The following is a 285,311-nucleotide window of genomic DNA, read 5'->3' on the forward strand; positions in this document are numbered from 1 at the left end:
AAGCTGTTTATTCCTGTGGCCATCACAGCATCCTCTGGCAGAAAATTACACAAATTATTTTGTCAGTCCTGAACCTACTTCCCAACAGTTTCACTGGATGCAAAGGAAAGATGGAGGGAGAAAAAATTATCTTTGTCAACTTACTCTACCCCAGGCATAATTTTATAATTAAAATTATCCCCCCTTGTCCCCCTTTAGTCGTCTCTTCTCTGAACTGAAAGTCTCAGACTCTTCATCCTTTCCTTACAGGGCAGGACTCCAACCCCTTAAGCATCTTGATTGCCTGGTTAGGGTTTGCATGAGAGACCTATGCAGAGGAAGACGATGGCAAACAACCTCTGCCTCGACTCTTTCCTTGAAAGACTTATGGGGTTGCCATAAATTGGCTGCAATTTGACATCACTTAACATGCACACAAACTAGGCCTGAGCCAGTTCAAACAACTTTGTAATTTGCCATCGGCACCCTACTGTGTTCAGGTAGTTGGATGAGTACAATGTTGTTACCTAGATAAGAAAAACAGAGCAGTGAACTAAATGTGACCATAGTTCTGTAGAATTACAGCTTAAGGGAAGGTGCCTGGTGTATGCATGGTGGTAGGGAATGAGATTTGGTGTGATAGAATGGCATTCTGTAGGGTTTGTGGGAAAATGGGCTGTACTTTCTTTGGGCCAGATCAGGCCTTTTAATTCCTTCCTTCCTTCCTTCCTTCCTTCCTTCCTTCCTTCCTTCCTTCCTTCCTTCCTTCCTTCCTTCCTTCCTTCCTTCCTTCCTTCCTTCCTTCCTTCCTTCCTTCCTTCCTTCCTTCCTTCCTTCCTTCCTTCTTTTTTCTCTTTTTCTTTCTCTCTCTCTCTCTCTCTCTCTCTCCCTCTCCCTCCACCTCCACCCTCCCCTGAGGCTCTGTTAAATATCTTGTGCAGCCACATGGGGGCCCAGTTTGAGAAGAATGTAGTAGAAAAGTCTGGCCCCTTTCTACCAGTGCTTCAGGCAAGTGAAAACAAAGAAATGGAAGCACCACCTTCCCAGCCTCTGGAAAAGCTGAAAGAGGTTGACTCTGATATACTGTTGAAAGAAGAATACATGCCTTGCACGTTTCATCATCAGATAATGAATTTACCTGGGTGTAATGTTGAAGTGCCAATCCTGAATTTTGGGGCCGTTTTCAAAGATTTGGCAGGAGAAACCCTACCTAATTTGTTGATAAAGGTTGCTAACCAAATTGGAGTTGCTGGTATTGGCCAGGGGTGAAACTGAATGTTTATAGCAGCTCCTTAAACCCTCTGGTGTCCTGGGCATTAAACCTCTGAAAAGCTGGCCATTTTTAGTTCAATGTTCCCTGGCCTTAATCTGCCGAGAATTGAAAGATGCCAGGTTAAAATAGAGAACAACGTAAACTTTTGGAGGTTCTTACTATGGAGAAAGGCAGGGTATAAATGCAATAAATAAATTCAGTGGTGCTCAGATTGCTGCCTGGCCACAGGTGAAATTTCAGTGCACATCTGGATTAAGGTGCCGTCCAGGAAACTAAACGGCAGCTGGTATAGCTTCACTTTCATACAACTGAAACCAGCTGTTCTCAACTTTTTTTACTGTTTGGCTTCGGGGAAACACCAGAATCACTCACTGTTGGGGGCTGGGGTTTGACATGACCATATATGGTTATATCACCCAATAAATGTTTAACACATTAAAAATATGTTAAAAATTAACTCCACCCATTCGGAGAGCTTTGCTACGACTAATATTTCCCCCCCCCCAGTCCATTTAGGCATGAAAATCCTGGGATTCTTTCCTTCGGTTAGCCAGATTCAAATGGGTAGCCGTGTTGGTCTGAAATAGCACAAAATCAGAGTCCAGTTTATTCAAGGCATGAGCTTTCGAGTGCAAGCACTCTTCCTCGGTCTTAAAGTCTTTGTTGGTCTTAAAGGTGCTACGGGACTCTGATTTTATTGCACTTCGGTTAGCCAGGCAGACACAACCACCCTTCAAGGTGAGATAGCGGTGCCAGAGCAACAGGTAAGAGCTGGAGTTTCCTCCACCAACTGGTTAATCCACTGCTGTGATGATTCAAACCTAAGACATCAAAAGAGATCAGAGCAAGGCAATAAAAGAACAAATGGCAAAAACAAGCATGGTTTTGACAAGAGACAGCAATTGCCATAGGAATAAACTGCTTTGAATGGGGATTAGATAGATTCAAGAAGAAGAGGTCTATTAGTAGCTACTAGCAATGGGGCCCGAGGAACCTCCACATTCAACAGCACTAAACCTCTAAATCCCAGAGCCAGGAGGTAACATCAGGGAAGGCCTCAGCTTCTGTGCCCTGTTGCTAGCCCTCCAGAAGAACTGGGTGGACACTTTAAAACAGGATGCTGGACTAGATAGACCATTGGTCTGATCCAGCAGGGGTCTTACAGATCACGCAGGGCCCCTTTCAAAGAGTGCTCTCTCATTAAATGACATCACAAAATGACAGCACAAAAACATTGGCCTCTCTGCTTGGAAACCATCTCATCTCCACCAATTAAATACTGCCCAACCCACAATAAATTGGAAATGCAAAATAGGCAGCTTTAATATATATTTTAAAATATTTTAATAATTAATTTGTTTTATTCTGCAGTTGCCTGCCCTGAGCCAACCGAGAAGGGCGGGCCGTACTAAAAATTATTCATTTTTAGCTATAAATATACTAGGAAATAAAACAACTCAGTGTTTAAAGGCCATTTGCTGGCCACCCGCATAAGACTGCCTCATGGTGTTGTGAAGTTGGCCAGCCGAGAGGAATTTTGTGTATTTATTTATTGTATTGGTTGATTGCTACTCCCGGACCTTACCGACTCGTGGCGGTTTACAATAAAATGATTAAAACTACATAAAAGAAGGAAAAAAATACAATCCCAAACCACTGGTGATACAAACTAATCTTCCTCTCCCTCCTTTGCACACCTGACTGCAGCCACCCACAGCCCCCAACCACTTTATCAGTGGGGTACCTCATGCCCAGATGACTGGCAAATGGGTCTGTTTACCACAAGAACTGACAGATTCATGCACAGGTGAGTCACGGTGGCCAAATACCACCTCAAATTCAGTGGGTTGGATCCTGCGGACCATATCAATACGCCCAAGGGAGGTGTTTTTTTGCCAGTTCCCTTTTCCTGTGGTCGGTTTCTGAGTCTTCTACACTAAGCAGGGGGTTGCACTAGATGGCCTGCATAACTCCTTCCAACTCCATGATTCCATTCTCTCTTCCCTCATGCTGTGTTCTAGGGCAGTGGTCCCCAACCTTTTTAACACCGGGGACCACTCAAAGCTTGACAATTTTACTGAGGCCCGCTGGGGGGGGGTAGTTTACTCCTCTACTCTCAACCCCTGCCCTAACGCTCTCTGATCGCTATGGCAATGTTTAAACATCCCTTCAAAATAAGATACAGACACGCCACAACAATGAACATAAGGGACATTTTATTTTCATGGAAATTTTAACTCATGATAATGACAAATCAATGGGAACCCTGAGCTTGTTTCTCTGCAACGAGATAGTCCCATCTGGGAGTGATGGGAGACAATGACACCCAAAGTGTGTTGTAAAGGGCCGGGGGGGGGGGGGGAGAAGGCGTCCTTTGCGGCCCACCTCCAATTAGTTGATGGACCACATGTGGTCCGCAGCCCACAGGTTGGGGATCACTATTCTAGGGAGCAGCATTTTGATGGGTAGAGGCAGGACAAGTCTTGCTCTTGTGGATGGAAACTGCCACAGGACACCCGTGGCCAGGTTCACCTGGAATCCTCACATCTGCCTGACCAGCCTGTTTAACTTACAGACATATTGTGCCAGCAGATGGCAGCCGTGCTCAGCTATTGCTGGTGGCAAGTCAAACCGGGCCCTAAGGTTGGGTTGTCTCTCCCAAGACTCAAGTCAGCTGGCCAAGCCAACAAGTGAACTTTCGGAGGCTGTAGCATGTAAAGTTTGTCCAATGCAAAGGAGGATCTCACCCCTAAAGCTGTTTATAAGAGGGATTTTTGGAAGGCGTGCCTTTTCACCGAGGGCTAAGCAAAGCTGCCTTATCTACTGACATTTCTGGTGGTGGAAAAGCACCTCAGCTGACTCACAGTTGACCCTGCTGGGGTTTCAGAGCCGAGGTGGTTTGACATTGCCTGCCTCTGGATCGTGACCCTGGACTTGCCACCCCCTTGAATCTAGCTTTGTTTGGTCACTTATCTATCATCCCTACGAAGTTTGCGATAATTGAGAGATTCAAACGGGCAGCCGTGTCGGTCTGAAGTAGCACAATAAAATCAGAGTCCAGTAGCACCTTGAAGACCAACATAACTAAATCTTTGTTGGTCTTCAAGGTGCTACTGGACTCTGATTTTATTGTGCAATAACGAAGTTTAAGGAACGGCTTTGAAGGCAAACTTGGAACACGGAACTTGCCGGCGCTTCCGTCGCCTGGCGCCCCCATGCCCCGTGCTGGGCTTGCTCTGCACTCGCTGCAAGCGCCTTGCCTTTGAGGGGGGTGGGGGGGCGGGCTGCTGCATGCAGGCCCCCCGCGCCGGGGAGGAGGCGAGCCGGAGGCTGCAAGGAACCGCTCTGGGGAACGACGGCGGCGCTCCGGCCAAATCTTGCCCAGCCGGCTCTGGGGCGGGAATGTGGTGGCACCGGCTCGATCAGCCTGGCTTGGCTCCAGAGGCGGCGGCGGCAGGAGCGGGAGCAGGTGGAGCCGCGGGGCAGGCAGGCAGGTAGGTAGGGGGGCGTGCCCCAGGTGCGCCCTTCTCTCCAGGGGGCAGATTCCAGGGGCGGGGAGCGGCGCGGAGCAGGCGGCCCCCGGGAAGGAGGAGAAGGAAGTCGCCCGAGAGGGAGAGAGGGAAGCCCAGCCGGCGTGCGGCACCCTTGGGCGCGATCTCGGCCGCCGTGCGCCGCCCGGGCACAGGTGAGCTTTCTCCAGGAAGTGGCAAGGGGGCCGGGGAGGAGGGCCTGCCGCGGCGGGGCTGGCGATCTGCCGCGGGAGTTGGGGGGAGGAGGAGTAGGCGGTGGGGCCAGCCCTAGAGGGAGATTCCCGCCCGGCTCCCCGACCGGTCGAAGTTAGTTCGCTGCCGGCCCGCACAAGAGTGAAGCCCTTTCTTCCTGGTGCAGGCGGCGCTCCGCGAGCACACCTGTGTCCATTGCCCTTCGGCAAGGAGGACCCAAAACAAGTGCGTGGCCTGCAGGCAGAGGGGTCACGACAAGGCCGAAGAGGTGAGGCGACCTGGGGCACTCGGGTTCGCAGTTCCGATGGCTTTGGCTGTTTTTTTTTTTTGTCGCCGTTTATCTTTATGGAGAATTTTACAGCGTTGTACACGTCCTCGAGCTTGTTAGGGACGAGCGGCTTATAAATCTTCTAATAACTGATGGTAATAAACCATATATGGCCAGGGAGTGATGATTATCATGGGAGGGGGGTGGTGAAAAACGTCCATGCTTAATAAAAGGCGCCTTCTAGAGTGGAATGTAGCCTCAGACGATGCAAATCTTCGTTTAAAAAAAAAAGCATGCTGCTAGTCCTGGTGGAGTCTGCAGGAAAAGCTCTGCAGGAATTTTCTAAAAAAAAAAGAAAAATGCCTAAAAGGAAACCTGAAGGGGCTTTCAGGAGTCTGGGGCTGGTTGTATTTCACTTAGCAGAAAGGACTGCTTTTTAAAATGCCTAAAATGAAAGGGGTCAGGTTGAGGCTTGCCTGGAAGTTGCACCTTCTAAAGTGAAAGCCCTCTTTCTTGCCACATGCATAGGAGCTGGCTATGATTTGGTGAAAGGGAGCATGACCCTGTGCATGCTCTGAGACATTCCTTGACCTCCCATACACTTGGATTGGAAGTGGGACTTCAGAATGGTCCAATGCCTCAGGAAGCAGTCATTTTTGCCTGGGAAGCTGATCTTTATAACCTGGAAATGAATTGTAATTCCTGGAGTACCCAGGTCCCACCTGGAGGTTGGCTACCCCTCGGTTGGAAAGATTCCTGGAGGTATGGAGGAGGGCTTTAAGATGGTACAAGGCCTCAGAGTTCACCCTCCAAAGTAGCCATTTTTGCCTGCAGAGCTGACAATAGATCAGGGGTAGTCAAACTGCGGCCCTCCAGATGTCCATGGACTACAATTCCCAGGAGCCCCCTGCCAGCATTCGCTGGCAGGGGGCTCTTGGGAATTGTAGTCCATGGACATCTGGAGGGCCGCAGTTTGACTACCCCTGATCTAGAGATAAGCAGCTATAGCTGAGACGATAACTATTCTAACAACAGGACAGAATCAGTTGTGTTTGCTCGTGGTCCTGGGTCCCTGGTGCCTGTCTTTCTCTCGCAGCCAGTGAACTGTGGAAGCTCATAGCCTACTTTCCTCCCCAATGGGGACATAAAGTGCCTTAGCTTATGCCATTATCCTCCCCTTCTCCCTGTTATGTGTACAGTCAGCTGTGAAAGAGAGGGAAGGGACTGGCCCAGGGTCACCTAGCTTCCGTGGCAGTATCGGGATTTGAACTTGCGTCTCCTTGATCCGGGGTCACGGTGGCTCAGTCCACCATGAAAATAGCAACAGGAAGGGCCAAAGAGCCGGAGGTTTTTGGACTGTTGTGTTGAAAGGGGAATCTGCTTTGCAATCTTAAGTTTTCAGCCTCTTCAGTAATAGCTGCTCCTTAGTTGCCTGGAGGGTTCTTCTTTCTGGGAGGGGCCATGGCTCAGTGGCAGAGCATCTTCTGTGTGCCCTGAAAGCCCCCCCCCCCCCCCAGCAATTCCAGCTAAAAGACTTAGCTAGTCAGTGATGTGAAAGGCCTCGTCCAAAGACCCTGGAGAATCCCTGCTGGTCAGAGCTTTGTTGATCAGTGAGCTTTGTTGATCAGTGGTCTGATCCTGAGCTTTGTCTGACTCAGTATGATTCTGCTGTTTCTCTGTCTGAGATTGATCGTTCGTACAGAAGACAAATGCAGGAGGGAATATGGCTCAGTAGTAGGATACATTGTTCACATGTGGACAAGCTCCAGTCCATTTCTGGCCGTATCCAAGAAACATCGGACATGGATAAAGTGGTGGACGAGGACAATCGTGCTGTGGAAGCACTGGATGATTGTAGGCCCAAACCCACCTCCTTATAACCGTTTGTTTATTGATTTATGCCTCATCTTTCTTTGCCTTGAGAACCCAAGGCATTTTAGTCTTATAACCTGTTGGCAGAATTTAAATATGCAATGGAAGCTGAGCCCCAGCGGCTTAAAGAATAAAATAATTTTATGATGAAGAGAAACAACTTGGCAAGTAAGAGAAGGAAAGAAAGAGTCCTGACTGTCTAACTGTTGTTCTTCTGGAGGCGAGCAGGGAGGAAGTATGCTCAAAGGAGCAGGAAGTCTCCAAATGACCCAGTCAGGATGTTGGACGAGATTATTTGAAACATTTCAGGAAGTTCCTATTCTTAACTATGCTAAATACACATCTCCTCTGATGCGCCCTGTAGGATATTCATGTTGCTCCTGAATCATGCACACTACAGAACTTGCATATTCTAGCAATAACAACCCTGTGTGGTGGTTACATTGAGAGTGTGAGATTTGAAAATTGAGCCTCCCATGTGGCTAACTGCTATGCCACTTGGTATCTCTTATTACTGTAAAGCAAGGGTGGCAGAGGCAAGAATGAAACTTTGGATCTCCCTGAGGGAGCTAATGGGATGTAATTTTTAAAAATGACTTCAGGTGGGTAGCAGGGAAAGCTTCCTCTTCTGGACTCCCTAGAAGGCTGCTTCAGAGTAGACCTTGATGTCCCAGGGCTCTTACTAAGCGAACCACATCTGTTCAACGTGAGTTGCAGCCCTCGCTGTGGCTGAGCAAACACAGATTTCCCTGGGTCCAGTATTAAATTTGGCGCAGGCTTATTAGAATGTTACATTTGGGTGAGGGAGACCGAGTTTCAGGTTGCGACTTGCTTTCCAAGCTTGTGAAGTGTGCACACAAAAGCTTAGACCCTTTTAGCCCAGACTACTGTACCGGGTTCTTGTGAGGCTTATAATGAACTCCTTAAAGGACAGGAAGACTTATAATGAGCTCCTTAAAGGGCAGGAAGTAAATTTCCACATGGTGATTGTAGTCTTGGGAATTATAAGGAGCTAGGATATTACAGAAGTTGCAGATTTTGGATCGATAAGAGAACAAAAGCTGTGAGGAGGCTGATTTTAACCCACAAAAGTCCACCTGGACACCGCTGTCCTTGATATTTATTAGCACCCTATGGAACTTGATAGATCAACCTTCCTCTGTGGATAGATTCAAATGAGTAGCCGTGTTGGTCTGAAGTAGCTCAATAAAATCAGAGTCCAGTAGCCCCTTTGAATAAATCTTTGTGGGTCTTAAAGGTGCTACTGGACTCTGATTTTATTGTGCTTCCTCTGTGGATTCACCGGCCAGTTGAATCTCCCTTGTGGAGCAGAGGTAAGGCTAAACAAATAAATTCTCTTCTTCCGTAGCGTGCTACACCCCAGAGCAAGATAGGAAGTCAGGGCTTCCAGCTTCTTTTGATTACACCCTAGTCCTGCGCCTTCAGTTGTAGCTTCATGGGCATACTTTAGCAAGAGTTTGTTTTCCAATTTTCTTATCTTAAAGGTGCATTCCAAAGTACGCCTTCTCCAGTCAGTAGCCAGAGGTCTGTTGATGTGTTAGAATCGATCTACCTTATTTTTAAGGGATGGTCCATAATTCCAAAACAAAATTCTGGAGGGCATAGCAGATCACCTGAATTCCAGGACAGAAGAGTTTTTGAGAGAGGGTGAGTGCTGACATAGCAGAGGTAAGGGTGGAGGAATATGCAGGGTGCATTTCTGGAACTTTGGCTGAACTGTGGGAGGATCAAAGATGGAACTGGTAGGATTGAAGCTTGCTGGCTAGAGATGTAAAATTCCCCTAAACTCTAAAGAGTGTGAGTGAATTATTTGTGTGCTGAGAGAAAACCTGGCACCCGTGATAAATGCCAGCATCTTTATTTGACAATCTGCAAATAAATGTGGGCTCAGGATTGATTTGTAATATAGATCTGAGAATGTATTGCATGCATATGTTGGTTTGTTCTCATTTTCTGCGTCCTTTGAAGCCAAAATTATATTGGTGGTAGAAAAATTCCTCAGCATCCTACTTGCCACATTTTCTTATCACTCTGCCGAGTCTGTGTGTGTGTGACTTGGCTAGATTTCTCCTTAAATCCCCTATTTTCTTTTATTATACCCGTAATTCAGAAGATTCACAGAAAAGTCAGAAATAAAGATTTTGCAAGTATTACAGTTATTAATCTCAGTGTTTTTGGAAACCCTTCGGCAGTCTATGGTTGACCAGGTCTGTTAGCTTAGCCATTACCACTACTTCTCTGCATTTCATGCTCCATATGTCCATGTAAGGAGCTTGTTATTGTCAATTGCTTCCCGTTAGTCGTGATGGTTAATCTTGCTGCTGTTGTTGCATGAAAGAAAGATTCTGCACCCTGTTTGGGTACACCTGTGGGTAAAATGCTTTACAAAATTTTGGGGGTCCAGTACAAGTTTGGCGCAGAGTGGTAAGGCAGCAGAAATGCTGTCTGAAGCTCTGCCTGTGAGGCTGGGAGTTCAATCCCAGCAGCTGGCTCAGGGTTGACTCAGCCTTCCATCCTTCCGAGGTCGGTAAAATGAGTACCCAGTTTGCTGGGGGGTAAACAGTAATGACTGGGGAAGGCACTGGCAAACCACCCCGTATTGAGTCTGCCATAAAAACGCTAGAGGGCGTCACCCCAAGGGTCAGACATGACTCGGTGCTTGCACAGGGGATACCTTTACCTTTACCTTTTTACAAGTTTACATTTAAACGTAGTTTGATATTTGTCATGAACTTTTAACCAAAACTTTTTGATTAGTTGACAATTCTACCACACGTGGAAAAAATGATCCAGTAGCTTCCTGACATTTCCAAAATTTTCTGTCAGTTTGTTTAGACTTTAGGTATCAAATGCCATCTAGAAAACATCTTAAACCAATGTTCACGCAATGCTTGACACTTGGTCACTTTCACATTTTTGCACTGTATAAGTATTCTCATTCTTCTGTTGTAATAGTGACACCAAGATTTTGCATCCAGTTTATCATACAAGTTTTCACATGCTCCATCTCATCTCAGTTTCATATTTAAGCAAAAGCTTATAGATTCTACCCAAGAATTTGTCTTGCATAATCATCTTCTCAAATTCAATCTGCTCTCTCAGAGTTCAAGAGTGTTTTAGCTCTTCTTTCACCTTGGATGCCCACTGCATAGAGGTAAACCAGCCTGCTCCTTTTTCTTCTTGCTGTATCTGCTGCCAGCTTTTCATTTTTTCTCTTTGTCAACAACATTTTGAATATGTAAAAGTCATTAGTCTTATTTCTTGTTCTCCTTTCAACAATTTTTAATGGTGAGACTTTTGGACTAATTCTTTCTTTATATTTTCCCCATATCCTAAGAAAGTTATGTCTTCATATGTGATGTTATGCAGTTTCCGATTTCTTTTTAACTGGGCATAGTAAATTATGCAGATTTTGAACTGAACCCATTTCTTTGAATTTCAAACTTCTTTACAACAGATCTTTAATCCAGTCTGTTATCCATGTTAAGATTTCTGTGTGATAATCTATCTTAATATTAGGAAAGCTTTGCCCTCCTCCCTTCTTGTCATCTGCAGCCATTACATTATAATGAAGACGGTAAGGGGAACTAGGAGGAGTTGGGCATCACCATTTACTGGCCAATCAGGTCGCCTGTACAGCTGTTTATTTTATATCCTGATACAGTTCCAAAATCGTTTAAACAGTTCATAAGCCTAGGGATAGAAATTTCAGGTATAGTCATCATATGAACTACACCATCAGCATAACTCCTGATCTTGTACTCTCCTCCATCTGTTTGGAGACCAAGAATTCCGGGGTCTGATCTAACTTTAATAGCCAATACTTCTAACACCAAATTAAACAACAGCGGCGAAGAGGGCAGCCTTACCTTTTGCAATTTCAATCTTTTCTTGTGAAACCATCCCATTTACCAAGGCATTGGCTTCTTGCCTTAAATATTTTGTAAAAACATTGTTGTAAAAAAATGTTGTAAAACATTTCCCCAACCCCCAATAAATGTTATCAAATGCTTTCTCAGTATCTAAAAAGTAGAGTGCAGTTTCTAATGCCCTCTTTGAAACGTCCGTCACTTTTAATGCCGTTCTCACATTGTCTCTTGTATATCTGTTTGGCGTGAAGCCCATCTGATCATCATGCACAACTTGTGAAACAGCCCTTCAGTCTTTCTGATAAAACTTTTGCAAATATTTTATAATCCACATTCCAAAGCGAACTTGGTCTATACGACTGGGGAGTTGCTGGATTCGTATCTTCTTTATACATCGATGACAAATAACCTTGGCTCCAGGACTCAGGACAGTCATTCGTAGTCTGATCAACAATTTCATTTATAATTGTGACTATGTGGATCATTTAAAAAAATATTCTCAGAAGAGAACCCATCCCGGCCTTTTGCCTTGTTCTTCTTCATTGATACCATTGCTTCATTAACTTTTTGTTTTGTGATTCTCTGGTTTACAAATCTGCTTCTGTAAATCCCTCTTGTTCTTTCCAGTATTCCAGGCCCTTTGCTCTCATCATTGTGATTGTCTTCTTTTCAAACTCCTTTCTTAATCTATAAGCTAACCATCTTCCTGATTTGCAAATTCAAAATTCTTTTACTTAAAAATGTTGAGCTTTCCCCTCATTTCTTCTCTTTGTAATAGAGCCCTTTCTAAGCGTAACTCTGATCTTCTTTAAGAGTTCTCTTGTAGGGGTTAGCTGGTGCTGCTTTCCCATATTTTGTAGCTGAGATTATATTTTTTCTCTCATTTTCCTTTTCTGAGAGGCATTATTAATCCACCCCTCACAAATGCTTTGCTAGTTTCCCAGATAGCAGTTTTGTTGACCTGGGGGGGGGTATTTTTAATCTGGAAGAACTCCTTAAACTCTCCTTGACGGCACTTTAACATTTGTGGTTAAATCCCCAATTGTGATCCAGTTTATGTTGTTCTGTTGCTGCCTTGTTCTCCAGGGCAGTAGAGTTGTGACTCCACTAACATCAGCAGCAGCCATCTAAGCACCTGGTGTTGCTGATGTTGCAAGCTTGAAAGTCACAGCTGTACAGGGAAAGTCTGCAAAGCTCGACACGCATCCAAAACTAGCAGATCGTTCTGGTGCAAATCCCTCTTTGGAGCTGCACATCTGGAGGTTGCACACCTGCTGGAGAGCCAGGAGTTCTGTAACATCTGGAAATAAATTCTGGTCCAGAGCTTTTCAGCCTGCAGGAAAGATGTGTGCAGCCATAAAGCTCACTGCTAATTGTTTCTAAAGGCGAGATAAGCCGGGAAATATTATCTGACTGTTTTCCCTGATGGCATTGAATAGCAAAGACGAGCTCCTTGTTGAAATCTCAGCTCTATCACGGACTTACAAGGCAGCTTTAGGCCAGAATCGCTTTCTCCCAGCCCACCAGTTGTAAGATGGGAATAATTCTAGCTTACTTGGCAGGATTCTTCCAAGGGTGTGGATGTGCTTGGAAGCGCTATGCAATTGCGAAGTGTTATTTATCCGGTTGGATCCTGTATCCTAACTTCCCTCCCCTCAGCAGCCCCATCCGGCTCCCAGCCAACCTGATCCCTAGGGCTAAATGACCCATGTAGGTTCCTTGAGGGAAGGGGGGGGGGAATAAGTGAGGACAGGTGAAAGGAATCACCTTGCCACTCTCTCTGGTCAGGGGCAATTCTATGAGCTTGCCCCCCCACATATAACTCTATGGGTCCAGAGATCCCAAGAATCAACTTTCCTGGACTCAAATGGGACTGTTGAAGGGAGGAGAAGGTGGGAAAGATTCCTAGTCCTTGTGCTTATAGCCTGAGGCAACCAATTAATTAGATCTTATGCTGATCACCTTTTTAAAGAAAGCTGGGAAATCAGCTATTCCGTGGGAGAAAAATGCATAATGGACCGTTCCTCTTAGGTTTCTCTTCAGTTTTCTTCTGTAGTATTTTCTTTAAAATTATTTGTGTGCGGGGGGGGGGGGGGATGGACGAGGAAACATTCATTTCTGGATCTTCACATATTTGCCCTCATCCCCACTATGACTACGTGGGCAATGCTGAAAATCTCTTCACAAGAGAGTCCAAATTTCTGGCCAGATAAAACAGGGCTTTACCAGTCGTGACCCCAGCCTTTTGAGTTCTGCGTTCCGGGAGAAAGGTGGCATTGAAACAGGCTAAATGAATACTCTGGAACATACTGATTTTTTTTAAACCTATCTGTTCTGACTTTTGGCGCACAGTATCCACAAGGTTACTTACAAAATTCTAAATCGGTGAAGGCCAGGCCTAGTGCTAGGGTTGGGGAATTCCTGGAAATTGGCAGCCATGTTTGGAAAGATCAGAGTTTGGAGAAGGAACTCGGCAGGAATCTGACGCAGGGGTGGCCAAACTGTGGCTCTCCAGATGTCGATGGACTACAATTCCCATGAGCCCCTGCCAGTTTATAATTCCAGGAGACCGTCAGGTCCCCCCAGGTGGTTAGCAGCTCTGTCAAGAGGTCCTCTTATAGCAATGGTAAGACATTTTTGGATGGGTAGCCATGTCGATCTGCAGTAGAAGAGCCCGATTTGCAATCGGGAGAGCTAAACTAGGAAACCCAGAAATGTTGATTGAACATTAGGAAAGGTCTGATACAAGATATTTTTTTGGGGGGGGGAGCCAGAAGAGGTATGGGCAGTGAATGCCCTAGGCTCGCGAAGTGCCTAAAGATTAGAGCAGCATAGTAGACAGTCCCAGCTGTCTTTTGGGCCAGTGGGATTGGACGGAGGAGAAACATCAGCTCTCAGTGGCTGCAGGGTTTAGGACTTTTACCTCAGGTAATTGGCAGGCTGTGGCCCGCTCATAAAGGTTTGCCAATGAATAACAGTGGCTGGAAAGTAACGCAGGCAACATTTGTGGTATCTCCAGATTAAGTGGAGTGCCTCCCTTGTAATCTACCCGTGGAGCTTAGCACCTTGTATCATTGTGTGGCCCTTTGTCGCCTGAAGTAAATATTTGCCTTCTCTGTCTCCTCCCCAGAACTGTCAACATAGGCCCGGCCTGTTTCTCCCGGGTCGCTGAGCAGAGATGCCGCCTGCTGGCACAAAACCCCAAGTCCTCAGCCCTCGGTCTCTCCGTCGTTGATCCCGGCTCAGCTGTTGGGGGCGGTCATGGCCCACGATAACCCTCGTTTCCAGGCCGCCGAGGCCTTGCAGCCAGATAACAAGGAGGAAGGGGCAAACTCTGAGGCCGGCGCCCTAGACTGCGTCATCTGCTTCACCCGCTATGACCGGCTCTTCAAAGTGCCCAAGAAGCTGAGTTGCAGCCACATCTTCTGCCTGGAGTGCCTGGCGCGCATCAACGTCTCCTCCGAGGACGTGAACGCCATCACCTGCCCGGTCTGCCGGGCGCTTACCAGCCTGCCTTCCCGCAAGGGCCTGCCGGGCCTCCCCACGCACACTGACCTGCTGGGGCAGCTCTCAGCCACACCAACCCCCTCTGGCTCGGTGCGCTTTGACCGGCGTCGGGGTTTGCTGTACCTGGCCGGGGGGCGCAAGGGTGCCACTAAAATCAGGGCCAAGCCGGGAGCCTCCCTCAACACCGTCAGCTTGAGCATTGATGTGGGGAGGCCAGCCCCGCGAGGACCAGGCCGGATGATCACACTCTCTGGCTGGCCCTTCTACGTGGCCCTGGCCATTGCCCTGTTGGTGACCATCGGCCTAATTATCTGCGGCATCTACATCTTTCTGTTACCGTCCCGGTATTCGATGCCGTGGATCGGGCAGCAACAAGGAAACCTCAGCCAAGGGCAGGCTCCTGGAGGAAACGTCCACAACGATACCTTGCTAAATTCCTCTCTCACTGGGATCTAAATCCTGCCATTTTCAGCGTGGCTCTAATAACTACAGTCCCTGTTTGTGGGACATGGGTGGGGTGGGGGGCAGTCAAACCTACCTGGGCCTGGCTGAATGAGGCCTATCCGCGAAGGCATTTGATGGCTTAAGAGTTGCTGCTGGAACAGCCACAGGAAGGTCTCTTTGTGGACGCAGAGGTGCGGGGAGCGACCATATGGCCTGGATAACGTAACCTGGATTAGTTACCACCTTAATCATCTGCCAGAACTAGAACGGTGGGGTGAGAGTTGTTCTACAGCTCCTTGAGGCTCACGTGAGGGAAGGATTCTAAACCCACTGGGCGTACCAGGGCACGTGTGCCTTGCGTTTTGTGGATATGGCCAAGGATGGGAATGCAGGCGCGGTGTCATATTGCTTGCCTTCAGCTCCCAGACTAGTATGAGACTAGCTGGTACCCCCTACACCCCTCCTGGATCTATATTTGCAGCTCTGAACAAGGTTTTCTTCCTGACACTCTCTTGGCTTTGCAGAGCAGTGGGCCAGGCCCAAATGCAAACAGTGGAAGATTTATCTGGAGTGGAGATGGAGTAAAGGGGGGAAGGCTTCACCTGTCAGAACTGCTACCTGCTTTGTGCCTCTCAAGAGCACAAGCTCTCTGCCGGGAGGGGAAAGATAGCAATCTGGGGCATTGGTCAGGATACTCTGGCTCGGGTTTCCCATACCCAAGTCATTCCTACTCTTTAGGGTTGGCAACCGGCCAGAAAAAAAATAACTGGTCTGGCCTGCCCTGCCCTGCCCTTGTGCTCGTAATAGCAGCCTGATCTGTAGAAATAATTAGCCTGCAGCGATTGTTATCGTCTGCTAATTTCTTCAAAAGATACGGTAGCAAGACTGGCAGTCATACTTGGCATCTGGCGCAGACCGAGGGATGCCAGCCTCCAGGTGGGACTTGGTGATCCCCTGGAGTTCTGGCTCATCTCCAGCCTACAGAGATCAAATCCCCTGGAACATCCTCCTCCACTGAGGTCCCTCATAGAATCATAGAATCATAGAGTTGGAAGGGGCCATACAGGCCATCTAGTCCAACCCCCTGCTCATCGCAGGATCAGCCCTAAGCATCCTAAAGCATCCAATAAAAGTGTGCATCCAACCTTTGCTTGAAGACTGCCAGTGAGGGGGAGCTCACCACCTCCTTAGGCAGCCTATTCCACTGCTGAACTACTCTGACTGTGAAAATTTTTTTCCTGATACCTAGCCTATATAGTTGTAGTTTAAACCCATTACTGCGTGTCCTCTCCTCTGCAACCAATGGAAACAGCATCCTGCCCTCCTCCAAGTGACAACCTTTCAAATACTTAAAGAAGGCTATCATGTCCCCTCTCAACCTCCTTTTCTCCAGGCTGAACATTCCCAAGTCCCTCAACCTATCTTTATAGGGCTTGGTCCCTCCCTGCCCCAAATCCTGCCCACTCCTGGTATTTCCTAACACAGACCTCCATTTATCCCCCCAGTCCTGATGGAAGGCACTACACCCCTTCCAATCTTGTCTCTTTGATAAAGAAGGGTTGGTTTTTATACACCGCTTTTCTCTACCTGAAGGAGTCTCAAAGCAGTTTCCAGTCGCCTTCCTCTCTCCACAACAGACACCCTGTGAGGCAGTCGGGGCTGGGAGAGTTGCTCTGTGAGAAACTGCTCTCGTGAGAACTGCTCTAACAGGACTGTGACTAGCCTAAGGTCTTCCAGCTGGCTGCATGTGGAGGAGCAGGGAATCACACCTGGCTCGCCGGATTAGAGCCACCGCTTCTTAACCAATACATCGTGGCAGCATTGTTTAATGATGCTGTTGGATCCAAATTAGTAGCCTCTCCTCCATCTGAAAGCCACCTCAGCCCCTGCCCTGTGCGGAATTCATTTCCGGATGCCTGAATCACATCCAGCCACAGGGGCCTTCATATGGGTGGAAGTACAGAAAGGCAGGGAGCTTTACAGGAGCGGGTACCACATTGACTCTTTCAAATCTGCTTTCTGAGCCTCACAAGACATTGATTTCAAGATCCCCCCTATGCAATCGTGCACTGTTAGAAGATATAATGCAAGCCCCAGCCGTGCAGAGACCTTGCCAGGGACCTGTGGCAGGCCTGAGAAATGGCGGGCTGATGGAACCTACCTTCAGACTGCAAGCCCCTGGGCAGGACAACTGAAGCTTGGGAACTGGAGTGCTTGCCAATAAAGAGGATTTATCTGGTTGGTTTGAAGAGGTGTTTTCGTGTTAGTTTTGCTGGTGATGCGACCGAATGATAGGATCCCCCCAAATCTGCTCTACTTTGTCTTCCTTTTACCCTCGGTCTCCCCCCCCCCCAAAAAAGTACTTTTCCAGGAAAGTACCCATTTAAAATTTTTGACACCCCATCCGATCTCATGGATACACACACACACACGCCATATATACCATATATACACACACACACACGCCATATATATATACACACACACCATAAAACAGGCAGGGATGCATTGACTTACGAAGGATGGCAAGCAAGATTTTGCATCTATTGTCAAATCAGGATCAAGAAAGGCTTAAAACCAGTGTCCATGCCCATTTGTGTCCACCTAGACGAGGGAGAACGAGACCCCCACAGTGGCTGTGAAAGATGGGCAGAGGAGGGAAGCACTTGTGCCCATTTCCGGGAATGCTAGGAGCTCTAGCCATCTCCTCCTTCCCTCCAAGGTGCACAGCTGTTTCCTTGGCAGACTTTGGGCACTTCAGGTCTTCCTGAAGGCTCATTTGGGAGTTCCCTTTTCCTGGGCAGAAGTTACTTCTGCATCTCCGAATACCCCCCAGGATCCCCTCTGCCTCCCTGGAGCTGCTCCGTCCATGCACCTGCCACAAGATGACAGCTTGTAGTTATGGGCCTACGTTGGCACATATAATCTCCAAAGAAAAGGAAATAATAAAAAGTTTCCAGCTTGCCTGGATGCAGACAATTAGTGCCCCCTTCTTCCCAAGCCTTGCAGCTCTGAGCCCTTGATGGGACTTCGTTCCAGCCTAGCTGTCCTGCTGCTGCAGGGACTGTATTGGGACCAGTATGGGGATTAGCAAAGTCCAGCGTTTGCACGTGTGCCCAGCTGTGGGCGTCTCAGTACAGGTGGCAGGCAAAGGCAATTAAAACAAACAACAAAAAAGATAAGAGGGGCGGACTTGGAAGTCTTTCTCGCTATATTTAATCCGAGCGCAGCTTTTCTCTCCAGGGCTGAGCTCTGAAGGAACTGGTTTTGCAGATTAGGAGCCGACAGCAAACGTGGGCGGCATTGATAGGCTGGCCCTTTGAAAACAATGGATGAAACAATGCATCGATCAATCAATGTGCACGTGCCGCTGTATAGAAGGGGCGGAGCGTACGGGTGTCTCTGGCTGCATTGGCATTTTGAGAGGCCGCTCCGTCTGTTTGTCAAATTCAGATGCCGAGAGAAATCTGTCCTCCCGTTGTAGCGTGAGTTTTATTTTTATACCGCATCTGCCTTCTCGCATTGGGAAATCTGGGCAGCAGGCTTGAGTTGACTTCTTGGGTCACATCTCAGTATTTTACCAGCCTTGGTTCAAAGGCGGAAGTTCAGGAGCGGAACACTCCCTCAGGCATGGGATCGTGGCCTTGAGGAAGGTTCTGATTAGCTCACTGAATCATAGAGTGGGAAGGGGCCACACAGGCCATCTAGTCCAACCCCTTGCTCAACGCAGGATCAGCCTTCAGCTGTGCCCCTTGAATCGCTTCCACTGTGCTGGCCAACCACAAGGCACTTTAACATTCAAACGGCAAGCAGGATTGCAGGTGGGGAACACACCCAGGCTCACATGTTCACTGCAGGCCACCATTTGCCATCAAAGCGGAAGAAACTATTTAGGTAGTTTGTGGTGCACAAAAAATGGATCTCAAATGAGCCTGCACGCGGCTACAAGATTTGTTCAGGTAGCACCAAACCACATCTTGGTGTTGGGTCAGAACCAAGCCACAAGGTCTCAGCTTCCAATTCTGGTCAAAGGATTCATAGTAACATGGCTGGAGGTAGCAATAGCATTTAGATGGACACTTAATCCGATTTGGTACGAACCAGTGCGGTCACTGTGCTCCATCGGAAGTGCTTCCTCAAAGCCGGTATTTTCATTCATCTGAGAATCTTCTCTCAAACTGCCCTTTCAGAACCAGAAGACAACTTGTCATGCTGGCTTGGTGCCCCGCGAATGGCTTAGAGCAGGGGTAGTCAACCTGTGGTCCTCCAGATGTCCATGGACTACAATTCCCATGAGCCCCTGCCAGCAAACCTTTTTGGCTTGATGGTTGAGCTGCCTCTTGTTTGTCCTCCTGGCCCTCTGCAGGTTATAGCTAGGAGAGTGTAAGAGAAGCCATGTTGGGTCAGGCCAATGACCCTTCCAGTCCAACTCCCTGTGTCCCGCAGGGGCCAAAACCCAGGTGCCATCCCAAGGTCAGAACTCCAGAAGCCCTGACATTACCTCCTCCCTGCGCCACGGAAGCCGAGCATCCTTGTCTGAGGATGAGGGAGAAGAAAATTAGCTGGCTGACCTTTGGACTCTCCTTCCTGTTTTCCGGGAGTCTTTGAAGTCACAACCTGGCCACCCTGCCCTACAGAAGGGTGCAAGGCTGGAACACAAGGCTGGAGCAAAAGCACAGCCCACAGACGACAGGAGTCCAGGTTTCAGGTTGTATGATTTTACTGGAGAATGTATGCTGGATGGGGAAGTCTGCCGGGAGTTGGGCGCTCCCCTACCCCCTACGAGGGCAGCACCCATGACTCCTCCCACACATACTGGGACAATAAAGTGCTCGAGAGGGAAATGTGGGGGGAGGGACTGGCACCGAAACGTGCATGCAGTGCACACACGAGCACGCACACAAGCACACGCACAGCTGAGGCGACTCTCGGGGGGAAGGGAGCTGCTGGGCCCGTGGCCTTGTGATCATCAGCAGTCCTCCCCATTCCTTGCTCCCACTAGGACTCCGGCTCTCTGTGTTCCTTCTGTGGGGGGAGAGATGAAGGCATCCGTGGTGAGTACGGTCCCGCCCCAGGGTCCGATACAGGAGGGTCAGGCTTTTGCGAAAAGAGGGTCTGGTGGGAGCAGCTCAAAAGCCCCCTTGGAAGTGTCTCTGCCCATCCCACGTTCTTAGGACTGATTCTCGCAAGGGAGCCGATCCTGTGCTCCACAGCTGAGCACCACTTCTCATTGGAAGCCAAGCTTCGTTCCCCCTTATTCCTGGGGAAGGACCCCTGCATCTCAGCATACCCAACGTTGCCTTATGGCATTCCGCAGCTGAGAATATACAGGGAGACTCCAAGAAATGACCCTTAAGCCATACCCCACCCCACCCAACCATTCCTATATACACCCCAAGGCTCTAAACGCACAGGTGAATTCATTTGTCACATGGTAAACACAACTTGACTATTGCACAGGAGTATCAGTGGTGTGAAAACCCACAAGGCCCGTCAGCCGATAATCCAGGGGGGAAAAACACAGGCAAACCGGCGATGGCAAATCTTTTCAGTTTATTGGAATTGTAAATCTGACTCCCTTGTATTTTAGGCTTCGGCCCCTGGATCCCCATTCTAAAGGTTTATGAACCTTTAAAGCTTTCAGCCTTTCGCAGGGCCTGTAAGACGGAGCTTTCCACCAGGTCTATGGCTGAGGCAAGTGCGGAGAGAAGATCTGTGGGACCTCCCAAAGGAAGGTATTCCACCATATTTTAACAGTGGTGGCCAGCAGTTCTCCTCTAGTCCCCAGCGGGGGTAGGTGGGGGGTTGATTTGCCGCCAGGCTTATAATTGGACTCTATATTTCGGTTAATTGTTGTAATTTTAGCGGGGTTTTTAGGGGACTTTGTATTTATTTTTATTTTGTAACCTGCCACGAGCTGGCTCTGCCAAGAGTGGCAGAAAATAAATTCAAATAATAATAGTAATACGAATATATGGTCAAGGTGATATTGAACAGAGTCACTGAAGAAGACGGTTTTGTTGCAAAGGAGCTTTGTACACCCAGGGCTCATTCCGATACAGATTTGCAATTTCAATAAACTGTGAAAAGATTCACTATTGCCGGTTTATCTCGATATTTCCCCATGTATCGGTGGTGTCAACATGAGGTATGCCAAGTGTGTGGTGTGTGTGTGTGTTTCTGGTGGCAGGTATAAGTCACTCCGGTCGGGCTGGGTGCTAGTTTGGACACATTCAATTATATATGTGCACTACAACCCAATGCAGTCCAGTTCAGGGGTGCCCAGCATGGCCCCATGGCGCCCGTCAACGTTATTCCTGCCACCCAACAAGTGGGTGGGGCTTACCTAATGAGGCTTGTGATTGGCCACTGGAAGGCTGATGGACTGCTTATTACTAAAACATTGTTTTGACAGTAGCTGTCACCACAGCACAGGGATTGTCACTGTGTGATCAAAGGCAAGCTGCACATGCTGTTGCGTGGCTGGTTTTGCCTTGTGTGGCAGCCGTTTTGCGGCTGTGCCCAACAGACCGCGTGAGAACTCCAAAGCGGCCCACAGGCATAAAAAGGCAGGGGACCCGTGGTCTAGTTGCATGTAGCTATAAGAATTGCAGGAAGAGTTTGCACATTCCAGTCTAGTTCTGCTGTTCCCAAGAGTTTGGTTCCAGTTGTGCATGACTGTACTACAGGCTAACTTGCGCCCATTCTGCACATGCTAGATAATGTGCTTTCAATGCACTTTCGAAGTAGATTTTCCTGTTCTGCACAGGAAAATCCAGCTGCAAAAGCACAACGAAAGTGCCTGATCCAGTGTGCGCGGAATGGGCCTTGGTCTTACTTACTTATGCAGACCATGGCTACTCTATGAGCTACTCTCTCTCTCCATTCCTGGCAACACAACCAAATCAGAATTTACGCAATGCAGAAAAAGTTTATCCAGTGCTTAAAAACATAAGCAGAACAGCAATTCCACAAAAATGTCATGTAACCGTAGGAGCGTCACTGGAGATTCCAAACCCAAACGAGGAACCTGTGAAGCCTGCGTTTTGCTTGCAACTGCTTCCTCGGTGGGCCCCAACCGAAAACATTTCACTGCACAAGTGCCTAGAGGCCGCTAGATAACATTCATGTCCTAGTGATTATCTACATGGTTTTATTGCAGAGTAACAACTCCTGAAGCATGTAAAGGACCGTAAAGTAGGTACAGTTACATAACGTTTTCGTAGAATGTTTCTACATTGTGTAAATTCTGGTTTACCTGTGGTGTCATTACACAGTGGCTTTTATCTTTTGTACAACTCTGATGCACTGTGTACCCCATTTTGTATTTTTGATTTTTTTTTTCATTTCTGGCAACAGGCAGCAGTGGGAAGCAACTGTCTGCCTGAAAAAAACAAGATCCCCCTGTGAATTACAGTGTGGCTGTTCAGTTCCTCAGTATGACTGTTGTGCTACAACCTGACTGTGCATGTAATTGGCAGGGCCATAGGCTGCATTCTAAGGCTGCCTGCAGGAGGGCATATTTTCCTCATGACCTCACAGTGGTTCTGGGACCCGTGAGCTCTGCTTTGGAGGATCAAGCCTGGTGACTGGGAACCTTGGGGTGGTATTTTGAGAAGGAGCCGGCGTTGCCCAGTGGTGTGCATCAGTCATGAAATAATCTCCCTCTGTCTCAAAGCAACTCTGACTGGTGTATCTTGTGTGTTTGCCACAAAGTCCCCTCGTATCCTTGTGGATTGCAAACACAAGGAGAAAAAGAATAGTTTTAGACAGTACCCAGGCTGGTCTGCTGTAACAGATTCAAGTCCAGGAAAACAACAAGATTCTCATGGTACAAGAGTCAAAGCTCCTTTCATATCTGATGAATGAAATTTGATCTGACATCCCCCCAAGATCTTAGAATCACAGAGTTGAAAGAGGCCTCCAGGGTCATCTAGTCCAACCCCCTGCACAATGCAGGAACTCACAACTACCTGCCTGCTGACAGCGACCCCAATTTCATGCCCAAGTGATCCCTCCATCAAAGACCTCCAGGATCCAGTCTGGTCTGGAGGAAATTCACCTACCATCCCACAGTGGCAATTAGCAATTCCCTGGGTTTGCAAAGGAAGGGCCACAGGAGACAAACCCTGGCACATCCCTTCCTGCCCACCCACTCACGATCTGCCTCAGTTCATAAAATCAGTTTTTCTTTCAGATGACTATCTCAGCCTCTAAAGAAGAAAATAAATAAATGCCATAAATAAATAAATAAACACTTCCAAACTATCCTCCAACTGAATCATCACACAGGCCCTTCTAAAATAAAATTTAAACAGATAAAGCTGGGCTGGGGAGGAAAATGTGCTTTCACCCCACATATGGTGACATAGGTCATTACAGGAGATGGAGACAGAAGTCACCTTTGCAGCCACAGCAGTCACCCTTGTACACACACACACACACACACACACACACACAGCTTCGGTTCAGATGCATGCCTGCACGCTGCCTGGTTGCAGCTCCCATTAATGATTGAGAAAAGTGCACAGGAGGAGAAATCAGAGGAGGCAGCATCTCAGTCCCTTTCTCTCACACACACGCACAAACACACACACACACACACACACGCGCGCGCAGAGGGCCGCAGAACCCTCCTGCTTGATGAGCCACGTCCCCAACAGCTTCCCCTTCCCAGATGGGAACGCTTGCAAGTAGTCCAGCGTGCGTGCGTCGGGCAGGGGGTGACCCTACGACCCCGTGCTTCTAAAACAAAGTCCCCCATAGAGTTGGCACCTGGATTCCAGGTTCCGGGGGGAGGGAAGAGGGAGGGCAGGCAGGTGGACGGTCACAAAGTTATTTTACAAAGACTACAGGATGGTTCTGTTTTCCTTAAAAAAAATGTCCCCAGTCCCTGCCCACCAGTGTCACTGGCCTCTGGCCCCCCCCTCCCCCCTGCCCCTGCTGCGCAGGCGCCGGGCGACTTCCCCCTCGGCGGCCCTTGTGAGGCCTGTCATTTGTAGAGCAGGTGGACGCGGCTGCCGTCACAGTTGTTGCGCCCCAGCTTGTCGGCTTGTTCGGCCACCAGGCAGCGGACGAGAGGCAGGCTGGGCTGGTAGAGGTTGGGGCCTGTGGCCGCCGAGGCCGAGGCCGTGCTGTTGAAGTGGTTGTCAGCCGCACAGTTCGAGGAGCGCCGGCGTGACCTCAGCTGTTGCCGCTCTTTGAGCTGCTGCTGGAGCTCGGAGACGCGCTCTTCCTTCTGTCGGGGACAACGGTGGGGAAACGGGTTAACGGATCCCCGCAAGCAGGTCACAGGGTCACAGGGGACAAAAATTAGGGTGGGGAGAGTTGCCACTGGTCCCCCCTTCCCTCTGCAAGCACGGCCTAGTCCCTGTTGCCTGGCAACCAAAGCAAGAGCTGCTCTTTTGGCCTGCTGAGTGGGAATCCGGGCAAAGGGCTTTCCCCCTAAAGCAGGGGTAGTCAAACTGCGGCCCTCTAGACGTCCATGGACTACAATTCCCAGGAGCCCCCTGCCAGCGAATGCTGGCAGGGGCTCCTGGGAATTGTAGTCCATGGACATCTGGAGGGCTGCAGTTTGACTACCCCTGCCCTAAAGGGCAGGGAGACAAAGGGAAGGGAAGAGGTTCCCTGGTAGGGAATTGAAGACAAAGATGTGGGTGGGAAACGGTAGCCCAAGAAGCCAAACATCTGATATTTGCGCTGCTGTTTTCAGAGTAGAAGAAGAAGAGTTGGTATTTATACCCCGCTTTTCACTACCCAAAGGAATCTCAAAGCAGCTTACAATCGCCTTCCCTCTCCCCACAACAGACATCCTGTGAGGTAGGCGAGGCTGAGAGAGCCCTGACAGGACAGGGCATTTTTGGGGGGAGATGCATGTGTCTGTATATGGGGGCCAGTGTCAGGAATGGGTGGGTGTCCCCTGCAATTGGTGGTTTTGGGCACAGGTGGTTTTACGCAAACCCCCATTCTCCCAGCCCCAGTCCTGCATTCGTGATGCGGGACTGCTGGCCACACCCTGTAGGGCTGCCATAAAGATTATCGAGATAACATATACAAAGAACTCAGAACAGTCTGGAAAAGTGTTATACAATACAAAGGCACACTGTGCACACTGTCAAGGGCTTTAAAAAAAATCAACAAAACCGCCCTCACAATCCTGGCCTTTATGTGGACTTACAGGGAAAGCACCAATTTTAGTTCTAGAAGAAATTCTAGGAAATGTAATGAGCAGCCGTAGTTAAAGAGAGAATCATGGTCTGGGAGAACTAGGTGCAAATTCCTTACCCGGGTGTGAAGCTTATGGAGTGATCCAGGCCCAGTTGTTCTCTCGTACCCCACCTTACCTCACAGGGTTGTTGTGCAAGGCAAGTGGAGGAGGGTTCTGTGTTGGTTTATATTGTATTTTATAGTGTTTTAGGGGTAATTTTATTGGGGATTTCATGTATATTGTAACCCGCAACGAGCCTTTGTGGGAGTGGCGGGTTAGAAATTTAACAAATACTGATGATGATGATGATGATGATAATGATGTATGCAAGTGGACCTGAGCGCCAGGACAGAAGTGTGCGGGAAAAGGTGACAGAACAAGCAGCCATGCCCCGGACTTTTCCCCTTCCCTCCTCCCACTCTCACCTCCGAGATAATCTTCTCCAGCTCGCGGTTCTCCTTCTCCAGTATCCGCGACTTCTCTTCCTCGTTGTTGTTGGTGGACGAACCGGTCTTCATGGTGTCCTGCTGCTCCGACTGCCACTCGCCCCGGGTGATGAGGCGACGCATCTGCAGGGACACCCGACACACGCTCGGCATTCAGTCTGCGGCTTGCTTGAAAGGACAGAGCCCCGAGTCCTAACGCCGCAGGGAAGCCGGGCCGGAAGAGACACCTGGCCACCAGGGTCAGAGCGGTTGCCTCTTCCCAGCCCGTCTCCTCTGGGGCACGGGGGCGCCAAACAGCCTGCCATCAGGGGGAAGAAGGGTTGCCAGCTCTGGGTTGGGAAAGACCTGGAGACTTTGGGGGTGGAGCTGGGAGGGGGAGGGTTTTGGGGCGGAGAGGGACCTCCGTGGAGGACGATGCTATGGGGTCCACCCTCCAAGACAGTACTTTTCTCCAGGGCAACTGATTGCTGTTGCCTGGCAATAAGCTTACCCTACCCTGCCAAGAAGAAAGGTCCTATTAAACTAGCCAGGAATTCTTGGCGCTCAGCAACACCTCTCTGCTTGGCCCTCCCCCTCTCCTTCCATCTCACCGTGCCTCAGTCCTTCCTATTTCCAGCCCAGCCATGTGTGCATAGGTTCAGGGCTTCTGCCTCAGCAGAACCCAATCATTGTATATATATTCTATCTCAATAATCACCAGGGCTAGAAACTTAGTTTTGTTTGTAAATGAAATCTCAGGTTCCTAGGAAATGTGTGCATTTCCCACATCCTGAAGGGCCTTGGACTAGCCCCTGGAGGTCCCTTCTAACTCTAAAATTCTAGGACTTTTTTGGTTGCTACAAGTCAGCTGTTGTTTTTCATTTATTTATTTTCTGGCTGCCAGGCAAGAGGCGTTCCAGGGTGGTGTGCCATTGCCTGCCCCCCCCCCGCATCGCGACCTGGCCTACCTTCTGAGATTTGATGGGATCGGGATTGCCCCCCAGCTCACAGCCTGACCACAGCCATGATGGTTACCTTGGGCACAAACAGCACAACCAGGGTGAAGTAGGAGGAGAAGACGATGGCCAGCGAGGCAAAGCCGAAGGCTGCATCCTGCTGACTGTTAAGGATCATGGTAACGGGGGCCGTGATGAGACACAGCACCTGGGACAGGAAGAGAACCAAGGAGGTTGGAGAGCCTGCAACAGCCGGGAAGGGGCACACGCTAGTAGCTAACAGGAAGGAGGGAAACGGGAAGGGAGGCGGATCTATGCTGCTAATGAGCAATTTGTCACCGCCAAGAGACAAATTGGCCCTGTCCAAGGAGGATCCTGGCCCTGCTTGGAGGTTGGCAGTTCTACCCGTGGCTTGGGTTCAAATCCCCTCCCGGGTTGCTCATCCAGCGAGTTCCGTCAGAAGAGCACGAGGCTCTTTAGCTGACGGTTTGCCCCAGATGACATCGAGCCACTCACGGCCACGTTGTAGATGGCCATGCCCACAGCACGGTGGTCATTGATCTTCTCCGTAGAGACGCCCTTTGTCTCATAGGCAAGGAAGATGCCAAGCAGCAGCAGCAGCCCCTTGAAGCCGTAGAAGATACCTGTGGGAAAGGAGACAGGGGGGGGGGGTGTCAGAGGCCGGGAAGGAAGAACGGCAGAGCAGGACACTGGCTGGAGGTAGTGGGAGTGGGCAGGATGTTAAGGCTGGAGGAAAGAGGCAGATTTAGCAATGGCAGGCAAGTAAGTTCAGCTGTTTGGGTCCACGCGTAGAAGGAAGTGTCTGACTACCCCGATAAACTCAGCAACCCTAATGCAGCTACGGGCCTCCAGCATGGATGAGTCTGCCGTTCGGCATTCAACTCTCAGATGACTTAGGTTGTTAGCGCAAAATCTGGGCTGCTTTAGACTGTTTCTAGTGCAGATTATACACAAGGGTCTCCATCATGTGAGCTGTTTGTATCTTGAGATTCCATGAAAATGCAGGCAACAGAACCTGATGTTAATTTGAAGGAGAGGAAAGGAAGAAAGCTTCCATCCCTTGCAGCTGTGACGCGCACGGGAAATGCAAATGCCGGAGGAGCAATTGAGAACCATTGTGTATTATTAGTGGGTGGGACTTCAGGTGCCCTGTTGTTCCCAGGACCAGCACGCACGGTTGCGTGCAGACAAACTGAGCCAGTCAAATACATGCAGATTTGTCTCGTTTGTGCCGATTGCAGAATTTAGCGGGATAGCTTGGGTGATTTCTGTTTTGATTAATGTTAATGCTGAGCATCCACATTCAACTTCTGCCATAGATCCCAGCTGGCAGGCAGCAGTAAGGGAAGACACTGATCTTCCTGTTCATAGCCCTGGAACAGGGAAAGAACAGGAAAGGGCCGGGGCTTTACATTTTGGGGTGAAGCTGGGAAAAGCCAGGTTCCCCCAGGAGGCTCACCCAGCCAGGTGTTCATCTTGTTGGAGCTGCAGTGCTCAAGCTGGGGCAGGATCAGGACGTCGATGTCGCTTTTCGGCTCCTCTTTCGTGAATTCCTTCCGGAGACGCGGGACGGAGACGTCGGCAGAGGACAGGACAGGCAAGCAGCAGGCAGTGCGGAGAAGCAGGCGGCAAGCAGAAACCGAGTTAATGAGGAGTCAACAGTGTTTCGTTAGCGTTGCGGAGAGTGGCGGCCGACACATGCCCCAATCACATGACGGGCAGGGTGGTGGGGGAGAGGTTCCCTTCCAGCTTCTATTGGGCCTCACATCCCTACCATCTACCATCGACCGCAAGAGATCCAGACTATAGTTTGACAGAAAGAGGCTCAAGAAATCAGACTGCTGATGCTCAATGTTTTAAAACTGGAAGTCATTGTTTTTTTTAACTGCGTTAATTTAATTTTAACAACTTTAATTCTCTGTAGGCGCATATATGAGACTGTACACTGCCTTGAGTCGGTTCATCGGGATGGGAAGTATAATAATCCAATCAATCAATCAATCAATTCCGAGGGCAGGCACCACACCATTCATTTTGAAAAGAGATTAATCAGCTGTTTCTCCATTCAACATGTTCAGGCAGCTCACAGCGCTGAAACCAACATATCCATAGCTAAAAGGCTTGGGGGCAGACCCTGGGTAACTGTGTTAGTCTGTCTGCAGCAGAAGCAAGAGTGCAGGGTGGGTCTCTTTGTGGCAGGCTAGGAGCTTTTGTGAGTCGCCACTCACTTTTTCAGATACAGTGAGAAGGACAAACTAATCTCATTATTTAACTGGGCTCTTCCTCAGACTGTCCTAAGTGCCTTACAATGGACTGCTAAATAGACAACATTTAGGCCTCTAACTTGGACTCTGATATTTTAAAAGGTGTGCCATCTAATACCAGGTAATGAAATACTGGGAGAACCGGGTTTGATTCCCCCCTCCTTCACATGCAGCCAGCTGGGTGACCTTGGGCCAGTCACAATTTGCTCAGAGGTCTCTCAGCCTCACCTCCCTCACTGGCTATCTGTTGTGGGGAGAGGAAAGCTAGGCGATTGTAAGTCACTTGGAGACTCCCTCGGGTAGTGAAAAGTGAGGTACAAAAAATGGTTTTTCTTCTTAAATTAGATAGAGAAGTTAGCTTTCCTCGTTTTCTTGCTGCAGGATGGTAGAGACAGTTGCCTAGTGATGTCTTATTCCCTAAAGTAGAAACCTTTCTATATTTTGCCAAGGTCTGGTTCCTCGTGGGCAGATAACCTAGAGCAGTGGTCCCCAACCTTTTTATCACCGGGGACCACTCAACGCCTGACAATTTTACTGAGGCCCGGTGGGGGGGGGGTAGTTTACTCCTCTACTCTCAACCACTGCCCTAACGCTCTCTGATCGCTATGGTAATGTTTAAACATCCCTTCCAAATAAGATACAGACACGCCACAACAATGAACATAAAGAACATTTTATTTTCATGGAAATTTTAACTCATGACAATGAGAAATCAAGGGGAACCCTGAGCTTGTTTCTCTGCAACGAGATAGTCCCATCTGGGAGTGATGGGAGACAATGACACCCAAAGTGTGTTGTAAAGGGCCGGGGGGGATGAAGTAAAGGGCCGGGGGGGGGAGAGAAGGCGTCCTTCGCGGCCCACCTCCAATTAGTTGACAGACCACATGTGGTCCGCAGCCCACAGGTTGGGGATCGCTAACCTAGAGGACCCACAGCTCTGAGGACTGGCTTCTTACCCAAGGGGTAGGTGCTCAGAGGGACCTTGCCTTGGATCTTCGGCATGGTTAGCTGTAGCTGAAGAGATGAGCAGTGACTCACAGAAGCTCCGACCCTGCCACAAATTTTGTTAGCCTTTAAGGTGAGACTGGACTCTTGCTCTTTTCTACTAAGATATTTGGTACAGGACTCACGATGTGCCCCCGAATTCAAACGGCCACGGCAGGTCTCTGATCTGTGCTGCCCGGGGCCTCTGTCCAAGGAGGATGCTGACAAACTGCCAAAGCTTCAGAGAAGCGCCAGCAGCAAGACGAAGAGTCATGAGGAAGAGGCTGCAGGAACTCGGAAAAGTGGCAGTTCAAGGTTTAGAACTGTCAACAGGAAGCCTCATAAACCTTATCTAACCAGGAAGCTTCTAAATGCCAGCCCTTGATCGATGGTGGTTAATTACTGGCAAGATGAACACCGAAATTCCCTATTAGCAAACTTCTTGGCTCCTTTCACCCACAATGGACAATGTGCTTTCAATGCCCTTCAGCGATCATTTGGGGCTGAACTGGGAAACCCACTTGCAAACGACTGCTGAAATGCATCGAAAGTTCATTATCCAGTGCGCAGGAAAGGACCCCTGGTCTTGTGCTGGTGGAACTGGAGCCTGGCTGTGAGAAGGAGAGGAGGTCCTTCGTGAGGAGCTGAAAGGCACTCTGCTTATGTTCAGTACTCCTCCTCGTTAGTTCCCCCCATTTCCTAGGGTTTAGTCCTGACACTGAAAACTTATCCTGTAGTTTAAGCCCCGGGGAAACCGCTTGATTAAATCGACAGCAGAGGCATCGTACATCTGCCCAGATTGATCACTGTTTGGGGGGTGTTACCTCTATGGTGCGTTGCAGCGGATCAACGATTTGCCAGATGGCCAACATGACGACGTCAAGCCCAACCAGCAAGCCGACGGTGGCGTAGAGCTTCCAGGGTTCCAGAGTCTAGAAGACGAAAGAGACTAGATAGGAGATGGAGCCCTGGGCTGTCCAGGCACCTCAAGGGGCTTAGAGGCTTGCTCCATATAGAAACCAAAAAAATGGAATGGGAATGCCTAAATTATTAAGTAAGAACAGCACTGCTTGATCAACCACCAAGGAAGATCCTTATTCTCACTGTGGCCAAACACAGTCTCCAGGAAGTTCACACACAGGGCATGAAATCAACAGCCATCCTCTGTTTTTAGACCCTGGCACTTGGAGTTCACAGCGTGGTGCCCCTGAATGTTTAGTTGGACCCATTCTTTATTCGTTCGTCAGATTCTTTCTGGCTATCACCGCATTCTGTTGCAGTGGATCCCATAAATTAATTCTGTTCTGCTTGAGTGGGTTTTTTTTAAATAACCTATTGACATCTGACTTTGTTGGATGACCACCAGTTCCCTTGTATGGGAAGGAGAACCCATCCAAGTTGTATCAGCTGTGAGTCTGAGGTAGACGCTGATGAACTTGTTTCCCTCAAAAGACACTTTGTGTTCTCACAGGGAGCAAATCCACAGTTTGAATTTTCTTTGGAGCACAGGAAGCCTCTTTCAAAACCAAGTTAGACAGAGTGGTTCCTCAGTGGAACGGGCTTCCCCGGGAGGTGGTGGGTTCTCTATGGAAATTTTAAAACAGAGGCTGGATAGCCACCTGACAGAGAGGCTGATTCTGTCAAGGTTCAAGGGGTTAGAGTGGATGAGCGATAGGGTTTGTGAGTGTCCTCCATAGTGCAGGGGGTTAGACTAGATGACCCAGGAGGTGCCTTCCAACTCTAGGGTTCTATTCTATAAAGTTCGTGACAGTGGAGTAAATAAGCTAACCCTAAAAGCACCTAAAACCCTAAAAGCAACCCTAAAACCCTAAAAGCACCTTCTCCCACAGGACTGTGAGAACACTTTCATTCAAAGGCGTAAAAGATATGAGATTTACCCATTCCTACGAATTAATCATGCTAATGAATCACGTAAATGAAAAGGGCGGGTACCGTGGGTTAGATCCAGTGCGGTGATTCTGCAGACACAAAGACTTCCACCCACAGCATGTGATATTTCCCCTTCCTGTTTTTCGGAGGGCATTTCAAGCTGCGGGGCTTGCGGAAAACTGAGTTAGTTGCACTCTGTGGGTGGAAATTCTTGTGCCCCCAGAAATACTCTGCTGGATTCAACCTGCTTTTGGGAGATGGAGATATTCTTCCTCCCAAAATAAACACTGTGAGCCAAATTATTTTTAAAAACGGGGGGGGGGGGGGGAGAAGAAGAAGTATTAACGGTACTATGGGATATAGGGCCGGGCATCATTAATTCATATCACGGAGACATCTAACATAACACTGTATTAGTCAACAACAGTCTGTGGTTCACACTCCAAGAGCTGGTGTGAGACAATGAAGGGATTCACTTGAAATCACAAATCGGGAACAACCCCCCCTCCCCCTTCCCACGCCTTATAGGTGGTACATCAGCATAGACATTAATCACTGTGAAGGCTAGTCAGGTTTTTCCTTTAACTCGGATTCATTATCAGATTGCGGTGAAGAATCCTGGCTAGAGCAGAACCCATTCAGGTACGGCCATGGTTAATGTCAGGGGCTTATGTAACCCTCCCAGGCGTAGACGTTGCAAACGTGGGTTGGATCCTTGCTGCTAGGGGCGGTACTTCCCTCCGGGATAAGGAGCCTTCCTCAGATTTAAGAGGTTCTTTGACTGGCAGGAAAGTCCCTTGAAACAGAGGGGCATTGCCCCCCCCCCCCGGAAGAAAGCACCACGACTAGCAGATCTGTGGAATCCGATCCAGTGAGTTTCTATTGGCTAACCGCTTGGCATGCTGGCTCTCTCCTCTCACCCACCCTAGATCCGACACCCCAGTCTTCAGCGAACTGGGACTGAAGGTGCCTTAAGAAATGAGGGTTCATTTCCTTTCCACCCCTGGCAGTTGGGTTCCTTGAACATTATTTTAATCCTGATTAAGAATCCCAGTTGTTAAGAAAGAAGCCTACCGTAACTAGCAAAGGCATCCAGACAACAGAACTAACAAAGAGATCTTTCATTTCTAGATACATCATGTAGAGGAGCCCAATCAGTCAGGTTCCGCCTCCATTCACAAACAAATATCATTTATGACGTATAGGCCAAGCCTAAAGCCTTATTAAGAGCCTCTTGTGGCGCAGAGTGGTAAGACTGAAAGCTCTGCCTGTGAGGCTGGGAGTTCGATCCCAGCAGCCGGCTCAAGGTTGACTCAGCCTTCCATCCTTCCGAGGTCGGTGAAATGAGTACCCAGCTTGCTGGGGGGTAAACGGTAATGACTGGGGAAGGCACTGGCAAACCACCCCGTATTGAGTCTGCCAAGAAAACGCTGGAGGGCGTCACCCCAAGGGTCAGACACGACCCGGTGCTTGCACAGGGGATACCTTTACCTTTTAATGCTGGAGTGGGGAGGGATTTGCCCTGTGGGGAGGTTGACAAGATAACATCACATTCCCAATCTCTTGAACACAGAGCTCCCTCATTGTGTCTGCCCCCGCCCTGAAAGGTCACACTGTCTCGCTCCACCACACAAATCCATTTTCTCTCTGGGTCTTTCATAGTCTATTCTGTAACATTTTAAACTTCCTGTTACTGCTTCCTCCATCTGTATGACCTGCATTTCAATGATCGGTAAAGCTTTCTTTTTCAAGCATTGCCCAATATTGCAGCTTGTGGTTGCTGAAACAATTTAAAATATGACAGAGGAAAAAATGTCTATTGGATGTTTTGTCTCGTAGGCTGAATGCCTATACCCTTACGAAAGCAAAACATCTCCTTAGAAATCAGGCAAGCTGGATCATGCTCAGAGCAGCCTTAGTCACTCCAAACTCTATTTATTTGTTTGTTTGTTTATTATTAAATTTATAGACCACCACGCTCGGCCCAGCTGGCTTGTGGCCACTTACATTACAATAAAACAACATTAAAATCCCGATACGATATTCAGTACAGTTTACCGATTTTATGGCGGCAAGCCATAAAAATTACACCCCACCTGCTTTACAAAGATAATGATTAAAAGGTGGCAGTTGTTGCCAGAGGATGTAGTGATGGCCACCAGGAGAAACTGCTCCTGATCATATCCCCCAACCCCCCCCCACCAGTTGCTTCCACCTGGCAACCTGGCAACCCTACTGGGAGATCACTTGACTATTTAAAAAGGTGCCATATGGAGGATGGAGCAGAATTGTTCTCTCTTGCCCCAGAGGGACAGACCAGAACAAATGGGATGAAATTAATTCAAAAGAAATTCCATCTAAACATCTGGAGGAAGTTCCTGACAGTTAGAGCGGTTCCTCAGTGGAACAGGCTTCCTCGGGAGGTGGTGGGTTCTCCATCTTTGGAAATTTTTAAACAGAGGCTGGATAGCCATCTGACGGAGAGGCTGATTCTGTGAAGGCTCAAGAGGGTGGCAGGTTACAGTGGATGAGTGATAGGGTTGTGAGTGTCCTGTACAGATGACCCAGGAGGTCCCTTCCAACTCTGTGATTCTATGATTCTATTATTGTGGGAGATCTCCAAGTCCCACCAAGAGGCTGGCCCCGCTAGCCTAACCTCGTAACATGTTACCTTCCACTAAACAGACTTTGAAATGAAACTGTTTTACATGCCTTCACAGACGCAAGAGGGGAAGGTGCCCTCTGCCCCTGTTGTGCTAAACCAATCCAAAGGACCGATCCTACCCCACGGAGACCCCACAACCTGACTGTTGCCAAAGCAATCCTAACAGAGGATGGCTGGAGGCCAAGGCTGTCCAAACAGCACAGTGGGTGCACAGGGGTGCATTTAGAGAGGGACATGGCTGAGGATGGATTGGTTTAGGATGGGGAGTATAGCCTGCATTGCAAGATTTGATTACAGACAATAAACGTTGTTTTTAAAAACAAAATCCTTAGCGAGTGTTTGTGCTGCATTTCGACTGTAATGACTTTTGGTTAAACTATCGACGGAGGATTGTCGTTCCGTCTTTTGAAATAACTCTATGCACAAGTGTACTGTTTTCCCATGCCCAAGTAAAACGACAGCCGAGTCTACAGGCACAGTGACTCTTAATAATCTTCAGCAGCATGAACCTTCTCCTCTCACAGCACCAACTCAGAGGCATTCTCATCTGGACTATTGAGAACAGGATTGCAGGAGAGGTGGTGGCACTACCTGGTCGATTTTCCCTGCAGCATAAGACGGTCTTGCAAACATCTCCTAAGTTCCAAACAGCACCAAGAATCTTGCAAATACTCACCGACGCAAAAGCTGGTGCTGATTGGCTAGCGAAAGTTCCGTGACTGAATTATGACAACCATATCAAAGCAGCCGACTTCAATATCTCCAGCACCAAGGACATGCAAGAGAGCCTGCCTGCACGCAATCCCTCACCTTCCGACGGTCCTTCTTGTCTTCCTTCTTGGTGAAAACGGTATGCACCCACCAGATCTTGGTGAACATGCTGCCATAGCCCAGGCCAAAACCCAAGCTCAGGAGCCAAAGGCGAGCCTGTGGGTGGAGACAAGACCTGTGGTGAGGATACCTTCTATGGCATACCTAAGAGCAGCCAAATCTTCCCACAAAGGGTCAGCAGGGAGCCAAACGGGAAGCCTGGGGATGCAGACGATTGTAAAGTGTAGCCAGCAGAGACAAGTCACTTCCAAAGGCATATAAAGCAGGAGATGGGAAGACCATGTAAAGCACAGCAGAAGGGGGAAGATGAGCCCCACTCCCCTCACAAATATTTCCCTCCCCCCAAATATTTCCCCATAGTTGGTTTTCTCCCAATGTTCTGAGGCCTAAATTCCATTAGGATGTAGATACAAAAAAAAGAGTCTGGGCCACAGCAGTTTTGATGGGGAGACCTCCCTAGATCTCACCTGCCTCCCCCAGCCATGCTTTAAATCCTCCCTCACTGCTTCATACAAAGCTATCTAACACACACTTTTAACCTGCCTTCCTCCTTGGAGTTCAGGTTTCACAGTTCCCCCTTCATTCATTCATTCATTCATTCATTCATTCATTCATTCATTCATTCATTCATTCATTCATTCATTCATTCATTCATTCATTCATTCATTCATTCGATGTATATATCACTGCCCCTACCCACAAGCATGCTCAGAGTGGTTTACAACATAAACAAAAACATGCCTAATCAGATTTCAAAATATCCTAAAGTTAAAAACTCTGAATCCAAGCCCCCCCACCCCTACCATCTTCAGTCTGGCTATCAGCCAGGGACATATGCCCAGCCCAGAAAAAGTAGGAGGAACCTGGAGAAGAGAGGCAGGAGGCCCACATGCAGTTAAACCGCCCTGGCAGGAGATTGCTGTCTTACAGGCCTGTGGAACTATGATAGCCTCATCAGCAACTCTCATTCCATCAGGCTGAGGCCAGGGCCAGAGCCAGGTAGACCCCTTTGGGACCAGGGATGGCCAACGGGTTGACACCTGGTGAACACAGAGCTCTCAAAATAATCCTGTGAGGTAGATGAAGCTGCAGGAGGGGTCACTGTTCCAAGGGTGCCCAGTGCTCTTCAAGGCAGAATAGAGACCTCCTAACCCAACATCCTTAACCCCTGCAGCACACTGGCTTTCTGGGGAACTGTGCTGCCACTACATCTGCTTTGCCCCTCAATTTCAGTCTCGTTCCTTCCCCATTTTCCACGTTTTCTCCCCTTGACCTCCAGCCTATCTCTCCATTTGGGTTCTATGGATGACAGGCATCATGGTCCGTGCACTAGGTTAGAAACCCCCCCACACCATAGAGCTTGCAGGCCAGAAGAGTCCCTCATCGAGCCCCTCTAGGAGCTCACATTGCTTGTCTTAGAGCAGCCCAGACATACCTGGCATACAAAGGGAAAGAGTCCAATGCCAATGTGAAGGCCGTCGAGTCCCAATGGGAAAATGGCTGCCTGTGCCATAGCACAACCCACCGCTGTCATATTGTTGAGGTACGGCTGTGAGTTCTGGATGTATCTGTGAAGGGATGGAGATCATCAGGGCCCCAAAGGGGTTTTGCTTCTCAAAAGGTCCAGACCTAATTGCCCCCGCACTCTAATCCCCTGGGCCCAAGCTACAGAAAACACCAGGCTGAAGGAGCTCCACAGCCTCATAAAGCTTAAATGCTGTAGATGGCACCGAGAAGCTGCAACAAGGACCCTGAAGAGGTCAACTTGGCTGAGGCCAAGGAAAAGGTTCAACAATAAGGCAATTCCAGAAAAGGACATGAGAGGGGCTGCAAGCCTCAAAGGTGGGCAGCCCGAGAGCAGAGGCATGGGAGGAAGAGGCCACGTGTGCCCGGGGAGGGGAAGCGCCCACCTGACATGTCCGTTGTAGATGTTGAAGGCCAAGCAGATGATGGCCAACAGGATGCCCAGGCTGGACAGAACCGAGACAGAAATGAAGAGTTTCTGGGAGAGGTACCGGAACGTGACGATCACTTTTGTGTAATCAGCAGGTTGGGTACCCCCTGCAGGATATGGGGAGAAAAGCGTAACTCAGGAGCCGTTCCCCTCACCCCAGCATAGGATCCAAGAAGGCTCGGTTACTTGTCTTTCTCATACATGAAGATGATGACGAGTTGGTTTTTATACCCTGCTTTCCTCTACTTTAAGGAGTCTCAAAACCACTTACAATTACCATCCCTTCCTCTCCCCACAACAGGCTCCTTGTGAGGTAGTTGAGGCCAAAAGACTTCTGACAGAACCATGACTAGCCCAACCAGCAGGCTTCATGTAGAGGAGTGGGGAATCAAACCCAGGTCTCCAGATTAAGAGTCCACTGCCCTTAACCACTACTCCACACTGGCTCTCAAGGTTCCACATGGTTTCACTAATGGTCTCTGGAGCCCTGGAAGACTGATTGGGTTTGGCCTATCTGGTATGCCGAGGTCACCATGCAGTAGAACGTTCCATTCAATAGAATGTTCATCCTTGAACATTTCACCAAGCCTTATGCTGACGCTTGCTGTGTTCTTCTGAAGCAAGTTCTCAATGCTTTCTAAGGTGCAGGGGTCTCTGTCACACACCAAGCAAAGGAGGTTCTTCCTAACACCTTGCACACTCTCCCTCAATGGGGCCTTTCAGTGCTTCATTCTTTTCCTTGCACTATGCGCCTTGGTTCTTCATTACACTGTTAAACATTTTTTTCATACTCATCAATGAGACATTCTTGAGAACAGGCATTGGCCAAAGCCTACCAAGTCTCTCTCAGATGGGCTTAACCTGAGACGAGATCACTTACATTCTGCAAAAAAACAAACCCCCTAGATTCTGATGCTTCCCAGGTATTTGGAGTTAGCTCCCTCATTGCAAAAGTCTCCCTCCAGAATCAGAGTCCTGTGTTTAATGGAGAAACCAATGCCACCATACCTAGATCTTCAAGCCACCTATGGAAAGAGAGCTTCTCACCCGTAGATTTTTTCATTCCCCATGGAAGTTGAGTCCCCCCCTCTCTGCCCACAACTGCCTTTAACATCGCATCCCTACGCGTGGGGAAGCCCTTGGTCTCTCACCGATCCATTGGACATTGCTGTACCAGGAGAGGTTATCCTTGGTGCTGTCGTAATAGCCGATCTTCTTATAAACGCCATCTGTTGGCAGAGGGAGGGCATTTCAGACAGTGGAGGGCTGGGTCAAAGGGCGGTGCTGACCTTCCCGCCCGCCACAAGGGCTGGTTGAGAAGAGGGAATGAATTACCAGCTGTCAACCCATTTGAGTGCTGGAATTAAGAATCAAGCAAATTTAATAATCAGTAATTCTGGGATGAAGCCATGGATAATTTTGGGCTCAGGATATTAAGCCTAGTACAGCACGGATCTGTCACCGCCTCTCAAAATCAAACAGCTGCCCATGCTGATGAAGGCTCTGTACAGAAGCGGGCCAGAAAACAACCCAGACCGCCCCACCTGGTGCGATTAACTCACCCTGCAGTTGTTCGATGAGGGTCCAGGCCATCCGAGAGCCACTAGCATCAAAGACCACATGTCCCTGAGGAGGGAAAGGAAAGGGAGGGGTCAATGCGATTGCCCAATGGTTTGGCTGTACAGATAAGCAGGAGGCATCTGATTCCTCCACTTGCTTTCTCCAGGAAGGGCTCCAGGGTTCGAGAGCAGAGAACAGGAAAGAGGCTGGCTTCTTTTGCAGCAAAGTGCTTTACAGTTCAGAATTTGAAGACAGAAACTGGGGGTCAAGTCTGCTGCACCTCCTGCAACATTTTTTGTGTGTTCGTGTGAGGGAGAATCCCAAATCCAAGGCAGAATTTAGACTCCCAGCTTTCATTTTAAAACAAAGTTAGCCAAGGCTTCGTCCTGCAGACGCCTCCGGACAACATACAATCTGCTTCTGCCGCAAGCCACTCACGCAGGAGAGGTTTTGCCCAGAGCTGGCCACCCTCGCTCCATGATCTTCAAGCAGCCTTCCCTCCCCTTCCCTGTCAATCTCATGCAAGTCCATGCTTTCCCGCCCTTGCAAGCCCGCCCCATCTAAAACAAATCTGCAGAAACTCAAATGCTAAGTGGAGGAACGGAATGGAAATGTAGCCGTTTAAAACACAAATAGGCCAAACTCTGCATAATTAAATTTGTTATATAACTAGGATTTCTTTCTTTCTTTCTTTTTTTCGGTCAAGCACATCTGTTCCTGCCCTGCAGCTGTTGCGCACCCCAAACACCTACATTCTGTGCTCAGGAGATCGGGGGGGGGAGGGGTGCTCACCGAGACTCCCTCAAAGGCTGAGGAGTTGAGGGCCCGATAGATCTCATCCGTAATGGTCCGGTTATTGTAGTTGAAGTCTTCCAGACGAAGGCCCTTCTTCACCAGCTCCGCTGAGGTCTTGTTGAGCGCCAGGGCCAGGGCCCAGATGGCATCATAGGCCAGAGGCGCCTCCTGGAAGCCACCTGTCTCCTCGGGAGATTTCTCCACACGCTTTGTGAGCTTCTCTATGAACTCTTGCGATGTCTGGAAAGAGCAAAATATCAAGGTTGTCCTCTTTCAACCCCTCGTCCACAGTGTTGCCAGGGCCCCGTAACCAGCTTTCCAAACAAAAGGAGTCGGCTTCAGGATACTTGATGGCAGGGATCTGTTTCCCCTAGTAAATGCCATGCACAAGATTATTGTCAAGCATTACCAGGGGACATCTTGTTGTTGTTTAGACCAAGCAGATACAGCCAGCGTTTACACAACCAGGAATAAAGAGCAAAGTTCCACACCAGAGAGTATCAGCTCCCAGACGGGCTCCGGAATCTGCCAGGCCCCCTTTCAGAAATCAAGCCACGTGCATTCCCCAGACTTCTGCCCCCCTGGCCCTCCCTCACCATATTGGAGATGCTGCGGGTGTTCTCTGGGTTTAACATGACGATCTCAGTGGTGATGTGGCCCTCCACTGCCTCTCTCATCTCCTCCTCTGTGCAGTTAATATTGGCGTCCTTGATGCGGAACCAGTTATCAGCATACCAACCGATCAGGAACCAGACGTACTTCTTGCCGAACAGCCGCTCCTTGTACACCTGTCCCCAGTGCCCCAGAAGAGGAAGAGAGAAGGGTGAGGTAAGAAACAGAACAATCCAGACCAGGATAGACATTCATCTTGGCCTGTTAGCCTGCCTGTTGAGCCTTCCTGATACTTACCACCCATGTAGCTCCAAGTCCTTCTTCAGCTTCCTACCCACAATTCCACCCTTCCTCTCATATTCCTTGGCATATCCAAGGTCCTCCCTTAGCTCTAGCTAATCAATTTGTCAAGTTCTTCATTTCAATGATACTTTGTAAGTACTACTGTCCTTCCTTTGAACAGCAAAGCTCATGGTCCGCCACTTATTAGCAGGGCAGTGGAACGCGACCACCTATGGGCAAGGTGGACATTTTTGCATACTCAGGGGACGCCTCGTGTACAGAGGAAAATACTACTTGTAACTTTTAAAAGACAAATTTCAAAATAAAATGCCCTGATGTGGATCTATCTTAGAGGCATAAAATGTTGAAGGCAGGTGAGAATTAGTTTTTTTTTTAAAGGGAAAACAGACAGGAATGGCGAAATCAGGCTATTTAATTTGCTAAGACTTTGAGGCATGCTGGAAGGAGAAGAGTTAGCTTGGGAGGAAAGTCCTCATGATTCCTTGTGGACCTCTATCTAACAGTAGGGCAGAAGATGCCCCCAGTATCCCAACGGCGTGATAATGGCTGGACATGTTTCCCACGCTCTACAAGGCGTCAAATGTTGAGAACAGGTGAGCATCAGTTAGAGGAAGGTTCAAGGAAAATGGACCAAAGTGGGGAATTTGGCCTGCTTAAGACTTAAGGCATCCTGTGTAGAGGGGGACATTCCCCAAGGATTTATTCCCTCCTGCCTGATGGGAGAATAGGGCAAAGTAGGGATGCCAGCCTCCAGGTGGGACCTGGGGATCTCCTGGTTTTACAGCCCGTCTCCAGACTAAAGAGATCAACCCCCCTGGAGAAAATGGCTGCTTTAGAGGGTGAAATCCATAGCATTATACTCCACTGAGGTATACTCCCCACCCCAAATCCCACCCACTCCCAGCTCCACCCCCCAAAGTCTCCAGGTATTTCCAAACCGAGAGTTGGCAACCCTAGGAAAAAGAGAACCAACTTCTACGTTGGATTTATTGTTTATCCCTTTCCAGACCCCTCGAAGTGGTCGCCTAGGAATGCTGGCAGTGGACAGAAACGAAAGGTTGGGAAAGCCAGCATGGTATTATGGGAACTACCAGACCTTTTTCTTTTTTCTTTTCCTGTCACTGCTGGCTGTGCAGAAGAATGCCTACGCCAGCTCATGATTTCTCCCAGGAGTCTGTCCCCATTACTCTCTGAGAGGAAATCATGTGGTGGTTTGTCCCACTTTTCAAGCCACTCGGTTTCTAATGTGAGTTGGAGACACCAGAACGGGAAAAGTCTCTCAGGACCTAACTACAGAAAAAACATGTAGAACAAAACCACAACTGACATTTTTTAAGGAGAAGAAACTGGTGGTGGGTTGTGATTTGGCCTGGGGAAGCAGCAAAGGGGGGGGGGTGTCCCACATGCCTCACTGGCAGCCGGGGGGAGGGGGGAGGGCACAACAATTCCAGTCTGCGCATGTGAGGAAGAAAGGAAAAGGAGCCCTTACACGTACTAAACGTTTGGAGGGCCATCTGGGGGTACCTGGCAAATTGCACTTATGTCGAAATTTAAAATATATATATTACAATACTATTTTTGCGTTCTATGCATTCTATAGATCAGGGGTAGTCAAACTGCGGCCCTCCAGATGTCCAGCAGGGGCTCCTGGGAATTGTAGTCCATGGACATCTGGAGGGCCGCAGTTTGACTACCCCTGCTATAGATCCTGCGTCGAGCAGGGGGTTGCACTAGATGGCCTGTATGGCCCCTTCCAACTCTATGATTCTATGATTCTATGAAACCTTTTGTTGCTCCATATAGACCAAATTTTAAATCAAGACCCCCCTCCCCCCAGTCAGTGGTGTCCTGCTTTACCAATGTTAAAATCACCTTATACTAAAGGCCAGGGACAAGACAATGTTCCAGGAAGAGCCCAACTGAGAAGCCAATTTAGCAGACAGCTACATGCCTCCAGGGGCCTGGGGGGGGGGAGGAGGAAGGAACTGCACCATCCCTCTCAATGCATCCTCTGTCACTCCCTGGATGGCCTAAGAGACCTCCACCCTCTGAGCGCTCACCTCACAGAAGACTTTCCGCGCCTCAGTCTCATAGAAGAGCCCAACAATGATGCGGGCGTCCTGGCGCTGGAGGAAGAAAAGCAGATCAGATGGCCAGAAGACATTCCCAGAGAGACAGACAGCTCCAAGCGCAATGAAATATTAACCACAGGCATGTCAGCAAGCAGTTTCTCTGTCTCCTGCCTGCACTCTCTCTCTCTCTCTCTCTCACACACACACACACACCAGTTTTGTGTGCTTGTTTTATATGCCGAACAGAATTCAGCCTTGCTGGTGTCTGGCAGGGGGCTCATGGGAATTGTAGTCCATGGACATCTAGAGGGCCGCGGTTGGACTACCCCTGGCAGAGCTGATAAAGGAATTCTGCCCTGTATCTCAGCAGGGAAACCACACAACAGTCCTCCCAGCCAGCCCCCAGAAAACAGCAGGGATGTGCATGTCACACGTTCCCTTTCCAAAAACTTCTTTGGAAGTTTTTCAGCAGAGGCTAGGTAGCCATCTGACAGAAATGCGGATTCTGTGAACTTAGGCAGCTTGTAAGTGGGTGGGCAGAAGGGATGGTGTCGGTGCTTGGCTCCCGTTGCCTTGTCTGCCCAGGGAAATGCTGATTGCCACTTTGGGATGCTGCTTTTGCAGAGGCATCATGTGGGCATGGAATTCGGGTCACTGTAGTGGGCAGGCAGTTGTGACTTGGCTGCATTCTGCAGGGGGTTGGACTAGATGACCCTGGGAGTACCTTCCAACACTATGATTCTCATGTGTACTCAATGGCAAAGCGCACATGCAGCCTTGGATCACATGCGGCACCAATGGACACACTCCAAAAAAGATTAAAAAATGACCCTCCCATTAATCCACCCATGTAAGTTGTTGTCCATCTTCCCCTACTCATAAACGTACTTTCTTGAGTACACTGAGAACATGCACCAAAGACAATTATAGCCAGGTTGCTTATACCCAGGGGAGCATGCAAGCTATGCCAAAACGTATTTTAATACATATTGTGTGTATGCGGGGGGTGGAGCGGGGGGCTAACATGCATGCTAAACTCAACTCAACAATACTGAGTAACAACATTTTATGTCCCAATTTTCTCTACTTTAGGAGTCTCAAAGTGGCTTACAGTCGCCTTTCCTTCCTCTCCCCACAACAAGCACCTATCTTGTGAGGGAGGTGGACTTGAGAGGGTTCAGAGAGAACTGTGAATGGCCCAGGGTCACCCAGCAGGCTTCATGTGGAGGAGGAGTGGGGAATCAAACCGGGTTCTCCAGATTACAGTTCACTGCCCTTCACCACTACAGCACAATGGCTCTCAAGTGCATTATGCACTGTGTAAAGAAAGGCATTCTCTGGAACCCATTGTTCTTTACACTGTGTGGTCACAAGGACCCAGCTCAGAATTTGGCATTGGGGGGAGGGGCTATGGCTCAGTGGTAGAGCCTTTGCTCAGCATGCAGAAGGCCCCAGGTTCTATCCCAGCCATCTCCAGTTGAAAAGATCAGGTAGTCCGTGCCTAAGACCCTGGAGGGCAGCTGCCTGTCAGAGCGGACAATGTTGACCTTGACAGACCAAGGCTCTGATTCAGTCTAAGGCAGCAGCTTCATGTGTTCACATCAGGTTCTTTTGAAGAAGCCCAGGGGAGACACACACAGAGACTGAGACAGCTTCTTGTCTTTTTGTGCTGAACTTGTGCAGATGTTTCATCCATGATTAATAAGCCACGTTGTGCCTGGTTATCTGACACCCTCATTATTGACTAGCAAATTGCCCCGTGTTACTGCTGCTCTCCAGTGGGGAGTCCCACATGTGTGCTCTAGCTTCACAAAATCCCCGTCCAGGGATGCCTGGCAGTAGCACATCTGGAGCTAGAGGCAGATTTCTGGCCCAGACAAACTGACTTCCATAGTCCTGGTTTTCGCTGAAATCCTCATGTACAGAAAAAGGAAATAAGCCACATAATTCTGGGCCCCACTGCCAGACGCCTACGGCAACTTCAGCCTCCTGCCAGATAAACGGCTGCGGCTGATGTCAGGGCTCTCCCCTGGGCGGAAGGTTTGGAGTCTTCTGAGCATTAGCTCAGATAAAGACAATTGCTGCCAGGGCGCCAGGCCTTGCAGTTAGCAGGAGGCTGTGGCTGCAATGGGTGAGCGGCTGGTGGCACAGAAGAGCCTTTCCTTGGCTGGGAGCGCAAGGCAAGGAGGAGCAGGCAGGCCCTGAAAGCTGGTTCTCCCTTCAGTCGCCACCGCTTGTCTGAATGCCCAGTGGGAGCTGCTAGCAGAAGGCAAGCTGGTCCCTCGTCTGCAGGCTAATATGGGAAAGCAGGAAGGTGATCAATTGGATGGTGCCTCAGGAAGATGGCAAATGTTATGAAATAGCCCAGAGGGACAAAAAGGACAAGGTCCCAACGCTCTATGCAATCGACATGCACCTTAAAATATGCACATACACGTACACAAATGGCCTGATGCGTACATGAATGCTCAGCACGGATACAGATGCACCATTGGTTGCAAACTGCACCCTCCCTCCCTACTCATCCCCCCTGCCCCAAATCGAAAGCCGTGGAGTAAACTAAAATGTGACCCATCAAAATCTCACTCTCTCTCCTCCCACCCCATTGCCTGATAATCCAATGCTGAATTCTAAGGGTCAGCCCACAAACTACTTCGGAAGGGTATTTGGGCTTGGACTTTGGGGAGTCTGCAGTATGAAAGAGTTCCATAAGAGGGAGTCAAGAATACCTTTTCTATCCCCACCAATAAGAATACTGTGTTTTGCACCCTTCTTCTTGATGGTATGAATTGGAGGACTTCTTGGTGGGCCTTGCAGTAGGGCTGCAGGAGAAGACACCTCTCCACCCCTACAGGCACTCCCAGCTGGGTCCATTTCTCTCACCTTGAGATTCTTGACAGGCACGGCAGGGTCAGAGAAGAAGCTCTGGCGGAAGGTGATCTCAATGCCAGCCTCTTTGACTCGTTCCTCAAGGTCATCCAAGGTCTGCGGGGACACAGAAGGAAGCATCATGATGGCACAGCAGTAGGGATTCATTTTGGAAATCATGCTCAAGGAAGGGGGACCTCATAGTTATGAATTGTTGTTTTTTTAAGCCCCAGGTAGCTAATTTTTTTCACACCTGTGAGAATATGCAACTTGTCACTAAACTTCAGTTTTTGATTTGTGAAAAAATTCTGGTCCCCATGACCGATCTAAACTTGAAAATGTGGAGGAGTGCTCTGTAAAATCTCAGAAACGTGTTTGGGTGTCGTCATTTTTCATGGGACTGGAGCTCTGAAAAGCTTGCCAGAAAATGGGAACTGACCTTCAGCACAAAGCATGCCCACCCCCAGATAAACTTGTGCTTTTAGGGTAGCAGCAAAGAATGGGGACCTGTGTAGAGGCAGGATTCAAGGTGAACACTGTGGTGAAATAATGTTTGAGCTCATGGGAGGGTGGGGGACTGCAGTCCCGCATTTAAAGAAAACCAAACTGTATAAATGGAAAATGCATCCATGTCCTGCAATTAGAAGCAGTTAGATCAGTAAAATGACACTAACAAGGTAATTTTTGCAGACAACAGAAGGGAACTAAAGATGGAAAGTGGTGGGCAGGGGAGATGCCAGGCTTGGAGAGAGGGATTAGGAACGGCAGGAAGGGAACTGGAGCTGCTGCGTTAAGTGAAGGTTCTCCCTAAGATCACTGGAAGGCGAATCCTTCCTATGTTGTTGCCCCCTTTTCCTTGTTTTTGTAATAAGAAAAACCATACATATTTCAGCAGCACCAGCCATCACACAGACGATGAAACCAGGTTATAAATAACAGACAAAGACATGCATCAAAACAGCCAAGGCACTGGGTGCTCCATGACTGGATCTCCCCATAATTTAAAAAACGTTAACATCCATAGTCAGGGTCCCTGCTTGGAGGGAGGCAGCTGGAGGGGGGCAAGAATGGATGAAGTTTAACTCTTTTACACACACTCATACGTGTGGAATTTTGGCACCCAAAACCACCTTTCCCCAAGCTATAATTTGACCTAAAAGGAAAAAAGATGGTGCACCTTTGACTGCCTTCCCTTTTCCTACCATTTTCTTTTTTAGAGCTAATGGGGATGGGAGTCAACTGGTGAAAGTGCACCGGGGAGAGAATGAAACCGCTTCATCCTCCCTGCCCCGTGAGGCCCTCCCAATCCGAACAAGGCCCTGACATCTGCATCTTAAAAACAATGGATGGATCCAACCACGGATCTTCTGGCATATTGCCTGTTTTGAAACAAACAATACTTCCAAGGAGAAACTGAAGGTGTCCCAGGGGGCGACAGTCTAAGTCCTTCTTTTCTTGCAGCCATAAGGACTAGACACTTGGGTCACAATCCAGCATAAAGACTTCAACAGGCTTCAGAGCAATGACATTGAGTGTACTTAAATCTCTGAGCATCTTTCAATGTAACTGTAGGGAGCTGCCTTATATACCAAGCTAGCAAGGGAAGGTGATTGTAAGCCGCTTTGAGACTCCTTCGGGTAGAGAAAAGGGGCATATAAGAACAAACTCTTCTTCTTCAGTAATATCAGGGCTCTCTCAGCCTCACCCACCTCACAGGGTGTCTGTTGTGGGGAGAGGAAAGGGAAGGCGATTGTAAGCCGCTTTGAGACCCCTTCGGGTAAAGAAAAGCGGCATATAAGAACCAACTTCTTCTAGAACAGCAGTACATCTACAGTTCGTCAAAAGTGACACTCTGGTTCCCACTGTGCAACTCCGGTCATATGCATTCCTGAAAGATTCTGGTTAAAGACCAAGGTTAAAGGACATAATCTAGCAATCGGAAGAATTGCTGAGCCCGGAGGGAAGACAGTGGAAATGTACCATGATGAGATGGAGGGCTACAGCCCATTTGCCGATCACAGTTCACACAAAAATAGCCTCATTTGCTTAGCATTTGCATTAATGTGACGGACACTGGGAACACAGCTGGTGGAAAGGCTCCACTTCTTCCCCAGTGTCATCTGTGCAATTTCCCTACAAATGGCAATTCTTCTCAGGACATCTTGGAGAGAAGTAGCACTTAACGGAGATCTCAGATGACATTTATTAAGATTCAGTGGGGAGAAAAAGGCCTCTCAAATGTGCGTCTGAAAGAGAGAGCAGCCTACAGGCATACTAATGGCATCCCTGGATGTTGCCTTATTTCTCTTTCCTAAACGGTCCCTTCTGCTAACTCACTATCCACCCTGCTGTCTAGGTTCAGATTGTAAGCTCCTAAGGATGGGTATTTGAGGTTCTGAGGGCCTGACATTACTCTTTACGGTAGAGTTTCAGGTGAGCAGCCATATTGAGCTGCAGTAAAAGAACAAGGACCCTGGAGGACCCTGGAGGACCCAGCAGGACCCTGGAGACGACAAGATTTTCAGGTTGTACCCTTTTGGGAATCAAAGTACTTTGACTTGTGAAAGCTTATATCCTGGACACTTGTTGGTCTTTAAGGTGCTGTCAAACTCAAATCTGGCTCTCTAGAGCAGTGGTCCCCAACCTGCAGTCTGCGGCCCGCTGCCGGGCCACGAAGGCCAGGGCGCCGGGCTGCGGTTCCCTCTCCCCGCCCCCCCACAGTAAAAAACTTCCCCGGGCCGCAAGCTTGCGGTCCCCAGCCAGAAAAAGGTTGGGGACCGCTGCTCTAGAGGACAATCTGCATAGAAGGTAAATACAATCACAGTACGATGAACATGCTAACACTGAACCAGGACATTGATCCACCCAGCTCCGTATTGTACGTTCTCTCTCTTTTTTTTTTTTTGGCCGCAGCTCATAAGGTTGCAGGCGAGGAGGCTCTTTCTCTGTATCTCCTGCTGAAGATCCTTCCACTGGAGTGGCCAGGGATTGAACCTGGGAAACTTCAGGGTGCAAACAAGCGGCTCGGTTTTTAAAATATAGCAGTTTCCTGCATGTTTTTTATACTGGTCAACTTGTTCTCCTCCTTATCCTATGTCAGGTTTACAAGACGCCTGGGTCATGATCAGGATCAGAAGAAGAAGAAGAAGAGTTGGTTCTTACATGCCTCTTTTCTCTACCCGAAGGAGTCTCAAAACAGCTTACAGTCGCCTTCCCTTTCCTCTCCCCACAACAGACACCCTGTGGGGTGGGTGAGGCTGAGAGAGCCCTGATATCACTGCTCGGTCAGAACAGCTTTTTCAGTGCTGTGAGAAGCCCAAGGTCACCCAGCTGGCTGCATGTGGGGGAGTGCAGAATCGAACCTGGCTCGCCAGATTAGAAGTCTGCGCTCCTAATCACTACACCAAACTTCACTCCCAGGATTCTAGTGTGGACAGGGCTACCAGTCTCCTGGAATTATAGCTCATCTCTAGACTTAAGAGATCAGTTCCCCTGGAGGAAATGGCTGCTTTGGAAGGGGGACTCCATCACCTTAGACTCCACTGCAGCCCCTCCCCACCCTAAATTCCGCACACTCCAGGCTCCATCCCAAAGTCTCAAGGTATTTCCCAACATAGAGCTGGCAAACCTACGGGTGGAGCTCTAGACCTCAGGTCCCAGGGGCAGCCATGAATGCCCTGCTGCCCCTCCATACATAGGATAAAGAGAGGATTGTTAGAGCTGATTCACAATAGCATAAGCAGGACTTTGCTTTACTGTCAAATTGAACATCAACAAGAAGTTAACTAGTGTGTTAGAGGGGATGGAAGACAGGCCCTTGCACTGGGTGAGATGGACATTTTGAAAGCCTGCTAAAGGCTGGGGGGGGGAAGGGTGCGGGGGGGGGAGAATTCATAAAATCAGTCCCATTAGACTTAACAACCCCTTCTGATCCTTTCACCGGGACGGTGAGGCCATGTAATGCGCCCTGGGGAAACAAACACTAATCTCCTAATCAACCCACTGCGTGCCCATGGAATAAATCAGCATGCATAATTTCTTCGCAGAACAGATTGCCAGTTCCCGCCAATCTGAAACATTCTGGTGTGGAAACTGGAGATAAAGAGCAAGGGAAGAGGATAGAAACAGCTGGTTGGACAAGGGACAAGGAAGGGGGTGTGCGGATTTGCAACAGGCAACCGAGTCCTTTTCTGTTCCCCAGAAGCTTTTTCAAGGTCACCTTTCGTTTTTCAAACTTCAACAGAGATTTCCTGCCTGCCTTCCCAGTCTTTTCCCCCTGGAAAACCTGGAGGCCTAGCAGCTTGGGGGATTCTGAATTTCCAAACCTCAAACCAACCAACAGGGATTGCACAGGATGCCAAAGGTCTGTGACAAATCCCTTGTTCTATACACGAAGGGGCACCAAGCTTGCTAGGAGTCTCAGTCAAACAATCACAACAGGGTCCTGATGGTTAGTTAGCCCATTGTTTATCAGCGAGTAGCCCACCGTTACATAAGCAAATGTGTCTATGGCAGGTCGGCCTGCACATCTCTCCATGTTCCCTGTGGGATCCCTGCCAGCCTGTTGGGTCTGGCACCAGTCCAAGGACAGAGGGTAACAAGCTGTGCTTCCCAAGGCGGCATCTTACTTTTCTACGCCGTGATGAATAGCAGCCATTTACTTAAACGGGAACCAATTAAAGGGATGCACCCAGGGACATTATTGCTATCAGGGCAAAGCTGCCCCTGCCCCTGGAGACCCCCATATCAGAGGCGAGGGGGAGGCTCAGCCCCACTCAACTCTGACCCCATGTGCTCCTCATTTATTTGGACAGCTGGGAAGATGGCAGGGCTAAGCAACCATAGAGGGAGGGAGTGACTGGGCAAGCCCCCCTCCTGTCGCACAACAGCAAGTTCTGGGGATGGTGGTGGTGGGGGGTAACAAGTAACTTCCTGTTCACTGAGCCCCCCAGTGCAGGGGGATGGACTACATGACCCTGGAGGTCCCTTCCAACTCTATGATTCTCTTTCAGTCTATCATTGGAACTGTCTTATATATAGCAGGAAACAGTTCAACAGGCCCAGAATCTCACCAGTACTGAATCAAAGAGGGAGCTGGGGAGACTGGCAACTGGGTTTGGGCAGGCGTACTTCTAGCAGTCGAAGGCACTGCCCCTTTCAGAGTTATAATTTTGTGAGAGGGGAGGGGGCGTTAACGAGGCCCAGAGCAGTTCCTCTTCCTCTGATCTTAATGCATTCCCTTCTCCTGGGCTCTTTTCCCCCTCAAGAAGGGTCAAAGCCCTTAAAAGGGTACAGCACCCTGGACTGTAGGGGAAAGTAAATGTTAGGGTATGCAGTGGGGCATGAAGACCCCAACATTCATCCTTCTCTTCAGGACACTTTAAGCTGTACTCCAGCACCTCAATTCCTTCTTGTTCTCCATTTCTGCTCCCAATGACAGTCTATTGCCTTCAAATTGAAGAAGAAGAAGAAGTAGTAGTAGAGGAGTTGGTTCTTATATGCCGCTTTTCTCTACCCAAAGGAGTCTCAAAGCAGCTTACAGTCACCTTCCCTTTCCCCTCCCCACAACAGACACCCTGTGAGGTGGGTGAGGCTGAGAGAGCCCTGATATTCCTGCTCCGTCAGAACAGCTCTATCAGTGCTGTGGTGAGCCCAAGGTCACCCAGATTAGAATGGAACCTGGCTCACCAGATTAGAAGTCCGCACTCCTAACGACTACACCAAAGTTGGCCAATAAATAAGCTCAGTCCTTTTAACAGCGTGTTCCTTTCCCGTTTCAAAAATTAACAAAGCACTACTATTGGGCATTCCTGGCATATCCCAAGAATATGCAGAAACCCCTGCCTTATCTGTGAGTGGCCACGTTCCACCATTTTGCCAATAGTCCCAGGACAAAGCCAGATATGATCAAAAGGAGCGACAGAATGCAAGGACAGTTAACAACCCCCGCCCAGTGTCACCAGTTAATACAGTGGAGAACCAGTGCTCTAAATACAATTCAGGGGCCTCTTGGACACTGCAGAATGTGTGAAAGGTGACTGTCGAGGCTAGGTCCAGGGCGGGGGCTCCATACCGAGGTGAAGACCTCCGTGGTCTGCTGAATGGTGGCGATTTTGGTCCAGCCCCACTTTTTGAAGAGCTGCACCCGGGTGGGGTTGTGGAGCGTGGCCGAGGGATGCGTGCGGAAGAAGGTGGGGAAACGCTGGCGGTTGGAAAGCGCCGGTGAGCTGGAGCCGTAGGACAGCTGGAAGGAAAGAGGCACAGATGAGTAAGGAAAAGGGTGAGAGGTCTGCAGAGGGGCCTGCTCAACCTCAGATCCACCCGTCCCAGCAACCTGCAAACCCAGCATAATTACAACAGTAGGGTTGTCTCACTTTGGGACAAAGGCTCCTCCTTACCCTGTTCCTACATGCCTGATTTAGTGATAGTAGATATAATCTGGCCCTATCCCCAAATATAAAATAATTCCACATCACCTACTAGCTGATTCTCTAACTGGAGATGGCCAGGATTGAACCTGAGACTTCTTGTATGCAAGGCATGCACTCAACCACTAAGCCACAGGCTCTGCTTTCTTTCTTCCCACCCCAGGACTTAATTCTGAAATTGCACCATGCCAGGACTGAGATACTTTGGAGGCTTGTTTAATTTAAAAAAAAAACCCATCCCCTAAGAGCAGGGGTAGTCAAACTGCGGCCCTCCAGATGTCCATGGACTACAATTCCCATGAGCCCCTGCCAGCAGGGGCTCATGGGAATTGTAGTCCATGGACATCTGGAGGGCCGCAGTTTGACTACCCCTGCCTAAGAGGCTGGGCAAACAGCACCGAAATAATTCTGCTCATGCTCCCGGCATTTGAGTCACACAGTTCCAGGAAAGAAATAATTCGCACCATTGAGCTCTGACACCAGCCGAGACTTGTGCCTCCCGTTGTCACTGCACAGACAAGACATGCGAGATGCTCACCACAATGAGGTTCCACATGCGTGCAGCCTCAGCCACCAGGGTGGAAACGCTGCTGCAGCCCGGCATAAGGACGATCTTGATGGGGTCATTGTAGAGCAGTTCGTACAGGAATTTGGTGGCCACACCAGGTTCGCACTGCAGGGGGAAAGAGAAATTGGCCAATCACACCCCAAAGACTGCGACTTATATCTCGTCAGCCCCGGTCCCATGGACTTCCCACTCAGAATAAATCCAGATGTTCCTAGGAAAGGCCACTGTCCTTTTTAGTACTTGTGAATTTTAGAGCCAGATACCGTAGAGCAGGGGTAGTCAACCTGTGGTCCTCCAGAGGTTCATGGACTACAATTCCCATGTAGTCCATGGACATACAATTCATGGGAATTGTAGTCCATGGACATCTGGAGGACCACAGGTTGGCTACCCCTGCCGTAGAGAGCCCAGTGGCAACTGATATTAAGTAAGGAATGGAAGGATGGGTCATTGCTTATCAAGCAGGTAGCATACAAGAGACACGGAAGAGCGAGATGGCCTTGGAAATTCAGGCACAGTGACGTGGAATGAGATGCAGATGGATCTGCTAGCGGTATGGAGAGGAAGAAGGTATCTTGACAAATAGTGGAAGTATTGCAGGGATCAAACCACACCTTTATTTATTAGAAGATTCCTGTCCCCACCTTTTCCCCATTAAAGAGCTTCAGGGGGCACACAGGGGTTTCCCCTGGCTGTCTCCCAGCTAGGTATCCACTAAATTCAGCTTATGCAAGGCCCACAGGTGCCGTCCCTCCACACTCTGTGATCCTCATTCCTCTTTCCAAATGAATTATTCCTGCCCAGAAAGAAAAAAAAATTAACAACAGGGATCCTGTACAGCTCTTGAGTGGCCTAAGCCCAGATCCAAGGAACGGAACAAGAACTGTTTGGCCAGGATCCTCGTCCGATGAACTGTTCAACTTGATTTGGACAGAGGTGAGAAAAAGGAGATTGAACGGACTAGACTGCTAGCAGGGGACGGTGGGCTCCCCACAGCCCTGATAAAGCTGTTCTGTCTGATCCTCTCTCAGCCTAACCCACCTCACAGGGTGTCTGTAGTGGGGAGAGGAAGGGAAGGTGATTTTAAGCCACTTTGAGCCTCCTTCGGGTAGAGAAAAGCAGCCTATAAGAACCAACTCTTCTTCAGTAATCTCAGGGCTCTCTCAGCCTCACCTCCCTCACAGGGTGTCTGTTGTGGGGAGAGGAAGGGAAGGTGATTTTAAGCCACTTTGAGCTTCCTTTGGGTAGAGAAAAGCAGCCTATAAGAACCAGCTCTTCTTCTTCTGTAATCTCAGGGCTCTCTCAGCCTCACCTCCCTCACAGGGGAGAGGAAGGGAGAGGTGGGGAGAGGAATGAAGGTTATTGTATGCCTCTTTGAGACTCCTTCGGGTAGAGAAAAGTGGCATATAAGAAACAACTCTTCATCTTCTCCTGGGCAGCCAGCATGCAAGGGGGCAGAGTTGACAAGAGGTCACTGTTTTCTCAAAGGAGAAGGAGAAAGCGCTGGCATCATCTAGGCTTGGGAGCTAACTGGAGTTGGCCACAGCCAGTCCTGGGACGGGAGACCCGCAAGGAAGACTGGGGGTTGCGATGTGGAGAAGACCAAAAGGTCCAGCTAATCGGGGACATTTCCCCCCAAGAGTGTCTTGTCCCACAAAGCTCCCAAGATGGGCATGGTGAGAGACTGCCTCCCCTCTGTCTCTCCCTGGCCTCCGCAATCGGAGATGCTGACTGGGAAAAAGGAGATTCCATTCTTAGCCATCATAGCTAACAGCCTCCATCGGATCCTGCGGGGGGTACGGCAGAAGGCAGCCCTAAGCACAGAACAGATGACTGCCTGGCATTCCCAACAGCGGGCAAGGGTGCTGGTGCCAACAGAGCTGTCAATTTACCCTCTGCTCCCCACAAATGCCCTTTTTTGCGCCTCCCCTTCCATCTAAAGATGGCTCCTGCCTCCCCACGCTCCGGCTGACCCCTGCCCGGCCGTCTCTCTCTCTCTCTCTGGACCAAGGTGCCAGCCATCCCACCCTCCGCTCTCCCACCGCCTCTCCGATCCTGGATCCTGCTCCTGGCTGTGGGCCGCCACCGCAAGGGGATGATGAATTATTCAGGGCATCGCCGCCCGGGAAAGAGGATCAGTTTCCATGGCAACCCCATCGGCAGGCGCTGCCACGGCAACCTGTCAGCGCCGGGGAGCGGGGCTTCAATAGGGAGGGAACAAAGGGAACGTGGGGTAGGGGGGTGACTGGGAAGCACAGGGCAGCGCAAGCAGGAGGGAGAGTGAGAGGAAAAGGGCAGCCACGGCGGGGAAGAGGGGCTACGCTGGCGTGGGAGGAGGGACAGATGGCCAGGTAGACAGATCGGACCGAGGCTATGGTTGATGGACAGGTGGTTGAATTCTGGAATGGATGGAAAGGGGGGCGGGGGGGGCTGGATAGAGATGCAGAAGAAATGTTTGTGGAGATAGTCACTGAGGACGAGGGAATGAAGCAAGGCATGTCAACGAAGACGCCTTCTGCCTTGTGGATAAGGCACCGTGTCAGAGGTGAGCACACCGGGACAAGGAAGCAAAGGAACGTGGGTAACAGATGCAGCGGACAGCATGAAAAGCCGGGAACTTGAAGGATGCGGAGAAGCAGGTTCCAGCATGAATGTGGGGGACAGACAGAAAACAGGAGAGCACGTGTGCTCACGAGGGCAGATGGATCCAAAGCTGAGCACGAGGAACCAGTATGCCAAATTCGGTGCAAGGGTCTAAAGGGGAGGCGTTGGCCATGGAACCTGAATGTGTTGCAGTGGAGATCATTCTTGGAATCTGCCCCCCACTTCTGTAACTCTTGAACTTTCCCAATATAAAGAAGGCCAATCCACGGGGATCTGCCACTGAAAAGGGGGGGGGGGTGAGGGAATTCTGAGAAAAGACCACAAAGAGTTCTCACAGTCACCTGCCACCTCCTGAAGGAAAATGTGGTTCAATTTCCTGCTACTTGGGAGGCCAGGAATGGTACCTGGACTGCCTTCCCATCCTAGTGGTGAAAGGTAGACGCTGTGTCCAGGGCTAAAAGGCCACAGATGTGGCCTCAGGACAGTCTACAAGCACCTTTCCACCCTCACCCCTTGGTTTCTCTCACCAATCCTGCCCACAGGACATTTTGATACCAGTCGCATGGAGTCCACCGATGGTCTGAACCAGGGGTGGTCAAACTGCGGCCCTCCAGATGTCCAAGGACTACAATTCCCATGAGCCCCTGCCAGCGTTTGCTGGCAGGGGCTCATGGGAATTGTAGTCCATGGACATCTGGAGGGCCACAACCATCCTGGGGATCAGGAAACCGCAAATGAAAAGCCGACTCGGAGCCCAAGGGCTGGATGGGGTGTCAACAGGTAGAAATGCACATATTGGAGGCATATTGGGATGTACAGGTGAAGGCAGGTGCAATCATGCAAGAGGTGGTCACCAAGCAGGCCCAAGTGCGCCACAGGCTCAGGGAGGAAAGAAGGAAAACGAATAACGGGGAAGCATGCATGGGGGGGGAGGGGAAGGGACAGTACAAATGCCGTGATGTTCGTCTTCCCAATTGAGTTTGACAGAATTCTGGTCCTATTCCGAGGACGTGTCTGATGGCTGAGACCTGACCTCTCTATCCTGCAGGCACATTTGCCACTAAAGGGGACTCAAAGGCCTGATCACAGTCAGTCATGTCAAAAGCATTGACATAATGCAACTGTCTCTCTAAGAAAGCGCTTATGTGTTACACACCTCTGACTCCATCCCTGATTGGACGTATCTTACATTTCAGACCCCATCACCACCACACTCCCCTTCCAGAAAAACACACATTCTCCCTCCCTCTCTCTGTCTGCCTTGCCCAAGGACACATTTAAACGTGACGCCAGCCCTAGGGGATGGGAATTTCTGTCTGTGATCCTAGCTCAAGCGCAACAGCAGTGCTACCGGGTGGGAATCTGGGTTGGTGGGGGCCTAGAGGTGCCTTCCCTCCTCCCTCATGTCACTGCAGCAGTGAGGCCACCTCAGCCCACCTCTCGCCCTCAGGCCGTCACTACAGGCCGGCGTTCCGTCCCACCGCCCACCAGGCACTCTTGCATCAAAACATCACAAAGAACGCGGCCAACCCATCCTTCCAACTATTCCTTATTAGCAGCAGGAAATCCCAGCACAGAGCATGCAGCCCTTTAAAATAACAATAATACCGTATCCTTCTTAGGGCTCTCCCAAATCCTACCTCCCAAATCCCCCCACCCCTCCCTGCCAGTGTCCTTGGATGGTCACTCTCCCGCTCTCTTGATACGGACTCATCTCTCCCTTAAAAATGTGCCTCTAGCCCCTTCATTCCATCCACACTTAATTCTCTGCTGAAAGTCTCGGTGCCACTCTCTTCCTCACGATGCCTCTTCCCTCAAGTGTTCTTGCGCGCCTCATCCGATCAGCTCATGTCCTGATCATGCTCTACGAACTCTCCTGGTGCTGCATGATCCTCACTCTCCCCCCCCCTCCCCACATTCCTACGTTCCTAATGTCACTGGCTGCCCTCCTTCTGTGGCCCCTTCCACCTTGCTGTCGTGTTGGCTCAGAATAACCCTTGGCAAAAGTACTCTGCATGGAAAGTACACTGAGTTTCCCTCAGTCCTCGCCTCGTAGCCCCCTCGGCCTGGACCAGGGGACCCCCTTACCCTCCTCCCTCCATTGCCAGAGCCCCACCACCACCAGGCCCATTTCCAAGGTCCCGCCATCCCTTCTTGTGAGTGAAGACAGGAGCATCCTGGAGGAAAGGGCCACCCCACCCGCTCCACTGCCAGCGCTCTGCAAGCCCCTGTGGCTGTCCCATCCATGGCGGAGTTTCTGTCGGAGACCCTGACAAAGAGGGGTGCAGAGCAAGCAACCTCCCAGTCACCCCCTTCGCCAACTGTGCGTGGCCACGAGGCATAGCACCCATGGGTGTCACCAACCTCTGCAGCCGAACCCCCCAACCCCCCCAAAAGTGTACCCCCAAACCCCTCACAGGTCTCCCAGTCACCCCCTTTGCCGGCTGTGCGTGGCCACGAGGCATAGCACCCATGGGTGTCACCAACCTCTGCAGCCGACCCCCCAAAAAAGTGTACCCCCAAACCCCTCACAGGTCTCAATCTGCCCTCCTCCTTCTGCAATGCCAAGAGAGAGAGAGAGGGAGGGAGAGAGTGCGGGAGAGCCCCCCCCCGCCCCTCCCCAGCATCCCACCTTATCTGCAGGTGTCTCACCTCGCTGTCGCGGAAGTCGAGGCGCAGCTCGTAGTCGGGCAGGATGTCCCTGCGGCTGTTGACGTCGTCGAGGGCCATCTGAGCGGCGGGCAGGCAGGCTTGGCCCCCCGGCCAGCCGCCGGTCATGGGGAAGAGCGCCCCGATGTGCAGCCTCTTCTTGCCTGCGCCCAGCGGAGGAGAGAGCAAGAGCCAGCCCGTGAGCACCAGCAGGGCCGCCTGGGGGACGCCGGCGGGGCGCGGGCCGGCCAGGGCCATCGTGGGGCGGCGTGGCGCGGCGCGGCCGGCCGGGGGTCAGGGCAAGAAGCGCGGCGGCTGCTGCTCCGGCTCCGGCTGCTGCTCCGGCTGCTGCTGCTGCTGCTGCGGGGAGCGGCGACGGCAGGGCTGGCCAAGGCGCGCGGCTGCACTGCGCGGCGGCAGCGAGGGCGCCGGAGCCGGCTCCTCCATGGCGCTGCCCGGCGTCGGTGCTGCAGTGAGCGAGCGAGCGAGCGAGCGAGAGAGCCGGGGGGGGGGGGGGGCGAGGAGGAGGAGGAGGGGGGGGGGGCTGATGTCAGCGCGGAACGCCGCTGTCCAGGGCGCGGGGGGAATGGCAATGAGCCCACCGCACCACCCCGCCGCCAGGGGGAGGGACGGACCCCCAGGGAGAGGGAGAGGGAGGGGGGCTGCGAGGAAGAAAGTGCTGGAGTGGCGGCGGGGAGGGGGCGAGGAGAGGAGGAGGCACCGGAGGGGAGGGAGCTGTCAAGGGAAGAGGCGGGGGGGGGGCGAGAGGGGAGGCTCCAGGGGATGGGGTGGGGGGAGAGGGAAGGACAGAGCAGGCATGGTGGGAGAGGGGGCCACAGGATGTCCAGTCAGGGAAAGGCAGCGGGGAACTGCGAAGTGAGAGAGAAGCAGAAAGGGATGGAGGAGGAAAAGGACTCAGGGGGTTGCCAGATCCAGACTGGGGGACTCCTGGAGATTTGGGGGTGGAGCCCAGGAGAATGGGGTCTTCAGTGGGGGTTACAGTGCCAAGAGTCCCCCCCCCTCCAAAGCATCCCTTTTCTCCTGGGGAAATGATTTTTGCCTTCTGGTGATGAGCTGTAATTCCGGGGGATCTCCAGGTCCCACCTGGAGGGTGGCATCCCTAGAAGGTCAAAATAAGGAGATGGAGGCATGGATGGGCGATGGGTCAAGGATGGGCAAGAGTGAAGTGTGGAATTCATCAGGATGGCCTCTAGCATGGATAGCTTCTAAAGGGGGCAGGGCAGATTCAATGACTGATAGCCAGGGGACTAAAGGGAACCTCCACATTCAGAGGCAGTAAGCCTTATAACACCAGAGATAGGAGGCCTCGGTTGGCCGCTATATGACACAGGGTGTTGGGCTAGATGGACCGGTCGCCTAATTCAGCAGGGCTCTTCTTAGGTCCTTATGGAGAAAGGGCAGCTATGAATGCAAGAGAGGTTGGAGCACAGCTCAGAGTCCCTTAGAGAAGGAGAGGAAGGAATGGAGAGCTAGGCAAAGCCGGAAAAACAGAGAAAAGCACGACCAATTGAAGAGCAGAGAAAGAGCTGATGGGGAAGCCGAGGAGGAAGAGGTGGCTGGAAGAGGGAAGGTGGGGAAAGTTGGAGATCCAGACTCAGAAGCGTGGCGAAGGTGGAAGAGACAGAGAAGGCACAGAGACGCTGCAACGGATGCTACAAACAGGGGGAATAGGGGATGGGAGAGAAGAACGGTCGATCGATGGGACCGATTGCCTGGCTGACACAGAGGAAAGTACGGCTGCACCAGGAGAGCGACAGAGAACATCGGGACAAGGATGCAACAGGCACGGCTAACAGAAAGCCAATAAAATAAAATGCTTAGGAAACAAGAGGGCTTCACAGCCCTCAGAGCATGGGCCACAGAGTCTCAGCCGCGCATGCAGGCGAAGCCGTGTCCCCGTTGCTCCTCGTGCTCCCAGCCCCGCAACCGATACTCTCAAGATCACTGCAGCGGAAGAGAGCGGGGAGCCCTACGACAATGAGCTGGATAGAGTCAATCCGCTTTGGTCCCTATTGTGGGGCAGCTGGAGGGGAGGAGGGAGCAGAGATTTCTGGCCTAGCGGAAGGAAGGCCTGGGGAGGCAGGATTCCTAGGTGGCTCGGGAGGGGGAGCCCAGCTGGTGAGAAGGATGCTGTGTCTGCTTATTTGTGTGGTGGTGGTGGTGGTGGTGGTGGTGGGGAGGACTCTCAGCCTTAAGTCCTCGGCTCTTTTCCCAGCTTGGGGAAACGGGGAGGAGGTGGTGTATGTCACCAGCTCCCCTCCCTGCTGCTTGCTGACATTTTCCTGGCACAGACTCATGCGGAGGTGGCGGGGAAAGGAACGGAAGCCGGGAACGAGAATAAAAGAGCTTCCCTGCGGATCAATGCACTTTCCCCAGCCTCTCGCTGGCATTCACCTCCCTGATGGGACGCGGAGGCCTGGGGAGTGGAAAGGGCAGGCCAAAAAAAAAAAAAAAAAAAAAGATCATCATCGTTGTAAGCGGAGCAGAAACAGAAATGAGCAACTCAGAACTTTTGGGCTCCCTGCATCTGCCCACTGGTCACCTCTTGATCCCAGGCCTCACCCGGAGGTTCATCTGGAGAAACCGGAAGTCTGGACTCCGAGTTTCCCAGGCCTCCGAGATTCCCAGGCCTCCCTCAGACGCCCCACCCCCATGGCCCTCTTCTCCAAGCTACGAATAGAGCCTCTTCTTGGGAAGAGGAGGGAGCGTGTTTGTCCCACAGAGAAATCAACCTGCACAGAGCCGCCTCTGGCCGTTTTGTAGCCCGGTGTTAAGGCCAGATACAAACTGGTTTGCCAAACCGTTGCTATTGCAAAGGCTACACGGCCAGCCGCAGAGCATCCTGGGAAGGGGATGAACGGCAGTGGTTGCTAAGCAGCCTCTAGCATCTTTCCGCTGTCTCCAGGTCAAGCTTAATTCCGTCCGTGCTTTCCCTGCCTTCTCCCCAAAGAGACTCCGAGACTCTACAGCAGTGGTGACGACTGACAGGAAAGGTCACTTCTGACATGAGGCCTCCACCTTAGCTCCGCTGACACTCAGGAAGGTGCCCCTAGTTCTCTCCTGCTTTAGGGAGGCCGCCTCGGAGTCTCACCTGCTGTGGGGGCTGGAGCAGCTGGGGCTCTTTCCATCCCCAGTCCAGCTGCCTGCCTCCATCCGTCATGCAGGTCCCCAGGAACATTGATCACCACAGACGGTGAGGAAGGAGGATCAATGACAAGGCCAACAGGACTAGAGAGGGAAGGCGTGGCAGGAGCCGAAAAACATCAAAAGGAGCCTCGCTGGATCAGAACCAATGTTCCATCTCTTCCAGCACCCTTTCCCTCAACGGTTACTCTGGAAAGCCAACACCAAGGAGAATAATGGAAGTACGGGGTTGGAAGGGGCCATACAGGCCATCTAGTCCAACCCCACGCTCAATGCAATTGCTTATTATATGCTACTTTTCTCTATGTGAAGGAGTCTCATTCGCCTTACCTTTCCTCTCCCCACGACAGACACCCTGTGAGGGAGGTGAGGCTGAGAGAGCCCTGAGATTACTGAAGAAGAGTTAGTTCTTATATGCCGCTTTTCTCTCCCCGAAGGAGTTTCAAAGTGGCTTCCAATCGCCTTCCCTTTCCTCTCCCCACAACAGACACCCTGTGAGGGAGGTGAGGCTGAGGGAGCCCTGATATTGCTGCTCTGTGAGAACAGCACTATCAGGGCTGTGACAAGCTCAAAGTCACCCAGCTGGCCATATTAGAAGCCATCACTTCTAACTGCACCATGTTGGCACTACACCAAGAGACAGAGGCTGAGGCGTGCCTGGCAGTCACAGGTTTCCAGCCTCTGAAAGTGAGTCACCATGTGGAGGAGCCTCTGACAGACCTGTCCTCCATGTCTAATCCTCTTTGAAATCCCTCTGTGCCTGCGGCCATCACTGCATCCTGGGTCAGCAAATTCCACAGCACCTTGCAGTACTGGGGGGAGGGGGCTGGATAGGTATGTATTGTGCAGGGGACGTGCAGGAGCAAGCAAACCCAACAGGATGCCCTAGGTTCTCCCATGGTGTCACAAGGTGTGCCCCTGAAGTGTGCCTTCTCCCATGGTGTCACAAGGATTGCCCCTGAAGTGTGCCCTCTCCCATGGTGTCACAAGGATTGCCCCTGAAGTGTGCCTGCATGCATGCAAGAAAGAGGGCAAGGTTAACCAACTCTGACCGACTCCTGGATGGGGGTGACAAAATCAGTGGGAAAGGCAGAGCCACAGCCTGTGGTGTGATTTTGGAGAAGGACACCAGACAGGCGAATAGCCCACGAGGAAGCAGAAATGGCCTCATTGGTTGATCTCCTGCCAGAAAATGGATGGGCAGATACAGTACAGTCTGGGGAACAGGAGGTCAGCGCACTGACCTCTGAATTAGTCCAAACGTGCCTTAGAAACAGAGTAGGAACAACAAGAGCTAATAATCCTCCTTAGCGGTTGCTGGGCTCTCCTGCTGGAAGGCCCAGCTCACATGGAATAGGGAGGCCAGATGGGGAAAGGATGCAGCTGTCTCGTGGCCTCTCCTCACTGGACCACAGTACTGGCTTGTTCCATTCCGGGAGAAGGAAGCTACCAATAGTTAAAGGCCTGTTGCATGTTTAGGGTGTGGAACTTAGAGGCGTAGGTACCCAGTGACGTTCCCAGTGGGATGCCATTGCCACAAACAGTTCTCCAGATAATATCTGCTGCAGCCATTATATGCACAACAGCTTGCTGTATGGAATGCCACTGTCCGTTTATGAGTCTCCACGGAGCTCTGAGCCCTCCCCCCAGTGGCTTCTAGGAGCACAGAGTGGTGGCTACTGCAGGCAACAATGGTACAACAGCTCCTCTCCACTGGCTGAGTCGTTTGGGATATAATGACTGGGATAAGGAGCTCTCACCTTGGGAAGGATGTTCCTGCTATCTTAGAACCATAGAGTTGGAAGGGGCCACACAGGCCACCTAGTCCAACCCCCTGCTCAATGCAGGGTGAGCCTAAAGCATCCATCTGGCATATGTGCTGACCCACATGTTCTGGCTATGAGTCTCTGCCAGCAGATTTGGAGGGGAGGGGATTATTCTTGACAGTACAGTCCTATCCCAGCAGCACTAAAGGGACGGGTACGTAAGGGTTTCTAACTTACAGTGCAATTTTAAGCCGTTATACTCTTCTGGAAGAAGAAGAAGAGTTGGTTCTTAGATGCTGTTTTTCTCTGCCCGAAGGAGGCTCAAAGCAGCTTACAGTCACCTTCTTTTTCCTCTCCCCACAACAGACACCCTGTGAGGTGGGTGAGGCTGAGAGAGCCCTGATATCACTGCTTGGTCACAACAGTTTTATCAGCACCGTGACAAGCCCAAGGTCACCCAGCTGGCTGCATAGGGGGGGGGGGGGCAGAATCGAACCCGGCATGCCAGATTAGAAGTCCGCACTCCTAACCACCGCACCAAACTGGCTCTAAGCACAAGTTCCTTAGGACTGCACTGTCAGTTCACAAGTCACACGTGTTCCTTGCCTTTCCTTCAGGGAGGTCAAACTGACATGTACAAGGTTCTCTTAGTTTCTCTTTACAACAGCCCTCTTAGGTAGGTTGGGCTGAGGGGAATGCCATGCGCATTCAGTTTCACTTGGTTCGCCAAACCTCCACCTCTGCGGTCCAAGGCGAGCCTTTTTTTAGACTTCTCATTTCAACCGCACATCTGCCACTTAACTCCGCTCCTTTCCTCTGCTGACACAATGGGCGAAGAAAAAGAATGAATGGGAGGAAGGCAGCTAATTATACACACAGCTCTGTGGGTGTCTATAATGGGCAGCCGACAATGATCATCATTTGTCCTAGAGATGCGCGGAGGACTCAACTTAGAAGGGACGGCGCGCGGGGACCCCCAACAGCACCGCAACACGTTTTGCTCCTTGCACAACCGGTGAACCCTGAAATTCAGCCCCCCAAATTAAATTAGAACCTGGCTAAGGAAAGAAAGGATGAGCAGATAAAGAGGAACTGGAAAGTTTCCCAACCAAAAAAGGAGGAAGTTGGCTAATTTGTGAACTGTCCAGAGCTCAGAAGTTCATTCTTCGAGGTCCCCTCTGCATGAACTGTAGGGAAGCTTGAGCCCCCCTTTAAGAGCAAAGATATGTGATTTAGCTGAAGAGTCTATGGGGGGGCCTACAGCCTCATGAATTGTTCATGGAGCTGAGCCGAGCTTGCACAAATTAACGTTCAGAATGCTTGCCTAAAGACACGGCCGAAAGGAATGCTTAGAAACTGCTGAAGCTTCCTTAAGATCATCTTCACCTCTATAGATGCGACCATATGTGACCTGTTTCGGAATGATGCAACTGACTTTTGACCTGCTCGTTGAAAGCAATAGGTTAAGTTTCTCATGAAATCCGGATTGTTTGGTTTACGGAAGCTCGGAGCATTCGGAGGTAGAAGGAACTCCCCTTCACCAAGAGACCAGGTGCTACTTAAGAGTATTTCAGTCTGTGCTTTCTTACACAGCAGGCGCAAAGCTAGGAATGTCTGTGGTGGAGACCTTCTTCTTTGCTAGCCTGAGAATATCTCATTTCTGCCCCTGAAGTTGAATGGCTTGCTGCTAGGCAGACTGCCAGTTACCATGTGGACCACCTGCTTGCTGCTGTCAAGTCACTGCTGACTCATGGGGACCCCTGGTGGGGATTTCAAGGCAAGGGACTTTCAGAGGTGGTTTGGCATTGCTGGCCTGCTTCCACATCGTGACCCCGATATTCCCTGGAGACTACCTATCCGAATACTATCCAGGGCCAACCCGGATTAAATTCTGAGATCTGACAAGACTGGACTAGCCTGGGCCCTTTCTGCACACATTGGATAATGCACTTTCAGTGCACTTTAGAAGTAGATTATCTTGTTCTGCACAGGAAAATCCAGCTGCAAAAGCACTTTGAGAGTGCATTATCCAATGTGTGCAGAAAGAACCCTGGGCAGGTCAGGGCATGAATCGCCATGGCTGATTTAATATAACGCGTTTGTATGCCATTGACCAGGTTGATTTGCCATTGCTAGGATAGTGTGCTACGGTGGTTAATGAACCAGTTAAATTTATCAATCCAACCAGGATTTTGCTTGGTTTCCATTGATCCCGTAGGAATCCTGCAAAGATTCTGGCACAACTTGGAAGACTTGAGCACAGTCCAATAGCTGTGCTTCGTTAACATTTCCAGAGCTTCTCTGCTAAAAACAGTTTTGGGGAGGGGGCTTAAGCGAAAGGCTTGTCCAGTGAACAGGGGGATCTCATTTGGAGCTTTGTGACAGATCCTTGTTAGCAGTGTGGGGGGTGGATCACTTAACTTCCTCAAACCGGCAGGCTAGACGTCGAACAGAACCCCAAAGACACGATGAAACCTTTTGTACTACGGGGAACTCAGAACTAAGAAAAGACTAGTGTGACGCACAGCCTTCACCAGCCGTTTCCCAAGTGAAAGCTCCAGAGCGAGAGAACAAAGAAGGAAAGGAAGAGCGTGTTCACAAAAACAGATTCCGCATAGAAACACAGCTAACTCTCCAGATTCTGCTGTGTCCTTGTGTCTCTATGGTGCTCAGACCAGTGTCATAGGCCTAAAGTGCTGGAGACTTATCTTGCTCCTGTGGAAGATGTAGGACTGAGAGCACACGACCGCATGAAGCCGCCTTATACCATGTCAAGCCATGGGTCTGTATAGGTCAGCACTGTCTACTGGCAAAAGCTCTCTGAGGTCTCAGTTTATCTCACATTTTAACGGGAGATGCCGACGATTGACTCTAGAACCTTCTGCATGCAAACAAGATGCTCTGCAATTGAACCATGGTCCCATCCCTGGTGGCGCAGGGTGGTAAAGCAGCCAACATGCTGTCTGAAGCTCTGACCATGAGGCGGGGAGTTTGTTCCCAGCAGCCAGCTCAAGATTGACTCAGCCTTCCATCCTTCCGAGGTCGGTAAAATGAGTACCCAACTTGCTGGGGGGTAAAATGGTAATGACTGGGGAAGGAAATGGCAAAACCACCCTGTTTTGAGTCTGCCATGAAAAGGGCATCACACCAAGGGTCAGATATGACTCGGTGCTTGCTCAGGGGATACCTTTACCTTTTACCCATCCCTGGAACAGGGATTGTTCATGTGTTTCTTAAGGTGTGATCTGACCAAGAAGTCCCTGTTTAAAACATTCCCCTGGTAGGAACTTATGGGATATCTTCAGACAACTCATCCTCCTATCGGCAAAATAGGGATAATAATCCCGGTCTGTTTTGTAGGACTGCTGTAGAATCAGTGAGATAAGTGTTGAAGGCATTTCACAAACAGTCAAACGAGGAATACGTAATCAAGTGTGACTGTGGTTTCTCAGAAATGTGCCATTCAAATCTGGTGATTTCCCCCTTTTTATTATTATACAAAACCACAGAGTGAGATCGGTCATGAGCTTTGGAATTGGGTGTCACCAAGACAGTGATGACATTTGGTTGTGTGTCATTGGAGAACAGCAATCCCTGTCCTGGAGTGATGTCTAGAAGCTGTGGTGAAGTTGAGGACTGAATGTAATGCTAGAGCGGGACACTGATGCTCTTGAGGAGATGGATTCTGGATAGATTAGGTTATTGTTACCTTGTCTCATCGGGTTAAGTACCTTGGGGGTACTCCCAGATTCAGGGAGTAGTCACAAGGAGTTGTAGCCAAGTCTGCCTTTTCTCCTCTATGCTTTATTTGAATGATCTCCCCTCTTTAAACCAGATTAGGCCTTACTCTGCTGATCTATGCTTCAGTCACTTCCAGGACAGACTACTGCGACGTGTTCAGTCTAGGGCTGCCCTTGAAGACAACTCAGATGCTTTAGCTGGTGCAGAACGCAGCTGCCCACTTTTCATTTGGCATGGGGTAGCACAATTATGCCCAACTGATTTCAGGTCAGCTGCCGATTTGTTTCCAGTTCAAAATGCCTTCATGGTCTTATATACTTAAGGAATTATTTCTGCTTTATGTGAATCCCTATAAGGCCATCAAGGCATTGTAGCAGATTCCCCCCAATTTTAAAAAGAAGGGGGAAAATAGATCAGATCTAGAGCCTCTTCAGTTGGTACTCATGTCCTTATCAAGTGGCTTCCAGAGGTGGTGAAGGAAAACTGACTCACTTGTCTGCTTTTACAAAGGATATAAAATTGGTTTGCTCCATTAGCTTCTAAACTGAATCTTATTCATATGAATCAGAATGCTTCATACTGTTTTGCGTTGGTGTTTCTCCTGGTATTTTTATTGTCATTTTGCTGTTTTAACATGACCTTGAATGAAGGAGAAGCAACACATCTCTTTCTTTGTTCACTAATGTTCTTCAGTGGTAGGAAGGCTGAAGTATCTTCAATTTTAAAAGGAGCGGATAGAAGGAGAGAGGGACAAGTCACTGGAGAGGTGCATCCCTGAGACAAGTTAGCAAGGAACTGTGAAATGGTCACAAGAAGCTACCAGCTTGGCTGGCCAAAAAGGCTAGACATAGAGTCTACAATGTATACAGGGTCAAGGGCTGGTCCTCTCTGTAAAGAATGCACCACTGACTGCATAGGCTTTTGTAAGTGATCTAGCAGCTTGTCAGACATAGAGGGACTTTTAAAAACCACAACTCCAGGCTTGACATTTCCCACCACAAAGAAGGGAAGAGCCTCAGGAAACCGAGGACACAGCAGAACACACAGTCTCAAAATGCTAGCAAGTAAAAAGAGATCCTTTAGAAACTTTGGGAAACATTAGAGAGCCTGCTGGGGAAAGATTCCCAAGAGAGAAATCCATCTCCTTGAAAGAAAAAAGAACATTTGACTCCATTGCCCTGAGCTGAGGTTTGCATTTTCTTTTGTAGCGTGATGAATGGTGAGCCACCCAGCCATTCACTACCTCCGTAGGGCAAGATAATCACTTGTCTTTGAACCAAGGCTGTGCATCAGGGCTGCTGGGGGTGGGGGGGAGGAATGGGGGAGGGACTCAGATGTCGCAGACATTTTTTTTCCTGTTCCTCAAAATTATAGCTTTTCTCTTGGATACAACTATCTGCTCCAATCCCCCTTTGTTGGCCTCAAAGACTCAGGCAAGCAAACAGCCATTTTGTAGTCATAAATGCTAGAAACTGCACACATAAATATAATGTAACCTAATTGTGATAATGCAGACAAAGACCTCAGATATATGCAGAGGACTTTGCGATAGTTTTGAATGAATAGCAGGAAGCAACAAGGCGGAAATTATCCCAGCACAAAAAAACCTTAGTCTAATATGATCCTGGGTTCATTATTTGGAGGAAGGTTTGCCAGCTCCGAATGGGAAACACCTGGACATGTTGGGGTGGAGGGTGTGATTTGGGGCATACTCATAAAGTTCACTTTCAAAAGTCATCCAGGTGAACAGACCTCTGACACCTGGGCTCATTCCAGACACGTTAGATAATGCACTTTCAATGCACTTTAGAAGTAGATTTTCCTATTCTGCACAGGGAAATCCAGCTGCAAAAGCACATTGAAAGTGCATTCTCCAATGTGCGCAGAATGAGATCAGTTGTAATAGCAGGAGATCTTCAGCCACCACTTGGAGGTTAAAAATATACATTTTTCACAATTTTGCCTCCTACGGTTTTTCATAATTTTCACCCATACCTTGTGGCCCATTCGTTTCGTGTCTACCACCTGGAGGAGATATGCGGCTCTGGCGTTCATGTCTAGGACAGTGGGGAGGGAGGAGATGCCATTCAGGTCTGCCTGCCTGGGGACATGCTACAGTCTTTGCCAAGATGGTGCTGGACAACAACACATCCAGACTCCCCAAGGCCACTCAGGAGGAGATGACTCACAGCCAGAAGAAGCGCAAGGGTGTTTTTTTTTTTTTTTTTTGTAATCTCCTGAGTCAATTCCTGGCAGCAGAGTGGAGGGCACGAACAGTACATCAGCGATTCCAGACCACATCACTTCCAGCACAGGCAACATGTGGGCAGAGAGGAGAGCTCATCTCTCACTTGACAGCGTCAAACAAACAAACAAAAAGATGATCCCGAGGAAAGAACGTGAGAAGGTGATCCTAGCCCTGCAACAAGCTCCAGACGGGGTGTGCATGCAAATGGGACCTGATGGGACCACACTGTGACCACACGCAAACGAGGCTGCGCCAGGAAGGGCTGCTGATCAAGAATTCTGGGCAGGTGTGCCCCTCTTTCGGAAGAATGGACTTTGCCCTTGAAAATCCAACAGGTAAGAGGCATTGATGGCAGGTGGAGGGAAAGAGGGGGTGGGGGTGGGAACAATTCTTCCTGGGCACAATAGAACCTGGTGGGTGCTAGAACTTTTAATGCATATGCAAGGAAGGGAGAAAGAATGGATCTGGCCTTTTCAGATTAAAAAAACACGGCGTAAAAAAAAAAGATTGTTCTCTTTTGTAAGAAAATAAAAGCTCTTAAAACCAGGAGGGGGCAGACTCTTACAATAGCAGCAAAGTAGCAGTTAGGAAGAGGGGCCTCCCCCTCCAAGTCTGCATAATTGCTGACCCTGAAGCTCCGCACTTCAGCTAGTTGTTTTGCTCAAGTTGTGCACATGCTCAGAATTAGCCTTTGCTGCTGTTTTTCCCATCTTGGAGCCAAGCCCTGGCATTCCAAAAATAGATTTGGTGTCTAACTCCCTGCTCAGTGCTCCTCTCCCCTCCCCAAATCTTCAAACAGAAGCCGGCTTCTCTTCTCCCGATAGAACCTATTCCATTCTTATCCCAGGCTCCAGGAAGAATACCTGCCTCTCCCATTTGAACAGTATTGTGAGGGAGCTGAGGCAGAGGGCCAAGCTGGATGCAGTGGTCTCTTTGTGGCTGCCATGAGGACACCATCACTGTTCTTAGGTCATTTTAAAACGTGGCGAAGGCCCAATCCTGTCTGGAGCGGCAGCACGGAGGGCTGAGGCACTCTAGTCTGGGAGGGAGGACAAGAGTGCGACGCTGCGTGGCATTATCAAATGACTTGGAAATGACAACGATGTCACTTTGGCGGCCATGAGGATGCAATCACGTCTAGTCAGGCCGTCCGAGAGAGTGACAATAGTTATTTAGTGGGCTTTTGTGGATGAATGGGGATTTGAAACTGGTCTGATGGAGTTCTGTCAGCGTGGGGTGGTGTTTAATCTCCGGCCTGGAAACACGGCAGGATTTCTGCCTCGGAACGGCCTTGTGCGGAGGTGCAAGTGAAGGGTGTGGAGAAGAGACCGAATATTCCACGCCCAAGTATCAGGCCATAAAGAACATGGAGGAGGAGAGAAAATGAATAATGTTGGTCCAGATCTTTATAAAACTTTTCAGAGAATTGTCAGACAAAGGTCAGAACAGTCTGTGGAAGGATGGGGAAGAAGTATCAAGGTTAGGAATGCAGCTCTACCTAGGAACGAATTATGCCTGCTCTTTGGCCCATAGAGCTTCAGCCAGTCCATGACTGGAATGAAGATTTTCACACCTATGTGGGCCAAGCTGGGAACTTGCCTGTAATTCACTTGCCTGTAATTCAGAAAATCACAACACACTGAGTTAGATCCTTTGTTCCAGCACAAACTTTCATGAGTTAGAGCTCACTTCATCAGATACATGAAGAGTGTACACCCACAGCATATATGTAACAAGATAAGAGTTGCCAACTCCAGCTTGGGAAATTCCTGGAGATTTGAGGAGGCTGAGGAGGGAACTCAGTGAGGAAGTGATGTCATACAACCCACCTTCCAAAGCTGCCATTTCCTACAGGACTGTAGTCCTGTAGATCACTCATCGTTCCAGGAGAACTCCAGGCCCCAACTGGAGTTTGGCAACCCATGCAACTCTAAGTACAACTAAATCAGCTATGGATGTCCATGTCATTTATTTGATGATATGAGCCCTGATTCACAAAAGCTTCACGAGTATCATCTCTGTTTCCAGCTTGGAGACCAAGACGTATGAGGAAAGGTTGGGGGAGCTTGGTCTGTTTAGCCTGGAGAGGAGACAACTGGGAGGGGATCTGATAACCATCTACAAGTGTTTAAAAGGGTGCCATATTGAGGATAGAGCAGAGTTGTTCTCTCTTGCCCCAGAGGGATGGACCAGAACCAATGGGATGAAATTAATCCAAAAGAAATTCCGTCTAAACATCCGGAAGAAGTTCCTGACAATTAGAGCGGTTTCTCAGTGGAACAGGCTTCCTCGGGAGGTGGTGGGTTCTCCATCTTTGGAGATTTTTGAACAGAGGCTGGAGAGCCATCTGACAGAGAGGCTGATTCTGTGAAGGCTCAAGGGGGTGGCGGGTGACAGTGGATGAGCGATAGGGTTGGGAGTGTCCTGCATAGTGCAGGGGGTTGGACTAGATGACCCAGGAGGTCCCTTCCAACTCTATGATTCTATGATTCTTTGTTGTGTGTACCTGTTTGGCAGAGGCATATTTGATAACATACTTTATAAGCAGTATGTATGTATGTATGTATGTATGTATGTATGTATGTATGTATGTATGTATGTATGTATGTATCTATGTATGTATCTATGTATGTATCTATGTATCTATGTATGAGATTTATAGTCAGTCCTGTCTTTGTGAACTCTGGGAGTAGAAAATGAACTTGTCAGACAAAATAATATTCTGCCTATTCTTCTCCCAGCTTCCATATGTGTAAAGATATCCCCCCCTCCCGGTCAGGGAGCTTTCAGACATGCAATCCTATAACCTGGCAGGAAAATGGAGGCATTTTACAGCTTGAACCTGCTGCTTCTTTGAGCGATCTTATATTTCTTTCGCTACCACAAAAAGGCATGTGTTGGTGTTTGGGCGGGGAGAGCATTGGCTTCAATTTGATGGCTTCGTTATTACCAGGCCGAGCATTAGACAGCTGGCCGTTCTTTAACCTCTCTTACTTCCTTATGTGAGGAGTGGGCATCAAAAGTACCAGCTATGGCTGCAGCCAACCCAGAGCAGGACAAGCCAGATAAAGACGCCCGGTGGTCCTGGCTTGACAGCCTCTGAAATCCTTGCCTGTTGCTGCAGCTGCTGAACCAACCTGTCGCTCAAGCTTGGCTCTGGAAGCATTCCAAACGGCATGTCATCCCAGCCCAGGGATGTAGGTCACTCTGAGATTACTTGGATCCGCGTGTTCTCTCTCAGGAGGCTAATATACTTCCCTTTGACAAGCTGGGGGAGACTTGGGTCGGAGGAGGAGTCTAGCCGTTTGCCTTGGATCAGGGTCCTTTTCCTTCAGGGGTCAAGGCCACCCTCAGCTAATGGACTCACTTAAGATTAGCCAGATCTGTCTAGCACAGGGGTAGTCAAACTGCGGCCCTCCAGATGTCCATGGACCACAATTCCCAGAAGCCCCTGCCAGCGAATGCTGGCAGGGGCTTCTGGGAATTGTGGTCCATGGACATCTGGAGGGCCGCAGTTTGACTACCCCTGGTCTAGCAGAACTGGCAGCAGGCGGAGAAGCGGAGCTCTCATGTCAAACCCAGTTTGGAGAAAAGTGTGCAGGACCAGCTTGGGAAGCAGGAAGGAGGGAAGTGAGATAGATCTGTAGACCCGACAGTGGGAGGAGGGACAACTAGAATCCAGCTTACCTGGCCCAGTCTTGGACACAGAAGGACGCCACACTGTGGGAGGGAGTGGGAGAGAAAGAGACTGATTAAACCCTGAAGAACCACCAGGGTACTCCTTTCATTTCTCAAACAGAGCACATGCAGTCTCTATCATTGCTTTTGTAAATCAGATTAAATCATCCAGATTGCAGCCCGCCCCCCCCGCCCGCCCGCCACCCCGCCCCCCCGGCACCTCACGGTTCTAATCAACATTAACATACAATCACTAAATGTTGATTAAAAACTACAGGGCTGCAAGCTTCCATTGGTCTAGGTGCGGGACTACTCAAATGAAAGCTTTCTTGATCCGTCAGCAAAAGATAATTTCAATTGATCTGGGAAATTTTTTTACTGGCGGGACCGAGAATACATTTCACACGGGATGCTTTTCTGAAGGCACTTTTGGCTACGGTACCTTATAGGAGAAACTACAGAAAAATGCAAAAGAAAATTGAGTTTAGCTGAAATATTTATATCTTGCCTTCAAGATCCACCAAATTATTCACAGCGCTGTACCAATAGTATGAATTAAAAATAGCGTGGATATATACTCAGACATGCGTGCAGGCACCAACTACTTATTGATAAAAAAATTGCCTGTAGGGTGCAAATTTAGCTTCCTGGCTCATCTTCAAAGCCCTGTAAAGTAATATTCTTGAGTTGGTATCTCAACTAGGGTTGCCAACCTCCAGGGGGTTCCTGAAGAGTTTGGTCTATTAAAATTGATTGTCCGATGACCAAGAGAAAATGGCTGCTTTATGTACTTTGCTGATTTCCCTCCACTCCCCAACCCCCTGTTGGAACATGCAAGATCTGCACTGTGCATAACTGAGCAGAATATAAAGGGTGTCCTGCAGGGGTCATCAGAGAAGAGATATATTTAGCATAAATAGGAAAGGAACTTCCTGATGCTTTTCAAACTATGTTCTCCGGTGCCCTGATTGGTTCAACAGGAGACTTCCTGTTCAAGGAGGATATTGACAAGTTGGAATGTATTCAGAGGAGGGCGACTAAGAAGGCTGAAGGGTTGGAATCCATGCCTTATGAAGAGAGGTTGAGAGAGCTAGGTACGTGTAGCTGGGAGAAGAGGACTTGTTGAAGAGGAGGGCAACCTGGTTACTGGAGCTTTAGAGATGAGGACTAGGAGCAATGTGTTCAAATTACAGGAAGGGAGGTTCCACTTAAATATTAGAAAGCACATTCAAACTCTTTGCATATTCAGACTCAGCCTCCCCGGGTTTCACTCCCTACATCTCAATGTATTTACTAACCCAGAGCTGACATCCTTAATCTAACAGCTGTAATGTGGGAGTCAGCCAAGTCTCTCAAGGAAGAGAGTTCCCAAGTTTTGGTGCCTCTCTTTGCTTTAAATATTCAAGGTCTTTCCTTCTAATTTGTTTATTAGCTTATAAATTATCTCACCTATCTCGCCATGTCTTCAAGAAAAACACCCCTACAGAGGTTTTGATAGTGAGTAAATATGTTTATGTTAAATTAAGGTAAAAGAGGAATCAACCGAGAATGCTTTAATCAAACCTAGAAACATTGTTTCCTGACTTAAGCGCATTTGCTGGAGACCTCAGTATGTGTATGTGTATTAGTGCTGTTGTATGCTTTCCAAAGAGCCTCTTGTGGCGCAGAGTGGTAAGGCAGCTGTCTGAAAGCTTTGCCCATGAGGCTGGGAGTTCGATCCCAGCAGTCGGATCAAGGTTGACTCAGCCTTCCATCCTTCCGAGGTCGGTGAAATGAGTACCCAGCTTGCTGGGGGGTAAACGGTAATGACTGGGGAAGGCACTGGCAAACCACCCCGTATTGAGTCTGCCATGAAAACGCTGGAGGGCGTCACCCCAAGGGTCAGACATGACTCGGTGCTTGCACAGGGGATACCTTTACCTTTACCTTTACCTTTATGCTTTCCAACTCTGAGCTGGGAAATTCCTGGTGATTCGGGGCTAGCGACCGGGGAGGGTGGAGTTTGCGGAGAGAAGGAAGTTCGGCAGGAGTGCAACACCATTGAGTCTGCACTCCAAAGCTACCAATGCTTTCGGATTGAAACTGATTTATGTGGCCAGGAGATCAGTTGTAATTCTAGGATAATTTTTACCTGGAAGTTGGCAAGCCTAGACTACAAAATGGCAAACGGGTGGTCTTTCCCCCCTGCTTCTTCCCCCATAATTGAAAGATTCCAGACGAACCTATCTGGAGTGTTTTACACCTTATAGCATGAAAAGGGATTCGTTAATCCCTCATTCAGAGACTAAAAGCTATATTATGTACACAACATCAGATATGGCTGCAATTATGCCTGCCCAGTCCCTTGTTTGCAATAGTAAGATTCCCCCTTTCATTCCACACACAATGGAAAATGCACTTTCGATGCAGTTTAGAAGCAGATTTTCCTGTTTCGCACAGGGAAATCCAGCTGCAAATTGCAAGCGCCTCATCCAGCACATGCAGAATGGTAATTTCGACAGAAAACACAGAAGAAGAAGAAGAAGAAGAAGAAGAAGAAGAGTTGATTCTTATATGCTGCTTTTCTCTACCCAAAGGAGTCTCAAAGTAGTTTACAGTCTCCTTCCTTTTCCTCTCCCCACAACAGACACTCTGTGAGGTGGGCGATCCACATAGCTGCTTCTGAAGTAAGAGCCCCCTGCCCACAAGAGCTGTCTGCTCCCTCCTCCCTCCCTGCCACTGTGACTTACATTCGCAGACGGGCTTTGCAGAACTCCAGCGGCCTGCCTTGGTACAGTTGCTGCGAGGACTACCCACCAGGTGGAAGCCAGAGTTGCAGCGATATTCGACCCAGGTGCCTTCTACGGGCACCCGCTCTATTGCTCGGACATGAGCTTGCCCATTCTCCAGGCTCAGGTGCATCTTGGGACAGGTCCTCACTGTGAAAGGAAAAGGAGGAAGCCTTCGTGTCAGAACTGTAACCAAACACTATTGCACAGAGCTTGGTCCCTTTGCTTGAGATATTTGCTGGACAGCTCCCCTTGACGGGCATTTTTCCCCATCCAGGGCAGCATCAACAGAACTTCTACTAGACGGGTTTCCCCACCTCAGTCCCCGAGCAGCAGCCATTTCCCCCTCCAGCATTGGGCCTTTATTTGGTTAAAAAATGTTAATGTAACAAAATGTATTACTGTAATGTGATAAGAATATGGAGACCTCCATAAGAATATGGTTCTCCGACTTTCATTTTTTGAAAAAGTAAGTCTCTTGCCACTTCTGCAGCTACTATAGAAGAGGAAAGGAATATCTCTGCAAGGAAAGGGAGTAGGTGGGCCAGTTAAAGAAGGAGACCTCCCATCATTGGCATCGTGTACCAGTGCAATATCAGCGCATCAGTCCCCAGCCCACAGCTTCTCCTGGGGGTTTGCCAGCTGCAGGTGGCAACGCTAAGCTAGATACTTCTGTTTGAACATGAAAATTGGCCATTGGGAGGACTCTCTCTCTCTCACTCTGTCTCTGTCTCTCTCTCTGTCTCTCTCTGTCTCTCTCTGTCTCTCTCTCTGTCTCTCTCTGTCTCTCTCTCTGTCTCTGTCTCTCTCTCTCACTCTCTCTGTCTCTGTCTCTCTCTCTCTCTCTCTCTCACACACACACCCCTACCTTCACAGGAATCTTGCTGTGAGCATAAAATGTATAAGGAGACACCATAAGACACTTTTTGAACATGAAAATTGGCCATTGGGAGGACTCTCTCTCTCTCACTCTGTCTCTGTCTCTCTCTGTCTCTCTCTCTGTCTCTCTCTGTCTCTCTCTCTGTCTCTCTCTGTCTCTCTCTGTCTCTGTCTCTCTCTCTCTCTCTCACACACACACACACCCCTACCTTCACAGGAATGTTGCTGTGAGCATAAAATGTATAAGGAGACACCATAAGACACTTTAGGTTGTCACTGGGGAGAAAAAGTGGGTATAACTATCCCAATAAAACTCTCTGACTAGGGTTGCCAGGTGCCCCCCACTGGCAGGGTCTGGGGGATGCAGTTGCCAGATGCAGCCTGGAGATTTGGGGATGGAACTAGGGAAGGATGGGGATCTCAGTGGGGCAGAGTGCCACAGAGTCCACCCTCCACAGCAGCCATCTTCTCCAGGGGAACTGAAATCAGTACTCTGGAGATGAGCCATAATTCCAGGGGATTCTCACATGGAGGCTGGCATGCCTATCTCTGATGTATCTTTGCACTAAGAGTTTATGCTGCTCGCTCAGTTCCCACCCACTCCCTATCAGTTCTGACCCAAATCTGGAAAGGTTTCAGTCTGCTAAACTCATAGATCTCCTGAGCGCCGAGTAAGGGAAGCCCCATAATTCCCTGATTCAGATTATCTGCAAACAACAGTATGCTACTAACACAGAGAGGAAGCGTCCAGGTTCCCTAGAACTCTCAGGCCAGATGATAAGCAAAAACAAATGGGGAGGGGTGTGGGTGAAGGACAAAACTGTTGGAAAGGCTGAGCCTGCAGGCATTAAAAGCCTTAAGGGAGCAGAGCAATAGTCATTCAGATTGAAGGCAACTGGGCTATGCTGGGTGCAAATACGAATCTTCGGATGCACCAGGGGCACCGGGCAAAGGCTTGATGGCAGCTCTCCCTTTGGAAACAAAAGTGCCCCCTGTTATTTGGATTTGCCTGCAGCAGATCTGAATAAATAGGGGTGTAAATAAGGTGGGCTTGTATTTTCCTGGTGGCGCTTGTATGCCTTTAATAGCTGCAAAGCAGGGCAGAAAGCCAACCAGCTATGTTTTCAATTGCAGCATCTTCGGCCTCCCTGCCGGTCGTTCTACAATTAAAGGCACGTGAGCAGGAGATGGGGTGGGGAGCCCTACCTATTAAAGGTCAAATAACAGGGTTGCCAACCTCCAGGTGGGGCCTGGGGAGCTCCCACGATTACCACTGTTTCCAGACTAGAGAGAGATCAGTTCCGTCTGAGAGAATGGCTGCTTTGGAAGGTAGCCTATAGGGTGTTATATAGGGTTGCCAGCTCTGGTTTGGGATATACCTGGAGACTTTGGGGGATGGTGCCAGAAATGGGCAGGATTTTGGGTTGGAGGGACCTCTGTGGAGTACACCCTCCATAGCAAGGCATTTCCTCCAGGGGAACTGATCTCTTTAGTCTGGAGATGACCTGTAATTCTAGGGGGTCTCCAGGTCCCACCTGGGGCCTGGCATCCCTACCCTGATGAGGTCATTCCCAAACCCAGCCCTTCCTTGGGTCCATCCCCAAAATCTCCTGGAATTTTTCAATCTGGAGTTGGCAACCCTTTCTAGAACAGCTATCAGAGACAAGCAGCTTTAACCCATCTAGCCATCCCGACCCTGCCAGACCCTCTTTCTAGCAAGTGGAGCTTTTCCATTCACAGTATTATACCGTTCAGACATTTGGGAGTCTTGCAGCCCAACACCCACCCGCACTCCCAGAGACTCACAGCAGCGGCTCTCCACATCGCTGTTGGTCCAGGTGCCGTTGGGCAAGCATTTGCGCACCTTGGGCCCCACAATCTCCCGTTCCGGGCGGCACACGTACTCGATCTCGTAGTCAAAAGGCAGGAAGCGGGCCATCTTCACCTGCTCCCGGGTCAGCCCCCGGTAGCGGATCCCGCCATCCCAAGGGGGGAAGATGAGTTTGCAGCCTGGAGGGGGGAGGGGAGGAAGAGAGAAAGCAAAAAGAGGGGTCTGAAGGAGCCACAGAAGAAAAGCCATGTTGCTTTAAGCCAAACTGAATTCACCTGTTTTCATACATGGTTGAGTGAAGGGCTGTTGAGCTGCAGACGACTGGTGACTCTGTAGGGCAGGGGTAGTCAACCTGTGGTCCTCCAGATGTCCATGGACTACAATTCCCAATAGCCCCTGCCAGCGTTTGCTGGCAGGGGCTCATGGGAATTGTAGCCCATGGACATCTGGAGGACCACAGGTTGACTATCCCTGCTGTAGTGTTTTCAAGGCAAGACACAATCAGAGGTTGTTTGCCATTGTCCACCTCCAAGTAGGAATCCTGGTTTTCCTTGGTGGGCTCCCATCCAAGTACTGACCCTGTTTAGTCTCCAAGAGCCGATGAGATTGGGCTAGCCTTATCCATCCAGGGCAGGGCTTAATACTGGTGCACATCACCAATGTTAGGTGAAAATATCTGTGCTGTGTTTGAGGATGAACAACTGTGTTTTTCCTCTTTCCCAAGGACAGTCATAAAAACTTTTAAAAATTAGGACATCAATACAGTTTTTATAAGTCATTGCTATAATAATTTTAAAAAAAACATTGCTAGCAAAGGGGAGATTTAGAGGGTTAAGCAGGAGGCAAATTTCTAAGGTCTCTTCCTTCTTAGAATCATAGAATAAGGTGACCAGATTTTAGCATTGGTAAAGCGGGACACCATTGACTGGGGTGTTCTTGATACAAAATTTGGTCTATGTGGAGCAACAAAAAGTTTCATAGAACGCAAAAATAGCATTGTAATATATATATATATTTAATTTGCCAGGTGCCCCCAGATTAAGGTGACCAGATTGTCCCACTTTTGGAGGGATATCTGGGGGTACCTGGCAAATTGTACTTATGTTGAAATGAAAAAATGAAAAAATATATATTACAATACTATTTTTGCATTCTATGCATTCTATGAAAGTTTTTGTTGCTTTACCAATGTTAAAATCTGGTCACCTTATCCCAGACGTCCCTCCAAAAGTGGGCCAATCTGGTCACCTTATCATAGAACCATAGTGTTGGAAGGGGCTATACAGGCCATCAAGTCCAACCCCCTGCTCCACGCAGGATCAGTTTACGGCAGGATAAAGGCTGCAGAAATCAGGACTTGGCAAGGAACCTCAGGAACAGCTGTAAAAAAGAAATTCCCCATGCCCTGCATGTAAATCTAGCAGTTGGTATTATTAGCATCCCCATATTGAAGAGCCAAAGGCTTTATTATTCAATAGAGGTTGAATTTCCCAATTTGGCCTTTCATGATATTTACATTTAAAAGACAACCATTGAAGAAAATTTCCATTTGAAAACTGGACATACCTAGAAACCGTTCTGGTTGGATCCTACACGATATTAAACAAACAAGAACAAAGAACCCTGGCCTTTATTTTATTCTTTAATAATTTTACTAACATCAATAGTCGCCTTGGGGTAGGTTTATTCTTTCTCTTATTGTATTCAATACAAACTGCCCCACTTGTCTATATTTGCTTGTAAATCTACCTCTGCAGAGTGTTTGGAAATTAAATCTGTCAGATACGGTTGCCAACCTCCAGGGGCTGGCTGGAGATCTCCCACTGCTTTACAACTGATTTCCAGGTGGCAGAGATCAGTTCACCTGAAGAAAATGTCCGTTTTGGAAGGCGGAGTCTCTGGTATTAAGCTCCATTTAAGCCCCTCCTTAAACCCTGCCCTCCTCGGATTCCGCTCCCCACATAGTCAGGAATTTCCCAGCTGACAATTCTAGAGTCAAAAACACACCAGCCAAGTTATTAATGGAGATTCGCTAAGGAGAATATAGTTAAAGGTTTTCAATGGCAGCCAGTCCCATCCCCCCAACGCCAATGAATGATAAAGTGAGGGGGGCATGAAATGGTGCGGGATAAAACAGTTTAAACCCCCTTTTGCTCCAATATACCATAGCCCCAATCCATACTGCACACACAGACAATGGCTGCCCTTAACCATTTGAAGAATGATGGGAGGTTCTCCTGGGTTGCATCCAACCGTCTATGTGTATGGATTTTTCTGCAGTCCTGTATCCCTACCAATATGGCCATGCAGATTACATTTGAGTCGTTCCCCCTTGAGTTACTCCCCTATGACAAAATGGGGGATGCAAACAATGCCCTATTGATATAATTGCAGGCAGCCCAAAATATCTTTTTTAAAAAACCTCAAATTAGACATAGGAAGCGGGGTGGGTGGGTGGGGGGTGGGGTGTTGGCTCATTTAATTGGGGAAGCAGCCCAGAGGCTGGAGTTGTTATGTCTTGGGGGGTGGGGAGGGGAGTAATGCAGGTACCTGTAGAAATACAAGTCTACGACTCAGTAACGTTAGCCAGACGATCAAGGGCTCCTTTATTTGGGCATCCTCTAATGTGATGCATATTCTGATATAGCCGCAAATCCCTTATGGGCTGTGGCTGCACAACAAAACAAATTGGATATTAAAAATGCAAACCAGTGGGCGAGCTTTTCAGTCTCCCTGCCCATCCAATAATGAACTTAGTCGCAGTTGTAGTCCTTCAGCTGAAAAGTTTCAAAGGGGGACTGCAAGTGAGACGCTGTTGACTTGGAAGTCAAGGCAAGTAGGGTTGTCAGAAGCAATACAGACACCCCGCCAGCACTGCTGGTCCCTGCCGGTGCTCAACGGAGCAGCAAGAGAAAGGACGGGTAGCTGTGTCCCATGATACAGCAACACCACATCCGAGTGAAAACTCAAAAGTGATACCGTTGCGTTAGATGTAACCCTCACTGCCAGGATAAATGACACTGACCTCAATGGTCCAATGGTCTGACTCAATATAGATAAGGTCACCAACCCCCAGGTGGTGGCTGGAGATCTCCTGGGGTTACAAATGCTCTCCAACCGAGAGAATGGGAACACAGAAGAAGAAGAAGAAGAAGAAGAAGAAGAAGAAGAAGAAGAAGAAGAAGAAGAAGAAGAAGGAGGAGGAGGAGGAGGAGGAGGAGGAGGAGGAGGAGGAGGAGGAGGAGGAGTTGTCTCAAAGGAGTCTCAAAGTGGCTTACATTTGCCTTCCCTTTCCTCTCCCCACAACAGACACCCTGTAAAGGAGGTGAGGCTGAGAGAGCCCTGAGATTCCTGCTCAGTCAGAACAGCTTTATCAGTGCTGTGGCGAGCCCAAGATCAGCCAGCTGGCTGCATGTGTGTGTGTGTGTGAGGGGTTGTGGATCAAACCCGGCTCGCCAGATTAGAAGTCCGCACTCCTAACCACTACACCAAGCTGTCCCCCAAGGTGGACTTTATGGCATTATAGAGAGCCAGCATGGAGGTGTGGGTTAATAGCTTCTAATCTGGTGAGCTGAGTTTGATTCCCTGCTCCTCCACATGCAGCCAGTTGGGTGGCTTTGGGCTAGTCACAATCTTGTTAGAGATATTCTCACAGAGCAGTCTTGTCAGAGTTAGCCTCCCCAACCACACAGGGTGTCTACTGTGGGGAGGGGAAGGGAAATCGATTGAGGGTTGCTTTGAGACTCCTGCGGGCAGTGAAAAGCGGGGTATAAAAAAACAACTCTTCTTCTTCTGGAAGGTGGACAACGAAGCCCTTCCCCTCCTCAAACTCCACCCTCCTCATGCTCCACCCCAAAAATCTCTAGATATTTCCCAGCCCTGAGCTGGCAAACCTAAGTATAGGGCAGCTTCGTGTGTTTATATTCTCCATAGTGCCTGCATTTTCCTCCAAAGGACCGGCAGCACTGTAAGTGCTCAGGTAGGGCACACAAATTAGGGAAGCCATGCGGTGGAAATGGCTCAACTTTCCTTGCTTCAGTTTGGCCTTCTGAACCAAATCAGCCACCCGCAGCTGCTTTGAACTAACAGAAAAATAACAGACTGAGCGATCTGATCACAGATCTCCTACCTGTGTTTTGGCACAGCGGACTCCTGAAATGGCCCTGCTTGCGCCTGGGAGCAAAAGAAGCCAGCTGCCTGCCTGATAAGTGACACGCCTGGGTCATTTCAAGGCCAGCGTAATGGAATGGTGGATTCCGCCCAGCAGTGATAACAACCTTACTACGTTTGACACACGCAGCTCACTTATTCCAGATGAACAGCCAGGTGAGCCAGGAATTCCTGATTCCTTTTGATCTCAGCGCAGCCTCAGGACAGTCTCCGGATCATGTTATAACAAACAGGCAGCTAAATGAAATTTCAGCGGCTGATATTCTGAGGAGTGATCCTTCCCTCCTTTGAGATAAAATCAAGTCCCGGGTGCTGAGTTCATGCACAAGGCAGCACGTACCTGGGCGATGTTTTGAAATTGTTTCTTTTCTTCTTGACGTGGATCGTAGAATGTTAGATTGGTGGACTACCTTTCCCAACATCCTGTGTCACGCACCTGTCAACAGTAGCCCTGGAGGGCCAACAAGTAGAGCATTCTTTCTCCACTGCTGCCTCCTACCACTGCTATTTGGTGGGCTGCTGTGCCCAGCTATGGGGGTTCCCTTTCCTCACTATGGCCAGGGACCGCATTTGTCGAGATGCCAGTCTTCCGGTATTACAGCTGATCTTCAGAACAAATTTAGAGTCCAGTGGCACCTTTAAGACCTACAATGCTCTATTCTAGGTACCAGGGGCCAAGCCGGTTGCATTTAGGAATACAATGGGTGCTAGATTGGCATGGTGGTGGAAGAACTCTGTGAATGGCCTCCCCGTTCCCCCAGGACATGGAAAGGCTGCAGGCTGGAGGCTCCTGGGAAGGTAACTTTGTAGCAGAGGCAGATCTCACACAGCAGGGATCTGCAGCCTCCGAGCCTCTGAGGGAAGTGGAAGGAGGAGGGGGTGGTCAGGAGTGGGGATGACTGGCTGGCCGCTGGACAGACAGGCAAACCGGTTGGAGGAAGAGGCACTCAGGGGCAGCTGCCCTGAGTGGGTGTTAAGCGCTGAGTAGCACTTAAGCTATGAGACACGCTCCTCCTCCAAGGCCTTACCAGAAATATTATGTGGAACAGATGAGCTTTCACGTGTACATAGTTCCCCAGGTGTCTTTGGAGGGTGGGCTCTATGGAATTCTACCCCTCTAAGGCCCCTCCCCTTCTCAAACTCCAGCCTCCCTTGGCTCCACCCCCAAATCTAGCCCTTGGCTGGCAACCTTATTTGTAATGCAAGTTGTAAACTGAAGGCCAAATTTACATCTGTTTGGAGTTGGGAAAATGGTAGAGGGGGGAAGGCTGACTCTCTCCCTCCTGTGCCATTGTCCCAGTCTGAACTGAGACTTAGGAACTTAGCTCCCAGTAACTGCCACATGACTGAGGAGAATCATAGTTGGTCAGGGAAGCAACATACAGTTTGGTGCGTGGGTGACAGTTGCCAGTTGTGAATTGGGAAATACGTGGAGAACAGTCCTGACCCCTGGAGATCAGTTTAAGCCCAGGAAATCTCCAGTCACCATCTGGAGATTGGCGACCCTTCCTGAGGGGTGGGTGTGGCTCATGTTGTCAGAATCCACGGGGTAATCTGGCCATCAGTTTGAGGCAGGAGCAAGAAGGGTGGTCTGGAACAGTTCCTTTCTATCTAATCAAGATAGATTGTGTCTTTTTTGTAATTTTAGGTCCTGGGTTTGATATTTTAATGAGGTTTTATTGGGGGAGGGGTTAAATTATGGACCATTGTAGCCCGCCATGAGCTGGTTCCATGAGTGGCGGGAATAAAAACCCATAAACAAACTAACTAACAAACAAATCAATTAATAAATAATAGTCCATCTCTTCAGAAACTGATTGTAGTCTGCATGTGGGGTTGCCAAATTTGGGTTGGAAAATACCAGGAGATGTTGAGGGTAGAGCCTGGGGAGGTAGGGGTTTGGGGAGGAGAAGGTACAATGCCATCAAGTTCACCCTCCAAAGCAGCCATTTTCTCCAGGGGAACATAGCTCCATTTTCTGGAGATAAATTGTAATAGCAGGAATCTCAGCCCCCACCTGGAGGGCTGGCAAGGTTAACTTCCCTTGATGGTCTCCCATCAGGAACGAATCAATTCTAAGCTGATAGAATCATAGAATCATAGAGTTGGAAGGGGCCATACAGGCCATCCAGTCCAACCCCCTGCTCAACGCAGGATCAGTCCAAAACATCCTAAAGTAGTGATCCCCAACCTGTGGGCAACAGACCACATGTGGTCCGTCAACTAATTGGAGGTTGGCCGCGAAGGATGCCATCTCCCCCCCCCCCCGGCCCTTTACAGAGAAACAAGCTCAGGGTTCCCATTGATTTGTCATTGTCATGAGTTAAAATTTCCATGAAAATAAAATGTTCCTTATGTTCATTGTTGTGGCGTGTCTGTATCTTATTTTGAAGGGATGTTTAAACATTACCATAGCGATCAGAGAGCGTTAGGGCAGTGGTTGAGAGTAGAGGAGTAAACTACCCCCCCCCCCACAGGACCTCAGTAAAATTGTCAAGCGTTTAGTGGTCCCCGGTGATAAAAAGGTTGGGGACCACTGCCCTAAAGCACCCAAGAAAAGTGTGTATCCAACCTTTGCTTGAAGATTGCCAGTGATCCTGCTTAGCTTCTGAGATCTGACAAAATCAGGCCATCCTGGTCAAGGCAAAGGGCATAACTACATGTTTTTACCTAGGGATGCCTTCTTCCAGATATGAGTTCACCTGGGGAAAATGGCTATTTTGTAAGGTGGACTTGAGGACATTGTACTCTTCTGAGGTCCCTCCCTTCTCCATACCCTGCCCTCCTCAGGCTCCTCCCCCCACATCTCCAGGTATTTCCCACCCCAAAGCTGCTCACCCTACTCCCCCCCCCCCCCGGTCCTCCCAATCAAATGTGTATTACAAGTTCGGTGCTGAGCAGGCTTTCTGTCCCCTAGAAGTCAAGCTGCAGATGAAGCAAAACTAAGCCCAAGAGGGGAGGGGAGTGGACAGAAAAACAATATTGCTGTGCATGGTGGAAAAACCCTAGTCAGCAGACCCCATCAGTCACAAAATGGAGCTCAGGATGTGTTATTGTAATTAAGAGAAGCTGTTCTGAGTGAAACAAAGAACAACAACAAACCCAAAAACTCTATCACTTGGCTGCAATGGCTTCTGGGACAAAAATGCAATGATAACTCTCAGAAAATATAAACACCAGCAGTCCCTGTAATTGCCAGGGCTGTCAATAAAGAACATGTAGCTAATTAGTTGCATGGTTGGTTGAACAAATAATTAATTGATCAAATCTGCTTTTTAATTGACTGCCAATGAGTTGCATCAGCCATCTAGACAAGAATAAAGATGACTGATTGTAGATATTGAAAAAAAAATATGTACAGGGTGGACTGACAGATTTTTCAAAAACCTTCCCTGCAATATGAGGATTCAGGATCACCCTGTGAGGGTGATGAGCTGCGGATTGCAGAACTGATAAAAGAAAATAGTTCTTCATGTAATGCGCAGCTAACTCATGGAACCGACTGTCTCAGGACTCTGCTTAGTGCTTATTTTTTTTAAGGGGGGAATAAATAAATTCATGCTCTGATCGGGATTGGCGAGGTCAGAAAGCTAACTTGCCCTCTGTCACGTAAAAGAAAACAGTTGCCTGAAAGCAATGCATTGAATTGTGTTGTAAAGCTTGTGTTGTAAAGCTTGCCATAAAGCATGCCGTCAAAAATCTGTTCCGCATATTATATTTCTAGTAAGGCCTAGGAGGAGGAGCATGTCTCATGGCTTAAGTGCCACTCAGCACTTAATACCCACTCAGGGCAGCTGTCCCGGCCCTGAGTGCCCTGCCTTTTCCTCCAGCCAGCTTACCTGTCTGTCCAGTGGCCAGCCAATCACCTTCCATCCCTCACCCCTGACCACCTCCTTCTCTCTGTGACAGTGGGGGGAAGAGGCAGGCACGGCCGCCGGCAAACGAGCCACGCAAACGCGCATGCGTGGAGCAGCCGCGCACGCACATTTGTGCCCCCGCTGGCGAAAACGTGCATGCGCGGCAACTGCGCATGTGCGTTAGCGACCCTGCTGGTGAAAACGTGCATGCGTGTCAACTGCGCATGCACGTTTGCTCGCAGATGCCGTTTGTGTGTGGCGCCCAGGCCGCGGGCTCTCCCCCACCCCCGGAGGCGGTCCTCGACCACAAAAAGGTTGGGGACCGCTGCTTTAGAGGTGGACTCCACCAAGTTCTACCCCACCAAGGCCCCTGTCCTCCCCAGGCACCACCCCCCTCCCCATCCCCAGTAGTTTCTGCACCGGGATCTGGCAACTTTGTTCCCATGTCCCCTGCTGGTAGCCAGGAGTGACTTGCCAACACTATTCTAGGCTCAGTCCTTGACATCTCCAGTGAGAAGGAGCAGACAGTAGGTGATGTGAAAAACCTCCACCTGAGACTCTGGAGAACCACTCCTAGGCTGAGTAGACTGCACTGACCTTGATTTAATTTAGTATAACAAATAACAAAACAAGGGTTTAATTTAGTATAACAAAAGAAACAGGGATCCTTGTGGCAAATTCAGCAAGAGATGAATGAACTAACCACAAAGAAATATCAAATGCCAAAATTATTATACAATTGGATTTCTGTAATCTGAAGACCAACCTGGAGGTTGTTTCTTTGTTTCTTCTGAGAGCTATTTTTTCTTAACCAGGGTTTTGTGAAACCCTGAGGTTTCTTGACAGCCCTGGAAGGGTTTCCCGAATGGGTAAGTTAACTGTTTTTTAATATATTTTTAAAATTTATTAAACATGTAGGGTCATATCAACCTGCCCCAATGGCTGATGATGTGCCTGGAGGGGGTGGGGAGGGAAGGGGCCCCAGGTGGGCATGTACACAGCTATGCTTCCCAACCATATTCTGCAGGATCATGCCACTTCTGGGGTTTCTTGAAGCCTGAGGAATGTTTCAGGGGTTTTTCAATGGTAAAAAGGTTGAGAAAGGCTGAAATAGACCCTCATCAGTATATTTTTCTTAAAATTCTTTTTCACATTGACAATTCAAAACCCAGGTTACAAAGTACCTTCACAGTTCCATGTGCCATCTGACCCATGTTCCCATAAAGGGTTACGGACAGGTCCACAGCTCTCTTAGGAATGTGAGTTAGATGGTGCATGGAATTGTGAAGGTGCTTTGTAACCTGAATTTTGAATGGTCAATGTGAAAAATGATTGCAAAGAAGACTACACCGATGAAGGTCTGTTTGATCGAAATGTTTATATTTGAATTGTGAGAATCTTCTATCAAAACAAATCTCGGAAGGAACCAAGAGACAACATCTTTGGAATTCAATTCACTTGTTCCTTGTCCTCAGCGATACGCAGTTGTATTTTTCTTTTCTCCATCATCGGCACTGTGTGGCCTCTCTCTGTTTGGCACCCACCTGGAGGTTGGCAACTCCATTACTTAGGCACATGGCTTCTTAAACTGGATCGGGGCAATTAAGATAATACATTTACATCTGAAAAGCCCTAGGGTTGGCGTGACCTGGAAAATGAGCAAAGCAAATAAATACATGCAAGTGAAAAACACCCTCATCCAAAAGGACGCTGGAATTCATCTTAGAAATGTCTTGCTGCAGCTGCCGGGACTTCCACTCCAAGCTGGCCCTTGGCCTTCAACCACGCCAAGCCCCAGGGAAGCTCACAAACAGGGCAGGATGGAGAAAGCCCGTTGTTCGAGCCACTGCAGCTGACAATTACGTTCGCCACAAGAGGAAGGCAAACGGCTCAAAGAAGCCTGCGGTGTAATTAACCAGCATTCAAGGGGGCTTCGTTTGGAGACAAAGAGGCAACAAGCTGCCTGATGCATTGGCCGTATTCGTTAAAGGCATTTATCCCCAAACATGTGTGTGTGCCGATTTCTGCCACCGCGGCTCTGCTTTTGTCCAGGCTGGGAAAGCTCTGGCCTCCGAGGGAATGGAGCCTGCAATTGCTGCCGTGTGGAATATGAGACAAACATATGACCTTATCAAATGCAATATCTCAGCGTGATTCAAGAGCAAACAAATTGGTGCTTTGGAGAGAGAGGCAAGGAACCAAGGGCGTCGCATAAAGGGCCGCGAGAAAGGCTGTTTCTCTCCTGGTATTCAGGAAATGGCACAAAACCGTTCAGGAGAGGTTTGGAGCGCGCCTAGATGGAGCAGACATTTGCGAGGAGCCCTGGGTTCTGGAGGTGGCCGTCATTCTTTTGGTTCTTGCACAGAGTGTAGGTTGTTTTAAGGGAATTGTTATTTCAGCGCTGTATTTTTTGTTATTGCGGCTTTCCCGCCCCTTCCCCCCCCCCAGTTGTGTTGTACCTCCGGTCCTTTCAAGGAGAAAAGTGTGTGTATGTGCGTGTGTGTTTGTGTGTGTATTTGTGTGTGTGTTTGTGTGGAGGAGAAATATTTTAAATACGATAAAGTCAAATGTTCCGCTCCTGGTTGCTTCCCATTCTCACGGGGTCAGAGAAAACAAAGAGAAGGTGGGTGGATAAGGCTTTGCTTTCGGGATTGTTCGGCTTTAAGGAGGTCAGTCGCCCTGCCATATGTCTTGCCTCTCCCTTGGTTGTTTGTTTTAAAAATTGTAGTGTGTACGCTCAGAAGGTGTTGGGGTCATTTTGACCCCGGTGCTCTGCAATGACTATGCAGTTGACAGAATTGTAACCTTGGGTCCTAAGCCTTTCCATTTCCCATTATGGAGGCTGTTCTCCACTCCAGAACACGTCCCCTCCCCTACTGGCCACGTTGGCCTATGCAAACCAGGGGCTGGCAACGATCCGGAAGTCACTTCATGCCAGCGGGACGTCCTCTGAGCAGAGTGCCAGCTCCACAGTGAACTTTGTGTAAGCAGAAGCAAGGCTTTAGACCAGTGGTTGTGGTGACTCCCAATCATAAAATTATGCAGGTGTTCTTTCACAGAAATTAAACCAAAACTGACCAATGGCGCAAAGATCCATTGTTCATGATTGCATATAAATTGGTTATATATTATATATAAATCGGTGGGCGCCTTCAGGAAGAGCAGCAACAGTGGCATGCAGTTAACCATCATCCCTTGCGCCGCCACTGTTGTTCCTCCTTTGGCCTGTGTAAAGCAGGGTATAAAAACCAGCTCTTCTTCTTTCCCCTTTAAACAGCTTCATTTCCCTGATTCTTTTCAGGGCTTTGAAGAAGCAGCTTTCTGGACCCAGTTCTCTGCCAAAAATCTAGTATTGCCCTTTATCAACTAAAGTAGCTCCTTTTTTCCTGGCAGTGCTCCCATGCTTAGCATACAAAGATGGTAGAACAAAGCTGGAATCCAGGGACACCTTTGAGACCAACACAGTTTTCTTGAAGGGACAAACTTCCATGTGCATGCACACTTCCTCAGAGACATTGAAACAGAGTCACCAACCATGAGATGCAGGAGGATGCTGCCAGGAATGGCCAAATAAAGCTAAGATTGGTTAAGGCAATTGGCAAAACCTGTGAAAGGCAGCAGGTTAGCATGCAGCCTAATACAACAGATGTGAGCACTGAATGGTAGTGGTATGCATATCTGAAGACTGTGGCATGCACATGAAAGCTTGTACGCAGAATCAAACTGTGTTGGTCTTAAAGGTGCCACTGGAACTCCAATCTTGTTCCACGGCTACACACCAACAAGTCGGCACACCTGTAGTGTTTGAATATGTCCCAGTCTGCAAGGGATGATGGTTAACTGCATGCCACAAAAAAATTCCACCTGCCTATTTTTGCATACCAAAGCTCACTTAAAGGCAGAGCAGCTCCCCGTCCCCTTGCATCCTGAGGCCTATGTAATAGACAGAGATTACACAATCTGATACAGAGATGGTGATCGCTTCATCTGTTGAATTCTGCCTATCGCATTTTAGGCTTGGGAAATGCCTGGAGATTTGGGGGGAGGAGTCTGAGGAGGGTGGAGTTTGGGGAAGGATTTCAGTGGGGGCAGCCAGTGCCATAGTCTACGGCCATTTTTTTCAAGATAAACTGACCTCTATCGCCTGGTGATAGTAAGAGATCTCCAGGTACTCCCTGTCTGCTTTGTTGTAGGCTGTGTTGGGTCCAGGGGGTGGCATAGTGATTAGAGTGCCGCGTGAGAACTGCACAGACCCAAGCTCCACCCTCCCATAGAAGCTGACTTGCAGAATGACTTTACGCCAGTCATTCTTTTTTGGACAAGCCTACCTCGCAGGGTTGTTGTGAGCACAGCGTGCGTGCTGCTTCGAGCTCCTCACACAGAAAGATGGAATAAAAATGTTCAAAGTAAACTCTGAGCAGCATCGCAGCCCTGCCAGAATGAAAAGGATGGCAACCCAGCAAAACTGTAGCCGAAGAGAGAGAACAACTTCCCTCCCTTCCCCCTCTCCCTTTCCTGCCTTTGCATCAAAAATGAACTGCATTTCATTACATTTCTTTATTGCATTATTCTTGATTTGGTTTATGAATATGGATAGCTTATTCATAGCCGGATGTGTTCATTCTGACTAGCATTTATACAAGGTATCTTAAAATACTGTATAATTTTATATTTTGTTGTGCCTTTCAGTCCACCTGTCTTTCTATATCTTTTGTCATCTCTTATGTGTGTGTATGTGTGTACGTGAGAGAGAGAGTGTGTGCATAGAATCATAAAATCATAGAGTTGGAAGGGACCTCCAGGGTCATCTAGTCCAACCCCTCACACAATGCAGGACACTCACAACTCTATCGCTCATCTACTGTAACCTGCCACCCCCTTGAACCTTCACAGAATCAGGCTCTCCGTCAGATGGCTATTCAGCCTCTGTTTAAAACTCTCCAAAGATGGAGAACCCACCACCTCCTGAGGGACCCTGTTCCACTGAGAAACCGCTCTGTCAGGAAATTCTTCCAACTGTTTAATTTCATCCCATTGATTCTGGTCCGTCCCTCCAGGGCAAGAGAGAACAACTCCTCCATCCTCTATATGGCACCTTTTTGGTTATCAGATCCCCTCTCAGTCGTCTCCTCTCCAGGCTAAACAGACCAAGATTCCCTAACCTTTCCTCATACATCTTGGTCTCCAAACCCCTCACCATCTTTGTTGCCCTCCTCTGGACATGCTCCAGTTTGTCTACATCCCTCTTCAACTGGGGTGCCTAAAACTGCACACAGTACTCCAAGTGAGGCCGAACCAGAACAGTGCACACAGTACATGCCTCTGTGCGTGTACGAGTGCAACCCTATGCATTAATGACCTTCAAAACATCCTGTCATTTAGAGCCTTGCTCGGGGCTTGCAAACTAAGGGCTGTAGCTTCCCTTCACTGAGTCAAATCCACCTTCCTCTTTTCCTGTTGTCTTCAACTTTTCCAGTGGTTCTTGTGTCCTCATCATGTGACCAAAGTATGATAGCCTCAGTTTAGTCATTTGAGCTTCTAGGGAGAATTCAGGCTTGATTTCATCGAGAGTCCACTTATTGTCTTTTGAACAGTCCATGGCAGGGGTAGTCAAACTGCGTCCCTCCAGATGTCCATGGACTACAATTCCCATGAGCCCCTGCTGGCAGGGGCTCGTGGGAATTGTAGGCCATGGACATCTGCAGGGCCGCAGTTTGACTACCCCCGGTCCATGGCATCCGTAACACTGTCCTGCGACACATAATTTCACATGAAATTCTGCTCTTCCTGTCAGCCTCCTTCATTGTCCACCTTTCAGATCCATGCATAGTAATAGGGAATATGAATTATATTGCTCATGGCTGCCAGTGACACATCCTGACACTATATAATCATGGCCACCCTTCCCAGCCTCAAAAACATTCTGATTTCTTGCTTGTAGTCTCCCTTTTGGCTGAGAATGGAGCCAAGGAACAGAAAACCTGGAACAATTTCAGTTTCTCCACCATCAGCCTTAAAGGTGTGGAATTCCTCAGTAGCCTTTATAAACATTCCCTTTCTAAACACTCCTCATCATAACTACTGGTGTTTCCCGTTTATACCCCATCTTTTGTCCCAGTGAGGATCCAAAGAAGTGTATAGATTTTGCCTCTGGCCATAGAACAAAGTTTGATCCAGGGGCACTCAACATTTTGTTCTGTTGCTTCAAACCCACTTGAATCTATCCTCTGACCTGTGTTATCCTCACAACAACCCTGTGAGGGAGGTTAGGCTGAGAGTATGACTGGCCCTGGGTCACCCAGCAAACGTCCATGGCACAGTGGGGTGATCCTAACTCTTCACTTTATCCATTACATCATGGGCTGCTACAAAATATGACTATTATTATTAATAACAATATAAAGGTAAAGGTATCCCCTGTGCAAGCACCTGGTCATGTCTGACCCTTGGGGTGACACCCTCCAGCGTTTTCATGGCAGACTCAATACAGGGTGGTTTGCCAGTGTCTTCCCCAGTCATTACATTTTTACTCCCCAGCAAGCTGGGTACTCATTTCACCGACCTCGGAAGGATGGAAGGCTGAGTCAACCATGAGCGGCTGCTGGGACCGAACTCCCAGCCTAATGGGCAGAGCTTCAGACTGCCTGTCTGCTGCCTTACTGCTCTGCGCCATAAGAGGCTCTAATAACAATATAGAAAGTTCTAAATCTTGGTCCACATGCTGGGACTCAATTGCAGGTTAGAACAGATGGGACTCTGAATGATCCATGACTGCATTTTAAAACGGCTAACAGAAGTCCGGGTCAGATTGGAACCATGCAGGAAGAGAGGCCTTAAAAAAAACTATTTGCATGTCTTTTCTAACTGCAGGATAAGTAGGGTGGTTTGATATGTCAAAATGATAGGGTGGAGAAAAGGTGTTCTGCCCCTTTAACAGAGACTTAATAGATGCTATTTACCAGGTAATGCTATTCCTCTGCAGACCATGAAAAGCTTCACTTTCCCCCACACACATTAAGCCTCTATTAAAGGGACAGAAAATTCTCTTGGCATCATAATGATGACATCAACAGGGTCTAAAATAAGGAACTGTATTTATGTGATGCCGCTGGTGTGTGTGTGTTTGCATTACTAGTAAATTGCCATGTCAAATCCTGTGGGAGCCTTGTTGGCATAGACAGCTCTGCCATCCCTGTGTGTCTAAAGATACAAAATGGGGCACACAGTGTGCTGTTGCAGCACAAAAGAGGAAAAAAACACTGTGCAATGACAACACTTCTTGATAAGAATTGACACAACACAGAGAAAGCTTACCCCATGCTTTAAAAGAACAAACATAACATTACAAAAGTGATGTATAACCCTAGGAATGCCAGTGGGGAAAATCCAAAATCCAAACGAGGAACCCCTGAAGCCTGCGTTTTGCTTACGACGGCTTCCTCAGTGAACCCTAAGAATCGTAACATAAATTCAAAAATAGAAGAAACACAGAATAATGTCAACCATGTTTACATAGGTACCCAATACTTACAAGAAACGTGTGACAATTAATCTGGAGCTTATTCAACTGAAATTTTTTTTCATGCACAAGTGCCTAGAGGCTTCCAAATAATGTGGTACAGCAATCCTTACCTCTCTGTTCACGCTCCCTGCAGGTTTTTATGCCTGGCAAAAAGCTGTGCAATACTGAATTGACCACTAGAGGGAGCAAAATGATCCTGCCTTGAGCTGGGGGTTGGACTAGATAGCCTGTAGGGCCTCTTCCAACTCTTGGGCCTAGTCTGCACACATAGGATAATGCACTTTCAATGTGCTTTGGCAGATGGATTTTCCTGTGCAGAACAGGAAAATCTACTTCTAAAGTGCATTCAAAGTGCATTATCTATTGTGTGCAGACTAGGCCTAGGATTCTAAAATAATGCACAGAAAAGAGAAAATAACTCTAATCAATAGGAATACATAAGGGACGGAAATGAAAATGCGTAAGTGCCGATTGTCCTGGTTCTGAGTGTTAACGTTTCCTCCTAGAAGTGAATGCTATTACGGGTAAAATCAAGAGAAACTTGTGAGGTCTCTACACCTGGCTACGTGAGGTTGCGCTATGTTATGTGCGAGCACCACAACATTCCTGAAACGCAACTCAGAATTAATTTCTACTGAAGTAAAAAATGCAAGAATAACTAGCAAATCCGACATTTTCGATCCCTCCCCCCATCCCCAAAAATGTGAGGATGATGTCCTGTCCCTCCCCCACCCTGTTTCCTCTCATTAAAAAGAGGCCAGTTTAGTGCAAGATCCAATCAGAAGAGTAATAAATCGCTTAGACAGGGTGAGGGCTCTCCTAACTGTTGACAGATAGATAAAATAGGATTAGCATCAAATCTAATCTAGGAGAGTACAGGGAGAGACTTGATAAACTGATCTAGTTAGAGACGTATAGAGACCGTATAGAAGCTAGTCAAACATATTTGTATTTGCAAAAGGTGGGTCATGCTAAAATAGCACTTACCACGAGTGAAAAATCCTAAACCCTTGTTCAGATTTATTTGGGGGGGGGGAATGGATAATAGCATTGAGCATCTTAATGAATCCTGATTCCGCATTTTCACATTAGATTCTCTCTCCCTTTCAATTGCTTCTGTAGGAGAACAGTGACCTTTAGATCAGCCACAGAACGCTCTGGAAGATTATCACCCTGGGCTTTCCTGGATTAGATTTGATGTTAATCGCATTTAACCTATCTATGCTCACCCGCTGACTATTCTTTTGATTGGATTTGGTTTTAAACTGGCTTCTCTTTGTGACATCTCTCCCCCCCCCCCTCCCCTTTCCTGTCCTTCGGCTGTCTGTCGCTTTAAGTATAAATGCTGAATCAATGTACGCTCCGTGCGATTGACGAAATGAGCTCTGACTCACAAAAACTTAGGCTGGGAAAAAATGTCAGGCTGCAATGCAGTCTGGTCGTAGCCACACGGATGGCTTTCAGATGGGGAGGCCTGACACACACGGTGTGTTGCCCACCATACCTGGCCTCCACTCTTGCCCCTTTTTTGGCTGCGGATAATATACTCAGCTGCCTTGGTTGAGCAGGTCCTGGAGGTAACAGACACCTTTCAGAGAGAGGGTGTCGTTCTGCCCACCTTGAAAGAGGCGATCCTGAGATTCCTGCTGAAGAAATCATCCCTGGATTTCACGGACAGGGAGGGTACCCTGTAGACCAGCCTTTTCCAACCTTTTGACCATCGAGGTACCACTGAAATATTTTTCAGGCTTCCAGGTACCAGCTGGCCATGCATCCCTGCCAGCCCACCCCTCCCCCCAGAAGTGAGAGGAACCTTGGGTGGCAAAACTTAAATGGCCAGAGCCCCTCCACACCCCTCCAGGATCATCACTGGCCTTTTTGGGGGGTGCCAGATCACCTGCCCAAATAAGGGTAGCCCCATGAAGAAGAAGACAAGCTGACTTGGCTTGAAAACAGTTTAAGTTGTAATTTGTTCCATTTAATATTTCTGGTAAGGGCTTGGAGGAGGAGCGTGTTTCATGGCTTAAGTGCCACTCAGTGCTTAACAACCACTCAGGGCGGCTGCTCCGCCCTGAGTGCCTCCTCCTCCAACCGGCTTGACTGTCTGTCCAGCGGCCAACCAATTGCCTTCCTTCCCCCACCCCTGACTACCCCCTCCTCCTTCCACTTCCCTCCGAGGCTCGGAGGCTGCAGATCACTGCTGCATGAGAGCTGCACCTGCGGTGAGTTCCCTGCCTGGGGGCCTCCAGCCTGCAGCCTTTCCAGGTTCTGGGGGGAGGGAGAGGCCATCTCCAGAGTTCTTCCACCCCACCACAATTTAGCGCCCGTTGTATTCCTGAATGCAACGGGCTTGGCTCCTAGTAGAAATTATAATCGCCAGAACAATTCCCGGTGGATGTCTCATTTTCAGAAAAAATTATTCTTCCTCAGTGACTTAATTGTGTATAATGTGTTAATCTCTATGACAAGTCCTGAATAAATCTTTAAGTATCACCTAGCCCATTGGGTCAAACACTTCTAAATGGTGTCGGGGAAGCCATGGTCAAAGCCTACACCCAGTTCCCCTTCCCTGATGTGAGAGGAGCCTTGGGTGGCAAAGGTTTAAATGGCCAGAGCCCCTCCCCTCCCCACCCCCTCCAGGCCCACCATTATCCTCTGATCTGTGTTATCCCCACAGGGGAACTGTGTTTCTGTGGCCCTACTCTTCCTTGGTTGGCCCACACAAGTTGGGGATGCTGAGAGGCTGTTGCTCAGTCCTGTGTTGTTTATGCTATGGATCCCTGTAGGGTTCCGTCTTGCCCCCCCATGCTGTTCAGTATCTACATGAGTTCACCACCAATATGTGCTTGACACCCATCTCTAATGTCTAACAGCTGAGTCAGGTGAGTCTGCAGAGGTCCGTCACAGGGGCCCAGAGATGACAATGGGATGTACGAAGGCCGGTCGACCAAATCTCAGTCCCACCATGACTGTTGCCCAGTGACATAGCTGCTTGGGGATTACAGAGTCAACCAGTCCTGGAAGGGGTTGCACTTGGCTTAGGGGCATTGCTAGATCCTGGCCTCCCATGGGAGGCTTCCTCTGTGGCACATAGTGTCTTTGAGCAGCTTTGGCTGCTATGCCACCAAGAGCTGTTCCTCAGAAAGCATGATCTGGCCACACTGGTGCATGCTCAGATTACACCCAGGTAGGATTGCCCAGTAATCTGGGCTGCTGCCTGCCAACATTCAGCCGTCCGCAGGCCAGCCAAATAAGGTGATGTGGCGATTGGTGTGTGATGATGTCACTTCTAATGCGACCCAGAAGCACAATATCATGCTGGGGTGATGATCTAGCACTCCTAGAAGTTCCAGTCAAATGCTAGACTTGCCCTCCAGATGTCCATGGACTACAATTCCCATGAGCCCCTGCCAGCGTTTGCTGGCAGGGGCTCATGGGAATTGTAGTCCATGGACATCTGAAGGGCCTCAGTTTGACTACCCCTGTGCTAGAGCATCACCCCGACATGATGACAGCGCTTCCAGCTATTGGTCCCCCCCCCATGGTTAGCACCCTCCTCCCTCTGCCAGTTGCCTGGCAACCCTACATCCGGAGTAGATTGCTGTAATGCACTCTGTGTGGGACTGTGTTTGAAGTTGGTCCACAAATCTTAGATGGTTCAAAATGCGACAGCCAGTCTATTGCCAGGGGGCTGGGACTGTATCATCCTGGTGCTGAATGATCACACTGGCCACCTGTTTGTTTCCAAATACAATCCAAAATTCTGTTTTCCACCTTTAAAGTCCAAAATGGTTTGGGGCCAAAGTACGTTAAGGTTCACCTTCTCCCATATTATCCACCTCAGCAGCTAAGATGCTCCTCACAGTCCTACTCTCTGTGCCCCCAACTTTTGAGGTCTTCAGTGGTAGCACCACACCTGTGGAATGAATGCCCTTCCCCTTGGGGCTCACAGGGCACATATGTAACTCTCTCTTGGCACTAGGCCAAACCCTGGCCGTTTGCCCTGGCTCTTAACGCCATCTTTATAGCATGCTTTTAGCCTGAAAGCTATTATTCATTTTAAGCTGCTCAATGACCTACATTTTCACAATCAGGCGGGGCTTCTAATGCTGGATTTTAATAAACAACTTTTGAGTTTTTTTTTTTTTGGTGTATTATGTTTACTTTGTAAGCTGCCTTGGTCAGGTTCCCAAGAGAGGTGGCATAAAAGATTCAAAAGAAAAAGAAATGGGCTTTAAGCTGCGGCTGTGCTCCTGTTTAGTTTTTGCCACCACGAACTAGCACAGAAGTAGGTTAGGCTGAGAGTGTGGGATTAAGCCAAGGCCACCTAGTCAGCCTCGTGGCAAAATGGGGATTTGAATGTGGGTCTCTCAGAGCCTCCGGCCACTGCCCTACACTGGCAACTGGAGAAGATATTCAAATGTAGAATGCACTGCCAGAGGATGTTGTGATGGCCACAGGACTAAATATCTTTAAAAGGGGATTAGATAGACATCTGGAGGGCCTGCAAGATGGAGCTCTTCGGCCAGGCATTTGGTTGAGGCCAGGGCTGAATCTGCACTTACTTTGTTTATTCAGTTGTGGGTCCTGCTGAATCTAGATTGATTTGAACTCGGGTCTTCCTCTCCCCCGCTCATTGAAACAAAAAAGTGTTCTAATCATGGTTAGGGTAGTTCAGAAGGGGAGGGGGGAGTCAAGCACAGCTGAAGCCTCTTTCTTTGTTTTCTTGAAGGGAGGGGGGAGAGGGTTGGGGACAGCAGAGGAGGGGGGGGGAAACAAGAGGCAAATCGCTACCAACAGAAATTAGGGCTTCTGGGAGCTTCTGCTGAGAGAAATTAGGGGCTTCCCCTTTAAGGCAAGCTTGCCACCTGGGCAGCCTTGGCCAATCAGGGCTTCTTTACCATGGAGTTCAGGAACAAATTTGAAGCAGCAAGAGCTCCTCATGTTTTCTCATGCTTTCTCAATCTGACTCTCCAAATACTGAGGGTTAAAACTACTCCAGGATATTGCAGGATAAAAGTAGGGTCTCTCTGGATCGATCATGCTTGTTGCAGAGGGAAAATTTAAATCAGACAAAATCAAAATGGAAATTGCATTCAGTGGAGATGGCAGGAACTGAATCAAACTGGGATTGGAATAAAAGCTCCATGCAGACTCCACCCAGGGCGGTACCCCGTGTTACCATCTGAAGATCTCTAAATTGAGGTCAACTAGGTTTCTCACTCCTAGGGAGAGAGAGTTATTGACCCATGCTGAATGGGGGAGAGGTTTTTTATTCTATTGTTCGCCATCTTGTTATGCTATATTATATTTCTGTATTAAGCCATTTTTGTATTTAGGGGATTTTTGTATTTTTGTATTTCATTTGATTAAATATTTTTGTATTTAGGGGACTTTACTGATTTGTAAACCGCTGCGAGACATCTGAGAGTGGCGGTATATAAATATAAATTTTTTAAAAAGTCTTCCAATGGCTACTAGCCATGGTGACTGAAGGGAACCTCCACATTTGAAGGCACTAATCCCCTGAATCCCAAAGCCCAGAGGCAACATGGCCCTGGCTTCTATGCCCAGTTGTTGGTCATCCCAAAGAACTGGTTGGCCACTGTATGAGATGGGATGCTGGACTCGATGGCTGATCCAGCTGGGCTGTTCTTACGCTCTTCAGTGTAACCACGAATCAGAGTCTGGTCCTATAACCGTCCAATAACACCCCTACTTTATCTGGATACAGTTTCCATTCATTGGTCCTTGTCCTGCCTGTTCCCACCTCTAGGCCTGCATTCTGAATGCCCTTTGCTTCACTTGACTCTGCCGAAAAAGAAAAGTGGAGATGTGGAGCCAGATCTTCAGGCGGCCTCTCCCAGCAGTTTCATATGGACATTAAAAAGCATGCGGGACAAACTGGAAGTTTGCAGGATTCCCTACATTTCACCCTTCAAGGAACAAGGATGGGGAGCTGCTCATTTCCCCCTTATAACACCCCTCACACAAACACATGAAAACAGTAATGCTGAGACCACCCTGCAACAGCCATATGCCATGTGACGAAGGGAATCTATGACAGAATTCTCCTGCATCTGCAGAACTAACTGGGAAGGTGTAATGGGTTGGAGGCCCTGACCTGAATGGCCAAGGTGAACCTAATCTTGTCAGATCTTGGAAGCTAAGCACAGGTTGACCTTGGTTAGTCTTTGGGTGAGAGACCTCTGAGGAAGTCCAGGGTTGCTACTCTGAAAACTGGCAATGGCAAACCACTTCTGAATGTCTATTGCCTTGAAACCCTATGGCATTGCCATAAGTCAGCTGTAACTTGATGATGCTTTCTACAACCAATGGATTGGGTCTTGGGTGTTGGGGAAAGGGAGGATGCCCTTTGTTTCTCTTTCCCCAATCAAATATCCCCACCCACCCAGAAGAAAGACAGGGCCCTAAATCATACTTGTATTCTTTTTCCCCCTGATCAAGCAGTCTGAGCGGGTGAGAGCATTTTCAGTCAAATTCCCTCCCTCCCCAATGCCATGGCTCTAAGACACAATTGGGGAGGGGCGACCACTGCTTTGTACAGTTCAGTGACACTTGGGGGGCCTTGATCACCTGTATCTTATGCAATTTTGCACCAAGGGCCATTGCCAAGGCCTCATCAGTCATTCCTAATCCAGCACACTCCATCTCAGAGGTAGAAAAAGCAGGTGAATCCACAGCTGCAGAGCTCAGAGGTCCTCCGTGCTGCTAAGTGCCTATAAATATTCCTTTATCTTGAATAAACACTGCTCAATGGCAACATTTTCTTCTACCAACAAAGCAGCTAACTCGTTTCCAGCATAAACGCAACGGAAGCTACAAAGATATCCCTGTCCTAGACAGGCTGTTGGCACCCACACACACACACACACACACACACACAAACAACAACGACACCAACGAACATACTGATCAGCCATCCCAGTTGGGTATTGGGCTGTCTTTGCAGTACAGCAGTTACTTACAAGTGGATTCTCCTATGTGGGCAAGCCAAGCCAGTGGAGAATGATTGGTCTTGAGCACAATCAAGGGTTGTATGTGTGTGAGACAGTGCTCACAGGTATGGAATTTGGTACCTTTCCCCCCTGAGGATGGAACTTTATAACTGAACAATTAGGTAGGCCAACATAGCCTGGAGTGGTGACAGCTTGGGAGATAAAGAACTGGCCATGCTCAGTACTTACAAAGGAGACCAAAGAGGGTTGCTCTGCAGAAGAAGGCAATGGCAAGCTACTTGGACATAGGAGGCTGCCTTATACGGAATCAGCCCATTGTCTATTGAGGTCAGTCTTGTCTGCTCAGACAGGCAGCAACTCTCCAGGGAGTTAGGCTGGAGTCTTCCCCCACAACCTCCTGTTAGACCCTTTGTAACTGGAGATGCCTAGGATTGAACCTGGGACCTTCTGCATGCTGAACAGAGGCTCTTCCCAATGACGAGCCACTCCTGCTTGGCTCTTGCCTGGAGTACCCCGTGGGTGGGTTGTCATGAGTCAACGGCAACTCGATCCCATGCTGTCCTGCATGGGACGACTGGTGCCCTTTTTAAGAACAGAAGAAGCACTACACACAGTGGTGCAATATCCAGCAAGATATTTTCATTTGCTGCTCCCGGAAACTAGTTCGAAAGCCGAATAATGATCCGGAACGAAAAGGAGACTAACAGCTTTCTGGTGGCAGAAACTTTTGAAGACTAGAGTCTACTTCATCCGAATTATGAAATGGAACTTCTGTTGGCAGGTACGCACACGCACGCATATAAACATCGACCGAGACAGGCCAGCTGACAAGGGAAATGATAAAAGAAGCTGCTAAGTGCTGGAGGAAGCCATTCAACCATCTGCATTGCTAAATTTTGTGCTGCTGCCATTAAGATACGCAGCACCAATGGAGGTTAAATATGGTTAAATAAGTACCATTTTTATACAGATTTTAGATTGGTTTATCTAGTCAAATCTTAGATTTTTCTTTAATTTTCTTTAATTACTTATATTTCTAAAAATTTTAAAGAAAACTTTTAGACTTTTAATTACTGTGTTATTGTTGTTGTTTTTGAGTGGTCACCAAACTCTCTCTCTCTCTGTGTACGGTCTGAACTGTGATGTATTCTGATGTTGGTCTTAAATAAACAAGCCATTTAACCTTGTGCCCCCTGCAGGGTGCTTCGCTCTACGGGTCGGAATCTGCTGATGGTCCCAGGCCCCTGGGAGGTACGCCTGGCCTCTCTAGATTTCAGAAATTACAGCAGGCTTTTCTCTTCCAAGGGGCCTTTGAAGTTGAGGTGGTCCTGGAGGCCTCTTCCGCCAGGTGTTTGGTTGAGGCTGGGTATAAGATCAGCACATGGGCTCAATTTGGATTGGGACCATGGGATGCAGAGAGAGAGGGGCTTAGGACGGACACTCCTCCTGTGCGTTCTTCCTGACCTGAAAGGGCCTGTGTGGTACATTGTTTGTTCCACGGCAGACATGTAATGTGTTGTGCCTCCTTGCATGTATAGCCTCCCAATGGAGCAACCAACATCCCTCTGAGCCATTTCAGATTGTGGAAATGTCACAATGGGAGGTCAAAAGCTCTTTCTGAATGTGATCAGCATGTCCCTAGGAAATATGGAACTTCAGAGCATACCTGGCCCCTAACCCGGGGACATCCATGGAGGAAACATGTGTTGTTTGGTCCTTAGTTTGTGATTTGATCTGGAATGATATAAGATAGGGGTCCCCAATGTGGGGACCAGTTTTGGAGAGGGGATGGTTTAGAAATCTCAAAATAAAAATAAATAAATAAACAACACCCACCAACACCTTTTCTGGTACCCAACAAATGTTTTTAGAAGTGGGTAAAGCAAAGTAGGGCTTCTGTTCTGCAAGACTTCTGATTGGCTGTTCTGGTTTTTTAATGTGTTGCTTTCGCAGCAGCTGCCACCCCAACACCAGGACCTTCATTGTGTGGCTGAAGGTAAGCTGAAGCAACCATTTTGTAGCTGGCTCTACCTCCTGAAGTAGCCATTTTGTGGCAGCCATTTTGTGGCCGTGCTCTCCGTGCTTTGTCAGGATTCCAAAGGTCACGATTGAAGTAGGAATACACAGCGCCGAAAGCTCATATAAAGGCAAAATTTTAATGTGCGAAGTACAATAAAGAGTAAGACGAACAACTGTTATCAATGAAGCATTTTTCAAGATGAAATTTCTTGTAGAATATATCGAAAATGTTTTGGGGGAAAAACCATCTTCAATTCAAATCAAGCAACTCTATTGAGAACCATAATGGTGAATTCCTTAAGAAACACCAGACTCTATTTCAGTGCAAAAATCAAATTGCAGTATGAAGGAACTAAATATGCTGTAACTAGGGACACAGTTTCTGTGTGACAACATCCCTAGTTCCAAAAGGCTACAGTTGATGCTGTCACAAATTCAAGAGGTGCCTGCAGGTCAGAAAGGTTGGGAGCCCATAAACTAGGAAGGACAATCTTTAAAAATGTCCATTTTATGTGTTCGATCTCCAGCGTTAAGGACCAGCTGTGCGGAGAAGTGTCTTACCTTCAGTGATGTTCAGGTGGAAGGCCCCGTCCCCAGCTTGTAATATCACCAGCAAACACAGCCCTAGGAGCAGCAGCATCTGAAGACAGGAAGAGGACAGGTTGCTAGAGGGTAGCACAAACACATGGCATTCTCTACTCTAGAATGGAAATGAACTCTGCAAAAAAACACAAAAAAACCTGCTAACAGGTCCGGAGAAAAATACCCTGGCATTGTCAGTCTCCAGGCAATGTTTGGAGATCTCCCATTTTAAAAACAGTCTTTAGGTTGCAGAGATCAGTTCTTCCAGAAAAATGGCTGCTTTGGAAGGTGGACTCTATGGCACAAGAGCCCTCTCCAAAACCTGCCTTCCTCAGGCTCCATTCCCCAAATCACCAGGAACTTCTCAACCCAGAGGTGGTGACCCTAAGCTTCACCAGGTGAATAGCATCCCATCACAGCTGCTCTCTAAAGCAGGGGTAGTCAACCTGTAGTCCTCCATGGACTACAATTCACATGAGCCCCTGCCAGCGTTTGCTGGCAGGGGCTCATGGGAATTGTAGTCCATGGACATCTGGAGGACCACAGGTTGACTACCCCTGCTTTAAAGGACAGGGCATTTTTAAGTCCTGCAATTGGCAACCTTAGCTTAAAAAGAATCATCTCAGTCTGTACCAACTAGATCACCTGAATTTCATACAAATTCTGGAGGTAAATGGCATGAATTGTGCCAAATAAGCATGGCTCGGTTCTGCATAAGGGATTTGGGTTCTGCTAACCCTTAAAGGACTACAGCAGCTCATTGGCAGAAACATACATCACTTGCTACCAGAAATGCATAAGGCTCAGTGTCCAGCTCAAAAGGGGAGGGACTGTGGCTCAGTGGTAGAGCAGCTGCTTGGCATGTAGAAGGTCCCAGGTTCAATGCCCAGCATCTCCACTTAGAAGGATCAGGTAATAGGTGATGGGAAAGACTTCTCCCTAACACCCTGGAGAGCTGCTGCCAGTCAGAGTAGACAATGCTGACCATGATGGACCAGTATACGGCAACTTGTTGTCTACATGAAAAAGCAGGGCAGAGAAGGAAAAGCTAGTTTGCCATAGGGTTGCCACCTCTTGCCATGGGTGGAAGACTGGGGGGGATTAGGAATGCCAGATACAGGTTGGGAAACCTGCTATGGATGGAACCTGCTGAGGACTGAGACCTCTGTGGGGGTCTCCACCTTCCAAGGCATCTATTTTCTCCAGGGAACTGATCTCTGTTGTCTGGAATTGAGCTGTAATTCCAGGGGATCCCCAGGTCTTGACTGGAGGCTGGCATTCTTAGTTTACCAGCTAGAGCAGCCTTTTTGAACCTTTTGACTGTGGAGAAGGCCCTGAAATGATTTTTCAGACGTTGATGAGCCCTGGAAGTGATGTCGGCTGGCCACGCCCCTGGAAGTGACATCACTACCCACACCCTTAACCCTCCTTTTGCTCCCTCCCCCTGCCTTTATGACTACTATAATGGCTCTGCCTCATGTATACTGGAAAGAAGAGGAGGAGCTAAGAAATCAGTCCAGACCCTCCCATAAGACGCCACTTCAGAGCTCCTGCAGACCCCCATCAGAACTCCCACAGACCCCCAGGGATCTGTGGACCCCTGCCTGGGAATCCCTGAGCTAGACTCATGGACTCAAGTTAGCCTGCCTCTGTATCCTTCCATGTATTATTCTGAAGCACAGAAAGATTTTCCTCCCAAGCTGAGTTCCTAACACCTTGAAGCGACATATACCACCAGCATAAGCTGCCTAATATTGCCAAAATTAAATGCCAAAATATTGAAATTGGGTCTCCCCCTCCCCTCCACTTTTCACCCATCTAATTGTTGATTTTGCCCAAACGGCATATTTCCCTACTTTGTCTTGTCATTCCATTATAGCTGGAATGTTTGATTGTCTCCAACATCTGGCAGATACAAGTCTGGCAGCTGTTAGCATAAACGAGACCAGCTCTTTGTCTCGAGAATCAACGCTTCCTTTAGTGCTATATGCTAATAGAGGATCTAATTGTAAGTCTTATCCAAGGCGTCTTTACATTCATTTTTTTTTACTTTAGCACACTGTTGTTTTTCTTCACTAATGGACATACCATCCAAAATGTAGGAAACCTTTCTGTTTTTTTCCCCACGTTTCAGGCAGAAACTGCTAATTGTCTGCTGGCATAGTGGAGTGGTTGGAGATTGCTGGCCTAGAACTGGAATTGAATCCTGCAGAGGGTTTCCATGAACAGAAAGGGGGCATTTCCCACAATTCCCCCTTCCTGCTGTGGACCCCCAGCTAATTCCTCAATCAGATTTGGAGTAGGACCTTTTGGGACGCAGAGGAAGGAGGAAGGTGAGGAAGATCTATTCTGTTGACAGATGTTTCTTCTGTCAGCAGAAATGGTTCTTGGGATCCAAGTTCTTGATTCCACTCCCAATTCAGCCGTAATTTTCACTGGGTGTTGTTGCTTCTGTCTTTCTGTCGACCTACTCTATGCAGGGCTGTCTGAACTCCTGAGCACCCTGGGCAGTTGCCTGGGGTCCCCACAAGCATATCTATGTCCGTACTGATTGGTGTGTGAATGGACAAGCTGTTTATATAAGAGGTGAAAATTGCAGAATGTAGAGCTAGGCAGAGATTTCATACTGTGCCATCTCCTCCTGTATGGTTTACCAATTGAGGACCATTTATAGGTTGACAATTGTGTTTTTCACGTTCAAGGCACGTTTGTGTTGCTTAATCTTTTCTGAACAGCATGGTTTTAAAATGTTTAAACACTGATCTTGTTGGGAGGTAGCGATAAATACAGGTTTAATTGTATCAATAGTTTACGTTTTTAATTCTGGTGAGTGGGTGTACAGGCAGGGTCTCAGTGGACTACTTGGCCTGGGGGCCTGCAATGCAGTGAAGACGGCTAAAATTCTTCTTCTTCTTCTTCTTCTTCTTCTTCTTCTTCTTCTTCTTCTTCTTCTTCTTCTTCTTCTTCTTCTTCTTCTTCTCCCCCCCCAAACCTCATCCTTCTCAGGCTCCACCCCCAAAATCTCCAGCTATTTCCCAAGCTGGAACTGGCAGCCTTAACTCTATCTCATGCCCTGACCTGGATGGCCCAAGCCCGCCTGGACTTGTCATCAGATCTCAGAAGCTAAGCAGGTTCAGCCCTGATTAGTACTTGGATGGGAGACTAATAAGGAGCTCCAGGATCTCTATGCAAAGGGAGGAAAAGGCAAACCACCTCCGTTTAATCACCTGCACTGAAAACTCTACTGGGGTGCTGTTAGTCATCTGCAACTTGGCAGCACTTTACGGACACACACTTTGTCTCATGGGATTGCTGTAGGGCTAAAATGAGGGAAAGATAATCATGCATGCTCCCTGGAGCTTCCTGAGTGCCTAAAGAATATCACCAGGGTGCTGTGGCACTGGAAGCCATTTTCACTTATAGTCCACAGAAACAGCAACCACTTACATGGATGTGTGCGCATGTCTATAATCTCCGTCACCTTGAACACTATATAACGGACTTGCTCAAATTCACATCCACACTTCCCTTTTAGATCTCCCCTTTCACCAGTTTTCCCCCCAAAGGTTGTTAGATAAGAAGTCATTCTCCTGTAAAAAAGGGAAGTAAATGGACTCCCCTCGAAAAGACTCAATCCAAGGAGAACACACATTCTTTGTTCCATTCACATTTTTCACCCTATTTCTCTCTGGTTTTGTCCACCAAATTGCTATACTTATCTACTGCCTGCTCTCTCCATAGCTTAAAGGATAAGTAAAGCCCAGGCGTGCACAGGGAAGAGCCAGTGTGCTGTGGGGAAAGTACCGTTTTCCCAATACAAAAGCGACCCCTGAGGAGTCCAAGGACTATAAAATCCCCTCAAGTCACTACTTAGCGTCTGAGGAAAACATTTGGATACTATAACAATGTCCTTAAGAACAGGGGTAGTCAACCTGTGGTCCTCCAGATGTCCATGGACTACAATTCCCAGGAGCCCCTGCCAGCAATTGCTGGCAGGGGCTCATGAGAATTGTAGTCCACGGACATCTGGAGGACCACAGGTTGACTACTCCTGCTTAAGAACATAGAAAGATGCCCCAGGGCATCTTAAAGGTAGCAGGCTGAGTGTAGCATACAGTTTTGTACCATAAAAGCTAATGGCCGTCGATAGGAGGCCTTTTCTAGGCCTCCTTTAAAGCCATCTGATTTTGTACCTAGGGATTCCAGCCAAAAGGTGACACCTGGAGATCTTCCACCATTACAGTTGATCTCCAGTCAATCACGATCCTGGAGAAAATGGCTGCTTTAGAGAGAGGACTCCCCCCGCCCCAAACCCCACCTGTCCTGGGCTCCATTTCCCCAAATGTCCAGGTATTTCCCAACCCAGGGCTGGCAACCCTGTTTGCAACCCATCACTGAATGAGGCATTATTAGTTATGCCTCAATGGTTTTAACTGCTTTAATTCTGTTGCTGTCTCTAAAGGTAAAGGTATCCCCTGTGCAAGCACCGGGTCATGCCTGACCCTTGGGGTGACGCCCTCTAGCGTTTTCATGGCAGACTCAATACAGGGTGGTTTGCCAGTGCTTTCCCCAGTCATTACCATTTACCCCCCAGCAAGCTGGGTACTCATTTTACCGACCTCAGAAGGATGGAAGGCTGAGTCGACCTTGAGCCGGCTGCTGGGATTGAACTCCCAGCCTCATGGGCAGAGCTTTCAGACTGCATGTCTGCTGCCTTACCACCCTGCGCCACAAGAGGCTCTAAATCTACTGCCAAAGAATTCTGTGTGGCCTCAGATTCCGATATTAAGAGGAGTGGGGAATCAAACCTGGTTTACCAGATTAGAAATCCACACTCATAACCACTACACCAAGCTGGCTCAAAGATGCTTATAATTGCCCTCTCTTCCTCTACCCGCAACATGTACCTTGTGAAGTTGGCGAGGCTGAGAGAGCCCTGATATTCCTGCTCGGTCAGAACAACTTTATCAGTGCTGTGGCGAGCCCAAGTTCACCCGGCTGGCTGCACGTGGGGGAGCAGGGAATCGGACCTGGCTGGCCAGATTAGAAGTCCGCACTCCTAACCACTACACCGAATTTTCACGACCAGGAGTCTCAAAACAGCTTACAAATATACTTTCTCCATGCAGTGCATAGTTTTATAAATCACCGCCATTCTGCCTTTTATCTGGCTCTTTTCTAAAGGAAAATGCCCTGAATGCTCCTGGTTTGGATCCACCTGTGTGTTTCCGCAGGTAGAAGGATTTCCGCAGGACTTCAGGGGAGCAATAAGATCATGTTGCAAGACTAGAAATCCTTCTGCCCATAGAAACACTTCAGTAGATCCCTGCTATAGCCCATCCCTTGATAGTTTATATGTTCTTTTTTGACCTTTTGCAGCTCTATAATAACTTTTTGGAAATGGGGTCACTTGAAATGTAGGCAGTCTTCCAGAGGCAGCTGCAACATCCAGCTCCCAGCATATTTTTTTCCAATTTATTTTCATTGCAAACATGGTCTAGGCCTAGGGTTTCTAACCTCCAGGTAGTGGCTGGAGATTACAACTGATATTCGGAGCACAGACATTAGTTCACTTGGAAAAAATACTCATTTTGGATGGTGGATTCTATGATACCATATCCCATTGAAGTCCCAAACTGCGCCATCATCAGGCTCTACCCTCAAAATATCTAGAAGAAGAAGAAGAAGAAGAAGAAGAAGAAGAAGAAGAAGAAGAAGAAGAAGAGTTGGTTCTTATATGCTGCTTTTCCCTACCCGAAGGAGGCTCAAAGTGGCTTACAATCACCTTCCCTTTCCTCTCCCCACAACAGACACCCTGTGGGGTAGGTGAGGCTTACATCTAGAGCCAGCTTGATGTAAGAGAGCCAGCTTAGTGTAGTGCTTAGGAGTGTGGACTCCTAATCTGGCGAGACAGGTTTGATTCTCCGCTCCTCCCCCACATGCAGCCTCCTGGGTGACCTTGGGCTCGCCACAGCACTGAGAAAGCAGTTCTGACCGAGCAGTAATATCAGGGCTCTCTCAACCTCACCTCCCTCACAGGGTGTCTGTTGTGGGGAGAGGAAAGGGAAGGCGACTGTAAGCCGCTTTGAGACTCCGGGTAGAGAAAAGTGGCATATAAGAACAAACTCCTCTTCCTCTTCCTCTTCTTCTTTATATTTCACATCCTGAAGCTGGTAACCAGAGTCCGGAGGCAAGAGGAGAATCCTGTCTTGTTAGAGGGAGGTTGAGGAATGTGGCTTGCACACCACACCTTCTGGATCCCCAGGGCCATGCATGTTACTTTGAAGAGGCTTGTTTCCCTCGGTGCTGGGCCAGGTGACTTGCAATTAAAACATAAGAACATCCCTGCAGGATCAGACCAGTGATCTGCCAACCCCATGCTGAGAAATTCCAGGAAATCTGTGGGGTGATCAGAGCGGGCAGGGCTTGGGGGGAGAGGGACCTCGGTGGGATACAATTCCACAAAGTCCACCCATTTCCCCCCCCCCCAGGCGAATCAATCTCTGAAGTCTGGAACTCTTCTGTAAGTCTGGGACATCTCCAGGCCCCACCTGGAAGCTGGCAACCCCAGACCCATGGACCATTCTAGACTAGCATCCTGCTCCACACAAAGGCCAACCAGTTGCCTTGGAGGAACAACAACAGGGCACAGAGGCATCAACTTTGAGTTAAGATGGAAGAGCCACTTCTTATAACGCAGGCAATGATTTCCTGCAGCTCTCTCCTTGAGGGCACCCAAACAAGCATTTGCCAGCACAGAGATAGTCAGGGGTGGACAGGAGCAAATGCATATGTTTCGTGAACCAGGAATGAAAAGCAAGGTCCTGCTTTAGGATGCTTTGGGCTGATCCTGCGTTGAGCAGGGGGTTGGACTAGATGGCCTGTATGGCCCCCTTCCAACTCTATGATTCTGTGATTCTATGATTAATTTGGCTGGAAACTGAACCCCATAATCCTGGTTCAGTCCTGGACTGCTTCACTGTTTTTAAGAAGACGACTGTGACCAGAACAAAAACAAGAATGAGGCAGAGGCATAGTATAGATTCGCTGAACAGTCTGGGTATTTCAAAGCGGGGGGGGGGGGGGGGGGATGGAGAGGCAAAAGGAGAGCGCTGCTGCCCTCTACTGAGCATTCTTTAAAACTGTGGGTTTTTCTTTACTCCTTTGTTTCTGCTGCACTCTAGTGGTTGTCGAAAGGATTGCTGCACATGAAAAGGCAATTGGTTGTTTTTTATATATATACACACACACACACACACATATATCCTGCCCTGTCTCTTGGTCTCCAGGTGATTTTTTCAGCAACTGAGCTAGTAAAAGGGATAGCATGGAGGGGAGTATCATGTCACTGAGTTTATTAAAGTAAGTAATAACCTGACTCATGGTACTGTGGAAATATAAGGAGAAATGTATATCTCTCTGCCATGACCAACTTATTTCAGGGGACCTAACAGATTGTGTATGAGACAGTGTTCTTGGAAGGTATTTGGGGTCATATTCTCTCCTAAAGAGGATGGGGGTTCACTAACAACTAGGGTAGCCAACTCCGGACTAGGAAATTCCTGGAGATTTTGGAGCACAGTTTAGAAAGGGCAAAGTTTGGGGTGGGAAAAAGAAGCTCCCATTTTTCTTCAGGAAAACTGATCTCCATAGTCTGGAGATCGGCTGTAATTCTTGGAGAACCTCAGGCCCTGGCTGGAGATTGGCAACCACACAAGACCCCCTGTGTAGCAAGTGGTAACATTACAGGGTCTAAAGTCTATTTCAGAGACCACCTAAACAATAAATCCAAATAGATCTTTTTATTTTAAGATAAACTGAGGCACTGTTGCACAAGGCGATTCCAAAATATTTGCCTGTCCGTTATGCTCTTTTTCTCCATGAAGCACACCCATGCACTGATATGCTAATCAGAAACACATGGAAAGGGTTCATATCCAGCACCTGTGTGTCTGCATGTTCTGGCATTGCTAGCAGGCTTGGAAGGGAAAAAATATCCTGCCCCTTTAACAGAAGCTTAAAAGTGGCATCTAAATCTTTTCATAGCACAGAGGTAAGTAACATCCCTGTAACCCAGGAGTAGTCAACCTGTGGTCCTCCAGATGTCCATGGACTAAAATTCCCATGAGCTCCTGCCAGCAAATGCTGGCAGGGGCTCATGGGAATTGTAGTCCATGGACATTTGGAGGACCACAGGTTGACTACCCCTGCCGTAACCAACCTCCCTAAGCCTTTATTACAGAGGCAAGTCAGACGCAAGGGGGCATGACAACCTCCTTCAAAAACTTTGGTGCTCTTACAAGATGGCACCAGCCATGGCTAGATGTAGAAATTGGGAGTGGGGTGAACAACAACGAGAAGAAGAATTGGCTTTTATACCCCGCTTTTCAATGTCCAAAGCAGTCTCAAAGCCTTCCCTTCCTCTCCCCACAATAGTCAGCTGGCTGCATGTGGAGGAGGAGGAGTGGGGAATCAAAGCCCGCTTGCCAGATTAGAAGCCACCCCTCTTAACCACCACCACAAACTTGCTCTCAGGCAGAGTGGTGCTACCTCTGATAAGAGTGCCCAAGTGCTTACTCCAAAGTACAAAATTACGGTGCAGATTCGGACTAAAATGCATAAAGGCCGATAAGCGCGTAAGATCTGGGCCAAAAAAGAAAGGCAACTGCTTTGAAGTTGCTAAATAAAATCAGAACCCTGAATGCCCCAAGGTGCACCTGGGTAAAGGCTGTGGTCAGGGGTAGTCAAACTGCAGCCCTCCAGATGTCCATGGACTACAATTCCCAGGAGCCCCTGCCAGCATTCGCTGGCAGGGGCTCCTGGGAATTGTAGTCCATGGACATCTGGAGGGCCGCAGTTTGACTACCCCTGCTTTAAAGGAAGCATCAGTCACTCCCCTCCCCCCTTACCAACTGGGTGGAACCTGGAGTGCTCCGTATACCTTACCACCCTGCTTCTGATGAGTCAAGCTTGAAAACACTGGATGACCTTGAAGCGCTTGACTGCTGTTGCACGGATAAATGCTTTGTGAACAACCTTTGGTTCAGTTTGCACAGGGACAATGCGAAAACGCCCAACAGCCTCACCAGTAAAGTAAATCTAATCACGGGAGATGAATGGACGGGCTCTGCTGGTTGGATTTTTCTTAAATGCTGTTCAAAAGCCCTCCAATGGCAGATGGGGGAAACTATTTAGTTATTTAGAACATTTATATGTCACTTGTGATTCTGTGAAGGCTTAAGGGGGTGGCAGGTGACAGTGGATGAGCGATAGGGTTGTGAGTGTCCTGCATTGTGTGTGTGTGTGTGTGTGGGGGGGGTTTGGATTAGATGACCCAGGAGGTCCCTTCCAATTCTGTTATTCTATGATTCTATCACCTCTGCAGGCTAGATATCAGGGGGGGGGGGCAAATTTCAGTCAGAGTAGTTCAGCAGTGGAATTGGCTGCCTAAGGAGCTCCCCCTCACTGTCAGTCTTTAAGCAGCAGCAGGACAAATACTTATCCTGGATGCTTGAGGCATCCTGGATGCCTGAGGATGCTTGTTGGATTAGATGGCCTGTCTGGCCCCTTCCCACTCTAGGATTCTATGATTCTTCCTTGATGGCATCTCTGGTTTTGACCCATAGATTTTCAAGTTTCCACTCACTTCAACTTAGCAATGCAGATCTGTTCTTTACATCAGTGGTCCCCAACCTGCGGGCCGCGGCCCGGTGCCGGGCCGCAAAGGCCATGGCGCCGGGCTGCGGCTCCCCCCCCACCCCCCCCCCCCCGCAGTAAAAAACTTCCCAGGCCGCAAGCTTGCGGCCCGGGAAGCTTCTTACTGCGGGAGGGCGGGGAGACGGAATCAGGACCGGGCCGCGCCCGTGCGGGCCACACCCACACGGCCCGTGGGTGCGGCCCACAGGCGCGGCCTGATGCGTGGCCGTGGCCCGCGCGGGCGCGGTCCCCGTGGGCACAGCCCGATGCCCTGCCGGTCCCCAGCCTCATAAAGGTTGGGGACCACTGCTTTACGTGATCTCTAAACACTTCCGTTGAGTGGTTTAGATTATATTTTGGCGCTGAATGTTTTGGTGTTTTTCTTCAGTTTTATCCTAATGTTCAGAATTCACAATTCACGGTGTGCACCGCAGTCAACTCCTGGCCTTGCTTGTTGCAGCAGAGAGACTAGAGCTGCTCGTCTTCTACTTCCGATTATGAGTTCTGTACTGGCAGCCTGGTGACATTCATCCAACCGGATATGATGGGGATTGAATTTGGGAACATCTGTGAATAAAGCAGTGGAGCTCTTCCACTGAGACTCAGCCCCTCTCTTGTGCAGGATCTGGGCATGTCTACTTCAAAACACCTTGCTTTGTATGCTCACCTGTATGCTCACGTCTTAGGAGTCTGGGCTCCATATCCTTACCCTTCTGTGGAGGCTTCCTGTGGTGTCCTTAGCCGAAAGAATAAGAACTCTGCTAAGTTTCACGTTTTCTTATAAACCACCCCTTTATATGACCCTCTGCTGTACGATGGATCAGGTTTGCTGAACAGCTCACAGAAAAACATCCTTTCCCTTTAATAGAAGTTTGAGACGTGGAAATGGTCAACTGAAGCTGTTCATGCCATGGAGGATAATAACATTACCTGATAAATAACGTTGCATCCAGCCTCTGTTGTGAAAGGGACAAGATTCCACACACACACCCTCTATGGCAGGGGTAGTCAACCTGTGGTCCTCCAGATGTCCATGGACTACAATTCCCATGAGCCCCTGCCAGTTTGCTGGCAGGGGCTCATGGTAATTGTAGTCCATGGAAATCTGGAGGACCACAGGTTGACTACCCCTGCTCTATGGTAAAGATGGTGCTGTTTGGAAGGGCTTTTTGCTGAGTTGCATCATGAGGCTGAGAGAGCCCCGACAGAACTGCTCTCTCTGTGAGAACAGCTCTAACACAACTGTGTCTGACCCAAGGTCACCGAGCTGGCTGCATGTGGAGGAGCAGGGAATCAAACCTGACTAGCAGGATTAGAAGCCACCATCCCTAGCCACTAGACTCCACTGGCTACTGGCATACTGCTTTTTAGATTTTTTAATGATGGTGTGCTTTATTACCTCTTGTGAAACATTTGGGGAAACACTGTGTGGAAAGGCAGAACAGCAAGGGAGGGAGGGAGGAATGAAGGACGGACAGTGTTTCCAGGTTGCTAAATCCTGTTCTCCAGGTCTTTTGCCCAGCCTATCCCCCCCATCCCACTGAGAAGGATTCTGGTGGGTGGAAAGTGCCATCAAGTCACAACTGACCTTTGGAGACCCCTTTCAAGGCAAGAGACAGTTTGCCACAGCCTGCCTCTGAGTCATGACCCTGGAGATCTCCCGTCTAAGTACTGACCAGGCCCGTCCCTGCTTAGCTTCCACGATCTGATGAAACCAGGGTGCAAACTGCACGGAGCTTTTATTTCAATCCAAGGTCAAGTCCCTGCTGTCTACACCATATGTGATTTCCGTTTTGATTTTGGCCGATTTAAATTTTCTGCCTGCAGCAAGAAGGATTGATCTGGAGTGACCCTACCTTTATTGTGTGATATCTTAGAGTGCTTTTAATGCTCAATATTTTTAACATCTGCATTGAAAAAGCAGGCTGTTTTGAATCTGGACTTTGCTCCGTGGTAGAGAACCCCTGATTGGCCAAAGCTGGTCATGTGACAAGCTTGCCTTAAAGGTGAAGCCCCTAATTTCTCTCAACTTCTGTCGGTCTTGTATTTTTTCCCCCTCCTCTACCTTCTTCGATCCTCTCCCCCCCTCCAAGAAAAGAAAGAAAGAGGCTGTGCTTGCCCCCCCCTTCAGAACTATCCTAACCATGTGCAGAACACTTTCCTGTTTCAATGGGGAGGGGGAGGAGAGGAAAACCCGAGTTCAAATAGATCTTAATTCAACAGGATTGACAATGGAATAAACAATATAAGTGCAGACCCTCCAAGTCAGAAAGTGATTACTGAAGGGAGAAATGTGTCTCCCCGAGAAGCATGCATAGAAACATGATATGCCTCACATCCCTGTGTACAGGCCCTTACCCAAAAGAGCAACTGGTATTTTATTAGTGTTGGATACTAGAAGGTCCCTGTGCGTTGTTATGTTTTGACTTTATGATCAGCTTGAATTGATTTTCTGGCATTAGTTCTTTTGTAAGCTGCTTTGAACTTTTGGGAAAGCATGGCGGAATCTTCTGAAAGAAAGGAAGACGGGGAAAATAAATTTAACACTGAACTGGACCAGAAGGAGCACAGTTATGTTCCAGAGGAGACTGGTAGCAGTGATGGAGCCCCTGTTTTGCTCACGGAGGTCCCAGCTTTAAACCCCTGGCATCAAGGGCTCTCAGGTGCATGAGAAACATTGTTCTCTGTCTGAGGCCATGGGAATCTGAAGGAGATGGCAGTGGGGCAGAACTCGAAATACCCTCCTGAGAACTGAGTTGAAATGTTAGTACAGAGAGTTGCAGGTAATAAGAGGGGAAGGGTGGCATGGGGTAATCCAGTCTTCAGATCTCAGAAGCTAAACAGGGTTGGTACTAGGCATGTGCAGAGAAAAAGAATTCAGACTGTTTTGGATCATCCCGAATCGCCCTTTGGATTCGTCTGAATTTGAAATGGTCTGAGTTTCTTTCACATTGCCTCTTCCCTGCCTCTCACCTTCCCAGATACCTAAGAGTGACTTTGCAGCCTGAGAGAGCGGGGGGGGGGGCACTTAAAAGTGAGCCAAGTGCTGATCAGCTGCTTGGGGCACCCTTTAAACACCTCCTGCCTCCACCTTCTCAGGTGCTGCCTGGGAAGGAGGGAGGGAAAGAGAGTATGCCAAGCAGCTGATCTGTCATGATGCTGCCTGAGAAGTCTAGATTACAGAAGGCTTATAAAAGGTCCACCAAGTAGCTGATCACGACAGATCAGTTGCTTGGCATGCTGTCTCTTCCCTCTTTAAACTGGCCGAATTGTGTCCAAGTCACGATAGGTGAGCAATTTGGATCGGACTTGAGTACTTTTTGGCTTAACCAGGCCGAATCACCCAACCTTAGTTGAAACACATATGGAAGATCACCAAGGAAAAACGAAGAGGAAGACAATGGCAGCCAACTCCCTCTGCTACTTGCTTGCTTTGAAAGCCCCTTGCTGGGTCATCAGAAGTCGGTTGTGGCTTGAAGGCACATGTGTTCAGAAGTGGTAACCTCCTTCTAGACCAGTGGTCCCCAACCTTTTTATCACTGGGGACCGGTCAACGCTTGACGATTTTACTGAGGCCCAGGGCGGTAGTGATTTGCCAAGGGATGTCACCACCGCCACCTGAGCCCCTGCTCCACTTGCTTTCCCGCTGGCGCCCCTGACATCCCGCCACCCACTGGGGGGCGCTGCCAGCAGCAGCTGCACAGTGCCACACCGAGGGGGAGCCCCAGCCATGGTGGCCGCTGGAGAGCACCAAAGTGGCAGGGCAGCCCCCGAGGCAGCAGCTGGGGAGGTGGACGAGGAGGATCTGAGGCCCGGTACCGACTGGTCCATGGACTGGTACAGGTCCCCTGATGACTGCTTTTTAGTCTGTTGCTGAGAGCTTAAACAGAAGCCTTGTGATCACCTTCAAGATGAACAAGAATTCCAGTACAATTTAATTGACATTGTCTCACTTGGGCCCTCACTTGTCAGGCATTTAGATATGAAGTTATGGAGGGGGAGGGAAATAACCACGAGAGATTCTGCCTTTTGATGTTTCTGAGCTATGAGCTCAGTGATCCAGCCTTAAAGAAACGGGTGTCTGAGGAAGGTCTATGTATTTGATTGTAAGTTAGCTTGAAGCTGGTGGCAATTGGCCATTTATGTTGAAAGAAAATTACATCACTGTGAAGAGACGGATGGAAGACTAGAAGATTCTAGCAATGGAATCTTAGTTGCTACAATTTATTACTTTGATGTTAAACACCAAAAGTTTGGGATCATTTTCGATTTATATTGTACTGCTCTGTACTTTCCTGACTGTCGACTGTCTTTTATAATTTGGGAATGGGGGAGGAATATAAACACCGGGGTCCCTCACGCTGTCATGGAAGCTCACTGGATGACTATGGGACCAGGCACACTATCTCTGCCCAGCCTACCTCACAGGGTTGTTGTGAGGATAAAGTGGAGAAACAGTGCTGCCAGCTCTGGGTTGGGAAACACCTGGAGATTTTGTGGGTGGAGCTGGGAGTGGGAGGGAGTTAGGGTGGGGAGGGACTATGATCTAAGCCAGCCTTTCTCAACTTTTTTACCATTGAGAAACCCCTGAAACATTCTTCAGGCTTCGAGAAACGCCAAAAGTGGTGCAATTGTGCAAAATGTGGTTGGGAAGCATAGCTGTGTAGATGCCCCCCAGTGGCCCCTCCCCTTCCCACCCTCTCTTGGACCATCATTGGCCATTTTAGGAGGAGGGTATCAACGTGTCCATATATGGTCATATCACCCAATAATCATTAACAAATTCCTTTAAACAAATACATACATACATACATACATACATACATACATACATACATACATACATACAAATTAATTAACTCCTGCTTGTTCCGGAAATGCTTCCAGGGCCATCAAGAAACCCCATGGTTTCATGAAACCCTGGTTGAGAAAGCTTGATCTATCCATCAATTCAAGTGGGCAGCAGTGTTGGTCTGAAGTAGCACAATGGACTCTGATTTTATTGTGCTACTTCAGATCAACACGGCTACTCATTTGAATCTATCGCAACAAAAATCAAGTCCAGTATCACCTTTAAGACCAACAAATATTTATCCAGGGCGTGAGCTTTTGAGTGCATGCACTAAAAAGTCTGAGGAAGAGTGCTTGCACTCGAAAGCTCATGCCTTGAATATGGTCAGTTCATAGTCTGAGGAAGAGTGCTTGCACTCGAAAGCTCATGCTTTGAATAAAACTTTGTTGGTCTTAAAGGTGCCACTGGACTCAATCTAGAGAGTCAGTTTGGTGTAGTGGTTAGGAGTGCGGACTTCTAATCTGGCATGCCAGGTTTGATTCTGCACTCCCCCACATGCAACCAGCTGGGTGCCCTTGGGCTTGTCACGGTGCTGATAAAACTGTTCTGATCGAGCAGTAGAGAAGGTGACTGTAAGCTGCTTTGAGCCTCCTTCAGGTAGGGAAAAGCGGCATATAAGAACCAACTACTCTTCTTCTTCTTCTTCTTCTTCGTTGATCTATCCATTGTTATCCAAAAGAAACAAACAAAAATTGTGTGTAACTTATCTTTGGAACCAGTAGAGGCCAGCATTGCCTTTCCTGTGCTCAAACCTTGCGCTGCTAGGCAAGGAGGAGTATAGAGGTGCTGCTGAACATATTTCCTGAACAGCTTCATTGGGCATGTCCAAGCGATGCTGTTTTTCATTTTGTTTTTATTTCCGAAATATCGGTTGCTTTCGTTTCCATTGGGAAATACATTTCTGGCTATCGCATCTTTCTTTTCCAACCAGTCAGGATGATCTGTTCAGCTATTGCCAACCGCTGTGGTTATCACCAAATCCTTAGAGGTACATTTCAGAAAGATAGGAAACCAGGGGCCGGGTTTTACAGGTAAGTGTGGCGATGTATTTGTTTCCCCTGTGATTGAGAGGGAAATGTATGGCTTACTGAAAGGAGGAAAAGTTGTACAGCTATATTGCAAAATCTCCCAGGCAAGCATAAAAGACAAATAATAGTTTAGATCAGACTGACCAAATTACCAGGAGACACTCTCTTCGAACCCAGTGGCCTGATGTTACAAGATTTAATAGGATAGAAGAGTGGAAAAGAAAAGAGCATAAGAAGAACCCTGCTGGATGGCCAAATAGAATCCTAGAATCATAGAGTTGGAAGGGGCCATACAGTCCATCTAGTCCAACCCCCTGCTCAACGCAGGATCAGCCCTAAGCATCCTAAAGCATCCAAGAAAAGTGTGTATCCAACCTTTGCTTGAAGACTGCCAGTGAGGGGGAGCTCACCTCCTCCTTAGGCAGCCTATTCCACTGCTGAACTACTCTGACTGTGAAAAATCTTTTCCTGATATCTAGCCTATATCGTTATACTTGTACCTTAAACCCATTACTGCGTGTCCTCTCCTCTGCAGCCAACGGAAACAGCCTCCTGCCCTCCTCCAAGTGACAACCTTTCAAATACTTAAAGAGGGCTATCATGTCCCCTCTCAAGCTCCTTTTCTCCAGGCTGAATAGCCCATCTAGTCCAGCATCCCGTCTCAACCAGTTCCTCTGCAGGGCCAACTAGAGGGCATAGAGGCCAGGGTCTTCCCCTGATGCTGCCTCCTGGTTCCGGGATTTAGAAGCGTAGAGCCTCTGAATGCGGAGTCGTCATGACTAGTAGCCACGGACAGACCTCTCCTCCATCAATCCATCTTATTCCCCTCTAAAGCTGCTTATTCCAATAAGAACGCTCTTTAGCCATGGTCTAAAGGCCTGGTCTTGCTGGCTTCCAAAATGAGACACCAGTATGCTATGAACTGGCCAGCACTTGGAAGAAGGACCTCCAAGGCATACCCAGGCCATGACGCAGGGGCAGGCAGTGGCAAGCCACCTCCAAATGTCTCTGGCTTGGCAGCCAGACAATCTTCGAATCTCCTGGCTACACCACACCTGTGTGGCTACACCACACCTTAAATCAGGGGTAGTCAACCTGTGGTCCTCCAGATGTCCAGATGCTGGCAGGAGCTCATGGGAATTGTAGTCCATGAACATCTGGAGGAACACAGGTTGACTACCCCAGCCTTAAATGATCAATAAATCACCAAGAAGCCAACAGGGCTACTGGGCATCCCCTCCAGAAGGGAGACAAGCTTGCTCCGTGTGCAGTAGCAGGCAAAGGCCTGTTCCAGCTCACAGAGGGTGGTGGAAGGTCACACCTGTAGGGTTCAACAGCTACAAAAGAATACAGATGTCTGTTCTGGGAAAGGTCCTCCCTACTCCGGGAGGGCTCATCTGTTACGCAGGCAAAGCAAGGCCATAGAAGGAAGCTCCCACTTTCAAGGGCATTCCTTCTTTATGCCCTGCCCTGCATTTGACAGCTGCCCTCCATTTAAAATTCCTTGCCAAACAACAACCAGCACAGATGAGTGGAGATAGAGGTTTATACCCTTGTGAGTTCATTTTCTGTTTCCATGGAGGGTTTTTATAAACAAAATCTTGGAAACCAGCAGGGTGTAGCGGTTAAGAGTGGAAGAAGAAGAGTTAGTTTTTATATGCCGTTTTTCATGACCCAAAGGAGTCTCAAAGCGGCTTACAATCGCCTTCCCTTTCCTCTCCCCACAACAGACACCCTGTGAAGGAGGTGAGGCTGAGAGAGTCCTGATATTACTGAAGAGTTTGTTCTTTTATGCCACTTTTCTCTACCCGAAGGAGGCTCAAAGCGGCTTACAGTCGCCTTCCCTTCCTCTCCCCACAACAGACACCCTGTGAGGGAGGTGAGGCTGAGAGAGCTCTGACAGGAAGAGCTCTATCAGGGCTGAGATGAGCCCAGGTCACCCAGCTGGCTGCATGTGAAGAAACGGGAATTCAAACCCAGCTCACCAGTTTAGAAGCTGCCACTCTCAGCCACTACACGACACTGGCTCCTAACCACCGCTTTTAACCACCTCACCAGGTTACAGTGGTTTGCCATTGCCTGCTTCTGTGAAGCATCCCTGGACTTCCAGGTGTTCCCCCGTCCAAATACTGACCAGGGCAAACCCTGCTTAACGTCACAAGATTGGATGAGATCGGGCTAGGCCGGCCCATCCCGGTTAGAGCTCTGCCGGAATCACCCCCCTGAAAGGGTAACCACGAGGATAAACTAGGATCCTGCCCTAAACTCCCCACAGGAGGGATGGAGCATAAATATAATGGCTAAACATTGTGTGGACCGAAACAGGGAAGAGCCGTGACTCTGTTTCCTCCACCCCATCCCCACCTGCTTATGTTATTTCTGGGTAATGCTTTGTGCTATCTGTTGGAAGAATCCGCTTTTTGAGGCTTCCGCTTGTCAGACAGCCTGTTAATTTCATTTAATGCTTTGTCTGTTCCACTTTCCCCTGTTAATTCCGCTGTAGCCATCTCTGTTCCTGGCAACTTGACAGCCAGGCTTCTCCTTCAAGCAAGGCCCCTTAAGTGCAGCCTGGAGAGTGTTTCTTCAAAGGGGGACCAACACAGCGTGGCAGAGGGGGAAGCCGAGGCGGACAGAGCCTGCCCAGTGAGTCCAGGGCCGGGCTTGTCCTTCTCCCGTTGGAGCCTGGAGTCCTTCTGGAATTATAGCCAATCTCCAGGCTACAGTTGTCCACTTGCCTTGACGGCAACGGCAGCTTCATGCTGGAAGAGGAGCAGAATGAGATGTTTCCTGACTGTTTCCTCACTCGGGATCTCATTCGGATTTGCATTTTTAAAGGGTTGGCTTTTTTGTCCGTTTCTGCACTGCAATGCGCCTCTTCAGGCACAGATCCGAATTGCCCCATCACTTGCCCTGCCTTAATGGAAATCCCAGAAAACTGGGGTTTTTATTTTTTAAAGCAGGGACTAACGGCGTCTAATTCAGGGCTGCCAAATATGGAAATGTGTGCAATCAGGATTTTCTTCCATGTCTGCCATGTTGAGTGGTTTGGGAATGTCCCTTTTTGTGTCGCTGTTGCTGGGTGATCTCCTTACAACACTATTGCTGAGTTTTTAAAAAAGCAGTCTTTCAATTTTACACAGCAGTGTTATGACGTTATAACGTTATAACTCAGGGTTGTTTTTTTTAATTACCTTCAGGACACTTTGGGGGAAGGGGAGAGGTGATCAGGCTTGCAATATGGTGGGATGAAGGGGCACAATGAAATCAAAGGTGCAAGGAGGCACCATTTTGCAAAAAAACCCCACACTTTTTTAAAAAAGAAGGGAGCAAAGCATGATGGGAGGCTGTCTCCATCAGACTCTGTGGAAAGCATGTCGCGAATTTCAACCTGGGAAATAAGGGGAGGAAAGCCCAAATGTGGAAATGCTAGAGTTGACTTGCAACATCCAAAGGAAATCCAAAGCCAGGCTAAAACAAGGTATGTATCCCAAAGCAAAAATGGTCTCTGTCTTGGCCTCCAGAGGGGACTATGAGAAAGTTTTTGAGATAGAGAGGCCGGGACCCTAAATATCCTATTTGTCTCTGCTTCTTTATTGTTAGCCCCTTTGAAGAAAACTGAGACTGTTTCTGCACTGGGAACTTCACTGCCCCAGCTCCCATGCGGGAACACAAATCTGGGGTGGACGAGGTGCACCAGGCCAAATGCCCCCCCCCCATGTGGGAGCAGAAAAAGGCTGGGCAACCTGCCCCTGCTCCAACTCCAAGGAGCGTCCAGTGCAGAAACAGTCTGACAGCCTTAGGAGATTCTGCTTCCTTCCTCCTTTTATTGCCCCTCTCTCGCACTCACGTCCAGCTCTCCATCTTTGGTGCCATGAGAGCAGGAGGCCTTCCCACATCTCACTGCAGCCTAGATCATCAGAATAGATTAGGACTCCCTCTTGCTCCCGCACTGCCTAGAAACATATTCCCTCTAATAAAGTAGTTATGTGAGACTGAAGGAAGTTCCTCAGCTTCCTTATTTGTGGGTTGTTTCACTTACCGGCATGGTCCCAATGGAGCTCAGGGCTTCCCCTGTACCTAAGCCAAGAGCACTCGGCTAACTTTTGGGAATATTGCCCAAGTGCAAATATGACAACACTTTGAAGGGTAGACTCTGAGAGAAAGAGAGACCGTCGAATTTAGGAGAAACAGAAGTCCTAGAGTGACATCACCTCCTTGCTGTGCTCCCTCCCCTCCCCCAGAAGCCCACACCAGAGCTGGAAGAGACCACAGAAGGCCATCCAGTCCAGCCCCCCACCGTCTCAGGGACTTAAAAATGACACCCTCTTTACAGGTGCTCACCCAATCTCCTACAAACTTTCAACCAAGGAGACTCCGCCACTCTCCGAGGCAGCGTATTCCATCTACGAGCAGCCCTCATTGTCAAAAAATGTTTCTAATATTTATGTTGAACTTCCTTTCCCATAAGTTGAACCCTTGACCTTGTCTCTAAAGCCACAGTAAACAAGCTGCCTCCCTCTTCAACATATCTACCTTTTATGTAGTTAAACGCAGCTAGCATATCGTTCCTTGCCCTCCTCTTCTCCCACCTGCACAAACCCACCTCTCTCAACCTCTCCTCATACGGCATGGATTCCAGCCCCTCAACCTTCTTAGCCACCCTTCTCCGAACACTTTCCAACTTGTGAACATCCTTCTTGAACTGTGGAGCCCAGAACTGGACACCCCATTCCAAATGAGGCCTAACCCCCAAACGCCACCCTCCCCAGACACTGCCCCCCAAATCTCCCAAGGTTTCCCAGGCTGGAGCCGGCCATCCAAGTCATAGCACAGGTAAGATACAAGCCAGGGGTTTCCTGACTGATCAGCCGCAGGGGAAAGGCAGGCGGAGGCAGGCGAGGTGGGTGTGTGCCAGAACAATCGCATAAATGCCAGATTCCATACAGATCCACTTAAAGGTCATTATGTAACCGCAGATGGCCAGGGAAGGGGGTGATTCCAGGGACGTCACGGCCATTACCCAGATGGTGCAAGATAATGGAATGAAAGAATGAGATGAAAGGATGAAATGGGGAGAAATGGCACAAATAGATTTCGGGTAATGCCCTCTTCCACCTACTCTTCCCTCCAATTCAGGTAATGCAGTCTTGGTTTTCTATCACAGAATCATAGAGTTGGAAGGGGCCAGCTAGTCCCACCCCCTGCTCAATGCAGGATCAGCCCTAAAGCATCCAGCTGCTGTTTGAAGATCGTCAGTGAGGGGGAGATCACCACTTCCTTAGGCAGCCCATTCCGATGCTGAGCTATTCTGACTGTGAAATTCCACCCCACCTCCAACCCCCAAATCTAGCCGGTAATGTTCTACATGTAATTTAAACCCATCGCTGTGAGTCCTATTCTCTGCTGCCAACAGGGACCTTTCCCTGCCCTGCTCAAAGTTACAACCTTTCAAATATGAAGAGAGAGCCATCATGTCCCCTCTCAGTATCGTCTTCTCCAGGCTGAACATCCCAAAGTCCCTCAGCCTTTCTTTAAAAGGTAAAGGTATCCCCTGTGCAAGTACCGAGTCATGTCTGACCCCTGGGGTGACGCCTTCTAGCGTTTTCATGGCAGACTCAATACGGGGTGGTTTGCCAGTGCCTTCCCCATTCATTACCGTTTACCCCCCAGCAAGCTGGGTACTCATTTTACCGACCTCGGAAGGATGGAAGGCTGAGTCAACCTTGAGCCAGCTGCTGGGACTGAACTCCCAGCCTCATGGGCAGAGCTTCAGACTGCTGCCTTACCAGCCCCTGAGGGAATAGGATGCTACGAATGCATGTGCGTAATGAAAGGAAGGGTTAGATCCAGCCCATTATTCTGCTTGGAATAAAAGGAGGAAGGAGTCTCTTTTGACGAGCAAGAAGGCCACGCTGGGGATCCTGAGACCTGCATGGACAACAGCTGCAGGGGGCCGGGGGCTGCAGTCAGGAGGAGAAATGAGCAAGACTGAGCAAAAAGAAACCCAAATTGGATCAAACCCTATGGGGGCAGTGGTATGAGAGTTAGAAGAAGAAGAGATGGTTCTTATATGCTGCTTTTCTCTATCTGAAGGAGTCCCAAAGTGGTTTACATTTGCCTTCCCTTTCCTCTCCTCACAACAGAACCCCTGTGAGGGAGGAGAGGCTGAGAGAGCCCTGAGATTACTGAAGAAGAAAGTTGGTTCTTATATGCTGCTTTTCTCTGCCCGAAGGAGTCTCAAAGCGGCTTACATTCACCTCCCCTTTCCTCTCCCCACAACAGACACCCTGTGAGGTGGGTGAGGCTGAGAGAGCCCTGAGATTACTGAAGAAGAAGAGTTGGTTCTTATATGCTGCTTTTCTCTGCCCGAAGGAGGCTCAAAGCGGCTTACATTCGCCTTCCCGTTCCTCTCCCCACAACAGACACCCTGTGAGGTGGGTGAGGCTGAGAGAGCCCTGAGATTACTGAAGAAGAAGAGTTGGTTCTTATATGCTGCTTTTCTCTGCCCGAAGGAGTCTCAAAGCGGCTTACATTCACCTTCCCTTTCCTCTCCCCACAACAGACACCCTGTGAGGTGGGTGAGGCTGAGAGAGCCCTGAGATTACTGAAGAAGAAGAGTTGGTTCTTATATGCTGCTTTTCTCTGCCCGAAGGAGTCTCAAAGCAGTTTACATTCACCTTCCCTTTCCTCTCCCCACAACAGACACCCTGTGAGGTGGGTGAGGCTGAGAGAGCCCTGAGATTACTGAAGAAGAAAGTTGGTTCTTATATGCTGCTTTTCTCTGCCTGAAGGAGGCTCAAAGCGGCTTACATTCGCCTTCCCTTTCCTCTCCCCACAACAGACACCCTGTGAGGTGGGTGAGGCTGAGAGAGCCCTGAGATTACTGAAGAAGAAGAGTTGGTTCTTAAATGCTGCTTTTCTCTGCCCGAAGGAGTCTCAAAGCGGCTTACATTCACCTTCCCTTTCCTCTCCCCACAACAGACACCCTGTGAGGTGGGTGAGGCTGAGAGAGTCCTGAGATTACTGAAGAAGAAAGTTGGTTCTTATATGCTGCTTTTCTCTGCCCGAAGGAGTCTCAAAGCGGCTTACATTCACCTTCCCTTTCCTCTCCCCACAACAGACACCCTGTGAGGTGGGTGAGGCTGAGAGAGCCCTGAGATTACTGAAGAAGAAAGTTGGTTCTTATATGCTGCTTTTCTCTGCCCGAAGGAGTCTCAAAGCGGCTTACATTCGCCTTCCCTTTCCTCTCCCCACAACAGACACCCTGTGAGGTGGGTGAGGCTGAGAGAGCCCTGAGATTACTGAAGAAGAAGAGTTGGTTCTTATATGCTGCTTTTCTCTGCCCGAAGGAGTCTCAAAGCGGCTTACATTCGCCTTCCCTTTCCTCTCCCCACAACAGACACCCTGTGAGGTGGGTGAGGCTGAGAGAGCCCTGAGATTACTGAAGAAGAAGAGTTGGTTCTTATATGCTGCTTTTCTCTGCCCGAAGGAGTCTCAAAGCGGCTTACATTCGCCTTCCCTTTCCTCTCCCCACAACAGACACCCTGTGAGGTGGGTGAGGCTGAGAGAGCCCTGAGATTACTGAAGAAGAAGAGTTGGTTCTTATATGCTGCTTTTCTCTGCCCGAAGGAGGCTCAAAGCGGCTTACATTCGCCTTCCCTTTCCTCTCCCCACAACAGACACCCTGTGAGGTGGGTGAGGCTGAGAGAGCCCTGAGATTACTGAAGAAGAAGAGTTGGTTCTTATATGCTGCTTTTCTCTGCCCGAAGGAGTCTCAAAGCGGCTTACATTCACCTTCCCTTTCCTCTCCCCACAACAGACACCCTGTGAGGTGGGTGAGGCTGAGAGAGCCCTGAGATTACTGAAGAAGAAAGTTGGTTCTTATATGCTGCTTTTCTCTGCCCGAAGGAGGCTCAAAGCGGCTTACATTCGCCTTCCCTTTCCTCTCCCCACAACAGACACCCTGTGAGGTGGGTGAGGCTGAGAGAGCCCTGAGATTACTGAAGAAGAAGAGTTGGTTCTTATATGCTGCTTTTCTCTGCCCGAAGGAGTCTCAAAGCGGCTTACATTCACCTTCCCTTTCCTCTCCCCACAACAGACACCCTGTGAGGTGGGTGAGGCTGAGAGAGCCCTGAGATTACTGAAGAAGAAGAGTTGGTTCTTATATGCTGCTTTTCTCTGCCCGAAGGAGTCTCAAAGCGGCTTACATTCGCCTTCCCTTTCCTCTCCCCACAACAGACACCCTGTGAGGTGGGTGAGGCTGAGAGAGCCCTGAGATTACTGAAGAAGAAGAGTTGGTTCTTATATGCTGCTTTTCTCTGCCCGAAGGAGTCTCAAAGCGGCTTACATTCACCTTCCCTTTCCTCTCCCCACAACAGACACCCTGTGAGGGAGGTGAGGCTGAGAGAGGCTTGAGATTACTGAAGAAGAAGAAGAGTTGGTTCTTATATGCTGCTTTTCTCTACATGAAGGAGCCTCAAAGAGGATTCTAATCGCCTTCCCTTTCCTCTCCCCACAACAGACACCCTGTGAGGGAAGTGAGGCTGAGAGAGCCCTGATATTACTGAAGAAGAAGAAGAGTTGGTTCTTATATGCTGCTTTTCTCTACATGAAGGAGTCTCGAAGTTAAATGGATGTTCTGCTCAATTGGACCAGGAGTCTGGTCCTCTTCGCCAAACTGGGCCTGCCTAGAATCCTGTAGAAGAAAAGCCTCGTAAATAAATAAATATTCAGCCTTCAAGCCTTTTGCGGCAGCACTGTGGCCTCCAGGGGGCGCACTTGAGGCCCGTGCCCTCTTCTTACCGGTGACTCCACAGCATCTCGCCTCTGTTATTTGTAAAAATGAAATGTCAGGGGCTTGTGCTCCCTTATCTTTTAGAGCCAGACCTTTGCCAAAAAGAAAAAAAAGAAAAGAAAAAACAGAAAGAAGAAAGAAAAGGTGTGGAGATAAAAGAGGAAAGCCTGCCTTGTGGAAGAATCCAGATCTTAATCAGCCCCGCTTAACTATCGGCACAGGGGAACGTCTCCAGGGATGAGAGGAATATGCCCAGTGTCAGAAAGATAGATGGGCACCGTAAAGGGTTGCCTTCTGCAGTGCCAAGGAGAGCTACAAAGGGAAGCATTGCTGTGTGGAAGCAGCTGATGAGTCAAGGGTGCGAGGGGAGGGGGTCTTGCACATGCATGTGTGAATCAACCTTTACGGCAAGGCGGCATGTGTGTCTCCTCGGTGTCTCTGCAATCGTCCTGTGTCAGGACCGTTGTGCTTTTTATGCCTTCTTCCAACAGCTTTCTGTGCTGGACATCTGGAGCAGCCGTGAGGGATCACTGATGTGTTTGTGTTTTAGCTTTTTATCTTGATACAGGAAACTGTTTTCTGAGCATGTTGAATCATAGAATCATAGAGCTGGAAGGGACCGCCAGGGTCATCTAGTCCAACCCTCTGCACAATGCAGGGACTCACTACTACCTGCCTAACCACAGTGATCTGAATTTCATGCCCAAGTGATTCCCCCCCCCCCCCACACACACACCAAAAATCTCCAGAATCCAGCCTGGTCTGAATGCATGAATGCAAAGGGTACATTTTTAAACTGCTAAAGATAAAGGTAAAGGTATTCCCTATGCAAGCACCGGGTCATTTCTGACCCTTGGGGTGACGCCCTCTAGCGTTTTCATGGCAGACTCAATACGGGGTGGTTTGCCAGTGCCTTCCCCAGTCATGACCGTTTACCCCCCGGCAAGCTGGGTACTCATTTTACTCACCTCGGAAGGATGAGAGGCTGAGTCGACCTTGAGCCGGCTGCTGGGATCGAACTCCCAGCCTCATGGGCAGAGCTTTCAGACTGCATGTCAGCTGCCTTACCACTCTGCGCCACAAGAGGCTCGAGACTGCTAGACTGGGATAAATCTTTGCGAGGTTTCCTCCATTGTTCTGGAAAGGGGAAATGCCATGATCTACATAGTTACCTGCTTTTCCATCAGGGCATCCAGACATAAAAGGAACAACACTGCTGCTGGATAAACAGGTGGCAGTGGTAGCCAGTGGCACCTTTCATCAGCTTCAGCTGCTGAGCCAGCTGTGGTTCTTCCTGGGCAGGAGAGATCTTGCTGCTGGGGCCCATGACCCTGGTGACATCTGGATTAGATTACTGCAATGCACTGTCCATGGGGCTGCCCTTGAAGACTATCTGGCAGCTACATTTGGTACAGAATGCTGCAGCCAGGAGTTATAGGTCATCTCCAGACAAAAGAGATTGGTTCCCCTGGAGTAAACGGCCACTTTGGAGCGTGGACTCCGTAGCATTCACTCCACTGAGGTCTCTCCCCACCCCAAATCTCACCCACTCCCTGCTCCAACCCCAAAGTCTCCAAGTCTTTCCCAACCCGGAGCTGGCAACCCTACACAGAGCTACATGTGAAGAAGAGTTGGTTCTTATATGCCACTTTTCTCTACCCGAAGGAGGCTCAAAGTGGCTTACAGTCGCCTTCCCTTTCCTCTCCCCACAACAGACACCCTGTGAGGGAGGTGAGGCTGAGAGAGCCCTGAGATTACCGAAGAAGAAGAGTTGGTTCTTATATGCTGCTTTTCTCTGCCCGAAGGAGTCTCAAAGCGGCTTACATTCACCTTCCCTTTCCTCTCCCCACAACAGACACCCTGTGAGGTGGGTGAGGCTGAGAGAGCCCTGAGATTACTGAAGAAGAAAGTTGGTTCTTATATGCTGCTTTTCTCTGCCCGAAGGAGGCTCAAAGCGGCTTACATTCGCCTTCCCTTTCCTCTCCCCACAACAGACACCCTGTGAGGTGGGTGAGGCTGAGAGAGCCCTGAGATTACTGAAGAAGAAGAGTTGGTTCTTATATGCTGCTTTTCTCTGCCCGAAGGAGTCTCAAAGCGGCTTACATTCACCTTCCCTTTCCTCTCCCCACAACAGACACCCTGTGAGGTGGGTGAGGCTGAGAGAGCCCTGAGATTACTGAAGAAGAAGAGTTGGTTCTTATATGCTGCTTTTCTCTGCCCGAAGGAGTCTCAAAGCGGCTTACATTCGCCTTCCCTTTCCTCTCCCCACAACAGACACCCTGTGAGGTGGGTGAGGCTGAGAGAGCCCTGAGATTACTGAAGAAGAAGAGTTGGTTCTTATATGCTGCTTTTCTCTGCCCGAAGGAGTCTCAAAGCGGCTTACATTCACCTTCCCTTTCCTCTCCCCACAACAGACACCCTGTGAGGGAGGTGAGGCTGAGAGAGGCTTGAGATTACTGAAGAAGAAGAAGAGTTGGTTCTTATATGCTGCTTTTCTCTACATGAAGGAGCCTCAAAGAGGATTCTAATCGCCTTCCCTTTCCTCTCCCCACAACAGACACCCTGTGAGGGAAGTGAGGCTGAGAGAGCCCTGATATTACTGAAGAAGAAGAAGAGTTGGTTCTTATATGCTGCTTTTCTCTACATGAAGGAGTCTCGAAGTTAAATGGATGTTCTGCTCAATTGGACCAGGAGTCTGGTCCTCTTCGCCAAACTGGGCCTGCCTAGAATCCTGTAGAAGAAAAGCCTCGTAAATAAATAAATATTCAGCCTTCAAGCCTTTTGCGGCAGCACTGTGGCCTCCAGGGGGCGCACTTGAGGCCCGTGCCCTCTTCTTACCGGTGACTCCACAGCATCTCGCCTCTGTTATTTGTAAAAATGAAATGTCAGGGGCTTGTGCTCCCTTATCTTTTAGAGCCAGACCTTTGCCAAAAAGAAAAAAAAGAAAAGAAAAAACAGAAAGAAGAAAGAAAAGGTGTGGAGATAAAAGAGGAAAGCCTGCCTTGTGGAAGAATCCAGATCTTAATCAGCCCCGCTTAACTATCGGCACAGGGGAACGTCTCCAGGGATGAGAGGAATATGCCCAGTGTCAGAAAGATAGATGGGCACCGTAAAGGGTTGCCTTCTGCAGTGCCAAGGAGAGCTACAAAGGGAAGCATTGCTGTGTGGAAGCAGCTGATGAGTCAAGGGTGCGAGGGGAGGGGGTCTTGCACATGCATGTGTGAATCAACCTTTACGGCAAGGCGGCATGTGTGTCTCCTCGGTGTCTCTGCAATCGTCCTGTGTCAGGACCGTTGTGCTTTTTATGCCTTCTTCCAACAGCTTTCTGTGCTGGACATCTGGAGCAGCCGTGAGGGATCACTGATGTGTTTGTGTTTTAGCTTTTTATCTTGATACAGGAAACTGTTTTCTGAGCATGTTGAATCATAGAATCATAGAGCTGGAAGGGACCGCCAGGGTCATCTAGTCCAACCCTCTGCACAATGCAGGGACTCACTACTACCTGCCTAACCACAGTGATCTGAATTTCATGCCCAAGTGATTCCCCCCCCCCCCCACACACACACACCAAAAATCTCCAGAATCCAGCCTGGTCTGAATGCATGAATGCAAAGGGTACATTTTTAAACTGCTAAAGATAAAGGTAAAGGTATTCCCTATGCAAGCACCGGGTCATTTCTGACCCTTGGGGTGACGCCCTCTAGCGTTTTCATGGCAGACTCAATACGGGGTGGTTTGCCAGTGCCTTCCCCAGTCATGACCGTTTACCCCCCGGCAAGCTGGGTACTCATTTTACTCACCTCGGAAGGATGAGAGGCTGAGTCGACCTTGAGCCGGCTGCTGGGATCGAACTCCCAGCCTCATGGGCAGAGCTTTCAGACTGCATGTCAGCTGCCTTACCACTCTGCGCCACAAGAGGCTCGAGACTGCTAGACTGGGATAAATCTTTGCGAGGTTTCCTCCATTGTTCTGGAAAGGGGAAATGCCATGATCTACATAGTTACCTGCTTTTCCATCAGGGCATCCAGACATAAAAGGAACAACACTGCTGCTGGATAAACAGGTGGCAGTGGTAGCCAGTGGCACCTTTCATCAGCTTCAGCTGCTGAGCCAGCTGTGGTTCTTCCTGGGCAGGAGAGATCTTGCTGCTGGGGCCCATGACCCTGGTGACATCTGGATTAGATTACTGCAATGCACTGTCCATGGGGCTGCCCTTGAAGACTATCTGGCAGCTACATTTGGTACAGAATGCTGCAGCCAGGAGTTATAGGTCATCTCCAGACAAAAGAGATTGGTTCCCCTGGAGTAAACGGCCACTTTGGAGCGTGGACTCCGTAGCATTCACTCCACTGAGGTCTCTCCCCACCCCAAATCTCACCCACTCCCTGCTCCAACCCCAAAGTCTCCAAGTCTTTCCCAACCCGGAGCTGGCAACCCTACACAGAGCTACATGTGAAGAAGAGTTGGTTCTTATATGCCACTTTTCTCTACCCGAAGGAGGCTCAAAGTGGCTTACAGTCGCCTTCCCTTTCCTCTCCCCACAACAGACACCCTGTGAGGGAGGTGAGGCTGAGAGAGCCCTGAGATTACCGAAGAAGAAGTGTTGGTTCTTATATGCCACTTTTCTCTACCCGAAGGAGGCTCAAAGCGGCTTACAGTCGCCTTCCCATTCCTCTCCCCACAACAGACACCCTGTGGGGTGGGTGAGACTGAGAGAGCCCTGATATCACTGCCCAGTCAGAACAGTTTTATCAGTGCCGTGGCGAGCCCAAGGTCACCTGTAGTGGAACTACATGCAGTGGAACTACATGTGCTGTGTAGTTCCACTCTTTCACATTCTGCTATTGGCTGACAGCCGTTCGCTCAGCATACCTTTCTCTTGGAGATCATCTCTCCGCAGCCCCCAGACAAGATGCTCTGGACCCAGGTCTTCTTGGCTGAGACTCCCAGTCCTGGTGGGGTAAAGAGGGAAAGATTTGCTATTAAAATCAAAGGACAACTTCTGTCCTTGAGGACACACCCCTTTGAGGAAAAAGAGAACTGTAGATAATTTTTCAGGCTTCAGAAGAGGGAGGTGAGCAATGGAAGTGGCAGTTCCCTCACTTGTGGCAGAGTCTCTTTAAGCAGGAGGGGAAAGGCCACAGACCCCCTCTGGAGCTCCCACGGACCCCTGGGGGTCTGTAGACCCTTTGTTGGGAATCCCTGCTCTACTCAATAGTAGCAGAAATCTGCAGCGCTGAACAGGCTGAACTCAGAAGAGGTATCTCAGTCAAACCCGTGTAAAACCGTGTCTTTGCTGGAAGTGAATGGGTGGCTGGATAAATCACAGCCAAAGCAATCCTCTGGCAAAGTTTACATGCTGACATTTTCTTGCAAAACCTGGGATTTTGATCCTCCTAATTGGATGACTGACAGTGTTGATGCCCTTGGGTATGAAAGGGGAGGAGATGATGCACATCATATTTGGCCTGCTGGATTCGACACGGTGGCTGCCCAACGCCCAAGCATGCCTTGAATCACATATGCATGGCTCCATCGTATCTTGGATTTTCCCGAGCAAACTGGAGATCTCCTGGAGTTATTGCTCATCTCCAGACAATGGAGATCAGTAGCCCTGGAGGAAAAGGCAGTTTGGAAGGAAACAATGCCCACTGAGTTTCCTACACAAAATATGGCCTTTCCCAGGCCCCGCCTACAAATCTCCAGGAATTTGCCAGCCCAAATTAGGTCGACATCCCTAAATGCCACATGTGAGACCTGAAGATCTCCTGGAATTACAGCTCAAAGGTCAGTTCCCCTGGAGAAAACAGCTGATTTGCAGGGTGGACTGTGTGGCATTATCCCCTGCTAAGATCCCTCCCCAGACGCCACCCCCAAATCTCCAGTTTTCCAGCACAGGGTTGGCAACCCTACATGATGACACTCCCTGAATGACATAGGTTCCTTTTATTCTCAAAACATTCATCAGCTGTCTATCCCACAAGGACAGAAGACCTAACCTTTCTCACTCCGCCGAACATCATGACTTGTCAAGAGAGCTCCTTATAGGAAGAAGAGGAGTTGAAGAAGAAGAGGAGTTGGTTCTTATATGCCGCTTTTCTCTACCCGAAGGAGTCTCAAAGCGGCTTACAATCGCCTTCCTTTCCCTCTCCCCACTAGAGACACCCTGTGAGGAAGGTGAGGCTGAGAGAGCCCTGATATTACTGAAGAAGAAGAGCTGGTTCTTATATGCCACTTTTCTCTACCTAAAGGAGTCTCAAAGCAGCTTATATTCACCTTCCCTTTCCTCTCCCCACAACAGACACCCTGTGAGGGAGGTGAGGCTGAGGGAGCCCTGATATCACTGAAGAAGAAGAGTTGGTTCTTATATGCTCCTTTGCTCTACCTGAAGGAGTCTCAAATTGGCTTACAATCGCCTTCCCTTCCCTCTCCCCACACTGTGAGGTAGGTGGGGCTGAGAGAGTTCTGACAGGATTGCTCTGTGAGAACAGCACTATTAGGGATGTGATGAGTTCAAGGACACCCAGCTGGCTGATGGTAGAGGAGGGGCTTGCCAGATCTCAGAAACTAAGCAGGGTCAACCCCAGCTAGCACTTGGAAGGTAGACCTCCAAGGGGGTCCTGGTTGCTAAACAGAGGCAGCCGATGGCTCCCTTTTGAGTGACTATGCCCAACCTGGCTTTAGAACTCCTCTCCTGCCTGAGTGACAATCATGTCGTGGCAATGCCCTTTTTAATTTTCGCGACGCTTGAGATCTCTCAGCGTAGGATGTTTGAGGAGCGTACGCTCAATCCATTAAGACAATAAAACAGACACCCATTGCATAACGTGACAGGACTTAAAAAAAAAAAAAGACACAACTACAAAAGCAGCAAGCAGCTAAAAGATGAGTCAGAGAAAACACAGGAGCAAAGATCGTTTTAAAAATAGCCTCATCAACAACAAGGTAAATGTGTGTAGATAGAGCAGATATCACAGAAGGGCGAATAACTGAAAAAGGGAAGAAATGTTTAAAATGAATTCATTTGCCTGCCTTGTAAAAGTTGGCAGGTTTAGCAGCCTCTGTGGCAGAAGGAGTGTCAAAGCTTTGGGACTGTGGCCACCACAGAGAAGGCCCTGTTGTTTAAAAAGAGTTGATTTTTATACCCCACTTTTCACTGCCTGAAAGAGTCTCAAAGCGGCTTACAATTTATACCAGGATTTCTCAGTTCAGTTCTGCCTCTTGTCCCACCATGCCGATCAAACTCTTTTCCACTGCTCCAAACAGATGAACGCTCTATCTCGATCTACCCTGCAAGGCTGTTGTGAGGATGGCACCCCCAGCCAAGCGGTTTGCCCTGCCGTGACCCCTGTGAAAGGGCTGTTCGACCCCCAAAGGGGTCCTGACCCCCAGGTTGAGAACCACTGCCCTAGAAGCTAAAATGACGAAGCCACTGTCCTTTGGACACATTATGAGAAGAAGAAAGTAGCTGGAAAAGACAATCATACTAGGAAAAGGCAGCTAGAAAAGAGGAAGACCCGACTTGGGGCAGATTGACGCAATGAATGGAAGCCACGGCCCTCTGTTTGCAAGACCTGAGCAAGGCTATTAACAATAGGATGTTCTGCAGGTCATTAATTCATAGGGTCATCACAAGTCAGAAGAGACTGAATGGCACTTAACACAGCCGCACAGGTCTCAGAGGCATCACAGCAACACAAACACCACACCACAGATCACAGAAGCATCAGTTCAAAGTGGGGACGGACGGACAAAGACAGGGAATCCGGATTGAAAGAGGAAGCCCTTGTGAGAAAGCAGCGCTGTAGTCAGGAAGCTAAAGTGGAGCAAAACGGCTGGGGGGGGAGGAGCCAGAGGGCAGCAGACAGAGACGGCTATGAGTTGGCCGGAGAAGCTGGGGATCTGGTGCAGGACCCCCCCCCCCCTGCGTTCTACTTGCAAGATTACAAATAAGGCAGGTGCTAAGCAAACGCCCTACATCTCTTTCCTCCATCTAGGTCACGGCTACCCCTGGGAAGTGAGGCATGTGCCCTCCAAGGTCATTTATTTGTTTGTTTGTTTGTTTGTTTGTTTGTTTGTTTATATGCTGCCCTCCCCGAGGGCTCAGGGTGGTTTACAGGAAACAGGAAAAGATACAGGTAACATATGGTAACAGGTAAGGTAAAGGTAAGGGTATCCCCTGTGCAAGCACCTGGTCATGTCTGACCCTTGGAGTGACGTCCTCTGGCATTTTCATGGCAGACTCAATACGGGGTGGTTTGCCAGTGCCTTCCGCAGTCATTACCGTTTACCCCCCAGCAAGCTGGGTACTCATTTTACCAACTTCAGAAGGATGGAAGGCTGAGTCGACCTTGAGCCGGCTGCTGGGATCGAACTCCCAGCCTCATGGGCAGAGCTTCAGTCTGCATGTCAGCTGCCTCACCACTCTGCGCCACAAGAGGCTCATGGTAACAGGTAATAACAGTAATAACATGATCATAACAATAACATTAGAAAATGGAATTTGCAAGAGCCTCAGCTCAACTCTTACTGGGACCCAGTGGGTAAGGCCGATTAGTGTCCAGTCGTAGTGGAGCGGGGGGGGCTCGGGGGCCAATTGGAAGCGATGGTTTGGGTCGACCTCAACCAAATGCCTGGCGGAGGAGTTCCCTTTTGCAGGCCCCGTGGAACTGTTTAGGTTCTGTTTAGGCTTTTCCGAGCACAGAGGTGCAGGAAGCAACAAGTTCCTTTCAAAGTCTTTTCTGTTTTCTGTATCCAGGCCCGTTGCCCAGTCGCCAAGTTGTTTTGGAGATGAAAGGAGGACTTGGGCCAGGCACGTTCACGGAATTAAACTTCACGTTGGCGACCCACAGCCCCAGCTGGGCCATAAAGCACCTTGGCATGAGAGAATCATAGGGCAGGTCTGCGAACGAAGTTGCACGGGGAGCCGCTTGAATGATGGAAAGGCCAAAAGGGAAGAGGACAGGAAGTAGATGGAAGGATTCATTATTTGGAGAGGGGGCAGGTTCCCCCGCATCCCTGAGAAAAAAACAAATATGCTGCATGTGTCCCCCACCCCCTCCAACACCCTTACCAAAGAAAAGGGAAGGAAACAGCAGGAAACCTAAGAAATCATAGTTCCGACTTCTGCACCTTGGAATGCATCAGTGAAATCGCAAACATAATTAAGGGCCATCCTTTTCCACTTGGAGTCAATTGCATTAGAATCCCATCGATTCTAATGGGGCTGGGCTGCCACCGTAATGGGTTAGCACTTAAAAGGAAACGGAGAGATTACGTGCAGCCAGCCTGGTTTTATTAGGCGCAAATCATTCATGTCAGGCTAACCTACTTTCCTCCCTAAAGCGGGTTTAGAAGGAAAGGGGACACAGCTGGACTTTTGACTTTTGACCTCCCCAAGGGGAAGGTGGGCCGGAAGCAGTGGGTCAGGGGCAGGCAAGCGGGCTTGGGGGGGGCATGTATTCAAAGAATCCTAACAAAATGATCTGTCTCTGACAAAATTGGTATTCGACAGAGAAGGTGGCTGGCTCTAGCCCTGCTCCGTGTTCCCATCAGTGAGTTGGATGAGCAAGTACACAGGGGCACCCCCCCTCCAATTCTAAGGTGACCAGATTGACCCACTTTTGGAGAGGCATCTGGGGGCACCTGGCAAATTGTATTTATGTTGAAATTTTAAAAAAATATATATTACAATACTATTTTTTGCGTTTTATGCATTCTATGAAACTTTTTGTTGCTCCATATAGACCAAATTTTAAATCAAGAACCCCCCCCCCCCAGTCAATGGTGCCCCGCTTTACCAATGTTAAAATCTGGTCACCTTACCCAATTCCCCACTGACAGGAAAGCAGGAGGGATTGCAGACTCATTAGAGTGGTGAAAATGTGGCTCTCCAGCAGGCTGGCAGGGGCTCATGGGAACTGTAGTCCATGGAAGAAGAAGAAGAAGAAGAAGAAGAAGAAGAAGAAGAAGAAGAAGAAGAAGAAGAAGAAGAAGAAGAGTTGGTTCTTATATGCCACTTTTCTCTACCTGAAGGAGGCTCAAAGCGGCTTATAGTCGCCTTCCCTTTCCTCTCCCCACAACACACACCCTGTGAGGGAGGTGAGGCTGAGAGAGCCCTGAGATTACTGAAGAAGAATGGGCCTTCCAACACTGTCGTTGTCTCCAGGCAAACTGAGTTGTAATGCCAGGAGACCTCCTGACCCCACTTGGAGGTTGCTAACGCTACTGCTCCACAGCAAAGGCTCCGAAAAAGGTTTCGGAAACCGGGAGATGCAGCCAGCTTTCAAGGAAATTAAATCAGACCCTATTCTCCATTGGCAGCCATGCTTCAAGGAAAGATTTAAGATTTCCCGTTGTTTAAAAAGACCAGGCTTCCGGAAAAGCCTGCACAACTTACGACTTTAGGGGAGCGTTAGATTTCTGTGCACTTCGTCGGGTATGCATTATTGAAGGCGGACTGAAATTGCGCGTTAATAAGCGTGACGAGGCCCTATCGATTGACTTAAGTGCACTCTTGCCGGCATTCAGCGCATCCCATAATGCCAATCTGGGAGCCAGTGGGTTCACGGCAGGGCGAGAGGCCAGGCCTCTGAAAGGCCATTCGAATGAGAGAGCTCTGGGGGTGGAGGCAGAGAATGGGATGGGGGGGGGGGGGAATGGACTGAAATGCTAGGGAGGGGGTAGGAGCACCAGATTTCCAAATTTTTTGCTGTTGCTGCTGACTTATGGTGACCCCCGCTGGAGTTTTCTTCTTGTTTCCATTAAGAATTTAAAAAAAAAGAAATATAAAGAGATAAAGAAATATATCAATGAAATCTCCAAGTTTCTCGATGATAGACATATACAGTTACCAATTTAATGCTTGGTCCAAGATAATAATGTGATTACTTACACTAAAATTGCGACAGAATTATAACAACAACAACAACAAAATCTTCTTTTCCCTTATCTAAAAACTCTCCTTTATTCTAAACTCTTCAAATCTATTTTTCCCCCTTAATCCTCAAAACCACAAGTCATCACCCCTCCCCCAGGCTCACTGGTGGAGCCATCAGTCACTCAAAGACGAGTTGGCATGTGTCCATCATCGCATCCGGTTCAATCCCCGGCATGTCCAGTTGAAAGGGCCGGAGAGTGGGGGATGAGAAACCCCTTTGATTGAGACCCTGCAGAGTGACAGCCTGGCTCATGAAGGCCCCAGGGTCCCAGTAAGCATCAGACAGCTTCATGTGTCCAAGATCTCCAAGGAAGAGACTTGACAGTCTTTCCCACCAGCCAACTTCTTCCAGTCAGAGCATTATCGTTTCAAATAATCTTCCACTGGCTGAGAGCAGGTGTCCAGAACAGGGGCAGGCTAGGGCTGACAGGTCCTCCCTGATCACCAGCTGGGGAATGGGAGGTAGGGTTGCAGGGCAGTGGGACACCCCTGGAGATTTATATTACTGCTGTTGTTGTTCTTGTTGTTGTTAGGTGCGAAGTCGTGTCCGACCCATCGTGACCCCATGGACAATGATCCTCCAGGCCTTCCTGTCCTCTACCATTCCCCGGAGTCCATTTAAGCTTGCACCGACTGCTTCAGTGACTCCATCCAGCCACCTCATTCTCTGTCGTCTCCTTCTTCTTTTGCCCTCAGTCGCTCCCAGCATTAGGCTCTTCTCCAGGGAGTCCTTCCTTCTCAGGAGGTGGCCAAAGTATTTGAGCTTCATCTTCAGGATCTGGCCTTCTAAGGAGCAGTCAGGGCTGATCTCCTCTAGGACTGACTGGTTTGTTCGCCTTGCAGTCCAAGGGACTCGCAAGAGTCTTCTCCAGCACCAGAGTTCAAAAGCCTCAATTCTTTGACGCTCGGCCTTCCTTATGGTCCAACTTTCGCAGCCATACACAGATTATTATTATTATTATTATTATTATTATTATTATTATTATTATTATTATTATTATTTAGATTCCTTGCCCTCCACTCCTAAACGGCTCGTGGCAGGTTACAAAACGTCTGCATAAACATCCCAATAAAATTCCCTTAAAACCACAGACATAAAAAGGCACAATAGAAACAAGAAGATGTGGCGAAAACCCATATAAATCCCACTTCTACCCAACAAGGGAGCCTGGGGAGGATAGAGACCTCAGTGGGGTACATTGTCCTCGGGTCCACCATCCAAAGTCTGGAGATCAGCCATAATTCCGGGGGGTCCCCAGGTCCCACCTGAAGGCTGGCATCTCTTATCCAGACAAAGTGCATCCATTTTGAGTCAGGAGAGTTCCCTGCTCAGATTTTCCACAGCCCCCTTATTGGATCCCAGTGATTGGCTACACATGTGGTGCAGTTGCTGGGCTTGCTGGACTGGTGGGCCCACTTTGGGAGGAGAGGCTCAAGGCAAGGCCTCTGTCCTAGGAGAGGGGATGGAGTGGCAGGGCTCGTATCCTTCTCTGGGCACTGGCCCACCAGGCGAACAACCCCATTAGAGTGACGCAGGGGTGTGTGCTTTGTGAGTCCAAAGAGAGGAGGAGAGGAGCTCAGGAGAGCGTGCAAGAGATGGAGAAGTCGAGAAAGTCGAAAAGAGAAGGAGGGGAAAGAGGGGGAGAGGAGCACCAGCCCCAGACACCTCCTGGAGAAAAGTAAGACCTAAAGGGAGAGGAAAGTAGTCTTCGGGATAGGGGAACCTAATCATGCCTGGGATAACAACTGTGTGAAGGAAACCTGAAAATAAATGTCTCTGAGCACCTCAAGGACTTTGGCTGTTATTAGATTACTACAAATTCCCTTGCAGAGAAAGGACAGAATTCACGATTTCTTGAGAGTCAAAAAACACAGGGCAAACAAAGCTTTCTGCCGAAGCCACACCTTAGGAGCCAGATTTTTGTGTGAAACTTAAGAAATTCTTGACCTGAGGAGACAAATAACCTGAGGAGACAAAGCCAAGTGACGTGACCCAGTACTTAGACTGGATATGATAGCCTTATATGTTTTACAGCTGCCAACCTCCAGGTGTGACCAAACAAAGAGAAACCATGGCCAGGCACAAACAAGAATATCCCAGTCTCACAGGAGAGAGCGATTTAATCTTCTTATATAATATCGCCAAGTATACATGAACAATATTCGCACGGGAAAAGTCACTTGGGCAACTAATGTGGCAAAAAAACAAAGAGAAAGTCTGACAGGCAGGCCGTGCCGTTTCAGACTACAGGAGTCCTTCCTCAGCTTTGCACGCAATGACCGTTTCTGCACTGGGAACTTCACTGCCCCAGATCCCGTGCAGGAGCATAAATCAGGGACAGATGAGGCGCACTGGACCAAATGCTCCCCAGTGTGGGTGCAGGAAGAGGTGGGGCAACCTGCCATGACCTGCCAGGCCTGCAGCCTGAAACCTCAAACGGTCAATGAGGTCTTCCTATACCAGCTGGGGCCTGTACTGATATGAGGTTGTGTGGCTGGGGGATGCCCTGGAATTATAGTTCATCTCCAGTCTGCAGAGATCAGTTCCCCAGGAGAAAAGGGCTGCTATAGAGGGAGGAATCTATTGCACTGTACCCCGCTGAGATTCCCGTCCTCCTCAGCGGGTGCCAGCCCCGAATCTCCAGGGGTTTCCCCACCTGGCCAGCCTGCACTCCCCCTTCCATCCTCTGCTGGCCAGAGGGGCCTGCTCCCCCCTCCCATAACCCAGGACACGATCCCCCATACTGAGGCCTGCTCTCCAGATCCTTTTCTGCAGCCCACTCCTTTCCTAATATGCTTTGAGCTCCCGTTTTGCCGAGCAGCAGCGTTAATGAGGGTGAAAAGGCAAATTGCCCCCAGACTCTTGGTGCGCATCGATTGGAGAGATTTTGTCATCCCGGTATTAATCTTTTCTCCGAAATGAATTAACCTGAAGCATTTGCATAGCCATTACGGCAGATTACGATCATCCCCCTGCCCTTTTTAAAATGTCGCCCCTTTTGTCACTGGCTAATCCTCCGGGGCCGACAAGAGAGAGGTTAAAATGTATCCGGAGGACAAAGCGGCGGAGCATTAATCCTTCCACGGAAACACAGGCGAGAGCCAGGGAGGGCGGGGAGGCGCTTTCGGCTGCTTGGCTGGGCCCTTGTGGAGAGGAGGAGAGGCAGAGACTGTCCTCGGAGTGCCATGGAGCTAGGATTGCTCACACCTTGAATAAATCTTTGTTGGTCTTAAAGGTGCTACTGCTCTTCTCCCTAGCCCTTGGTGGGGAAGGGGAGGGGGGTGGCCTGGGATGGGAAGTTCCTAGTATTTGAAGACAGAGCCTGGAGAGGACACCTCAGAGGTGGCGTGTCATTGCCTGCTTCCATGTCATGATCCAGGGGTAGTCAAACTGCGGCCCTCCAGATGTCCATGGACTACAATTCCCAGAAGCATTCGCTGTCAGGGGCTTCTGGGAATTGTAGTCCATGGACATCTGGAGGGCCGCAGTTTGACTATCCCTGTCATGTTCCCAGTGAAGGTCTCCCATCCAAGGAGAAGGAGAAGGAGAAGGAGAAGGAGAAGGAGAAGGAGAAGGAGAAGGAGAAGGAGAAGGAGAAGGAGAAGGAGAAGGAGAAGGAGAAGAACTGGTGTTTTCATACTCCCCTTCTTACAACCTGAAGGAGTCTCAAAGCAATTTACAACCGCCTTCCCTTCCTCTCCCCACAACAGACACCCTGTAAGGCAGATAGGCCTGAGAGAGCTCTGAGAGAACTGTGACTATCCCAAGGTCGCCCTCCACGCTTCATGCAATGGAGGAGTGGGGAATCAAACCCCGTTCTCCAGATTAGAGGCTGCCGCTCTTAACCACTACACCACAATGGCTCTCACATTTTTGGAGGCCGGCCCCGCTTAGCTTCCAAGACCTGATGAGATTGGGCAAACTGATCTCCGTAGACTGGAGTTGAAGTTGTAATTCTGTGTGAACTCCAGCCCCCACCTGGAGGAGAGCATCGCTGCATGGGTCCAGGAAGAGTATCCCTGCATGGGAGAGCATCCCTGCATGGTTCCAGGAAGTAGTCTGCCTCACGTAGAGCAGAAATTCAACCCAGAGTAGAATGTTATTTAAAATGCTTCTAAAATTTGTGCCACGGAAGCACATTCCGTTTGAAGAGCAGGTTTTTGTCTTTAGAACAGGAGCATGACTGGTTTGAACAAAAAGCGATTTTTAATGGTGGGTCAGTGCTCCCCCTCCCCAGCATGTTCGGAATTCCATCACCTGCACAACAACTGGGCTGTTTCATTATCACAGTATGAAACCTTTTTCCATCGTGTTTTTCAGATTCTGAGAGATGAGCCCTGTCTGTTGACCAAACACTGCTGGGCTTTAGGAACCACAGAGACCCCTTTGCCCCCTGTGGCCCATGAACTTCCTGCAGAACCGAATAGGTCTGCTGGATCAGAACCAAAGTCTGCTGCCCTGTTTCCCATCCAAACAAGAAGCCAACAAGTGGTCTTCTTCTGTGTCCCCCCCCCCAGAATCTCACATTCAAAGGTAGAGTGCCTCTAAAGCTGGAAGTTCTGTTTTGCTGTCATGGCCTATGAGAGACCTAGCCTAAGCCACTGGCTCTCACCACATCCTGTAGCAGTGAATGCCATAAAATTACATTGGTGGTGCTTGAAAGTGCTGTTATGTCACAGCCAACATATGGTGACCCTGTGGGGTCTTCAAGGCGAGAGACATTCAGAGGTGGTTTGCCTTTTCCTGCCTCTGCCTGGAGACCCAATATTCCTTGGTGGTCTCCCATCCCAAATCTAACCAGGGCTGACCCTGCTTAGCAGTCACAATCTGATGCAAATGGGTTAGCCTGAGCTATCCAGGTCAGGGGTAAAGCTATCCCTCCAGGACTCATATCATCAATCCGTTCTGCTCAGCACCATCAGAATGACAGCATGTCTCTCTGGGCAGAGGCTCCCCACTCCCTGCTCTTTGAAACACCCAGGCGGAGATGGCAGGCGTATCAAGGAGATGCACAACAGACACTGAGTGAAGACCAGGCTGGATCTTCGCAGGGTCAGGCCCTTTCCACAGAAAGGGACAGGCAAAGGCGTCTGAGGATTAGGAACGAATGCCAAGTCAGCGGCACAAGATGACCGAAAGAAACCTCTGGAAAAGGCCGAGAAAGCAACAAACAGCCCCAGGGGAGCCAAAGTACCAGGACGGGGCTTTTCGTGGCCAAAGGCCAAAGTGGGGACAGGCAGGGTGAAGCAAGAGCAGAGCTTGGGCTCTTTGACGGACAGGATATGCTGCACAGAGGGAAGATGCCGGAGAAGCAACCCTGTCAAGTCTGTGGCTGAAAAAGCGAGCAGGAGTCTTACAGTACCTCCAACTCTAGCAGAGGCTGTCTCCATCTGCAGCAGTTCTCCATAAGGCGCTTGTTACATGCCTCCGTATTCGCCGCAGCAGCAGAGGGCCCACACGGGTGGGGTGGGACATGGGTATCCTCTGTGTCCCCTTATGGCTGCCATCCCCCCACCCCTACCCCCAACTGACTGTTTGCCTTTTAAAAAATACAGTAGTTAGATTGCTGTAGTCTTCCAGCAGAGCGATCCTGGAAATAAAGGCAGTGGGGGGAGTGCAAGGGCTTATGGAAAGAAAATGGGGCTGTGGGGGGGGGGGGATGAGCTTTGGAAATGCACACCTTCCTGATGACATGGTGTTCAGACCTACTGCGCTTAGGGTTGCCAACTCCAGGTATGGAAATACCTTGAGATTTGGGGAATGGTGCCTGAGGAGGTTGGGGTTCGGGGAGGGGGGGGAGAGAATGCAGTGGGATACAATGCCGTGGAGTCTTCCTTTCACAGCAGCCATTTCCTCCAGATGAATGGATCTCTGTTGCTGGGGGATCAGTTGTGATCCCCGGAGATCTCCAGCCACCACCTGGAGGCTGCTAAGCATGAAGACAGCGAGAGGCAACCATCTAACGAAAGTTCCAAGTCTATTTTGTGGTAGTGAGAGCTTCAACAAAGCTTTCCCTATTTCAAGGTTTCCTTATCGAGAACTCTCTTATCGAGAATTGAACAGTTTCCGGTAACACTACTTTCAGATCATAAATCTTCCTCAGAATTCCAATTATGTCTCGTCTAGAGCTGCCAACAGGCACATGGTCCCTTCAAACTTTCATTATACATTTGCCTCTTAGGGTCTGTTTATGCACTGGAGGTTTCATGCTGGGCTGCAGGCTGGAGTTTTAGTCGTGGCAGGTTGCCCCTCCTCTTCCTGCACCCATGTGGGGGAACATTTGGCCTGGTGTGTCTCACCCGCCCCCGATTTGTGCTCCTGCACAGGAGCTGGGGCGGTGAAGTTCCCAGTGCGTAAACGGTCAGGATCTTCATGTTTTGCTACCCATACCGTGTGGCCAACTTATTTTCGTGATTACCTCCTGGAGGTTGGCCACCCAAATTGTGATGACTATCTTTCCAGAAAGACCGGTAGATTTTGAAGACACCGGAGAACACTGTGGAAGAAGGCTGAAGGGGACTGATTTCAGGCTGACATTGTGTGTCTGCTTAGGAAGAACTGCAGCAGCCCGAGAACCGGGGCTGAGCTAAACACTTGCATGGAAGAGGCAAAACGTTATTGCTGCAGAAGCTTTTGTGGATGAGGGTTCCTGTCTTCTTATGCTGTGAATGGATCCTCATTATGAAGTGGCTTAATTTAGGAGAGATTTTTTTTTGCAGGGGAGGCAGAGTGAAGGGCCACAAAATGTAAGAAATACATACATTTCAGCTCTAATCTGGGGCAGAATTACATGAAACCATTCACTAATTCTGCCAAATCAGTTAACATTAGCAACAGATGAGGGAATCACAGGTTTCATTTGGATCCTTTCATAAAGTGAGGCCACGAAGCTGCCATTATGAACCAGACCCTCAGTCCATGCCTACTCAGACTGACAGCAGCTCTCCAGGGTCTTAGAGTCTTTCTCATCACTTCCTATTTTATGCTTTAAAAAAACAGCTGGAGATGCTGAGGGTTGGACCTGGGCCCTTCTGCAGGTCATGCAGGTGCTCTTCCACTGAGCCACAGCACCTCCCAAATCCTAAACGCGGATGTTCAGCAGCAGCCCTGTGTGCTGCCCAGCAACTCTCTTTGCTATTACGAGCGATGGATGTTTTTGGTTCCTGAAACCAGAACGGAGAGAGAGGCTGGATGCGGGCTATTTCAAAGTCACCTTCTACATCTCAGTGGGCCCGGAACATCCTAGCTGCACGGAAGGTAGCATATCTAATTCAAGTGCCACAGGAAAATGGGAGCCTAGCAGATGACAGCCTCCCTTTCCGAGGTTTGTCGGTGATACTTTGGCCCATTACACATTCGCATCTTACTGCAGATTTGCAGAGCGGTAAGCCTTTAATCTCAGTTTTGGATTCCGTGCCCATCTTACGCACCAGTCTTTTCCCTCTGGTGCATTTACTCTGCAGCTACAATTTTAAAACTTTTCAGAATCAGGGTGGAACTTCACTTGTGATGTGGGTTTTGTCCCCGTCCCCTCCCCCCAAATATTGGATTTTTTAAGATTTCCCAATTGCAATGTATGGCTGTGAAAGTTGGACCATAAGGAAGGCCGAGCGTCAAAGAATTGAGGCTTTTGAACTCTGGTGCTAGAGAAGACTCTTGCGAGTCCCTTGGACTGCAAGGTGAACAAACCGGTCAGTCCTAGAGGAGATCAGCCCGGACTGCTCCTTAGAAGGCCAGATCCTGAAGATTAAATTCAAATACTTTGGCCACCTCATGAGAAGGAAGGACTCCCTGGAGAAAAGCCTAATGCTGGGAGCGATCGAGGGCAAAAGAAGAAGGGGACACGAGAATGAGGTGGCTGGATGGAGTCACTGAAGCAGTCGGTGCAAACTGAAATGGACTCCGGGGAATGGTAGAGGACAGGAAGGCCTGGAGGATCATTGTCCAAGGGGTCGCAATGGGTCAGACACGACTTTGCTCCTAACAACAACAAAGATTTACACAATTCCCCGATCAAGCTGTGCAGCAGTGCCCAACAAGCACTTTTCCTTAAAATCCTCGTGGTTCAAGTTTTGCGCATCAAGATTTGTGTTCATTCACTGAATGAAAGGGAACAGAAAGGTACCAGGCAATATGGAAACTGACAATGTAGACGCACTGGAGGTTCTCTACTGTGAAAAATGGGAAAGAGTCACACAATCTCATATAATGGAGAAACATGTTGAGGGTACAGAACGCATGTTAGAACCCACGGATATTCCAAACTGTCATCACTGGCAACATGTGTGTGTGTGTGCACGCACGTGCATGTGCGCATGCATGCACCTGTGCAAAGTCAGCTGCATCTCAGCCATGATTTGCACAAGGCTGGAATTTGTATTGGAGAGAAGGCCAACAGCTAAAGCTCTGGAGAGCTTTGTATATCTTGCACCACTAAATTGGGGGGGGGGAGGGAAGGAAGGGTAAATGCACTGATGCCCTAGCCCAGCTGCATAGTAACACTAACTTTCTGCCTTTCCTTGCAAATTTGTGTGGTTTTTTCTTTTTCTTTGTCATTTTCTAATTTGATCCGACACAATGGCCGTGTGATCTTGGCAGTCTTTATAAGCCTCTCCCGTGCTGATTGCATTCTGCTCTCCAAATCAATCAATTCCTAGTGATTATTAAGTATGGCAGTTCGCAGAAGGTCCATGTGAATCACTGAACATTTTAATATTAGGTTTTCAGAGACTGCCCAAGTGATTCCTCCCTCCCAAACTTTATTCACTAAAGCATTAAAGGTGGGGGGGGGGGAATCAAAGATTTCGGCTTCCCATCCAAATCACTCTCTCTCTCTCTACATCTAGATGACCCTGGAGGTCCCTTTCAATTCTATGATTCTATTATTCTCATGTCAATTTCATTCTGCACTGACAAGCCCCCCCCAAGTTGATTTTGTTTGCATGAAACATAGAATTTTTTTTTGTACTGGGGATATTGCCATTTGCCTTCTTTCTAATCCCCCTTTCAAATCAATGCCAGCAGCTCTTTGTAAACTTTCCCCAGCCATTTAAATTTTTAAAAATGCAATAGCCCAAGACTATCGATAGTCTCATATTGTTAGACTCATACTGCTTGTCAAAAAAACATTTTAAAATGGGGGGGGGGATTGAGCTTCTACAACAATGAATTGGGGGAAGGGCAGCTGAAGGTGCAGAGTGGGTGAAATGATCTTGATGTGAGAGGTGGAGTGACCTTTGAGGGGTGGAAGAAGGATGGAAGGGAAGCCAAGGGAATATGTATGCTTACAAATTACCTTCCGTTTGGAAGCAAGACAAGGGAGAAATCGGTACAAAAGCACTCTCAGAAAAACTGGGGAAACAGCAACCAGAAAGTGAACTGCATGCTGAAGAGAGGGGAATCAATGCAAAATGACAAAGACCGTTTATGCACTGGGACCTTCACTGCCCCACCCCCCCTGTCAGGAGCACAGAATGGGGGTGGATGAGGTGCACCAGGCCAAATGATCCCCCATGTGGGTGCAGGAAGAGGTGGGGCAACCTGCCACAACTAAAACTCCAGCCTGCAGCCCAGCATAAAACCTCCAGTGCATAAATGGTCAAAGAAAACTTCAAGGATATGCACGGTGAATGTGAGGAAAAACACCTGTGCATATTGGGCCAAAAATTTCCATCCGGTCCTCATCCAAATATAATTATAGCTGCAGCCTGATACTCTCTTTATTTGGAGTTCTTGCTGTGTTCAACAGAGTTTGAATTACCAATGACTTTTTCCTGGAGGATGTGGAACTGATACTTTTGTACCTCTGCTTCCTCTTTGGCTAATGGCCCAATCCGCTCTCTGCTCTCTCTGCTCTTGCATTGGTTAGTGTGCAAAGATATTGCACACCTGAAAAACATTGCAGACTGAACCAAAGACAACGTAGCTTGTGGTTAATATTTCTTTAAACCTGTATAGGCATTTTTGCTTCTTTTTTTCATGCGACAGATAGGCTTGTACACAGTGATCCTGGGGGACAGATTACAAATGATGGTGGATCGCTAGATGGCAATTTGATCCTGAAAAGCTGCACTGGGGACCCAATCTAGACCAGGCTTGTGGAACTGGGTAAGAGGCGGAGTTGTCCTCCTTGAACTGCTAAAGGCCCAATGGAGAACAGAGCAAGTCCCACAAACTGCAGGAAATACTAAATGAAATGTAATTAGAGGCAGCCCCTAACCTAAGTCAGCTTCTCATGGCCAACAGTGATCTAAGGGAACCACAACTAGACACTAATTTTGTCCCCACAAACACTTAGGCAATACTATTCTATGACAGGGCCTGACAACATCACCCCTATAATCTGGGACTCATCCATTTGCTCATCCTCCCATGTCTGCAATGCCCTTCATCTCTCTACATTGGATAAACGGGACAGTTTCAGACTCAGATCTGATGTTAAACCCAGCCGTATTCAGAAGAACCTTGAACATGATCCGGAACACAACTGGCAACCAATGCAGCTGTCTCAGCACCGGGTGAATATGGGCCCTTCAAGATGTCCTTGTAAGGATGCTAGCAGCTGCATTCTGTACCAGCTGTAACTTCCAAGTCATGTTCCAGGACAAGCCCATATGCGGCAAGTTGCAGAAGTCCAACCTGGAGGTGACCATCACAAGGATCACTGTGGATATGTGTTCCAGGGCCAGATAGGATGCTAATAGCCTCACTTTGTGCAGGTGGGCTACTCTAGTTACCTGCTCCTCCATTGACAGGGAGGCGTCAAGGATCACCCCCAGATTCTTGACCAAAGGCAAGATCTTTAGTTGCACTCCACCCACTTCCTGATCTGACCCTTTACAACCCAGCCACAGGACCTCCATCTTGGAAAGGTTGAGTTTCAGGCAACTCTGCTTGAGCCAAACCATCACTGCTTCCAAATGTCCAGCTAACGTTTCTGGGGTGGGAGTCAAGCTGACCATCCATCAGGAGGAAGAGCTGGGTGTCCTCTGCATATTGGTGGCAACCTGGCCCATCACTCCGGATCAGCTGGGCCAGAGGGTGCATAAAGATGTTAAACAATGTGGAGGAGAGAATTGCACCCTGGGATACTCCACAAAGGAATTGGTAAGGGCGCGACCAGTTCTCCCCCACTGCAACCCTCTGTGTTTTCTGGAGAAAAGAGACCAGCCATTTAAGGGCTGTCCCATGAATCCCAGTTCCGGTTAGGTGGTAGGCTAACAACTTGTGGTTGACCACGTCAAATGCAGCCAACAGGTTTAAAAGCACGAGCAGCACCAAGTTCAGCTGATACCAGAGATCATCCGTCAGGGCGTCGAGTGCTGTCTCCACCCCGTGGCCAGGACAGAAGCCCGACCGGAAAGAGTCAAGCGCCAAAGTTTCCTCCAAGAAAGCCAGTAGCTGATTCTCAGCAGCCCTTTCAATCACCTCTGGATTTCAGGCCCAGGCAGATCTGTTGCAGAGTGCTTTCCAGTGCCCCGGGCTGATACTGCTGTGAACAGCATCTGTTTCTTGGCTTTTACTGTTTGGTTAGGCTTATTGCTAATGGAAATCTTTGAGCTGGCTGTAGTTTTCATTTGCCTTTTAGCTTGCAATGGGCCTTAGAGGTCAGTGATGGTTTAAGAAATTTCTTCTGGATCTGATGCCTTATAGACTTACCAGCTTGCAGGCATTTTCATGGCCTGACTCGGGAAATCACTTCTTAGGACAATGAACCCTACTGCGGTGCTCTCTTATAAGTTTGCCTTCCTCCTAAAGTCAGTCCTGGCTTTCTTTCACTTTGTAGGAGCAGGAGGTGTTTCCGACGAACTCAGGAGGCATCACAGTTCTGTCTGCTGGGAGCACCAGTTTGGAAACGGCTTGTGCACAGGAGTACTAGGGTTGCCAGGGTCGGACCAGCCGACAGGGGATGGGGGTGAGGGATGTACCAGGAGTGGAAACTGGAAATAAATTCAACATGTCTGTGTCACCTGGAAGTGATATAGACAAGAAGAGGGCGACACTCTGGTTTGTGGGCAAAACCTCTGTGGTAGAATTAGCTTCTCTGGGGAAATGCCAGAAAAGGCATCGGCAAATGCCAAGGCCTCCACAGGCACCCCATTGGGTAGCCCTAGATCCCATGGGTTGGAACCAGCTAATGTTTCCCTCCCTCCTTTCCCCATTTTGACCTGAACTTTGGTTGCTCTCCGCATTTCACGCCTCTAGAAGCACGCCCAGTCCTCCTTGGTCCATTTTGTGCTCGTCTGTTTTTCCTATGGGGTCAGTTTATGAAGGCATCTTTCCCTGCACTGTCAGGAAGTCCCTCAGCTATGGCGAAAACCCTGTGCTGTCCAGGGGCAATGTCTCATTTTGCTGCTTTTGCTCAGATTGCCTGCTTTATTACCTAAACAGTGATGCAAGCCGTGTCTTAGGCCGGGAATAAATGACACGTGAAATTCTGCTGGCAATCTTCAGTGTCCCTCAGATCGCCCCAGATGTTCACCAGAATTGCAGGAGCAATTCCCTGGCCCACGGAGCCCTGCCACAGCTGGAGGCCCCCAGCCAGCATTCGGCTCCTCCACTTTCAAAGCACCCAAGGAATCTTCGTAATCATTCAACAAAGCCCCAGCACTGACTCATAGCTTTGTGGCTCAGGCTGGCAGGGAAAAAAACATAACCAGACACGCCACGCTTGACTGCCCAAGCGGAGGGATGTGTCCCTGGGGACCTGGCCAGCTGCTGTGCTGAACTCCGTCTCTAAAGCTGTCCCCGGGGAACAGGAACTCTCCGAAAAGTCAGGCTCGGCAGCTGGATGCGGCCGAGCAACCGTGCCGTGAATGGCAGCAGCTCGGGGAGGATGGGCCCGGGGAAGCAGCCCTGCAAACCAAGGCGGAGCACGCTAAGTGGGAAGCCGTGTTCAGCCGGCAGGAGCCGAGGTTCCCCCCACAGAGGAGCCGCCAGACATCCCCCATTCATTATTCATCGCACAGCAGGGATGGGCACCGGAGGAGAGAGAGAGAGCGAGGAGAAGCAAACCAAAGAATTCCGGGGCTGGATCCTCTGCTTGGAGGGCTCTGGCCAAGCTTGCCGGGGGTTGTGGAAGCACATTCACTGCTAGGGAGCGAAGGCAGGATGCTGATCTCCTTTCCTCTCCAAGGTAGATCCCAAACAGATCTGTACGGATCCAGACAGGCACCCCGAACAAAACACAGCCCCCGGTCTCCCTTTGCCGGCCAAATATGGGATGATGGCGAACGGCAAGATTTGCTGGCGACGGGGAAAAGACAAACGATCGATTTTCTCTTTGTGCACTACGGGTATTTCCCAATCCTCGTTGTTTAGCTTCCCTACGATGAGCTCAAGACTGTGTCAGTCAGTGATCCCCCTGTGGCAGCCGTGGGTGCAATGGCGACCACTGATGGCTCTTTAGTGCCCATCTCCTCCTTTCCCAAAACACCTCTGTCCAAAGCAAAGAGCTAATCCTGGAGAGGAAGGGCTTAAGGAGGAGGAGAGCTGGGGTTTTATACCCCACTTTTCACTCCTTGAAGAAGTGCCAAAGCGGCTTACAAACACCTTTCCCTTCCTCTCCCCACAACAGGCACCCCATGAGGTAGGTGGAGCTGAGAGAGCCATAAGAGCTGAGAGAGAGAGAGCTCTGTCCGAACAGTTCTAAGAGAACTGGGGCTGAACCCCAAGATCACCCCACTGGCTGCATGTGGAGGAGGAGAGGGGAATCAAACCGGGCTCTCCAGATCAGAGGCTGCTGCTCTTATTCACTGCACCAGGGATAGTCAACCTGTGGTCCTCCAGATGTCCATGGACTACGCTGGCAGGGGCTCATGGGAATTGTAGTCCATGGACATCTGGCGAACCACAGGTTGACTACCCCTGCACTACGCCACATGGGCTAGAAGGCATCATTTTTTCTCTTTCCCCTCAGGAAAAGGGATATGGGATTTACAGGAGTATCTTGCCCAGGTTCCCAGAATGACAACCACCCTTAGGATTTTACCCTTCTAATCTTCCCCTCGGGAGGGACCAAGCCCCACATCAGATCTCAGAAGGCAAGCAGGGTCAGCCGCAGTTAGTATGTGGATGGGAGACCTTCAAGGAAGGCTCTGTCAGAGGAAGGAGGTGGCAAACAGCCTCTGCTTCTCACTTGACATGAAAGCCTCCTACTGGGGTGGGCTGTGACGTGCCGGTCCTTTCCACACACCCAATCCACCCCTGTCAGCAGTCCTGGTATGAAATTCTCCAGCAGGGTTGAGAGTGGGGTACTTTCCCTTGGAGGACCAATCTTTCCATCTGGAGATCAGTTTTAATTCCAGGGAACCTCCAGGCCCCACCTGAAGTCTGACTCCCGTATTTGTCACAGAGGCCTGATTTTGACCCAGCTGGCAGTAGAAGTGCCTCAGGAGACCTCAGGAATGGATGGCAACAGATTCAGGGCATTCTCCTGTATCCAGTCCCAGTTGCTGCATGAGGTGGGACTGGGGATGAAAAATAAGAGTCCGGTTTTGAATTAGAGGCCTCCTCCTGCATCAGACCCCTGCCCAGGCAGCCCAGTTTTATCTGCGCTAGGCCATCGGCTTCCCCCCACCCAGCGGCTTGAAATCTTTCCTCTTCTTCCATGTTCAGAGATCCACAGAGACACAAACCTCAGTGCTGATCACTGTCGCCCTTTGCAGGCGTTACCACTCTGGCAGGATTCCGCACAATCAGTACGCGTGATTGTCGTTTCGTGTGAAAAAAGGCACAGTTTGCGTGAGCATGTCCTCTCCCAAAATCCAGGCTCCCGGCAGCGTACACGGTGGCTGGAAAACGCACTGCCCATTTTGCATTAAAAGGCCATTGTGCCTAATGCACACTCCGCAACCATGAGATAAGAGTGCCGGAAACACACTGCCTGAAAAGGGGATGTGACTTAGCCTAGAATGTGACATAAGCCGTGGTAATCCCCCCATTCATGGCTTGGGCCGAGCCGGTGGAAATGAAAAGAAAGCACGGCTCGGGCGGCGGAAGAGGCAGGCAGGGAGGGAGGCAGAGATGCTCTGTGTGGAGTCAGCGGAAGTCCAGGATCTCTCTCGCTCTCCGAAGATCTGGTTTGAGGTGGTGGCAGGACCATTGTCCACGAGGAGTGCCTCCGTGTCTCCACTTGTACTCAGATTTTAGATTGGGAAATTACGAAATGCCACCCAAAGGCCCTAAGGGCACAGTCCTCCTCCTTCTGAAGGGAACCCACTTGGGGAAGGGGCTACCCTGGAAACGTCTTGCCACTCTGAGCTCAGGTTGCCAACTGGTTAGGAGAATAAAGCCCTGCCCCTTTGGTAGAAAGAGCTACCAAGTTGCCGCTGATATGCGGCGACCTCCAAGAGTTTTCAAGGTCAGAAATGAACAGAGGTGATTTGCCATTGGCTACCTCGACATACTGACCCCAGTCTTCCTTGGTGGCCTTGCAGTGCTACCCAAGGCCATCCCCGTTTAGCTTGAGCATCAGCAAGTTGAAGTGGTTAAGAGTGGCAACCTCTAATCTAAGAAAATCTAAGAAAATTAATAAACTGGAGAACCAAGTTTGATTCCCCGCTCCTCCTCCACATGCAGCCAGCTGGGTGACCTTGGGCCAGGCACGGTTCTCCCAGAACTCTCTCAGCCTCACCTCCCTCACCAGGTGCCTGTCATGGGGAGAGGAAGGGAAGGTGATTGTAAGATGCTCTGGAACTCCTTTTGGAAGAGAAAAGTGGGGTATAAAAACAAGAACGTTTCCAAGATCTGACAATATTGGCCTAACCATTCAGGTCAGGGCCCTGCCCTTTGAACAGAGGTTTGATATGTGGGGATGGGTCATTTTGTAGCATTACACAGCACACGGGGGTCAACCAATAACCGCTTGTGAATCCGAAGGATAAAGCTCTAGAGGGACTCATTTTAAAATGGACAGCTTTACAAACTGGATTAAGGCTCTGCCCATCCACATTAACCAGCGTATTGTAAAGTTATCTACAGTTGGTTCAATGGAGGAGAAAAACCCCTACAACAAAACAAACTCCCCCCCCTCCCCCCCAGAAAATCATATTACCTTAGCATTCTTGAGAAAGATTATTTTCTACCCGGCTGCCAGTACACATAAATCAAAGGTCCAATTTTGTTTCTCTGGAGGAGAACCAGCTTTGTCGCTTTTCAGAATTAGTTTTTCAGTCTCTCCGAAGGCTTGGATTACTCGCAAGATTTGTGCCTCCTCGAGGCCGTGAAAGAAAGGGAACGTGCCCAAAAAATTCCTGGTGTATCACAAAAAGAGCAGACCAAACGAAGCGCCAGATTGCAACACGAAGGAACTTTTTTTTTTTTTTGCCAAGAGGGGGGCACAGTCTGCTGAGCAGGAATCCCTACATGGATTTGATGCTGTCAGACTTGGCCTCCAAAGACTTTGGGGAGGAAGGGTCCCACTGTGGGAAATCCCTGCCCCTCTGCAGAGATTTATGTCAACAGCACCTCTTGCTTTGCCCATTTGCCATCCCTCTGGGAATGGGCTTTTCACCGACCCGGGTCTGGGTATGTGCTCTGCAAAGGAAATGTAGCGGGCCTACGCCTTGGCATAGTGAGCCTGCTGGCCTTGTGTTTTTGGTGTGTGTAAAGAACATCATGAGGTCAAACTTGGCCGTCCCATCAAAACCAGCTATGGCGACTTCCATGGTGTGTTGACAGCAAGAGACAAGCAAAGGTGAGGTTGCCCTACCGTCCTTCTGCATAACAACCCTGGACTTCTTTGGTGGTCTCCCATCCAACGAATAAGCAGGGCTTAGCGTCCCAGGATGGACAAAATCAGGCCAGCCTGGATCAGCCAGTCGGGACAACATCTCATTAAAACTCAATTAAAGGGACAGGGCAGTTTTTCCCCCTAGGTTGTCGGCAACCTTAATTCTGGTGCAGCCACCATAATAACTGTGCAAGACTCTAAGGTGCCCGCAAGACTGTTTTGTTGTGTTCATCTCACCTACTGCCCAGTGTATGAATTAAAGATGCTTTGAGACTCACTCGGCAAGCGATGTTTACCATTCTCGGCCCGTCTCCTGTGACGTAGAGGAATCCAGTATGCTCGATGCAGAGTCTTGTGTCGACCTGGGGGCCCCCGGTGCATTTGTAATCGGAAGCAAATTCAATGGGGTTTACTCCCAGGTAACCATGCACAGATTTGCAACCTGTGCCTAGAACCAGCCTGCATGTCTAACGAGGATAATGAGACAGATCTTATAACTCTCTCTCTCTCTCTCTCTCTTGCACACACACACTGACTCATTCAGGAACTGCTGTAGCATATGGGTTGAGAAGCTGAGCAGAGAGGTCCTCGTTTCAAATCCTACCTCAGCAGAACTCATTAGGCAAAACACTCTCAACCCTCCATCTGTAACATGGGGGTGACTGTACCAGCCTCCTAGATCGAATGCCATGAGAACAATAAAGGTATCCAAAACCAGCAAGAGCGTATCTTTCGTTATGACCCACCAAGATATCACAAAATGGCATGCAATCAAGCTATCCAGAACTTTTCATCTGCCTGGATTATTATTTTTTTAAAGAAGAGCAGGGAAAGAGATGCTTCCAGCCGTAATGTTAAGGCAACATCCATATCTGGAGCCAAAGTGGGGTAGCAGTTAAGAGCGGTGGACTCTAATCTGGACAACTAGGTCTGATTTCCTGCTCCTCCAGATGCAGCCATCAGGTGACCTTGGGCTAGGCAGAGTTCTTTTAGAGCTATTCTCAAAGAGCAGTTCTGTCAGAGCTCTCTCAGCCCCACGTACCTCACAAGTACCTTTTCTGCACCTGGGCCGCCGTGTTGGGCTGCCTCTGGGTGTTTGGGCTGAGGCAGGTTGCCCCGCCTCTTCCCAGGTCCAGTCCACTCTGGATTTGTGCCTCCGGACAAGGTAGCCCGGGTGATGTGGTTCCACCATATTGCAGGGCAGCAGGGACCCATTTTTGATTTTTAGGGTTTTTTAGAATACTCCAGGTGGTTGCGCCATGCTGCCTGAGGTATTTTTTGTCCCTTCCGGCATGCTGTAGTCACAGCCATGGGTGGGGAGGAGCCAGGCCAGGCCAGCCTGACTAATCTCTTCCCCATGGCCCAGGCTCAACATAGGCCCCGTCGGCACTTGGAGCAAAAATGGGAAGCCAGGGCCCATTCTGTACACGTTGGATGATGCACTTTCATTGCACTTTAACAGTAGATTATCCTATTATGCACAGGAAAATCCAGCTGCAAAAGCACACTGAAAGTGCATTATCCACTGTATGCAGAACGCGCCCAGGGTAAAGAGGGGCCTGGGACGGCCTCAGCCCAGCGACAACATCACCTGGAACCGGAATTTGCCCCAACACCAGACGAGCAGGTAGGTCCAATGCGGAAGAGATTTGCATGTTTGTTATGGGAGTGGAAGAGAAGGCAATTGTAAGCCACTTTGAGATTCCTTCAGGCAGTGAAAAGCAGGGACATTAATATCCACCTCCTCTCCTCCTTCTTCTTGTGCAAATTGTAAGAATGTTAGGTGGGGTTGGCTTTAAATTGCACCATCTCCCTTCTTGGATAAGGGAAGAAAACAAGACAGACTCCACTAGAAAATCTACAGCCCAGGAGCTGTTCGAATATTCTTCTTCTCCAGTACCGAGAAGAATACACACAGGTACCTTAAAAGGCAGAGAGCCTTTTAAGAGACATGTTATTTGTCATGTTGACAAAACTGGAGAGTGGGTGACTCACTCAGTAAAGAGTCAAAGCGAGCCAAATTGAGTAATATTACCTAATGACGGGAGGGGAGCAGTCACCATAAGCACAGTCCCATCCCAAATCTCCGTCCTCCAGCCCAACTGAAGCATCCCTCTCTAAACCGGGTATCTTTCAGGACAGGCAAATCTATATGTTATCCCTTTGAGCACTGAAGTACTGTATAAATGTTGAATATTATCAGGCTGGCCGCCGTATCCCAGGTTTCCCTCAAGGCATCCAGAAATGGTTCGAAATAACTTCTTGGTGCTTTATATAGCATCGCCATCTTTTTGCTTAGCTACAGAATATTAAGTAACGTCTGGGGGAATAGCAAGAATTCTCAAGTGACAGGCCCCAAAAAGCCAGCTACTGAGACAAAGGCATATATTCCATTGGAAGGTGGGTTCAAGCAGAGGCTTCCAAGCTGGGGTATGGGGTTGCCACCGACCTGGAGAAAAAAAGACAACTGGCTCCCTTAACAAAGGCATATTGGCCAGAAATTTGCAGTCAAAGCTTTTCCTGGCATGGAGGGTCAAAATCGTCACCTGGTAGGTAGCATCCCATTAAACCTCTCTTCAAGGGGCAGCGCATTTCCCCTCTTCTACATTGTGCCAGACCAGTATCTGGGAGACCCAGGTTCGAATCCGTGTTCTGCCATGGAAGCTCCCTGGGTGACCCGGGACAAGCTATTTTCTCTCAGCCTAACCTGCCTCACAAGGCAGTTGTTATGAGAATGTATGAGTGGAAGGAAGGACGGCATTGTTGAACTGCTTTGGGATCACACTGGGGAGAAAAGTAAATGCCTAAATCATTTTTTTCAAGTTAAACAGCCCCTTTCAGGGAGAAACACAGGGGAGAGGGTGGAAGGCTAAAGACTGTACGATTATTCACAATCCCGCCTCAGGGCCACCTCAAGGTATTTGGTTATCTCAAGCAGGTGCACTGCCTGTTGCCTCCTCAAGGGGGAACTAGTGCAGTTCCATTGGGACTATGATGAGCTGCAGCCCCTGTTGGGACTGGGCAGCAATTGCAGGGGTGGCCAAACTGTCTCTCCAGAGGTCCATGGCCTACAATTCCCATGAGCCCCTGCCAGCAACATGCCACCCCTGGTGGATGCAAGTTGTGTCCATTGCCTCTCCCCTGCCCCCATGACACATTTAAGGAAAAGTCAGGCGCCAAGAATGGGTGGGTGTCTCCATCCAGGCGCCCCTACAAGCAACTCCTTTTGCAGAGCGCCAGGCCGAGCAGCCCTTTCTCACGGGAGACGCTCCGTTTATTCCATGCCGTACGGAGAATGAAAGAGTATCAGAGCCCCAGCAACGGTTTCTGAAGGTTATCTCTAGTTGGGACTATGCAAGACCTATGATTGGGATGCTGAAAGCAATCTCAGCCCACTCACCCCCAGTTTGGACAGGGGCTACGATGGTGAGGGAAGGAGTTTGCTTTCTCCAGTTGTGGTTTCTTCTCTCCCCGTCCCTCTTCCCTTTGGAATAAAGCATATCAGTACTCAGACCTAGCCTGGGTGGCCCAGGCTGGCCTGATCTTGTCAAATCTTGGAAGCTAACCAAGGTTGACCCTGGTTAGATCTCCAAGGAATACAAGGGGTGTCACACAGAGGCAGGCAATGGCAAGCCAACTCTGAACGTCTCTTGCCATGAAAATCCTGTGGGGTCTCCCACAACTTCACAGCCCTTTCTGACACCAACACCAACACTCATACCTGCGTTATGTTTCCCTTTGTTGGTTAAAGAGATATGAAGGAGCAACTGGGATCAGGAAAATGTTGTGGAAAGGAAAGGTGACCCCCCCCCCACAAACACTCACACAATAGAATTGTGGTCTCAAGTGGCATCTCAACAGCTAATGAACAGATAGGAAGCTCGATCCTGTTAGATCTTGGAAGCTAAGCAGAGCCGACCCTGGCTAGTATTTGGATGGGAGACCTTGAAGGGTTCCTGCAAGGAACACTGGGGCTCATGACATGGAGGCAGGCAATGGCAAAATCCTTTGCCTGCCTGCCTGCCAGACAATCCACGGATCTCCTGACTACACTGCACACAACGTCATCCGATAAATAAATAGCTCCCCAGCTGATTTTAGCCTTTTTAAATGCAAGAAATCCTAATTCTAGATCTCCCATGCTGCATCTAATTTGACCCTGGGATTTCATCAGCCTCTGAATTTACCCCACAATTAGAAAACAGGAGCTAATGGAAGGTTTGGGAAATTAAATCCTTCACGCTGAGTGACAATCCGTATTTGATGCTGTCACTGTTCTCCCTGGGGTGTCCCTACAAAATTCCCTGCTCAGCCCTCTGAAACCTGAGTCACATTGGCGGGAAATTTCATGCGGGTCTTACTAAAGGCACTTCCTGTAGAATGTGAAGTTGAGCTGTTTGCATAACACTGCAAGGCTTGACAGGTGTCAGAGAGAGACGAGTCCCTGCCGCAAAGAGAGTCCGTTCCAAAACTGGGCATAGGAGAGGCTGATTCTGTGAAGGCTCAAGGGGGTGGCTGGTCACAGCGGATGAGCGGTAGGGTTGTGAGTATCCTGCATAGTGCAGGGGGTTGGACTAGATGACCCAGGAGATCCCTTCCAACTCTATGATTCTATGATTCTAGGGAACAGGAGGAGAGGGAGGGACAGATCAACAGAAACAGTTCAGCAGTGGAATAGGCTGCCTAAGGAGGTGGTGAGCTCCCCCTCACTGGCAGTCTTCAAGCAAAGGTTGGATACACACTTTTCTTGGATGCTTTAGGATGCTTAGGGCTGATCCTGCGTTGAGCAGGGGGTTGGAGTAGATGGCCTGTATGGCCCCTTCCAACTCTATGGTTCTATGATTCTAACAATTGATGATATTTAACCAACAAGCCTCACACACGCTTTGCTCGACATCTAGACAGATCAATATCCTATAGCAAGCAGTTCAAATCAGGGGAAATGGTCTTCAGCAAAATCAGTGGTTGCCAAATCTCTGAAATGCCCATCACAGATGATCAGCAGGGTTACCCATTTGTTCCCATTCACTAAAGACTCTGGAGACTACCTGAGTGGCCCAATCTAGCCTGATCGTGTCAGATCTCAGAAGCTAAGCAGGGCTTGCCCTGTTTGGGATCTGGGTGGGAGACCACCAAGTAAGTCCAGAGACAGGCAGTGGTAAACCACCTCTTGCCTCCTCTAGAGGTGCCATAAAGTGGCCATCAACTTGCCCGCATTCACCACCAGCTGATAAGATCTGAGAAGTAGTCATATGGTTGGGCCCGGCCACATTGTGCCTTTAGTTCATTCTAGCTCAGGATTGCCTGATCAGACTAGCAGCAGCTCTCCCCAGGGTCTCGAGAAAACCCTGTCTTAACAGCTTAACACTGGAGAACGTTTTTGAACAGGACGCTGCTGAGCAATCCCTGAGAACTGAATGCCAGTCTGGCTATAGGGAGTTACACACGGAAATGGGCTTCCCATCCAAACCAATGCTGATTTCCTTGCAGCATAGTTCTAAGCACAGTTATGCCCTTCTAAGCCTATAAGCTTCAGTGGACTTAGAAGGGCATAACTCTTTTTAGGATTGCACTGTTGTGGATTCATTTCATATATTAAAGAATCTGACCAGAGCTTTTAACATGGCTTCATGTCGAGTCTGATCTCTTCCCCTTTTTGGCATGCCTCAATTAAATATTCTTGTATGATCTGGGCAACATTCTTTATATCCCCCACACTTCTTTAGATCCCCAAAATAATACCTTTTAAAGATCATTCCTTCTAGATCAGTTAATCCAAAACAGATTCCATCCCTATTTGGGTAATGATTCACACTTAGAACCGCTGTTCAATAGGTATGCAGGTAACAGAATCCCTTTAAGAATACTTTGCCAACCTTGGTTGCACACACACAAAAAAGCTGGTTTATGAATGTTTTAAAAGATAACAAATCTATACAGGAGAATCTGCAGTACTGAATTTGAAGGAAAGCACCATTTTCCAGCCCAGTTTTTTTTAAGGCCCTAAACTCTTGACTGTTGCATAGAAAAGCAGAGAAAACGCCTGGTGAATGCTGAGCACATGAAGGCGCCTTGCACCAGCTAGGCTGTTTACCATTTCATGTGGCCTTGGCTATCTCTGACTCCTGGGGACTCCCAGGGTCCTAACTATGCGGCACATTTCCTCTGGACAGGGTTGCTAACAACCGGGAGCAAAAGTACCCTCCCCAAGGCTCAGTGCAAAGTTATGCACCAGGTGATGTCCTTTACCTCCAGATCACGGCAAGTTTCCCCTGCTGATTTCCCATCTACACGTTAAGCCTCGATTCAAGGGGCAGGGTGTTTTTTTTTTCCTGGAAGTGATTGGCATCCTGTTCCTGGCTATGACTTCAAGCTGTGTTCAGGGCGTCTGTACCTCCCAAGCATGTACAAGTCCGACCTGGGCTAGGGCTGCAGTGTGAGAGGAGAGGGAGCTAAACCTCCCCTGTCCACCATCTTCCCAACTAGAAACAGCCCCAGGGAATGTTTTTGCTCTGCTAGAAGATCTGTTTACTCACCTGCCACCTGCATACTTTTAACGGGAAATGCCAGGGATCGAACCAGCGGGGAGCACAGTCAGCAGGCTTGGGGGAGGAAGGGGGAAGTCCTGTCCTTTTAACGACACCTAACAGCAGAAGCAGTTCATAGCATGAAGGTGAGTGTCCTGCCCCATGGTTAAAGGGCCAGGACTGCTACGAAGGGGCGCTTGCATAGGGCATATTACTGACATTTATTTTATTAAACAGAAACCATCAGCACATGGTGATCGACAAACAAACACCCCTGTTAGATGCAGACACTCATGCCCCACCATAGGCTTACAAAATTTCACGCTGTCACCCAGCACCAAATCTGCATGTCTCTCTTTCTGGTTTACACAAGATCCCTGCCGGATCAGACCAATACCCTCTTTCAAATAATACGAAGTATTCAGACCCCCAGTGGGGACCCAGAATTGCTTACAAAATCATTCTCACTTCTTGAAGGACCCTGTGCTCCCGACATTTTATGGGGTTCAGGGGGTGACCCTTGCTGGTTCAATGAAGAACCCTGGAGTTACCTTGGATCTAGCATTACTACTGGAGAAGCAAGTCAATCCCACTTCCGAGAAGCCCCCCAAATTTCTCCTGCCTTCCTTTAGCCAAGAAGACTGCTCCCTACCTTGACTCAGCTGATTTGGCCACCTGGCTCCATGCCACAGTGCCATCGGGACTTCCTGCAGTAATAACACTGTGCATTGGTCTCCCGTCAAAATCAATTTGGAAACTGCTGCAGCTCAAGATCTATCGGGAGTGTGCCCATTGCATCCGTTCTGCAGTCCCTTGGCCGGCTGACCCTCACTGCCTGGTTTCAATTCAAGGTCCAGGCTCTCATCTAGAAAGCCTTTCATGGTCTTGGACCCTTGTGTCTTCTCCTCTGACCTGCCACAGTGGCTTTGCCCATCTGAGCAGGGCCATTGCACAGCTGTGATATTCTTCCTACCAAGGGAAGCCGGGAACTCAATGTCAGTCGCTCTAGGAATTGCCGGGGGTGCTCTGATTTTACCGTAGAGCTTTTGGTGATTCCTAGAGCTACCACCATTGCATCCAGGCTTTCCCTGGAAGGGATGTCATCACATTTGCACCCCCCCCCAGCCCTCCCCTTTGGCACACTGGCTACTATCCAGTTCCCTAGGAAGCTGCATCTGCCCTGTTAGAGCAGCTACAGTTTCAAATCTCAACTCGAGAACTTTTAAGGATTTCTAAACACACTTGCCGCAACAATACATGGGCTCCTTGGCCAGATTAAAATACGAAGCAGGACTTTGTGTTGAGTTCTGTATTCTGAACTCTTATTGGCCTCTGACTCAGAAGTGATGCATTCATCCACTCTAGCAGAGAGTGTCTCTGTATTCTGGGCTATGTCTGAACATTTCGGCAGCACCCATAAGGACATAAGAAAAAGCCCTGCTGCTTCACATCAAGGTCCAGCATCCTGGTTCACCCAGCAGCCAACCAGTTCCTCTGGAGGGCCAACCAACAGAGCCAAATTGCGGCTCTCCAGATGTCCACGGACTACAGCATGATGCTGTGGCAGAAGCTCATGGGCACTGTAGTCCGCGGACATCTGGAGAGCAACAGTTTGACCACCTCTGCAATAGGGCATAGAGGCCAAGGCCTTCACTAGGTGCCTCCTAGCACTGGTATCCCGAGGTTTGCTGCCTCTGAATATGGAGGTTCCCTTTAGTCACCATGGCTAGAAGACGCTGATAGACCATGGAGACTAAAGGGAGCCTTTAATTAATGCCATCTTGCCCATGAGGCTGGGAGTTCAATCCCAGCAGCCGGCTCAGGGTTGACTCAGCCTGCCATCCTTCCAAGGTTGGTAAAATGAGTACCCAGCTTGCTGGGGGGTAAACGGTAATGACTGGGGAAGGCACTGGCAAACCACCCCATATTGAGTCTGCCATGAAAACGCTGGAGGGCGTCACCCCAAGGGTCAGACATGACCCGGTGCTTGCACAGGGGATACCTTTACCTTTACCTTTTATGCTTGTGGTAGTATCATAGAATTATAGAGTTGGAAGGGACCTCCAGGGTCATCTAGTCCAACCCTTTGCACAATGTAGGGTTGCCGGGTCCCCTCTGGATATCGTGGGGGCGGGATCCAGGCTGGGAAATTCCTGGAGATTTGGGAGTGGAACCTGGGGAGGGACCTGGCCACAGTGGGGTACAATGCCATAGTCTCCACCCTCCAAAGCATCCCTGTTCTCCAGGAGAACTGCACTCTGTAGTCTGGAGATGAGCTGTAATTCTGGAAGAACCCCAGCTGCCACCTGGAGGTTGGCATCCCTAGCTTGTGACTATTAATATCCCCACTGGCAGTGAATCCCACCATGTAATCACTCTTTGAATAAAGAACTACTGCCTTTTGTCTTTCTTGAATCCACTAATCAACTTTGTTGGGTTTTTCTGGCTTCCTATATTATGGGGAGAATAAGAAGAATATTCTTTCTATCCACCCCCTCTCCCCCACTGCTCCACATAGCTTTATAAACCTCTATCAATTCTCCCAGCAATAAGTCGTCTTTTTCTAAACTGAAAAGTGCCAACCTTTCCTTGTAGGCAAACAACTCCTGCAACAGAAAACAGGGATTCTGTTCCCCCTTCTTTCAGGAACAAGGTGCAAGGCAGAGAGTTTTATAAGTTCTTCTAGATCCCTGCCCATTTCCCTGAATGCTTTGTCAGGGGACCTTGTAGGAAAACATCCCCCCTCAACCTTACCTCTTGTTCCTTTTCCCTCCTACCCACGGGGCCTGTCTTGTCTTCTTCCTGTTCTTTCAGGCCAAGGAAACATTCTTTCTGGTGTGGGCAAACAAGCCTGAGCAACAAAATGCTGGATACATTTTCTGCACCAGGAAACTCCTGGGAAAGAAGCTGTTGCGTTGTGGCCAGGATCCTGTTTTGTAGCTGACTCGGATTACTGGTTGAAAGACATGGAATGGACATAAGCAGGTCCTGTCCTGGATAGCCCAGGCAAGCCAAATCTCATTAGATCTCAGAAGCTAAGCAGTGTTTGGAGGGGAGACCCTCCCCCAAGGAAGTCCCGGGCCACAGTGCTTGTGGTAGAATCATAGAATTATAGCGTTGGAAGGGATCTCCAGGGTCATCTAGTCCAACCCCTTGCACCCCTTGCCTCTGCTTGTCTCTTGCCTTGGAAACCTTGCAGGGTCTCCATAAATTAGCTGCAACTTGGCTGTACTTTCCAACACATTGGACTGAACCTATGAGTACAAATTACACCTAAACTGTTTTCCCCCCGAATAACTTTTGGTGTATAAAACTACTTGTATCTGCTCCGTGAAATGGCTCAGTTATGCCATATGGTCCCTCCCGTATCTTCTTTATGGAACTTTTTATTTTGCAAATGTAGCTGTCAGATTTGCTTTATCAAGCAGGAGAACTTCAGGGCTTTCTTCCTCTGGCATTTTTGGGTACCCATCCACGCCCCCCCCCCAGCAGGGCTCATGGCAACTCGACGGGGGGGAGGGGGGTTCTAGGGAGCAAATGGCCAGCATTCGAGTTCTCTTTTCTTCCTGTGTTATCCTCCTCTTTTAAACTGCAGTGCCAAAACTTGCACTTGTGAAAGAAAGAAAAAAAATCAATTACACTGAACACAGAAAAGCGGCACTTCATTGTGTTCTGTAGTGTTTTAGTAGATGTTAATTATGTGATGTTTTAACAACAGTTCTGAAATGCCCTGAGCCTGCTTTGTTTTTGGGTTGTATTTGGTTTTCTGCTGAACCTGTTTTAGTTTTACCCCCTGTTAAATCGGATATTTCGTTTATACTTCCATAGCTTGATCTGCTGCCTTGGGTCTTTACATTTTTGTAATGTTTATTTCAGGGGTAGTTAAACTGCAGCCCTCCAGATGTCCATGGACTACAATTCCCAGGAGCCCCTGCCAGCGAAAGCTGGCAGGGACTCCTGGGAATTGTAGTCCATGGACATCTGGAGGGCCACAGTTTGACTACCCCTGGTTTATTTCATCTGGCCTGGCAGAATCAGTCAGAAAGGCCCCCGTTTTGTTAGTTTTTAGCAGGTCTTCACGGACCAGGCTGCTTTAAATGGATTTTTGTAGCGTGTGTGTATCTGCCTAAGATACTTTAAGGTTAAGATCTTGTTAACCATTGCATTCTAATGATTGTTTATCAGTTTGTCGCTATTCATCAACTCTGTAGCCTGCCTTGAGTCCCTGGAGGCAGAAAAGTGGATTAAAATTTGGCAAACAAACAAACGAATGGATCATTTTACTCGTGTTGCTGGTGCTGATTTCACTTATTTCAACGGACTTATTTTTAATGATTGTTTGTGTAGTTTTGTCTTTGTGCATCACCTTGGCTCTAAGGCAGGATGGGTAGGTGGGTAGGTGGATGGATGGACGGATGGACAGACGGACAGACAGATAGAATGTAGATACATGATAGATGACAGACAGACAGACAGAATGTTAGCATGTATTCCTCCAGCCTAAGAGTCTTTTTCCAGTTGAAGGAAATGTCCTCCAATTTAAGTGACTCTTCCTGGAAGAAGGTGTCATACTTTGCTTATTAGAATAGTAGGATATATATGTCTGTGTGTGTGTGTTTGTGTACACCATTAGGAACATTTCAACGTGTTGCTTGTATAACCATCATTATGACAGTTACTTGTAGCAAATGTCTAAAATATGGATCCTTGAGGCTTCTGGCTCAGCCAGACTTCCCTATCAGTGTACATGCAGCAGTCCAATTAACTGCCCATATAACAATAGACAGTATTGGCCTGCATAGCCCAGGCTAGTCCAGTGAAGAAGAGAAGAAGAAGAGTTGGTTCTTATATGCCGCTTTTCCCTACCCGAAGGAGGCTCAAAGCGGCTTACAGTCGCCTTCCCATTCCTCTCCCCACAACAGGCACCCTGTGGGGTGGGTGAGGCTGAGAGAGCCTCACATGTGTCATCACATCTTGGAAGCTAAGCAAGGCTGGTCATGGTCAATGCCTGGATGGGAGACCACCAAAGACCAGGGTTGTAATGCAATGGCAGGCCACCTCTGTTGATTTCTTGCCTTGAAACCCAATCTAGGGGGTCATCATGAGTCGGCTGCAACTTGACGGCACTTTGCAGCACAGACAAAACCCAAGAAGACATTGAAAGCCCAAAAGACTCTGCAGTCTGGCCTCCTGCCACAAGGAGGAAGCATCCATCTATCAAGCTAGACAATCTAGTGAAGAGCACTAAGGCATACAGGATTCCCTGGATCCTCCAAAGCTCAGAGCAGAAGAGTGAGGGGGCGGTCTTTCTCTTTGACATAATAACATTCATGGTAGGCCAGATCATGTTCCACCAGCATGAGCCACATAAACTGCAATTCTATAGAGTGCAGAGTCCCTGTGGTCCCACCTCAATTATTTTATTTGGAGTAACCCTGCACAGAATCGCACTCAAATGTGGACTGCCTGTTTCATAACATGCTTCATAACATGTGCTACAGAGGTGTGGTCAGCTGTGTGCTTGGGGATGTTCCTTTTTCCTACTGATGCACTGAGCTGATACACAGGACATGAATATTGAATGGTTCTGCCACAAGAAGTGAAAAATCTAACCAGGTAAACAATTGCATACTGCTTCCTCTGGCCTGGATAGTCCAGGTGAGCCGAATCTCATCAGCTCTCGGAAGCTAAGCAGGATTAGCCCTGGTTAGTGTTTGGATGAGAGACGACCTAGGAAACTCAGGGCCTCTAAACAGACATGCAATGGCACACCAAGGGTCCCCTCTGGGTCAGTTGTGAATTGACAGCACTGTCCACTCCCACAATCCCCCTCTCTCACACATGCCCAGGTTTCCTACCCACACACCCGAAACTACACTCTATATAGGGGTAGTCAAACTGCGGCCCTCCAGATGCCCATGGACTACAATCCCCATGAGCACCTGCCAGCAAACACTGGCAGAGGCTCATGGGAATTGTAGTCCATGGGCATCTGGATGTCTGCAGTTTGACTACCCCTGCTCTAGAGTGTGTGTGTCTTACTCAGACCTTCAGTGTATAGCCCAGCACTCTTCTAGTGCTCTGGTTAGGAACTGGTTTACTCAGAGAGCTGTTTGGGGAAGGAATTTGGGCTGAAAAGCCCAATTCCTGATTTTCACCATCCCACAATTCCCTACCAGCAAGTCCTTATACCACAGCCAGCACCCCCTTTTTTACCTGCATTGACAGCAGGGGAGAGAAGATTAGTACTTCTCAGATGTCACACAAACACACGAAGCTGCTTTATACTGAATCAGACCCTTAGTCTATAAGGTATTGTCTACTCTGACTGGCAGCCGATTTGCAAGGCTTCGGCGTATTTCCCATCACCTCTCAGCTGATCTCTTTTAAACTGTGAGCTGCTGGGGATTGAACCTGGGACCTTATGAATGCAAAGCGGATGTTCTGCCACAGATGATGTGCCCTGCAAAGGTCCCCAGATATGGCCCAGGGCTACCATTTACCATTTTGCCTACTGAAGCAGCTATTAGATACTTTAAAATTTTTCTCTCCAGTCCACTATCTGGGGATATTTTCAGCTGAGACAACAAACCCTTGAAGCATGTGCCTTGAAAATGCAAGAGTCCCATTTGATCATAGACCCAGGTGTGGCCAAACTGTGGTTCTCCAGATGTCCCTGGACTACAACTCCCATAAGCCCCTTGCCAGCAACCTTTGAGCACATGTCACACATGCCACACATCTGTGTGTGCATATAACCCAGGACCAACATCATGCTATGATCCTTAGAGTCACGAAACCAGACCATGTGCCAACGGACTAAAACACACAAAAGCATAAACTCCCCTGTTCTCAAAGCATTTGAATGGAATGTCCTCTCGATCTTTACGGTGCCTACAAGACAGCATCTGCTGAGTGGCAGATCCATACAGCGTCCAAGGACCGCTGCGTAGGACCTTAAAGTGCAACTTCAGTTTATGCAAGACAAGATCCCCAGCGGATAAGTCTGCTCAACAGCACCACCGGACTTGTATGCTTCGGTTTAGGCATACATACATACAAGCAAGCAGGGACGGTACCGTGTGAACTAGGAGCTGGCAGGGCTCCAGTTCAATGCTCAGTGTTCATAACCTGTTTAATCCAGTAGTTCTCAAACCACTGCAAGGATTTTCTTTGAGGAGCTCAGGGCCCTGGCAAGGAGCACAATAGGATACGGAACCACAGAATCACACACAGAGCTGGAAAACCCCACCAAGGGCCGTCCAGTCAAGCCCCCCACCTTCTCAGGAACTTAAAAATCACACCCTCCCAGCAGATGCTCATCCAATCCCCTAAAAACTTCCAACAAAGGAGACTCCACCACCTTCCAAGGGAGCGTGTTCCATCTACGAACAGCCCTCACCATCAGAAAACGCTTTCTAATAATTAAGTGGAACCACCTTTCCCATAATTTGAATTCATTGCTCCTAGTCCTTGTCACTAAATCAGCAGTAAGAGAGCCAGTTTGGTGTAGTGGTGAGGAGTGCGGACTTCTAATCTGGCATGCCAGGTTCGATTCTGCGCTTCCCCACATGCAGCCAGCTGGGTGACCTTGGGCTCACCACGGCACTGATAAAACTGGTCTGATTGGGCAGTGATATCAAGGCTCTCTCAGCCTCACCCACCCCACAGGGTGTCTGTTGTGGGGAGAGCAATGGGAAGGTGACTGTAATCCACTTTGAGCCTCCTTCGGGTAGGGAAAAACGGCATATAAGAACCAACTCTTCTTTTATGTCGTTAAACGCAGCTAGCAGATCTCCCAGCAACACATACCCGACTCTCTGAACCTCTCCTCGCAAGGCATGGATTCCAGCCCCTCAACCTTCTTAGCCACCCTTCTCTGAACACTTTCCAACTTGTCAATATCCTTCTCGAACTGCGACGTCCAGAACTGGGCACAATCCTGAGGTGGGCAGCACTGTCGTTTCCCATCTACGGCCAGGAGGGGTTGAAAACCTCTTGCCTGAGGCCTCTCATTCCTCAACATGGAATGTGTTGGGATCATTTCTTTGCTGGTTTGGGAAGGGAGCAAAGGGAAAGTGGCTGTTCTGTTCCCTTTATAGTTCTCTACGTAGCACTTTAGGCGAGGATCAGAGGTGCCTTCTTCTGTTCCTATCCTTATCCATTGTTGTTCCTCTATATATTTATGGAACAGCCTAGGGGGTGGGACGTGTCCGGCTGTCCAAGTTAGAATCGGGCCAATCAGGGTGCAGCCATCTTTGCCCTGATTGGCCCTGCCCTTGCAGCTCCCGCCCACCATCCTTGGACTCTAGCCTCTTTGCTCTCAGATGCCTCAGTGCCTGGAGCCAGCAGCAGGTAAGGGGAGAGGCCCTGGGCAAAGGTTGTCATGGAGGCCTTGCTGACAAGGGCCCCCGGGCCTGCTGACTGCCTACTAAGGAGCTCTGTCCCAGGCCTCCTAAGGAGCTGCCCAGCCCCCCCCCCCCGCCCCACTTGATTTGGCTACGAGCTGCGGCCCAAAGCGACCTTAAGCTGCCTGCCCAGGAGCCAGGGGAGGGGGCTCTTTCAAGGCCCGTTCTTAGGAACAGGCTTTGAAGCTAGTTCTAATATAAGAGTTCAATTATTGCCCCCATGCGAAGATCTTCCAGGCTGTTCCTAAGTACCCACAAGACTTTTGACTTGCTCATTAGTAGGACAGATTATTGGTTTAGGGGAGCCGCACGGCAGAGACAATTCAGTGCTACTTTAACCTGCAATCATGTTTTCAAATAATCCCGAAGACGGAAAAAAGGGAGTTAGAATCAAAACGTATCGAAAATATTGTCACCGTTTCTCGCCCCACAAATCCGGTAGAAAAGTTTCTGGATAAAAGTGCTCATGGCTGAATATTGACGGGCGTCTATTAAAAGTCAGATAAAAAAGGAGAAGAAAGGGACATGTTTTGACTTCGCGGGCTTTAAAACTCGCTAAATCGCACTGCCTTCCTTCTTCTTTTTCAGAGGCTTGTTTTGCTTCCGTCGGATGGACTGAAGTCTCATCGCCGATGTGATCTTGCCGATGGTAAAATCCGAAACAGAATCGACATTGCTTAGGACTCCGCAGTGAGTTGCCTTAACAAACAAACCTTCAGCTTCAGTTCTCCCTTCAGCGTATTACCCCCGTCTGTATGATCACACCAGGCTTCCTCACAATGTTGTCGCGGGAAGCCCATTGATCAGGTACGTGGTCTACACCAGGGGTAGTCAACCTGTGGTCTTCCAGATGTCCATGGACTACAATTGCCATAAGCCCCTGCCAGCAAACGCTGGCAGGGGCTCATGGGAACTGTAGTCCATTAACATCTGGAGGATCACAGGTTGACTCCCCCTGGTCTATGCAATCTGCAGCGCTATATAAATGCTAAGCATTGCTGTTAACGTATTTCACACTCGGAAGATACAGGCACACACCAAGAGAAACAACTTATTTTGAGCTCCTGAAAGGAAGAAACCAGGAAGGATCTTTTGGGCCTCTTGCAGGGAACAAGTCAGTGACTTTCCCTGGGACCAAGAGGGGAGAAAGGGGGTTGGGACTGTGGATCAGGTGAAGCAGGAGCTGAACTTGGAGAAGAAGGATCAGCAGAGACATCAGGAGGACTTTGGCAGGCCGCAGAGAGGCAGGGGATCTGGCTGACCTGAGTTGTGGGCAGCTGAGGACAGGGCTCTGGGGGGGGGGGCGCGGGTCAGAGGCCTGGGGCACCAGCAAAGCCGTCTGAGTGCCCCCCCTGCCAGCTGCTCTGCCTCCCGACCCCAGCGGGGCAATTAGCCTGGGCACTAATCAAAGCCGACAACAGCCTCTAAGCCGGTTGCTTAGCGACATGCGCTGAGGCCTGAGCAAAGAGAGGAGCTTCAGAAGAGGCTCCGACTCGACTCTCCCCTCCCTCGCCCCACCTGCCGGGGTCCCGTGACCCTCTGGCCTGCCGGAAGGCCGGGGGGTGGGGGGAAGGGGGCTGCCAGGGATCCGGAGCAGACCAGGAGGTCCCAGGGAGCCAGCTGCACTGAAGGCTTCCGACGGACATTGCTGGGAGGCAGCTAGCGGCACCGGTCCCTTGGGGGCACGGCTGGAAGGAAGCTCTCGGCATCCCCTTGTCCTCCCCCTCCCCTTCCGTGCTGTAGCATGCTGGCAGCCGGCAGCCACTTGCCCTTGAGGCCCCCAGAGAGAGAGAGGGAGAGAGAGAGGGAGGGCCCAAGGCATATCCGCTCCCAGGATCTATTTTGAGACGGAGGGCATCAGCACTTTGCCGGGGGAAGACAGGAATGCAACCAGAGAGCTTCTCCTCGGTGACTTGTGCCACCTTGGTTTGTTGGGCCATTAAGATTAATGGCTGCTGTCACCCTTCCCTGCACCCTCCCCTTCACAGTCCCGCCTGCCTTTACCCTCACCAGCAAGACCAGGCCGAGAGGCATCCGAGGCAGTGACCCTCAGCCCGGAGCCCAAAGAGCCTAGCGTGTTTGCAAACAAATGCAGACAAGAGGTCAGCATCATTACCCCCAAACTGCAGGGAACTGGGCGGTGGGGGGGGGGACGGCAGACAATCCTGCCACTCACTGTGAATGCACGATAGAATTGAGCTGTGGATCCTACTTTTGCCACCTGGATTCTGCTTGTGTTTTGAATCCAAGACACTGCTTTGTTCTACTGAGTCAGATCATTGGCCTCTCCCGGAAGCCACTCTCCCCTGGAGGCTTTTCTTACCACCCATTATGGTAAGAAAACCTTTAACTATAGATGTCGGAGATTGACTTTCCCCTTGCCAGACAGGTGCCTCAACAAAGGAGCAACCTCATGAATCTCACTGTGGGTCCTGCCTACCTCTCCTAAAAGTAACAGCCAGTCTCTGTAGTTGTCCAGATCTACCCCACGGGCCTCCTCTTCTTCCTGGATCCAGACTCCTTCAGCACCACTCTCCCCAGCTGGCTTTTCATCCCATTTCTCAAGCTGCACTGCTTTCCAGGCATAGTTTTTGAGCTTGCCTGCAGATTCGGCACCTGGGCCGTCCATCTAGGAGTCTCTTTCCCCGTCTGCCAGAGCCCCTAGTTGAGCCCTCACAGGTCTGCCCAAAGGTGTGCTTGAGGTGAGGCAAAGAGGTTGGATTTGTACATGCCAAATTATTTTTTTTCCTGGGGAACGAGGTTGAGGGCACGGGGAAGAGAGCTCTTGGCCATCAAGGGTTAAAGGAGGGTGGAACTGTGGGTTTGGAGGGGGGGAGCAATCTTGGAGGTTGGCTTGGGAAAGTTTTCAGGGAGCCACCTGTTTATGGACGGCCGCCTCTTCTGGGGGCAAAAGGGACCCGGACACCGTGTCGTTCATCCCCTACCCTCCCGAGACTAACCCATATCCACAACTGTCACAAAAGGCAGCATCCAGACTCCCGAGAGTTTACAAGCTGAGAGGGGGAACCACGTAGGTGCCCTCATGCCCAAACTGCCAATGTGAGCCAGGGGGAAACTTTGGGGGTTGCTTGTTTAGCAGCTGGTGCCACATGCTCGGAAGGACTTCCTGGGGCACAGAGAGTGCTGGCTGGTTTGGCCAAGGCACGATGTGGCTGCCAGTGACATGGGGCAGGGAAATGGGAGGAAGGCAAGTCCAGGTGGGGGGCAGGGCTGGGTTGGGGGGCGATCCAGTTGTGAAGGCTGGGGGAGGCCCTGGGCCTTGGAGCTGGTCCCGGCCTGCTTTCCCTCCTTCTCTGTCTGGGCAGAACCTTTCCCCCCCCCCCCCCCATCTTTTTTTGCAGCATAAATGCCAAGCCATACAGGAATAAAGAGAACTGCCTCGGCCCTTGATTAAGCTGTCTCCCTGGCCTAGCTTTGGGGACAGGCATAGATCACCCCGGCAGGCACCAGACATAAATCCAAGCCTTGCAGTAGAGCTCCTGCTCTGTATATCATCTCCGGGCCCATGGGGAGCGGGGAGGGGGGGTCTCCTGGCCTTTTGCCACCAGGGCACCGTCAACAACTTCCGCCCATATCCTCCCCGGCCAGCCACCCTCTTGGAGAACCCCTTATGCCCCACACGGCTTCCTACCCATGCTCCTCTCCCCAGCACCCAGCAGCTCCGCGTTCCTATGCATTATTCAACCTTAGACCAGCTATTCCCTTTCCTCCCTCCCCACAATAAGGTTGCAGAGGGTGGGGGAGCGGGAGTGGAGAACTGCCCCCCCCCCACCGTAGGCCAAAAGAACCTGAAGTCCTACCTGGGGCGCTGTCCAAGGTAGGCGTCGAGATGCCTTGCCGGGGACGGCGGATGGGCAGAGTCCCTTTGGCGACGGAGACTGACAGCGCCTAGCAGAGGCGTGATCCAAATCAGCGATGGTGGCCGATGCCCGCCGCCGGCGGAGCCATCCCGCAGGCAGGCAGGCGGCCCCGCGCGCGGCCCCACGGACCAGCGGGTGCGGGAGACGGCGGAAAGGGGCAGCCTCCTCGATCATCCAGGGGTCCCAGCCAGCCGGGAGCAGGCGATTTCGGCTAGGAGCTGGTGGGGTCGGGGGAGGGAGGGAGGGAGGGAGGGGCGGCAGGCAGATCCCCACACCGGATCCTCAGCGGTCCCAGCGAGGCGGGGCGAGGAACGGCTGGGACCTCCCAAAGCAGCAGCAGCAGCAGCTGCGGCGGCGGACCCGGCGGCAAGGCAGCAGATCCCGGGCGGGGGAGAGAGGACGGCCGGGGCCGGGAAAGGCAGGCAGGCGAGGGAGGGAGGGAGGGGCCGCTCCGTCCGTCCGTGCCCGCCTCCCCCGCTCGCTGGGGCGGCTGTCGCTGCTTTCTCGGAAGCAGGACGAGGGGGATGGATAAAGGGATGATGGGGACGCGGGGAGGGGCCTCCGGGCGCGCGGGTGTGTGTGTGTGTGTGCGTGTGTGTGTGTGTGTGTGTGGTGCGCGGTGAGTGTGTCTGCGCGCGCCTGCGCGCAGCCCTCGACGAACGGGCTCGAGTCTCCCCTCCTCGGCGGGGGAACCGAGGAGGGCGGGAAGGAGGGGAAGCAGCGGGGACGCCCACGACGGAGCCGCCCTGGGCGGCCGAGGCGCGCAGCCCTGCTCCCAGCGCCGGCGGGGAGCTGTCCAGGGTGCTGAAGGCTGGGCGGGAAGCCCGAGAGCGCGCGCCCGCGCGCGCGAGAAACAGAGCCAGGCGGCCGCTTGGAGCGAGGGCGCGCCTGGAGTTTTCGCTGGGCGCGAAGGCGGCGGGGAAGGGCGGGGTGGGGAGGGGAGGGGAGGGGGTGTAACGCCGGCCGACGGGCGGGCTGGGGGTGGCGGCCCCCAGGCAAGCGGGCCGCCGCGCCAGGGGCTATGGGGGGGGGGGGCAGCCTCTTGTTCAGCCCGGCTTGCAGCCGTGCGGCTGTCCCGGGAGGAGAGCAAGGGAGACGCCCTCGGGGGCCGGTGCATTGGGCGCCCCTTGCTTCCCGGAGAACGCCCCGCTCCTCTTCATCGACGTTGGTGTGGTGGGCTCGGGGACGTGACGGACAGGGGGCTTTGCCGAATTCCTCTTCAGTGGATTTCATTCCCCACACACACACACACACTCCTTTTTCAGCGGAAGGGAGCTGCTATTCCGTGGGAAGCCCCGTCTGGCTTTCCAATCGCGGCTTTCCACCTGCCCCCAACCATGGGCTCTCTTCGGAGGTGGCCCCTGCCCTTTGAAAGCCCCTTGGGTACAGCGCGGGTCGTCGTCGCCCTCCCCAGCACACCCCCGCCACTGTCAGACAACGGCCTTTCTTTCTCAGCCCCTGACTCGCCTGCAGCCGCGATGGGATTTCTCCCTGTGGGGCGTCTCCCCCCCCCCCCGCAGCCATCCCCCCTTTTGTTCTTTCTGCTGTGCCTGACTGAGCTGGTGTGCAGTGGTTTCTTGTGCACCGCTGTGGAGGGGGGTCTGCTCAAAGCCCCGTGTGCAAAGGTACACTTGGGGTCCCTCTCAGGAAGCACAGGGAGGGAAGTGCCCCCTCGGGACTGTGCAATTGTGGTTATGTGCCGTCACCGAATGACCGCCCATATTTTCCCCCTGACAGGGCTTGCCTTTCTCTTCTTCCCTTTCCAAGGAAGGTTTCTGCCCATCGGCTCCCTTCAGTTCCTCTTGGGGTCGTGTGGCCATGTGGCTCTGCACCTGGAAGCCGATTGTCCCGGCCGCTGTTCTCGCTTCTTCCCAAAACGCTGATCCACAGGCCCTGTCTGTCTCTGGGGGGCTCCACTCTGTGTGAGCGATCTGTGCGAGGTTCCCTCAGTCTGTCTGTGTCCTTTGGCATCCATGCCGGGCGCACCATTTGGTGCCACACTATTTCTGGTGCAGACACATTGACAAAAATCCGAGGTGCCGGAAAATCTGCACACGCCAAACACGCACGGATATAAATACTCTCCCTCTCTGTTCCTGGCCCTCCTTTATCACGTCCACCAGCTCGTTTCGACTTCCTAAAGGACACTCAGGGGATGCTTACATCGTCTCTCCTCCAGCACCCCCAAACAGGGTCAAGGGGGCCTGAAACCCCATACATTTCTCCCCCTGCCTGTCCCTACTCTGGAAGTCCCCACCAACCATCCTCAAAGGATTAGGCAGAGTGATGGATTAGCTGCTCCAGGAGGCCCCCTATAGAGAGACACCCCCACCCACTTTGCAGGGGCAGACGAAGGAAATCAGCAGGACAGGACTGCCCCAGAGATTCTGGGGGTCTCATTGGAATGCCTGTTGAGCAAATAGGTAAAAATACAAGCAAAAATTAATTTTTAAAAAAATCTGCTCCTCAGGGGTAGTCAACCTGTGGTTCTCCAGATGTTCATGGACTACAATTCCCATGAGCCCCTGCCACCAAATTCATGGGAATTGTAGTCCATAGACATCTGGAGGACAACAGGTTGACTACCCCCTGCTCTACACCACTCTTTTCTACAGTGATGACCAAAGAAACATACGAGATACATTGTCAACGGCTCTCACAGCCAGAGTCAATTGGCTGCTGTGTTTTTTCTGGCCTGGTAGTTTTAGGCCCTGACGTTTTGCCAGTAATTGTGACTGTCCTCTTCAGAGGTAGGACACGGCAATAAATTCCTATCTTGCCATGTCTGTATCTTACCTCTGAAGAGGCCAGCCACAGAATCTGCCAAAGCATCAGGGCCGCAAACTACCAGGCCATGGCCACACAGCCTGGAAAACCTACCTACAACCAGACATACAACATCATTCTATCCCCCCCCCCTCTAGTTTATCCTCACAACAAGCCTAGGGCATACCAGATAATGATGGGTCCACAACTAATTCGAACAAGGTCATCCGTATCCTTCCGGAGGCAGAAACCACCAGGCCCGTCCCTGAAAAGTGATTTGGGACTTTGCATCCCTCCCCTCCACTGTGCTACGAGAGGAATAAACAGCAGGACCGTCCGGGGGGGGGGGTGGCGTTCCGCAGAAGCAGTCGAGAAGCGTGAAGTGGGCCTGGCTCCATCCCACACGGAGCCAGGCTGCGTCAAGCCACCTCCGAACGTCTCTTGCCCGACAATCCTCGGATCTCCTGGCTACATTACACACACTGTACGATAAATGGCACACTCAGACCGGCAGCTGCTTGCCAAGGGCTCAGACTGCCGGGTTTGACCTTGGGACCTTCTGCATGCCAAGCAGATCGTTCTGTGAATTTAGGCAGACTGTAAGTGGATGGGCAGAAGGGATTGTATTCATGCTTGGCTCTTGTGGCCCTTTCAGAAGTGGGATGTCAATTGCCACTTTGGGGTCGGGAGGCAAATTTCCTCCAGCCCAGACTGGCCAGGTAGTTTTTGGTGAAGGGCATCATCTGGGCATGGAATTGGGGTCATGGCGGGTGGCCAGGTAGCGGTGAATTTCCTGCATTCTGCAGGGTTTTTAGACTGGGTAGCTCTGGAGATCCCTCCCAACTCTATGATTCTAAGCAGGTGCTCTGCTGCTGATTCACCAAACACGTGGGCTGTCATCATATTACCTGGCGGCCGTTTCACACAGGATCTCTCCCCCTCCCCCTGTTTTTGTTTGCCTTTTAGCATCCTGCTTCTGGATAACCTGAAAGCTTGCATATTGTTTTGTGAAACAGGAGTCCAGTAGCACTGCAAAGATTAACAGAAGATATTGTGGCAGAAGCTTTTGTGACTCCAACTCACAGAAGCTTATGCTGGACTCAATTTTGTTAGACCAGACTTGGGATAGCCCAGGCTAGCTCGATCCCGTCAGATCTTGGAAGCTAAGCAGAGTCGGCCCCAGCTGACACTTGGAAGAATGACCTCTGAGGAATACCCAGGTTGTGATGGAGGAGCAGGCAGTGGCAAGCCGCCTCTAAATGTCTCTTGCCTGGCAGCCAATCTTAGGAGCTCCTGGCTACATCACACCCATCCCGCATGATAAATGAATAAGTAATTTCTACTCCAGTAGAATTTTGCTAGAACGAATCAACATGGTTGCCCTTTGGGGAAATATCTGAGTTCATCTCAGCGGGTCCTCGCAAAACGTACTGCGTGACTTTGGGTTTTGTGTGACTACAGCTTCCGGCAAGAAATCATGACGGCAATCCTTCCCGCAACCCTGTGAGGTAGGCTATCCCTGCAGGGACAGAGGTTTTCCTAAGGCCACCTATTGGGCTTCTGGAGGGTGGCTTTGAACCAGGAGCCTCCCCGATCTTTGTTCATGATCTTAGCCAGGGTGCCCCACCACCTCCAAGATGCCCGCCGCTCCCCCTCCCCTTCTGTGTCTGTCAACCGGTCCTCCGTCGGCAGGCTTCACAGGATGGGGTCAGCAGACTCTGGCCGTTAAGGCACCGGCTGCCAGCTCCTGCTGAGCATTGATTCAGCATCTCCGGCTCCAGGAGCGCTTTGATCAACAAACAGCCGGAGCCTCTGATCCCACACAGCAGGCAGGGACAAGCTGCCTCCCCAGCCCTCCCCTGTCCCCCTGGCATTGCTGGGGGTTCAAGCCCTTCCTGGGAGCCAGAAACATGCAGAAATGGCTATTAGTGCCTTTGCATCAGCCCCTGCTGCTAGAGGGCAAGGACGAGGGCTGCTTCGGCCATGCCTGAATTCCTACATGGCAGCAACTTAGGATCCTGGAATCATGGAGATGGATGATTCCAGCACTGATAAAGCTTTTCTGACTGTGCAGGGATCTCAGGGCTCTCTCAGCCTCACCTCCCTCACAGGGTGTCTGTTGTGGGGAGAGGAAAGGGAAGGCGACTAAGCCGTTTTGAGACTCCTTCGGGTAGAGAAAAGTGGCATATAAGAACCAACTCTTCTTCTTCAGTAATATCAGGGCTTTCTCAGCCTCACCCCCCCCCCCCTTTACAGGGTGTCTGTTGTGGGGAGAGGAAAGGGAAGGCGACAGTAAGCCGCTTTGAGACTCCTTCGGGTAGAGAAAAGCGGCATATAAGAACCAACTCTTCGTCTTTTTTTTAAGTCTTTCATTGCACCTTCTAAGTCACCCTAAGCCATGAGGAAAGGTTGGGTATGAAAGAAGCAAGCAAGGAGTGGGAGAAAATGTGGCTCGGGAACAGAGCATCGGCTTTGTATGCAGAAGATCCTGGGGGCTGTTGCCAGCACCTCCAGCTAAATGGATGTCCTACTCCATGGAAGATGGCTGATATCCGAGTTTACGGTCCTGATCTCGACAGACTGAGGGTCTGACAGCATGTGGCCCCTTCATGTGTTGGGTGATCTTTCCAACTTGAAACCCTGATAGTTCGGCTGTCAGACAGCCCTCTAGATCCACCCACGGACTGGCTTCAGGATCACATCTACTTGCTACCTTTTAACAAGGAATGCCAATGAAATTTGGGGTCATCTCCATGCCAAGCAAGAGCCTTGGGAAGTCATGCTCTCTTTCAATGGCGCCTGCATCCAAATAGTAGCCTGATTCTAAGCCTGTTTGCGCTCGAGTAAGCACCACTGGTGTCAATGCAATTGTGCAGCAATCCAATGCACCATTGCTCAGATGTTAAGTTAGAATCATAGAACTATAGAATCATAGAGTTGGAAGGGACCTCCAGGGTCATGTAGTCCAACCCCTGCACAATACAGGAACTCACAACTACCTGCCTACCCACAGTGACCCCTATTTCATGCCCAAGTGATCCCTCCATCAAAAATTTCCAGAATCCAGCCTGGCCCAGAGGAAATTCATCTACTTGTTTTGTTGAACAAGGACAGACTGACTCCCTGGTCAACATGCGTTCTACTCGCCCGCGAGTGTATATAGGATTCCGTTCATAGGCATGGTTTGGTCCAGCAATGCTTAAGTCAGTGGTTCTCAGGCTTCCTAATTCCGTGACCCTTTAATACAGTTCCTCCTGTTGTGGTGACCCCCAAACATAAAATCATGAAAGGGTTCTTTCACAGAAATCAAACCGAAACTGACCAATGGCATGAAGATCCCTTGTTCATGATTGTATATAAATTGTTTTTTTCTCCCAGGGTTTCTCATCAGTGCAGTTCTGCCTCTGGTCCCACCAATGCCGATCTCGCTCTTTTCCGCTGCTCCAGACAGACGAACGCTCTATCTCGATCTACCCCGCAAGACTGTTGTATGGATGGCACTCCCCCAGCCAAGCCACTTGCCCAGCTGCAACCCTTGTGAAAGAGTCGTTCGACCCCCAGGTTGAGAACCACTGGCTTAAGTGGAGAAACCTAAATGCGCTGTTTTGTTTGAGCAAGATCCTATGCAACAGGTAATTCCTCCGTGGTCTCCCATATAAATACGAGCCAGGGCTGACCCTGCTTAGCTTCTGAGATGAGTTCAGGCGAGCTTGGGCTAGTCAGGTCCTGCTTTTCTTAGGAGAAAATAAAAAAGCTCTGTTTCCTTTTTTTCCCCTCCCTAGTTTGCTTTATTCGTTCCCCGCTTTCCAGTTGGCAACCAGAGATGTAAAAGAGAAGGGAGGGGAATTAAACACATGTAGACACGCGCGAAATTATTTTAGGGCAGGGGTAGTCAAACTGCGGCCCTCCATGGACTACAATTACCATGAGCCCCTGCCAGCTGGGGCCGCAGTTTGGCTCTGGAGGCCGCATTTTGACTACCCCTGTTCTAGGGCATCCCAGATAATGATCAGTCCACAACTAATTCGAACAAGGTCATCCGTATCCTTCCGGAGGCAGAAGCCACCAGGCCCGTCCCTGAAAAGTGATTTGGGACTTTGCATTCCTCCCCTCCACCATGCTACGAGAGGAATAAACAGCAGGACCGTCCGGGGGGAGGGGGGAGTGTGGCGTTCCGCAAAAGCAGTCAGAGGGAACGTCAGTCAAGAAGTGAGAAGGGGGCCTGGCTCCGTCCCACACGAGGTGTGGACGCACGACACAATTCACTGTCTCTCAGACGCCACTTCCCATCTGTTCAGCGGGAATCATGGCGTCCTACCCACACAAGGGTTGCTTCAAGGACTAACAAATGAAACATTCGTTCCAAAAGAGTCGCGGCGCAGCTACACATGACTTGGGCAACGGTGCCTTTGCAAAAACGGCATTGGCTGAGGGCAACGTTTAGATGGGGGTGGAAGGATCACTAGGAAGGGAGAAACAGCATGATGCCTGGCCGCTTATCTCTTCCCCGGACCTGACAATATCCCCCTGCAAATCCCCCACACCCCTGCCCATCACCCCTTCAGTCAGATCGACTTCCAGTCTTTGGATGAACAGTTTTTAAAGACCAGAGAGGAATTTGCAGGGAAGGGAAGGGTTAATCATCTTCTTATTCTCCCCTTCCAGGAAGGCTGCTCGCGGGGAATGGTTCCTTTGTTTTTGCCAAATTGGAACTCTGTTTGGGGGATGGAGCCCGGGGAGGACAAGGACCTCAATGGGGCACAAGGCCACAGAGTCCCCCCTCCATAGCACCTCTGATCTCTGTAGTCCGGAGATGAGCTGCCACGCTAGGGGATCCCCAGGGGCCCCCTGCAGCCTGGCCTCCCTACTTTCAAGTGTCCCCTCCCCTACATAGGAGATATTTTTCATAAATCGTCGCCCCACCTTCAGCTTATTGAAAGCGCTCCGTCAATGTACGTGTGCTTTGCTCCCTGGAGCCAGAGTCGAGTAGTGGTTAAGAGTGGCAGCCTCTAATCTGGAGAGCCGGGTTTGATTCCCCCACTCCTCCACATGCAGCCAGCTGGGTGACCTTGGGACAGTCACAGTCCCGATAGTTCTGTTCTCGCTGAGCAGTTCTCTCCGAGCTCTCTCAACCCCACCGACTTCATAGGGTCTCTGATATGGGGAGAGGAAGGGAAAGATGCTTGTAAGGTGCTTGGGACTCCTTCGGGGAGGGTGGTGGTGGTGAAAAGCAGTTTACAAAAATCCATCTCCAGAGGGGCAGCGGAGGCTGGAAGCTGTACTTCCCTCATCCCTCTTTCCCACCAAGCAGCAGATCCTGGGGGAGAGAGAGGGAGGGAGGTACAGTTTTTAAAAGGACTCCGTGTGCACAGCCCTGGCTCCTCCACAAGCGCTCTGCTGGATGGAAGCCAGAGGTTGTCAAACACTTCCCTTGTTGTACCAATAAGCAAGATGACTGACAGCGATAATAAAAGAGGCACGCAGCATGCTGGGGGGGGAGGGGAGGGGGGCGTTTGCATGCGCGAGGGGGAGGTGGTTGCTTTCAGAATGTAGCAGCCCCCTCCCTGCCACCGACTCAAGGGGGCTGCAAAGACAGGCACGGAGGACGCATTGGCTCTTCGGCAAGTTTTCCAGCCGGCTCTGCGCCCCAGCAAGACTGAGCACACCGATGGCTAATAGTGCAATAAATCAAGTGAGCTCCCCCCCCTCCAAGAATGGGAGTTCTGGCTAAAGTCCTGTCTGCAATTAATACTTTCCAAGGAGTCCTGCTTCTCTTTGTGGTTTTGGCTGCAGCGGATGCCTCAGGGTCCCCGAGGTGGTAAATTGGGCCCAGGCTGGGCTACTTCAGACAGCAAGAACGGGAGGAACTGCATCGCTGAACACCCCTCTACACAAAATAGGGTTATAATATCAGAGTGCGGTAGCACCTTTAAGACCAACGAAGATTTATTCAGGGTGTGAGCTTTTGAGTGTGAGTGCTCTTCCTTACATCAGGGGTAGTCAACCTGTGGTCCTCCAGATGTTCATGGACTACAATTCCCATGAGCCCCTGCCAGCAAGTGCTGGCAGGGGCTCATGGGAATTGTAGTCCATGAACATCTGGAGGACCACAGGTTGACTACCCCTGCCTTACATGACAGGGTTGCCACTCTGGGCTGGGAAATACCTGGGGACTTGGGGGGGTGGACCCAGGAGTGGGCGGGGTTTGGGGCAGGGAGGGGCCTCAGTGGATTAGAATGCTGTGGAGTCCCCCCTCCAAGACAGCCCTTTACTCCGGGGAACCCAATATTTTCAGTCTGGAGATGAGCTATCATTCCATGGGGGTCCCCAAGTCCCTTCAGGGGACTGGCATCCCTAATACAAAGCAAAACCGAAAAGGCAAACCGAAACCCAACCTAACCAGAAAAGTTAGGAACCCAAAGGTTGAGCTGCAAAAATAATCTTTAAATTCCCCCCCCAAAAAAATATTTATTCCATAAAGTGCATTCATTCAACACATTAAAACCATAGTCATCGTAATTCAGAAACATCTCATTTCTAACTGCACACGGAATAAAATCAGAGCCCAATAGCACCTTGAAGACCAACAAGGATTTATTCAAGGCGTGAGCTTTCGAGTGAATAAATCTTCGTTGGTCTTCAAGGTGCCACTGGATGCTGATTTTGTTGTGCTACTTCAGACCAACACGGCTACCCCCTTGAATCTGCACATGGAATAGGCCAACACAATGGACCAAACGTGTTTCGACCCCCAAAGGGTCTTCCTCAGTGGTAAAATTATGCACTCGTGTATAACAGGGGTAGTCAACCTGTGGTCCTCCAGATGTTCATGGACTACAATTCCCACGAGCCCCTGCCAATGCTGGCAGGAGCTCATGGGAATTGTAGTCCATGCACATCTGGAGGACCACAGGTTGACTACCCCTGATGTATACGGTTGGTGCCAACTTTGGCCCAAAGTCTCTCTCCTCCAGCCTCCTATTTCCACCAGGAACCTAGAGGCAGACCCACTGAGCTCCCTCCCACATAAGCCTTAGGGAGCTAAAGGACGGAGACCGCTTACAGAAAGGACAGTGCTAAACAAACAATAACCATTAATCTTGCCCGCAGCATGAAACGCAGCCAGTCCCCAACTCCCTGTTCCCCAGCTGCCATCTGAGGCTTTGGGTATGTTGTGTCAGCCCGGACAATAGATTATAAGGAGTCCTTGCTAGCATCAAAGGACCTTTGAATCAATTTGAATTGCTCCCATTCATCATCGGGGCCTGTGCCACACAGCAAGTGCTTCGGTGAGGACTCAGCTTCCAGGTACCCAAGGCTCTCAAGCTTTTTAAGGTGTGTGTGTGGGGGGGGGGGAAACACTGCTAAAGTTATTCAAGGCCCACTTCTTGACTTAACAGTACTTTTCCAGGCCCACCCGCAAGATAATTCCGTACTGCCTTCCCCTTCCTTTAGCACAAAACAGAGGACTCACACATCTGTTATCTGAGAGCCAGCTTGGTGTAGTGGTTAGGAGTGCGGACTTCTAATCTGGCATGCCGGGTTTGATTCTGCACTCCCCCACGTGCAACCAGCTGGGTGACCTTGGGCTCACCACGGCACTGATAAAGCTGTTTTGACTGAGCAGTGATATCAGGGCTCTCTCAGCCTCACCTCCCTTACACGGTGTCTGTTGTGGGAGAGGAATGGGAAGGCGATAGTAAGCCACTTTGGGACTCCTCTGGGTAGAGAAAAGCGGCATATAAGAACCAACTCTTCTTCTTCAGTAATACCAGGGCTCTCTCAGCTTCACCTCCCTCACAGGCTGTCTGTTGTGGTGAGAGGAAAGGGAAGGCGATTGTAAGCCACTTTGAGACTTCTTCAGGCAGAGAAAAGCAGCACATAAGAACCAACTCTTCTTCTCTTCTTCTTCATCTTTGAGCAAGCCATTTTTCTCCACCATCTCCTTCAACTGGCAGCCTGGTCTTTCCTCTCACCTACTGGGTAACTCTTCTGGAGCTGGAAAGGCAAGGGCTGAACTGGCCGTCTTCTGTTTTGGAGCCAACTGTAGCTTGGAAAATTCCTGGGAATTGGAGGCAGTTTGAAGGAGGTCGGGAAATCCACAGGGATGGGATGAGATGGGATGGAAGTCTACCGTCCAAAGTGCTTGTTTCCTCCAGGAGAACTTGCCTCGGTACTCTAGATAGCTGTTGTAATTCCTAGATAATTCTAGGGCCTACCCTGACACTGGTAACCTTAACCGTGGTTCTTGCAGCTTCTATTTTCGAAAGGGCAAAGTTCTAGCCCTTATGGTGATGAAAGCTTGAAAGTGTGTCAAAACCACTTGGTGAGAACTCAAAAGACAGAAGGGGATGAGTAAGATTCCTAATTAGCAAGGGTTCAGGAGCAGAGAATTCCCCCACCCCCCAACCAGAGTAAATGATGCAGAGCGTGCAGATCATATAGGCCAATCTGTTCAATTTACACAGGGCTCAGAATCTAGATGTGCTAGTCCTGGTGAGCTACATGTTCCGTCTCCACAGCAGGAGAGGGTTGGAGATCTCCTGGAATTACAACTGACCTCCATACTACCGAATCAGTTCCTCCGGAGAAAAGAGCAAGCCAAGGAGGGTGGACTCTACTCTATAATCCTCCACAGAGGCCATCACCTTCCTAAACTCTGTCCTCCCCAGACTCCACCCTTCAATGTGCTTTCAGAAATTGCTGAAACCAGAGTTAGGAATCCTAACAGCACCCCACACACATACACATAAAAAAAATTCAGATCAGGAAAATAGAGAAGAAGAAGAAGATCAAGTAGTAGTAGTAGTAGTAGTAGTAGTAGTAGTAGTAGTAGTAGTAGTAGTAGTAGTAGTAGTAGTAGTAGTAGTAGTAGTAGTAGGTTTTTATACCCTGCTTTTCACAGCCCAAAGGAGCCTCAAAGTGACCAACAGACACTGTTCCCTTCCTCTCCCCACAACAGACACCCTTTGAGGTAGGTGAGGCTGAGAGAGCTCTGAGAGAACTGTGACTAGTCCAAGGTCACGCAGCCTGTTGCATGTGGACAAGTGGGGAAATCAAGCCCAGTTCACATGGGGGGGAAGTCAAAGTCCCTCCCTCACGACATGCCATGGCCCTAATCCAAATGGGGTCCATCTGTGTCTGGAATGCACAGAGGTTCAGGACGTTCTCTATCTGGCCCAAGAATGTCCCAAAGAAAACGTAATTCAGATCTAAGACAAGCTGCCGCCTTTTTAGCTTCAGCAGCCTGTGTAGGATACATCACCGCAGACAGTTTCAGAGGTCATCCATGTTGGTCTAGTGTAAAAGAGTAAATCCCATTAATCTTTGGGAAACGGGGAATGTGCCTGTTAGGATCTCACTGATAAAGACAGCTAGTTGCATGTTTTCAGTGCTTACTTGAGCGATGTGGAATAACAGTGGGAGTAAATGTTCAGCACACTAAAAGTTCTGGATTCTGCAACAGGAATGAAAGATGCACAACAAGTACAATTATATAAATGCACGTGTTTTTATAGCCTGTGGTCTTTGGAGTCAGGATTTCAAAGGACACGGATCATTTCTGTCTGTGCGTGTAAAGAACAGGCAGGTGGAAAAAGTCAGACGTGTAGAGACTGAAGAAAAAAGCACTTTGCAGTGGCTGAAAATGTGTGGGAAAGACATGGGACTATGCAGGGTGCAGAGGCCACAGATTCTGACTCTAGGACATGCTTTCTCATCCAGGGTTTCATGAAACCCTGGGGTTTCTTGACAGCCCTAGGAAAGGTTTTCCGAACCGGTGGGAATTAATTAATTTTTAATATATTTTTCAAGTGTGTTAAACATTTATAGGGTGACATTGGAAGGGGAGGGCCCTTGGGTGGGCGTGTAAACGGCTAGGCTTCCCAAGCATATTCTACACCGTTGTGCCACTTCTGGGGTTTTGCGAAGGCCGAAGAATGTTCCAGAGGTTTCTCAAGGGCAAAAGAGTTGAGAAAGTCCTGACATCTCTTCTGAAATTTCATTCCACTCTGTCTATGCGCTTTCAAGCTGTTCTCCAAGGACCAGAAACTCAAATGTTCTTTTTCTTTTTAAGTTTCTTTTCTCGAGTTGCTAACTTCTGTGTAAAATACATTGGGTATAGTAAATAACCGTTGTAGCCAACTAAAGAGAAATGTCATACAAGCTTAACATTTTAGTAGACATTTCATTCTGCTATTTTAAATCGCAAATTTTGATCAAAATCTCTTAGAAAACTTAACACCAAATAACTTTTCACGAGACAAATCTTAAAATCATTCAGATGCATTTTAAGATTCCATGCAGCATAGGGTTGCCATCTTCAGGCCAGGGAATTCCTAGAGATTTTGGGGTGGAATCTCAGGACAGCAGGGTTTGGGGAGGGGCCTCAGTGGGCTACAATATCATAGGGTCCGATTTCTAAAACAGTCGTTTTCTCCAGATGAACCATTCTTTGTCACCTGGAGATATGTTGTAACCCCAGGTGATGACCAGCCATCACCTGGAGTTTGGCAACTCTAATACAGCCCCACCTCCCTCTCAAGGGGCCAGTTGTGGGGAGAGGAAGGGAAGGTGATTATAAGCTGATTTGAAACTCAAGTTAGAGAAAAGCAGGACATGCAACCCTACTCTCTTTTAATCGCTATACTGCACTGCCTATCACACCTGGCTAACAGGAAGATTTTTGAGTAGGGATGGGCATGAACCAGGAAAATGCAGTTCGATTCCTGGCATGTCCCATTCGCAAACCCACCATCAACCTTCACAAACTTTTAGCCACCTCTTGAACTGGTTTGGTTTGAGAGACGGCAGAATGGACCCTCCTGGCATGCTAAATACACCAGACTCACAGGGGATCTCCAGCGGCTTCTCCTTTACCTGCCATCCAAGTCTGGTGAGTGGTAGATTTACAGAGTCCGAGGTACAGCTGCCAAAAGACAACCCAGAAAAGTACTTTCTGGGGAAATGACCACTAGGGGCATCTTCTTTGAGGTGGACCCCATAAATCCAATCCTCACTAAACTTGGAGGGAAGGCAGAGGAGGGTTATTTGGAGATTCTCTATGAGTTTGTCGAAATGACCATTTTGAGAGGTGCAGGTCCAGGAGGTTCAGGAGTATATAGAACAGATCTTGTGCAAGCTGGAGAAGACATCTAAGTTGCAGGGGACCTGCCAAGAATGCTCCTCTATAAGCCCTCTAAGTTGTGGCTTTGAAACTTTGTAAACATTTTGAGTGACCAGAGACAGTCTGGGTATGTATCCATACAGGCATGAACCTCCACAGCCTGAAAGTTTAGGCCAGTTGACCAACTTCTCAACCAGGATTTCATGAACCTCTGGGGTTTCTTAAAGGCCCTGGAAGGGTTTCCTGAGTGGATGGGAATTAATTTATATATATATATATTTAATTTTGTTAAACATTCATCAGGTGATATGACCATATATGGTCATGTTGGCCCTCCCAAAATGGCCAGTGATGGGCCTGGAGAGGTGGGAGAGGAGAAGTGCGGGTGGGCACTTGTACAGCTCTGCTTCTCAGCCACATTCTGCACTATCGCACCATTTGTGAGGTTTCTGGACGTCTGACGAATGTTCCAGGGTTTTCTCAATGGTAAAAAAGTTGAGAACGGCTGTTGTAAACCATGAACTAGCCAAAATCGGTCACAAACTTCAGTTTGTGAGCCAGCTATGCCCACCCCTATTTCTGAGATGCTGTGTGGGAAAACCTGAAACTTAGCCAATGAATGCTAAGAACGACTATATATCAATTGGCTAAATTCAATATTTCTGTACCAAATTTCCCCCAAAGGCAACATTACCAAGAGCTGGTGATGCTGAAAATACGGAGAAAGCCTAAGCCACCAAATTCAGGTTTGCAGAATTTGACAGCTGATGCAGAAGTAACCTTGCTGGTTTATGTGCAAAGTGCAGCATAATCGCCACTCACTTCCAGTGACCCCTCACAGGAGTTTCAAGGCAAGAGACAAACAGAGGTGCTTTGAACTGCCTTCCGTTGCGTAGGTCACTTGGAGTACAGTACCCATGCAAGCGTTCCATATTCATACACATGTAGGCAAATTTAAGCACCTAATTAGGAGAGCCAAGTCTTTCCCGGGCATGTGTAACTGCTGTGATGCACAGTTCCCCCCCCCCTTGCATGCACACTGTGTCTTTCATGGTGCAGATGGCCTGGGGCCCAGCACAGCAAGGGGCACCCCCTGTCAAGTCAGGTGATTCGGGAAGACATGACAGGATACAGTGCCACAGGGTGCACAGAGATGGGGCCCACTGAAGCGAGAACAGGCAAGCAAATGTGCGCCACACGCCGAAAGCAAGCCAGAGAGCCACTGTCATCCCTTCTGCTGTCAGGGACGTTCAGTGACATCCAGATCCCCCCTGGGGCTGGGCCACCGCAGCCTCCAACGTCTCCACTGAGGGCTTGCAAAGGAATACAGTCCTGGAGGCAAACAGGGCCTCAAGGAACCATGGGGCACTTGAGAGCCGGAAACCAAGACTGGAACTAGAGTGACTCAAGGTCACGGCTCCAAGCGGGGCGGGATCAGGAGATGATCCAATCTACCTCCCAGCTCCTGCCTTCTTTACCACCCTCCTGGTGAGACGTACCCACCCTTCAAATGTTCCACACGTCTTGGCAGTCGGGTCAAAGTAGAAGCTGTTTATCCCAGCCACTCATGCAGCACATTCCAAGGGGCCCGCAGTGCTGTACGGTTAGGGGGCTTTCACACTGTGATTGTTAGGGGGCCTTCATACTTATGCAGCTTGCAGACGGCAGGAATGAAAACAGGGCAACGGGCATGCTCCGTTAGTAAACAAGCATGTGTGCTGCTCATTGAGCATGCATGCGGACCACAAGCTACATTAATGTGAAGGCCCCTTTTTTGTCATTGTTGTTAGGTGCGAAGTCATGTCCGACCCATCGCGACCCCATGGACAATGATCCTCCAGGCCTTCCTGTCCTCTACCATTCCCCGGAGTCCATTTAAGCTCGCACCGACTGCTTCAGTGACTCCATCCATTCTTTGTCGTCCCCTTTAGACACTGGGAAACATTTCCGGCGAGGTAAAGCTGTCAGCTGCTTCCACAGTTCCAGCTGTGCCTAGGAGAGGAGCTCCATGGTTATTTGCACAGCACAAGCAACAGCCGGTGGTGTCGGGGCCCCATGAACCCTTAATCTGGCTCTGGCATGTTATGGGCCCTCCAAATTCTTAAACCGGCCATGGTCAAAGCTCAGGGGTTTCAGCTCCAGAGTAGGAAATAGCTGGAGATTTTGAGGGTGGTGTCTGAGGAAGATGGAGTTTGTGGAGGGGAAGACCTTCAACGTGGTATAATTTTGCAGCATCTATGTTCCAAAGGTATCGTTTTCTGTCACCTGGAGATCTCTGGACACCACCTGGAGGTTGGCAATCCTATCAAAGTTACACTGGAGTTCTGGCGCATCTTGTCCGGGAAGGTCTGCACGGGTAGCAGCCAGGTGGCACACAAATGCCCCTTTGACCCTCTAAGATGTCCTCCAATCTTTCCAGCTATACCTTGAGGATGGCCCACCTGAGTGCACGGATATTCAGGGGAGTCGTTCGGCCGGCCGACCGGAAGTCCATGAAAGCCGTGAAGCTGATCGACGAGCTTCCCATAGCCAAGCAGAAAGAGGTCTATGGCTGGTATCCTCCCCTCCGTGCCTACTCTGGCCTGATGAGGAAACTCCGCTTCTAGGGTCTCCACAGAGAAGAGCATGAAGATTTCAGAGACGAGATGAAAAGGCTGAGGAAGCTACGTGGGAAAGGACCCCCGAAGAAAGGACAAGGAAAGAGAGCGACGAAGAGGAAATAAAACATGTTTCATTTAATGAAAAAAAGAAACAAACAAAGTTACACTGGAGTTCTGAAAATGCTCCCTTCCCAAGCACAGGCCTGGTTCACACATGCAGGAAGATGCAGAAGTGGCAGAAACCTGAGCACCTTTGACCCAGCGGGATTCTCTGTCCTCCCCCATTACCGTGCACTGGCACACAGCGTCGACATAAGAGTTTGTGCCCCCTTGTCCGCTGCCAGCCCTTTCCACCACAGTGCTAGCAGAGGGCTTTCAATGAAACCAATGACTGCTATAGCATCGTAGAGCTATAGCAATTGCCACATTCAAAACACCCCTAAAAACGCCCTCGAGTGGCGTGATAGGGAAAGCAGCAGCAGCCAGGGTCCAACAGCAGGAAAACATCACCGAAGAAGAAGAGGTGGAGAAGGCGGGGCTTGGGAGGATTGGGATCTGAGCAAGGATACGGGGCCAGAGATCCCACGCTCCAAAGCAGCCACTTGCTCCAAGGAAGCTGGTCTCTATACTCTGGAGATCACTGGTGTAAGAGAGAGATGGCTCTCCAGCTGCCCCCTGGAGGTTGGCCACCCTCTCTCAAATGCTGAGGCTCTGCAAAGGTTTGATTTTGTCCAAAGGCCTGATGAGAGGCTTTCTTGCCTGTCTCGGTTTGGGCAGCAAAGAGCTGCTGTTTTATCAGGGTCCCAGGGAGCCAGCTGAGCTCAGGGAACCATTGATTCCTATCTGGTCTTGATCGCCCGGGCCTTTTCTTAGGGCTTGCTGTGTTTAGGGCATTGTAAACGACGTAAAGCAAAGCTGAAAGGGAAGCAGGATGTACACTTTAAAAATAAATATCGAGAGCAGACTCACTCAAGCTGGCTGACAGCTCTCTTTCCTCCAAGGGACACAGCTAGCAAGATCGAGGGTTCTGGGGAACCTATTTGCTAGCAGCTTAAGAGCTGGGCTGTATCTAAGCCTGAGGCGTGAGTCTTGGGAAGGAACTCAGTGTGTGCATTGCAGACATGACAGAGTGACCTGGGGGAACTTTGTTCAGAGAATACCCAAGACTGCTGCTGAATCGGAACAAGGCTCCCTCCAGCCCAGCATCCTGCTGCTTATAGCAGCCCGCCAGATAACCACAACCTGACCAAGGAGGTAAAGCTTCTTGCTGAGAGCCAGCGTGCTGTAACGGTTCTGGATTCTAATCTGGTGAACCAGGTTTGATTCCCTTCTTCTCCGCATGGGGGCTGCTGGATGACCTTGGGCCAGTCACAGTTCTCTCAGAACTCTCTCAGCCCCACCTTCTTCACCAGAGGCCTGTTGTGAGGAGAGGAACAGGAGGCAATTGCAGGCCACTTTGAGACTCCTTAGCGTAGAGAAAGGTGGGGTGCAAAACCAACTCTCCTCCAGAACTGTTGGCATTCAACACATATTTAGAGCAGCTAGTATTCCAAGGTAGACTGCCACTCACCATTGAGGTTCCACTTTGCAATTGTGGATTTATGCTCTATTAATTTGTTTAGTTTGGTGGCCAGGGGATGGCAACAAGGAATACCAGCCTCCCTACCCTGAAACACCCAGATTCAGTTTTACAGGACCTCTAGAAATTAGTAACTCCCAGTATACACCTGAATGGTTTATTTAGAGTTTCTTAAGGGACTATCCCCACCAATGCTGACGGGAGACCCCATTGTTACCTACTTGCTAAGCTAATTCACCCACCTATATTCAAACAGCCTCTCGGGGCTAAGTTGGGGCATCAATAGGATGCTTTAGGAAGCTTTGGGCTGATCCTGCGTTGAGCAGGGGGTTGGACTATTTGGCCTGTATGGCCCCTTCCAACTCTATGATTCTATGATTCTATACCAGGGGTCCTCAACCCCCGGTCTGCGGCCCGGTACCGGGCCACAAAGGCCATGGTACCGTGCCGCCAGCGGCCGCGCCTGCCTCCCCCCCAGCAGAGAGGGGGGGAAGAGGCAGGCACAGCCACCGGCACACCAGCGACGCAAATGCACACGCGAGGAGCTGCCGCACATGCATGTTTGCGCCCCCTGCTGGCGAAAACGTGCACGCTCGGCAGCTCTGCGCATGCGCGTTAGAGCCACCTAGTGGCAAAAATGTGCATGCACGGCAACTGCGCATGCGCGTTTATGTGTAGCTGCGGCGGCCAGGCCGCCGGCTCTCTCCCACCCTCAGAGGCAGTCACCGACTACAAGAAGGTTGGGGACCGCTATTCTATATTATAATTAACAAATAAGGGAATTAAAGGGGACTGTCGTGGCTGTACCTCTGTTAGGGGTTGCCAGCTACAGTTTGGGAAACTCAGAGATTTGGAAACAGAGCCTGGGAAGGGTGGGGTGCCTTATCGGAGTCTGACCTCAAATGCGGCCATTTCCAGCAGGGGAACTGTTTGCTGTGGTCTGGGGATTTAGGGAAACGGGAGAGGGGTGAAGATGAAGGAGGCAGGAGCAGTGAGAACAGGTGTCTACAGACCCCACATGTCGCTACTGCCTTAGCGGGGGCGCCTCTTCACACCCTCGCATAGATGCCGCTCTGTGAAATAATGAGATGGATAGTCTGTCTTATTTCAACAAAGAACATACACTTCTGGATGCATTCCAGACAATTTCTCATATCCTCCTACCTGCCTTCACCCAGCCCCCAGCCTCCCCCCCCCCCCCACATACCACACAATTGCCTGGAATGTGCCTGTCGGCTACACGGGTCTGCCCGCATTGCGTAACGTGCAAAAGCACGGCATGCTGGTTGGACTGAAACCACTCTGTGCAGTCCGAAAAGGACAGGAGAATTTTCACTGGAGGCCCCAGAAAAGTTCCACGCTTGCTCTCATCCAGGCTTGCCACCGAGAGCCAGTTTGGTGTAGTGGTTAGGAGTGCGGACTTCTAATCTGGCATGCCAGGTTCGATTCTGCGCTCCCTCACATGCAGCCAGCTGGGTGACCTTGGGCTCACCATGGCACTGATAAAACTGTTCTGACTGGGCAGTGATATCAGGGCTCTCTCAGCCTCACCCACCACACAGGGTGTCTGTTGTGGGGAGAGGAAAGGGAAAGTGAATGTAAGCCGCTTTGAGACTCATTCAGGTAGAGAAAAGGGGCATATAAGAATCAACTCTTCTTCTTCAGTAATCTCAGGGCTCTCTCTGTTTGTTGTGGGGAGAGGAAAGGGAAGGTGAATGTAAGCCGCTTTGAGACTCCTTCAGGTAGGGGAAAGCGGCATATAAGAACCAACTCTTCTCCTTCTTCTTCTTCTTCTGTACATTTTGAGGTATTCTGACCCCCTTGAGTAGCGTACCTGTAGGATAGATGCTATTTGCTCCCCGACTGAAGCACCTCTCTGATAAGCACACCCTGATCTAGATAGCCCAGGCTAGCCCAATCTCATCAGACTTCGGAAGCTAAGCAGGGTTGGCCCTGATAGGTCATTGGGTGGGGGGCTGCCAAGAAAGCCCACAGTTGCCCCACAGAGGCAGGCAATGGCAAACCACTGAATGTCTCTCCTCTTGAAAACCCTACAGGGTTACCAGAAGTTAGCTGCAACTTGATGTCATAGGGAGAAGAAAGTGAACACTAGCTCTCTGGCTAGGGCACTGGCATGATGCACATGTTTACACACATCTGTTACAATGACATTCCCATAGGACAGAGGTTAGCCGTCCCCTGAAGAGCGCTGCACTCTGCAAGTTCCAATCTACTGGTTTTCCCCGGCCTCAGGGAAGCACAATCGGTCTTGGCCAGAGTCAGGGCCTTTTTGGCCATGGCTTCAGCCCAGTTCAAATACTTTGGCCACCTCATGAGAAGGAAGGACTCCCTGGAGAATGCTGGGAGCGATTGAGGGCAAAAGAAGAAGGGGACGACAGAGAATCAGGTGGCTGGATGGAGCCTCTGAAGCAGTCGGTGCAAACTTAAATGGACTCCGGGGAATGGTAGAGGACAGGAAGGCCTGGAGGATCATTGTCCATGGGGTCGCGATGGGTCGGACACAACTTCGCACCTAACAACAACAACCAGCCCAGCGGAATGAGTCACCAGCTGAAACTCAGGCCTTATCGGAGTTCACAGTTCCGGAGGGCCTGCAAAGTGGCATTCTTCCGCCGGACATATGGTTGAAGCCAATCGAATGCACAAATCAACATCAGTCGGGGGCCCTCCCCCTCCTCCCCCACCATCTGAAAAGATTTTTAATGTCTCCGCCAAAACTGAACATAAAGGATCGGGTAGTTAAAATGTTTATGTGTTGGTCTGAAATTGTTTCCACCTAATTTGTATATGCTTTTATTGTTGTTAGCCGTCCCAAGGAAGGGGCTGCCCCTAAATCCAAATAATACATAATAAATAAACAATACATTCCCGCTTTCAGTCTACACCCAATGTGTTTTTCAAGCTCACCCTTGAAAATGTAACATCTGGAGCTGCTGATCGTGTCCAGAAGACCCATTGCATCCCCACCCCCCCACCCCCATGAATTCCCTCTGCGCCACTTAATCTGGAAAAGAAAACTGCTCAAGGAAACGCACCCTGACATTTCCTCAGCTGCGCTGCATACCATTCAACTTCCAGAACTGGCAAGGCTGAAGTGACGCAGGGGGCAGGCAGGGAGGTGGGGAGGGAGTGTTCTTGTGCCATTAGAAATCCAGCATTACCCACCGTCTGCCATTCTGGTCGCAGCCCGCTGCCCCCCCACAGGCCCAAGCAAGCCCTTAGCCCAAATCAGGCCTCTCTCCGCTTGTGTGAAAAGAAAAACCAGCAGGGCGAGGCCTGCGTGTGCTTTGTAACTCCCCAAGGGATAGTAAACACCAGTCAGGCGGGTTTCCTTGCTCCAGGGCCCCTGAAGTGCTCTTTCTCAGCAGTTCCCTGTCCTTAGAACTCGCTCCCCGTTCCACACATCCACATCCATTCGCTGCCGCGAAGGAAATTTCTGTCTCCTTCGGTTTCCGGCTTAGGCCTGTACGCCATCTGCTCCCGAACTCCCACAGCTTCTGCTCCACCTGGACTCTGCTACGCCAGGTCTGAGCACGCAGAGTCATCCCACGAGAGCAGCAGTCTCTAGGGTAACGGTCGCATTATTTTTATCCTCATGTGAGGCATCTGGGGTGAGACACCCTCCGTGCCCCCCCTGTACCCAGGGCACAACCCTGCGCCAACGATAAGCCACTCCTTCCAGCCACCGTCAGAGCTTCTGTACTAGAACCTCTGCCCACCCCAAGTCCACCCTGATACGTTCCAGGAGTACTCAGGAGACAGAGAGAAGAACCAGGGCAGTCTTTAGGGCTGCCAACCTCCAGGGGGCGCCTGGTGATCTCCTGCTGTTACGCTTCATCTCCAGACGACCCCGATCAAAATGGCTGCCTTGGAGGGTCGCCTCCATTCCATTATACCGGGCTGAAATTCCATCCCTAATTTATTTATTGTAAGATGTTTATATTCTACACCACCCCTGAGCCAGTTCGCTGGAAGACCAGGGCAGTATAGAAATTAAATGCCGTGTAAGCCCCCTGGATGACCTTGCCTCGCTCTCTCTCAGCCCAGCCTACACCACAGGGTTATTCTCATGAGGATACAACGGAGGAAGAATCTGGCTATAAATTACTTTGGGTTAGGCTGCCAGGTCCAGATTGGGACATAACAGGAGATTTGGTGGTTAGAGCCTGAGGAGGGCTAAACTTTGGCAAAAGTGAGAGTCTTCAGTGTTTTAGGGAGACCAAAGCTACCCTCCCCCCAGGCCCCTGAAACTTTGTATGTGACTTTTCTACCCCATTGAGTTGTGTCCAACTCTTGGCGATCCGATGGCTCAGGTGTCTTGTTGGTTGTCAGCAAGGTGTCTTGCTGTAGTGGTTAGGACTGCAGACTTCTAATCTGGTGAGCCGGGTCTGATTCCCCACTCCCCCACATGCAGCCAGCTGGGTGACCTTGGGCTCGCCAAGGAGTTCTCTTAGCCTCACCTCCCTCACAGGGGAGTCTGTTGTGGGAAGAGGAAAGGGGAGGAGATTGGAAGCCACTTTGAGACTCCTTCGGGCAGACAAAAGCGGCATATAAGAACCAACTCTTCTTCTTCTACCTTACCCAGTCATGCAGCTCTAGTTCTGCTCAACAAAACAGCAACTCTTACTTTAAAAACTCTTACTTACAGAACAGCAAGGGGCAAAGAAATGCTAACAGGGCAAGGGGAGGGAGTTTCTGGCGGAGTCCTTTCCTGTGCTCATTAAAGCCAATTTGGCAAGGAAATACTTGATTACCAGGTAGATGCTTTAGACAAAAGCAAAGTAGGATATGCATTTGCCCTGGAGAGACCCAGCTCCCAGAGTTCCCCACATGAATAGGATGCTTAAGCTTTAATAACCGCAGTACTTAGCTCAACAAGAGCTTGCAAATGGGAGGCCCTTGATGGGATTCCTGGGGAGGAAGAGCAAGCATGCTGTTTTTCCCGTCTGGCTTGGAGCACTGAGGCCCAGGGGGAGTGAAAATTGCTCATGTCTCCAAGGGAATGGATGAGGCAGAGAAGTGTCACACGGGAAGGTTAGAGGGCCTGGGGGACAGCCTCGGTCTCCCCAAAACGTTGAAGACTCTCACTTTTGCCTAAGCTTAGTGCACAAATTGCACCCACGATCTTATGACCTTCAACTGAGATTATAAAAAATGATGGTGAATATGGTGACTATGGTGAATATTACCCTTACCCTTACAGAGGCAACAGGAATTGGGCTAATGGCTTTCACCTACCTGGAGGTTGGCAACCTCCATCATTCACCGGCCATTGGGTTTTCAAGGCACCGTCATTGCTTATATTGGTGGTTCTCAGCCTTCCTAATGCCGCAACGCTTTAATACAGCTCCTCATGTTGTGGTGACCCCCAACCATTAAATTATGCAAGGGTTCTTCCATAGAAATTAAACCGAAACTGACCAATGGTGTGAAGATCCATTGTTCATGATGGTATATAAATTGGGTTTTTTTCCCGGGGTTTCTCAGTTCAGTTCTGCCTCTTGTCCCACCATGCTGATCTCGCTCTTTTCCGCTGCTCCAGACAGACGAACGCTCTATCTCAATCAACCCCAATAGGCTACAGAAGAGGAGCGATGTCGGCAACTTTGGGACCCCCTTGGAGAGAGCCCTGCCACGACCCCTCTGTAAGGGTAATAAAGGTAAAGGTAAAGGTATCCCCTGTGCAAGCACCGAGTCATGTCTGACCCTTGGGGTGATGCCCTCTAGTGTTTTCATGGCAGACTCAATACGGGGTGGTTCAGTGCCTTCCCCAGTCATTACCGTTTACCCCCCAGCAAGCTGGGCACTCAGTTTACCGACCTCGGAAGGATGGAAGGCTGAGTCAACCTTGAGCCGGCTGCTGGGATTGAACTCCCAGCCTCATGGGCAAAGCTTTCAGACGGCTGCCTTACCACTCTGCGCCACAAGAGGCTCTGTAAGGGTAATTCAACCCCCCAAAAGGGTCCCAAACCGCCAGGTTGAGAACCACTGGCCTACATCTACATAGAGACCCTGCTGTTCCTCAGTGCCCCCCCCCCCGCCCATCCAAGCACTACCCAAGGTCAATCCTGCTTAGTTTCTAAGATCTAACCAGATCAGGCTATCTCAGGCTACCCAGGTCACAATAAAGGTAAAGGTATCCCCTATGCAAGCACCGAGTCATGTCTGACCCTTGGGGTGACGCCCACTAGCGTTTTCATGGCAGACTCAATACGGGGTGGTTTGCCAGTGCCTTCCCCAGTCATTACCGTTTACCCTACACAGCCTTAAAGGCAGAGGGAAGATCAACCAGTCTAGAAGTCTTCTTTGGTCCAGTCTGGGGAGGTTTTCCCTTCTCAGTTTTCACTGCAGAGGCATCCCTCCGAGGCGCCAGCCCAGTTCCGCACCAAGCCCCGGTGTCACTGCAGCGCTTCCTAAAGTGCTTGGAAACCTCCTGCACAGAGGCCCCAGCTCGATGCTGCCTCTCAATTATTCAGGAAGCAATTAGCATTTCCCTTTTGATGCTCCACTTAGCCCTTAACTGCCAGCCAGCCTTTCCGATCAGCAGGCCCAACCATTTGCTTGCGGAGCACCAGGGTTTGTTAAGGGGGAGATCCCCTTCCCTGGTCTTGGAGCTGGACATTTTTCTTATGAATCATGCGCATGCCGCCAATCACTGGGATGGTCTCGCTTCATCCCGTACTGCCTCAGGCGCCAGCAGTACATTTAAAGTGGAGAGATCTGTGGCTGAATCTTCCGGGGAATTTTTTTTTAATCATGAAAGGCAACTGCAGTGACATTCTTGGTAGAGGCGATTTCTACCAAGAAAACTTCATGTAGGGTTGCCAGGTCCCCTCTGGCAGGGGATGGAGAGCTAGGATGGTCAGATCCAGATGAGAAACACCTGGAGATCTGGGGTTGGAGACGGGAGGACAATGCCCGAGAACCCACCCTCCAAAGTGCCGACTGATCTCTGCAGTCTGGAGAGGAGCTGTATTTCCTGGGGGGGGGGGATCCCCAGCTCCTACCTGGAGATTAGCATCCCTAACAGCATGGAAAGAAAAAATGCTACCCCCCCTCCCCCAGCATCACGGCCCCAAGTGTCCCACCCACTTGTTTAAAAATTTACACTGGGGGATCCGGCCTCAGGCACACAATAACTTGACCCTTCCTGTCCCCAGAGGCTGGGAATTGTTCTTTTAAAATTACCGGGCAAGTTTTTGTCCTGTCCTATGAGCAGCCTAGAGTCTCTTGTGGCGCAGGGTGGTAAGGCAGCCGACATACTGTCTGAAGCTCTGACGATGAGGCTGGGAGTTCTATCCCAGCAGCCGGCACAAGGTTGACTCAGCCTTCCATCCTTCCGAGGTCGGTAAAATGAGTACCCAGCTTGCTGGGGGGTAAACGGTAATGACTGGGGAAGGCACTGGCAAACCACCCCGTATTCAGTCTGCCATGAAAACGCTAGAGGGCGTCACCCCAAGGGTCAGACATGACTCGGTGCTTGCACAGGGGATACCTTTACCTTTACCTTTTATGAGCAGCCTTGTCTCAATCAGGGTTTTGTGACACCCCAGGGTTTCTTGACAGCCCTGAATGGGTGAGAGTTAATTAATTTTTTAATATATATATTTAATTTGTTAAACGTTAATCGGGTTATATGACCACATATGGCCATGTCAATCTGCTTTCCCCCCCCCAAAAAATGGCCAATGGTGGGCCTGGAGGGGGTGGGGAGGGGAGGGGTCCCAGGTGGGCATTTCCACAGCTCTGCTTCCCAACCATACTCTGCACATCGCACCACTTCTAGGGTTTCTCAAAGCTGAAGAATGTTTCAGGGGGTTCTCGGTAAAAAAAAGTTGAATAAGGCTAGTCTAAGCAACATACCAGCATTTTAAACAGGCCTCTCCACTGGCAGAGTCCACGGTGCCCTTCCCTTCGGCTTAGTTCCATCCCAGCAAGGGGCGTTGGAGCCAAAGGGAAGCCAGCTGCTGGGGACAGGTTGGTCTTTCCTTTCCCTTCTTGAGAGGGAGGGGGAGCAATCTCCCAACAGCCCTTGAATCTTTGCAGGCTAAACACTTCTCATTGGCAACTGGGATGACCCAGCATTGCACTGTGTTGAGAGGGCTGGGAGATCTGGGATAATCAGGCCTGAACCCCCATTCTGGGTGACCTTGGGGCAGTTCTCCTCTCTCTCTCTCTCTCTCTCTCTCTCTCTCTCTCTCTCTCTCTGTCTCTGTCTCTGTCTCTCTGTCTCTCTCTCTCTCTCTCTCTCTGTCTCTCTCTCTCTCTCTCTCTCTCTCTCTCTCTCTTCACCTGACTTACTGCCCTGGGCAGTTGTTGGAAGAATAAAACGTAGAAGGAAGAGTTGATTTTTATATCCCACTTTTCTCTACCCAAAGGAGCCTCAGAGTGGCTCACAATCGCCTTTCCCTTCCTCTCCCCACAACAGGCGCCCTGTGAGGTCGGAGGGACTGAGAGAGCCCTGATGTTACTTCTCTGAGAGCACAGCACTATCAGGACGGTACACCAAGCTGGCTCATGGGTCCCCACAGCATGAAAACAGCAGGCTACAAAAACAAACAATTAAAATCGGATGGTAGTGAAGAGAACAGGAGTCAAGCAGCCGTTTGACCTACTGGGAACGATATACGCAAACAGCTGCCTTGGTGCCCAGGGGCAAGGAAGAGCCAAGCCCCAGCAGCTAAACCAGCCCTGTAGGGAAAGCCTGTCCAGTGCAGCAGTTAGATAGGCAGATCCAAGTTTGCATCCCCACAGAAGCTTCTGGGTGACCTGGAGCCAATCTCTCCCTCTCCCAGGGCTTAGTCTACCTCGCAAGGAAATTGCAAGGAGAAAGGGACGTGAGGAGAAGGACTCTGTCAGCTGCTTTGGATCCCTCCAGCAGACAGAGATGGATAGCATCTGTTTAAATGAACAAGGAAGCACCTTGCTCAGGCCCTGGAGCAGCAATGAAGAGGACTCCGTTTCCCCATCCCAAGAAGTCACAGCATTGCCGGAGGTCCAGTGGTCCCCAACCTTTTTATCACCGGGGACCACTCAACGCTGGGGACCACTCAACACCTTTTACTGAGGCCCGTGGGGGGGGGTAGTTGACTCCTCTACTCTCAACCACTGCCCTATCGCTCTCTGATCGCTATGGTAGTGTTTAAACATCTCTTCAAAATAAGATACAGACATGCCACAATAATGAAGTGTGTTGTAAAGGGCTGGGGGATGAAGTAAAGGGCCAGGGGGGGGTGGAGAAGGCATCCTTCGGGTCCCACCTCCAATTAGTCGAAGGACCACATGTGGTCCGCGGCCCACAGGTTGGGGATCACTACCAGAGGAGACAACGGGCGGGCAGATGCCCATTGTTTGGATGCTGCTGGCTGAGTCTGAGATGAGAACACCCCTGCAGCATTCTCTTAGATTGACAACAGGCTGGGGGTGGGGTGGGGGGGAGATGTCTTCTCCTTTTGAGAGCCAGCATGGTGTTGTGTTTAGCATGCCAGCCTAAGATCTGGGAGAGCTAGGTTCAAGTCCTCACGCATGGAAGCCGGCTGGGTGGCTTTGGGCCCATCTTGCACTCAGCCTAACCTACCTCGCAGGGTTGTTGTGAGGATAAAAGGGCTGACAGGAGAACACTGTATGCCACGTTGGGCCTCTGCTGGGGAGACAGAAGGGCAGCAAGAAAGGAAATAAATGAATAGTTTCACATGTAGAAATTAGCAGCTGAAGGTTGGTAAGATGTGAAGCTATAGAACAGGGGTAGTCAAACTTCGGCCTTACAGATGTCCATGGACCACAATTCCCATGAGCCCCTGCCAGCATTTGCTGGCAGGGGCTCATGGGAATTGTAGTCCATGGGCATCTGGAAGGCCGCAGTTTGACTACCCCAGCTATAGAACATCACCTGATATTTGCTCGGTTGGGGAATCCCTGGAAATTTGGGGAGTGAAGCCTGGGCAGGGTGGAGTTTGGAGAGGGGCCTCAGCAGGGTATAATGCTATAGGCTCCACCTTCCAAAGCAGCCATTTTCTCGAGGGGAATTGATCTGTGTTGCCCGGAGACAACTTCTACAACTTCAGGCGCTCTCTAGCCACCACCTGGAGGTTGGCAACCCTTGATCAGACAATTAAAGGGCCAGCGAATCAGACCACTCTGCCTATCTCGCTACTGGGCCACGTTAAGCTCCCATAGCCTGCATATGCTAGGCAGGACTCTCTGGGCAGCCACGTTCTCCTTCCTTAACCTCCCTGCCCCCCCCCCAGGCAGGGGTATTGCCTGTGATCGATTCCCGCAATCCATGCAGAAAGATGCCCTTGTAAAAGATATTGCATAGTCCCCCGGGGCCTCCTTACCTTGACAAATGGGATGATGGACATCTTCCCGCAAATGATTGGCAAACATCGCCGAGTCGGCACCATGCGGAGACCACAACATCCTCCCGACTCCCTCTTGGAAAGGCCAGAAGCCCTAATGCCTTTCATTAGCAGCTTGCCAAGTTTAATAGAAGAGGCAACCAGACAGCCCCAGAGGAGCAGATGCAGCCAGAGGCATTGTGTCAACAGCAGCTCCAAAGCAAAAAGCACAGCCCATTCACTCCGCCGACCAAGACGCAGCGAGCCCCGCTTTTACTGCCTGACACAGCTGCCGTTATGATTTCCACAGCACAGCTTTCGTGGTGCTTAATCATCTATTCTTCTTATTATTGCCTGCCTCAGCCCTTTAGAGTTCTGTGCTGCTTTCTACCAGCAGTGTGAATTCCAACAGGTGTGGCTTTTCCCCAACATGAACTCTGCTCTGTGGACAGAAACGTTGCATCTCTTGGTTTTCGGCCTGAGCTGCAGGGGACAAGAAGTGGTGATGCTGCCCCTGCTCCATCAAGCGTTACTTGTTCTCATCTTGGCCACAGAAAAGCTGTCCCTGGTGAAATTCTGCCCTTCTGCCCACCTCTTAAAGCTGCAGGAGCATCCCTGCATTCTAAAATCATTAAATCGACCACCAAGAAGGGAAAGAAGTGTCAGGACACCAGGCCTTCTCCACGTGCATTATTTTATTAAATTCGGGAATACAATTGGAGTTGGATGGGAGAATTCTGCAGACAGCCTCCCCCCCCCCCCAGGACCTGCTGCAGGCAGCTGTTAGGGAACTCACTGGCGGGAGTGGGGCAGCTCTCACGCAGCAGGGATCTGCAGCCTCCGAGCCTTGGAGGGAAGTGGAAGGAGGAGGGGGTGGTCAGGGGTGGGGGACAGAAGGCGATTGGCTGGCTGCTGGACAGGCAGGCAAGCCGGTTGGTGGAGGAGGCACTCAGGGACAGGACAGCCACCCTGATTGGGTGTTGAGTGGCACTTAAGCCATGAGACAAGCTCCTCCTCCCTTACCAGAAATATATTATGTGGAACAGACACTTGAACACATGAAGCTGTATTATACTGGACCAAACCACTGGCCCATCAAAGTCAGTCTTGTCTACTCAGACCGGCAGCTGCTCTCCGGGGTCTCAGGCGGAGGACTTTCCCATCCCCTGCAATATCATCCTTGCTGGAGATGCTGGGGCTTGAACTTGGGACTTTCTGCATGCCCGGCAGATGTTCCACCACCGAGTCACAGCCCCTCTCTAAACGGGGATTCCCTGACTGGCCATCGAACCCAAGGCATGGCAGTGAGAGCACTGAATCCTAACCACGGGCCACCAGGGAAGTCAGAAACGAAAGAGTTGATTTCATCAATTAGTTTAACCTGGTTTGCAACAGCCTTTAGCAATAGCAATAAAGTTGGGTTGATCGATGTTGTAAGCCACTTCAATCCCCCACTGGGGTGTAAATGTCAAAAGAAAGAAAGACTTACCTGGTTCAGAGGGCTGGTGACATTTTAAATCCCTAAATGGCTTGGCCTAATGAAGGCAATGCCCTGACTCTGGATATTTCGGATCACGGAAGCGAAGCAGGGTCGGCCCTGGTGAGAACTTCGGTGGGAAGCCAGCAAGGAATTCTGGGGTTACTGGGAAGAGGCAGGCAATGGTGGGCCTCCTCTGAATGCCTCTTGCCTTGTAAACTCTGCAGCGTTGCCATAACTCTGCTGTACTTGCTGGCGAAGAAGAAGGAAAAGTTGGCTGTAGGAAAAGAGGACAACCCAACGTCATATGGATTGTCTCAGTAAAGGAAGTCACAGCCTTCAGCTAGCAAGACCTGAGCAAGGCAGTTAGTGATAGGACGTTTTGGAGGTCACTGATTCATAGGGTCACCAGAAGTCAGAAGCAACCAAACACACACACACACACACACACACACACAACTCTGCCTACATATATCTCCTTAGCTCTTAGGTCACCCTTTCTCTGTGTAGAAGCAAAACAAACCTTTCTCAGTTATGGCAGCCAGGCTACAGCACGTACTTTTCTTTGGAGGAGACCCATGGCTTACTTCTTCTACAGCAGTGGTTCTCAATTTGGGGGTTGGGACCCTTTCACGGGGGTCACGACAGGACAAGCAGTTTGGCGGGGGGCGCCATCCGCACAACAGCCTTGCGGGGTAGATTTAGATAGAGCGTTTGTCTGTCTGGAGCAGCGAAAAAGAGCAACATCGGCATTGGTGGGACAAGAGGCAGAACCATTTGTATACAATCATGAACAATGGATCTTCAGGCCACTGGTCAGTTTTGGTTTAATTTCGGTGAAAGAACCCTTGCATGATTTTATGGTCGGGGTCACCACAACATGAGGAACTGTATTAAAGGGTCGCGGCACTAGGAAGGTTGAGAACCACTGGTCTACAGGACTCGTTGGACAGCAGGAAGGTTCCGGTTCAATTCCTGGCACTTCCGCTTAAAGCTTTTTCTAACACTCATGGAAATGCACTCTTGATGTTAAAAAGGTAAAGGTATCCCCTGTGCAAGCACCGGGTCATGTCTGACCCTTGGGGTGACACCCTCCAGCGTTTTCATGGCAGACTCAATACGGGGTGGTTTGCCAGTGCCTTCCCCAGTCATTACCATTTACCCCCCAGCAAGCTGGGTACTCATTTTACCGACCTCGGAAGGATGGAAGGCTGAGTCAACCTTGAGCCGGCTGCTGGGTTTGAACTCCCAGCCTCGTGGGCAGAGCTTCAGACTGCATGTCTGCTGCCTTACCACTCTGCGCCACAGGAGGCTCCTACTCTTGATGTTAGAGTTAGGCAAAAGCTGAGCGTGGTGGCCTCAGATAATACATATTTCAGAAGGTGGGCTCCAAATCGGATCCTTTAGAAACACTAGTTGGCGTTACAACAAACAGATTTTTCTTTGCCACCCAGCAAGCCTTTAGATTTAGTTCTTATACAAGAGAGCATTTCACAAAACATACTGACCACTGAGGAAGACCCCTGTGGGTCAAAACACGTTTGGTCAGTTCTGTCATGTGCAGTTAGATAATGGTTGTTTTTACTTTGTTTTTCATATCTTATTGGTGCACTTTCCTTCATAAATATTTGGAATGATATTTTTTAATATTGTTTTGCAGCTCAACTCTTTTTGGGTTCCTGGCTTCGGTTCAGGTTGGGTTTCGGTTCCCTTTTTGGTTTTGCACTTCCGCGTGAAGTACAGCCCGAGTTTGGACAGTCCTCTTTTCTTGGGATGCTGCAGGGCTGCTGCTGGCCAGAGCAGACCTTCTGAGCTATGGAAACAAAGATCCCTTCCTCCATCCCTCAGGCTGCTCTTCTCTTATCATTCGTATTGTTCAGCTCCTGTGTTTGCTGGCGTTGTTATCTCTTCGGGTCATTAATTTGGTGCTGCTCTGAGTGATTGTTCCTGCTTGGTTTTATATGGATGTCAGTTTGTAAACTGCCTGGAGTTACTGTTTGTTTAGACCCAACATGAGATGGATTGATTTCGTGAAGGAAGTCAAGGCCCTCCCATCTTCAAGACCTCAGCAGGATGTTTTGGAGGATTTTAATCCATAGAACAAGCCCAGGAAAGCTGATACACAGAATTAAACTTGTGGGCCTTAAAGGTGCCACCGAATTCCAATGTTATTCTTTTGCTTCAGACCCACACGGCTGTGAATTAAGCCCCAGGGTGTGCATAAGCGGCTTGACGGCCCTTAACACACGGGCCTCCATCCCCCTGTTCTCGTGCTTTAGGTAACGTTGCTTTGAGGGGGGTTTTGTGACACTATCCCCTTTTTAGTTTTCTTTTGAACTCAGCTTGTGCCTGCTGAGTCAAAGTATGACAAAACTGACACAAAGCCACCCTGGGAATGGAAGCAAAGACACCCACCATCCTATCAGGAGGTTAAATAAAAGGAAGGGGAAATCACAGCTCCCCTGGGGGCTCCCATTGTTATGTCTCAGCACCACACTCTGCAACCAGCATTGCTGCCCAAATCGTTCACTCCTCTCATCGCTCCAAGAGCCCTCGTTAAAAATCTGAGCTGGCGACCAGCCTGTTTCCAGGTAAGGCTGAACCAGCTCGCTCTTCTGCCCTTCAGAGCTCTCCACGGCTTGTCCCTTGTTGTTGTTAGTTGCAAAGTCGTGTCCGACCCATCGCGACCCCATGGACAATGATCCTGCAGGCCTTCCTGTCCTCTACCATTCCCCGGAGTCCATTTAAGTTTGCACCGACTGCTTCAGTGACTCCATCCAGCCACCTCATTCTCTGTCGCCCCCTTCTTCTTTTGCCCGCAATCGCTCCCAGCATTAGGCTCTTCTCCAGGGAGTCCTTCCTTCTCATGAGGTGGCCAAAGTATTTGAGTTTCATCTTCAGGATCTGGCCTTCTAAGGAGAAGTCAGGACTGATCTCCTCTAGGACTGACTAGTTTGTTCGCCTTGCAGTCCAAGGGACTCGCAAGAGTCGTCTCCAGCACCAGAGTTCAAAAGCCTCAATTCTTTGACGCTCGGCCTTCCTTATGGTCCAACTTTCGCAGCCATACATTGCAACTGGGAATACCATAGCCTTGACTAAACGCACTTTTGTTGGTAGGGTGATGTCTCTGCTTTTTAGGATGCTGTCTAGATTTGCCATAGCTTTCCTCCCCAGGAGCAAGCGTCTTTTAATTTCTTTGCTGCAGTCCCCATCTGCAGTGATCTTGAAGCCCAGGAAAATAAAATCTGTCACTACCTCAATTTCTTCCCCATCTATTTGTCAGGAATTGAGAGGGCCAGATGCCATGATCTTAGTTTTCTTGATGTTGAGTTTCAAACCAGCTTTTGCACTCTCCTCCTTCACCCGCATCAAGAGGCCCTTTCGTTCCTCTTCGCTTTTAATTACTTATGTTCCACTTTTCACCCCTATATTGCTCCATTTTATCTTCACAATAACCCTGTGAGGTAGACTCGGTTGTGTGGCTCCCCCAGTGAGGCAAGCTGAACGGACAGAGAGAGAGAATGGCTTGCCTCTAGCACCCTTGGGCATGTCATACCACTGAGGGGCTCACAGAGAAGCAGACACAGCTTTTGCGTCTTTTGTTTTAGCCACACAACAACCGTGTGAGGTAGGTTAGGCTAAAAGAGAGTGACTGGCTCAAATCAACTGGGTAACTGAGTAGGGTTTGAACCTGGGTCTCCTGAATCTTAGTCCGACACGGTGACCATTCTCTCTCTCTCTGTCCCTCCAGCCTGCCTCACTGGGGGAGGCACACGTTCTCAGCCGAGCCTACCTCACAGGGTTATTGTGAAGATAAAATGGAGGAAAGGCAAAAGATGCCAATAGCACTCGATTCTTATCGGGGTGAAAGGTGGGACATAAGTAATTAAAAATTAACAAACATAAGGTTGCCCAAAGCCTAGGTTTGCGAGTTCTTTACTTGCAGGGAGCTTTTTATTTTAACACAGAAGAGCATTAAAAACTTGTACACTCCCAAAGAAATGTGATGGACAATGGCCGATACAATAGAATTTTAACTAACTAACTACTCCCAATGAAGGATGAAGTGGTACAGTCCACTCTGCAAAGCCCACACCACCTCCCTGCGCATACATGGATAGGCTGGTTCAGGAAACACGGTGCACAAGCCTGAAGTCCTATAGGTGAAGAGCTTCAAAAGCACTTAAGATGCTACAGAAATGGTAAATATCCTATTCCCTGCAAAAGCGGGGGGAGGAGAAAAATGTGCTCCCAGGAATCTGGGACAATGGGACAGAATGCAGCCCTGTCTGAGTCCTCCCTTGAATAATCACCGCTAGAAAGTCATCCACTTCGGTGAGTATCTAGGCCAAGCAGCAAGCCAGCGAGCCACATCTCAGCTGGCTCCCCCCACCCCCCAGCAATTTAGCTGTAGGCGCTGCAGCTTCAAAAGGGCTCTAGCCAAAATGCACATTCTTCGCTCCTGCCCCACTGATCTGTTGTGTTTATATCCCGGCTCACGGACAGGGCATGGTGTTTTTGTTTTTTTTTAAATCATCAAATAAATCATCAAATACAACTTCTTAGCTGCCGCAATCTGGGTAACTATTGGTCCAATCTGTCAAAAGAAATGGCAAAGCCCTGGCCTATTTTGCTTGTGACCTTTCCCATTTCTAAATGCTATGGATCAGCTATAATCATGATGCATGACTACTCTATGCTGATGCCCCACCTCGGTGCCTGACGTACTGAGGACATAGTTGTGTGTACACCCTCTTGGCATAATTAGCAACATAATTTCAGGTAGGACAACAACGCTCAGCATTCAAACAAGAATAAATGAACATGAGAGGCACCACAGACTAAAACAAGCTGAGAAATCAGCAATAGCGGAACATGCTCGAGTCCAGTCTGGACATAGAATCCTATTGTAAGATACAGAAATACTGGGCAACACCAATAGTTTCTATGTTAGACAATACAGGGAAACCACTTAGATTCACAAATACTGATGGAGTTTTGACACAAAAGAAGAGTCTGACAATCAATAAAACCTGGCTACCAGCTCTAAAAAAAACACCCACAATAAAAAAACATGTGACCCTAAAAACACCATGCAACAGTTCATTGGATAAAACAGGCTATACCTTGGCTAATGGACTTTCTAATGAACTGCGCACACAGGAAAACACTTCCTTGCGGACTTGCTAATGAACTCTACCCACAAACAGGAAAAGCATTTCCTAGTTCAAGTCCATTCCCCAGGAGACTCTCAGACAAGACAAGAATGTGATTGTATTATACACAAACACACACTGAGAAGTAAATAAAATGCTCAGTAACTGTTTATGCATTCCACACTTTCAAACGGAGAGATTCACATCTTGCCGTGCCCTACCTCTGAAACTGTCAGCCACAGTTACAGGCTAAACGTCAGGGTCTAAAACTACCAGACCACGGCCACCCAGCCCAGAAAACCCACAAAAACCAACTGGGTATCAAACTTTGTTCTACCTCGCAGGGTGGGTTTGAGGATAAAATGAATGAGAGAAGAAGGATGGAAGCTGCTTTGGATGCCAACTGGAAAGAAAGGGAGCTATAAATGAAATAAATAAAAGCTTACACCACTTTCCTGGCATTTCCTGCCCCCTTCTCCTCCCAAGCAGTAGTGGAAATGAGGGGCAGCCATGACAGGCAGGCAGCCCTTAACTAGTATCCAGTTCCGCTGGTCAAGTGAACTCAAATTGGCTCTTTCTCACAAAGAGATGCATGAATGCACATGTAGGATGGGTATGTGCATTTGCTATAATATGTGAACAACCTTCTGTGAATAACAGAGAGACACCCCCCCACACACACACACACACAAATCTGGTCCCCACCCTCCCCTCGTTCACAACCAGCTAAAGAAATGCTTCCACCGCTACAACTCAGAGTCTGCCATTATACCTGATGCCAAATTAGGGTCTGCACCCTTTTTTGCCACGAAAGATTTGGAACTGTAATCCAGGCTTGAATAGAAAAGCATAAACCACTTCTTATTAGATCGCCACACGAGAACAGAGGAATATGAGGGAAATGCACAAACCTAAGAATTGCCCTGGGCTCCCACAATGCTAAAATGGATTTATAATTTAATTTGAGGCCAAAGTGAGAAGGCCAACTTCATTCACATTTGATGGGCTCATCTTGAAGTCCGACTTGAAGACACTTAATCCAGTAATCCTGCTGAAGTTAAACAAATCTGGGGCTAATCTTGATTTCAAGAAAAGAAGGCTATGAACATGCCTAAATAATTCAAATCGGTGTACTTCAAGTATCACTTTTTTGGAAAACGGTGATCTGAGACCTTGGAAAGATAACTGGGGACAACCTGCCTTTGAATCCGCCCCTCGCTTCACTTGGTTGCTTAAAAGAGGTCCTGTGATGAGACAAAGCTTACAAGTCTATTAAAGCGATGTTAATTACTGCTTACATGTTAATAACTGGCTAGCGGAAGCCGCAATCTTCTTTCTATAAATGAATGGCAAAATTGGGAGCTAGGGAACATAATGGTGAAAAGAAGTTCAGTTCAGTTTATTCCTCCAGTCAAAGAAACCAAACTGAATGAGACGGGACACGTTTTATTTAAATTGGTCTTTACATATAACATTTTGGACGGAAACCCACCATCTTAGTCATCTCGAAGTAACTATAGTATCCTGCACTGGCTTTCTGTTATCATATTAATGGCATAATTGCATAAGAAATCTACCATTTGTTCTTGCAGTTTTAAAGAGATGTATGCAATTTAACACAAGCATATGTGATTCCACTATATTTAGCATGGACAAAGCCTCTTTTAATTATCTTTTATTACTGACTTCAAAACTAATAACAGGTTTGGGGTTCAGTTTTTGTTCAAGGGATGGATATACGCTTGAAGCACTATGAGGATTTTCTTAGGGTTTAGGAATTTGCACAGGGGGACTCCTGACACCATCCCTTCAAAAGCAGCAATTAGCATGATCAACTCCATCTTTCTGCAGGTCAAGTCTCTGAAATGCACATGAAGAGGGCAGGTTGGTTTTTGCGGGTCAGTTGACAATCCTCTTTGAATTAGCTGGATGGGCAAGGTTGGGTCACGTTGCAGGGATGACATGCAGCAATGAATATTCTGTCTGAGTTTCTTGAATATTTGTATGATGTTCTCGTCCAAACATTCTTCCTCTAGACTAGCGATCCCCAACCTGTGGGCCGCGGATCACATGTGGTCCTTCGACTAATTGGAGGTGGGACCCGAAGGATGCCTTTCCCCCCCCCCAGCCCTTTATTTCATTCCCCCCCCCCGGCCCTTTACAACACACTTGGGGTGTCATTGTCTCCCATCACTCCCAGATGGGACTGTCTCGTTGCAGAGAAACAAGCTCAGGGTTCCCATTGATTTGTCATTGTCATGAGTTAAAATTTCCATGAAAATAAAATGTTCCTTATGTTCATTGTTGTGGCGTGTCTGTATCTTATTTTGAAGGGATGTTTAAACATTACGATCAGAGAGCATTAGGGCAGTGGTTGAGAGTAGAGGAGTAAACTACCCCCCCACACACCGGGCCTCAGTAAAACTGTCAAGCGTTGAGTTGTCCCCGGTGATAAAAAGGTTGGGGACCACTGATCTAGACCTATTATCGCCCCTATTTCCTTCCATACTGACCACTGAGGGGGCAGACTTAGAGCGCCATGCTTTCTGATGCGAGTAAGCCACTACTAGGCAGGTAAGAATTAAGAACAAAAGAGGGGCCCTACTGGATAAGACTAGTGGTCTATCTAGTCCAGCATCCTTCCACCTAGTTGCCCTTGAGGGCCAAGGCCTTGCCGGATGCTTCCACTCTGCACTGGCACTCACAGGTTTGATGCATCTCTATTTTCATTTTATGTATTTATATCTCACCTTTCATCCTAGCAGGGACACAAATCAGCTCACACCACTTTCCTCTCCTCCATCTTATCCACACAACAACCTTGTGAGGTAGGTTAGGCTGAGAGCAGGTGTCTGGCTCCAGGTCACCCAGAAAGCTTCCATGGCTGGCTCAAGTGGGGATTTGAACCTGCATTGCCCAGAACCCTTTAGCCACTAGCTTTCTTATGTGGAAGTTCTCTTTAGTCAAGATGGGTAGTAAACATGGATGAACTTCTTCAATAATCTGCCTGTTCCCCCTTTAGAGTCCTATACTGATGGGGTTTTAAGCTGCTTAATAGGGTTCCCAACTCTGGATTGGGAAATTCTTGAATATTTGGGGGCCCAGGAGAGTTGGGGGAGGAGAGGCGACACCACAGAGAAAAGATTCTGCAGTCCAGTTATAATTCCAGGCCTCATCCGGAGCAAGCACACCCTCTACAGTGGCCATCACTACACTCGCTGGTGGTGAATTCCACAATTTGGCTACTCATTGAGTAAATAAGCGCTTTCCCCCCCTTTGTCCTCAATCTTTTGCTGTGTTTTTTCCTGTCCCAAATCTATCACTGTGTTCTACTATTATGAAAGAGGGAGAAAGAACTCTCTCTACTATTCTCCGCCTCATGCATATTTTCACGAAGCTCTGTCAGTCTCATGTGCCCCCCTCGACACACACACCCCACAGATGTCTTTCTCCTGTTACAACTGGCACACTTCCCCCCAGCCCTTGATGGCTAGGCTTAGGGAAACTGTGCCTCCTGAATATCAATCTGTCCTGCAGGAAAGGTCCTCCCTCAAAACCAAAGGCAGGTGGCCCATTAACAAATGACCCCATCTTCATTCAGGCAACCTGCTCTGCAGAGCCCCAGCTCCATCCAGTGACCCTTCTCCTCCTGCCCAGAGCTCCCTCCCTCAAGTTCAAGGTCAAACCCAACCTGTGTTTTCAGCCCACTTTTTTACAAATCCATTAATCAGAGAAGCAACTTTGTAGTGCCACCTGCTGCCAGTTAAAGAAATAACCACTGCATCTGTTGGTGTTTCTAGGCCTCTCTCTCCTTCTTCACTGAGGTAATTTGATCCATTAATTTGATCACTGAGGCCTGGCTTTAAAGGCATCAATATGGGGGCTGGCATTAGAGCTAGCTGAAGAGTAGAAGTAGAAGAAGAAGAGTTGGTTCTTATATGCCACTTATATACCCAAAGGAGTCTCAAAGTGGCTTACAGTCGCCTTCCCTTTCCTCTCCCCACAACAGACACCCTGTGAGGGAGGTGAGGCTGAGGGAGCCTTGAGATTACTGAAGAAGAGTTGGTTCTTATATGCCACTTTTCTCTACCAGAAGAAGTCTCAAAGCGGCTTACAGTCGCCTTCCCTTTCCTCTCCCCACAACAGACACCCTGTGAGGGAGGAGAGGCTGAGGTAGCCCTGAGATTACTGAAAAAGAAGAGTTGGTTATTATATGCCGCTTTTCTCTCCCCGAAGGAGTCTCAAAGCGGCTTACAGTCGCCTTCCCTTTCCTCTCCCCACAACAGACACCCTGTGAGGGAGGTGAGGCTGAGGGAGCCTTGAGATTACTAAAGAAGAGTTGGTTCTTATATGCTGCTTTTCTCTACCTGAATGAGTCTCAAAGTGTCTTACATTCGCCTTCCCTTTCCTCTTCCCTGCAACAGACACCCTGTGAGGTGGGTGAGGCTGAGAGAGCCCTGATGTCACTGGTCAGTCAGAACAGCTTTATCAGCACCACGGGTTGCATGTGGGGGAGTGCAGAATTGAACCCGGCTCTCCAGATTAGAAGTCTGCACTCCTAACCACTACCCCAAACTGGCTCTAGGCCTGTGATGCCAGATGGAGCCATTTGGAGATATAAAGGCTGGAATAAACGGGCTGACCCTCAAACTCCCCACAGCAAGAAAAATACATCATAACCTAGTTCCACAGAAAGCTGGATCATGAATATTATTGCTGGAGAGAGGAGGGAAGTCATCATAACTAACATGCTCGAGTAGAACAACCGAGTTTGACTAGAACCATGCTTTTTATCCCATCCTGGTGGAGCTCATTTGGCCGTGATTGCCAAGAACCAGGACAAGGTCCAAGATAAAGGAAAGTAATCCTGAGATCCGTGTATTATGCGCACACATCATAAATATTACTTTAAATATTTATATCCCACTTTTTCTTTCAAAATGGGGACCCAAAGCAGTCTACAACATTTCCCCTGTCTGCATTTCACACTCGTATAAATAATATAGCATTGTCTGCAGTGCGGTCTTTAATGACCAGATTAGTTTGGGATTTTTTAACTTGTGCATGGCAGGTGATAATGTTGCAACCACTACTGCCTCAAAGAAGCTCACAAAGGAAACCTTGAATCCCTGTTCAGCCACACTGCAACACCGTGGAGGTCCCACATCCGGCCCATTCTCCATCAACTGCAATGGTTGCCAGTTGAATTCCGGATCAGACTAAAGGTTCTGATAATTACCTTCAAGGCCATATACGGTCAGGGCCCAGTGTACCTGAGGGATCGCCTCCCTGCCTTACGCCCCCAAAAGAGCCCTGCGCTCCACTGCTACCAACCAGCTAAAGGTACCTGGCCCTAAAGAAGTCTGCCTGGTCTCAACCAGGGCCAGAGCATTCTCTGTTCTGGCCCCCACCTGGTGGAACAAGCTCCCCGAGAAGATCAGGGCCCTGACAGAGCTTAAAAAGTTCCGCAGGGCCTGCAAGGAGGAGCTCTTCTGCCAGGCATTCAGCTGAAACCAGATATATATAACCAACCGTGACCAAAGTGCCCCTGCTCCCCGCCCGCCCCCTCAGAACACCATCTATACACTCTGGACTAGGGTTGTGCGATTCGGCCGCCGAAGCGGCCGTTCTGTCCGGGCGCAGCCAGCGCCGCGGCGCGGGGGGGGAGGGCGGTGCCGGCAGCGGCGTGACAGCGGGCGCAACTACGCAGGCGCGGAATTCCGCGCCTGCGTGGTTGCGCTCGCTGTCATGCCGCTGCCGGCACCGCCCTCCCCCCCCATGGCGCGGCGCTGGCTGCGCCCGGACGGAACGGCCGCTTCGGCGGCCGAATCGCACAACCCTACTCTGGACCTGTTTATATGTTGCAACGTTGTATTGTTTATTGGTTATACAATTATAATGTTCTATGTTTACAATTATCAGTTATTATTGCACAGTTATTCAAATGTTTTATAGACTGTTCCATGTATTGTTCTTATGTTATTATGTAAACCGCCCTGAGCCCCCAGGGAGGGCGGTATATAAATATAATAAATAAAAAATAAATAAATAAAAAATAATGTTCCATGAAATCTGATAAAACAAATATATACACAGAACTCTCTGTAATGAATCAATGTGCCAAATCTCCTCATCTCAGGGTTTTTCTTCTGCGGGAGAGATGTCACCTTTGGCAGACTCTGATGGGCACCTCATTCAAAGCTGCAAAGAGATCCACATCTCCGGACCATTCCCTCCCTTTGTTAAGCCTCCCCACCAGCCATCCTGGGCTATTAACTCACAATCCAGTTCACAAAAGCCAGGGCCAGCTAACATCTCAACCTTCAATAGGCCCTCCTTTGTCAGCTGCCAAAGGCTTATGGTTCCCTTTACATAAGCCTGCAAAACATCTTCTTGCAGGAAAAAAAAAAGAATGGATGGATTAAATGAATTAAACTGCTCCTTAAAGTATTTTGTCTTATTTCAAATAGGTCCCCTTCAATGCATGTTTGGGAGTAAAACTGGAATTCTAAGTGGAAGGCCTCTCTAGAAGAGACGGGAGGATAAATGACTTCAAAAGTGAGGTTTTTCTTTTTGCAAGGGGACAGAAGGGATATGCCTATTGACAGACTGAATGTGGACGGCATGCTAGGATTTGCTGGGTAATCTTGGGCTAATTTGCTAATGTGAAAATTTATTCTCATGATCTTTGTACATGGAAAGCTGGAATTTTTAGGTCAGAGAGGCTGAGGGCCAGGTGGAGTACCTTTATGAGTAAATTTAACCTAACTTTGACCATCTGTCTGTTTGTTTGTTGTTCTGTGATGTTCAGAATGGTCTATTCAGAACAGAGCCAGCTTGGTGTAGCAGTTAGAAGTGCAAATTTCTAATCTGGCGAGCCGCGTTTGATTCCCTGCTCCTCCCCGACATGCAGCCAGCTGGGTGACCTTGGGCTCACCACAGCACTGAGAAAGCTGTTCTGACAGAGCAGTAACATCAGGGCTCTCTCAGCCTCACCCACCTCACAGGGTGTCTGTTGTGGGGAGAGGAAAGGGAACGCAACTGTAAGCCGCTTTGAGACTCCTTCTGGTAAAGAAAAGCAACATATAACAACCAACTATTATTGTTATTGTGGTTGTTCTTGTTATTTTGAAAGGCCAATTTTCAAAATTTTTCTCCCTGGAGTAGAATATCTGAGCTAGCTGCAGGTTGGGATCAATCTCTAGACCTCTTTAGTACAAACCAGTCATTCAATTAAGAAAAAAAAAAGGAATAGGTCAAAATTCACATTAGTTTTAAGGGCTGCTGTGGTGATGGACTAAGGAATGAATGAATACACACCTGAAAATCCTCCCCCGGGCTCCGTGCAGGGGTTATTCAGAGGGCTCTCTGCTCACAGGTTAAGGCTTGGGGAGGGGGCTGCTTCCTCTTTCCGACCATGAGGACTGGGAATCAAGGTCAGCCTCGAGGCCACTAGAGCTTCCTCCCCTCCCCTTGTAGCCAGGGGAGCTCTTCGGGCAGCCGATGACCCTTCCTCATTTTCTGGGTATTTGGGGGGTGGGGTGGGGATCCATAACGACACGGGAGGTCAGTGCCGGGTGCCAATTTCCTCTTTGGCTGCCCCAAGGGAAACCTTTGCCACAGTCCATGAGCTGAGCCCAGGTGAGTGGGTTAGGCCGCCGGAGGGAAGGCGACGGGGGCGGGGAGGGGGCCTTTTGGGTGGCGTCTGTGTAGCATTGGAGGGCTTCCAGGGAAACGATCCGGTCCTAGTGGGGACAGGATCCTTGCGGTCTCTTCGGCGCCCGATCTTTAGGAACGTTGAACTAGGAGGGGGAGAAAGGATCTTTCCAGGCAAAGAGTGGATCTAGCGTCCAAGGAAGAGCCGCTTCCTCCCCAATCCCCGATTGAAAACTATAGGATTAAAACGGGTGAAAAAGTACGGCTGGGGAGGGGTAGATAACACTACAACTGAAAATCGACTTAACGTGGTTTTCCTGCTCAATTTATCTGGAATATAAGTGTGTGTTTGCTGAGATTGTGAAATAGTAACCACCGGAAAAGAGTAAGAGTCCAGGAGCACCTTAAAAACTTAACAAAATGTGCGGCTTTTGTGAATCAATGCTCACTTCTAACGTAATAACTACCCTTGTCTCTCTCCTCCTTAATATCATATATAAAGTGGTGCAAATTTATGATATTATTATACACTTATAAGTAACTTAAAATATGTGTATGTTTTGGACAGCTGTAGACTCATTTGTCACTGGAGCTGCTTAGTATAACTAATCAGATCTATCCTTGCCCTTGCTATATCTTCAGATATTTTTGCCCCACTTTTCTCCCCGCAAAGGCCCAAAGGGACTTGTGGCAGTCAAGTGGGAGGTTGAAATCTGTACATTTAAAAAAGAAATTATCCACTTAACCTCGTGTGCCAAACAATATTCTGTTTCCCCAGATCAGTTGCAGTTAATCCCAGCCTCCGAGAAGGAACATGGCTACGGAAGAGCAAGTTCAGGTACAGCAGGGGTTGGGCAGGTTGGAAGAGAAGTGTTAAGATCTGTGCATTTTGCCTTGGGCTGAAAAAGGAGGGGGTGGATAGATGATCAAGGAGCCTCCGTCTGATCTTGATCTGTCTGTACTGCAGCCATAAAACTGAGATGGTGCCATTTTCATATGAGCTCGGAGGCAGGCTTAAAGAATGGACCAAAGAGCTGTTTAATCCAGCACCTTGTTCCTACAGTGGCCAGGCACCTAGAAGGCCTCCGAGCAAGGCGGGAAGGCCAGTGCTTCCCACAGCAGCAACTGGTAATCAGAGGTTTACTGCCTCTGAATTTGGAGGTTCCATTTAACTATTACAATGCAGATCTGTTGACAGACCTATTCTTTGTGGATGTGTCTTCTCCCCTTTTACAACTACTGGCAGGTTTATTTATTTTATTTAATTCATATACCCCCACCTTTCTCCCCATGGGGACCCAAAGCACCTGACATTGTCCTCCTCTCCTCCATTTTTACCCAAAAAGATAAAACATCCCTGTCAGGGAAGTTAGGCTGAAAATATTTTTGTAGCACTGAATTCCTTATGTTCTGTAAGCGGTACACAAAGAAGGGCCTCCCTTTGGTCTCCCTTGAATCAACTGACCATCACTTTGAGCCGTGAGAATTGTGCTGACACAAATAATTGGTACCACGCAAGCTCACAGGCATGCTGGATGAGGTACCCGTTCAAGGAGCCAAGGCCCCTAGACACACTCCTTCGGGGATCTGTCAAAAGGTTAAAAGGCAGACTGGAATTCTAATGCAACAAGAAAGGCCACCTAATGCTCTCTACAGCAGGAACGGCCAATCTGTGACTCTCCAGACGACCATGGATTAGAATTGCCAGGAGCCCCTGCCTGTATGCCATGGTACTGACAAGGGCTTGTGGTAATTGTAGTCCATGGACATCTGGAGAACCACAGTTTGGCCACAACTGGTCTACAGTAATCCTAATGTAGTTCAATGTGCTACAAGGCCAGAAAACAAGAACTAGAAATATCAGCAGAGCAAATCACATTAGAGCCTTTTTAATGGGGGCGGAGAGATGTAATCTTTGGATATTTTGTTTAAAAAATAAGCTGAACTTTAATCTCCTGGCTGTCTCTATTGTAAAAGGTAAAATGACAACCTGAGATATTAATAGAAGCATAGTACTGGAAAGGATCTCAGGAGTCTTCTAATTCAAGTGGGTAGCCATGTTGGTCTGAAGCAGCACAACAAAACAAAATCAGAGTCCAGTGGCACCTTTAAGACCAACAAAGATTTATTCAAGGTGTGAGCTTTCGAGTGCAAGCACTCTTCCTCAGACTGGTCTGACGAAGAGTGCTTGCACTTAAAAGCTCACGCCTTGAATAAATCTTTGTTGGGCTTAAAGGTGTCACTGGACTCTGATTTTGTTTTGCTACGACGAAACAGTTTGCCCTTACAAACCAGATAATATTGAGGATTTATGCTACTTTATGCCTTTCAACCTGCAATGCAGATTTCTTAGGGGAACCATTGATGGATGCGGATAATTTCTAGAGGTGCGATTGATTTGTAACATATAAAAGTTCCTTTCTATGTGATTTGCGCTGCTGGGGTTCCTTCTTAACTTACCCAAACTCAAGATGCTAAACTGAGAAGACGATGAATTGACATGAATGCTTCTTTGTCTATATGGTAAGGCTATGTGGCTGAATACCATAAACAGGAGAAGGGTAACCTTGAATATGTGTGTTTTGTTCCTCTGAGCCAGGTTTTCTCAACCTCTGGGGTTTCCTGACAGCCTTGGAAGTGTTTCCTGAGTGGGTGGGAATTAATTAATTTTTATGTAGCTTTATTAAACATTTATTGGGTGATATGTTGACCCTCCCCACCCAATAATACACCTCAAGGGGTGGGAAGGGGAGGGTTCCTGGATGGGTCTGTACGCAACTATGCTTCCCAACCACAATCATGCCACTTCTGGGCTTTCTCAAAGCCAGAAGAATGTTTCAGGGAGTTTTCAACAGTAAAAAAGCTGAGAAAGGCTAGTTGAGTACATATTGATAGGGGCAGGGAAACTCTTCCTGCTATAGAGCCAGCTTGGTGTAGTGGTTAGGAGTGCGGACTTCTAATCTGGCCAGCCGGGTTCGATTCTGCACTCCCCCACATGCAGCCAGCTGGGTGACCTTGGGCCATGGCACTGATAAAACTGTTCTGACCGGGCAGTGATATCAGCGCTCTCTCGGCCTCACCCACCTCACAGGGTGTCTGTTGTGGGGAGAGGAATGGGAAGGCGACTGTAAGCCGCTTTGAGCCTCCTTCGGGTAGGAAAAAGCGGCATATAAGAACCAACTCTTCTTCGTCTTCTTCTTCTATAGGATCCTGCAACCTCTGGAGAGGTGTCGGTCAGCGTCATTGAAGAAAAGGAGTACCCTTTGGATCCTTCTCTGCTGGCTCTCTCAGGAAATGACATGCAGCACTATTGCACCATGCTTTCCTTGCTGGGTAAGAGACCGAACTGAGCACGTTTGCTTCCTTAGCTGATCGAAGGTTACCACCCCAAGTGTCTGCAGCTTCCAAAGCAGCCTCTGTGAAAAGAATATAACAAGGGTTAAAAGAGATTAAACATGAGGACGATAGAACTGCAGCTGCTGTAAATAAGTAAGTTAGGGTTACAGCAGTGGGCATAAAAAGCTAGCAATTAGAACCTAAAAACGACCAGGCCAGGGGAAGATCCAACATGAGGTTAATTCACTCAGTCAAGGAAGCCCAACCCTCAGGGCCATTTCCCACGGCTTAAAAATAGCACAATGGTTGCTAATTGAAAACGCTACTAATTTGGCATTACCCACGACGTCGTAGACAATCTGCAACACTCCTGAAACCGATCAGCAATAAGCGCTTTGTTTTAGCGCTTTCAGGGAAATCCAGAAAAGTGGATTCACCCTCCGGATAGCGATACACTCCTGCAACCAATCTGCAACACTAGCGCTAAAGACCTGTGCGTTACCATTGTTGCTGGTTCTTCAAAGCCCCTCCCCCTGGCTCTCTTCTCCAAACTTCCGGCGAAGCGATCGCCATTTTTTTTTCTCGGAGCGAGCGGGGATAAACGCACCGGCGAGCCTCTTTCTGTTTAGAGGCTTCCCTGGCTTCATTCCTTCACCTTTAGTCACTAAGCACAAACCACTTAAAAGCCCGTTTGCTGGAATAAAGTCCCTTTATTTTTTACACATAAATTCAGCCGAAAATCGAGCCCGTGAGAAGGGGGGGGGGGGAATTTTTTTTTATCACTCGAGCCAGCGTGCAAACGATCATACAATCAAACGACAGCTCACATTAGGCAGCTGGATGGGTCTCTCCATAGCAAAGAATCTACACAGATTCGTTGCTATGGGTCTGTTTTTTTTTTTAAAAACCTTTCTTAAAGGGAAAGGGGCTGTTTGGGAGCATGCTAACGGCTGCCCATTGGCTGCTTGACGGCCAGGGGCGGGACGAGCTTGGCAATAGCGCTTCCTTTCTAGCGATTTCTGCCGAGACCGGAAGCCTGTGGGAAACGCTAAAAAACGCAACTGATTCCACTACAAAGCCAGGTGTGCAAAACGACGAATTCCACTATTTTAAATGGCGATTTTTCCTTCCGCAAACAATTTGCAACAAAGATCCCCGTGCGAAAAGGCCCTCAGTGAGCAAGACCTGAGATCGGCTGCTAGTAGGGATGCCAGCCTCCAGGTGGGACCTGGGGATTCCCTGGAATTATAGCTCATCTATAGATAACAGATCAGTTCCCCAGGAGAAAATGGCTGCTTCGGAGGGTGGATTCCATAGCATTCTACGCCACTGAAGCTCCGCCCCACCCCAAAGCCCGCCCACTCCTGGCTCCACCCCTAAAGTATTTCTCAACCCAGAGCCGGCAATCCTAGCTGTTAATGATAGGACATTAATTCCTAGGGTTGCCGTTAAGTCAGATGTGACTTGTTGGCTCTCAACATATGTGATAGAGTAAGGAGGCCCTTTTGGATGTGCTGAACTCCTCCCCTTTTCCCCACAGGAGTCAAAGACTTGTGTGGCTATAGCTGAGTTTCAAGAGACACTGGTTGCGATCTGATCATAGGCCCAGCATCTTTTGATCTCCCACCAGCCCCTGTGAGGTGTGTTAAGACACAAGACTCGCCTACAGCTACACAGTGAGTTTCTTTGACATTGAAGTCCCTTGTGTTGAGTCTCCAGCAGGGAGACGGGGACCCTGAAGGGGTGTGGGTAACAAAAAGGAATCTGTGGAGTTGTAGGGAAGGAAAGGATCCTAAGACGGATGGCGCCTTTCTTCCCACAAAGAAAGGAAGCCACACACACAAAAAAGCCATAATCGCTCACCACGAGAAGACAGAAAGTCTGAAACAATAGATCAAAACAGAATCAATAAGTAAGTTTGTGTCTAGCATGCATATATCCCGTCATTCTCAAATGATGTGGCGAAAGAGAGCATCAATACCTTGTGAATTATACTCTGGGAATCTCACTCAGTATATATTTTGTGCCTGATGGGTGGTTATTGATCTCCTTTTGATCTGTTGTTGTTTACCGTGCTATCCTTCCTACTGAGATACTCACGGAACAGATAGGTCTATTTTGTGGCTTCCTTTCTTTGACTGCTGGTTTGGATGTTTCCTCCACGTGCGCTCGTATCTTCCTCACCACACCGGCCCACCTGGGTGGGTTGAACGCCTTTTGAGATTAATACGTTGTTTAAAAATATTTTCTTGCTTAAGCAAAACAATAAGTATACGTATCAAGGTAGCTAAGCAGCCTTCCTTTGGCGTTGACTGTCTTCATTTTGCAGGCATCTAACACATTTACGCCCTGATCTGGATAGCCCAGATCTCAGCAGCTATGCAGGGGTTGGTTTGAGAACTCAAAGAGTCCTACTTGGTCCCACCCGCTTTCTAAAAAACACTAGGCAGGTAACAGGAAAAGAAGTGGCATGTTGTCCTGGGCATCATGTTGAGCAGGGGTAGTCAACCTGTGGTCCTCCAGATGTTCATGGACTACAATTCCCATGAGCCCCTGCCAGCAAACGCTGGCAGTGGCTCATGGGAATTGTAGTCCATGAACATCTGGAGGACCACAGGTTGACTACCCCTGATGTTGAGGACAACTGGACGTTGAAGGTTTCTGAGCAGCTCTGTGGCCGCAGATAACCATCAGCTGTTCTGAGCTTTCCCTGTCCCATCACTCCCTCCAGGCCCCTTCCCAAGATAAAGCTCCCTTTAGGGCTCTAGGTAGGACTGTGGTGAAGCCACAATGGAGCGGCTTCTCAGTGGAACAGGCTTCCTCGGGCAGCGGGGGGTTTTCCATCCTTGGAAATTTTAAAACAGGCTGGATACCATCTGACAGACAGGCTGATTCTGTGAACATTCAAGGGGGTGGCAGGTGACAGTGGATGAGCGATAGGGTCCTGCATAGTGCAGGGGGTTGGACTAGATGACCCAGGCGGTCCCTTCCAACTCTATGATTCTATGGTTCTAAGCCATCATGGGGTACTGGCCTGGTGACCACAATGGCTTGCCCACAAAAATATTTGCAATCAAAAGCTGTAACAGGCTGGTGGACTGGCACAAGTGGCTCTAGAAAGGACCCAAGGACCCAGGGGCATTTTCTCCTGTTTTCCAAGAACAAACATGCCTTTTACAACCACAAGTATACTTGGAAGAGGATTCTCTGTTGCATGTGTTATGGTGCACAAAGAGCCTCTTGTGGCGCAGAGTGGTAAGGCAGCAGACATGCTGTCTGAAAGCTCTGCCCATGAGGCTGGGAGTTCAGTCCCAGCAGCCGGCTCAAGGTTGACTCAGCCTTCCGAGGTCGGTAAAATGAGGACCCAGCTTGCTGGGGGGCAAACGGTAATGACTGGGGAAGGCACTGGCAAACCACCCCGTATTGAGTCTGCCAAGAAAACTCTAGAGGGCGTCACCCCAAGGGTCAGACATGACCCAGTGCTTGCATAGGGGATACCTTTAACTTTATGGTGCACATGTTTGCAAACACATGTTCACAGATTTCATTTGGAGTGTTTAGGCGGAGTCTTGTGGGCACTTAAATCGATGTGCGAAGCTCTGGTTGCAGTAGTGGGTGGGGAAGCATCTGGAGTTTTGGGAGTGGAGCCTGGGGAGAGAGGGTTTTGGGGAGGGACCTCAGCAGAGTACAGCGCTGTAGATTCCACCCTCCAAAGCAGCCTTTTCTCCAGGTTATCTGATCTCTGTAATCTGGAGAACAGTTTTAATGGCAGGAGATCTCCAGGTCCCACCTGGAGGCTGGCAACCCTAGAATCAACCCATAGTATTATTCCAATGACAGCCATCAAAAGCAAACTAATATAATAGCTATTTCGCTTACAATGCTGACCTAGGGACAATTTTATTTTTTATTTATTTTATTGTTTATACCCCGCCCCTCTCGACAAGTCGGCTCGGGGCAGAAAACCTGTTTAGGATTCCTCCCGTAGCCGATGGCTCTAACTTTGTGGGATGCTCAATTTCCCCTTCAATTGGTTGACCAAGGTGTTGTTGTTCTTTTGCCTTGTTGTTTCATTTTTTTTTTTAGTTTTTAAGTTTAGCTTCCTTTTTATTCCCTTTGACTCGGTGGTGGTGCAGAATTTGAGAATATCAAGCCTCAAATGTTCTTGAAAACAGAACAGGGTGTGCTGCCGCTCTCGCTGGTCACGGTTGTGGAAGACTTTGAGGCCGGATCATGCTCATACGAAGGTGAGGAATTAGACATGTATCCTTCAGAGCAAACCTATAAAGTAAGTCATTTTTGAGTCCCATTTTACAAATGAGAATGTGAAGTCAAGAGACAAAGTTCATTTAGTATACTTTTTTCTTTCTCTCTTAAGTCCTCGCTGGGTTTTTTCCTACGTGCCTGTTGGATTTGGGGGTTCGTGTCTGCTGGATTTTGGATTTAATAAGCTGCTTAAAACTAATGCAATTGGTTGGCGTGTATACAGTAAAAATCCATGAAATGTAATGCATGAAAGAAAGACGGAGACAGCTAAATCTCCCTGCTGCGAGCGGATTCAGAGAGTCAGAGAAACACACGTGGTACATTGTGCCCAAGACTGTCACTTCCAAATGCTGCTGGGATTGCATGTAGGAATTCTTACACCAAGAACTTCCCGCATGTGGAAAGATAGCAAGTCAGGAAGTGGGCTGGATCGGAACCCATTTCCATTATACCCCGCATAGGGAGGTTTTAACACGAGTAAATATTCAGAAACAGGATTCTCCACTTGTGTTTCCCAGTGATATAGTCCCAGTTAGGAGGCTATTACTACATTCACTTTCTCAGTGTTTGACATCACCAAGCCCACGGGTCTCTCCCCTGCAACTGGGCCTCAGTGCCGTCCCTCAAAACTTTGGTTGCCCTGGCGTAGATCAGGGGTAGTCAACCTGTGGTCCTCCAGATGTCCATGGACTACAATTCCCATGAACCCCTGCCAGAAAACACTGGCAGGGGCTCATGGGAATTGTCGTCCATGGACATCTGAAGGACCACAGGTTGACGACCCCTGGCATAGATGGCCTAGGCTAGACTGACCTCACCTGACCTCAGAAACCAAGAAAGGTCATCACTGATGAGAATTTGAATGGGAGACTGCCAAGGAAGTCCTAGGTTGCTACACAGTGACAAACCACCTCTGTTAATTTCTTGCCTTGACATCCCTACAGGGTCATCATAAATTGGCTTTGACTTGCCGATGTTTTCCATCCCCAAAACTTTGGCATGACATTCAGGCTCAGGTTTTAAGTATTTATTGAAATGTGGAGCCTTCCCAGTCTCTACAGATTTTTTTAGAAATCCTTAAAGGTAAAGGTATCCCCTGTGCAAGCACCTTCCCCAGTCATTACCATTTACCCCCCAGCAAGCTGGGTACTCATTTACCGACCTGGGAAGGATGGAAGGCTGAGTCAACCTTGAGCCGGCTGCTGGGATGGAACTCCCAGCCTCATGGGCAAAGCTTTCAGACTGCATATCTGCTGCCTTACCACTCTGCGCCACAAGAGGCTCTAGAAATCCTTGGTCTCCCCCAGATTTTCACCATTCTAATTTTCTCCCTTAAAAAAAAAGCTGCTTCAGTGAATTGTATATTATTTGCTGGCATTATTTTCCAAAAAAATTATACACAAGGCTGGGATTGTCGAATAGATGCTGTTGATATATTTCAGATCTTAATATTTAGCTTTTTATTTAAAAGATCCCTCGGTTTTAACTATCAGTGAATAAACTTGCCCAAGGATATAGTTCAGGGGTAGTCAAACTGCGGCCTTCCAGATGTCCATGGACTACAATTCCCAGGAGCCCCCTGCCAGCATTCGCTGGCAGGGGGCTCCTGGGAATTGTAGTCCATGGACATCTGGAGGGCCGCAGTTTGACTACCCCTGATATAGTTGCTTGGTCTGCATTAGAGACTTTTCAAGAAAATGCTGCGTGTTTTGTTAACATAACCTTATAACAGTTTCATTCCTACACTTGACAAAACGTTGCTGAGCCGATGCAGAGAATATAAAACAATAAATAAAAAACCAATAAATCAACTTAAATATCATTATTTAAAGATGATAGAAATACATATTGGCGTGTATAATCTGTTGTTTTTGTTATGACGACAATGAATTGTCAGAGTCAGATATTTGACTGGTAAATGGTTTTCTGCAATTTGAGATGTAGCTAAGTTCTTGGTAATTGCTGACGTCTCTTTGCAACATTGTTTTCTGGAGCTGAGCTGGTGTTATTTGCTCAATGAATATTCAGGTATTTCTTGAGACTTCCAGGTACTGCTTCAAGGGCTTCTATGACAACTGGCATGATGGTAACCTTCTTCTCCCAAAAGTGCTCTAACTCTATTTGCAGGTCTTGGTATTTAACGATCTTCTCCTGTTCTTTCTGTTCCATTCTGCTGTCTCCTGGGATTGCAGTGTTAATGATCCAAAACCTATTTTCTCATTTTTCCCCCCTCCCTACAATTGTGATATCAGGGGTATTATGCTCCAGGTTTGTAATTGGAAATCCCAAATAATATTTGTTTCATCATTCTCTGTGATATTTTCTGGTTTGCGCTCTCAGTTTGCGAGAGCCAGTTTGGTGTAGGGGTTAGGAGTGCGGACTTCTAATCTAGCATGCCAGGTTCGATTCTGTGCTCCCCCACATGCAACCAGCTGGGTGACCTTGGGCTCGCCACAGCACTGATAAAATTGTTCTGACCAGGCAGTGATATCAGGGCTCTCTCAGCCTCACCCAACCCACAGGTTTTCTGTTGTGCGGAGAGGAATGGGAAGGCGACTGTAAGCCACTTTGAGCCTCCTTTGGGTAGGGAAAAGCAGCATATAAGAACCAACTCTTCTTCTTCTTCATGAATTTCTGGCTGATGTTAAGCCATAGTTTTTGCAAAGATACCAGAGCAACACAGTTACAACCTTATTGTGACATTCCTTATAAAGAGAAACTTTACTGCAGGCATTGACCATGTTGTTTCATCCTTTACCATGCAAAGTCACCATTGGCTGTCAGCACTGATCTTCTGAACCTTGACTTTTCATGCAATTTGTTTCAAGGGTCTGCTCTCATGCAGCTAAATTTAGCTGTTCCATTTTGTTGTTGTTGTTGTTCAAGTTCCAATTTTGGAGCCACTTCCAGGTATTTTCACAATCTCCTTTATTCTTGATGCGTTTTAAATATTGTCCACAGAAGTGTTTGTTTCTTGATGTAGTCATTCAGTGCTCGTGTTTCTTCTTCCACCCCATACTTAACTTCCAGGAGACCTCTTCTGCCTGGTTTCCTTGCTAAGTAAGGACAATCTATAGCACTTCTAGGGTGTAGTGAATGATTCATCATCATTCTCTTGTGAGTTCTGCAATTTCTGCTGGCTTCCAATCATGTTAAAGCACCAGACCAGGGAAACATGCCTTTTTGCATACTTTGTGCCAAAGACGAACAATAAACCCCATTTTTTTAAAAAAGCAGTCATTTGGAGGAGGGCAGGATGCTGTTCCCATTGGCTGCAGAGGAAAGGACATGCAGTAATGGGTTTAAAGTACAATGATATAGGCTAGATATCAGGGGGGGGAAATCACAGTCAGAGTAGTTCAGCAGTGGAATAGGCTGCCTAAGGAGGTGGTGAGCTCCCCCTCACTGGCAGTCTTCAAGCAAAGGTTGGATGCACACTTTTCTTGGATGCTTTAAGATGCTTTGGGCTGATCCTGCATTGAGCAGGGGGTTGGACTAGATGGCCTGTGTGGCCCCTTCCAACTCTATGATTCTATAAAAAAAAGGCAGTCCTTAACTGAATGCCTGTCTTCTTTTTGTTTCCCAAGCAGGCAACGAATCAATGCCGTTTGACCTCCCGCAGCAAGGAAGCCCGGGGCCCCAGGTTCAAATTCAGTACAATTTTGTGCTCCACCCAGAAGGAGGCATTCCCCAAGACAACTCTTCCAGTTGTGGGCCTGTCGCTGGGCCTGAACTGGGAACCCATCTGCAGCCAAGCGAGAAGGACGAATCCGTGGCCTCCGGGGGAAATCTCAGTGTGTTCCCTCAGATACTGACGGGAAATTCAAAGGCAGCTTTCCAGCAATGGGAAGGCTTTCAACAGCCAAGTGAGACGGATTGGACTGAGGAGCAAGGAAACGCACGGCCTGCTTCTGGGCTGAACGTCAGCGGATTAGATCTGTTTCTGGGAAACGAGCAGAGAACTGGAGGACAGGGTGGTGATCATGGTGTGGCAGAAGTCTCCATCCACCAGATGACCTACAAAGAGGAGAGCAGTCCTTCCTGCGACGGCCGTGGGGAAAGTGCCACCGAGTCACCATCACCTGGGGCCCTGGGGAGCCCATGTGCCAGAGAGATGCTCTGCTCATGTCCCAACTGTGGGACAGCGTTCAGCCTGCCCGGGAACCTCATTGCCCACCAATCCCCACAGACTACGGACAAGCTGTACGAATGCCCCAGCTGCAGATACCTCTTCATCTGCTACCCAGTGGGCAGCCCTGCGGGGACTTTCCCGGCTGACCGGGAGAGACTCTTCCACCGGCTGGACCTGAACCACACCCCCAATCCAAAGAGGGATGGGCTCCAGAAACGCTTCCACTGCCCCGACTGCGGGAGAGGCTTTGTGCACAAGTCAAGCATCCCCAGGCACCAGAAGCACCACAGGAAAGAAAACCTCTCGCAGAATCCGGGGCAAGTGAAAAGCTGCAGCCCGCCCAGAAAGAGCCCCCTCCCGCGTCCCAAGGGCAAGTTGAAGCCGAGTGGCAAAGATGGGGACCGTTTTGCGGCTCTGTGCGAGGTGTGCGGGCAGAGCTTCTCCCAGGGGTACAAGTTCCGGAGGCACTGGGCCACCCACTCCCAAGACAGGCCCTTCTGCTGCTGCCACTGCGGGAAAACGTTCGGCGTCAAGTCGGTGCTGGTCAGGCACCTGCTGCTGCACCAGCCGGATAAGCCCTTCTGCTGCCGCTTCTGTGACAAAGGCTACATCCAGAAGAGCCACCTGAACAGGCATTACCAGCAAACCCATGGCGTTCAGGAGTGAAGAAGAAGGAAGCACCTTTAGCCTCAGGCTTCCTCTGGCGAGAAGGTATCGCGGCTGTTGACTCGTCTTTGGAAGCCACAGGTCCTTGGGAGGGGTCAGGAGCGGCTGCTTGCCCCTCCCCTCTGCTCTGCCTTCCCTTGTTCGGAGCTCCATTGGACTAGTGGGCTTGAGTGCCTTGAGCAGAGACTGCAGCCGTCTTTCATTCCCATGGTATGTGACACCTTCTGTACCCTCCTAAGCGTTTGGGGGGGTCCATCTGGCTGCCTTCCTCCCTCCTTCCCTCCCTCCCTTTCTCTCTCCCTCCCTCCGTTCCTTCCTTCCTTCCCTCCACTCCTTCCTCCCTTCCTTTCTCCCTCCTTCCCTTCCTCCGCTCCTTCCTCCCTTCCGTTCTCCTTTCCTCCCTGTTCCTTCCTTCCTTTCTTCTTCCTTCCTTCCTTCTTTCCCTCCCTCCCTCCCTCCCTCCCTACCATCCTTCCTTCCTTCGTTTCTCCCTCCCTCCCTCTTCTGTTAGTTGCAGAAGAGTCCAGTGCAGGGATGCATAAGTTTGCAGCAAAAGCTTCCCTTGGACTTCGCGGTCAGTGGTTGGGAAGTTCTGCAGTTGCTGGATTTGTTGCTGTCTGGGGGCTGCTTCCTCAGGCTTGTCCCCTGTCCGGTTGGCGGGATCTTCCCACTGGAACTCAACCTGAGCGACATCAGGGACAAAATGATGCTACAATTCGCCTAAACCCAGCAAGGTATCATGGTGGGCAGCCAAAATAAACCTGAGAAATTCCTGGAGAGTTTGAGAGTGGAGGGCGCTCCTTGGGGATGTGGTATTATTTCTATTCTTTCTAGGACTTCCATTTCTTCTAAACTCTATGGTATGCCCGCTGGCTTCTGAAGCTGCCAGTTTCGCCAAGGGAACCAATCTCTTTAGTCCAGAGATCAGTTGTAATTCTGAGACAACTGTAGGGCCCAGGAGTAACATAGGGACATTGGGGGGGGGGTGATGATCTGGGCAAAAACTCTATGGTAGAATTAGCTTCTAACCATAGAGTTTTGCCCAAAAAAACAGAGCATCCCCCCCCATCGTGCCTATGCGGGCACTTTGCATTAATTTCCGACATTCTTCCCTTGACTGGATTGCAGTGTGGGGAAAATTGGAAAGGGGCAGATTTCTGGGAGGTTTTGTAGGATGGGCTCTTTTCCTGTTCATTGCTCTTTCATTAACCTTCGTATTTTAGGGCTCTTAGGGTTTTAATGCTGGTGAAAACTTAAAAAAACACACAAAGCTGTTGAAGAATACTTTCTGGAACCTATGTGTCACTTTTAAAGGCATGAGAGAGGTAGTAGCCCTCTCCACACTACCCATACAGACATACATGGCATTAGTGAAAATAGACGGAGAGCAGGAGGAGGGGACATGTGTTGATTCTTTCCCAGCAGTCAGGAACGTGGGTCTTTGAATGTTCCAGATTGCAGAGAGGGAACACGCGTGTATATACTTCCTCCATGTTGCTCATCACATACAGAGGGGCCAGTGTGCTTGCACCTGCTCCTCCCCATGCGCATTGATCCATCGCTTGTACATATTGTGCACAAAAGACTATTGCAAGATTAGTGGTTAAGAACTGCAACCTTGGCTCAAATCCACACCCTGCCATAAAGTCCCTGGATGATTTTGGGACAGTTGCCCTCTCTCAATCAAACAAACTTTATTAGGATTGTTGTTGTTGTTAAGTGCAAAGTCGTGTCCGACCCATCGCGACCCCATGGACAATGACCCTCCAGGCCTTCCTGTCCTCTACCATTCCCCGGAGTCCATTTAAGTTCACACCGACTGCTTCAGTGACTCCATCCAGCCACCTCATTCTCTGTCGTCCCCTTCTTCTTTTGCCCTCGATCGCTCCCAGCATTAGGCTCTTTTCCACCTTCTCATGAGGTGGCCAAAAAAGTAAGACTGTAGCCCTGCACAAATCTTACCAGATTCCATCAGAATTCAGTAAGAGGTACATGTTCAGAGGGGAAACTCTCTTTGGATTAGGCTTCTCTCTCTCCTTGTGACTGCAAGCTGAATGTGAACTGGATCTCCTTGAATAAATGTAAGTTGACCCTTTTTTTTGCAATACGCTTCTTGGGGATATTTCTTTGCTACACTCAGCATCACCCTTCTGTGACTGGGCAAATCTCTGCTATATTAAGACAATATCCCAACAAGGTTAAATTCTAAGGTGGTAGGATGGACTGTGCTTCTTCTGTGAGTACACCATCCCATTTTGGAATGCACCCCTGTATTTAAAAACAACACACCTATTGCTCCTAGAAAATCAGCACGAGAAGAGTTGGTTTTATACTCTGCTTTTCACTGTCCGAAGAAGTCTCAAACCAGCTTACAATCGCCTTTCCTTCCTCTCCCCACAACAGATACCCTGAGAGGGAGGTGAGGCTGAGAGAGCTCTGCGAGAAACTGCCCTGTGAGAACAGCTCTTAACAGGGCTGTGACTAGCCCAAGGTCACCCAGCTGGCTGCATGTGGAGGAGCAGACTTGCCAGATTAGAAGCCGCGGCTCTTAACCACTACACCACACTGGGTCTCTAGGAGAGGGCTGGAATCTTTCTCCCTGGAGTACTAGTTATCTGTCCACACTGAGTTTTTGAGCGTTTTTTTTAGAAGGAACATTCAAGGTTGATGCCACTCCAATCCTGAGCACGAGTGACCCCAGGGGCCACCACCCTTTGAGTCCTGTACCTCTGACACATTGGGCAAGGGAAAACAGCTGCTAGGCTTTTCCTCCCCATTGTGGATGAAAATAATATTGTTCACCTCACCTAGGAAGAGCAGGTCTTGGGTACTAGGTAATTAACCCCCAACCCCCTGGCCAATGCTTGTGAATGCTGCACACTCCCAACAAATTTAAACAAATCCAATTCTCCCCCCAATGAGAATGGGTAGCCTGAGTCACCCCATATACCCACACCCCAGTCCTTTGTTTGTTGTAAGTCAATAAAGTTCTCCAATACCCAACTAGCCTCTCAGCATCCCCAGGTAGCTCCACCATAACTTAGAGTATTCCAGCCCAAATTCCTGTCCCAGCAGTCCATGGGATCTAGCATCTTTAAAAGGGCTCCTTTGGACAGTCTTGTGGATTCAGACACCCTTGGGGAGCTAAGGTGGATGCGTGGCTTTTCTAAATATTCCCAAGGAATCTCAGGCTACCTGAGCTCCTCTTCATTGGACAGGTGAAGTATAATTTATATTTCCCTTTTTTTTTCTCCTTGAGCTATCAACAGCTCCCCACACTACTCCTTACACAGGACTGGGCTGTGCATTAGCCTCCTCTGGGTGGTTCTAAAAAAGGTAAAGGTATCCCCTGTGCAAGCACCAAGTCATGTCTGACCCTTGGGGTGATGCCCTCTAGTGTTTTCATGGCAGACTCAATACGGGGTGGTTTGCCAGTGCCTTCCCCAGTCATTACCGTTTACCCCCCAGCAAGCTGGGTACTCATTTTACCGACCTCGGAAGGATGGAAGGCTGAGTCGACCTTGAGCCGGCTGCTGGGATTAAACTCCCAGCCTCATGGGCAAAGCTTACTACTCTGCGCCACAAGAGGCTGGACTACCTTTAGTAGGAGGTACTAAATCTGGAAGCTAAATATGAGCAAACAGTATGATGTGAAAGTCTTGAAATTGCAAGGTGTCATAATCTCGCTGTATACTGGATAGGGCAGACCATACCTGGAGGCCTGTGTACAGTCCTGGAGGCCTCGTGTCAAAAGGATGGGGACAAAATTGAGAGGGTGAAAAGGAGAGCAATGAGGATGATCCGGGGCCTTGGGAATGTTCAGACTGGGGAAGAGGAGGTTGAATGGTGGGGAGGGGGGCATGATTGCTCTCTTTACGTATTTGAAAGATTGCCACTTGGAGAAGGGCAGGGGGCAGTTCCTGTTGGCAGCAGAGGATGCAAGTTACAACAGGTTTAAATTACAGGCAGAAAGGTAAAGACTGGATATAAGGACAAATCTATTTACGGTCAGAGTCAGCAGTGGAATTGGCTAAGGGGGTGGTGAGCTCCCCCTCACTGGCAGTCCTCAAGCAACAGCTGGACAGATGCTTATCCCGGATGCATTGAGCAGGGCGTAGGACTAGATGGCTTGTTGTTCTGCAAATGGGGAAGGGAGAAGCTGCCACGGGCAATGCCAAATGGTGGCTGAGATGGGGGGGGGGGGTTGTTTAATATTAATTTGTGAGTTGATGGTTAATTATTATTTAATTAAAAATTAAATCTTAATTTTAGATCAATTAAACTGTTTGTGAATTTCTAAACCGCCTCGAGCCCATTGTGGGAGAGAGGCGGTATAAAAATCCACATAATCACAACAGCCACCTTGGAGTACAGCAAAATTTGAGTCCAGCGGCACCTTGAAAACCAGCAACGATGTATTCCAGGTGTGAGCTTTCCCGTGCTGTTTTAGCAAAGCACGATCAGACCGCATAATGCGGCTACTTATTAAGAGCGCTTCCTAATTCGCCACTCTTTTCCTTTTTCCTTTACTCCCACGCTGCGTGTTCCCTTGCGCCCGAGGAAGGGAGCGCGCCCACGAGGTCTCCCGCCTTGAATCCATCCCCCTCGGTCTTCCTGGGCTCCCGGTGGCTTCTGCTGCTCTAGGCAACCCCCTTGTTGACGCAGCCTTGGGGGGCAAAGGGAAGGCGAAACAGCCTGGGCTGGGCACAAGCGAGGGGGACCCGGGCTCCGTCTCCCGTGCCCGGCGGCCAGCAGAGGGCTCTGGCCACGGCGGCGTCCGGGCTGCGGCGCGCTCTCTTTGTCTCCGGGCGCGCCGCTGCCTTCCTGCCTTGCTCGGGATGAGTTTCCTGTCTCAGGCGCCTGCTGCATCCGGAGCGGCGGGAGGGAAGGAGGGAGGCCGCCCCGAAGGCAGCCGCCGGGGCCCAGCCAGGCCGGGACAGCCGCGTCGCCGGCGCGGGCGGACAGGCGAGGCGAGCGCGATCCCCGTCCTGCCCGGCGGCCGCTCGAGCCCAGCGGGGACCGGCTCCGGCTCCGGCCCAGGCGAGGAGCGCCACGCCCAGGTGGATCCCTCTCTTCTCCCCGCAGCGCCCGCATCCCAGCCCCTCTCCGCCTTCCCCGGCGCACATGCTCCGGCCCGCGGCCCCAGGGAGGAGCCCGCCCCGTCCCGCCGCGCCCACCGGTTTGCGGAGCCCTGCTGCAGGTGCTTCTCTCGGCCCCGCTGCCGGGGAGGGGAGGGGAGGGGGCGCCGGCTTGGCTTGGCTTGGCAGTGGGAGCCAGCCCCGTGCCCACCGCCACCCCCTTTAGCAAAGTTCCCGGAAGCAGAGCCCGGCCCCCTCCGGAGGGCCCAGGTGGCACAAGGCCTGGCAGGGGGCAGTTCTCTTGGGAGGGCGGCCCAGGATCCCAGTAGGGCTCATGCGCTGTCCCGGGCAACTGGTAGGAGAACCCGGATAGGGAGACCAATCTTGAGGGGGGGGGGAGGACCTGGCTCACCTCCAGGCCAGGATCTCCCTGGAGGAAATGGCTGCTGTGGAGGGTGGCCTCTAGAGCACTCAAGGAGGTGGCAGGTTACAGCGGATGAGCAATAGGATTGTGAGTGTCCTGCACAGGGCAGGGGGTTGGGCTAGATGACCCGGGAGGTCCCTTCCAACTCTATGATTCTATGTACTCCACCGGGGTCCTTCCACACCCCAGAAGCTGCCTGCTCCCAGCCCCGATCTCAGTCTCCAGGTCTTTCCCAACCCAGAGCGGGCAAGCCCGGAGGGACAAGAGAGGAAATGTAGAAGGGGAGGTTGGCCGGTCAGACCTGCTTTGCTTGAACATGCATGTGCAATTGTTAAGCCGGGGGAAGTTACGCCGGTCCAGATGTGGTCCAGCAAACCCCGAGATGAAGGTGAGGCCCATCCCCAGAGCCCGCGGTGAACCATGGGCAGCCTGTGTTGGTTAAGGCAAGCTTAACTCCCTGAGAGCCAGTTTGGTGTAGTGGTTAGGAGTGTGGACTTCTAATCTGGCATGCCGTGTTCGATTCTGCACTCCCCCACATGCAACCAGCTGGGTGACCTTGGGCTCCCCACAGCACTGATAAAGCTGTTCTGACTGAGCAGTGATATCAGGGCTCTTTCAGCCTCACCCACCACACAGGGTGTCTGTTGTGGGGAGAGGAAGGGAAGGCGACTGTAAGCCGCTTTGAGACTCCTTCGGGTAGGGGAAAGTGGCATATAAGAACCAACTCTTCTTCTTCTAGTCCTTGGGGGTGGGAAGCCAGGGGGTGCTGCTGGTGCCTATCACCTAATCTGTCCCTTGGAGCATGGGTTCTTGGGCCCTTGTCTCTTGCTACAGGACGTAAGCTCTCCCCCCGTGGTGAACACCCTCTAGGTGGCCGAGGGGCTTAAGTGGACCTCCTGTTCCAAGCAAGGAGGTTGCTGGTGAAAGGCGGGGGAAGAATCGGCCTGCAAATATCGCATTCGGCTCTCAGGGCAGGTGACACCATATACAATAAACAACTCGATGCAAACGCTATCATCATAAACATTAAAATCATCGATTCATTTGCACGTAGCTTAAAATAAATCTTTCCCAGGCCACCGCCTCTCTTCTAGTGAGAGGGGTGATGTAAATATATCTATTCATCTCCTGATAGCAGACTGAGGCTTTGAACAGGAAACCAGATTTCCAGGACTGTCTCCAGCCTCAACTGCAGGCCCGGTGGAACTGTCCTAGGTCCTGCAGGGAGAGCCTTCTAGTATGCCGGGGCCAGGGCTAAAAAGGCCCTGAGTCCGACCATGGTTGAGGCCAGTTTAATAACTTTGGGGCTGGGGACCTCACGCAAATTTTGCTCACTATATCTTAATTTTCCTTGGGGGACGGTCCCCTTAGAGACCCAGGAAGGAGGGGCAAGTAATCCTTCAGATTCTCTGCCGTCATGAGGGCTGGAGATTTCGTTCTTTAAAAGTTGGGTTTGCGAAACCTGGCTCCCCACATTAGACGGCTTGTTCTTAATATGGAAAAGACCATTAAGAAACTTTCTTGGGAAAGCCTTAATACCTCCCTAGAGGTATTTAACTGTTTAAATATTTTCTTTGCCATGCATCTTGGGCCTTGAAGGCTTCTTTTTAATTTTATTCAATGTCCCCATTATTCTTGCAAGCCCTCCCCACCCCTTCCACAATCCTGTGCCAAATTTTGCTTCCCTGGCTCTCATTCCTGAGAAGGGAATTCTGGAGAGGCAAAGATCTGTTCCATCAGTTTGCTTTGTGGACTCTAATGCATGATCCAGAGCAGCCCAATGAACCTCTGTGCTGGCCAAACATCAGCCACCACTGTCAGGACCACATGGACCAATAGGACTTGAAGCTCCACTCCTCTCCAATTTGCATGTTCTTCTTATTTGATGTTCCCCTAGGGTAGAATGCTTACACTGGCCAGTCTTGTTGAACTTCCTGGAGCCAGCCTGGTGTAGTGGCTAAGAGTGGCAGCTTCTAATCTGGCAAGCTGAGCTTGATTCTCCATTCCTCCGCATGCAGCCAACTGGGTGACCTCGGGCTAGTCACAGTCCTGATAGTGCTGTTCTCACAGAGCAGCCCTACCAGGGCTCTTTCAGCCCCACCTACTTCTGTGGGGAGAGGAAGGGAAGGTGATTGTAAGCCTCTTTAAGACTCCTGGTAGAGAAAAGCAGGGTGTAAGAACGAATTCTTCTGGAAAACAGTGAGGGCTAGAAATACATGACCCTTTTGAGATCAGAATTGTGCCATGTTCTGCCTAAAATCAGGCATGGATGAAGCACAGGATTCTTGCATAGCGCAAAAAGTGAGCTAAAAATGGTCCCAGACATCTTCTGAAATTACAGCTCCTCAGCGCCCAGATAGCCTTGCCAGTGGTTCTCTCCCTGTGCATGTCCTCCTTATGCTCAGAGGGCCCCTGAGGGTAGCAGGGGGGGGGTTCCCGTCCTGCCGCGCACGATTTTGGCTTGGAGCGACTGAGGCCTGGTTTCTCTGCTTCTCCAGGCAGGTGATGGCAAAATGAAGGACGTCAAAGGGAGGCGCCTGCAGGAGGAAGACGAGGACCTTGTGCCTGAAGTCGAACTGCACTTCACCATCTTGGAAGAATCAGAAGGGGGCATTTCTCAGGGCAAGCTTTGGCACTGCAACATCAACGCCGAGCTGCGGCCGGACGTCTCCTCTTTGCCAGGACCGGACCATGACTCCATTGACTCGGACCCCTCCCCGTCTCCCTCCCCAGAGCCGCAGAAATTACCCCCCGCCCCGGAAAGCGGGTCCAGAGAGGGACGCCTGGAAAGCTACCTGCAGGCGGGTCCCAGGCAGCAGGTGGAGCTGCATTTCACCATCCTGGAGGAGTCCGAGGGCGGCATCTCGGAGGGGAGGCTCTGCGCGAGTGAGGTGAGCTCGGACGAACCGCGGGAGACGGGTTACCCCAAGCGCCCGTGGGACGGGCCTCTTCCGCTTGGCCAGCCGTTGGCTGCGGCGAAGGATCCTGCCCCAAGTAAGGACACCCCGGAGGGGGAGACTGGAGGGGGGGTCCCCCAGCAAGAAAGTGCACAGCAGCAGGTCGAAGTCCAGTTCACGATCTTCGAAGATTCGGAGGAAGCCGGGCTTTCCCAGGGCCCGGAAGATTATCCCGTCTGGGAAAGCCCGTTGAGACCCGGTATGTATCCGGGAGACTACCCAACAGAGGACTGGGACGCCTCCATGGACAGTCTGGGCGAGGCCTTCGAATCGTCTTTCCAGCAGCAGTTCTACCCGGGAGGCAGAATGTATCCGTGTACCGAGTGCGGGCGCATCTTCAACAGGAAGTCGACCCTGACGCGGCACTGGAGGACCCACACGGGGGAGAAGCCGTATTCCTGCCTCGACTGTGGGCGGAGCTTCAGCCTGAATCTCAACCTCCTCACCCATCAGATGACCCACACGGGGGAAAAACCCTACAAGTGCCCTGACTGCGGGCAAAGCTTCACCCGTAGCACGAGCGTCACCCGGCACCAGCGGAGCCACCAGGACGGGAGCCCGTATAAGAACGACAGCTGGGAGGAGGGCTTCCCGTACAGCTACCCGGTCCCCTTCCCCTACCCCTACCCCTATCCCTACCCCTACCCGATGCCTCCAGCAGAGGAGAAATCCTACCTGTGCCCGGATTGCGGAGAGGGCTTCACGCACAGCGGGGCCCTCAACCGGCACCTGCGGCTGCACCGGGGGGAGCGGCCGTACAAATGCGTGGTGTGCGGGGACGGCTTCTGCTCCCTGTCGAAGCTGTACAGGCACGAGAGGATCCACATGGTGGACAAGCCCTTCCACTGTGAGATCTGCGGGAAAAGCTTTGCCGTCAAGTCCACGCTGACCCGGCACCAGATGCTCCACCAGGCGGAGAGGCCCTACATGTGTTCTCACTGCGAGAAGGGCTACGTCCAGAGGAGCCACCTGGCCAGGCACCACCAGAAGGCTCACCCCGAGGTGCCCTTCAACCCCGTCAAAGCGAAAACGGTCCCCGCCACCATCCTGGATTCCGACAACCTAGTCACGTACTTCTGGGGGGACGAGGAGACAGACGCTGGCCCGGAGCCCATCCCGACCCAGTTGATCTACTCCGGGGCGGACTGATGAGGGCGGGGCTTATGTCTAGCCAGGAGCTACACTGGGGGCCCCAAGAGAAGCACCTTGCCTCCCCCCCCTCCCCTCGTGCTCATCAGTCCTTGCAAACTCTCAAACATGCTGGGGCGTTTCTGATTTTGAAGCGGTGATGGGGGGGTTGGCCCAGATGGATTTGTGTGGAGAGAAGGAATCCGGTTATGTCGCTGGTTATCTTCGTGCCATGTCCCTTGCCTTGTGACCTCCCCTGCCCCCCCCCCCCCACACACACACACTCACACACACAAACAGCTGCCTTTTAGTGATTCTGACCTGGAAGCAGCATCTCAAGGGGATATTCCACAGTTGGGATTATTCCTTCTCCGCATCCAGTCTGCACCAGAGGTTCTGGCACCAACCCCGGGGGGGGGGGGGGGGGCAGTCACAGCAGAAAGAGCAGATCGGCCCAGGAAGCAAGCCCCTTGCCCCCAAACGAAGCCCGTTGACACGAACAGGACGCTTTTCGAGCTTCTTACTGGAATAGAAGCAAAGTGCCCTTTGCAAGTCTGCAGGCCGAGGCAACTGACCTGGGGAGGGAGGGACCTCTGCAAAACGGTTAGATTTGGGAGACGCACACAGGCTTGGGGACCCTTCCGCTTTGGTTTGCAGGAGGGGGGAAAGTTTTCCTTGCTTTCTTTTTTCTTTTTTTTAAGGAAAACCACACTGATTCTTGTTTGGTCAGTTTACATTTGGAATGATGGCTGGATTTTTGGAAATGTTAGTAAAATAAGGACCTGCTTTAAAAAAACGGCTTGCAGAATGCAACCATGAACTCTCCGGGAGGCCAGAGTCTTCCAGAGGGGCAGAAAGGGCTGGTGGGTCTTCTCGATGGGGCCAGGCCCCACCGCGGGATAGTCCAGGCAGGCCTGGCACCTCTTGACTTCCTCTCTCTTGATCTGAAAAGCACTTGGGCGGGGTGGGAAAAGTTCTGCTTGGGGCGTTTTGGAGCTTCCATATCGGATTCAGCAGAGAGAGAGCTTGGTGCCGTGGTCGAGAGCAGCGGCTTCTGATCTGGGAAGCCGGATTTGATTCCCCGCTCCTCCTCCACATGCAGCCAAGCTGGGTGACCTGGGGCTAGTCACAGTCCTGACAGAGCTGTTCTTACAGAGAAATGTCTCTCGGAGCTCTCAGAGCCCCACCCACCTCACAGGGAAGGGAAGGTGATTGTAAGCTGTTTTGAGACTCCTTCGGCCAGTGAAAAGTAGGGTATAAAAATCAACTGCTCTCTCTCTCTACACGAGGGGTAGTCAAACTGCGGCCCTCCAGATGTCCATGGACTACAATTCCCAGGAGCCCCTGCCAGCATTCACTGGCGAATGCTGGCAAGGGCTCCTGGGAATTGTAGTCCATGGACATCTGGAGGGCCGCAGTTTGACTACCCCTGCTCTACACAGACAAGTTGTCAAGTGGTTCATGTGCCTGGGGAGATCAGGCACAAGGGTTGGGTGGATCAGGGAGGCTGAAGGGAACCAAAAGGGAAGAAAGGAGGATCTATGGCAGCAGAGGCATGCTGGGAGAAAAGCCTGGTCTTGAAGGGGCTTCACTTGTCTCTCTTTCCAAAGATAAATGGAGTCAAATATAGGCTGCTCTACTACTACTCTTAGAGCCTCTTGTGGCACAGACTGGTAAGGCAGCAGACATGCAGTCTGAAAGCTCTGCCCGTGAGGCTGGGAGTTCAATCCCAGCAGCCGGCTCAAGGTTGACTTAGCCTTCCATCCTTCCGAGGTCAGTAAAATGAGTACCCAGCTTGCTGGGGGGTAAACGGTAATGACTGGGGAAGGCACTGGCAAACCACCCCGTATTGAGTATGCCATGAAAACACGAGGGGGCATCACCCCAAGGGTCAGACATGACCTGGTGCTTGCACAGGGGATACCTTTACCTTTACTAGCACTCTTTCCAGAGACCTCAGTGGCAGAAACAGGGACATGCAGAGCGAGCACAGTGTAGGGGTTAAAAGGGGCAGATTCTAATCTGGAGAACTGGGTTTGATTCCCCACTCCTCCACATGCAGCCAGCTAGGTGACTTTGGTCCAGTCACAGTTCTCTCAGAGCTCTCTCACCCCCACCTACCTCGCAGGGTGTCTGCTGCAGGGAGAGGAAGGGAAAGGTGTTTGTAAGCTGCTTTGGGAGTCCTTCGGGTAGTGAAAAGCGCCGCACGAAAACCAACTCTTCTTCATCTCCTTCCCCCTGCGAAAGAGACCAGACTGCCTTTCTTTCTGAGGTTCCCAAAGGAGGGGGAATGTGAAGTCCTTCTCTTGCCTCCTGCCCCATCCCAGAAGACCTTTCCTGGCCGTCCTCTCAGTACAGCTGTTGTTAGTGGATGGTGTGCCAATGCAGTCTCATGGTAAAGCAGAAAACTCTTTATTGAAAGTGGACGGCAAACAGAGCAAGGTTTCCCTTGCTGAAACTGATTTGCTCCCCAGCTAACATACCACTGTGGAATCCTCACAATCCCTCCCCCCAAGTCCAGTCTTGGCTCACTAACTAGTGTGCAGGATCCCAAGAGCTTCCCAGGCCCCAGCGTTCCCACAGAGAGGGCGTAAATTCCCTCAGACATCCCAAACATTTCTCAGCCCCTGCTTTTCTGCACCAAGATCCAACAACGCTACAATTCTCAGAGGCTATGATGAAAAATGAGATTACACCCGGGAAAAAAAGAACCTCTACAGTCCCAGGGTAGCCAAACAGGCTCTCCAGGTGTTTGTGGACTCCAATTACCATGTGCCCTGCCAGTGTGGCCAATTGGCAGGGGCTCATGGGAACTGTAGTCCCTGCGCATGTGGAGAGCCTCAGTTTGACCAATCCTTCTCTGCCTAATTCTAAAACAAAAAGCATGAAGCACTCAAAAGTTTGTAACATGACGAGAGGCACATGAACTTCTTTAACATGCTTTGAAAGAATACAGAATCACGGAAATTTTTAAGCAGAGCCTAGCTAGCCATCTGACAGAAATGCTGATTCTGTGAACTTAGGCAGATTGTAAGTCGGTGGGCAGAAGGGATTGTAAGAGTGTTTAGCTCTTGTGGCCTTTTTCTTGCACGCCCAGGGAAATGCCTATCACTACTTTGGGATCAGGAGACAAATTTCCTCCAGGCCAGACATTCTGGGTTTGTTTTTTCTGGGGGGTGGGCATCTGGACATGGAATTGGAGTCACTGCGGGTGGGCAGGTAGTTGTGAATTTCCTGCATTCTGCAGGGGGGGTTGGACTAGATGTCCCTGGAGTTCCCTTCCATAGTTGGATGGCAAGAACTGGCGAAATTGGGAACCAGATCCTGACAGCAGACTGGAGAGGGGTAAAATTGAATTGTCGGGGATGAGTGGTAAGGGGGGGGAGCTCTCTGCTACCACAGACCAAGCCACTGTGACAGTGCTCCTTGTGCTTTGGCATACCTTTTAACGAGGATGTGCCCCTTGGGAGCTGGGAAACTTGAGCCACACAGACCATGGTTTTCAGATGGGATATTTCTTGAGTGGCAAGAGGTGATGCCTTTTGTGGGTGAGCAAAACTAGTGCGCTCCCACCCTCCTTCCAGTTTCCAAGGAACAGCCAGTGAGATGTCTCTGCTGCAAAATAAAATGCCAGCATACATAAAATGCCAGTCTTCACTGGCAGTCTTCAAGCAAAGGTTGGATACACACTTTTCTTGGATGCTTTAGGATGCTTAGGGCTGATCCTGCGTTGAGCAGGGGGTTGGACTAGATGGCCTGAGTGGCCCCTTCCAACTCTATGATTCTACATGTCCAGGCAAAAGTAAGCAATGATTTGGGTCTGCAAGCAACACAGTTCCCAGGAGTAATATCGTGACGGGAGCCCACAACAGACTCTGGCCTCGTCTTAATGGGTCCCTGTCCTGCGGACATCTAACAAAACCTCTCACTTTCCAGATTCCCAGGGATTTTTCTAAAACATTTGTGCTGCCTGTTACCATTTGCCCAAACTGGTGTCAAACAGACTTTGTCTCAGACGACTCAAAGAAAATTGTGCTGTTGCCATGTGGAGACTTGGAAGAATGCAAAGCCTGGGGGGAAAAGAGGCACAAAGTTGGGGGTGAAGCAGAAGACAAAAGGGGCCCAATTTTAGGTGGGTAACCCGGTCGGTATGAAGCAAGAGAACAAAGTGTGAGTCTATGGGCACCTTTAAGACCAACCAGCTTAATTCTGGATGCCGGCTTTTGTGCGCTGAGGCACAGAAGTAAATTTGGTTGGTCTTCATGGTGCCCCTGGACTCACACTTCATCCAAAAGAGATCTCAGTTTGCCATTGTTATGCAACAGGAGGAAGCCGAAGTGGTTTGCCTGCCTTAATGGTGCAGTGTGATCTCCAGCCCTGGCCTTTATATGCTCTGGGGTGCCGGAGAAAAGGGCTTTATCTTTATCTAAAACGATATAAAGTTTATTACAGGGATTTAGAAAAAGGGTTAGCTATGGTTTTCATTGACTACACCACAGTTCCCACAAGACAAACATCGTAAAATAATAAAAGACTAGCTTTCAACCTGATAATTACATACTTACTTTTAATCAGGCGGCTCTACCTTTTGTCTCGTGCAAAAGCAAGCCCTTATTGACTGTGCAGTTCAAAGATACAGGGCACACAGCATGGAGGCTAGCTCTTTTGACCATGGAGGAACCCCTGAAATATTTAATCCTTTGCTGTTGCCATTATGGAAAAAGACACTCTGCTTGTACAGCATGGGTTCCCAACCAGGGGGCCACGGACTCCTGGGGGTCTGCAGGAGTTCTGAAGTGGTGTGGTATTGTGGGGGGGGGAGGTTCAGTCTGTCTTCTCAACAATTCTTCTTTCTGGCCTACATGAGGCAGAGCCTCCATAGTAGTAGTAAAGGCAGGGGGAGGGGACAAAAGGAGGGCTAAAGGTGCGAGTGCTGATGTCACTTCTGGAGGCGTGGCAGGGAGTGCGGGCAGCTGACATCACTTCCGGGGGGTCTTCAAAAGTCTGAAACATTTTTTCAGGGTCTCCTCCCCTGTCAAAAGGTTGAAAAGGGCTGCCGGAGAGCAACAAGGGAAATTACATTTTTATATATTTATATATTTATATATTTATATATTTATATATTTATATAGCAGTTTTCATAGAAGATAGAACGTAGGAATGAGCTCCAGTGATGTCAGTGGCCATCGGCACTGCTGGGAAAGGCTGCGTGGCCCCTGGGGAGTTCTCCCATCACCCAAGGATCCCCCAGAACCCTGGTCAGGAAGCCCTGCTGTGTACCCAGGCCCAGATCGAAATTTTTGGCCAGGGTGGTCAGGTGGCCAACCAGGTCCAATCAGGTGCCATTCCTGATGGAAACCTCCTTTGCTTCCACCACAAACACACAGGTCTTTCACATCGGTAACCAGCCAGGGCAAAGAGCTAGCCTTCGGACGAGGAGAGGACCAGCTCGAGGCAGGCCCTAAGTGCATAGCTCTTGACCAGGGTTAGTCAAACTGCGGCCCTCCAGATGTCCATGGACTACAATTCCCATGAGCCCCTGCCAGCATTTGCTGGCAGGGGCTCATGGGAATTGTAGTCCATGGACATCTGGAGGGCCGCAGTTTGACTACCCCTGTCCAGATGACATTGATTCCTTCCCCTGGAGAAAATGGCTGCTCTGGAGGGCGGACCCAATGGCATTGCATGCTTGCTATGTTCCCTCCCATCCACCCCAGGATCCACCCCCCTCTCAAATCTCCAGGTATTTCGCTGCCAGGAGCTGAAAAGGCTCCACAAATCAAATGTCTTCTGGGGCATTTCTAAACCACTGGGGTCCTTCTTGAACCCTCAGACACATACATACCATTGCTTGGGACCAAATGGTATTAAAATATTTATCCCACCTTTCCCTGGGGCTGCTCCCCATCCGCCGCCTGTTCTCCGTGGCCACCAGGGGGTGCCTGGCCCTCTCCGCCGCTGCCCTGCTCCTCCTCCGTTCCTTCCCCGAGGGACCTGGCGATGGCTCTTCTTTGCCTGGGAGGGAAACCTGGCTCCTGCCAGCTGAGCCCGTGCCTCCTTTCACTTGCATGCTTTCTCCTCCTCCGACTCATTCTCGGGAAGACGACAGTTTATCCAGAGGGCAGCCTCCTTTTTTGTAACCAGATCAAAGTCTGGAGATCTCCCGAGATTTCAACGGATTTCCAGGCCGCAGAGATCAGTTCCCCCTAGAGAAAAGGGCTGCTTGGGAAGATGGACTCTGTAACATACCCAAGTCCCCCCTGTCCCCAAATCCCACCCTCCCCAAAGTCCTCCCCCAAATGTCCAGGAATTTCACAACCCAGAGTTGGCAACTGCGTCAACGCAAGATGTGAGTAGCTAGCACGTAAGCCACTCATACAAATGGACAGAACTCTGGCCCCACATCCCACGCCCCTGGGTGAATTGCCCAGCAGGGCTATAGGGTTGCCAACTCTGGGCTGGAAAATACCTGGAAATTGACGGTGCAGGAGTGGGGAGGGGATTGGCGGGGAGGAGGCTCAGAAAGGTACAGTGCCAGAAAGTCCACCCTCCAAAGCAGCCATCTTCCAGGGCTTCTGTTGCCAGGAAATAGTTGTAATCCCAGGAGATCTCCAGCTACCATCTTCAGGTTGGCAACCTAATTGGGAGCCTTCTGTCGTCTTAAACGCACAGCGTTTTCCTTCATCAGTTGCAGTCAGTCAGTTTCACACCATCATCAGTCATTAATAATGTTCTGGATTTTTCTGTTCGGTTTTATAGTCGCCCTTCATCCAGAGGGTCTTGTGGCGACTTAACAGCGTTAAGACCCCAAAAGTAAAATATAAAAGTATTAACATTCAAATATTAAAACAGGCGACTATCACCATGCCATTATTAGAACAGCCCAAACATGTGGTTACTCACCAAAAAAGGCCAACCTAAATAACTCTGCTGCGTTTGCCCTGAAGATACTTAGCAAGTCCAGCAGGGCATGGATTCAAGTCCAGAGTTCATTCCACAGTGTGGGGGCCACAACCAAGAAGGCCCTTCCCTCCGTGCCAGCTAAACAAGCCCTCCTGGGGCTTTCAAGAGGTCCCTAGACCATGACGGAAGGGAGCATATGGGGTTGTAACAGGAGAGGCTGTCCTGTGAGGGTCCCAGACTATTAAGGGCTTAACACCAACACCTTGAATTTGATCCAGAGACTAATTGGTTAATAGCCAGTGCAGCTGCCACAGAACTGGAGTGAAATGAGCTGGCCAAAGCTTTGGCATTTGCTTGGCTGGTAGAAATGTTTGGACAGAACTCAGGCTCCCAACTATATATCCTGGGGGGGAAATCCAAAACGCTTTCCCTTGGATAATTTTTTTAAGTCTGTAGAAGTGGCTGAGGAGAAAGGAACGGGTCATAGGGTTGAGGCACCGTGCCTCAGAATTTTAGTGAGCAAGAGTTGGGGGATTGGCTAGGGTTGCCAACCTCCAGGTGACACCTGATGGAGCTCCATTCCCCTGGAGAAAATGGCTGCTGCAGAGGCCCCTCCCCTCCCCCAACCACCCATTCCCAGACTCCACCCCCAAACTCTCCAGGTATTTTCCAACTCAGAGCTGGCGATCCTAGCTGTGGCCCAAATGCCTTGCTTTCTGAGTAGATCTGTTTGGCCCCTGCATGGGAACTGCAGTCTGGACTAGAAAGCCTGTTTGGCCCGATCCAGACTGCTTTGGGGGGTTAAAAGCCCTTTTAGGGATCCCACCTGTTAGCAGGGTTTAAATTTGTAAAGAGGAGTACAACAGCAGGCTACTTGAAATATTGGCCAACACTCCACAGCTAAATCACTGGATTTTGGCTGAATATTATTATTAATTTTATTTATATACCACCCTCCCTTAAGGCACAGGGTGGTTTACATAAAATGGGAACAGAACAATTAACTCAGTTTATAGTGGGGAAGTAACAACAATAACAATGACAGCAAGATAGTGATAGTAATAAACATTTTAGAATGGTAGAATACTAGGAACATTGACTAACTGTACTGAGGCCCAGTGGTTTGGGCGGATCTGTCATGATTGTCGAAGAGAGGCTTGGGCAGCTGGTGGGAAGCGGTGTCATTACAGCGTGTCATTCCCCCACCCCTGTGCAAAGACTTCCGGGACACACTGGAAGTGACATCATAGTGTCAGGAATGCCATTTTCCTCCTCCCAAACTGGGAGGAGATTGACCAATCTACAGATGTAGAATGGCCAATCTACAGATGACCAATACCACTGCCATGTCAGTGAATTTCCAGGGTGTTTTCGATGGCATTGCACCCTGCCGGGGTCCCTGGCCTCCCCTTAGCCAGGCTTCACCCCCAAATCTCCAGGATTTCCCTTACCCAGAGCTGGCAACCCTAGTTTGTAGGACCATACAGCTCCTGTCATGAAATAGAATGCAATTCCTGACTTCCTGTAATACCAAATCTTCTTATGGCAGCTGAGCCCTCTTACAGCTGAGCCCTCTTCTCCAATTAGTGCATGTTTAGAAAATCCCAGCAAGCAGGAAAGGATTCTAGGCCCGGCATCCATTGGTGAGCATAATAATTTCCCCCCCCTCCAAGGCTTGTGTGTGGTCAAGCTGTCCTTCCAAGCAATCGTTCTGCCATCCTTTCTGTTCTCCTTTCTGAAGGAGCAAGAGCAGCATGACCTTAGGTTTCTATGACGACACACTGCGTGCGAACATTTCCCCTGTATGTATGAATAAAAAACCTCTTCCTTCGTTTTGGCTAAGGAGCTTCATCCTGACACACATACGATCATGGCAACCAGTTCCACATGGGAAAGTAAAATCCTGTGAGGCATAAAAAGACCAGGCATATGGATTCAATACTCTGTCGAACACCGTTACACAGTAGAGTAAGCCCTTGCACCCTATGGGTTGGGAGAGGTTCATTTCTACCACCTTTTCCCTATCTGCCCTGCAGAGTCCTAGAATGGCTAAAAAAAAGTCTTGTTTATTCGTCTTTCATAGGATGAGAAGGACTGGCTAGGAAGAAGCTATGAACATGGGCGTGCCAATCTCCCAGTGACATCAGGCTAGGGTGGCTGTTAGTTATGCCCGAGCCACACTTCTGCAATATTAGTTCCCTCCAAAGAAACTCATCAATTCTGTCCAGTTTGCTGATAACAAAGAATCCTGTGCAACCCCACAGGCGACATACTTATGCGACAGCCTCAGTGGGGCCAATCAAACCAAAGCTTCTCTCTCGTTGCATTTGTTAATTCCTTGGGGGAAATGTGATTGCCCGAGAGACGGTGTGGTATAAAAGTGGAGTGGAGAGCTGGGTTCGAAACCACCCCCAGCCCCAGAAGCTCACTGGCTTTGAACCCGAGTCCAGTGGCACCTTTAAGACCAACAAAGATTTATTCAAGGCATGAGCTTTCGAGGGCAAGCACTCTCCCTCAGACTATCAACTGGTCCTGATGGTCAGTTCATAGTCTGAGGAAGAGTGCTTGCACTCGAAAGTTCACGCCTTGAATAAATCTTTGTTGGTCTTAAAGGTGCCACTGGACTCTGGTTTTGTTTTGTTGGGCTGCTTCAGACCAACACGGCTACCCACTTGAATCTGGCTTTGAACCCGTCACCCTCTTTCAGCCTAACCTACCTCACTGGGTTGTTGTGAGGATAAAATGGAAAATATAGAAGATCAATGTAGGTCACGTTTTGGGGAAGGAGGGAGAAATTTGAAATGTGATAGACAGCAAACACGATCTACTGAAATCCCACCAGATGGGTAAGTCAGAAATATTGCTTGGTTCATGGCCAACTGGCTACCCTGGAAGACCAGTCACAACACGAAATAAGGACGGTTAGATATCAAGTACTAACAGACAAACAAACCTATCCAAGGCTATATTGTAAAATCAGTGTTACAAGATTTATTATTAAACAAAGAGACCAACCAAAATGGTTTCTAGATATTTTGCCGTTTTCAAGTTTCTTTCCTCAGTGGTTGAGTCCTCCTGCTGTAATAGTATTCCTAATAGTAACACTTGTCAATGTGGAAAATAATTCCTACACTTCTACCTTATGCTGAATATTTAATATTTAATAATATTCATAGACCACCGGCTGACATTGACAAGTGTTACTATTAGGAATACGAGATTTTAGTAAGGATTTGGCTTATCCAGCATTGAACAGGGGGTTGGACTAGATGGCCTGTCTAGCCCCTTCCAACTCTATGATTCTATGATTCTATAACTTGACATACTGCATTATCAAGGAATACTGTTCCAAACCGTTCATTTTACTGAGGGTGGAGGTGCTGCTGTGCAGGATATTGTGGTCCCTCGGCAGAAGCAAAATTTTGCCTCCGGTGCACCAGGCCCGCTGCTAGCTGTAAAAACTACTGGCAGGCCTGCTCATGTGTGCCTACACAGAAGATACTCAACCGAATAATCTGTAATATCATTACAGATAAGTGCAACTTTGTTTCTCCCACACACACACACACACACCAATAATATAAAATCCATCATATGTCAGCATGAAAGTTTTCCTGGAGAATTTTTAGTTTAAAAGAGACAATTTCTGAACGATATGATGTTTGATTTATTTTGGAACGCGCCTTGGAAACAATTGTTCTAAAAATAAATGCACGATGGCAGAAATAAAAATATCTGGCATTTATATACTATGTGCCAAGTGTTCCGTGTGAGTCATGACCATTATTTCTGTAATATGAGGCGGCAATGCTGACAATCCAAGCAATTCTGATGAAATATTCATACCTTTAGTTAATTAATAAACAGATGATGAATTTAAAACTGCTTAAAAATACAAGCATTGATTTCTCCATTTTGTCATCACCATTTCATAAATGATTTGGATGAAGGAATAGAGGGGGCACTTATTAAATTTGTAGATGAGACTAAACTGGGAGGGGTAGCAAACAAACCAGAAGATAGAATCGGGACACATGATGATTTTGACAAGCTGGAAAACTGGGCTAAGACTGTAAAGCAATTTTTGACAGCCCTGGAAGGATCTCTTGAATGGGTAAGAATTAAGTAATTAATTTTAATCTATTATCTAAATAAATAAATAAATAAATAATTCGTTAAACAGGGCTCTCTCAGCCTCACAGGGTGTCTGTTGCAGGGAGAAGAAAGGGAAGGCGACTGTAAGCCACTTTGAGACTCCTTCGGGGAGAGAAAAGCAGCATATAAGAACCAACACCTCTTCAGTAATATCAGGGCTCTCTCAGCCTCACCTCCCTCACAGGGTGTCTGTTGTGGGGAGAGGAAAGGGAAGGTGATTGGAAGCCGTTTTGAGACTCCTTCAGGTAGAGAAAAGTGGCATATAAGAACCAACTCTTCTTCTTCTTCAGTAATCTCAGGGCTCTCAGCCTCACCTCCCTCACAGGGTGTCTGTTGTGGGGAGAGGAAAGGGAAGGTAACTGCAGGATATACACATGAAAATAAATAAACAAATAAATAAATGGAACCTGGCCTGTTTGATTTGTGGCTTGTGTGTGTTTGTGAGAGTGTGGGGGGGTGTTCTGGCTCTCATTCACACATTCACACATTCACACCCGCTTCCCAAGCCCCACAGCCAGAGCTAATCTCGAGAAGTGTTTAGACCAGTCAGCTCCTGGTTCCCTGTGGAGCCAGCGCCGACTTTCAGGAGTTCTCAGTTCATTATTAACTGCCCAGCAGGAAACAAAAGTTCGGTTTGAATCTGTCTCCCACCTGTGCTAAATGCCCTCCTGAATGCGCGAGGAGACCAGATTCCCCCCAGCCCCTAGGAAGCGCACTATGAAATGGCCTTATCCAGCTTGCAGGAAGTACTTGAATAACAAAAGGAAGAGGCTGAAAAGAAATCGGGGGCGACACAATCGGACCAGAAGGAGGGACAATTAGGCTGCTGATCTTCCAGCCTCCAAGTGCAAAGCAAGAGCGATTCGTTTGAAAAGCTGCTCTTTTGCATCAGATTCTCCCGCGGGCACTGCATTTCTTGGGTGTTAAAACAAGAAATTACAGAGAGGTAAGAAATATCCTCCAGCTGTCTCGACTTACTGGGGAGATCTTTAGTTTGTTAGCAGATTTATAGACTGCCCATCGGGCCTGCCGCGGTTTACAACATTGAATAAATACAATAGGGGTTAAAATCTTTAAAGCAGTTTTTAAAAAATCGGCCAAACAATTGTTTACATCGCCCTTGCTGTTTTAGTTTGAAGAGGGGGCGCTTGGGGGGGGTCCCCCATTTAATTAGCTGGCTCTATTGTTCTATACAGCACCTCCCCGAAAGTCCAGGGATGCTTTTAACCGATTTGAATTGGGCCACTTACAAGATGTTTCAGCTCTAAGAGTTTTAGAAAGACCAGTGATTCTAAATAGATGTGCTCAGGTTCTTTGGAAACGTAGATAACCTTACGGGACAGGGTAGTTGTTTAAAATCCGGGCAACACAAGCTGCTGCAAAATAAGGAAGCAGCCAAAAAGTGAGAAGAAACATCAATAGATGGGGAGAGGGAAGCATTTTTTGTGCTCAGCAAAATAGCAGCTTTATTTTTCCTTGCAGAAGTTTTATTGGTAGAGGTTTCATTTGCAGCTTTATTTGAGAAGGGGAAATATATTTTGTCTCCATGCCCTGGGAATAGCAAAAAACAAACAAACAAACAAACAAACCCTCACCTGCCACCATTTTGGCCGGCACCTTTCCATCCTGTGCCTATTTTCTGGGGGGCAGACAGCCCTAGAAGCCTAAAACCTGCTGGGTTGGTGCCGCTGCCATTTTGCGTTTGGAGTTTTAGGTGTGTCGCTCCCAGCTAAAGAGACAGCGGTGATGGCCTCGACCTCAGGTTCTTTGGTAGGGTCGTCTACCCCGGGAACAAGGGGGCCCTCTTGGAAGGACCACGAGATCCGAGCCCTGCTGGCCCTCTGGGGTGAGGAGAGGATCCAGGAGGCGCTAAATGCCTCCCACAGGAACTTGGATGTCTTCGAGGACATCGCCAGGCAGATGTGTGCTCTTGGCCACAGGCGCACAGCCACCGAGTGCCGCTCCAAGACCAAGTGCTTGCGCCAGGAGTACAACAGGGTGGTGATGCACAACAAGAGGACCGGCGTTTTGCCAGCGACCTGCCCCTACTACCGGGAGCTGAACCGGATCCTAAAGGCCGGCGCCGAAATTCGTCCAAGGCGCGTGGCTCGGAACCTGAGGCTCACGCATGTCAAGCAAGGAGAGACCCTGCCACAACAACCTGCTGTGGTGGAGGTGGACCCCTCTGAGGAGCTCTTTAATGTTGACCTCATAACTATTGGAGGAGAAGACATCCATCCTCAGAGGTACTCCACGCCATTTAATGCTCACGGTAAGACGCTGCATTGTGCTTGAGGTTGGAAAGGGATAGGGACTGGGGAAAGGAGGGCCCAGACGGAACATAATGATTACAGGGGGGCGGGGGGGGGGGGCCACGTGTGCACGGAATGCTGAAGCCGTTCCAGTTTGCCCTTTGCAAAGTCAACACGGCAGCATTGCAACTTGACTGTGGCACCAGGAGGCATGCCGCGCCACACCCCTTGATCAAGCGTAGCATGGGGTGTTTCGAGCATGGCTTTCACTGCTTGGGAGGGCCACCCCCCTGAGCAGGAGCCATGGACGGTGCAGGGGCACACCTCAGGAAACCGGGAAGGGTGGTTGTGGAAGAAACAGTCCCTGCTCTCTATTGGCAGCTCATGTGTCACCACCACCAGCAGCGCTATCAGACAACCAGAGCCTGATCCAGGAGCCTGAGACTCAGGAGGATCCTGGGTCTTCTTCCACCCAGATTGAGAGGGGTAAGCATGGGTGTGCCTCATGGGTGCCCAGTGGGGGGGGAGGTTGAGGATAGGGGTGAATGTCTCCATCTCTGAGGTTAAAAAAGGCCACAGGCCAGAACGGATCACTTCTCATGCCCATTGTACAACCTGAAATTGTACATGTGGAGGATAAGTGTCCAGTTTTGCTCTGTGAGCTTTGTGTGTGTTTTGCATTGAGCAGTGAGATACAAGCAAGCACCACGGTTCTTGTGCATTTTAACTGGTTTAAGTCCTTGAATATGCCTCTCGACCCAATTCTGGAACCCGGAACATCTTTAAACATGTACCAGTGGCCCGATAAACAGAACCCAAACCTTTCTACCTCTCTTTCCAATTGAAAGGTTGACCAGAGAATGAACCTCCATGGCCCGCTGCTGAGAGGCAGCAAAATGCCCTACAGCGTTCTCTGTAAAAGGAGCGTCCAATCAACACCACGACGTGAGGGTCCTGACATGCAACCACATTGTGCCCTTCTATACACAGGTGCTGAAATTTCTCCGGGTATGTTTGATGACCTGGCTGCACTCCACGGACAGCAAGATGAAGGGGACATGGAGGAGGCACCTAGGGGTAGGTTGATGTGGCCATGCCTGATGTGGTGCACTGGTAGGGATCGTCAGCCGATGCTGCCACAGGTCCTGGCGGGGAATTTTGGTTCCAGGATCAGATCTCTCCTGCACCACCCCATGAACTGAAACTGACCAGCTTGGTGTAGTGGTTAAGAGGGCAGCTTCTAATCTGGCGAGCCAGGTGTGATTCCCCACTCCTCCTCCACGTGCAGCCAGCTGGGTGACCTTGGGAGCCAGCTTGTGTAGTAGCTAAGAATGGCAGCTTCTAATCTGGTAAGCAGGGTTTGATTCCCCGCTCCTCGTCCACATGCAGCCAGCTGGGTGACCTTGGGCTCACCACAGCACTGATAAAGCTGCTCTGACCAAGCAGTAATATCAGGGCTCTCTCAGCCTCACCTCCCTCACAGGGTGTCTGTTGTGGGGAGAGGAATGGGAAGGCAGTTGTAAGCCGCTTTGAGACTCCTTCGGGTAGAGAAAAGCGGCCTATAAGAACCAGCTCTTCTTCTTCAGTAATCTCAGGGCTCTCTCAGCCTCACCTCCCTCACAGGGTGTCTGTTGTGGGGAGAGGAAAGGGAAGGCGAATGTAAGCCGCTTTGAGCCTCCTTCGGGTAGAGAAAAGCGGCATAGAAGAACCAACTCTTCTTCTTCTTCTTAAGTAATCTCAGGGCTCTCTCAGCCTCTCCTCCCTCACAGGGTGTCTGTTGTTGGGAGAGGAAAGGGAAGGCAACTGTAAGCTGCTTTGAGACTCCTTCGGGTAGAGAAAAGCGGCATAGAAGAACCAACTCTTCTTCTTCTTCTTAAGTAATCTCAGGGCTCTCTCAGCCCCTCCCTCACAGGGTGTCTGTTGTGGGGAGAGGAAAGGGAAGGCAACTGTAAGCTGCTTTGAGACTCCTTCGGGTAGAGAAAAGCGGCATAGAAGAACCAACTCTTCTTCTTCTTCTTAAGTAATCGCAGGGCTCTCTCAGCCTCTCCTCCCTCACAGGGTGTCTGTTGTTGGGAGAGGAAAGGGAAGGCGATTGTAAGCCGCTTTGAGCCTCCTTTGGGTTGAGAAAAGCGGCATATAAGAACCAACTCTTCTTCTTCAGTAATCTCAGGGCTCTCTCAGCCTCACCTCCCTCACAGGGTGTCTGTTGTTGGGAGAAGAAAGGGAAGGCGGCTGTAAGCCGCTTTGAGCCTCCTTTGGGTTGAGAAAAGCGGCATATAAGAACCAACTCTTCTTCTTCAGTGATCTCAGGGCTCTCTCAGCCTCTCCTCCCTCACAGGGTGTCTGTTGTTGGGAGAAGAAAGGGAAGGCAATTGTAAGCCGCTTTGAGCCTCCTTTGGGTTGAGAAAAGCGGCATATAAGAACCAACTCTTCTTCTTCAGTAATATCAGAGCTCTTTCAGCCTCACCTCCCTCACAGGGTGTCTCTTGTTGGGAGAGGAAAGAGAAGGCAATTGTAAGCCGCTTTGAGACTCCTTCAGAGAAAAGCAGCATATAAGAACCAACTCTTCTTCTTTTTCTTCTTCTCCTTCCTGGCCACTCCCCCTCCCATGTTGAATCTCTCCTGGTTCCCTGCCTAGGGGTCCCTGAACCTAAGGAATTGGAGGAGGATCCAAACACTGGAGTCCCACTGGGTGGGCTCTCCGCAGAGGAGCGCCTTCAGAGAGAGCGGACCAGGCTGAGACGCGTCTCTGTGCTGACTGCCGTGGGGGAGAGGCTGCTGGAGCAGGGGAGAGAAGACCAGCAGGAGGCGAGGCATCTTGCCGCGACCATGATGAGGATGGAGAGGGAGCACTTCCGGCTCGGCTTGGAGGAGTCTCGGAAAGACAGGGAGGAGGCCCGGCTGGACAGGGAGGAGAGGCGAAGAGAGTGGCAGGATTTCCGGGAGTCCATGAGCAGGAATTCCGGGGCGCTTCAGTGTGCGGTGCAGACACTGCGTGAGATGGTCGACATCCTAAAGGACATGAGGCCGCAGGGCTCTCCGCCAGAGGACACAAAACCAGTCCCTAGAGAGCCCTCCCCGCCAGCAGCCACAAGCCATCAAGAAAACCCCCCCGGTCCATCTGGGGTTCTTCCTGAAGCAGGGAAAACAAGGAGAAGGAGAACTGACAGCAAGGCAGGAAAGGCCCCCTCCAACGGACAGGAAGGGGATATGGACGCTCTTCCAAAAAGATCCTGCAAAGGGAAACCAAGGGAGTTCTTTGAGCCCTGAGGCCACTCCAACCCCCTGTAATTTTCTTGTAATTTCAGCAACCAGTTGAAGATTTTTGTGACTCGCCTGTTTTTATACCGTTTTTGCCCAATAAACAACACCTAACGTTCTTGTTCGATTGTGTGTCTCTTGTCGTTCATATGTACTTGTTTAACCCTGCACCTGTTATCTTTTCCAGCCGTCAAATTGTGCTCGATTAGTACCACACTGCCAAGTCTGGTGGCCAGGCCGCAAGCACATGTTTGCGGGGTGGGGTGGTGGTATAAGGAGTGGCGTAAGAGCCTTTGCCATGGACACGGGTATGAGTTTCCTCTACCTGGGAGAGGAGGGATTTCCGATCCAGGAAACACAGCAGCTATTCAAAGGCAATACAATACACTTAACACTATCAAAAAACAAGAATCGTCTTTTCCTATTCCATTATTTGTCGGGACTTCTACCAGATCGGCATCCTGGTAATGTCCGTTTTCAGTGGGAAACAACTTTCCTCAGTGGGAAGTCCTCCGATTAGTCATTTTTCAAATGCAATGGATCTCTATCCAATAGCTTATTTTAAACCAGTAATAATATACAAACGGCCACCAGCTCTAATAAGTGTGGGTAGAAACATGTAAAAATGCAGTAGAAGAACACATAAGGAGAAAACATAGAACATGTAAGGAGAGACTATTCTTGTTTTTGATAATGTTAAGTTCATTGTATTCCCTTTGAATAGGTTTCTTTTTCTGAATTTGTATTCACTTAGAAAAGACAGCAAACTCATTTATCAAACAACATAGAACCACCAACAACAGTAACTATTTACATTCCCCCCCCCCAACCCTAATTCCTCGCTCCTCCATCCAACTTTGGGCCTTGAGTCGGTCCACTCTAGAGCAGGGATAGTCAGCCTGTGGTCCTCCAAATGACCATAGACTACAATTCCCATGAGTGCCAGGATTTGCTGGCAGGGGATCATGGGAATTGTAGTCCATGGACATCTGGAGGGCCACAGGTTGACTATCACTGCTCTAGAGGACAGGTCACACACCTTCCAGGGTAAAAATCTTACCATTTCTGCCCAGGTCGCCCAATTATACCCATGCTCAGACCAGAGAGGTGGGCTTTCGGTTGCCGATTTTATGGAGGAGCTGTGACATTGGTATTGTATTTGAATGAGCATTTTTATTCCTTAATTTACAGGTTTTATTGTGAATCCTACTTTTGTTAGCCACCCCAGGACGCTGAGGGGAGGGATATGAATTAAATAATAAATAAAAATAAAAGAGAGCTATCTAAGCTCTTCCGCCAGGCATTTGGTTGAGACCAGGTGACCAGCAACATCTACAGGGCCCCTGCTCCCTCCCTCCCAGAGATCCACCCATGCGTCCTGCCCTAAACCTGTTTGCAGCGTTATACTATGTTACCTCTGTCATAGAATCAAAGAGTTGGAAGGGGCCATACAGGTCATCTAGTCCAACCACCTGATCAACGCAGGGTCAGCCCAAAGCATCCTAAAGCATCCAAGAAAAGTGTGTATCCAACCTTATAGTTTAATGTTATTGTCAAAAGCTAAGTTCCATGTACTGACCCCAAGGAAATACGTCTGGCCTCAACCAGAGCCAGGACATCTCCTGGAGTGAGCTCAGGAGATCAGGGCCCAGTCCCACAGGGCCTGCAAGACAGAGCTCTTCCACCAAGCATTTAGTTGGGGCCAATGATCTTATCATACGGGCCTCCCCTGGACCACCCCATGGACGAGGTCCTCTGGCAGGCTATAGCAGAAGCTGCCAGTGATGCCGAGATGTTGTAATTTTAATACTGCGACTTCTATTAAAGGTTTTAGTATTTTTTATATATATATGAATATGAATTACTTATTCCACACTGCCCAGAGCCACAAGGGAAGGGCAGTATATAAATAAAATAAGAAAAAGATGGGGTAGTTGTGAAATTGTGGGTCTGGGACCTGAAGGACCTCCTCTCCAAATATGTCCCCTGGAAGGCTCTCCATTCAGCCAATTCCAACCGGCTGGCAATCCCCGGCCCCAGAGAAGTGCTTGTCCTCAACAGAGTCAGGGCCTTTTTGGCCCTGGCTCCAACCTAGTGGAATGAGTTACTGTCGGAAGTGCAAGCCCTCACGTAGCTTTCTAAGTTCCAGAGGGCTTCTAAGACAGCACTCTTCCACCAGGCATTGAGGCCAGGGGTCACCAATGTGGCCATCCCCAGCCGAACCCCCATCAGCCTCCACTCTGTGCCTGGCCAGTAACTGAACATCTTAGCAGCCAGGTTTGTAGGGGTGCTGGAAGTGGGGTAGGGATTGCTTTTACTATAGTTTTATTTTTAATCTTGTACGGGTTTCTGTTCATCGAGGTAATCCGCCCCGAAACCATTCGGAGAGGGGCTGCATATGAATTAAAATATAAATTAAATAAAAATACACATAGGCACATTATCACAAGAATCTTTTCAGTAGAAAACTGCTTTTCTGGCTGAGTCCAAAGCTGATCACAAAACAAAAAGAGCATTTATTACAAAGGATTTATAAGTTACTACTGCCAACTAGAAACGGAACAAGTGAAAACACGCATGATCAAATGGATGCAGAATCTTAAGGGACAGATAAACATGCATCAGTGTGAATGGCTATGAGGAGCAGATATCAAGTTTACAGCCAGTCAGGCGTTAAGAGGAAACTGGTACAAAAGAACATAGAGAAAATGAACATAGATGGAAAATGTTCCGTCTAGACCTCCGGAAGAAGTTCCTAACAGTTAGAGCGGTTTCTCAGTTGAACAGGCTTCCTCGGGAGGTGGTGGGTTCTCCATCTTTGGAGATTTTTAAACAGAGGCTGGAGAGCCATCTGACGGAGAGGCTGATTCTGTGAAGACTCAAGGGGGTGGCAGGTTACAGTGGATGAGCGATTGGGATGTGAGTGTCCTGCATAGTGCAGGGGGTTGGACTAGATGTCCCAGGAGGTCCCTTCCAACTCCATGATTCTATGAACAGAAACAACAAAGGAAAATGCTGCAAAAGTTATGCAAAATACATTAAACTTTAAATTTCTCATGGAAGCTAAGTATGCGTTGTTGGGTATATTGCCTACCAATTTCCCAAACATTTTGAGATATATATTCAAATATATGGTGAAAGCAGCTAAACTTATTTATGCAGCAAAATGGATACCAGAGGTAGAAGATTGGAAAAATAAACTTGCCCAGCATGCGGGGAGGGCAAAAATAACAACTTATTTGATCAGTTATGAAATGTCGGCTGCAGTGTGTTTTATGTAAGCAGTAGACAGATTTAGAATGACAAGTAGTTTTTAAAAAAAATTCTGCAATCGTATTGCAATGAAGTAGAACGAGAATCAGTTTTAAATATAAAATGTTGAATATAGTTTTATCCCAACTGGTTACTTTCACTGCATTACACAGGGGGTTTTCATTCTTTTGCGTTATAAGGGGGGTGTTGGAGAGAAGTATTTTCTACCTTCTGTTATATAGAATTACAGAATCCTAGAGTTGAAAAGGGCCAGACAGGCCATCTAGTCCAACCCCCTGCTCAATGCATCCAGGATAAATCTCTGCAAGCCACTGCTTGAAGACTGTCAGTGATAGGGAGCTCACCACCTCCTTAGGCAGCCCATTCCACTGCTGAACTCTTTGTGAAAATTTGATACCATTCTACAGCTAGTTTACACATTACTCCCAAGTACTTAGAACAATCATGTACCCTTTCAACCACCTCTTCTTCAGGCCAAACATTCCCCAGTCTTCCGGACTTTCTTCATCGGGCTTTGTCGTTGTCTTCTGCACCCTCTAATTTTTTCCACATCTTTTTTGAAGTCAGGCCTCCAGATGACATCTGACCAAAGGGTCAGTGGAACTATGCCAATGTTGCTACAGCCCAAGATTGCATTCACCGTCTTTACCCCTGCATCATGTCCGCTCAGCTTAACAAATACCCCAAGATCTCGTTCACATACACTACTCCCATCCAGTATGCATGCTTCTCCTTTTTGTGACCCAGATGTAGAGCTCTACACTTCTCCTTATTGAATCACAGAATCCTAGAGTTGGAAGGGGCCACACAGGCCATCTCGTCCAACCCCCTGCTCAACGCAGGGTCAGCCCTAAGCACCCTAAGACTGCCAGTGAGGGGGAATTGCATCTTGCTCTCATTGGCCCACTTTTCCAGCATGTTCAGATCTCGTTGAATTTGATCTCTCTCTTTTGCTGTGTTTGCTACTCCTCCCAATTTGGCGTCATCTGCAGATTTAATGAGTAGGCCCTCTACCCCCTCATCCAGATAACTGATAAAAGTGTTGGAAAGTACTGGACCCAGTACCGAGCCCCACAGCACCCCTCTGCGCCCCTCCCTCCAATCCAATGAACTACCATTGACAAATACTCTTTGGGTGCGGGTTTTTAACCAGTCCCTATCCAACCATCCATCCAATAACAGTCTGCTGTCAAGTTTACCCATGAGAACATCATGGGGAACCTTGTCAAAAGCCTTACTGAAATCCAGTAAACATCAATAGTGTTTCCATGAGCTAGCAAGCCTGGCACTCAAAGGAACCAGTTTGGTCTGGTAGGATCTCTCAGAGACAAATCTGTGCTCACTTCCCTGGATCAACAAACTGTTCTTCAGATGTTTGTAGATTGCCCCCTTTAAAATCTGCTCCATTATCTTCCCTGCAACTGAGGTTAGACTCATGGTCAGGTAGTTTCCTGGGTCATCTCTCTTCCCTTTTTGGAAGATTAGGATAACATTCACTGTCCTCCAGTCTTCTGGAACCCCTCCAGTCCTCCGAGAGGTCCTAAAGGTGATGGGCAAAGTCTCCACAAACTCTACAAAAAGCACTCTCAGGTGCACACCTTCTGGCCCAGGGGATATTAATTCATCCAGTGCAGAAGAGTTGGTTCTTATATGCCACTTTTCTCTACCCAAAGGAGTCTCAAAGAGGCTTACATTCGCCTTCCCTTTTCTCTCCCCACAACAGACACCCTGTGAGGGAGGTGAGGCTGAGAGAGCCCTGAGATTACTGAAGAAGAAGAGTTGGTTCTTATATGCCGTTTTTCTCTACCCAAAGGAGTCTCAAAGCGGCTTACAGTCACCTTCCCTTTTCTCTCCCCAGAACAGACACCTTGTGAGGGAGGTGAGGCTGAGAGAGCCCTGAGATTACAGCTCTGTCACAGCAGCTTTATCAGTGCTGTGGCAAGCCCAAGGCCACCCAAGCTGGCTGCATATGGAGGGGGTGCAGGGAATCAAACCTGGCAGCCAGGTGCCTCTCAGCAACCTTTGTGTCCATATCCATCTGCCACCCAGACATGATACCTTGCCTACTATAGAATTACTTTGACTCCTGTCTTTTCATTATACCACTTATTTGCCAAAAATAATAGCAAGTATGCAGCAATGGTGAAATATGCAGTATTGAACGCCACAGCGATGATGGGGCCAATACATTGAGAAGTAAAAAAAAAAAAAGCAAATTATTTCAGGAGACTGAAACCACTAGAGTGGGATGATGTGTGGGGTGGGGGGGAGGGAGGTTCAACCTGCTGGAGAGCCAGCTTTGTGTAGTGGTTAAGAGCAGCGGTTTCTAATCTGGAGAGCCAGATTTGATTCCCCACTCTTCCACTGACCTTGAATCAGTCCTTATGCTCTTAGAGCTGTTCTGTCAGAGCTCCCTCAGCCCCATCTCCCTCACAGGGTGTCCGTTGTGGGGAGAGAAAAAGAATGAGGTTGTAAGCCATTTTGAGACTCCTTTGGGTAGTGAAAAGCAGGGCATAAACCCAACTACTTTTTTATTTTTCATCACCACCACCCCATTTAGAAAATATGTTGATACCAAACAAACTGCGCCAGGGGTAGTCAAACTGCGGCCCTCCAGATGTCCATGGACTACAATTCCCAGGAGCCCCCTGCCAGCGAATGCTGGCAGGGGGCTCCTGGGAATTGTAGTCCATGGACATCTGGAGGGCCACAGTTTGACTACCCCTGGCGAATACCAACCCTCCAAAAGACAGAACAAAATGGATAATACCAGTCCTAGAAAGAAAATCTAATAGAAATGGCTTATATACACATCCCTATTTTTTCAAACAACGGTTGGTGTTTTATTACATATCGGACACATTCAAATCACAAAAATTCACCATAAACTATTAAAGGGGGCAAAAATCCCCACAAAATGATGGGATGGGGGAAAACTTCAGTGGAGATTTGTACAGAAAGGAAAGATTCAGGGATGCTAAAACAAATTTTACAGCAAGCCAGGCTAGTCCATAAAAAGTTAAATGCATTAGCTTTATCAGTGGTGGGGTGGTCGACCAGAACTTCAGAAGAATATGTAAAATCATCTTATAGAAAGAATACCTGAGTGCTGAATAAACCTTTTCCAGAGGAAAGGCTGGTGGGGAGGGGTTATTTTAAGTACAGGCTTCCCTTTGATAGAACTTGGGGAAATTAATAAGTATTTCACACAGGGGGAATTTCCTAATCACTGAATTTCCACCCACTCCTCTGAAAAGTGGCTTGGGCCGTGGAAGGCTGCATCATGGGATTTCCCTGAACGAGCCAATCAGCACTGGGGCTTGCCACTGCCATCTTGGACAGCGATGTGCATCAGCATCGAAGAAACAAGATCCACTGTAAGAAGTAAGGTACCTCAGGGGTAGTCAACCTGTGGTCCTCCAGATGTTCATGGACTATAATTCCCAAGATAATTGTAGTCCATGAACATCTGGAGGACCACAGGTTGACTACCCCAGAGGTACCTCACATCAGTGCACAGAACGAGCCCCAAGCATCGTAATTGGCCCAAGGAAGTGGTCAGCAGAAGTCTGTCCCAGCCACAGCAAGAACGCCGCGAGAATGAAATGCAATATCAGGGAAGGTTCGTTCAGACCCACACATATCATCCACGATGCTCAGCTTGTACAGAAGACGTGCCAAGCAAAGGTGCATAAATCACAGCTCTTTTCATCTTCAGGGCCCAGTGGTGGGATATGCTCGAATCCAGTCCAATCTCCTCTTGTGTCACCAGTCATCCATGTGCATCACTGAGCACACACCCGAGGAATCCTCCCACAACCGGAGTTCCCAGGCGAGCAGATGACCTGTGCCTCTTTGCTTCATTCCCCCACCTCTGGGCTGTGCTTGAACCTCCGGTGCAGCTTGAGGAAGTTCTCCTGGGTGAACACTCGCCCGCAGTCCGAGCACTTGTAAGGCTCCTCGTCCAAGTGGGTCTCCAGGTGCTCCTGGAGGCTGTGGTGGGACCAGAAGCGCTCGTCGCAGAGGTGGCAAGCTTGGGGCCTCTGCCGGGCGTGGGTCCTCTTGTGCCTGCTAAGGTTCGAGCTGACGTTGCAGCGGAAGGGGCACTCGGTGCATTTGTACGGCTTCTCTCCCGTGTGGATCCGCACGTGAACGTTGAGGGTTGTTAGAGCGTAGAAGGATTTCTTGCACTGAGCACAATGAAAGGGCCGGTGGCCTCGGTGGTATTTCTTGTGTATCACGAGGTTTGCCTGACTCCGGAAGGACTTCTTGCATTCTGTACACCTGTGCTGGAACAGCCGCTTTTCTGATTTACCTTGACTCACGGCAACCCCCTTCTCAGGAGCCCTGGGGTCAGGTTTCCTCTTCGTTCTTCTTTCTTGCTGGTCACCGGGGGCTCTCCTCTTTCGCTGTTTCCCCGTAGTTTGTACGGAGGCCGGTTGTGCATTGAGCGGCCGCTTGGCAGAAGCGGAGTCCTGAAGGGCAGCGCCACTGAGCCTTTTGGCTGCTTGAGTTTCCTGGCAGCTGTTCCTGATGCCGGCTGCAGAAAGCCTTGGTGACGCCTGACGCCCACTGGAGTGCCTACCAGGCACTTTCTTCCCCAGCTCTTTCTGCTGTTCTACACAAGCAGAGTTCCCTACGGCAGGACTTCCATGGGACTTCATTCTGGGCTCTCCAAGGAGTGGCAGCTGGGATTGCTGATCAAGCCAGGCTTTTCTTGGCTTACAATGTTTGAGGGCCCTCTTAGACGTACCCGAGGAAACGTTCGCCTGCAGCTGCCTTTGAGGGCTGGTGTAAGTCTTTGTCTTCATGCAGCCCTGGGAGTTTTTGGATTTCCTCCCAGGTGCGGCTCCAGGTTCCTCTTGCTGGCAGAAGCAAGACCGGCACTGCTTCCCAGCCAGATGTGTCTCTCTTTGAGATTTTCTTACTGCGTTTGCCTGTAGTTCTAACGGCCAATCAGCCCCGACCTTTTCATTCTTGTGGCTCTGGAGGCTGATCTTTTTGGATGGCTTTCTTGGCTGACCCTGCTGGCTGAGGTCATTTTTAGCTTCTGCCTCCTTGGGATTTTGTGATCGGTTTCTTTTTGTCTCCCCGGATGGCGATGCCTGGCTCTCTATTTCCGCTGCGGTGGGCACGTCTCCTTGCTCAAGACCGTGCGAAGCTCCTCGCTCAGCTCCGTCAAACGCTGCCAGCGGTTCCAATTTTGCCCTTTTCAAATCTGGCGAAATGTTTCTTTCCTCCGTCCTTGATGCCGACTGCTTGCTGATGTTTTCAGGTGGATCCCTCTGATCTTCCGTTCCAGAGGAGATTCCACGAGCAGCACCGACAAATAATTGGCTTCCCTCCGGCTCAACCAACTGTTTGTGTTGCCTGGCTTTCAGATGGGTCTTTTCGTGCCTCTTCAGATGCCAGGTCTGAATAAAGCCTTTCCCACAGGTGACACACTTGAAGGGCTTGGTGCCGGTGTGGATGATTTGATGTCTGGTGAAGTAATATTTCTCTTCAAATTTCTTCCCACATTTTAAGCATCGGTAGCGCAGCTTTCTTCCCTGAGGGCCCCTACAAGGAAGCGAGGCATTTTCAGCGGTCGGACTCTGAACATTTTTGTCAGCTTCGGGGCATCTATTTTCTCCCTTCTTCTTCGTGTGGCTTCTTCGGTGGCAGCTAAGATAATTCTTTTGAGAGAACTCTTTCCCACAGTCCGGACAAGCGTACCGCCCCGCTCCCCTGTGGCTCCTCTCATGAATGAGAAGAGAGTTTTTGGTTCGCAGGACTTTCTCACAAAACTGACATTTATAGAGTCTCTCCTCTGTGCGGATTGCTGGCTGCCCGGCGAAGCGGGCGTTGCGGGTGACAATGCGGTCACGGATCGAGGCCTTAGAACGTCTCTGCCCGGTCTGGATTCCTCCGAGGACAGGAAGGGAACTCTTCCCCTTCTGTCTTCCCCCGTTTTGGCTGTGCTTTAAGGGTTTCCCACTCGTGTGGGTTAACAAGTGTCGGCCCAGGTGGTGCTTCCGATAGAACCTCTCCCCACAATCCTGGCATTTGTAGGGTTTCTCTCCTCTGTGGAGCCTTTCGTGATTGACGAGGGAAGATCGGGCGCTCAGATGTTTCCCACAATACTGACATTCATAGGCCTTGCTGACCGCCGGGGAACTCGGGCACCGAGGACGATGAAAGCTGCGAGTGATGATTTTCCGGCCGGCGGGGCTTTCAGAAGGATCTTCTGCTCGGTGGAAGTTTCCAGGACCCGACGGGGAGCCGTCTTTGCTTGGCCGCTTCGTCCGCTTGGGAGACCTGCCGTCCTGCTGCCTCCTCAAGTGGAGCGCCTTGTGTTTCTCAAAGGGATGCTTCTGGTAGAAGCTCTTATTGCAGTGGGAGCATTTGTAGCGCCTCTCTTCCCTATGGCTTCTCTCGTGGTCCACAAGCAAAGCTTTGGCCCGCATGCACCTCCCGCAAAATTGGCACTTGAAGCGGCTGACGGAGAACCTCTGGTGCCTTGTGTTGAGCGCAATCGTTCGCTCAGGATCGACGGAGGGCTTATTTTTGGGAGCCACCGTCGACTTTTCCACCTTTGCTGCTTTTGTGGCCTCGGGAGGCGGGTCGTCCTCCTGTCTTCTGTGGATATTCTGGTGCCTGTTCAGATGCTCCTTTCGACTGAAGCCTCTCTTGCAGACGGGGCACCGGTAGGGCCTCTCTGCGTTGTGCATCTTTTCATGCTGGGCAAGGTGGTCCTTCGCCTTGAAGGTCTTCTCGCACAGAGTACATTTATAGGGTCCTTCTTTTGGAGGGACCATTTGGAGCTTGGCGGTGGTTTTCATGCCGCTGGGATATTTGTAACCCTTTGCTTCTGCGTGACTCATCTGATGAGCGGCAAGGGCTTTTTTAGCGGAGAACCTTTCTCCGCAGCGAGAGCAGCTATAGGGCTTCTCCCTGGTGTGCTTCCTCAGGTGATTCGAGAGAGATAATTTAGACTTGAAGGACTGGCCGCAGTCCGAGCAGGCGTTGTTCTGACAGTCCCCTGCGGAAGTCCTTTCTTTGGCGCTGCTCTCCCCGGCAAGGACGGCAGGGCTCCGCAGGTGTTTCTTGAGCTGGGCTCCATTTTTACAGCCATCTCTCTGCTTGAGGCTCCCCCTGGAACTGGCCAAGAGATTTCGGTGAAAAAACATCAGCTTCTGCCCCCCACGCTGAGGCTTTTCTTCTTCCGCTTCGCTCTCCAGTTCATTATCTACAGGCAAAAGACAGAGAAGGGACACACAGGAGTAGGTTACTCTCAGAGCTGGGGAAAGGCTGAGGGACTCAGGAATGTTCCGTTGGGAGGAAAGGACCTGATCGCTTTCTTGGAAGTATCTGAAAGGCTGTCGGAGAAGGGCGGGGAGCTGTTAATGTTGGCAGCAGACGACTCATGGTTATGGGCTTAAATTAAGAGGGGAGAGATACCAGCTGGATATTTGGGGGAAATGTTTACCGTAAGAGTAATTTAGGAGTGGAATCAGCCTCCAAGGCAGGTTAGTCAGCTCCCCTTGACCGGATGTCTTCAAGCAGCAGCTCAAAGAACAGCCAGAACAGTGTAGTAGTTAGGAGCACCGACTTCTAATCTGGGGAGCCGGATTTGATTCCCTGTTCCTCTTTCTCCACATGCAGCCAGCTGGGTGACCTTGGGCCTGCCACAGCACTGATAAAGCTGTTCTGACAGATCAGTAATCTCAGGGCTCTCTCAGTCTCACCTCCCTCACAGGGTGTCTGTTGTGGGGAGAGGAAAGGGAAGGTAAGCTACTTTGAGACTCCTTTTGGTAGAGAAAAGCGGCATATAAGAACCAACTCTTCTTCTTCCTCCCCATGCAGCCAGGTAGGTGACCCTGAGCTACTCATAGTTCTCTTAGAGCTGTTCTCCCAAGAGCTCTTTCAGCCTCACCTCCCTCACAGGTTGTCTGTTGTGGGGAGAGGAAGGCAAATATGTTTGTAAGCTGCTTTGAGACTTCTTTGGGTAGCAAAAGCGGGGTACAAAAAACAGCTCTTCTTATCCTGCATGGAACAGAGGGTTGGACTAGATGGCCGGTGTGGCGCCTTCCACCTCTGTGAGTCTAAGATTGGAAAAGAGCACAGCAGGAGGGCAGATGAGGGGACGAACAGGTCCGGATTAGCCACTCAAGTCAAAGGGTACAGAATTCAATTCAATCTCCCGTCTGATAACACAATGACACTATTTCTCCTTAGCATTTGAAGTGAAATATGAAACAGGGACCTTTCAAGCCTTTGTTCAGCCATGGCCGCTCTGTGGAATTGCAAACGCCTCTGTAGGCTTTTCCCAGGGAACCAGCTGCTCATGACTCTTCCGCATTGCAATTTTAAGGCTGCAGCAGCGATGAACTCCTGCCCTCGAAAACATCACATCTTGGAAACTCAAACTATTGCCAAATGTGGTGGTATGTCTGCAAACGGATGCCAGGTGGAGTCTGTTCACTGTCCCTGTGTCAGGAACACTAAATTGCTTGCCAACATGTTCCTTGGTAGGTATTTCTGGGCTGGAGACCCACATTCCTAAAGGATCTCTTCCCATACAGCAACTCCGCTCTTCTAGATAGCATCTTTTGGCCGGTCAGGAAGGTCAGGGCCCTGTTTACAGGCTGTGGATTGCTCCTCCAGAAAACCTTAGGAAGGTTTCCAGTTTACTGCAGTTCCAGAAATGGTGTAAGGCTGAATTTTTTTAACAGGGATCTCTCTGCAAATGGATGAAGTTTGTCTGTTGTCCACTCGTTCATGGGAACGGCCGTCTTGACTGGTTTTATCGGTCTTCACTAAATGCTTTCTGCCCATAGAGAGAAAGGCAAGGCAGCCGGAGGGAGCGGGGAGCCCTTGAAATAAATAACTGGTTGCCATGCTAAGAAAGAGGTTGCAGGTGATGAGCTGGGCTTACCCCTTGTTCAGCACTGATTCCTTCTTTTCCCTGGCGGAAAGGCATTAGGACGTGACTATGCAAAACCGAACCATTCAAGAGGGCTTTTCTGTGCAGGTAATATGTTTGCGCGGCACAAAAGGGTTTCACGGAGTCTGCTGGACCATAAGGACTATGGTTTATGCTGCTGAGGATAGCTTATTCTGTGCAGGATTATAATTATGTAATTTCTCTACCACTTAATACGTTATGTGAATATTTATGGGACACGTCAGTTCTTTCTGGTGGTTCCAGACTTCTACAAATCCTAACACATTAGTTACTAAATGTCCCATTTTTTAAAGATTGTACTGGCTCACTGTGTGCACTTGAGTCTCTGGAAGAAATGTAAATGTAATAATGTCAATAAAAAGCTGAAGGAGAAGAGTTGGTTTTTATAACCCACTTTTCACTGCCTGAAGGAGTCCCAAAGCGGCATACAATCCCCTTCCCATCCTCTCCCCACAAGTAATACCCTGTGAGGTAGCTGGGGCTGAGAGAGCTCTGAGAGAACTGCTGAGAGAACAGCTGTGACAGGACTGTGACTAGCCCAAGGTCACCCGGCTGGATGCATGTGGAGGAGCGGGGAATCAAACGCAGAGGATTAGAAGCTGCCTCTTAACCACTACACCAAGCTGTCTCTCTGATACCAAAGCAGATGAAGATACATTGCACGGAAAAGTCTTTAAAGGGCCACAATTTTACCCTACGCTCTAAAAACACGGTATCCTGTATAATTCACAAGCGGTGGATTCAGTGAAGACTTTTGAACACAGAACGTCCTGACCTGAGGCGGAGGAATCCGAACTGGGGTACGCAACGGGGCTTCTGTATCGACCCCACCACATCCCTCCCTTCGGTAGCCGCTTCAGGGTGGGTTTCACTGGCCCCTCATCGGCACTCTCGTCGGAGCTGTGCAGGTCCGGGACCCAGGCCTCTTCCCCACGTTCCAAGCGGGTGAGCAGCTCAGCCGTGCTAACGGGAAAACCTCCTGCAGTGAATGAAAACGGTTAAGTCACTCCCTGGATCGCATAAGCCAACACGTACAACCCTTGGTAAAGAAGCGAAGGTGCATCACGAATACAGCATCCCTCATTTGGTATGGCTTTGATCCTGCCAGGACCACAAGAATACAATTGTTTCGGTATGCCGAATTTGTCAGCCCAAGGCCCACTGAGTTGCTTCAAACAAACATCGAGGAGCACAGAGCATCTGAGGCCATGTTCACATTTCAGTAAGCAGGTCCTCAACGTGGGGCGGTTGTTCACCTGTCAATCTAGGGTCTGGATGGCCCCAGTTTGAACCCCCTCCCACCCTGCCATGGAAGCTCATTAAGTGGCCTCTGGCCAGGCACACACTCATTCTAACAAACTTTACAGGGTTGTCGTAAAGACAAATACAGTGACGGGACACTTGGGCTGTTCACTGGGGAGAAAAGTTACGTGATATACTCCAAGCAGTACAGTGAGAGGGGAAGAAGCAACCGGAAGTGAGGAGGGCAGACGGTATCAAGCACCGAGGCCTGTTCTGGCTGGAACCACCAGGGGCTAACCAGTTCAAAGAAAAATCAGCTAATACCAAGACGCTGATGCAGCTGTAAAAGCCACTGCATCAGGAACAACACCATGCAAGGTAATACTCTGGCTTCTTTGGGGAGGCAAAAGGAAGGTATAAATCAGAGTTTTATCAAGGTGCTCTTCCCAAGAAAAAGAAAAAAGGTTAACTTAAAAGCTTACAAAGTAGTACGTGACCACTATATTGGGAGTGTCTCCTTTTTAAACAGAAATGTAATCCTGACATGAGCAGTTTGCATGCCTTTTTCTCTCCCTTTGGTGTCATATACTGATATAGCCATCTGACAGAGAGGCTGATTCTATGAAGGCTTATGGGGGTGGCAGGTGACAGTGGATGAGCAATAGGGTTGGGAGTGTCCTGCATAGTGCAGGGGGTTGGACTAGATGACCCAGGAGGTCCCTTCCAACTCATTCTATGATTCTATGAACGAACCATGTATCTGTGTGGAAAGACAGCACTGCCTAATGGTGGCTGCCTCTCTCTGCCACTCTGGGCAGGGGTGAGGCAAAGCACTTCTGATACCTCCCGAGGGTTAATGTGCACAGGAAGGGGCTCATTCCATCCTGCGGGAGTTGCTAACTGGGCTTCTCTGCCTACTTGGCCCTTCAAACACGGACTCTGGTCAAACATCGACTGGGCTACCTCTACACCAGGGGTAGTCAAACTGCGGCCTTCCAGATGTCCGTGGTCTACAATTCCCAGGAGCCCCTGCCAGCGAATGCTGGCAGGGGCTCCTGGGAATTGTAGTCCACGGACATCTGGAGGGCCGCAGTTTGACTACCCCTGCTCTACACTGACATCCGCCACTGAAACTATGAATCAAATGCTCTGGAATGAACCAATTGGTGAAAAAGCTGGCATAATTGATCGTAAAAATATATGGTTATAAAGCTTTAATATTATGTTACATTATTGACAGACTCCAATTTTACTATGTATGTTTTACAGACTTAAATGTTGGAAGTCGCACCAAGCTGGGATGATGGGAGGGGTAAAATTGAAAAAATAAATAAATAAAATCATTTTCAAGATCAGAGTTAGGAATGGGGTAGTTAGCCCCTCATGAAGGCCTGCAGCCCACACGCTGCAGAGAAGGGGAGAAACAGAGTCATGAGTGATCAGGTACAAGCAAAGACACGTCCTGACTGGATTGCTATCACCACCTGAGGCTGGTTGGCCAAAAAGGGATAACTGAGCTAGGAACAGGGAGAAAAAAAGCTACCTTTGATTCTCAGGAACTAAAGGTGTGGACTATGATATTCTGATTGCAAGACAGAGATGGTAAGATTGTGCCGTCTGATGCAGATTTCAAATTAGATAGTCAAGCTAGATTTTCTTTTTGTCTTTGCTGTATGGTTTTAGAGTTTATGTAGCCTAAAGACAAAATAATTTCTGATATGTTATTTAAATAAACTCTCTCTATATTTTACAGGGATTGTTAACTCTGGGATACAACTGGGTTCAGATATGGATTTGTTGATAACAAAGTTGCTTCCCCCATGTGTTTGGGGCTTCTAGGAGCTACTGGTATTTGAGCACCATAAAGCACAGCGGAGGGAAGGGTATAGGTGTGATTTCAGCAATCAGACTTTTCATTACAGAATCCTTACCAAGAGAAGCCACGCTGTTTGCCTGCATTATATTCTTATACAAGACTCTCTGACGGCGGCCCATAAGTGAACATTGTCCTTCACTGGAACGCACAGTCACCTCCACAAAGGCTTCTGGTACCTGGAACAACCACCAAAAAGTTGGCAGCTTTAGCCACAAAATCAATGCACTTATTTATAGGAGATATATATATATATATAGGAACAAACAACAGACACCCTGTGAGGTAAGTGAGGCTGTGAGAGCTCTGACAGAACTCCTTGGTCAGAACAGTTCTATCAGTGCTGTGAAGAACCCAAGATCACCCAGTGGACTGCATGTGGGGGAGCAGGGAATCAAACCTGGGTCACCAGATTAGATGCCGCCACTTATACCAAGATGGTTCTGTATGGTATGGTTACCTAGCAATGGCCACCAAAGGACATTAATTTCTTAAAGTGATCAGATGTTGCCTGTATTGGGGGGGGTGTTACTTCCCCATTGTTGTTTCCTCCCCCCTCAGGTTTGTAGGGAAAAATCTGTCTTTTCTGTTCACGGCTCCGGTTTCCAGATTTAAGAGTCCAAAAGTTTGGTCATGTTGAGAATGAGATATTCTGACAAGTGGGGATCAAAAGGACTTGTGGAGTGGATCAAATTTCCCACACCCCACTGTTTCCTCTTCCCTTTCCCTAAAAGCCCCCATAGTATCTCCCTTTACTTTCTTTCCTTCCCACTAACCAATCAACCGTCCTTCTTTTATCTGACCTCTTGTATTCAGCCTACTCTTCTGCTCCTAACAGCAGTTCACCAAATGCTCCTAGAGAAAGCATGCAAAAGCAGCTACTTTCCCATGCTGTTCTGTTGACTCCAGACTGTGGTCCACGGAGGCATGCTGCTTCTGATCATGGAGGTGTCCTTGAGCCGTCATGGTGAACAGCCATGGGTAGCCCCCTCCTCCATAAATTTGGTACATTCTCTGTTTATTCTTACTTTATTACAGTGATAGGTAAAAAGGTAAAGGTATCCTCTGTGCAAGCACCGGGTCATGTCTGACCCTTGGGGTGACGCCCTCCAGTGTTTTCATGGCAGACTCAATATGGGGTGGTTTGCCAGTGCCTTCCCCAGTCATTACCGTTTATCCCCCACCAAGCTGGGTACTCATTTTACCGACCTCTGAAGGATGGAAGGCTGAGTCTACCTTGAGCCGGCTGCTGGGATCGAACTCCCAGCCTCATGGGCAGAGCTTTCAGACTGCATGTCTGCTGCCTTACCACCCTGCGCCACAAGAGGCTCTTATTACAGTGATATCCCCTTGAAAAAGCTTGATGAAAAATGCACTGGAGTTTCACAAATATTAAAGTTTCTTCCCCTACAAGCACTATTTCCCCCCAGTTTCTTTGTTGTACCTCTTGTGGTAGCAAGTCAGTACATTCACCATGCACTAGGGGAAAACACCGCAAGCCAAGCACAAAGGCTGTAGACATTCCTCACTGCTGATAATAGATATTATACTTAACTGGTCCAGTACTTGAGAAAGGGCACCAGTTCTGCCACAAACTCACTAGGTAGCTTGAGCAGGAGAAGAACTGGTTTTTCTATCCTGCTTTTACTACCCAAGAGTCTGAAAGCAGCTTACAATAGCCTTTTCTTCCTCTCCCCACAACGACACCCTGTGAGGTTGGTGAAGCTCAGAGAGCTCTGAAAGAACTGTCACTGGCCCAAGGTCACTCAGCTGGCTGCGTGCAGAGGAAGAGTGAGGAATCAAACTCAGTTCTCCATTTTAGTGGCCACCGCTCGATACCAAGTCACTCTCTCATCTACAGTATGGAAATAATACTTACATGGTAGTTGTAAAGAAAGAGAAGATCTGTACCGTTTTAAAAGGTTCACATGCAATAATCCTCACGCCACAATGAGAGCCTGGTACAAATGATCCAAAAAGCAAAAGCCAACCAATACCTTTTATTCAGATCCACCCGAATGACACAAAAATAATGTGCAAGTTTTAAAGTTCCAAAGAATTCCTCATCAGCCTAGGTGCATCCCACTATGAAGGCATGCAGCTTCTTCTTTTTTTCCAGAAGGTTAAGTGTGCAACCCAACACCTGCATCATTTCAAACCTGCTCACCTGCTTAGTATTTCACAGGAGGATGCTATGCTGGGATGCCCCAGGGTAGGGAAAACAAGGTTTCCTTGCAGCTGCAGTAAACCACCCAAGCATTGTAATCCCTGGCAGAACAGTCTCTCTCATTTTAGTCAGAGACTTCATGGCTTTACCTGATGCATGAAAACCCTGCAACTCCCTACTGGATTCCCCACTCCCAAACCCGAAAATATGGAACCGATTTTAAGAAAACAAGCAGCAATTCAACCTGAGGGTGAATGAGAGAGAAGTTCTGTTGTAAACAAAAATTAGCAAAGCAACCTGGGAGATTGCCGTCCTTTCAACTCCCACACTGGGTGACCTGTCAGGCCATACAATCACACACAATGCAATCCTAAACAGAGTTACACCCTTCTGTTCATGCCCCTCGATGCACTTAGAAGGACACAGCTCTGTTTAGTCCTGCACCGAGATTCAGTGTTACCTCTGTACAATGGGAGTCCTCCATAAGGACATGAGAGAAGCCACAGTAGATTAGGCCCATGGCCCATTTAGCGCAGCAGTTTCTTTCTAGCTGTAGCCCATCAGATGCCACTGGAAGCCAAAGGAGGCCTGCAGACCACAGCTCTGGCCTGTTCGCTGCTCTGCAGCATCTGACAAAAATGAGCCATTCTGCCTCCAAACCTGCAGGTCCCATTCTTTGATGTGTCCTCCATAAATCGGTCCCACCCATCTCTTTTAAAGCAATCTAAATCAGCGGACACCCAGTGGCAACAAGTCAGTTACCTCCTGTGTGAAATTATGCTTCTTTGTTGGTGTGATGGAAATAAAGGCGGCCAAGCACAAGGGCCATAGTATACGGCAGGGGTAGTCAAACTGCGGCCCTCCAGATGTCCATGGACTACAATTCCCAGGAGCCCCTGCCAGCAAATGCTGGCAGGGGCTCCTGGGAATTGTAGTCCATGGACATCTGGAGGGCCGCAGTTTGACAACCCCTGGTATAGGATTTCCCTTGTCACCCTTATTCTCTGGATTCCTTTCAGCATCCTGAACGAAAACTGTCAGCTGTTCTTACAGGCATGTCATGGTTCCATATAAAAACTGACAAAACACCGATCAACCTATACCTTTTCCATCTTAATTCTGCAGCCCTGCATGGGGTTTCCACGTTCCTTGGCAAAATGGCCTCACCCCTGCTTCTTTTGACAAAAGAACAAGACAGTTGCACCATGTTAAAGACTTAAGGGCCCCTTCCCAAACAGACTTGCATCTTTCTAAGTCCACTGGCTTAACGTACTGAGAATGTTGTATCTCTGCTTAGGATCACACCGCAGGATTCTTATAGGAGCACAAACCTTTGCGCATCACAGTGAAACATCTGCTCCACTGAAGCTTAGGCCACATTTGTCTTTTAGATGCCCAACACACTTGGTTGTTTCTACTGCAACGGACTAATTACCACCTCTTAGGATTTTATTTTTGTTATCATGAAGGTAAGGAAGGCTTATTAATATTACAATACAGTTCATGACAGGCAAAAGGATTTTTGTATATTCTACAGAGAAACATTTATGTCAAGGGAATTCAAGCTGTATATATAATTAGGCAGTTTCAGTATACAATGAGAATTCCTCCATTGCAGCATTTCAATCATTAGCTGTTTGGAGTAAATTCAAGTAAAGCAGGGTATAAAAATTAGCAAAGCAATGTACATCCTACCAAACAGAAAACAATGGGTCCACTTCATTGGGATGAGAGCTTCTCTACAGAACATGGATTTTTAATTATAAGAAGCACTGCAGCAGCACAGATTTTATTAGGCCAATAGAAGGATCACTAACCTTTCAGAAAAAATTTAGCCTGGCAGATATTCGCCATTCAAAACTCAGCATGTGAACTTTTTCCAGGCTACACATTATCAGGAGCTAATTGCTTTAGATATGGCTGCTCGATGCACATCCTATTCATAAGCTTGCAGTTTTTGTACTAACTCAATTAGGAGGACAGAAACTGTCTTTCTGAGCCCAGGATAAGGAAACCCGGACTCCCAGAGTGGCTAATGATGAACTAGTTAAGAACATAAAATGTAGTGGGATGAAATTCTCACCATGCCTGGTGAGAACTTCACAAAGGAGGTCATTTCTGCACAGGTTTCCAAATCCCAAATTAATGCTTAAGGCCACTGTCAGATAAAGAAGAACAAAGTTTGAGTCTAGGGTCACTTTTAAGACCGACAAAGTTTTATTCAAGGTATAAGCTTTCATGGGAATGCACACTTCTTCAAATATGGTGTGCATGCACACAAAAGCTTACACTGCAGATAGAACTTTGTCGGTCTTAAAGGTGCCCCTGGACTCAAACTTTGTTCTGCTGGTTCAGACCAAAATGGCTACGCAGAGGAATCTATCATATAAAGATCTCTAGAAGCCAAAGGCAAAAGTGAGGTTCTGTAGAGCAAAAAATACAATCCTTTTGTGATGGTGAGACTGTTTTGCCTGAGGAATGACAAAGACATTGTGTTAGTGGCTGGCTTCTCAGCTTCCTGCACTTCTGATAAATTGTTCAAGGGCAGAAATTGTGCGGGGAAACCCACGCACCCCAGTGGCTAGTCCAAGCATGTGGACTCACTGACTGTATGGACGGCCCATCACACAAGTACACATTCTCCTATCACCTCCAATGAGGTTTTCCATATTTTGAAAAGGAAAAACAGAGGACACATTTCCTGACTGACTACTTCAAACAAGTGATCACAATAACAAATCTTTCAATTTAAGCTGTGATAGTTGATACTCACTAGCAGTATAACAACTCCAAAAGAGAACATTGTCACCAGTTGTGTTTTTTTAAGAGCCCAAAAGAGGACAGACACAAAAAAAGGTAAAAGAAAAATTGGTTCCTACCATCAAGCCTACAGGAATCAAGAAGGAGCAGGGAAGTGTCCACTTCCAATCTCAGAACCAACTCAGGAGCAGGCTTCAAGGAAGCCCCATAACCTCCAGCTCCTATCCTCAATAGGAATTTAAACAAAATGGCCCACCTTAGGCCATCGCAAGATCCGATAACAATAAAATTGATCAAAACGAACACAGATCTGTCACAGTTATCACTTACCCAGAATAAAAATTACACTTAACCCATACGTTCTGCTCATTAGCCCACGGTCTTTGCCACAAGCTCGAACCTTTCTTGCGGCCGAAGCAAAGGTGGCAACCCTTTAAGTCACAAATGGCTCCATATCAGAAAGCAAATGCCTTAGTTTATCATGAGCTGAAGAAAATGCCCTTGGAATAATTTTATTTAGAAATTTCTTCCTCGGATCCGTGTAAAGTGGACATTCCAATAGACTGAGTGGCAGATCTTCCACGACTGGGTGTTGTAAGAGCATGCCACATGACACACTTTGAAGATCTGCTCCGCGTGCTTATGATTATTATCTCCTCCCCACTGAAATAGGAGAGGAGTCCAGTAGCACCTTCAAGGTGACGCAATTATTTGCAGCTCAGCTCACTTCAACACACGAATGGAGCATCCCTTGAAACTTTTGCCTGCATCTGGCTTGTATATAGTTTGCAGCAGAGGGGGGGGGGAATGGAAGACCCCCCCCCCAAAAAAATATTGAATGTTTAACTGGAAATCCCAAGACCCTTCGTTTCAAACTCCCACCCGCCCAGCTTCTGTCTCCACTTTTCTTTATTCCTCAGAGGCTGTTCTCCTCTTCCCCTCCCCGATCCCCCCCCCCTTGCCCCCTAAATCTCCCTTACTTGAGGCATCTCTACCAACGCCATTTCCCTTTCTCCTGGAGTTATGGATGGTCCTGAGTATGTTCTGCGGCCTGTTGAGGAGTGAGAAGGAGCAGGTTTCAGAAAGGGCTCCGATCCCGGAGCAGGACACTTCTAGTCAGCTTTACACCCTTCGCCAAACCCGCGCAAACCCCCGGAGGCTCGGGGGAGGCTGCGCTGGGAAGCGAGGCCCCTCTGCAACCGCGCCAACCGGCGGGACCCCCACCCAGCCCATCGGGCTGAGCCCCGTATTGCTTCCCAAAGCGAAGCCGCCCTCCCTCTCCGAATCAACGCGGCCAGATAAGCCTCCAGAGCTTCCCAAGCCTTGCACACGCGGAGGGATGGATCCGGGGCGGCTGGAGCGCAGATCTCCCTTGCCTTGCCCGCAGATCTCTCTTTGCCTCCCGGTTGAGGCTACCCCGCTTCCCTCCCGGCCGGAGACCCTCCAGGGCGCTTCCCGACTCACCTGGAGCCTCCGGACTGAGCGGCTCGAGGGGGAAAGGTCCCAAGCCCGAAGACCTTCCGGCGTTCCCAAAGACACGTGCTTAAAGCAGCCCCATCGCTGCGCTCCAGCAGCCTCCTCCTGCTCCTGCCTCCTCCACCTCCTCCGCCGCCACCCCAGAGCCAGCCGCTGACCCCACGGGAAGCTGACCTTGCAGTGGCAACTTTCCCGCCCTTAGGCAGAGCCGAGCCCTCTGGTGGCCGCCTCAGGTTGCCATCTTGCGCCCACAGCAAGCTCCGTGGCCAGGAGGCAGTTTTCTCTTCCCCCCTTCACTTTGTGCTGGGACACCTGACCTTTAAAGAAATAATAATAGTGTTAAAATCCCTCTGTACCAGGGGTAGCCAACCTGTGGTCCTCCAGATGTTCATGGGCTACAATCCCCATGAGCCCCTGCCAGCGTTTGCTGGCAGGGGCTCGTGGGGATTGTAGCCCATGAACATCTGGAGGACCACAGGTTGGCTACCCCTGCTCTGTACCATTTGGCACTGGTCACTGGCAGGAGATGGGGAATAGAGTTGCCTGCTCCAGGTTGGGAAGCTAGTGGAGAACTGGGGATGGAGCATGGGAAGGACAGGGGCCACTGTGGGGCACAATGCCAGAGTCCTCCCCGCAAAGTATGCGTCTTCTCTGGGAGAACTGATTTATGTAGTCTGGCGATCAGCTGTGATTCTGGATGATTCCCAGTTCCCACCTGGGGGCTGGCATCCCTCATTACAGGCCGATGTGCCAGTCCAGGTTTAGAGGCTTTGTGTGGGGGGTAGCTCAGTCATCGGTTATGGGCGCATGAAAGGAGTTGATATCAGGGGGAGTTGCAGTTGCTGAGTTTCGTATTTAATAAACCTGCCCCTGATTTTTTAATTATTTACTGTTGATAATATTGTTAATGATAATGGCAGAAACTACAAACTGGAATTCACGTAGCAGGCACAAAATCAACCTTACAGGCATACTAAATGTCATTCTTAGACTGATCCTCCTAATTTTTCTTGCTTTCCATACCTAGAGGCAATCTTTTTATTGGTTCGTTTTGGAGTTGCTATTGCAATTAAGTTCCATGTTTGAATGAGTGGTTTTAAGTATTGCGTTTAGAATTTAAACAAGGGAAACCCCAGGATATCTGCAAAAGTCACTTTATTCAAAATAGTTATCACAAACTCTTCAGTGGCCTTTCTTCAGAGATGTGCAGTGTAGTTGACACTTTCGTTTCCTTCAGAAGATTTGCACTTTTTCCAGCTGTAGAAATTTATCTGGGAAACTGTTCATAGCCAGGAGATGGATCTTTAACATTTTTGCAGCTGTTAAAAACAGAGGAGCCATGGTAGAAAGAAAGGGAGGAGAAATGGGGTCCTGGAATCACAAGCAGCTTTGGAATTCCCTATCAGTCAAACATCCCCCCCCACACACACACACACACACACCGCTGTTAATTAAATCATTTTTCAAACAATTGTGCAAAGATACAGAATGCAGAATCTGGCTGAGATGTAGGACTGGAGAGACCCAACTTCAAATCCCCCATCAACCGCTAGCCATCAACCAGTCTCTCTTTCACAGAACTGTTGTAAGAATAAAATGGGGTCAAGGGAACCATAAGCATCCTCCTCCTGAACTTTGTAGAGGAAAAGGGTAACATCATGAGAATAATTCAGCATTTCATCCTCTGAACCTGGTTCAGAGCCTCCCGCTTTCTGCATGCCAATTCATTCGTTGGAAACTTCACCTGTTGAACTGCTACCTGCCAGACATTTCTTTAAAGCCCAACTCTGCAAGAACAAGGGAGAGGGAGTCGGATCGCTGATGTATAATGAAGGCTGCCAGTTTGTTGTACTGGTGTCGCACTAGGATTGGGACGTCCCAGGAACCGATCCACCCTCTGCCTCAATTGTTATGAGAAGGACAGTGTACACTGCCCTGAACTCCTTGCAAAAGGGACAGAATCCAAAAGTAAAATAAATAAATCCCATGTGTACTCACCTGGGAGTAAATCCCATTGAATTCCATGTGTTTTCTCAGTCAACTTGCACGAGGCTGGCTTGTACACCACAAGGACCGATAAAGATGAAACATTGCAGTTTGTAGCATCCAAGGTGACAATTTCCAGCCACTGGGACCATAGATTAATGATACTTAACTACGACATCCTTAAGAATTGCCACTTTTGTGTGTCACCTCTGATATTTCCGATGCAGGCATTTTATGGAATGGTCTTCTATACCTACCTATAGTTAAAAATCTGGAGTCTCCAAGCTGGAGAAAATTGTCCCCTCCCTTTGATAGAGGCTTAATAGTGGAAATGGACGGCTGAAGCTTTGCATGCATGGAGGCAAATATGGCTCAGGGGATAATGTCCCTTTTTTTAAGGGGACAGAGCTCCTGTTGCTCCTGGCAGCAGGTGACAGTCCTACTTAGAACTGCTTGCAACAGTGCAGCTCAAAGCCTGAAACAGAATTTCTGATGCTGAAAACGAACGAAGAATTTGGGAACATTTTCCCTGCCTGTCAGATATTGCTACAACAAAAACTAAGTCCAATAGCACCTTTAAGACCAACAAAGATTTACTCAATAAATCTTTGAATAATTTTTTCAATAAATCTTTGAATAATTCTTTGTTGGTGTTAAAGATGCTATTGGACTCAATTTTTGTTGTGCTGCTTCAGACCAATGTGACTACCCACTTGACTCCATCAGATGTTGCTAGGGTTTATTTACTTTGGAAATGTTTAGACTGCCTCTCTAGAGCCATCCTTTTCCATGCAGATGCTTGTATGACAAGAAAGTTGTGTACTGGTATTCTGGCTGTTGCATCAATCCCACAAGAAGGCGGGCTCAGTTAGTATTTTGACATACCAGGAGTTTTAAGCTCTTCCCATGTTAAGGACAAAGAAAGGATTTTCATCATACAGGTTCCTGCCTAAGGGGATCTTTGAGCTCAGACTGAAAGCTTTTGTGTGTGGCCCTTTGGAGCTTACAATGCAACACTTCAGTCTCACAGCAAAGATTAGTTTTCTCTGTGGTAGCGTCTGTGGTAGGTAGCCAAGGCTGAAGTATAACGTCCAAAGGATATTCATAGGTTTCCCCTGAACATGTAATCCTTTATGTGCAAACAGATCAAGAATCTTTTTTCTTGTAGTTTCTGAAATTTAGAGTTCTGTCTTTTGTGGCTTGGGTTCCCTGACATCTTTGTGCGTCTGAACTCAGACTAAAACTTCCCCTCAAATAAGTATAGGAAGCTTAATTCCTGTGTGTGTCCCTATACCATAGGATGAGGAAATATAGATAATAATACATATGAACTTTAATCACAATGATCTCATGAGCAGTACTTTGCAGTGTGAGAAGCATTTATCTTAGAGCAACTGTAAAGCTTTGCTGCGTTTAGGGGGGGCCAACCAGCAGGTGGGGCCTGGAGATCTCCCAGAATTATACCTGATCTCCAGACGACAGAGATCAATTATTCTGGAGAAAAAGGCCATTTTGAAATGAGGGCTGTATGGAATTATACCCTGCTGAGGTCTTTCCTGTCCCGGACACCACCCTCTCCAGATTCCACCCCCAAAACGTCCAGGAATTTCCCAGCCCAGCATTGACAACCCTGGGAGGAGTGAAATGAAAATTAATGGTATTTCCACAGTTGGAAAGGCAGTTTTCCTCTGAAGTGGGTAGCCATGTTGGTCTGAAGCAGCACAACAAAACAAAATCAGAGTCCAGTCTTAAAGGTGCCACTGGACTCTGATTTTGTTTTGTTATACTTCTGACCTACAATTGTATAGAAACAGGCACATCTCATCCCTCAGTTATGGATTGGGGCTTAAAGCCCTTGTAGTAGACTCTCTTCTAAGGACAAGGCAACTCCCCCCCTTCAATTTTTGACTTCACAACAATACTGTGAGATTTTAGCATTGCCATACCTCCACACAGCACCTATAGATCTCCCACTATAACAACTGACCTCCATTCAACCAAGATCAGTTCCCCGGGGAGAAAATAGCTGCTTCAATAGGTAAGGTTTAAATATGCAAAGAGGTGAACAGCACTGAACTGCTTAGAGCAGGGGTAGTCAACCTGTGGTCCTCCATATGTCCGTGGACTACAATTCCTAGGAGCCCCTGCCAGCGTTTGCTGGCAGGGGCTCCTGGGAATTGTAGTCCACGGACATCTGGAGGACCACAGGTTGACTACCCCTGGCTTAGAGAACAAAAAGGTTTTTATTAAAAGAAACAAACTTTGTTACAGAAAGGACCGTGACATAGTCCTAACTAACAGGAATAAGGGAAGGGAAGAATAGGAAGGATTTTGTGATTTATCCTCGGGTGGGTAGAAGGCTCCCACCACCAACACAAAATTATTTGATTTATTATTCATCCATTCCAGTGCTCCAGAACTGGGATTCTGAAACTTACCAACAAAGTAAAAAGGACTGCGGGACATGATGGCAAAACTTGTTGATTCTGAAAATGTGGCCACTACTGACCCATACACCTTGCCTGTTTCTTCTCTGCTGATTGTTTCCTTGCTATCAAGTTACAGCTTGTGGGATTTTCAAGACAAGGGGAGGTTAGCCATTGCCTGCCTCAGTGACATGACCCTGACATTTCTTGATGGTGTCCCTTCCAAATATTGATCAGACCTTACCTGGCTTCCTTCCTGAGATCTGAGCCCTAGCCTGGGTTATCTGTATTCAGTTTGAGTTGATACTGTCCCAGCAGATGGCAGCAAAAAGGCTACAGATTTATGCCATTAAAACGGCATGCTGCTGTCCATTGTTAATGGGTGTTTTGAGGCAGGCTAGGAGCTTTCCATTAAGGGCGACTTTCCCATCATATATCTACAGAATGTAGTGGGGGGGGATCTGACCAGTCAAAACTATCGCCCTTGAGGGGAGCCATTTTAAGCCCTCCTTTGAATGCCTCCATTTTATAGCTGAACTTGGTTACTACTAAGAGGACAAAACCCTTAAGGCTCAAATGGCTGGTAGGATAGCCAAAAAGCTGGGGGGGGGGTGTCCTGCCCCTTTAACATACTGTTAAGCTTCTGTTAAAGAGACAGGGTTTTTTTTCCCCCTCCGGCCAGTCGGCAAGCCCTTTTACCTTAGATATTTATGCATTATTTCCCCGTCCCTTATATGATCACAAAAACCTGAATGATGTTGGGTGAGTTCTAAGATCTCCTTCCAATATCATAAGATGATAAGATTGCTAGCTGCCTAGAGAGAGAAAAATGTCCCATCCCTTTAATAGAGAATTAATAGGATGCTATTTATCTCCATGCAATAGATAGCTTTGTCTTCTCATTTGCATGCATTAAAAACCTATTAAGGCCGCTTAGGGGCAGTTTTCCCCCTTCAGACTAGTAACCCTGCAAAAAGTCATTTTTGTCTTGCTCCAGAAGGAAACAAGCAAGGTAGGCTATTGGGGCAGGGTTGCTCACAGGAAAAATTAACCTGTCCTTTCCTATACTTTTTTGGGCATTAAGTTGCAGCCAGCTTCTGGTGATCCTGTAATGTTTTCAAGACGTAAGACATTCAGAGGTGGTTCACCGATGTATTTTATCATTTTATTTATTTTTTTATTAGACTTATAGACCGCCACGCTCAGATAAGACAGCGTGTGGCGATTTATATTAAAAACATAAAATACTAAACTACAAATCTCCATACAACCGGCAAAACTAGCGACTTGCGGAGAAAACTATCCAATGGATGGAGGCAACAGTATCTACCCCGTGACCCCTCAGCACCTCAACCCTTCTGTTCACAGTTGCGATGTTCCAATAGATGTCACCAGGCAATGCTGGCGGGGGGGGGGGGGAGCATCCCTGATATTTTTTGGTGGTCTTTCATCCAAAGACTAAACAGGGCATGGCTTCCAAGATCTGACAACATCAGGCTAGCCTGGGATATTTATTTACTTATTTGTTTACTTATTTATTTAGGGATTTATACACAGCCCCTCCCAGAGACTGGTCGTAAGGATGATCCTGCCCTCCTGTCCGAGATCCTAATCAGTTGTTCCCTGTGTCTTTTCTCCTCCTGTGTGTCTTCAGGGCAGTTTAATGGAGCTCCATTCCCATTCAGCGGCCCCATTCAGCACAAGGGAGCAGAGTCACAAGCAATGCAACACAAATTCAAATGCAAAGCTCTTTCCTATTCTTTTCTTAAGTTGCTTCTAATAGCTTTCCCTTAAGCAGCTTCAGCAGGTTTTAACAACCTTCTGCATAGTCCAAAGTTTCCAGTCTATGAGAGAAACAGCAAGATAACATTCTGTTTTTGCATTTTTAGCTATGCTCCTTTCAAACACACCCAAATTACACTTTTTATGCTTAGTGGCATCACATATAAGCCCCAGGAGAAGCCATTACCTTCATGTCCTGCTAAGTTGAAAAACATAATGCTTTTATTTACTTATTTACTTATTTACTAATTTACTTGGATTTTTATACCGCCCATTCTTTACAGCTCTGGGCGGTTTTTAATCTGATATCCCAAGGCAACTGTTTTGTTCTTATAGCTCAGTAAAGGTAAAGGTAAAGGTATCCCCTGTGCAAGCACCAAGTCATGTCTGACCCTTGGGGTGACGCCCTCTAGCGTTTTCATGGCAGACTCAATACGGGGTGGTTTGCCAGTGCCTTCCCCAGTCATTACCGTTTACCCCCCAACAAGCTGGGTACTCATTTCACCGACCTCGGAAGGATGGAAGGCTGAGTCAACCTTGAGCCAGCTGCTGGGATTGAACTCCCAGCCTCGTGGGCAGAGCTTTCAGATAGCATGTCTACTGCCTTACCTCTCTGCGCCACAAGAGCCTCTTGACATAGCTCAGTATGCAAAAGCAAATTAAAAGTTTTTGGCGATCCCACTGTGTCTTCATAGCTGTAACACAAACTGGGATGCATTGATTCATAGGCACAAGGGTCACAGATCTTTTTGATCCAACCAAGACTGGTTCCCTGATTTATGGGGGCTGTGTGAATAAATCGCCTTACCAGTTGAGTTGGGGTAGGGGGATGTTTCCTCCCCTGCAGTAGTCTCTTATCAATACAACTCACTGGTCCACCCACAGGTCCTATAACTCAGGAGTCAACATTCCGGGGTCAGAAAGGACTGCTGTAGAGAGAGGGGCAAATGTCCGCCATGTATGTTCACCAGTGCCTTCTCCATAAGCTGTGTTGGCCTAAAAGGTTTTATTAATTAGGAAAAGGGGAAACAAAGTCAAGGCATGGGAATCTGAAAGCTTAAAGGAATATTTCAACGCCATAAAGGTAAAGGTATCCCCTGTGCAAGCACCAAGTCATGTCTGACCCTTGGGGTGACGCCCTCTAGCGTTTTCATGGCAGACTCAATACGGGGTGGTTTGCCAGTGCCTTCCCCAGTCATTACCATTTACCCCCCCAGCAAGCTGGGTACTCATTTTACTGACCTCGGAAGGATGGAAGGCTGAGTCAACCTTGAGCCGGCTGCTGGGATCGAACTCCCAGCCTCATGGGCAGAGCTTTCAGACTGCATGTCTGCTGCCTTACCACTCTGCGCCACAAGAGGCTCAACGCCATAGCTTACCTTAATTCTTAACTTAGCCATTCTTCTGTAATGGGAAGTTCAGAAGAGCATTGAGAACTTCAGAGGGTCACTGTAAGTAAAAGATTTAATGGTACTTTCCATCACCAGAGGTCTATTAGCAGGAGTTCCCTGGAGGTTTAAAATCACGTGTTAGCCATGCAGATTGGAACTGCACAGGAGGGCGTGTTTCCCATCTCAAACAGCTCTGTTTGAAAGGCTTTCAACCCACCACACTGAGATTGTAGACATTCCCTGCAGCTCAACTGTGTGTGCTAAGGAAGGCCCATTAGGTCACTTGGAGCTCATGGTGACCCTAAGAATTAATGTTCTCCAAAATGTCTATCGTAAACAATCTTGCTTAAGAATTGCCAACTGAAAGTCTTGGTTTTTTGATACAGTCATGCCAAGTCTTCCTTTTTTTCTTGGGGCTTTCAAATTTTTCAAGCATTATTGCCTTTCTAGTGACCTTTTCCTCCTCATAATGTGACCATAGACTGATAGCTTCCATTTAGTCATTTTAGCTTCCAGAGGAGAGTTCAGGCTTGATTTGAATTAGAATCCACAGTGACCCACAAACAGCCGTCTAATTTAAATGCCCGCTGTTATACTAACATAAGTGTGGTAATCAGAGGAAATGTTTGGGCCATTCTGGGTTATAGGTGCCTTCTTTTGGGGCCAGAGTACATGCATTCTTAGCAGCTCTGCAAATACTGAGCAGTCAGCCAGAACCTGACCAGAAAGAACCAGATGCAAGTTCTGTGGATTGATGCCACATCCAGCAGAAGGTACTGACTCAGTCATCCTGGAAGGGATGCCTTGAATATATTCCCCATAACCCCACTGCACTATTTCTGAAGATTTCCCTGACACACTAAGTTGTTGGAAGCCAGTCATGCTGCAAGCAGTATGAGAGAAGACTGTGCAGAAGGATCCCCAAGGCTGAGTTACCACAAGAAAATGTGGGTTCCTGTCATGACACATAACACTGCTCTGAGGAGACACTCCCCCACCCGACCCCAGACTCTCTTTTCTAGTTACTGAGGTTTTCCC

General features: G+C 49.2%; 5 protein-coding genes, 2 long non-coding RNA genes and 1 pseudogene across 15 annotated transcripts; 6 read left to right on the forward strand and 2 right to left on the reverse strand.

Moving 5' to 3' along the window:
• The first annotated feature begins 4,563 nt into the window (after window positions 1-4,563).
• Window positions 4,564-17,204, forward strand: RNF225 (ring finger protein 225). Of its 4 annotated transcripts, none has more exons than XM_077324797.1 (2): window positions 4,564-4,746; window positions 14,135-17,204. In XM_077324797.1, the coding sequence occupies exon 2, from the start codon at window positions 14,266-14,268 to the stop codon at window positions 14,965-14,967; it is 702 nt and encodes a 233-aa protein (XP_077180912.1). In that variant the 5' UTR covers window positions 4,564-4,746; window positions 14,135-14,265; the 3' UTR covers window positions 14,968-17,204. The 4 variants fall into 4 exon arrangements, with proteins under 4 accessions (XP_077180912.1, XP_077180910.1, XP_077180911.1 ...); XM_077324795.1 differs by lacking the exon at window positions 4,564-4,746 and adding an exon at window positions 4,780-4,937; XM_077324796.1 differs by lacking the exon at window positions 4,564-4,746 and adding an exon at window positions 5,082-5,242.
• Window positions 17,205-19,657: 2,453 nt separating this feature from the next.
• Window positions 19,658-173,910, reverse strand: GABBR1 (gamma-aminobutyric acid type B receptor subunit 1). Its single transcript, XM_077324812.1, has 24 exons — window positions 173,616-173,910; window positions 132,060-132,139; window positions 102,797-102,875; window positions 77,663-77,866; window positions 74,939-75,127; window positions 72,219-72,251; window positions 57,615-57,775; window positions 52,329-52,463; window positions 51,436-51,606; window positions 45,378-45,479; window positions 42,483-42,548; window positions 40,104-40,295; window positions 39,505-39,747; window positions 38,715-38,778; window positions 38,304-38,381; window positions 37,109-37,259; window positions 36,634-36,766; window positions 35,178-35,294; window positions 30,637-30,744; window positions 28,024-28,117; window positions 27,060-27,187; window positions 26,623-26,751; window positions 25,588-25,731; window positions 19,658-24,193 (listed from the first exon to the last, which is right to left on the reverse strand). The coding sequence occupies exons 2-24, from the start codon at window positions 132,075-132,077 to the stop codon at window positions 23,948-23,950; spliced, it is 2,985 nt and encodes a 994-aa protein (XP_077180927.1). The 5' UTR covers window positions 132,078-132,139; window positions 173,616-173,910; the 3' UTR covers window positions 19,658-23,947.
• LOC143831653 (uncharacterized) lies at window positions 35,031-41,113 on the forward strand. Its single transcript, XR_013228933.1, has 3 exons — window positions 35,031-35,217; window positions 40,201-40,335; window positions 40,926-41,113. It is a non-coding gene; the product is annotated as an uncharacterized LOC143831653 (long non-coding RNA).
• A 16,055-nt stretch (window positions 173,911-189,965) lies between the features above and the next one.
• On the forward strand, window positions 189,966-190,289 carry LOC143834538 (small ribosomal subunit protein mS33 pseudogene; annotated as a pseudogene).
• Window positions 190,290-216,294: 26,005 nt separating this feature from the next.
• On the forward strand, window positions 216,295-219,689 carry LOC143831460 (uncharacterized). Its single transcript, XR_013228884.1, has 3 exons — window positions 216,295-216,377; window positions 217,171-217,230; window positions 219,599-219,689. It is a non-coding gene; the product is annotated as an uncharacterized LOC143831460 (long non-coding RNA).
• Window positions 219,690-233,205: 13,516 nt separating this feature from the next.
• LOC143834506 (uncharacterized) lies at window positions 233,206-239,609 on the forward strand. The gene is made up of 3 exons (XM_077331333.1): window positions 233,206-233,216; window positions 233,357-233,852; window positions 236,793-239,609. Exons 1-3 carry the CDS (start codon window positions 233,206-233,208, stop codon window positions 238,398-238,400), a joined length of 2,115 nt encoding a protein of 704 aa, XP_077187448.1. The 3' UTR covers window positions 238,401-239,609.
• A 10,406-nt stretch (window positions 239,610-250,015) lies between these two features.
• LOC143831644 (uncharacterized) lies at window positions 250,016-255,075 on the forward strand. 5 transcript variants are annotated; one of them, XM_077324803.1, is made up of 5 exons: window positions 250,016-250,383; window positions 250,920-251,709; window positions 252,071-252,175; window positions 252,680-252,766; window positions 254,328-255,075. In XM_077324803.1, the coding sequence occupies exons 2-5, from the start codon at window positions 251,184-251,186 to the stop codon at window positions 254,957-254,959; spliced, it is 1,350 nt and encodes a 449-aa protein (XP_077180918.1). In that variant the 5' UTR covers window positions 250,016-250,383; window positions 250,920-251,183; the 3' UTR covers window positions 254,960-255,075. The 5 variants fall into 5 exon arrangements, with proteins under 5 accessions (XP_077180918.1, XP_077180919.1, XP_077180917.1 ...); XM_077324804.1 differs by having other exon boundaries at window positions 251,152-251,709; XM_077324805.1 differs by having other exon boundaries at window positions 250,017-250,383; window positions 251,324-251,709.
• A 5,858-nt stretch (window positions 255,076-260,933) lies between these two features.
• On the reverse strand, window positions 260,934-277,004 carry LOC143831643 (uncharacterized). Of its 2 annotated transcripts, XM_077324800.1 has the most exons (5): window positions 276,677-277,004; window positions 276,193-276,263; window positions 270,344-270,464; window positions 267,946-268,149; window positions 260,934-265,451 (listed from the first exon to the last, which is right to left on the reverse strand). In XM_077324800.1, the coding sequence occupies exons 2-5, from the start codon at window positions 276,214-276,216 to the stop codon at window positions 262,084-262,086; spliced, it is 3,717 nt and encodes a 1,238-aa protein (XP_077180915.1). In that variant the 5' UTR covers window positions 276,217-276,263; window positions 276,677-277,004; the 3' UTR covers window positions 260,934-262,083. The 2 variants fall into 2 exon arrangements, with proteins under 2 accessions (XP_077180915.1, XP_077180916.1); XM_077324801.1 differs by lacking the exon at window positions 276,193-276,263 and having other exon boundaries at window positions 276,677-277,003.
• Window positions 277,005-285,311: the final 8,307 nt, after the last annotated feature.

The sequence above is a fragment of the Paroedura picta genome, chromosome 3 (genome assembly GCF_049243985.1).
Source record: "Paroedura picta isolate Pp20150507F chromosome 3, Ppicta_v3.0, whole genome shotgun sequence".
Classification (NCBI taxonomy): domain Eukaryota; kingdom Metazoa; phylum Chordata; class Lepidosauria; order Squamata; family Gekkonidae; genus Paroedura; species Paroedura picta.

Coding starts and splice junctions, on each gene's coding strand:
- LOC143834506 (XM_077331333.1), top strand. Junction 233,853..236,792: donor GCGAGGAGCGCCACGCCCAG/GTGGATCCCTCT, acceptor CTGCTTCTCCAG/GCAGGTGATGGCAAAATGAA.
- LOC143831644 (XM_077324802.1), top strand. CDS start 251,184: ATGGCCTCGACCTCAGGTTCTTTGGTAGGGTCGTCTACCCCGGGAACA. Junction 251,710..252,070: donor CACGCCATTTAATGCTCACG/GTAAGACGCTGC, acceptor CTCTATTGGCAG/CTCATGTGTCACCACCACCA. Junction 252,767..254,327: donor CATGGAGGAGGCACCTAGGG/GTAGGTTGATGT, acceptor TTCCCTGCCTAG/GGGTCCCTGAACCTAAGGAA.
- GABBR1 (XM_077324812.1), bottom strand. Junction 40,296..42,482: donor CGCGGAAAGTCTTCTGTGAG/GTGAGCGCTCAG, acceptor CACTGGGGACAG/GTGTACAAGGAGCGGCTGTT. Junction 30,745..35,177: donor ACAAGAAGGACCGTCGGAAG/GTGAGGGATTGC, acceptor TTCGTCTTCTAG/ACTCTGGAACCCTGGAAGCT.
- RNF225 (XM_077324797.1), top strand. CDS start 14,266: ATGGCCCACGATAACCCTCGTTTCCAGGCCGCCGAGGCCTTGCAGCCA.
- LOC143831643 (XM_077324800.1), bottom strand. CDS start 276,216: ATGGCGTTGGTAGAGATGCCTCAA. Junction 268,150..270,343: donor AAACAGCGTGGCTTCTCTTG/GTAAGGATTCTG, acceptor CATTCACTGCAG/GAGGTTTTCCCGTTAGCACG. Junction 265,452..267,945: donor TTCGGATTCCTCCGCCTCAG/GTCAGGACGTTC, acceptor TTTTGCCTGTAG/ATAATGAACTGGAGAGCGAA.